This window comes from Microcaecilia unicolor, chromosome 11 (genome assembly GCF_901765095.1).
Source record: "Microcaecilia unicolor chromosome 11, aMicUni1.1, whole genome shotgun sequence".
Lineage (NCBI taxonomy): Eukaryota > Metazoa > Chordata > Amphibia > Gymnophiona > Siphonopidae > Microcaecilia > Microcaecilia unicolor.
In genome coordinates, this window is record NC_044041.1 from 135,872,188 (window position 1) to 136,160,545 (window position 288,358).

Sequence of the window (288,358 nt, forward strand, 5' to 3'; positions counted from 1 at the left end):
CTATAATGTACTTCTTTCTGTTACAAAAGAGCTAGTTAGAGCCTGAACTATACATTTACACCTATGTTATATGGAAACGCAATATATTTATTTCCCATATGAGATAACAGGAAAACGAGCAGTCACCCAAATTCCAAGCTTTGTAAGAACTATGCGCTGCTCCCTTAACCCAACTAATGGGTTAAGAACGAAAGTATTTCTCCTTCTTAAGACTGTTTAACCCTTTCTTTCACTCTCTTCTGTAACAATTAATGAAGCCAGCTTAATCTGATTTTTTACTACGTTGTACATTCAATTTATTTCAGGTTCCCGAACCTAGGGTCTCAGAAGGCTCTGCCTTAGACCCCGAACAAGGCTTATAGCCCTTTTAGTTATGTTTTTAAAAAATGAGACATCTGCAAAAAAGCAAATATTATTTTTATTGTTTTGATTTATAAAAACATGTGTCCCTGAAACATGTTCAAAACAGAATAATCCATTTGTGTATGTATAATGTATACTTGTATAAAAGAGAAGATGTGAAGATATGACAAAATCTGTGGCCTAGTGGTTAGGGTGGTGGACTTTGGTCCTGGGGAACTGAGTTCAATTCCCACTTCAAGCACAGGCAGCTCCTTGTGACTTTGGGCAAGTCACTTAATTCTCCATTGCCCCATGTAAGCCACATTGAGCCTGCCATGAGTGGGAAAGCGCGGGGTACAAATGTAACAAAAAAGAAAAATAAATTCCATGTACCTTAATGAGAGAGTTTAATTTTACTTCCATTTAATTTCAATATATTCCATCTTTATAACACCAGGCTTCCAGAGGCAGATTACAACATTAAGATGAACCAACAAGAAACAGGATATTCAGACCATGTATTATTGTATTCTATAGAACAGTAGAAAAACAAGCACAAAATACATAGTTTATTACTGCTTTCTACCAGCTACAATAATTTTTTATGCTGTTTTAGTGTTTTTCAATTATAAGTTGCAAGATCCGAGACAACATGGTTTCACCAAAGGGAAATCGTGCCAAACGAATCTCATTGAATTCTTTGACTGGGTGACAGGAGAATTAAATCAAGGACGTGCTATGGACGTCATCTACTTAGATTTCAGCAAGGCTTTTGACACGGTTCCCCACAGGAGGCTCTTGAATAAACTAGAAGGGCTGAAGATAGGACCCGAAGTGGTGAACTGGATTAGGAACTGGTTGACGGGCAGACGCCAGAGGGTGGTGGTAAATGGAGTTTGCTCGGAGGAGGGAAAGGTGAGTAGTGGAGTGCCTCAGGGATCGGTGCTGGGGCCCATTCTGTTCAATATATTTGTGAGTGACATTGCCGAAGGGTTACAAGGTAAAGTTTGCCTTTTGCGGATGACACCAAGATTTGCAACAGAGTGGACACCCCGGAGGGAGTGGAAAACATGAAAAAAGATCTGAAGAAGCTGGAAGAATGGTCTAACATTTGGCAATTAAAATTCAATGCGAAGAAATGCAAAGTGATGCACTTAGGGAGTAGAAATCCAAGGGAGGCTTATGTGTTAGGTGGGGAGAGCCTGATAGACATGGATGGGGAGAGGGATCTTGGGGTGATAGTATCTGAGGACCTGAAGGCGATGAAACAGTGCGACAAGGCGGTGGCTGTAGCGAGAAGGTTGCTAGGCTGTATAGAAAGAGGTGTGACCAGCAGAAGAAAGGAGGTTTTAATGCCCCTGTATAAGACGTTGGTGAGGCCCCACCTGGAGTATTGTGTTCAGTTTTGGAGGCCGTACCTTGCGAAGGATGTTAAAAAAATGGAAGCGGTGCAAAGAAAAGCTACGAGGATGGTATGGGAGTTGCGTTCCAAGATGTATGAAGAGAGACTTGCTGACCTGAACATGTATACTCTGGAGGAAAGGAGGAACAGGGGTGATATGATACAGACGTTCAAATATTTGAAAGGTATTAATCCGCAAACGAATCTTTTCCGGAGATGGGAAGGCGGTAGAACGAGAGGACATGAAATGAGATTGAAGGAGGGCAGACTCAGGAAAGATGTCAGGAAGTATTTCTTCACGGAGAGGGTGGTGAACGCTTGGAATGCCCTCCCGCGGGAGGTGGTGGACATGAAAACGGTAACGGAATTCAAACATGCGTGGGATAGGCATAAAGGAATCCTGTGCAGAAGGAATGGATCCACAGAAGCTTAGCTGAAATTGGGTGGCGGAGGGAAGAGGGGTTGGTGGTTGAGAGGCTAGGATAGGGGAGGGCAGACCTATACGGGGTCTGTGCCAGAGCCGGTGATGGGAGGCGGGACTGGTGGTTGGGAGGCGGGAAATACTGCTGGACAGACTTATATGATCTGTGCCCTGAAAAAGACAGGTACAAATCAAGGTAAGGTATACACATATGAGTTTATCGTGGGCAGACTGGATGGACCGTGCAGGTCTTTTTCTGCCGTCATCTACTATGTTACTATGTAATTGAAGATATTTATGTACATATGGGAACCTTAAAAAAAAGCTGTCTAAAATAAGAAAACCGTTTATGATATATGGGAACTTTAAAAAAAACTGTCTAAAATAAGAAAACCACACATAGTCATAAGTGTTTGCTATTGATTTTTTAAAATCTTTATTGTCATAAAAATAAAGGTATATAGCGCAACACTAACACTGAAATCCATAATACAGGCATTGGAATGAAGAAAGCATGTATTTTCTTTCTACCCCTTGATCTCAAATGTCCTGCCGTCCTTTCACCTTCTCCCCCCAATTATCCACAGAATCTCTCTTCTCCTGCCCCTTCACGTCGTCCAGTATATCTCTTTTCCCCCTTCCTAGTTAATAATTATACTACTCACCTAATTCCCTCTCCCTTTCTTCTCTTAACCCTCCCCCACGCCGTGCAACAGATCCTCCTCCCTGCGTTTATACTTGCTTCTTCCCATGATCCTTCCAAGGACGGGTCCCTCCACCACCCGCACACGTCTGGCTGCAGTTATTCTACAGAGAGAGCCCGGCTGATGTATGCAGTCCTTTTCTACCGGGCCACGCCCTTTTTGACGTAACAACCATTCTGACTTGTGGGGAGGACAGGGACAAAACAGACTGAAAAATACAGTGACGTCAGCGCTGAGGACTGCCCACATACACCAGCAGCGCCGGCAGGCAGGAATGGAAAAAGGAACTCCTTTTTAATGTTGTTCCGTCCATCAAATCCAGATATATCCCGAAAATCTGTTTTGTTTTAACCCAGGCCATGAAACTGTCCTGAAAAGCAATATGCCAGTTTGCAATCATACCAGCAATCAGTCCCATCTGATTCAAGTGACTGAAGTTAGTAAAACCCATCAGTAAGAGCAAATACTATTATTATGATGGAGTAGTCTAGTGGTTAGTGCAGTGGATTTTGATCCTTGTAACTGGGCAAAAGTCACTTAACCCTACATTGCCCTACGTACAAATAAGTACTTGTATATACTATGCAAACCGCTTTGAATGTAGTTGCAAAAAACACAGAAAGGCGGTATAGCAGTTCCCTTATTTTTGCTGTAGTTCCTTTATTCCTGACCTTACAAAGATGGCTGCTGAGGGAAACCGGGCTTTGTATATTCAATATCTGGGTAAAAGGTCACAAGAGTGTGGGAGCCTCGGGAGGTAGGCGGTGGAGAAGCGAGCAACAAGAAAGGAGTTAAACTTCTTTTGGAGCGAACAACAATAAAGGAAGGAGAAAGTATGGCAGTCTCAGGAGAAGGAGATGGAGGCAGCAGTAGGAGCAAGGTGAAAAGGCTTGTGTGCCATCTAGTACGGGGAGATCAAGGACAGCGTTATGCTAGCTACGAGGAGTTTTCCATACGTTTATGTATGGAATAGGCTTGAGAGAATAGGCAACGTAAAGATTTGACCGTGTTTCTTTATAAAGCCCCAGTTGCCTCCTTGCAGGTTCCTGCTATGGCCACGTTCAAATCTTTCCTAAAAAAGGTCTCTCTTTGAGGCCGTTTTTACCAACCTTATTGTAAAAACCGACAAACCTGTTGCAAGAGCAAACATATGTAAGGTCCTTATATATGTTTGCTCTTGCAACAGGTTTGTCGGTTAAAAGTGGATTGCGTTTGTCATCTTGGTAGGACAATACTGCTGCTCAGTTACAATTTACATAATCCAAATTAAACTTTAAATATTCCGATGATCTTCGGTTTAGTCCTCACCTGTAGCAACCTACTTCATTCTCCTCAGTCGTACCCTTTTTTTTTTTTGATCTCTGTGTTTCTTCTCAGTTCTGACTAGATTATAAGCACCAAAAGGTAGGGACTGTTCAATATGTATGTTTGTACAATGCTGTATCTGGTATGCACATCTGTATGCAGATGATAAGAATGAGAGTGCATGATCCTCCTGTGCACATTTTGAGATAATCACACATTGCTGGGGAAGCAGATCATTTTGTTCTCTGATTTGTGTGCTCTCCAGCTCGTTTTCCTTTCTGTATCATTTCCTACCGGGAGGGGAGAGATTATAGCAAACACAGTTCAGGAGGACAGATCACAAATCATCAGAGAACTGTGAATGATTTATGGGAGGATGGGAATCAGGGAGAAAGAATACAGTTTGGTCCTTATTTTATAGATCCTATCTCGGTGGGGGGGGGGGGGGGGGGGGGTCTTTACCAAGCAGCGGTAAACCCAACGCAGGCTTACAGCTCACTAATCCGGAACGGCTGCCGGCGGTAGTTCCAACTGAAGTGCATTCCATTTACGGCACTCTGGAATTGTTTTTTTTCTGTAGTGCGGTGCTAGCCTAGTGGTAATCGGGCGTCGCCCTGTGCTGCGTGGTTACTGCAGTGAAGGACGGCAAGTGCTCCCTGCCGCATGGCCATGCGGTTAGGGTTATCTTACTGATTGGCCATTTTTTTTTGGGGGGGGGGGGCATTTTACCTGCTGCGGTAAAAAGTGCTCAGGCCCACAGGAAAAAGAGCCTCCGCTGCTACTGCAGGGCCCTTTTTCCCGTGGTTTAGTAAAAGGACCTCGCAGTGCAATCTGCAGAAAAATAAGAACTGTACTGTATCTGTATGTCAAATAGAAAATCAGGGGGCCAATGCTCAAAACCTAACGCTAGTGTTAGAAGTAGTTAGCACTGGACCAATGTGCACGTTAATGTGTGTAGAGTGTTCAGAGGGGCTCTAGCACGGAAACAAAGTGCGTGCTGAAGATGGTCGCAAATTGTATTTAATTGTACTCAAACAGATGTTTATGAGGTCATTTGGTATTCCCTTCCAATGCTTAGAGAACAGGTCACAAACAAAAGCTGGCCTTAACTCTGGAAACTTGCTGCAAATTGGGGGTGGCGAGGTTTTGAAGAGAAGATTTCTTCAGAATTTCTCAGTTTAAACTGCTGGTTCTATAAGAAGTGGGAGGAAGCCCATGCAGTTGATAAAGTCTGATGGTGAGAAACAAATGTGTGTGTGTCCAAGCAAGAACAAAAGTTCAAGCGCCCATTGGCGCTGTTCTTCTGTGCTTAAATATGAGCTCAAGTGAAAACAAATTTTGAAATGCTTATATTTAAAACCACAGAAGATTGGCGCCAATGTGTGCTTGCACTTCCGGTCTTGCCTAGCACATGCGCACAAGAGTTTCACAGTAAGTGCAGGTCTTGTGTGTATTTGCCAAGCACTTTCCTCTCCCTTGCTTTCGCTTTCATTGTACGCATATAACTTGAATACCATTTTCTTTGAGCACTGGAGAGCTAGGTTCTGTGCTATTCTTGCACTGTGGGTCTGCGCTGTTAGTATAGCGCCAGACCTTTGAGCATCAGGGCCCAGAACTGGAGTCATACCTCAGCCAAGTTCCATGTCTTAAAGGTTTGATTTATATTTGCCATCTGAACATTAGTTAATGTTCCTTTTAAGTGTGCATTTGTAACATGTTAGGTCAATGATTGTCATGGCAATGGCCATGCCCCCCTGTCCAGGACTCACCTCTTCTCTCCGGTGGTCTAGTTCTGCAGCTTTTACGGACTGCCTTCTCCCTGTTTCTCAAGCTGCATTCCAGAGATTTTTCTAATCCTGCTCTGATGTTCCAGCTTCCAAGCCTCACTCTGTTGTTTGTGTGCTTCAAGCCTCATTCCTGAGGGCATGACATCATCAGTGAGGCTCTCTTAAGGATCTATGGGACATTCAAACTTTGCCTTTGCAACAAGGTCTCTAGAGTGTTCTACTGTTTGTGTGTTTGTTGCACTTCTGATTGTTCTGCCTTGTCCCGAGTTTTGCCTTGAGTTCTGCCTTGCCCTGAGTTCTGCCTTGTTTTGTGTTGTGTTCTGCCTTGTCTGTCTAGCCAAGTTTGTACCCTGTTTCCATATCATCATGCTGATCAATCCATAGACTGGTGGGTTGTGTCCATCTACCAGCAGGTGGAGATAGAGAGCAAACTTTTGCCTCCCTATATGTCAGTGATGGGCAACCTTTGAGCTTGGTGTGTCAAAATTCGCCAAAAAACCGAGCATAACTCGGGTGGTGTGTCACTTCGAGAAAAAAACCATAATTTCGCGATATTTATAGTTTAAATAACAAAAATGTATAATTGTAATATAAAACTGTATTTAATAAACCAAAAACTAATTATTTAACTTACCTACTTAGTGACTTCTTTGTTCATCTGTCAGTCGGTTTCTTTTGTTGGTCTTGATATTATTTAACTTGTGTGGGGTGCCATGAACTAAGATAAGTGAGGGGGAGGAGGAATTCTTTAACTAATCTGCCTATTAGTGACTTTTTTGTTGCTGAATTTCATTGGCTAAATCTTCAATTGAAGGTTGGTATTTTGTACACTTCAAGCCCAAGCAAGCGCTACTAACTTCATCTGTCAATCTGTTTCTTTTGTTGGTTTGATATTATTTAACGCTGAGAATAAGGTTTCACAAAAGTACGTAGAGGGAAAAATTGTGAGTAAAGCCATTGCTATATTTTTCAGGGTGCTAAAAGTGTCTGGTAATCGGATCCAGGCACTCCAAATTTCCTGGTAACTCAGATATTCTCTTAATAATTGCATCTTTATTCTGCATATCGTGAAATAGAACTGGTGCACATCTTAGGAGAGTTTCTTTAATAAATTCTCCCTCACTGAGTGCTTTTCCATGCTGAGCTATGGAGTGAGCAATGCTCAAACTTGCAGATGTTAAATTTGTAGAACCTTTTACAAATTTAAGGATGGACTTAGATTGGCTCTTATAAAGTGTAGCTGCCTGGAAATGTATTCCTTCCGTTCATCCTCACTTTTTTTCAAGAGCTGGGAATGATTAGTTTCAAAATGTCTATTTATATTCCACGTTCTGCTTACTACCGTTTCAGTACATAGAACGCAAAATGATTTGCCATTTTTTTTCTATAATGCCATACATCTCGGTCCATGTCTCTTGAAAGGGTCGGCTACTGCTACTACCACTTCCTTTACTTAACCTTGGTTTTTTATTTTTTGAGTTCTCCATCAGGGGGGCAGAGACAGAAGATAGAATTATAGATAGCCTGTTAGCCCTAACTAGCCTAACTGACCACCTTATGTAAATAAGATGGCTGCCGCTATTTCTAATGGCGGGAAACGGCACCCATAGCACATGCCCTCGCCTCTCCCAGCCTCCCCCTCACCTATCTCAGTAATGGTGGTCAATTACAAATCCACGACACCCCAGAACAGTAGATTGGATGATGGTTGCTGGTAATGGTGATCACAGGGCCCTCAGAGATGCGTCCCCCACGGCATTCCGCTGCTCTCTGCTCCGCCGGCCGGAAGTGAGGAGCCGGGGCAGAGGGAGCAGCAGGGAGGGAGCCAATAGGAGCGCACACGGCACACCCCCAGCGGGTAAACATGCACCGGGTGATTTCGCCGGGGGGGGGGGGGGGGGGTCGCGCGGCGCGGGGGGGGGGGGGGGGGGCGCATCGGCGATCCGCCCCGGGTGTCAGCAAGGAACTCCGCTGCTTCTCTGTATGCGGCCACATGCGGCCGCGTGTCACTGAAAATGGCTACGCGTGTCAGTACTGACACGCGTGTCATAGGTTCGCCATCAGGGCTATATGTGGTCATGTGCTGCCGGAAACTCCTCAGTATGTTCTCTATCTCAGCAGGTGGTGGTCACACACAGCAGCAGCTCTGGCTAGGCCTCCAAGCCTAATTTTTAGGTTTTGTTGAGTGCCTGGGGTTGAGGGCTCTTCTTGAGCAAGTGCAAACCTGGTGGCGCCAGGTCCCTCCTTTTCTCCCCCCTCCCGCTGGCTCCGTTAAAAAAAAAAAAAAATTTTTGAACGTCCTTAAAGGCGTTTATTTCGACGTTTATTTAAATGTTTATTGCAGCTACTCACTGGGACACCAGGTCGTTACAGCTCGGAGCGGAAAGCAGGTAATTTTTACCTTTTTATAGCGGGCAGGGGGTTCCCCGATTGATCTCCACGTGGCCTATGGCGTCGGAGGGCGAGGGCGCAAAGAGTCGCTCCCCGGATCGCTTGGGCGCTTCTAGAGGGGATGCGGGGGTCTTAAAGTCTGATTCGCCCTTGTTGGGTGACAGTTTCGTGACCGATGAGTGTCCCGGTCCTTCCTCCGGTGTGGCGGTTTTTCCCGCCATAAACGCCCATCCCCCGCTGCTCGCCTCCGCCATCTTGGCCGGCCACGCGGCTCGGACGGCTTCTTCTTGGGCCGCCCTTGAGGTGGGAGACATTAATGCCATGAACGCCCTTAATTTGGGCGACGGCATAAAAGCGGCTAAAGTTAAGCGCCGTTCTTCCCACGCGGCTCCTTCGCGGAGTGTCGCGCCGGACGCCATCTTGGATGCGCAGCATGTCTCTCCCCCGCTCTTGCGAGCGCCGGTTGAGGGTGCGTCTAGGGCTGTAGCCCAGGCTGCGGAAGTGCACAGTCTGGGGGGTTTCTCCCCCGAGTTTGTTTTGCTGCTGCATCAGGCCTTCCTTATGCAAACGCTGCCCCTGCTCCCTCGTCTGGTAAAGAGGTTGAGGCTCCCGGAGGTAAACGCCCTCGGGTTGATTCCCAGGCCTTGGAGGACTTTGTCTCCTCCGATGTAGATGAGGGCAGCGTATCTGAGTTCTCCCAACGGTCCTTTGCGGATTCCTTGGAGGAGACGGATCCCCGCTCGGATGGAGCGGATGACCCCTCTGCAGCGCAGCTCTTTAGCTCAGAGGATTTGCCCAACCTGTTAGTGCAGGCCATGGGCATTTTGAAGATTTCCTCTCCGGAGGACGTCTCTCCCTCAGCCCCTGTTGGCTCTGCCATTATGCTGGGGACGAAGCGCCCGCCTAGAACCTTCCACGTGCATGATGCCATGCACACCTTAATTTCGGCTCAATGGGATGTCCCGGAAGCGAGCCTTAAAGTGGCTAGGGCTATGTCCCGCCTCTATCCTTTGCCTGAAAGTGAACGTGAGGCCTATCTGTGGCCTACCGTGGATTCTTTAATCACTGCGGTGACTAAGAAAACGGCGTTGCCGGTGGAAGGTGGCACGGCCCTAAAGGACGCCCAAGACAGAAGATTGGAGGCGGCCTTAAGGTCGTCCTTTGAGGCGGCTGCTTTAAGTTTGCAGGCTTCAGTTTGCGGCTCCTATGTGGCCAGGGCGTGCCTGACTATGGTGCAGCGGGCTTCCCCCTCGGATCATTCCTTGAGGGCTGATTGGCCGGCCCTGGAATCGGGCTTAGCCTATTTGGCAGACTTGCTGTATGATGTCTTGAGGGCCTCAGCTAAAGGCATGGCTCAGACAATCTCTGCGCGGCGGTGGCTTTGGCTGAAGCATTGGTCTGCTGACCACGCCTCTAAATCCCGCCTGGCTAGATTGCCTTTTAAAGGCAAGCTGCTCTTTGGGGTCGAGCTGGACAAAATCGTGACCGATCTCGGCACGTCTAAGGGCAAGAAGTTACCAGAGGTCAGGGCTCGGGCTAGTACTCGCCCCGGTACCTCCAGAGGACGGTTTCAGGAAGCCCGTCGGTACCGCCCGGGCAGGTCGGGCTCCTCTGCCCCCTCTTCCTTCAAGAGGAACTTCTCCCCCAAGCAGCATTCCTTTCGCAGAGACCGCCGTCCCGGAGGTGCTCCCTCCGGTCCTCCCCCAGGGTCTCGTACCCAATGACGGGGCCTTGGTCCACGCCCCAGTGCAGATTGGAGGACGGCTGTCCTCGTTTCTGGGCGAGTGGACCACAATAACTTCAGACGCTTGGGTGCTGGAAGTCATCAGAGACGGCTACAAGCTAGAGTTCTGCCGACCCTTAAGAGACGGGTTTGTACTCTCTCCCTGCAAGTCTCCGGTCAAAGCTGTGGCAGTGCAGCAGACCTTGGACAACCTGATCCGCCTGGGTGCGGTCGTTCCGGTGCCAGAAAATCAGCTTGGCAAGGGGCGTTACTCCATTTACTTTGTGGTACCAAAGAAAGGAGGTTCTGTCCGGCCTATCCTCGACCTCAAAGGGGTCAATCGGGCCTTGAAAGTTCGGCACTTTCGCATGGAGACTCTCCGCTCTGTTATAGCGGCAGTGAAGGCAGGGGAGTACCTGGTATCCTTGGACATCAAGGAAGCGTACTTGCATATTCCCATCTGGCCTCCTCATCAACGCTTTCTGCGTTTTGCAGTCCTGGGCTGACACTTCCAGTTCAGAGCCCTCCCGTTCGGGTTGGCTACTGCTCCGCGGACCTTCTCCAAAGTAATGGTGGTCATCGCGGCCTTCCTGAGGAAGGAAGGAGTACAAGTCCATCCTTATCTGGACGACTGGTTGATCCGAGCCCCCTCTTATGCAGAGTGCGGCAAAGCTGTGAACCGGGTGGTTGCTGAGCTGGTGGACGCAGACGGACAAGTTGTCTGCAGGAATGCCTCTGGTGACCCCGGAGTGGATTGTCGTCACGACGGACGCCTCTTTGTCGGGCTGGGGAGCCCACTGCTTGGGAAGGACAGCGCAGGGGCTCTGGTCTCCTGCAGAGGCAAAGTGGTCTATCAACCTCCTGGAACTCAGAGCCATTCAGTTGGCGTTTTTGGAGTTCCTCCCGGTACTGGCGTTGAAGCCAGTACGGGTCCTGTCGGACAATGCCACGGCTGTGGCCTATGTCAACCGCCAGGGAGGTACCAAGAGCGCCCCTCTAGCCAAGGAGGCCATGAATTTATGCCAGTGGGCGGAAGCGAACCTGGAACAGCTGTCAGCGGCCCACATTGCCGGAGTCATGAATGTCAAGGCGGACTTTCTCAGTCGCCATACCTTGGAGCCCGGAGAGTGGCAGCTATCTGCTCAGGCGTTCTTGGACATCACGAAGCGCTGGGGCCAGCCGAGCCTAGATCTGATGGCGTCATCGGCCAATTGCCAAGTGCCGCGCTTTTTCAGCAGAGGACGGGACCCTCGATCCCTGGGAGTAGATGCTCTTCTCCAACAGTGGCCGACACAAGAGCTTCTCTATGTGTTCCCGCCCTGGCCCATGTTGGGCAGGGTGCTAGACCGGGTGGCAAAGCATCCAGGCCGGATAATCCTGGTGGGTCCGGATTGGCCCAGACGTCCCTGGTATGCGGACTTGATCAGGCTCTCAGTCGACGATCCTCTGCGACTGCCAGTGGAGCAGGGCCTGTTACATCAGGGTCCCGTGGTGATGGAGGATCCCTCCCCCTTTGGTCTTACGGCCTGGCTATTGAGCGGCAGCGTCTGAGAAAGAAGGGCTTCTCAGACAAGGTCATCACCACTATGCTGAGAGCGAGGAAGCGCTCTACTTCTACGGCTTACGCCAGGGTTTGGCGTACCTTTGCAGCATGGTGTGAAGCGGGCTCACTTTCTCCCTTCACTGCTCCAATTTCTTCAGTGTTGGCGTTCCTGCAAGAAGGTCTGGAGAAAGGCCTGTCGCTCAGTTCCCTTAAAGTCCAGGTAGCGGCTCTGGCTTGCTTCAGGGGCCGCCTGAAGGGTGCTTCCCTGGCTTCGCAGCCAGATGTGGTGCGCTTTCTCAAGGGAGTTAATCACCTGCGCCCTCCTCTGCACTCAGTGGTGCCTGCGTGGAATCTCAACCTGGTGCTAAGAGCCTTGCAGAAGCCGCCTTTTGAACCCTTGTCGAGGGCATCTCTGAAAGACCTGACGTTGAAAGCAGTCTTTTTGGTGGCTATCACTTCAGCCAGAAGAGTTTCCGAGCTCCAGGCGCTCTCATGTCGAGAGCCTTTTCTGCAGTTCACTGAGGCAGGAGTGACTATTCGCACAGTGCCTTCCTTCCTGCCCAAGATTGTTTCTCGCTTCCATGTGAATCAGCAGCTCTGTCTCCCTTCCTTTCGTAGGGAGGACTACCCAGAGGAATTCTCTGCTCTCAAATATCTGGATGTGAGACGAGTGATCATCAGATACTTGGAAGTGACCAATGATTTCCGGAAATCGGATCATCTGTTTGTCCTGTTTGCAGGTCCTCGTAAGGGTCTGCAGGCTGCTAAGCCTACAGTGGCAAGATGGGTCAAGGAAGCCATTGCAGCGGCTTATGTGGCCGCGGGGAAGGTGCCGCCTATCCAGCTGAAGGCTCACTCCACTAGTGCTCAGGCGGCCTCGATGGCAGAGGCCGGGTCCGTCTCCTTGGCAGAGATATGCAAGGCGGCAACTTGGGCATCGGCCCATACATTCTCCAAGCATTACCGCTTGACTGTGGCTGCTCGGGCGGAGGCCTGGTTTGGAGCTTCAGTGTTGAGGTCAGGGATTTCAATGTCCCGCCCTGGGTGAGTACTGCTTCGGTACATCCCACCAGTCTATGGATTGATCAGCATGATGATATGGAAGGTAAAATTATGTATCATACCTGATAATTTTCTTTCCATTAATCATAGCTGATCAATCCATAGCCCCTCCCAGATATCTGTACTGTTTTTATTCTGGTTGAATTTTAGGTTCAAGTTTAGTCTTCAGTTACTTCAGGAGGACTTCGTGTTCAAGTTTTTTCACTTGGATTCTTCAAGAGTTGAGACGAGTTTGTGTTACAGTGAGCTGCTGCATTCCTCTCCCCTCCGTTTTACGGGGCTGGATTGAGACTTAAATTCTGCCGGCACTCCCTCCCGCTTCGTGCGGCTGTAGGGCAGCTTTGTACCCCTCCCGCTTCGGCGGTGTTAGGGTCAGTCAGCTCCTCCCGCGGTTGCAGGATAAGCCAGATCCCCCCGCATCGGCGGGGTGGTGTCCCTCCCTCGCTCCGCGGGGATGAGCTGGACGGATTCCCCTCCCCCACTTGTGTGGGGATGAGCTGGGTTAATTCCCCTCCCCCGTTTCGGCGGTGGTGAGCTGGGCAGAGTGTCCCTTTGTGGGTGTAATTCTCTAAGTGCTGAGTCCTGCGGATGGAGCTTTGATATCGACATACTGAGGAGTTTCCGGCAGCACATGACCACATATAGGGAGGCAAAAGTTTGCTCTCTATCTCCACCTGCTGGTAGATGGACACAACCCACCAGTCTATGGATTGATCAGCTATGATTAATGGAAAGAAAATTATCAGGTATGATACATAATTTTACCTTCTTCACCCTGTTCCAGCCAAGTCAGTTCCACTGCAGGTTCCTGTCCCAGCCAAGCCAGCTCCGCTCCAAGTTCCTATTCCAGCTTTAGTTCTAGGCCGGGTGATTCACCTGCTGCTAACCAGTCTCCAGCAGCAGCCCAAGGGCTCACATTCTTTGAGATCGTTACTGATTACAAAGGCCATGAGCTCGGCAGAGTCACTGTCCTGCAGCTGCAAGTGATCTTCCAGCTTCAGTCCCTAACTGGTGCAGTCCAAGACCTGGCTTCACACTTGCACCAATTACAGCAATTTATGGGAGCATTTCAGACTCTGGCTAATCGCCTGGACCACTACCTGAGATCGGTAGCACCCCAAGCTCCAGCTCCTTCACATCTGGACCCCCTCCCGGCAATAGCTCCTATGACTAAAATGATAGCGGGGATGGGACGACTTCCCTATGAAGAAAGACTAAGGAGGCTAGGGCTTTTCAGCTTGGAGAAGAGACGACTGAGGGGAGACATGATAGAGGTATATAAAATAATGAGTGGAGTGGAACAGGTGGATGCGAAGTGTCTGTTCACGCTTTCCAAAAATACTAGGACTAGGGGGCATGCGATGAAACTACAGTGTAGTAAATTTAAAACAAATCTGAGAAAATTTTTCTTCACCCAACGCATAATTAAACTCTGGAATTCGTTGCCGGAGAACGTGGTGAAGGCGGTTAGCTTGGCAGAGTTTAAAAAGGGGTTAGACGGTTTCCTAAAGGACAAGTCCATAAACCATTACTAAATGGACTTGGGAAAAATCCACAATTCCGGGAATAACGTATAGAATGTTTGTACATTTGGGAAGCTTGCCAGGTACCCTTGGCCTGGATTGGCCGCTGTCGTGGACAGGATGCTGGGCTTGATGGACCCTTGGTCTTTTCCCAGTGTGGCATTACTTATGCACTTATGACTTCAGGCATTTCATCTCATGGCACCACCAAGGTATGACGGTAATCCCAAAGACTGTAGAGAATTTCTCAACCAGTGTTGAATAATTTTTGAACTTCAAGCCAGAGATTTCCCCTCTGACAGAGCCTGGGTGGCCTATAATATTTCCTTGTCTGGCCAAGCCTTAGCATGGGTGTCCCCTCGACAACCCAGTGCTTAATGATCTCCACAGTTTTTTGGGATACTTCAAAAGGGTCTTTGAAGAACCAGGGAAAGTTACATCAGTCACTTCTGAACTTTTTAGGTTAAAACAAGGGACACGGACCCTGGGAGATTATGCTATTCAGTTTCGCACCTTGGCTTCTGAATTGACTTGGAATAATGAGAGCCTGGCAGTGGTTAGGACCCTAAGTCAAGGATGAACTGGCTGGGTGAAACCTTCCCACCAGATTGGATAACCTTATTGGTCTCTGCAATATGATAGATATGCGATTTCAGAAGCGAGCCTGAGAACGGTTCTCTTCAGAAAAGACAACCATGAAGACACTGTTCTGACCTGGTTTTACATCCTGCCTCACTGACACAACACTAATACAGACTACTCAACAATTACTGTGGATTCTTTTTGATTCGTATTAGGTAAATTAGACTTTTATTAGTGGTTTAAATGGAGAGTGTATAAGTCATTATTGTCTAAGATACACAATGATTAAGATATATACACAATGATTAAGATATATAACTGAAAAGAAACAATACTTATAAACAATCATTACATCACTGATCACTACAAGCAAAGCTAGGAGTTTATAGACCAGGAAAAGAAGCAGTAATAAACTATACATACACCACTGATCATTAATCTCTACATCCAGGCTCTTATCATCAGCCGGGGGGGGGGGGGGGGGGGGGGGGCTGTTCACAGCAAAAGCCAGGAGTCTTGACCAGGAAATACAGTTCTCTGCGGAGTACGTACGTTACTCACTGACGAGTTCCTAATTTCACTAGCAAAAATTCCCCTTTTTATTAGGCTTAGAACTCATGTTCAGAGCTAAGGAAAATGACAGAATGCTTGAGAATTTCTCTGTTTAGGTAAACAAGCCATAATGTGGGAATTTGGTCACATGTTTCTCTGTTCAGGTGGCCAGCCTGGACTCGAAACATGCTCCATCTCCCCCCTGCGCATAGCTGTGTCTTATCTTCCTACACATTCCAAATCATTTTCACACAAACAGAATTATACACTTTAATGAGAAAGTACTATCGGTCACTCAGATAGAGTTGGAAAGCAATCTTTAAAATCCTTCCATTACAGACACCAAGCTATCAGTACCCTCCACGTGCTCCCAGTCAGAGGGAGGGCCCTGCTCTCGATCCTGTAGAACCCATGCAACTAGGTCGCTCTTCTCTCTCAGTACAAGAAAAACAGAGGCGTCGGAGCCTTAATCTATGTCTGTATTGTGGCTAAAATGGACCTGTGCGTTCAAGTGCCCTAATAAGTCTGGACCTTTGAACCAAGCTTTGGTTGTGGGCACTGCGCTGAGCCTATCTCCGGGTCCTCTTTGCACTCAGTTCCTAAGTCCAGCAGTGCTCGACTTAGATCAAGGAGAGGAGCATACCGAGGTTTTCCTGGATTCTGAGGCAGGCGGAAACTTCATAGATGAAGCCCTGGCCCGGCAGTTCAGCATCTCTTACACAAGAGCTACCCAAGACCATTCCGGTCTCTTCAGTCTGTGGTAACATTCAAGGACACCTAAGAACCCGGATGGTCCCAGTGTGCTTGTGTATCGGTGATCACAGGGAGAACATTACTTTCTGTGTTTTTCAGTCATCAGTGCACCCCATCGTCTTACTACTACTACTTATCATTTCTTTAGCGCTATTAGACGTATGCAGCGCTGTACACTGGACATAAAGAGACAGTCCCTGCTCTACAGAGCATACAATCTAATTAGGCCAGACAAACAGGACAAATAAGAGACAAAGAATTACTAAGGTGGGAATGATAAAGCATGGGTACTGAACAAGTGAGTGAGGGTTAGGAGTTAAGAGCAGTATCAAAAAGATGGGCTTCTAGCCTAGATTTGAAGATGGCCAGAGATGGAGCTTGATGTACCAGCTCAGGAAGTCTATTCCAGGCATATGGTGCAGCAAGATAAAAGGAATGGAGTCTGGAGTTGGCAGTGGAGGAGAAGGGTGCAGATAAGAGAGATTTGCCCAGTGAACGGAGTTCCCGGGGAGGAGTGTAGGGACAGATAAGAGTGGAGAGGTACTGAGGAGCTGCAGAGTGAATGCGCTTGTAAGTCAATAAGAGGAGTTTGAACTGTATGTGGAAACGGATAGGGAGCCAATGAAGTGACTTGAGGAGAGGGCTAATAGAATAGTGACACTGACAGAATATAAGTCATGCAGCAGAATTCTGAACAGATTGAAGAGGAGAGAGATGGCTAAGTGGGACACCTTTGAGAAGCAAGTTGCAATAGTAAGTGAGAGGTGATAAGAGTGTGGAAAATATTCTGGTAGTGTGCTCAGAAAGGGAAGGACGAACTTTGATGATATTGTAGAGAAAGAAATGACAAGTTTTTGTAGTCTGTTGACTATGTGCAGAGAAGGAGAGATAGGAGTCAAAGATGACCCCAAGGTTACGAGCTGATGAGACAGGGAGGATAAGAGTGTTATCCACAGAGATGGAGAATGGGGGAAGAGGAGAGGTTGGTTTAGGGGGAAAGATAAGACGCTCAGTCTTGGTCATATTTAGTTTCAGATGGCAGTGAGACATCCAGGCAGCAATGTCGGACAGGCAGGCTGATACTTTGGCCTGGATTCCTGCTGAGATTGCTGATGTGGAGAGGTAGATCTGGGAGTCATCAGCATAGAGCTGAAACTGAAAACCATGGGATGAGATCAGAGTACCAAGGGAAGATGGAGAAAAGAAGAAGTCCCAGGATGGGTCTTGGGTTTATCTTGGTTACAGAAACAATTCAACCTTAGACTGGGAGAGTGGTGACATTACAGCTTAGATCAGTGCCTGTGAACAACATTGCCTAATTCTTCTGGCGCTTCTGCTGTCACTCTAGCCACTTCCTATGTTCCTGATGTTCCACTCTAGACCGGTGGATTCCTGGCTGAGGCTTGTCCGGAGCAGCAAGCGACAACCTGGTCCCCATGTCTAGAGAGCAGGGATACTGCCAACCTGTTCCTGGGAGGGATCTCCTTTCAGAGTAAGATCTATTTCATTCAGACTCTGTCCAGCAGTTGTCCTAAGAAAACTCCTTAAACTCCAATGTCTTGTACCATGCCCGGAGAACTGGACCCTAGATATGGTGTTCAGGACATCCCTGTTGCCAGATGGGCCTATGATATTGAGGACAGCCCATGGAAGTCTGTGGGCTGTAGTATTAGCCCAGCTTTGTTCTCTAGCTCCAGTCCTGTTTGCAAGATTCAGTCCTGTCTTCAAGCTCCAGACTTGCTCTCAACTTCCAGTCCTGCAGTTCATGTTCATGCTCCAAAGCTCATTAGCCCCTGGAAGACCACAGGTGCCTTGAGGGGGAGGTACTGTCACAGCTGTGGCTATGCTCCCCTGTCCAGACTCATCTCTTCCTCCAGTGCTCAGGTTCTGCGGCTTTTACGGACTGCCTTCTCCCTGTTTCTTAAGCTGTATTCCAGAGAGTATTCTATCCCTGCTCTGATGTTCCAGCTTCCAATCCTCACGCACGAGTCGTCCAAGCCTTACTCTGACATCCCAGTATCCAAACCTCACTTTGGTGTTTCTGTGTACTTCAAGCCTCATTCCTGAGGGCATGACATCAGTGAGGGCTCTGTTAAGGAACATGAAACATTCAAACTTTGCCTTTGCAATGAGGTCTCTAGAGTGTTCTAGCATTTATGTGTTTGTTGCACTTCTGATTGTTCTGCCTAGCCTTGTACTCTGCTTTGTTTGCCTTGCACAAAGTTCTGCCTTGTATGTTTAGCCAAGTTTGTACCCTGTTCCTTCACCCTTTCCCAGCCAACCCAGCTCTGCTCCAGGTTCCTGTTCCAGCTCCAGTTCTAGGCCTCCAGTCTCCGGCAGCAGCACAAGGGCTCACATTCTTTGAGATTGTGACAGATTAAACACTGAGTATTTGTTTACATACCGGTTGGGGTGTTTAAAAATACCGCATTGATTTGTCACTCTTTCAAACAGTACAAAGACTAGGGGACACTCAATGAAGTTACACGGTAATACTTTTAAAACGAATAGGAGGAAATATTTTTTCACTTGGTGAATAGTTAAGCTCTGGAACTCATTTTGCTGGAGGATGTGGTTACAGTGGTTAGCCTATCTGGGTTTAAAAAAAACTTGGACAAATTTCTGGAGGAAAAGTCCATAATCTGTTATTGAGATAGAGAGACATGGGGGTAGCCACTGCTTGTCTTCTGATAGGTAGCATTGAATCTTGCTACTGTTTGGGATTCTGTCAGGTACTTGTGACCTGGATTGGCCACTGTTGGAAGCAGCATACTGGGCTAGATGGAACTTTGGTCTGACCCAATCTGGGTATTCTCTATTTTTTAAGTTCAATTTCTTGTAAATTTTAGAAAAATGAACAATTGACAATAAGCCTTTCAATGAAAAGTAGCATTCAGAACAACAAGAGAGAATACAACAAAATGAGGAAGCTTGTGTGACAACAGTTAATAAGAAAGTCATTACGATAGTAAAAATTAATCAATTGGCATCCACAATTGTTTTACAGCAGCGCCATTCAGCTGTTTTCCTAAGAAATGTAATTCAAATCAAAGAGGCAAACTGTATTCGAACAGAAGATATAATTCAGAAACTTTTCTGACTTCCAATTTTTTTAAAAATTTGTTGAATACCAACAGTAAATAAAATATCTATTAGCTTAGGTGCACAAGAGGATGAAATGAAACATGGCTGTTGCAAGCATAATGCAACGATGTCAGATGGGAAGAACATGCGGTAATAGATTATAGTTTGCTATATCTTGGACCAGAAAGCATGTACAGGAGTGTAGTTGAAAATCATTTGTCCTAAAGAACTAGAAGAGGAAGAGCAGTGCCAATTAAGATCATTGTGTCTCAGTTTGGCTTTCCACATTTTGCGAGGAGGCCATAAAGCTCATTGAAGCATTCCAGCAGAAAGTAAAGGTCTATTAACTGACAGATCAATCTGGAGATAATTATCATCAAGATCAATGCACCAACAATTCAACAAATCGGAAGATGGGGAATAATGTTTCTCTCTAAATATTTTATAGAATGTGGATACAGCTTTGCCTTCAATTAGAGCAGAATCACACCAGATACTACATTTCTGCCATGTTTTCCAACAAATGTATTTTTTCTTATTCATAAACGCATTATTCCATATATACGTTAGGTTCAGACCATAAAGAAATATCAGCGAGCTTGTCTAACTGATGCAGGGCGGTATGAGTTGAGGATAAAACCTTAAGAGCACTAGGAAGTTTCATTGTTCCAAGCATAGAAATCGGAATAGGAGAACAGATTCCTCTGCTAGGATCCAGGTGGGAACATCAGTTTGAATAAGAATTGATTGAATTCAAAAGAGGCCAGATGAGAGTAATACAGGTCAGGGATATTTAAGCCTCTTACTTGAGAGGCTTTAAGTTTACTAAGAACAATTCAGGGTTTTTTGTTCCGCCAAATAAATTCTGAAAATTTCTGATCGGTCCATTTATAGAAAGATTAACACAAGAAAAGGGAGCATAGAAAGTATATAAGTAATTTTAGGGGCAAGAGCCATTTTGATAGTAGAAATTCATCCCCACTAAGTAAGTTTAAGAGGCGACCATTTATCAAGATCTTTTTGTGACTATATTTTTGATTCTAGTAATATTCAGTGCATAAGTAATGCCACACTGGGAAAAGACCAAGGGTCCATCGAGCCCAGCATCCTGTCCACGACAGCGGCCAATCCAGGCCAAGGGTACCTGGCAAGCTTCCCAAACGTACAAACATTCTATTCATGTTATTCCTGGAATTGTGGATTTTTCCCAACTCCATTTAGTAGTGGTTTATGGACTTGTCCTTTAGGAAACCGTCTAACCCCTTTTTAAACTCTGCTAAGCTAACCACCTTCACCATGTTTTCCGGCAACGAATTCCAGAGTTTAATTATGCGTTGGGTGAAGAAAACTTTTCTCCGATTTGTTTTAAATTTACTACACTAGTTTCATCGCATGCCCCCTAGTCCTGGTATTTTTGGAAAGCGTGAACAGACGCTTCACATCCACCTGTTCCACTCCACTCATTATTTTATATACCTCTATCATGTCTCCCCTCAGTCGTCTCTTCTCCAAGCTGAAAAGCCCTAGCCTCCATAGTCTTTCTTCATAGGGAAGTCGTCCCATCCCCGCTAGTCGCCCTTCGCTGCACCTTTTCCAATTCTACTATATCTTTCTTGAGATGCGGCGACCAGAATTGAACACAATACTCAAGTTGCGGTCGCACCATGGAGCAATACAATGGCATTATAACATCCTCACACCTGTTTTCCATACCTTTCCTAATAATACCCAACATTCTATTAGCTTTCCTAGCCTCAGCAGCACACTAGGCAGAAGGTTTCAGTGTATTATCGACGACAACACCCAGATCCCTTTCTTGGTCCATAACTCCTAACGTGGAACCTTGCATGACGTAGCTATAATTTGGGTTCTTTTTTCCCACATGCATCACCTTGCACTTGCTCACATTAAATGTCATCTGCCATTTAGCCTCCCAGTCTCGTAAGGTCCTTCTGTAATTTTTCACAATCCTGTCGCGAGTTAACGACTTTGAATAACTTTGTGTCATCAGCAAATTTAATTACCTCGGTAGTTACTCCCATCTCTAAATCATTTATAAATATATTAAAAAGCAGCGGTCCTAGCACAGACCCCTGAGGAACCCACGGGGTCAGGTTGAGGATCTGCTCAGGACCCTTATGGGTAAGAATGCCCAGATATTTAAATGCTGTGTGAGCCCAAATAAATGTCTTGTTTTGAAAATTTGACATGGAAGATAAATCATTCAAAGGGAGATTATCTCCGATTTCTCCCAATTAACCTTACAACCAGAGAATTGAGAGTAAGCAGAAACTAGATAAATAAATGCAAGAAAGGATGAGTGTGGCTTAGTGATAAATAGGATGACATCTTCTGCATAGGCTGCCAGTTTGATTTGATGAGATTTAGTTTGAATATCATTGATCAGTGGAGATTGTCTTATCGCCGAAAGGAGAGGCTCTATGGGCCAAGTTAAAAAGGTATGGGGAGAGAGGGCATCCTTGACATGTGCCACAATGTAAGGGGGTGTCATGAGATAAAGTATCATTGACAAGAACCTTGGAGGTTGGAGTCCAATAAAGAGCTGTAATCCAGTCGAATGTTTGACCAAAGCCATACCATCTGAGAACCTGCAGCAGGAGAGGCCATTCAACGTGGTCGAAAGCTTTTTCAGCATCTAATTCAAGACCCACTACAGGCTCCGGTATGGTAGCTATGTGGTTAATAGCATGAAAAAAAATCGTAGGTTATCTCCAATGTATCTATGTTTAATGAAACCTACTTGATCAGATTGATCACAGTTAATCAATCAACTTATGGTTTTGTTCAGTCTCGCAGTGAGAATTTTGGCAAGAATTTTATAATCCAGGTTTAAGAGGGAAATGGGCCTATGTTTCAATTATCTTTATTAAAGCAGGTAAATAAACATCTTAACACTATTAACCAGGATGAACTACAAACATATCCCACTACCCCCTCCCTCTTCCAAACCCCCCTTCCCCCCCCCCTTCCCCCCCCTCCGCCCTTCCCTCTACCCTCCCCGTTCCTAAGAACCTATGAACCTTATAATACCACAGGTATTAAGTCCTCTCATCATCCTACACAGTTCCTCAATTTAAAATTCTACTTCGTGCTGCTGGTTGTAATGTGTCCCAAAAATTCGCCCAGGTTTTTACTAGCTTTTTCCCCTCGGCAGAGGAGAAATCTGTAATTCCACACCGCTCCAGTTTCAATAGTTCGATCATGTTTGTCCTCCAGGCCCCAAAAGAGGGGCCCACGCTCTCTCTCCAGGTCAGCAAAATGATCTTCTTTCCAATCAAAACCGCTCTATGAAGAAAGGAATTAAGTCCTGGCGGGGCGAGCCCTGTACACTCATATTTGCCAAAAAGTAACAGTGGTTGTCTCTGTATTGTGCTGCAGCCCCAGTACCGTTTGACTTCGTCTAGCATTTGAGACCAAAATCTCACCACTCGGGGACAAGACCAGAACATGTGCCCCAGCCCTGCATGTATCTGGTCGCAGCGGGGGCAGGCTCCAGCGCCACCAAACCTCGCTTTTGATGCTCTGGCTGGTGATATATATAGCCGCAGTGCAAACTTATATTGTAATTCCCAATGTCGAGTGTATACAGAGGTCCTTAAGGCAAGGGCCAAAAAGGTCTGGAATACCTCTTCCGAAACCTCTGCTGCCAAGTCTGACGCCCATTTCTGCGCCCTTCCTCGATAATCAATGTCCTCAGTGGAGTCTTGAAGGTATCTATGGTGAAACCGCAGGGGTACTGTATTCTGTGCCCCCAGTGTCAATGCTGTGTTCAACGTGTCCTGCACATCTTCACTCAAGTTAATCCATCCCAGTTCTGTCATATAATGCTGGATCTGCAGGTGCGCCAATTGGTCTGTCCCTGGCAGTTTAAATTCTCTTTGCAGATCCTGGAAAGGTCGCACTTTACCTTCATCTGTCAGCAGTTGGTACAAGTAGTGTATTCCTTTTCTCCGCCATCGAGCAAATATCACTGAAGATGTTCCTTCTGGGAAATCTGGATTGTGGAACAGAGGCAGGAAGGGCGTTGCAGTCCATCTAAACCAATGTCTTTTACACAGCCACTTCCAAGCTGCTCTTGTTGACAGTAAAAATGGGTTATTTCCAAGTTTATGTGTGATTCCCGTGCCTGATGCGTGTAACCACCACCCCAGATGCTCTGTGGGAGAGAGTGTCTGCTCTATTTGTGTGTTTGAGAATTCCTGCTGTCCCGTGAGCCAGTCTGTAATGTGCCTCATCGAACATTCGACTGTCAGGTATCTTATGTTGAGTAGACCCATCCCCCCGTGCCCTCTTGGTTTTTGTATTTTGTGCAGAGGAAGCCGAGGCCGTTGTCCTCTCCACAGGAATACCTGAATCGCTTTGTTGAGTGCCAGTTCCTCTTTCTTTCTTAGGTATAAGGGAAGCATCTGGAATGTGTAGAGCCATTTGGGGACTATCAACATATTAACCAGCCCTATGCGTCCTGACAGGGAAAGTGGACAGTTACCCCAAAGATGCAGTAAGCGCCTGGTCTCTCTCAGAACCGGGATCACATTTTTATCATACAGTCGCCCTATGTCTGTTGGAATGACTACCCCCAAGTACTGAATCTGATCCTCTGCCCACTGCAGCGGGAATGCACCCCTCCAACCCCGCCGCAGCTCCGGATCCAGAGGCAGCGCCAGTGACTTGTCCAGATTTAATTTAAAGCCCGAGAGTCTGCCATATTTATGCACTGTATGCAGGAGATGCTTTAGAGATGTCTGAGGGTTATTCAGCAGTAACAACAGGTCATCAGCGTACGCCAACACCTTAATCTCGTGTTGTTGGAGCCTAATACCCTGTATTTGTTCGTGTGCCCGGATCTCATTCAGCAACGGCTCTAAGGACAACAAGAATAACAGTGGAGAAAGCGGGCAACCCTGTCGCGTCCCTTTCTTAATGTCAAACCCCTCTGTTCTTATCCCATTGACTAATATGGCTCGGGGGTCAGTGTATAGTGTGATGATAGCCTTCAAGAGCCATCCGGTAAGACCTATCCACTGCAGTGTTTCAAACAGAAAGTGCCATTGTACCCGGTCGAATGCCCGTTCAGCGTCAAGGCTCACCGCCAGCCTTTGTGATTTTGTGTCAGGGTCTGCTAATGTGGCTTGAATGAATTTGCGCACGTTAAGGACAGATTGATGCCCTCGAACAAATCCGGCCTGATCTTCCTTCACTAGCTGTGGCAGCAGTGGTGCTAGTCTATCCGCTAAGATCCGAGACAGCAGTTTTGCCTCCACGTTAATCAGTGAAATTGGTCTGTAGGAACTGGGTTGCAGTAAATCTTTTCCTTTTTTTGGAATTAAACTGATAAGAGCCGTGTTGGCATGTAGTGGGAATCGGCCTTTCTCTATTACTTCATTAAGGTATTCTAATAGGGGTCCCAAGATCTGCAGTTTCAACATCTTGTAAAACTCACCGGAGAGACCATCAGGTCCCGGTGCAGAGTGCATCTTCAATGCGCCTAGAGCTTTCTGAAGCTCTTTTGCCTCTATCGGTTTATTGAGGGGGTCTAGTTGCTCTGGATGTATCTTCCCCATGTTAACTATGGCTAGGTACTCTGCTGTAGCCTTCCTGACGTCTCTCTCACCCTCCTCTCCTTTGTAGAGATTAGCAAAATGCTGTTGAAATACCTGCGCTATCTCGTCTGGATTGTTGGTAATCCCCCCCGAATGTCTGCCTATCGCAGCAATATAATGGGACTTCCTTGTGCCTTTCACCAGCCTCGCTAGCATCCCTCCCGCCTTATCTCCATATTTATGCAACCTGTACTTCCTGAATAGCAGGGATTGTGTCGTGCGTTCCTGAAGTAGGCTGTTCAGCGCCGCTCTAGTGGATGTAAGGAGTTCATAATTTTGCTGTGTGGGGTGTCTGCCATACTGCCGTCTTATAACCCGGATCTTCCGTTCCAGCTCCACTATACCCTGCGTTATTTGCCTGTTCCGTCTGCTTACGTATGCTATAGTCTCTCCTCTGAGTACTGCTTTAGCAGCAGACCAGAACAGAATAGGGTCATCCACGTGTGCCTGATTATGTGTTTGGTACTCCTCCCATTTCCTGTGCATGTGCTCTGTGAATGCTTTTGAGGGGTACAGATATGCAGGGAACCTCCACCCGGGGGATTGCTGAAAATATGTTGCAATCTCCAAATCCACCCATATAATGGAGTGGTCCGATATCTCTTCAGGGCCTATGACCGCTCCCGTTATTTTCTGAAATATATCAGGGGAGGTCAATATATAGTCTAAGCGAGACTGCGAATGATGTGCCCTGGAGATGTGCGTGTAATCTCTTTCATCTCCATGTAATATCCTCCAGGGGTCAAGCAGGCCCACCTTCTGACAAAAGGAATCCAGGAGGGACACCTCCGATAGAGTGTCAGGGCGCGCCTGCCTTGACCTGTCTAACACTGGGTCTATCACTTGATTCATATCTCCAGCAATTACTATTGGGAGGGATGCATGTGTGTGGCAAAGGGTCAACAGCTGAGCGTAAAAGTGTGTAGCTGAGGTGTTAGGGCCATACGCTGATACCAGTAGCATCTCTTTTCCTTATAGATTGAGCTGAATTCCAACATATCTCCCTTCTCCATCTTTGAACAGCATTTTTGCTGCGCCCATCAATGATTTGTGCAGCAGAATTGCTGTCCCACCTCTCCTGCCTGTTGCTGGGGAATAGAATACCTCCCCGACCCATCCTCTTTTTAGCTTATCGCTTTCCTCTTTGGATAGCCTCGTTTCCTGCAGGCAGGCAATGCCTACCCCATGACGTTTTAGAGCTGATAGGATTTTGGTTCTCTTAATTGGGGATGTGATGCCGCCTACATTCCAAGAGATCAAACGTGTTTTAACCACCTTCCCCTTGGTGTCTTGGAACTTGCACTGTTAAATACCTCTGAGGCCTTTGTCTCCCAGGCTCCCAGCCTAGCCCCGAAGACATCTCTCTCCCCTGTTGCATCAACGTGTATGTCTCCCTCCAGCTTGCTTTCTTCCACTTCCGCCACCCTGGACTTCTTTGTGTAGGTTCCCTCTCCATTTTACCATACCTGAGGATACTTCTTTTGCCTTTTGCTAATCCCCCCCTCCCTTCTCCACCCTTCCCTAACTCCCCTCCCCCCCTATTAATCTCTACACTCCCAAACATGCCCTAGACAACAACTAATGTGGGAGCCCCTGCCATGCCCGAGGCCCCCCCACCCGATCCACCACTTTGTGTTGTGAACCAGCTCTTTACTGTGTGCAATACAGAACAACCATTTTATAGTTCTCACCCACTTTGGGTCTTAGAATCGTCCTTATTTCCAATCTGCTCCGCCGTCTGTTGTTGTTCCCTCTGTTCCAGGGCTGTTATGTACTCTTTGGCAGCTGCCTCTGAATCATAGGACCTCCATTTGCCATCTTGTTGGATTTTTAAAATTGCTGGGTAAATCAGCATGAACTTGATCTGCAAATCCTGTAATCGTCTACACAGGGGGGTGAATTTCTTTCGACGGTCCTGTAAAGATACTGAAAAGTCCTGAAAGATTCTTATTGTCTTCCCCTCAAACTTTGTATCGTCCCGTTTTAATCGGTAGCCTCGCAAAATCTCCATCTTGTGCAGGTAGTTATGTACTTTCAGTATGACTGCACGCGGGCTCTGGCGGCCATCTTGGATGTGGCCCACTCGGTGTATTCGTTCTAAGCACAGTGCTCCTGCATGGTCAGACAGCGCAAATTCGGCGTTCAGCCACTTTTCTATCACCGTGGCCAGCACCGAGTCACTCACCGATTCTGGTATGCCGATCAGGCGTAAGTTGCTCCTTCTGGCCCTGTTTTCTAAATCATCCACTTTCTGTTGCAGCGCTTCGACCGTAGACTGCGTGTTCTGAAGCCGACCATGCACTGGGGAAAGCGCATCCTCAATCTCTGACACCCGCCTCTCTAGCTCCCCAGCCCGTTGTGTTACATCTGTCAGGCGCGATTCATATTGTTCTAGCTGTGCCTAGATTTTTTCCAATCGCGGCTCCAATGCTTGCGTTACCGCGGCGGTCAGTTGCGCCAGCTGCGCGGGAGTGAAGTTCTGCTCGCTTCGCTGCAAGGCCTTCTCCTCGGTGGTATCCGCCGTCTTTGCCTTATCCTTCTCCTTTTTAGCGTTGCGTTGCGGCATTGATTTAGTTGCTGTTTCTACGAACTTATCCATTGGTTGTACTGCTTCTGCTAATATATTAGTTCGCTGGTCAGCCGTTTTCTGCGGTTTATATGGTTAAATCAGGCGCGGGGGCCCCGGAGAGCAAAGACACACGTCCTACTCTCTCAACGCATCACGTGACTCCCGGGAAATGGGCCTATAATTTTGCACTCTACAGGGATCCTGTCCCAGTTTAGGGACGAGTATGATTGAGGTTTCAGTGAACCTCCGTTGTTTCTCAGGGTGAGCTCATATAAAATTAAAGTATGTTAGAGGATGAGGAGCTAACAGAAATCTAAATTTCTTATAAAATTCTGGAGTAATGCCATTGGGATCAGGAGTTTTGTTTGTAGCAAGTGAATTAATGGCTGCAAGTAGTTCTTGTTCAGAAATAGGAAAATCTAAATCTTTGCAGTAGTGTAAGATGTGTGATAGTAGGTAAAAGTTTAGAAACATTCTGAGCAGATCCTGTAGCTTCAGATGCAAACGATATAGCTTTATCTTTTGCAGAGTTAACAATTTGTCCCTGATCATTTTGTAAAACAGATATATCATTCTCCTCTTCCCTTTCAAAAATTTAGCTAATAATTTGCCAACTTTGTTGTTACCAGAATAATGACCAGAAGCTTGAATGAAAAGGTAATTTTTTTGCTTTTCTGGAAACTATTGAATTATACTTATACTTAGCTTCAAGAATTTGGGTCAATCATGTGTATAGCTTCTAATCACTTAATATCTTGCTCAAGGGCATGTTTTTAGCAAAATTTTGTTTAGTAATCCAAGCCTAGATGCTTATAAGTTCCCCTCATAGTGATGCCTTATCAGCTTTCCAAATAGTGAACAGGGAATTCAGGAGATTCATTCCTAAAGAAAAATTCCTTAATGAAGTCTAATATCCTATTAATGGAAACTTCATCATTTAAAATGGCATTGTTAAGCCTCTAGGATGGAGAGGAGTGTGAAAGTGATGGAGAGTGTAGGTGGAGAGAAACTGCAGCATGATCAGATAAATGTATAGGATGTATACTGGATGAAGACAATACAGAGGAAAGAGAAATGAGAAAGTAATCCAGTCTAGCATAGGTGTTGTGTGGAGGAGAGAAGTGTGTAAAATCTTTAGATGAGGGATGTAAGATCCGGCATGCATCAACTAGGTCAGCACTAATAAGTAAGTTTTGCAGTTCCAGAAGCATTTTTGATTTAGAGGGTCTACAGGAAGAAGACCCCTATCTGAGTAATTTTCAAGAGGTTGGTTAAAATCACCAGCTGCTTTTAAGAGACCAGATTGATGTTGCAACGTACTCAAATATAAATTTCTGATTAATTTAGGCGAATCGGTGACAGGAGCATAAAAATGTACAAAAGTATAATCAAACAGCATATATAGTAGTGCATACTAAAGACCATCTGCCATCAGATTCAGAGAAATATTTAGGGCCCCTTTTACCAGGTTGTGCTGGTGGCGAGTGTATTTGACGCACACTGAGGCCCCCTTTTATCGCTGCGGGGAAAGGTAGGTCTTTCTTTTTTTTAAATAGCTGTGTGGCAAGTGAAGCACTTGCCGCATGGCCATTTCGTGGGGGGGCCCATACCGCCACCCAATGAGGTGGCAATAGGGGCTCCTGCACTAACCTGGCGTTAACCAGGCAATGTGCAGCACTACCTGATTACTACCAGGTACACATATATTTTTGTAGCGCTGGGGATGGGAACTACTGCCGAGCTGCTGTGGTAGCCCGGCGGTACTTCCTTTTTAGCGAGCAGGAAGCCTGCATTGGGCTTACTGCCGCTTTGTAAAAGGGCTCCTTAGTGATTTTAGCATTTAAAGAGTTATTAAATAAAATTGAAACTCTTTTTTTCTTAACTGCAGGAGAGTGAAAAGTATTGTCAAATCCTGGAATATGAAATTTAGGACAATCAAATAATAAGCAGATGAGTTTCCTGTAAAAAAAATATATCAGGATGTAAAGATTTCAAATAGAAATTTTATTCCTCTTAATGGGGTGATTCAACCCATTGACATTAAATGTAATGACTTGAAGATCAGACATGCTAATACAGAAAAAAAACAGGGGATTGAATGCCAAGAATCTTAGCATATGGGTACCAAAATGTGAAGGAAAACAAAAAGTTAAGATGCTATGATATTAAAAAGCATATGGTTAACAAGTGCCTCAGTAGAACCACAATAGTAATCCATAGCAACAAGCGGGATTACTTGGAACAAAAATAAGATAGAGAATACATCCATGGGTGAGACTGGACTGGAGTCCTTGAGAATGTTTTGGGGGTGTTCCAAAATCAGAAGTCATAAGAAAAATCCAATAAGTATGTTGTGTAGGAGAAGAAGAAAAGTTCAGTGACAGCTAATGCATCAGAGTCAATAAAGAGGACTTGATAATACAATCTCCGAATTTGAAAGTATGTCATTGTATTCAAGATAGGAGGAGAGAAGCTCAGTGTCCTTGCATCTTAATTAATTAAAGGAAAAATGTGAGTTTTGAAGGTTCCAGGTAAGTATTAGTACGATTATTGTAGGTAATTTTCATCTTGGCAGGGTAGATAAGGCCAAATTTGGCTCCAATGTCTTTCAGAAGTTGGTGAAGTTGGAGAAATTCTTTTCTCTTTAATGCAGTCATTTTAGCCAAATGTCCTACTCTAAGAATGCGTTTACCTTGGTATAAGAGGTGATTCGCAGCTCGTGCTTCATTCAGAATGGGTAAGTACATAAGTAATGCCACACTGGGAAAAGACCAAGGGTCCATCGAGCCCAGCATCCTGTCCACGACAGCGGCCAATCCAGGCCAAGGGCACCTGGCAAGCTTCCCAAACGTACAAACATTCTATACATGTTATTCCTGGAATTGTGGATTTTTCCCAAGTCTATTTAGTAGTGGTTTATGGACTTGTCCTTTAGGAAACCGTCTAACCCCTTTTAAAACTTTGCCAAGCTAACTGCCTTCACCACGTTCTCCGGCAAAGAATTCCAGAGTTTAATTATGCGTTGGGTGAAGAAACATTTTCTCCGATTTGTTTTAAATTTATTACACTGTAGTTTCATCGCATGCCCCCTAGTCCTAGTATTTTTGGAAAGCGTGAACAGACGCTTCACATCCACCTGTTCCACTCCACTCATTATTTTATATGCCTCTATCATGTCTCCCCTCAGCTGTCTCTTCTCCAAACTGAAAAGCCCTACCCTCCTTAGTCTTTCTTCATAGGGATGTCGTCCCATCCCTGCACCTTTTCCAATTCTACTATATATTTCTTGAGGTGCGGCGACCAGAAATGAACATAATACTCAAGGTGCGGTCGCACCATGGAGCGATACAACGCCATTATAACATCCTCACACCTGTTTTCCATACCTTTCCTAATAATACCCAACATTCTATTTGCTTTCCTAGCCGCAGCAGCACACTGAGCAGAAGGATTCAGTGTATTATCGATGACGACACCCAGTTCCCTTTCTTGGTCCGTAACTCCTAACGTGGAACCTTGCATGACGTAGCTATAATTTGGGTTCTTTTTTCCCACATGCATCACCTTGCACTTGCTCACATTAAACGCCATCTGCCATTTAGCCGCCCAGTCTCGTAAGGTCCTTCTGTAATTTTTCACAATCCTGTCGCGAGTTAACGACTTTGAATAACTTTGTGTCACCAGCAAATTTAATTACCTCGCTAGTTACTCCCATTTCTAAATCATTTATAAATATATTAAAAAGCAGTGGTCCAAGCACAGACCCCTGAGGAACCCCACTAACTACCGTTCTCCATTGTGAGTACTGCACATTTAACCTCACTCTCTGTTTCCTATCCTTCAACCAGTTTTTAATCCACAATAGGACATTTCCTCCTAACCCATGACCCTCCAATTTCCTCTGTAGCCTTTCATGAGGTACCTTGTCAAACACCTTTTGAAAATCCAGATACACAATATCGACCGGCTCCCCTTTGTCCACATGTTTGTTTACTCCTTCAAAGAATTGAAGTAAATTGGTCAGGCAAGATTTCCCCACACTAAAGCCGTGCTGACTCAGTAGTCCATGTCCTTGGATGTGCTCTGTAATTTTGTTTTTAATAATAGCCTCTACCATTTTCCCCGGCACCGACGTCAGACTCACCGGTCTATAAATTCCCGGATCTCCCCTGGAACCTTTTTTAAAAACCAGTGTTACATTGGCCACCCTCCAATCTTCCGGTACCACGCCTGCGCACCTTAGCAAACAGGGCTCCCTTCTCTCTACTGTCCTGCTCAGTGTCCAGCATGTCACCTCTCTCTCTCCATACCCCTCTTCCCAATTCCAGCACCAGAATATATCTCGTGACCACCCTTCCCTTGCTGCCCAGGGGAGTTATATTGGTCTTTCTCCCCTCCCTTTGTGCCCAATTGCATTACCCCATTTGGCATTCCTGCCTCCTCCTCCCAATAGTCTGATTCTTCATCACTGACAAAAAGGTCTCCCACTTCTTCCTAATGGCAGCTCAGCATAACATTCCAGAGTCTTCTGTCTTCGCAACAGCTCTAGCACAACATAGACTAGTGCTCCTCCTATTTTGGTATCAGCAGATGGTGGTGCACGCAGGAGATGAAGCTGCACCAGCACCTATGTTCTGAAGCAGGCACCATGGACAGCTGCTTCTTATCACATGAAGGAACATCAGGCTTGGCCTGACTTCAGCTTGCAAACATGGTGTGCAAGAAATGGAGGGTGGGAGAAAGGGAAGCAGTAAGTCTTTAAGCATGGCACCTGCTGTGGTTAGGTATTTTTGTTTGGCAAAAAAAAAAAAGCTATTGATGACCCATCTGTACTCGTTTTTACATTATTTTTTAATTGATATATTTTATTGTGAACCGCTTAGTCTATATAAAAGTGGTATATCAAATGCAATAAAACAAACTAACATCAGATAATCTGAAAGTGTGAGAGAAGTTTAGAATCTCTCTATATTCTCAAACATGTTTTGACTTAGTTTCTGCTTGGCTTCTCCCCACAGACCGTCCTCCCTATAAAGGCTCAAGAAGCCCATTCCCACACAAGGAGGTGAGGAGACGAAATACGTGTTAAGACTCGAGAGGCAATAATTGGCCTTGGGAACTTTGCTGAGGGTTGTGATAGTCACATCCAGGATAGTTGGGTTAAGGCAGTTTCAGCCTGAAATACAAGTCCCAGAAGGCATTGCAGGCAAGGAGCCAGGGGGTGAGATGAAGAACCCAGACTGGACTCTTAGCTGCAATAGGGGAAGACATGGGTGTAAGCTGGCAGGATGTGTAGATTGGCTGCCACTAGGGGGAAAGAGAGATAGGAAACCCTGTATGCAGGAGCTCATCATTGCTCATCTAATGCTTAACTCAGCTGGTATGAGTGTGGGGGAAGCTAATGAGAGGAGAATGATTGGTTGTGAGAGCAGAAGCCAGGGATTGATTAGGCAGGTGGGAAGGAGTCCCAGAGAGGAGAAGCAGTTGCAGGCTGAAAACCCTTGGGTAAGGGAGGTCCTTAAAATACTGAAGCAGGCTGAAATCCCTTGGGTGTGATGAAGTTCCAAAGTATTTGCAGGCTGAAAATCCTTGGGTAAGGGAGGTCCCTAAAGTATTGAATTTACCAGTGAAGCTGATGCAGGGTGAAATCCCATGGGTATGAGGAGTCCCTAAAGTATTGAACTCTCCTGAAGGTAAAGAGAGTAGAAGGTAGAAACTGCTGCTTTGTGATTTAACTGTGATGATGAATTGAATGAACTGCTTCTATTTGGAACTGAACCACTGTTTATTGTGCACTGGATAAAGAGCCCAGCCTGGAGCTGACTGTGAGCCTGTATTGAATCCTGGTATGTGCTGATAGCCTACTGCTTAAAGGGGACTATTTGAAACACACACTTTCAGGTGGCTTATAGGTGCTTAAGATTGAAGGTGAATGCTGCTGTTGGAACTGTGTATCAGGTCTACTAGAAACCTGCATGGAATAAAGTCCTTAAGATTGAAGTTGCTGGTGGACATTTATTTCTTGACTGTACCAGGAGCCCATGGCTGGAGGAGATTGTTCTATCCTTGGCTGCACTTAGAGGTACCTGCTTACAGGGTAAAGGCCTTGAAGGCACATGAAGTGTCCTTTCGATTTCCAACGTAGGAGAAAACAAGGTTGAGCAGGCTAGGGAGCCATTCCGTTAGAAATAGGATAGGATCCCATCCTTCTGTGGACTCGGGAAGCCTAAGAATATGAATGTTGCATCTTCTGTTCCGATTAGACAAGTCCTCCAAGTCTCTTTGTAATGTTTGGATGTCCCGATCATTCTTTGCTAGCAAGTCAGCTTTTCACTGAAGGATTTCAATTGCGTTAATGTGTCATGGCGATGACACACTTCTGAAAACTGAGCAGTTAAAGTCTCCATCTCAGAATGGACAGCCTTAGTAGCAGCAACTTGCTCTGTCACAATAGATTTATGTTCAAATCATTTTTATTTGTGATGATACACTTACTTACACATTATTAAACATCATCTGGTTTACATTTATCATCAAACAGCATTTCAAAGATACATTTCTTTCTCCTCTACATCAACTCTATTCCTTACCCTTCCCTCTACACCTATCCCTCCCCTCCACCCTCCCTCCCTCTGCTCTTACTTCTGCCTATCTCCCCCTCCCCCTCTCTTCCTCCTCCCAACACTATGATCCCCCTGTCCCCCCCACCCCACCCCTTTGCCTCGTTAGGGTCCATTTATTTGTTCCAGTCCCACATTCTCATGCCGACTAGAACCTTATACACTGCTTCGTGCTGTTGGGGTTAAAGTTCTCCAAAAAGGAGCCCATCTGCATTCAGAGGCTTTCTGCACTGCAGTCTTGTCAGAGTTCACTGCTATCCGCTCCATCCGCATTAACTGTATCATTTGATTTCTCCACTGTTGCATAGTTGGAGCTTTTTTTTGACAACCAGTTCAACAAAATCACTTTCTTGGCCATTATTATCGCTCTCATTACAAATTCACGATATCCCGCAGGACACGGGTTACTCAAAGTCAGCTGTCCAAACAATAAGCACGCTTCATAATGCCAACCCGTTTTCCACATGTGAGACACCGTGTGTAGTAGTGTCTTCCAAAATTGCACTATCTTCGGGCATCGCCAAAACATATGTCCCAGTAGGGCTCCCTGCTCACCACATTTGCCACATTCTCCATCTGGCGACACACCCATATAAAAAGCTCTCCTTGGTGGTACGTATACCCGCAATGCAAACTTGTACTGCAATTCCCAGTATGCAGTAAACATGGTGGTTTTCCTCATTGTTAACACATGGGATTTTAAGGTATCGCTCGTTATGTGGATCCCCAGTTCCTCTGTCCATGTCTGTGCATACGTGCTAAAGTTCGGCTTGGATACTGAGTCTCTAATATGCTTGTGGTGAGAGGAGAGCGACACCTTTTGTTGTGCCTCCAGGGAGTATGCCGATGATAATTCTTCCTGTACATCTTCCGTTAAATCCTCCCATGGTAGGCTGGTTACATAATGTTGCAATTGATGATAATGGAAGCGATCCCCTTCCTGTAGTCTAAACTCTTGTTGTAGCTGTTCAAATGGTTTTAACTTCCCTTCCTCCGTCAGTACGTGTACCAAATACACAATTCCCTGGTTTTTCCATCTCCGAAAGGTATCGTATAGAGTTCTCGGCGGAAATGCAGGATTATTGCAGATTGCCAAGAACGGGGTCGTCCTTGCTGAAAATTGATGATGCTTACATAGCCAGTGCCATGCTGCTTTGGCGGTTGGTAGTATGGATGTAGCTCTCAGCACTTGTGGGATACTCCCCCTCCTGTATGCAGCAGACAACTAAAATGTATCTTTTCTATCAGACTCATTTCCAAATTAGTGGCTGAGAAATGTTCCCTCTCTCGATACCAGTCTGTGATATGACGCATTCTGCTTGCCACCGTTAAATGGCGAACACTGAGGATACCCAATCCTCCATATTCAGCTGGCACCTGCAGTACTTGTAGTGGGAGCGTGGGCCTTTTCCCTTGCCATAGGAATTTTTGTAGGCATCTGTTCAATTTTATCTCATCCTTTTTCTTTAAGTATAATGGCAACGCCTGAAATGTATATGGCCATTTTGGTATGAGTATCATATTGCATAATGTTATACGTCCAATCAGCGATAGGGGTTATTCCCTCCAAGTTTTTAGTTTATTGCAAGTGTCCTCCAACAATTTAGTTACATTTCGGGTATAGAGCTTAGTCAGTTCTTTGGGTAGGGTAACTCCCAGATATTGAACACTCTCCTCCGCCCAAGTTAGAGGGAACTGTCCCTTCCATGTTTCTTCCTCTCCTTTCTGTACCTCCTTTGCTTGTGACTTTTGCATGTTTAACGTGAACCCCGAGAACCCACCAAATTCTGCCAATAATTTTAACACCCCTACTAATGAGTCCTCAGGATCCTGGGTGATTACCATGAGATTGTTTGCAAATGCTAAGGCCTTAACTGTCTCCCTCCCTATTGTTACTCCAGTGACACCGTCATCTTGTTTGATGACTCGTAAAAGGGGTTCAACCGCTATCGCAAATAGAAGCAGAGACAGGGGGCAACCCTGCCTCGTGCCTCGCCCTATCTTAATTGGTTCCATTCTTACCCCATTAATCAATATTGAGGCTGCTGGGTTGTTGTATATACTTAAAATGGCATCATAGTACCACCCTTGGAATCCCATAAATTTCAGCGTGTTGAAAAGATAATCCCAGCTCACTGTGTCAAACGCTTTTTCTGCGTCCAAACTATACAGTACTGCTGGGACCTTAGCGATCTGACAATGAGCTATCGCTAATAGAAGGCGATGTATGTTCCCCACTGACTGTCACCCCTGTATGAACCCCATTTGCTCCATTCCTATTAGTCTTGGTAATATGGGGGATAGTCGGTTAGCCAAGATCTTTGCCAGCACCTTAGCATCTACATTTATGAGAAAATAGGACGGTACGAGTTTGCCTGTTCTGGTGGCTTCCCAGGTTTTGGTATCAAAGAAACCAAAGCTAAGTTAGAGTGTAACGGAAATCCTCCCTCCCGTACTACTTAATCATAGAATCCTATCAAAGATTCCAGGATGGTATGCGGGAGCATCTTATAAAATTCCCCTGTGAAGCCGTCTGGGGGCATCCCTATTTTTGTAAGGTATGCTTGTAGTTCCTGGGGCTCTATCGGTTTCCGAGGATCATACAAGCTAGCAAAAAACTTAGCAAATATCTGTGCAATCTCATCACTTTTATTTTTTATTGCTCCCCTGTCATCCCTTACGGCCATTATCACCCTACGTAGCTCCCAAGCTCTAACCAAGCGCATCAATAATGGTCCTGAGCGATTACCAAAGCGCTGCAACTTATATTTATTGTAGTGAAGTGAACGCGTCGCACGCTCATGTAGTAAAGAGTTAAGAGTAGTTTGTATTGTTTCTAGATTCTCTCTGTTCTTTGCCGTGGGGGTATGGATGTACTGATTCTTTGCTTTCCTTAACTGGGATTCCAAATTCAGTATAGCTGTCGAATTTTTTAATGACGTTGGCTCATGTATGCAATGATCTCTCCCCTCATCACCGCTTTCGCTGCCGACCAATACAGGATTGGTTGCTCTCTATGTGTGCCGTTATGTTGATGGTATTCCTCCCATTTGTCCCCCAAATAAGTCCTAAAATCTACATTATGACACATGTAGGCCGGGAACCTCCACCCCGCACGACTTTGAAAGAACTCCAGTGCCTCCAGATCAATCCACACCATGGAGAGATCCGAGACCTCTTCCGGACCCACGCATGCCTCAGTCACCCAGGGGAAGGCTCTGGCATCAAGCAAAATATAATCCAGATGAGACGATGTTCCGTGTGCTCGCGATGTATGAGTAAAATCGCGTTCCCCTGGATGTAGTGCCCGCCATGCATCCACCAAATTCAATGACCTGATAAGAGATGGTAACGCTCGGACCCTAGCTCCCCCCTCTATGTGCAACTCTTGGTGCCGTACAATCTAGTACGGGGTCTGATACTAAGTTGAAATCTCCCATTAGTATTAACTTTAGTGATCGATAAGGCTGGCACTTTTGTATAATCGTCTGGTAAAATGTAGCATCATAATTATTCGGCCCATATATATTAACCAATAGGTATTCTCTATTTTTCAGCCACAAGCGTACTATAACATACCTCCCCTGCGTGTCTCCCGATACCCACGCTGCCTTTGCTGCTAACCCCTTTTTAATTAATATTGCTACCTCCCCCCCCCCCCCCCCCCCCCCCCCGCTCTGATGAGGAGGCTGAGAACACTTCTCCCACCCACATCCTCTTAAACTTCCGATGTTCCGCCTCTGTTAGTCGGGTCTCCTGTAAGCAGGCAATATCGATTTTATGTTTTTTGAGCCCTGTCAGTATCTTAGCTCGTTTCACTGGAGTAACAATTCCCTCCACATTCCATGTACCCAACCATATGGTTTTAACTGTTATTTACGTACTTTACATTGTTCTTCCCTAAACAACATTCCTTCTCTAACCCTCCAGGTGCCCAGCAAAACCCTGAGGGCCAACAGTTAGTTCTCTCCCATTTCCAAGCCTGCATTCCTGTTTTCTTTTCCACTCTTCCCCCATTCTTATCAATTAATCCCTGTTTTCTATTTTCCCATCGAGGCACCCTCCCACCCCATTCCCTCCCGTTACAGTCCCCATCCCCTCCCCTCATCTACCCTTGTTCCTCGAGAACGAGAAGAAGAATTAGGATCCCAGATATGTAGGGTCCCCGCCCCCCCCCCCCCCCCCCCCATGACTACTAGCACTGATCCACCCCACACTTGTTGAATCTATAATTCACACACTCTCGCATGTCAATTAACAAATGAACAGATTATTAGCTCCCCAAAACTCGGTAACATAGGAACTCCTTGCATGACCCTCATGCTGCTACTTATCTGCGCCTCTCAGGTCAGAATTTTCCGATCTCTTATGAAAGCTTGCGCTGCTGATGTTGTTCCAAAAGTATGCCAGGTGCTTTCATGCAGAATCTTTAAAGTGGCTGGGTAGACTAAAGTGAATCTCTTCTGCGCTTCCACTAAGCTTTGGCAGATTGGATTAAATACCCGCCTCATCTCTTGTAATGCCTTAGAATAGTCCTGGAATATTTTCACCGGAGTCCCCTCATACACCAGTTGTTCTCTCTTCATTCTGGCGCCTCAAAGTATCTCCACTTTGTGGATAAAGTTGTGGACTTTAAGTATGACTAGCCTTGGGCGGTTTGGATGTTCGCCTTTACGGCCCACCCGGTGAGCTCTTTCCAAACATAGCGGCTCAATACTGCCTGACAAAGCGAATTCCGCCTTCAGCCATTTTTGTAACAAACATTGCTGTGACGCGTCCGGGACAGTCTCCGGTAGACCGACTATCCGCAAGTTATCTCTTCGAGAGCGGTTTTCCAGCTCATCGATTTGCTGCGCTTGCGTTTTTATTGTTGTTTGCAGCTCTTGTAGTTGGGCCGCCATGCTACCCTCCTCGTCTTCAATCGCCGACACTCTCGCCTCTAGCTCTCCAGTGCGTTTCTTAGTGTCTTCAAGATAGCCTTCTAGCGTGGTCATCTGCTCTGATATCTGATTAAATTGCAGTTCGATCGCCGCTTTCACCGCCATTGTAAGCTGTTCCAGTTGCGCTTTTGAGAAGCTAGTCAGGGGCGGGGAAGATACCGGGCTCGTCGCCATCTTGGGTTCGCCAGCTCCGCGCACTTTTTCCAGTTCTTTTTTTTTTCCCTGCTTTTCCGGGCATAGTCGCTCCTGACCTTGTAACAAAGGGTTCCATACAGCTTTATACCAAGCGATGAGGTTTTTTGCCGCTTCTTATTTTATTTGCTGTCTTTTTCGGTTGAGAGGAGGGGCAGGGGCCCGAGAGAAACAGCAGCAACCGTCTGTTCCTCTCAGCACATCACGTGATCCTCCGTCATAATAGATTTAAATGCTCTCATTTCTTGCAGAAGTAGATCTAATTGAGACTCCGAGTTTTTCAATGCCATTATTTCAGGTGTACTCGGTTAAGGCTTGGGCCTCTTACTGGATGGCGAAGGCAAAGCAGGGATATCCTGCTTTTCACCTCTATTAGTAGCCATAGAACAAGCAGGGGGTAAGTAGAAGAGAAAAGTGGTGTCCAAAAGTGGAGAATAAATTAATTTTCTGGCGTTAAAAAGGCTCTGGATGGAGGAGCACTCACTGCTGCATCTGTATGGAATGATGGCCAAACTCTGCCCTCCTAGTCTAGGTATTCTTATGTTCTTAAATGTCCTCTTTGTGCTAGGGCATCCTGGACATGGATAGTGCCAGGGCAGTCACAGGACATTTTCAGTGGCATTGTTCATATGGTGCTGCTGAAAATTAATGAATAGAGGACTTATCCATATAGCAACAGTTGATGCAATGTGTTTAGGTGATCTTTTTTTGATCAAGGTGTGGAATATTCATAAGTATCTCTCTTAGAGCGCTTGGAGCAGGCAGCTGTGTCTCTAGGACATCAGAGCGGAGACTGCCTCTTTTGTGTATGTGACAGCGCTCACATCTTGTAAAAGTATAGACTTGAGTAGTGGCAGTTGCTGTGGTTTCCAAATTCTGAGTTAAAGGGAGATAAAAAGAAGAAATATGATAACAAATCTCTACAGCAAACAAAACTTGGTTTTTAGATGGCGATTTCAGTAGTAGGGGAGTTAGGCCAGTACTGGGCAGACTTTCATAGTCTGTGGGCTTTGACAGCAAACTCCAGTGATCAAGAAGGTAGGACCAGCGCTAGGTAGTCTTCTATGGTCTATGACCTGAGTATAGCAGGGACACATCAAGATAAAGTGTATGTTTTTTGTGTTGCATTCATATTGCATGCTTTGAGTGTATCTCAGAGGAGAGACACCTTAAGGTTGATAGTGAGTAAAATGGAGTTGGATTGCTGGTGTGGAGGGGCATTTTCGATATGATGTCTAAATCCAACTTTGGACATTTATCATTTATTTGTTTACTATACAGTCATTTATTGCATTGCAAATCAGAACGGTTTACACATCTAAAAATATACAATAACAAATTATATCATTTAAACTAAGAAATCCATTTTCTTATAGGTTAGCACAAACGAAACATCCATACAAGAGATAATGACGGTCATTTTCATCAGTCATACATAATTAAATTATAGCCTTCCTTATTGCGTAAAGCAATTTATGTCACATCTGTGTGGTTTTCTTTATCAACAAAAGAGATCATATTTCAAAAGCAGTTTAAAAAAATAAGTTTTTAGAGATTTATGGATATGAGGGTAGCGGCGCTTCTGTGAGGAGCAAAGAGAGCAGGACAACGGGGTCCTGAGCAGCAGCCGCCCGCGGGCCGGAGGAGGATGAGGAGGCACTCTCCTGCTCCGAGCACCGGGGCTGTGGCCCAGAGCGTAGATTATATATTGGGAAGAGATTACCGAACGAGGCTGCTGGCACCGGACGAGAAACGCCACGGCCTAATCTTATACCACCTCCCAAGCAGCTCCTGGCACCGGACGAGAAACGCCGCTTGGCCCAGACTACCGGCCTCTCTCTAACGCAGGTCAGCAATTGGTTCAAAAACCACCGCCAGCGCGACTGAGGAGGTGCAGGAACGCCCGCCAAAAGGCTTGAGACGGTGGCGGTGAGTCGCCTCCTCACGCTCTGCTGCTCTAAGAGCACGAGCCCGTCTACATGGTGGGGCTGTGGCGCGGGCCCTACTCGCAAACCAAGGAGGCCTGGCTGCGACGGCTGAGCGCCGACTTCCACCGCACCAACCGTAGCGACGTGGTCACCTTCCATGGACCCGGCCAACTTGTCTGGCTGATCTGGAGGTCACCGCCATCGGCTGCGCCACCACTTTGGAGTGCAGGCCCGACGCTTTCCGCACACGGGCGTCTGGGTACAGGACGACAAGATCTGCGCCATCGGCATCCATTGTAAAAGATACATAACTTCTCATGGACTAGCCCTAAATTGCAATATAGACTTAACATGGTTTGAGGATATTGTTTCATGTGGAATAGAAGGGAAAGGTGTCACCTCACTGAGCCGGGAGCTGGACCGAGAAGTCACGGTGGTAGAAGCCACCCTGCCTTTCCTTAAGCTTTTGAAGAACAGTTCCAGCGCACTTTAACCTTTTCAGAAGAAAATATTAGCTAATTCAGAATGCCACAGGATAGTTAGTGTACACCTAAAAGCCTTTCTACTAAAGATAAGTACACAAGTACATAAGTACATAATTACACTGACACGGCTCTCAGAGTTGCGTATCATTGAAACTGGATCCAATACTGACCTCACAACTGAAAGGCAAGTTGAAATTCCACACAAGACCAGAACACCAAATAACAAAGTCCTATCACGCACCCAGTCATCAGAAGACGTTCTCATTAGTAGCCCACAGTGAACCGAAACCAAAATGAATACCTTCAAACTACTCCTAATAATCTACTCCTTAACACTGATCCACCTAACACTAACCACCCCACTTGCAGAAAGTAACATTATACCTAAACTACACAATCATCACAGACTGATCAGATACACCACACCTCATCAAACTGACAACATCTTAAACAAAGGAAGAACACCAACATGCGGACAACCACAACAAAAGGGAAAGAAGGGTCCTAACAAATTCACCTTAACAAAGAAACGACAACTAATAAAAGTCCACACAACACCAAACACAGAAGACCCATACCAAACATTCCAAGTGGGCTACATCAACACCAGATCCGCTGTAAACAAAACAGCAATACTAACAGACTGGATTACGTCGGAAAACCTTGACCTACTTTTCATCAATGAAACCTGGATCCATGACCAAAAGGACCCTATAATCCTAGACCTGTGCCCTCCAGGATACAAAATCATACACTGGACCAGAAAGGAAAAGAGAGACAGAGGCATAGCACTAATCTATCGATCCCACTTTACCATCGAAACCACCGCCGAGTCCATAAAGCCTCAACTTGAAATTGCGTCAATCAGAATCCAAAGCAAAACTACGCGATCATCTGAATTGTGTCTTGTTTTATTTATTTATTTGTTGCATTTGTATCCCACATTTTCCCACCTATTTGCAGGTTCAATGTGGCTTACAATGTTCCGTCATAGCATTCGCCATTCCAGAGTAAAAGATACAACTGGTGTTACATAGAGAGCATGGATAACATAATTGAATTAAGCAAGCAGATATAGTAAGAGAACATACAGAATATAAGGAGGAGTGGTGATGTGTTACAGTTTCAGTTATTGATCATTGTGGTATGCCTTGTTGAAGAGAGAGGTCTTCAGGGATTTACAAAAGTTAATTCGTTCGTAAATTGTTTTTAAGTTAAGTGGCAATGCATTCCACAACTGCGCGCTCATGTAGGAAAAGCTGTTAGTTTGTATTTTAGTGCTTTACAGTTGGGGAAGGGAAGATTAAGGAATGTGCGTGCTGATCTTTTAGCATTCCTGGGTGGCAGGTCGATAAGGTCTGACATATAGGCCGGGGCGTCTCCGTGAATGATTTTATGAACTAGAGTGCATACCTTGAACGTGATGCGTTCTTTGAGAGGCAGCCAGTGTAATTTTTGTCTTAGGGGTTTTGCACTTTCGTATTTTGTTTTTCCGAATATGAGTCTGGCTGCAGTGTTCTGGGCTGTTTGAAGTTTCTTGATGATTTGCTCTTTACAGCCAGTATAGAGTGCATTGCAGTAGTCTAGATGACTCAGCACCATTGACTGTACCAGGTTGCGAAAAATGCTCCTTGGGAAGAAAGGTTTTATTCTTTTGAGTTTCCACATTGATTGGAACATCTTCTTAGTTGTATTCTTCACATGACTTTCATGTGTGAGATTTCGATCGATGGTAAGTTTCAATTGAAATGCATCTGCCCATGAATGCATGATTTGGAAGCTTTGGTTGATATCGTTGGTGATTTCCTTTAGTTCATGTTTGAACGGGATGTAAATCGTGACGTCATCTGCATATATGTATGGATTGAGGTCTTGATTGGATAGTAACCTGGCTAAGGGTGTCATCATTAGGTTGAAGAGGGTTGGCGAGAGGGGGGGATCCTTGAGGGACTCCACATTCAGGTGTCCATGGAGCTGACGTATTCGAGTTAGATATCACTTGGTAAGATCTTGTGGTCAGGAAGCCTCTGAACCAATTAAGAACGTTACCTCCGACTCCGAAGTATTCTAGGATATGTAGTAATATTCCATGGTTAACCATGTCGAAAGCACTGGACATGTCAAATTGTAAGAGAAGTATGTTGTTGCCATTTGCAATTGCTTGTTTAAATTTATTCAGGAGAATGACTAGTACTGTTTCGGTTCTGTGGTTAGATCTAAATCCTGATTGAGAGCCATGGAGAATTGAGAATTTATTTACGTAGTCGGTGAGCTGTTTGGTCACCATGCCTTCCATTAGTTTGGTTATCAGAGGGATAGATGCTACTGGGCGATAGTTGGTTAAGTCGCTTGTACTTTTCTTTGCGTCTTTAGGTATAGGGGTAAGTAGAATATTTCTTTTATCCTTTGGGAAGAGTCCATTTAGTAGCATATAATTCAAATGCATCATGAGGTCTGATATGAGTTGTTGAGGGGCGAATTTTATCAGGTTGTTAGGGCATAAGTTAAGTTTTCAGTGGGACTTGGCGAATCTTTTGAGCGCTTGGGAGATGGTATCCTCTGAGAGTGTGTCGAATTTAGTCCAGGTTTGGTCAGCTGGATATTTGCCCGGGATTGGATCTAGACAATCGAGGAGTTTTACATATTCGATGGTATTGACAGGTAACGTAAGTCGTAACTTTTCAATTTTCTCTTTGAAGTATTTCGCAAGATTGTCTGCTGATGGGGTGTCTGCGTTGTTAGAAGTAACCGGTGTAGTATTTAGTAATGTGTTCACGAGTTGGAAAAGTTTATGTGTATCCTTGTAGTCTAGACCAATTTTAGTTTTGTAATATAATCTTTTAGTTTGTCTAGTGGTGTACTTGTATTTTCTTTGTAGTTGTTTCCAAGCGTTGAGTGTGGAGTTGTCTTTCTTTTTATTCCATGCTTGTTCTATCCTTCTAACTTGTGTTTTTAGTTTTTTCAGTTCTTCATTAAACCATGGTATAGAGTTCTTTCTACTTGAGGTTCTTGATTGAAGTGGCGCTATGTTGTCTAATATGCTTTTGCATCTGTTGTCCCATTTTTGAAGAAATTGGTTTGATTCTGTTAATGTAGTCCATTCATTATTATAGAATTGTTGCCAGAATATTATCGGATCTATTTTGCCTCTCGTGCTATAGGTTGCTCGTTCTTTCTTGTGGTGTAAATCTTTTATTTGCCATTAAAGGGAAAGGTTTGCTTTGTTGTGGTCGGACCATGGTGTAGCTGCCCAATTTGTATCTGTTAATACAAGATTTAGGTCTGAGGAGAATTTGTATGAAATGATGTCTAATGTGTGTCCTTTAATATGGGTTGGCTGCATATTTGGCCAATGAAGACCCCATTGTTGGAAGAAATCCTTGCATTCACGCACGTTTAATGAGTTAGTATCTTCAAGGTGAAGGTTGATATCCCCTACTATAAGAAGGTTGAAGATGGAAATACATGTGTTTGATATAAAGTCCATAAAGTGTGTTTGGCAGTCTTGCCAGTTTCCTGCTGGTCTATAAAGTAGGACTACATTTAGTTGGTCATGTAGGTTTGGATGATTAATTCTAACTGAGGCAATTTCAAGTTGGGGAAGTATGGATTCGGCTATTGTTGTAACGATGAAGTGGGATCTATAGATTATAGCTATGCCTCCTCCTCTTTTTCCCTTCCTTGTCCAGTGGGTAATTTTGTAACCTAGGGGGCACAGATCTAAAACTATGGGGTCCTTATGGTCATGAATTCAGGTTTCACTAATAAATAGAAGATCAAGATTGTCTGTTGTGATCCAGTCAGTGATTGTCGTTGCTTTGTTAACTACTGATCTGGCATTTATATAACCCAGTTGGATTGATTGGTAGGGGTCGGTTGGGGACGGAGATGAATTAATTTTTATTACTTGTCTATCCTCTTGGTATCTGGGTTTATTGTGACCTTTCTTTCCTTTCTGTTGGTTGTGCCCGTGTGTAGTAGGTTTTCTTTTTAATTGGTTGTTATTCTTTTGGACAGGTCTATTGTATTTAGGTTGTCTGCAGGGTTTGTGTATTGTAGGTAATTTATTGTCTGTGACAGGGGTTGTCAGTGCATGGTAAATTAGGGGAAGAAAATAGATTATTAGGAACAATTTGTTAATATTCATATTTGTGATGATTTCTATAATACTGTAGGAGCTGATGAAATCGAATTAGTGTTCAGCAATGCAGAGCAGTAGTAACTGATGGGAATTTACAGTTAATAGTGCAGTTTAGTGTAATGCAGTGTGGTGCAGTACAGGTATTTATAGGTCAGAGTCCGCAATATAAATCAGTAATACAATTCCGATCAATAGTGCAATTTGGTGTGATGCAGTATGGTGCAGTAGACGTAGTTAGTGGTCAAAGTCTGCAATATAAATCAGTAGTACAAGTGATACAATTCAGTGTAGTGCTATAAGATGTAGGAAGCAGTTTAGCGGTCTAGAGGCAGCAAGCAGGTCGTTAGTGCAATTCAATATACTGCTATATGATGTAGTCCGCAATATAAATCAGTAATACAAGTTATACAATTCAATGTAATGCTATAAGATGGAGGAAGCAGTTTAGAGGTCTATAGACAGCAAGCAAGTCATTTGTCCAATTCAATATACTGCTATCTGTTGCAGAGATGCAATTAGAGGTTGGTAAACAGTAATACAAGCTAATAGTTACTTGGGTACAGGTCCGTCTAGGCAGCAGATCTTTTATTTGAGTTATCCCTGATGTAGATTCCACAGCGTTGCCACGTTGGTTCTCTTCCTGCACTCTGCTGGTGTTGTTTTGTGGGAAGTCTTTAGGCTTTTTCCTGTTGTCATAGGGCTACCGTTTGTGGGGAGACTGGAATAGCAGTAGTCCTCTTCGGTGTCACGGGCCATCTTGAGCACTCTCTGTTGTCCGTTGTCCTTCACTTACTTGCGGAGCTATGCCGTCTGGTCACGAGGTCCTCCGGATCCAGTCACGAGTCACTCCGGGTTGCGCTCACGTGTCGTCCGCGGCGCGTTGCTCCGGTGCTCGGACCTCGTTTTTCCTTGTCCGCCCCTCTCTGCTCCGTTGCACAGCCCGTGCGGTACCTCACTCACTCCCCTGCCGTCTGGTCTACCCTGTATGGATCGGCGCTGGATGCCTGGTCGGCAGTGTCTGGGCAGGCTCGATGGGAGACAGCTGCTTGGGTTGGGCGTCTGTGGCGAACGGTCGTCTGCACCGGTGGTGTCCGGTGGCCAGTGGATGATAGCGTCGGAGTGATTGCGTGCGTGCGGTGAATGACTTGCGATGACGCTGGGGGTGGTTGTGGGCAGACGGCCCGCCAGTGGCACTGGAGGTGAGTTCCGTCGGGCTATAGTTGAGGCCGGGGTCTGGCTCCACGTGGCCTCGGGTGTACGTGTACGGGTGATCTCGTCCGGTTCCTGGCGGTCTGGTCCGGTCCAGGAGATCAGGAGGTAATCCCAGTTCTGCGGCACCTCTCTCTCCACGCTCTGGTATTATCGGCGCTTTTTTGGCCTTTACAGACCTCCAGGCAATTAGAACGAAGGCCAGACCAACTTTATGGACTTCATTTCAAACACATGTGTAACCAACTCCAATGTACTAGTACTAGGAGACATCAACCTTCACTTAGAAGACCCGAACTCTATCAACGCACGAGATTGTAAGGAATTCCTCCACCTATGGGATCTCAAATGGCCACAAATGCAAGCAACCCATGTCAAAGGGCACACACTCGATCTCATCTCACACAAACTTTCACCAGACCAAAACTTAATAATAACAGATATTAAATGGACAGAAATACCCTGGACCGATCACTACAAACTAAACATCCCTACACTGGCGGAAGAAGGGCTTAAACCGAATACAAGAACACACATCCTACAGTACAAGAGGTCAAGTAGACACGAAAACATTCTGGCAACTGATATACAATAACGACTGGACAGCACAAATGGACTCCGCATACTACCTCTTGGAATAGGATAAAAGATGCAAAAGCATTCTAGATGAAATAGCACCCTTACGAACAAGAACCTCATGTAAGCACTACTTGATACCATGGTTCAACGACGAACTGAAAAAGCTAAAAACTCAATCCAGAAAACTAGAATGAGCATGGAAAAAACCAAAAGATGAACATATGCTCAATGCATGGAAACAAATACAAAGAAAATACAAATACGCAATAAGACAGACCTAAAAATCATATTATAAAGCTAAAATAGGGACAGATTACAAAGACATGAAGAAATTATACCAACTCGTGAACAAACTTCTAGACACCAACATGGTCACTACAACGAATACAGACATCCCATCTGCAGATAAATTTGCTAAGTATTTCAATGAAAAAATTGTAAACCTATGCAACACGCTACCTCAGGACAACACTGACATCGAAAACTTCCTTAATGAGCTGGACCCAACCATTGGAGAATACCCGGCGGACTGTACCTGGTCAAACTTCGCCCTCCTCACTGTCGAAACAGTTACCCAAGCGCTTAGCAGGTTCTCCAACACTCCCTGCAAACTTGATACCTGTCCCAACTACCTAATGAAATCCGCCCCTGACCACTTCATTGCAGACCTCACATCCCACCTAAATTACATGCTTCAGCAAGGTCTCTTCCCCAAGGAAAATGGCAATATCCTACTCACCCCGATACCAAAAGATACCAAGAAAAATACAAACGAAATCACTAACTACCGACCAGTGGCATCAATCCCACTGGTGGTCAAACTGATGGAAAGCATGGTAACCAAACAACTTACAGATTATATAAACAAATTCTCAATACTACATGAATCACAGTCAGGATTTTGCCCCCCTCCTCAGCACTGAAACAGTACTACTCACTCTCCTCGCCAAATTCAAACAGGAAATAGCAATAGGCAAAAACATCCTCCAATTCAACATGTCCAGTGCATTCAACATATAAGTACATAAGTAATGCCACACTGGGAAAAGACCAAGGGTCCATCGAGCCCAGCATCCTGTCCACAACAGCGGCCAATCCAGGCCAAAGGCACCTGGTGAGCTTCTCAAACGTACAAACATTCTATACATGTTATTCCTGGAATTGTGGATTTTTCCCAAGTCCATTTGGTAGTGGTTTATGGACTTGTTCTTTAGGAAACCGTCTAACCCCTTTTTAAACTCTGCTAAGCTAACCGCCTTCACCACGTTCTCCGGCAACGAATTCCAGAGTTTAATTATGCGTTGAGTGAAGAAACATTTTCTCCAATTTGTTATAAATTTACTACACGGGGGAGTCATTGTTTGTATGAGATGCGCTGAGGGAGTAGGACGTGTGTCCCTGCTCTCCGAGGCCCAACGCCCGACATTGCCAAATAACTTGCGATTTCGCCTCGCCTCGGATTAAATAGAAGACATAAAACATCGGCTAACTAAGTGATGGACAAGTTTATGGAAAAAACAGCCAAAACTATGCCGGCGCGCGGGGCAAGGAAAGACAAAGAGCCGCTGAAGGCAGCTGGCCCGGACGTGGATTCACCACAGAAACAAAGCGGGCCGCCTTTTTCGGAGGCACAATTAGCGCAACTATCACAATTGAACGCTGCAGTAGTCCAAGCGCTGGAACCCAGGCTAGAAAGAATATCGACGCAGATCGCAAACTTTGAAACACGACTTGCAGAGGAATCGCGTCGGATTGGAGACCTAGAGCATAGGGTGTCCGAGATGGAAGACGCGAACCCTCCGATGCAGCAGCAGATCCGCCAGCTACAGACCACAGTGACAACGCTCACAGACAAAGTGGATGAGCTAGAGAACCGAGGCAGGCGCAGTAATCTGAGGTTGATTGGCCTACCTGAATCGATTGGGGATTCTGTACTGGCAACAGCTGTGGAACAGTGGCTGAAGGCAGAGTTCGCTTTGTCTGATCACGCGGGCGCCCTGTGTCTGGAAAGGGTGCATCGCGTAGGCCGAATTCAAGATGGCCGCCAGACCCCACGTGCGGTGATACTGAAGGTGCACAACTATTTGCATAAACAAGAGATTTTGAGCGGATACCGCATCAAGCGAGATGACACAAAATATGAGGGGCACCAGATTAGAATCTTCCAGGACTACTCTGCCTCCCTTCAGGAATGTCGGAAGAAATTCACGCCGCTGTGCCGCCGACTTCATGCGCTGCAGACAAGATTTATGCTGATATATCCAGCAGTGCTTAAGATTCGCCACGAGAGCCGCTGGAAAACGTTCGATTCCGCAGAAGCGGCGCAAACATACATCACTGAACTAGAGCAGCGCCCAGCAGATCCGAACAGGCAGATGGGGGGAGAGTGAACTTTCTACAGTGCCTTCATCCCATAAGAGGCGAGGTTCGAAAGTTTTGCACCTTTTAGGGCGGGGAGGCCTCGGGCATGGAAGGGGCTCCTCTTTGAGTAATAGAACTGGATGTATAGGGTAAAGTAATTAGGCTGGTTTCAGGGGAGAGGGGGGGTAAGAGGAAGTTGTGGGAGGGGGTTTTGTTGGGAGAGGGATACACACAGGAGACACATGTACACTTTAGAGTTCTTGACAGAGGTAGGCTGCCCGTACTTTGGGGTGTGGGAGGCTCAGTGGGCAAAGCAGTAGCGAACAGGGAAGGTCCCTTGGGTAAGGCTGGGTGCCCGGGAGACTTAGGTTGGCAGTTCATCGTAGGTACCCAGGCACAGATCCTGCCCTGCGCAGAATAATGTGCGTCTAATGTCCTGGAATGTGGGTGGTATCTCTTCCCCAATCAAGAGAACCAAGATTCTAACAGGTTTACACAGACATGGGGTGGGGATAGCCTGCCTCCAGGAGACGAGATTGTCCCAGGAGGAGCATGGAAAATTGAACCGACACTGGGTGGGGGAAGTGTTTTGCTCACCAGCTACGGGAAGGAGAGGAGGAGTAGCTATACTAATTCATAAAACACTCATGTGTTCTGCAAAACTTGAGTTTAGAGATGCTGAAGGGAGAATGGTAAGGATAAAGATCAACTTACAGGGGAGGGAGATGCTAGTGGTGTCAGCTTATGGTCCCAACACGACATCCACAGACTTCTTCGCGCAGTTACTGGCGCGATGCAGGGGGCATAGTACACTTCCATTGATCTTGGCTGGGGACATGAACCAGGTGATGGACGCGGCTTCAGACCATTCCAAATACCAGCATTCGCGATCCTCCGTTCCACCTTCTGTATTGGAAACATTCTGTCAGGAAATGGGACTGGTGGATCCCTGGAGAATATTACACGGAGAAGAGAGAGATTACACCCATACATCCAGAGTCCATCGGACACAGTCCAGAATAGATTATGTTCTCATGTCACAGACCGAATTCCCCAGGGTAACAGAAGCCTCTATAGGCCCCGAGGAAATCTCGGACCACTCCTTAATCTGGGTGGATCTGGAATCCGCCCCCTTTTTTCAACAATCCCCGGGGTGGAGGTTTCCTGCATATTTGTTTACATCTAGTGACTTCAAAAAGTATTTACAACAGAAGTGGGAGGAATTTGTCACGCATAATCAGGAACATCGGGAGGACGCGGTCTTGTTCTGGTCCACGGCCAAGGCTGTGCTCAGGGGTGAGACCATAGCTTACGTCAGTAAGCGGAACCGGCAAATCGCCCGGGGAATAATTATCTTGGAGAAACAGCTCAGAGCGGCGAGGCGGACATATGCCGGGGCACCGACACAGACAAATTATGACACACTTATGTCCACTAGAGTGGCACTTAATAGCCTCCTCCATGAATGGGTAATGAGGTCCCTCCTGTACAAAAAATACAAGCTACACAAATTTGGAGATAAGGCGGGAGGGGATGGTAGCTAGACTTGTGAGGGGCGCGCAGAAACCACACTTCATAACAGCGCTCCGCACTACGGCTGGAGGAATAACACACGATCTCCAGGAGATCGCACAAACTTTTTACCAGCATTTCGCAAATTTGTATAAAGGGGAGCAAGAGCGCATAGGAACCCGGGAGACCATACAGGGGTATTTGAAAGAGGCAGGACTAGAGAAAATTTCCACAGATCAAGCAAGTCTCCTCAGTGCCCCGGTGTCAGCCAAAGAACTACAAAAGGCGATAGGCTCGCTGAAATTATATTCAGCGCCGGGACCAGATGGCCTCTCGGGAGAGTTTTATAAGCTGCTGAATACACAGGTCGTAGGGCCTTTGACCAAATATCTTAACACGGTGGTAGAAATGGGACATTTTCCCCCACATGCAAATACGGCACTCATAAGTTTGATCCCCAAAAAAGACAGAGATTTAATGAATCCAAACTCCTACAGACCCATCTCCCTGATTAACGTGGAGATTAAACTCTTATCGCGCATTTTGGCAGAAAGATTAGCGCCTCTGATGCCCCGTCTTGTTCATGAAGATCAGGTAGGCTTCGTCCGGGGACGTCAATCGGTCCTAAACACACATAAATTGATCCTTGCATTGTTGGCTAACTCCCCTCCAGGTACGCAGAAAATGGTGGTAAGCCTAGATGCGGAACGCGCATTTGACCAAGTGGAGTGGCCATTCCTGTTTGAAACACTAAGAGACATAGGGTTACACGGGTGGTATCTTAACGCGATAGAAACACTTTATTCGCGCCCGCAGGCCATGCTTCGAGTCAATGGGGTTAGAACATCAGGATTTGACATCAGGAGAGGCACTCGTCAAGGCTGCCCTTTGTCTCCGCTGCTTTTTCTTTTAACGTTGGAGCCCCTCTTAGTGAAGATCAGAGCTCAGCGCAGGATAGCGGGGATCCGGGTTGGCAGAAGAGAGCTAAAGGTACTTGCTTACGCAGATGATGTAATGGTGCTTCTGAGCGACCCACAGACTTCATTGGAATGTCTCCTGCACACTATTACTGAATATGGAGACCTTTCGGGCTATTCCCTTAATAAATCCAAGTCCATGGCCATGGCTTTAGATGATACATTGCAATCAGACTGGAGAGGTAGTTTCCCATTACAATGGGCGGCAGGTCAACTGCGGTATCTGGGGGTGATCATCCCTAGGGCCCTGGAGACACTGTATGAGGCAAATATAAGACCCTTATTGACCAAAACTAGACGCCTGTTGAGGCTGTGGGGAGCCTGCCCTTTATCACTCTCGGGCCGAATAGGCCTGTTTAACATGATGATAGCCCCTAAATGGTTGTACTTGTTCCAGATGCTGCCCTTATATTTGAAGAGAGGGGAGGAGCGGACTTTACATCGTGTCACGCAGCCCTTTCTGTGGAACTGGAAGAGACCCAGGCTCCCAATTCATATCCTTCAGAAGCCGAGGCCACAGGTGGGGGATGGGGTTGCTCAACATAAGATATCTCACCATAGCAAGCGCAGTGAGACACATCAGGGCCTGGCTAGTGGGAACAGGCGATTTTTCAGTGATAGCTCTAGAGAAGGCCCTGGTTCCTACTGTGCATTTGGGATGGAGGTTGCACGCCCCGGGAGGGGGGTTAATACAGGGGAGGATCAGAACCCATTAGTTACATCAGCGAGAGCGGCCTGGAAATGGCTCTGCAAACGACACAGATTTGATTGGCGGGCCACCCCTTTCTTGCCACTGCATCATAATCCAGATTTCCCAGAAGGCTCTTCATCGGTGGCATTTCGTCGCTGGAGGACGCTGGGGATCCAGTATGTTTATCAGCTGGTGTCGGATGAAGGGAAAGCGAGACCTTTTGCAGAACTACAACAGGAGTTTGGACTCACAGAGCGCGATCGATTTGCCTATCTTCAGATGAGTCATTATGTCGCAGCTCTGGGCTGGATTAATCTGAGCGAGGACTTTCAGGATACCTTGAATACGGCATTGACTTTGGGAGCCCAGAACTCAGTACCGCTCAAATTTCACCACAGATTTTTGCAGGATTTGACTGAAGACATAGACTTCAGAGTTGGGCCAAAGATCTGAAGCTAGAAGTGAATGCAGAGCTCCTGTGTAATTACTTGACCACCATACGGACACGCTCTATCTTCAACCGCTATTGTGAGATGGAATACAAATTTACTCTTAGACTGTATGTTTCACCAGCACGAGCCTTCAAGGCTGGCTTTGGGGACTCAGCTGCATGCCCATGGTGTGACCACGCTCCAGCAACATTAGGACACATGTTCTGGTCTTGCCATCAAGTGGGATTGTTTTGGACTCGGGTTTTTGGCGAGACACAGAGGTATTGGGGCCGCCAGATCAAAAGCCAGCCACTGATGTTGTTTGGGGACTATAGGTGGGTTCGTCCTGCCCCTCCAGGCTTTGGGGCTTTCATGCGAAGAACCATACTGATGGGAAAGAGAACCATTTTGTTGCACTGGAGAGAAGAAAAAGGTCCAACTGTGGGTGCATGGAGATCTCAAATGATCGAGCTATTGAATTTAGAGAGACGTGGGATTTCCGACATGTCCTCCAAGGAGGGAGAACACCTTCAGAAGACATGGGCGAACTTTTGGGACACTTTGCAACCCACAGCTCGAAGCAGAATACTAAATTAGGGATGGCTGGCCTCTGTCATTGTTTGTATGAGATGGCACTTACTCCTGTGTGGGGGGGGGGGGGGGGGAAGGGGGGGGGAAGGGATGAGGGGTAGGCAAAGGAAGATAAACTTCATTACGCTGTGTAGTACTTGAGGGTGAATTCCTTTTTGAGCCAAAGATTGAAACACAATACATGTACTAACAGAAAGCTATTGGAGGTGGTGGCATCTGGCGAAGGGCTATAAGAACCAAGGCCCTTTGTGGTAGAACATACGGAATGGAATTGTGCTGCCTCTGATATGACTTTGGCTGTGCCGCTTGACCTAAGCAGCGGAAAGTCTGTGGAGTGCTATAAAGATATTCATTAATGTTCACTGTACAGAATGGGGCGGAAGTTGGGCAAGGGAGGGGGAGGGAGGTTGGGGGACAATGAAAAATGTATAATGTAAGCAACGCACAGTTGATGTTGTAAGTTTACAGGTTACCTGTTCATATGTATGTGTATAAGACATGCTCTTATAATAAACAGATTTAAACATAAATTTACTACACTATAGTTTCATCGCATGCTCCCTAGTCCTAGTATTTTTGGAAAGCGTGAACAAGACGCTTCACATCCACCTGTTCCACTCCACTCATTATTTTATATACCTCTATCATGTCTCCCCTCAGCCATCTCTTCTCCAAGCTGAAAAGCCCTAGCCTCCTTAGTCTTTCTTCATAGGGAATTCGTCCCATCCCCGCTATCATTTTAGTCGCCCTTCGCTGCACCTTTTCCATTACTAGATAACTTCGGGATTGGCGGAAATATACTTAGTTGGATCAAAGGTTTCCTAACCACAAGAACATATCAAGTAAAATCAAACTGAAACATCTCATCACCATGGAAAGCAGACTGTGGAGTACCACAAGGATCATCGCTATCTCCAATCCTATTCAACCTAATGATGACCCCACTAGCCAAGTCATTATCCAACCAAGGCCTCAACCCTTTCATCTATGCAGACAATGTCACAATATACATTCCTTACAAAACCAAACTGACAGAAATCACCAACGAAATCAAGCTCGGCCTGAACATCATGGATTCATGGGCAAATGCATTTCAACTAAAACTCAATAAAGAAAAAGCTCATTGTCTCATCCTCTCATCCCAACACAGCACGGACAACCCCACAAGTATGAACACCCCAGATCACACCCTCCCTATCTCAGAAAACCTGAAAATCCTCGGCATTACAATGGACCGCAACTTAACTAGAGAGCCAAGTGACATCCACAACAAAGAAAATGTTCCACTCAATGTGGAAACTCAAACGCGTGAAACAATTCTTCCCAAGGGATACATTTCACAACCTGATACAGTCAATGGTACTAAGCCACATTGACTACTGCAGTGGCATTTATGCGGGATGCAAAGAACAAACCTTAAAAGAAACTTCATACTGATCAAAACACGGCAGCCAGACTTATATTTGGAAAGACACGATTCGAAAGCGCAGCCCCCTTCCGCGAAAAACTACACTGGCTCCCAATGAAAGAATGCATTGCTTTCAAAATCTACACCCTGGTTTACAAAATTATCAGTGGTGAAGCCCTGGGATACATGACAGACTTGATCGACCTACTAGCTAGAAACACTTCCGAATCAACACGATCATATCTAAATCTGCACTACCCAAGCTGCAAAGGACTAAAATACAAATCAACTTATACATCCAGTTTTTCCTACATAAGCACACAACTGTGGAACGCATTACCGAGAGCCTTGAAAACGACTTACGACCACCTCAACTTCCGGAAAACACTAAAAACTAACCTGTTTAACCAGACATACCCAAATGATCCAACTTAAATGCCTGATCTCTGCAACACAACAAAACTAAAGTACGTAATGGCATAACACAACTCTCCCGCTGTACGATTCCCTATTGTGGCAGTGCGACATGAACTTTACCTACCACAACATCACTTGTATTTGTTCACACCAGTGTCGGCAAACGCATCGCCGGTACTATGTAAGCCACATTGAGCCTGCAAAAGGTGGAAAAATGTGGGATACAAATGTTACAAACAAATAAATTCTTCTTCCCTTTTTGTTTTTGTGTTATTCAGGACGTGAGCCCTTGAGCCCAGGCTAAGGCCTAGTATAGGATTTTGGCCAAGGCCTAGGGTAGATTGAACAGGCCCTACGCACCACCCCAACCACCAAGCCCCGCACACACAACAGCCAACAGGCACCACCAGAAAATGGGAGATACAGCATTCAGGCGGGCCTCACAGCCGATCGGGAACCCACTCATGCAGAGTCCAAGCAAGCAGGCCTCACGGCTGACCGGGATCCCAGTCACACTCTGGGAAGGGTGAAAGAACAACAAAGGGTTCCCCAAGGAACTGGAGCACAAGCAGCGCACACAGTGCAGGGAAGAGACACAAGGGAAGGGGTGAGAGACAGAAGCCTCTAAAGGTAACGAGGCTGTGCCACAGGGCGATCAAGAATACAGGAAGCCCCAGAAGGGAGCACTCTAGGCTTTACCATACAGCACTCAAGGGAAAGAGGGAATCAACTATAGGAATACACTCTAGTCTGAATCATTCAGTACACAGGGAAAGGGGAAGCCATTCAAGGAATACTTTAAGGTGTGCCACTAGGCACTCAAGGGAAAAGGGATCCACTCACAGGAATACAGTAGGCTGTGCCACACAGCACTCAAGGGAGCTAGGCTGCACCTACAGCATACAAAGATACAGGAAGCCCCACAAGGGAACACACTAGGCTGTACCATACAGCACACAAAGGTAAAGGGAGAACTACCTATAAGAATACACAAAGCTGGCCCCACAACACACAAGGGAAAGGGGAACTGCTATAGGAATATACAGGGCAGTGCCACACAGCACACAAGAAAAGAGAAGTGTAAGCAAACAGAGGAAGCCGCCTTGACACAGACCAGAAAAGGAACACTGCTGACTGGAAACAGGAGACAGATTCAGCAAACAAAGAGAACTAAAACAAACAGGAGCAAAATACAGGGACAAGGGGAACTGCCAAACGGCGCGAAAGCTCAACACAACAAAGGGAACAGAGAGAGAGAGAAAACTAAACAAACAAAGGAATGATTCAAGGCACAAGCTTACCACAGACAGCACAACGTTGAAGCAGAAAGCAGATCAGGTGTAGTGAAGTGAGACAATCAAGCTCCTGCTGGGAAAGCCCAACACACACACACACACACACACCTACACACACACACACACCTACACCTATACCTAAACTCCAACGGGAACACAAGCGCCCAAGCACAGGCTGGCTTCAGCTGAGCAAACAAAGCAATCAGCGCTAAAGCAAGGACTGCAGGGAAAGGCAGGCTTAAATGAATCAGGCTTCTGACATATGCTGGCTCAGCCCCTGACAAGCCAATCAGGAGCGAGTCCCAAACATTCCCCTGCCTATCCAGCAAAATCATAACAACTTGGAAGGGAGTTCCACAATGCGGGGGATAAAAAGAAAAAAGCTGAGGTACATGTGGACTCCCATCTAGCCCTTGAGGGTGGAGGGATCACTAGTCTATTGTCAGTGAGTGAACAGAGCGTTCGGGTTGGTGTGTATGGAATAGTAAGATTGGCAAGGTAAGATGGGGTTGCTAAATAGAGCGCTTTATATGTCAAAATGAGAACCTTGAATTTTACTGTGTAAATTATCGGAAGCCAATGAAGACGATATAGAAGTGGTGTGGCCCTGTCATATCTTGAGGCTTGACACGATACGAGCAGCCGTATTCTGAATTGTTTGTAACTGTTTTAAGTTGATTTTGGTAATGCTTGCATAAATAATGTTACAGTAATGAAAACATGTTGTACTATACGCGTAAGCTAGGATAAAGAGTCTTTATCAATAGCATTTCTGATAGAACGCATTTTCCTTAGATGGTAAAAAGACTTTTTTACTACGTTAGATATTTGGTCATTGAAGGAAAGAGCAGAGTATAATCACACCTAGATATTTAAATGATTGTTTAACAGATAAATAGTTCCGGTACAATGTGGGTATTAAGGATGGCACAGGGCTATGGCCCGTTACCCAAGATGCTATGGTCTTATCAAGGTTTAATATCAAACAGTGTTTGGAGAGTCACTTAGCGACCTTGTTGAGACAGTCCTGAACTGGCTTTAAATCTATGTTCAATGGGTTTACATATTGAATCAAAAGGAAGTCATCTGCATAAAAGAGTACAAGCTAATTCCCAAAGATTGAATGAGTAACGTCAGTGGACTGACAAACAAAGTGAACAATAGTGGTGATAAGACTGATCCTTTTGGTACCACACAAGAAATGGAATGGAATTTTGAAGTGAATGAGTTCTGTACTGCTTTGAAAGAACAGTTGCTAAGGAAGGAGGAGAACCAATTGTAGACTGTGCCAGCGACGCCCAGTTCCTGCAGATGTTTGAGTAGTAGGCTATGGTCAATCAGGTCGAATGCTGCTGATAGGTCCAAAGAGATAATCAAACCAATATGACCTTGTTCAAGTCTAGAATGTAATTCACTTAGGAGGGCTGCTAGTACTGTCTCTGTTCCATAGCCTTGCCTGAAGCTTGACTGTCTAGGACAGTGATGGCGAACCTTTCAGAGACCGAGTGCCCAAACAGCAACCCAAAATCGAATTATTTATCGCAAAGTGCCGGTACTCATTATGGGCGGGGTTACCACATATGACTCCACCCCTATGATAGCCACACACCCTACACCAGCCATGGCGCATATAAACAGACATCACTGATAATATTATACTAGTATAGGAGGAAAAAATAACATGATTTTTTTTCATTATAAATCATTTCTGTAAGCTGTTACAGCTCCAGTATACCCAGTGCAAAATAAGCCAGCAGATGTAAATTCTCAAATTGGACATATTCTAAACACTAAAATGAAAATAAAATGATTTTTTCCTACCTTTGTTGTCTGGTGATTTTGTTTTTCTGTCCATATTGGTCCAGTCTCTGATTCTGCTGCTATCTGTTCTCTTAACTCCGTTTCCAGGTCTTCCTTTCCATTTATTTCTTTACTTTCCTCCTTTCTTCTTCATTTCTTGCCCTCCATCCATGTCCAGCAACCCTCCTCTCCCCTCCAGCCACCCATGTCCAGCCACCCTCCTCTCCCCCCTGCCCTCCCTCCCAGCACCAGGCTGCCCTCCCTCCCGGCACCAGGTCGCCATCCCTCCCAGCACCCAGCAGCACCCAGCCTCCCTCCCACCCACCCAGCACCCAACATCAGGCCACCCAGCACCCAACATCAGGCCTCCCACCCACCCAGCAGAAGCACCCAGTAGCAGGCCTCCCTCCCACCCAGCACCAGGCCTGCCGCCCTCCCTCCCAGCACCAGGCCACCCTCCCTCCCAGCACCCAGCAGGCAGGCAGCCTCCCTCCCTCCCTCCCAGCACCAGGCAGGCACCCTCCATCCCTCCCTCCCAGCACCAGGCAGGCAGCCTCCCTCCTTCCCTCCCTCCCAGCACCAGGCAGGCAGGCAGGCACCCTCCCTCCCACCCAGCACCCAACATCAGGCCTCCCACCCACCCAGCAGAAGCACCCAGTAGCAGGCCTCCCTCCTACCCAGCACCACCCAGCACCAGGCCTGCCGCCCTCCCTCCCAGCACCCAGCACCAGGCAGGTAGCCTCCCTTCCACCACCAGCCCTCCCTCCCACCCAGCACCCAACATCAGGCCACCCAGCACCAGGCCTGCCGGCCTCCCTCCCAGCACCCAGCACCAGGCCTGTCGCCCTCCCACCCAGCACCCAACATCAGGCCTCCCTCCCACCCAGCACCACCCAGCACCAGGTCTGCCGCCCTCCCTCCCAGCACCAGGCCTGCCGCCCTCCCTCCCAGCACCCAACACCAGGCAGGCAGCCTCCCTCCCACCCAGCACCCAACATCAGGCCACCCAGCACCAGGCCTGCCGGCCTCCCTCCCAGCACCCATCACCAGGCCTGCCGCCCTCCCACCCAGCAGCACCAAGCCTCCCTCCCAGCACCCAGCACCAGGCCTGCCTCCCGCCCTTCCTCCAACCCAACAAGTATCAGGCCGCCCGCCCGTCCTCCCTCCCTCCCAGCACCAGGAACCCCTCTCCTCCTGTGAAATTTTAAAAGCCTGCCGTTCCTCTGGGTTAAAGCAGCGTGCAGCGCCGGCAGCGAAGAAGCGCGTGTTCTTCGTTCGGCGCGCCTTCGGCCTTCCCTTCGGTTTCTCAAGCTCTGGTCCCGCCTATGAGGGGGTGGGACCAGAGCTTGAGAAACCTAAGGGAAGGCCGAAGGCGTGCTGAGCGAAGAACACGCGCTTCTTCGCTGCCGGCACGGCATGCTGCTTTAACCCCGAGGAACGGCAGGCTTTTAAAATTTCACAGGAGGAGGGGGGTTCCTGGTGCTGGGAGGGAGGGAGGACGGGCAGGCGGCCTGATACTTGTTGGGTTGGAGGGAGGGCGGGAGGCGGCGAACTATTCGGAGGGAGGGAGCGTGGGCGGACCAGCCACAGGCGCGCGTGCCAAGGGAGAGGGCTCTGCGTGCCCTCTCTGGCACGCGTGCCATAGGTTCGCCACCACTGGTCTAGGATGTAATGCGTTAATAGATTCTGAGAACGATTGTATTTGTGAAAACACGATAGTTTCCAATATCTTAGCCAGAAACGGAAACTTGGAAACTGAAAGGTAGTTACTTGGAGAGAGGGGGGTCGAGTGAGGGTTTCTTCAAGTTTGGTTTAACCAGAGCTGCTGTAAAAGACTTCGGAACAATTCCTTCTGTAAGACTTTTTATTGTCATTGAGTATAAGTGGGCGGATAGACCCAGAGAGGGAATTTTATGTTTAAATCTGTTTATTGACACAGTGTGCAAAATGTAATACAAACACAGTTCTACCAGTTACGGCGCTAACACAGCAAGCAACTGTCAGCACTTCTTCCAACGTCAGCTGATTTTCTGTTTTATCCCCCCCTTCCCCCCCACCAACCCTTCCCTCTGGTTAGCTGAACAGTGTGCATAACTCTTTTAAACACATGAACCATCCTAAACAACCCAAACATTGCGGGAATGTAATGGAAGCACTGGATGTCATTAACAAGCTGAGTGCGGAAGAATCCAGGTTGTTCTTTATTGCTCCCTTGTCCCTCCGCTGTTACCACTCTTCCGCCCCCCATCACTTCCTAGATCCCCACCCCCCAACCTAATCCCCCCCCCCCCCCCCCCGATCCCTTCCCAAAACAAGCTTTCCAGTCATCAAGTCCAGCCGGTAACTCAAAACCAAACACCTCTAATTTAGAATTCTGCTCCTTGCAAGGGGTTGCAGAGTGTCCCAAAATTTCTCCCATATTCTTTGAAACCTCTGGCCCTCCCCAGAGGACAAATCCAAAAGGCCACGTCTCTAGTTTGAGGAGTTCGATCATTTGTATTCTCCAAGCACCAACTGTTGGGGCTCTATCATCTCGCTAATGTTGTAAAAGGACTTTTTTCCCCATCAAAATCGCTCTCTGTAGGAAAGACAAGAAGCCTGGAAGGGTCGGTTTGACATACTTATAGACCCGAAGGAGCATCAGAGGATGTCTCTGGACTGTACGTCCCCAATATTTCTTGATCTCTCGTAAAATTTGCGTCCACAGCTGTAGGACGTGCGGACAGTACCAAAACATATGTCCAAGTGTAGCTTGTCTCTGATCACACCATGGGCAGACGCCCTCTCCTCCAAAGCCTGCCTTCATCGCTCCATCCGGTGAGATGTACAGTCTGAGAGCGAATTTGTACTGCATTTCCCAGTGCCGGATAAAGATGGAAGTTTTCTGGATGGATGAAAGGAAATTGCACAGAATCTCTTCCGTTACTTCTGACAGTAGATCTCTAGCCCATCTTTGAGCACTGGTGCGAAAGTCTATATTATCTGTCGAGTCTTGTAAGGATCTGTGGTGATATTTTAAAGGCACTGCTGTTTGGGCCCCCAAAGTCAAATCTGAACTCAATATATCCTGTACGTCCTCGCTCAAATTCAGCCAGCCTAGGGCTCTGATATAGTGTTGAGCCTGAAGATAGGCAAAGCGATCCGACTCTCGGAGCTTAAATTCTTTTTGTAGTTCTAAGAATGGTCTTGTCTTACCCTCCTCCGTGACCAACTGATAAATGTACTTGATCCCCAGTTGTCTCCATCGACCAAATGTCTTTGAGGAGGTGCCCTCCGGGAAGTCAGGGTTATGAAACAAAGGCAAAAAGGGTGTCACTCTCCAGTCGAAGCGATATCTCTTGCAGAGCCATCTCCAAGCCGCCCTCGCCGAGGTTACCAGAGGGCTCCTCCCCATCCTCCCAGGAAGCGCCCTGCTAGGTGCATGTAGTGCCCATCCCAGGTGCACAGTTGGGAACATTGCCATCTCTAAGCTAGTAGCTGAAAAGATATGGCTGTCTGTCAGCCAATCCCTAATGTGTCTCATGGCACAGGCTATTGTTAGGTGTCGTACATTTAGCAACCCCATCCCCCCCTGTGGTTTCGGCTTCTGAATTACATGTATCGGGAGTCTAGGCTTTTTCTTATTCCATAAGAAATTTTGGATTAAACGATGCAGTTCGCGCTCCTCCCTCCGTTTCAGATATATTGGCAACATTTGGAACTTATATAACCATTTGGGGATTATTAACATATTTACCAGCCCCACCCGGCCCGTTAGCGAGAGTGGACAGGAACTCCAAAGCTGTAATAACCGCTTCGTGGTATTTAATAATGGTCTCACGTTCCTGTCATACAATGTCTCCATCTCTATTGGAATCTGTACTCCTAAATAACACAGTTGTTGATTCGCCCATTGCAACGGAGATGGCCCCTCCAAGTATCTCTGACTGCATCGTTCAGCGGCAAGGCTAGGGACTTTGTCTGGTTCAAAGTGTACCCAGACAGCTTGCCGTACGTATCAATGGCGTGCAAGAGGTTCTCTAGGGAGGTCTGGGGGTCACGCAACAGCAACAGGACATCGTCCGCATACGCTAGGACCTTAAGTTCTACCCCCTGTACCAGTATACCCCTAATGTCGCTGCGTGCACGAATTTCGGCTAACAAGGGTTCTAGGGTTAACAGGAAGAGTAGTGGGGAAAGGGGGCACCCCTGCCGTGTACCTCTTCCTATCTCGAAAGCTGCTGTTTGAATCCCATTCACCCGCACCGTGGCCCGTGGCTGGGAGTATAATGTTTCTATTGCCTGTAGAGCCCACCCCGTCAGACCCACCTGTCTCAACGTTTCGAACATAAATGCCCAATCCACTTGGTCAAAGGCGCGCTCAGCATCCAGGCTCACCACCATCCTACCAACGCCAGGGACCTCCTCCGAAAGCATAGCCATTATTAGCTTCCTAACGTTAAGGACCGACTGACGTCCCCGCACAAACCCCACCTGATCCTCTTTAATGAGGATTGGCATCAGGGGCGCCAGTCTATCTGCGAGTATACGGGACAACAGCTTGACCTCCACGTTGATGAGGGAAATGGGCCTGTAGGAACCGGGCTGTAATGGGTCCCTATCTTTTTTAGGTATCAAACTGATTGTCGCCAGATTAGCATGCCTCGGGAAGCAACCTTCCTCCACCACAGCGTTAAGATATTCAGTTAGGGGGCTCACTGTCTGTATTTTCAGCAGTTTATAAAACTCTCCCGACAGACCATCCGGCCCCGGCGCCGAGTGTAACTTCAGCGCGCTGACAGCTTTCTGCAATTCTTTAGCCGTTATTGGGCTATCTAGCGGCGCCAGACGGTCTGCCGGGATTGTCTCCAGCCTCCGTTCCTGTAGGTACTGCCGAATTCCTCCCCCAGTCTTCTCCGCCTCCTTGCTCCCCCCATATAATGTGGCAAAGTGGCCTTGGAAGGCTTGTGCTATCTCTTCCATATTATTTGATATATCTCCTGTGGGTTTTCGTATAGCAGTAATAAAATGAGATTTCCGTGACCCCTTTACCAGTCTGGCCAGCATCCCGCCCGCCTTATCTCCAAATTTATGCAGTTTATATTTCCTGTATATAAGGGATCGGGTTAAACGCTCGTGTAGTAGACTGTTCAAGGCCGTCCTGGTGGACACCAACAGCTCATATGTCGCCTGAGTTGGGGTTCTGGCGTAGTTCTTCCTCGCTGCCCTTAATTTCTTTTCTAGATTTACTATCCCTTGTGATATTTGTTTATTGCGGGCGCTAACATAGGCTATAATGTCGCCTCTGAGGACGGCCTTGGCAGCCGACCAGAACAAGATTGGGTCTTCCCGATGAATCTGGTTATTCACTAAATAGTCCTCCCACTTTTTCTGCAGGAAGCCCTCAAATTCTTTAGAGGAATACAAGTAAGCTGGGAACCGCCACCCTGACTGTTGCTTAAAGTATGTCGTCGGTTCTACGTCTAACCACACCAGCGCGTGGTCCGAGATCTCTTCTGGGCCAATCTGAGCTTCAATAACCCTAGGGAAGAGGTCCTGTGTGGTGAGAATGTAGTCAATTCTAGATTGCGTACGATGTGCCCTGGAGGTGTGTGTATAATCCCTCTCCTCCCCATGTAAGATCCTCCACGGATCTACCAAGCCCAGCTCCCTACAAAAGACCTGCAATAGCGAGGTGGTGATGGGATTCTGCCTTGGGTGCTGCTGGCAGGATCTATCCAGTTCTATGTCCATCGTTTGGTTCAGGTCCCCTGCCAATATCAGTGGGAGTGTTGCTTGCCCCTTGTATTTTGCTAAAAGTTGTGCGTAGAAGGCATGTGCTGGAGTGTTAGGGCCGTAAACCGAAGCTAAGTGTAATTCTGTCCCCTGTAAGTTGAGCTTAACCCCTACTAACCTCCCCTCCTCGTCTTTGAACATCATTTGTGCCTGACACATTAATGTCTTATGAACCAAAATGGCGACCCCCCCCCCCCTTCTACTGGTTGCTGGGGAACAGAAAACTGCCCCCACCCAATGGCGTCTCAGTGTCTCGTGTTTCTCCTGGGAAAGCCTGGTCTCTTGGAGGCATGCTATCCCCGCCCCATGTCTCTTTAAAGCCGCCAACATTTTTGCTCGCTTAATGGGGGAGGTTATGCCGCCTACGTTCCATGAGACAATGCGCACTCTACCCGAAGCAGCGCTTGTTCACAAAGTATCTGCTACGCTGAAAAGTGCTGCCATTACGCTCCCCAGGGCACCCAGCCTTACCTTGAGGGTCTAAGTCCCCAACTGTGCACCACCGCTGGAACTGCTCCCCCCATTTATCTAAAATGTTGGTGTACCATGTGATCTGATCATTCTGGTAATTTGTTACCGTGCTAAATTCAGCTTGTATGCTTACATTCCCCACTCTCCACTCCCCCCCCTCCCAACTCCCCCCTCCCTCCCAAACTCCCCCCTACCTCCCAATCCCTTGATCCCTCACAAAAACTGCCCATAAACAACGGGTCTTGGGGGGCTTCTGCGCCTCCCGGTCCCCGACCCTCATAAACACAGCACAAACAACATAAGCCCCTCTGCATTAGGTTCTACATGCATGGATACTTTCCTGCTCAAGCAACCTCCACATCTTGGAGCGTTCAGTTCAGTCATTACTATTTAAGTCCTTCTCCTGAGACTCCAAGCGCTGCATGTACTGTTGTGCTTCTTCTGGGGTGCCCAATGCTCTCCATTGTCCGTTGTCTTTCACTTTCAGCACTGCCGGATAGGCCAACATGAATAGAACTTTCTGCTCGTGTAGTTGTCTACAGAATGGGGTGAACTTTTTCCTCTTTTCCTGGAGCCCTGCTGAATAATCTTGAAATATTAGTATTGGGTGACCATCAAACTTAGTGTCATTTCTTTTCTGCCGAAATCCCCGTAAGATCTCATCTTTATGGATGTAGTTATGTACTTTCAAGATCACTGTCCTCGGATTGCGTCGGTCATCTTGTTGTCTTCCCACGCGGTGAGCCCTCTCCAGACATAAGGGCCCCGCGTGGTCCGACAGCGCAAACTCTTTTGATAGCCATTTCTCCAGCACTGATGACAAGACTGAAGTTCCCACTGACTCCGGTAAGCCCACAATTCTGAGGTTCGCTCGGCGGGAGCGGTTCTCGAGCTCGTCAAGTTTCTCTTGGTATGCTGCAGTTTTGGCCTCCATCTTTGCCAGCCGTTGTAGCGCGGGGGCCAATGTGTCTTCTACTGCCGCCACCCGCTTTTCCAGCTCTCCGGTCCTTCTTTTAGTCTCTGCAGTGAGCAGTTCTAGTGCGTTTAGCTGTGCGGCGACTTTCTCCCATTTCGGATCTATCGCGGCACTTACAACTTCTGCCAGCTGTTTTAACTGCTCGGCCGTGAACGTCCCGGAGTCGGGTGGCGGTACACTGGTTTCCGGCCCACCCGCCTTCGATGGCTCCTTGTCTTTTTTTGCGTTTTTCGGCGGCATTTGCTTGGAGACGACGCTCATATATTTGTCCATGCAGTTCTTTTCTATGGCCCGTTGAATTCTGAGCTCACGTCGTGTGTACAGGGTTGCAAATTATCAAAATTCAGATCGGGGCCCGGGAGAGCGCAAAACCACGTCTGCCTCGCTCTAAAGCATCACGTGACCCCGCCCAGAGAGGGAATTTTAAACCAATCTGAGGGTATAGGGTGTAACGAACAGTAAGTGACAGAGAGGCTTGATAATTTTTGAAATGATACAAGAGATAGGAGATCAAATAAGTGCCAAGATCTAGTAAGATCTGAAACGATTACATTATCTACCATATTTATCATACTAGGTAGCTTGGCCCATAATTTGTCAACTTTCGTTATAAAGAAATTGGCTAAGGTGTCAGAGTCTATGTATGGTGCAACTGCTCTTGTCTCTGGTTTCGCTTCAGTTGTTTCATAATGGAAAAGAGTTGTTTTGGTGAATTTGTGGCTTGTTGAATTTGTTTGGAGAAGTAGGAGATCTTAGTTATCCTAACCTGTATGCCGTTCTGCTTTACACACCTGTTGTTTACTTAATTTTAAGCCGGGGTGATACCAGGGCTGAAACTGTTTCACCCGTGCTTTGATGGTTTTCATAGGAACAATGTTGTCTAATGCTTTTGAAAGGACTTGATTCCAGATTGTGATGTCACGGTCTCAGGCTCTAAACAAACAGTCACGGACTCTGGAACAACGTGAGCCCTTGGGCTACTTTCGACAAGTGGCAGCAGCAGGCAAAACCCTCCAACCAGGACTGGACTAAACAAGCAAGACGAACAATAGGACTAGAGCTGAAGCTGTAGGCAGGCAGTGCTGGAACAGACTGTTGGCTACTGTATTGATCTAGCTCATTTAAAAGCTTCCAGCTTTGGTGCTAGTTCCAGTATTTAGGACTTGTGAGGTCCTGTACCACGCCCAAAGAACCAGACCATTGGGCTGTGGTCTGGGACCCCTGTTGTTTTAGTCCATATGGGCCTGTGGTTACAGGGACAGCCCATGGAAGTTTGTTGTTTACTGTTTTGACTTCCTCTGATCTATCGGCTTCTATTTTGGGCCCAGTTCTAGTGCGGTATTCCAGCTTCATTTTTGCATTCATTTTCCAATCCTGCTGTTATTCTTCCTGTGAGCCAAGTCTCGTTTTGGCCTCTCTGCTTCATTTTCTTCTTGTGACATCCTCAGCCTATTCCTTTATAAGGTCCTGCATTGCCTTTGCAACTGGTCTATTTTTCTCTTTTCTTGTCTGATTCTGAGGGAACGGGTCTTCTTGCTAGCTGTGGCTTTGGGCACAGCCTTGAGCCCTGTGTGTGTGGTTCTGGTTTGAACCTGTATGGATTACCTTCCTGTTAGCTTTGCTCTCATGCAAGCCCTATGCTGAGTCCTGTGTGTATGGTTCTGGTTTGAACCTGAATCAATTACTTTCCTGTTAATTATGCTCTCCAGCTAAGCCTATTCTGTTTCCCTGTGTGTGTGGTTCTTGTTTGTACCTGGACTACTTTTCAGTTAGCTTTGTTTTCAAGCTCTGTATTGTTTCTGAGTGTGTGTAGTTCTTGAGAGTCTGTAGGAACTAGCCTCATTCCTGATGATTTCACTGCTGTGCAGCTGTGTCAGCTTCTCTCTGTCTCTGCCTACCTTTCCTTTCCCTACCCAGCTGTGTGCTGGTTGAGTTCTGGTAAGAACATTCTTTGTTTGCTTTTCCTTTTGTTTGCTGTTACCCTTTGTCTGCAGTGTTTATTTGGCTCTTTCTGACTTGTGTATTAGAAACTGCCCTTCCCTTTAGCCTGCTTTAACTCATTGTCTGCTGTGTTTGTTTCTTGGTTCTTGTGAGCATTGCTCCTTATTTGTCTTATGTATGTAAAGGCAGCCTTCCCTTTTTGCTTGCTGTTATTTGACTCTGTGGCACAGCCTTGTGTATTCATTTGGGTGGCTTCCCTTTACCCTTGAGTGCCGTGTGGCACAGCCATGAGTGTTCCTTTTGTGTGGCCTTGTCTTGAGTTTTCCCTGTGTGCTTTCTGTTTGAGTCCTTTCTGTGAGGTTTCTGTTTGAATTTGAATGGGTTGCTCTTCTGTTTAGCTGTGACTATTAGCGCAGCCTTCAGCGGTCTATATGTGTGGCACGGGAGGGCTGTTCTTTCATTTAGCTGTGTCTACTAGCACAGCCCTGAGAGTCCTCTCTGTTTGGTTTCTGTTTGTGTTTGAGTGGATGGTTCTTCTGTTTAGCTGTGACTACTAGCTCAGCCTTGAGCTGCCTCTCTGTGTGGCACAAGTGGATAGCTCTTCTGTTTAGCTGGGACTACTTGTTCAGCCCTGATTTACCTCTCTGTGTGATTTCTGTTTGTCTTGAGTGGGCGAAAAAGAAAACTGGAGAGAAATATAAAAGAAGAAATACGATAACAATAACAATCTTAATGTTACTCTTCCCTTTTAACTACCAGTCTCTGAGGGAGGTATAGGGTCTGCCTGCAAAATTGGTGCTTTCTTTTTAAATCAAGAAAAGACCTTAACTGCTCTGGAACAAAAAAAGATAAATTAAACGCTTGCAAGGCTATCGAAAATATTTAGTTCCAAGGGACAAAACTTGTTGTCTCATAGAAAGGAATTGCTTTCCATCATTGTACAGCAAACATCAGGGTGATTCTAAATCCTCTATCCCAGACACAGACTTGCAGATTTCTTAAAATACATGTGCATAATCAGGTTAAGGTCCTGTTCAAATACATAGCTCACTAATAATGTCGCTCTGTCTTGGACCTCTTCACTAGATTTCCAGTATAAGCAGACACATCTAGTTACTCATTCTCTTGAGATTCTTGATGCCGTCTTAATGGAAGATAATATACCTTATTAAAAGGAGGCAAATTAGCATCAGGCAAATTCAGAATCTCAACTAGATAATTTTTCTAAGTTTCCAAAGGGGTCTGACCCAAGACTGATACCGCTATTTGATCATGATGGAGTGTAACCTGCATGGAGTGGCAGGTGCTCTGGCCATCTTATTGGGCAGATTAGATGGACCATATGGGTCTTTATCTGCCATTATCGATCTCTCTTTCTATGTATATGTATGTCTGTATCTATATTTCCTTAGCACCTGCAGCAGATACATCCAGAGACTTGAGGGTTGTGACCATCTACCAGCAGGTGGAGATAGAGAGCACTGAACTTTGTCTTATTGCACAGTATGCTCCTTGGTTAGTCAGTATATATCTATCTCCAGCAGGTGGTGGACAGTTTTCAGCTGTGTTGTGGCACCTGTTCTGGGTTTCCCGGTTCAGCAGAGCCTGGGGGCGCTTAGGCTAAGCAGTGCCAGTTTTAGGGGTTATATACCTGGTGGTGTCTGATCCCACCCTACTCCTATCCAGCCACTTTCTCCTTTCTCCATCCTCACAGAGTAAAAATAATTAAAAAAAATCACAGCAGCTTTGCCTGCTTATGTGGCTACTTGGATGTTGGATGGGGTTGCCTCTGCTGCTACCAGTATACCCTGGCCCAGAGTGGTGAGTCAGAATTTGTTCCTGGAGATTTGGTGAGTGTTCATTTACATTTTTCTCCCTCTTTGGGCTTACTCACGGTTTCACTTTTTCCTTTTGATGGCTGCAGAGCCTTGTCAGCGCTGCTCTTGCTATGCTAAGCAGAGAGCAGCATCGGGGAATTGTCGGCAGGGTGTTTTGAGGGCATTTCAGTGGAGCAGCCTTTTTGGCAGGTGAACCGTTGTCTTCCCTTCTGTGCAATCTCTCTCTCTCCTCAGATGACATTCTCTGATGCGGTTTTTCAGGTTCCCACGGCCATTTTAAATCAGCATGAATGGCTCCTGAGGGATCCATGCTGCCATTTCAAACTGGGCATATGTCTGGATTTTATATATGTGTTGGGCCTCTGTTGCCTTTTTTCCCAGCATTTGTGTTTTGCAGCATATAGGCTTGATGCACTGAAAGGTCTCCTCGGTATATGCAGACTTCTGCCTATTTCACTCAGTGGCAGTTGAAAGTTTCTGGGTCCTTAGAAGCTTTTTAGATTATGTACATGAAGGAAGGTGTTCTGTCTGAGGCAGGTTCTTGCACTCCTTCATCTTCCCCTCAGTGTGTATCAGGCTTGGCAGCAACTTCACTACCTTCTGTTTTTCTGTGCCAGTAGAGAAGGGTGAGATTCAGGCTAATAGAGGGAGGCTGTTCCTACAGCTGTTTCCCCCCCCCCCCCCCCCCCCAAAGAGGACTTAACTTCCTTTATGGCTAAGGCCCTGGAGGCTCTGAATGTTTATAGCTCAGTCACTAAACCACTCAGTGTCTACTCCTGGGATGGCTAGCGCACTGGAAGCCGCCTAAAGTGTTCCCTGTACATGAGGCTATGCTCATGCTCATTTCGACTTGGTGGATCACCCCAGATTCCAGTCTTGGGGTGGCCTGGGCTACAACTTGTCTTTCTCCTATTGCTCAGGATGAGCTTGGGAGGCTTATATTACCTTGTTGATTCTTTGGTTGCTGCAGGCACACACACAAAAAAAGCACACCCTGCTGGGGGAGAGTGGAATGGCCTTGAGGGACGTGCAGGACGATACATTGGAGTCTTCTTGATCAGCTGTTGTCCGTGGCCTAGCTCCATGCTTTGCTGGCCACGGCCGCACATCACGGTTGAGCCTGATGGCTGCTCTCAGGCCACAGTCTCAGGGCCACACCTGGTTGAGCTCGGAGCTTGGCTCCGCAGCCCCTGGAAACACTTGGTGCCACTGTGTGCAGCTTTGGCTCAGTCCTGCAGGTCCTTTCCTGTGGGATGCAGGCCCCTATCCCCCCCTTGCCTATTCACCCTGTTTGGGTGTATTCCTCATAGGCTACTCCTGCAGCTCCCAAGCTTTCCAAAAGTGCTCCCTTCAGAAGCACATATCCCAAATAATAATGAAAATACTACTAATAATTAATTCAATTGGCCTGGCAAGCTTATGCCTTTGTCAAGGACTAATGCAATTGTAATGTATTCAGCAGAGAATTTCCCTCTAGGCACACCCAGAGGGCCGGAGACAGTACAAATGCTGAAGTCCCGGACCAAGGTAGGCTGGGGCACTGAGGCAGGCCAGTGTGCTTCTGCCATGGGCTAGGGCATGCTGATAGCACACACTGGCCTTCAGAGCCAGCAGCTGAGCAAGGGTACTGGATTAGTTTTCTAGTGTGTCCATGTGGCTCATTCAATCTGTATGCCTTTCTGTCAGTGAGCATTTTACAGGTGCTGTTCCCTTCCCCCCTTCAGCACAAAAATGGAGAAATTAGGACTTACTTGATAATTTTCTTTCCATTAGTTCTTCACACTATTCCAGGACAAGTGGGTAGTTATGTCCATCGACCAGCAGGTGGAGATAGAAAATACAGGACTGAGCACCACTACATAGCTCTCTGCTAGCAGCTCAGCTCAGTATTGGTCCTCAAGCAAGGAAGAAAGAATGCCCAATCAGGCGCATGGTCAGCAACCAACACATCCATCCCCAAGAACCATCCGAAGACAAGGTCCCTGGAAAACAGGATACAAGGACCGTGCATAGAGCCACCAATCAGGGCGTCGAACCACGGGAGGGCTCCTGGAATAGTGTGAAGAACTAATGGAAAGAAAATTGTCAGGTAAGTCCTAATTTCTTCCTCCATTACGTTCATTCCCACTATTCCAGGACGAGTGGGATGCTCAAAAGCTAATCCTACGAGGGTGGGAAGCCGAACCTGCCACAAGCAGAATTGACACCCCAAATGGCTCCGCTGTCTGCGTGGCCCCCGCTATACCAGCATTCTACTGAAGGAATGCAGAGAAGCCCATGCCTCTGCCCAACAAATATCCATCAGAGAAGACAATGAAGCCTTTGCCTGAGACGTAGTCACACGCCCAGGAGAGTGTGCCTTCCAACACGAGGAGGAGAAGAGCCTCCCAGAATACAAGCAGAGACCATGGCCACCTTCACCCACCGGGGAAAGGAAGCATTGGAAGCCATGAGATCCAACTGCTGTTTACCAAACTGCACAAAAGGTCTATATGAAAGGTGGAAGACATCAGGAACCTCGAAAAAACACGAGAGCCCTGTGAAAGTTTAGAAGCCTGCAAGAGGCATATAGACGACTAAATAAAAAGAAACCAAGCACTCGGGCAAAAAGGACGGTACTGCCCAAAATGGGATCCTGCCTCCAAAACAAAGACGGAGAAAGAGTCCTAAGAAGGAGCCTGAAGTTGCAAGAAGCAACAGACCAACAGAAGTGTCCTAATAACACCGAGTTCTACGTGAGAACTATCAGGATCACCTAGCGACCGGGCACAAATGGAGAGTGCTGCAGTACCCGAAGGACCAGCATAAAATCCCATTCGGAAAAGGCACGTGAAGGGCAGCGTAAGCGACCCACACCTCTCTGAAAACGAATCACAACCGGAAGAGCCGCTAAAGAAGAGGTCTGCCAACGACCCTGACAGCAAGCAAGGGCTGCCACTGGAACCCACAAGGAACCCAGCGCTAGCCCTCAAGACTCCCTTCCGCAAAAATGCCAGGAAATGGCCCAGAGAGGAAGCAAAGTACTGGCAGGCACCAAGGAAGAAGAGCGCTTCCTAGCCTGCAGCAAGGAAGCCAGGCCTGAAACCAATAATCCTTCTTCCTCAGCCGAGTCCTCTCAAGGGCCAGGCTGTAAGACCAAAGGGAGAAGAATCCTCCATGACCACCAGGCCCTAATAGAAGAACCTCAAAGAAGGAATTGCATTAGCTCCCCAACTAGGAGCATCACAAGATCTGCATAGCACTGGATCCATGTCCAGGCTGGAGAACAGGAGCACTGTATCCCGAAGGTCTCCTACTCTCCCTCACTCCCAGCCTAACTTCGGCACGGGGGAAGGCGTATAGGAGTCACTCGTTCAAACACAAATGCAGCTGGGTGTCCAGACCCAGAGAGTCCTCTTCCCTGTGACGGCTGAAGAACCGAGGAACAGTGACATAGGAATAGGCCAAGAGAACCAAGCCCCATCGACACATCAGCAGCTGTAACGACTCGACCGACAGCTCCCAATAGCTGGAAGTCCAAGCGTGCCTGCTAAGAAGGTCGGTCCCCATGAGAGGGACCCCTCAAAACCACCGAAAGGCACAACAGTGTCTCTCTGCCCCGGCCATTAAGCAGTTGGGCTCCAGAGCCAGCAGACTGTTAGGAGTTCCCCCCCCCTAGCTAGTAGAAGAGGCTAGTGCCATAGCAATGTCCAAAAAGGCCCAAACCAAAGCATTCCCAACAGCGGGGCAAAAGCCTCCAGAGCTTAGCCCACCGCTCACACCTCCAGAGGGCCAATGTGCCTCTACTGGAAACCAAGAGCCATGCAAACGGCCCCCCCCAGCCCAAGAAACTGTTAACCGTAGCCCCACTTTTCAAGGCAGGAGCGGGGAGGGCCTCCCTAGGGTCAATGACTGGTGAAGCCACAACCACCTCAGGTCTGTCTGACCGCCAAGGGCGAAGAAGCCAGAGGATGGAAGCCTCTGAAATCTGAGACCAGGAGCTGAACAGGGCCCTATAAATTGGCCGCAACCGAGTGTAAGGTACCACTTCCAGGGCCGCTGTCACAGAACCAAGGAGCTGCACAAAATCCCAGGCTGGAAGCTGGGAACGAAGCAGAACAAGAATCCAGTGCGCTAACTTAAAGCGCTGTCCCTCTGTGAGAAACACTCAAGCTCACAGGGAATCGACACGGTTCCCCACAGGAGGCTCTTAAATAAACTGGACGGCCTGAAGATAGGACCCGAAGTGGTGAACTGGATTAGGAACTGGTTGACGGACAGACGCCAGAGGGTGGTGGTGAATGGAGTTCGCTCGGAGGAGGGAAAGGTGAGTAGTGGAGTGCCTCAGGGATCGGTGCTGGGGCCGATTCTGTTCAATATATTTGTGAGTGACATTGCCGAAGGGTTACAAGGTAAAGTTTGCCTTTTTGCGGATGACACCAAGATTTCCAACAGAGTGGACACCCCGGAGGGTGTGGAAAACATGAAAAAAGATCTGAAGAAGCTAGAAGAATGGTCTAACGTTTGGCAATTAAAATTCAATGCGAAGAAATGCAAAGTGATGCACTTGGGGAGTAGAAATCCAAGGGAGACATATGTGTTAGGCGGGGAGAGTCTGATAGGCGACGAAACAGTGCGACAAGGCGGTGGCAGTAGCTAGAAGATTGCTAGGCTGTATAGAGAGAGGAGTGACCAGCAGAAGAAAGGAGGTTTTAATGCCCCTGTATAAGACATTGGTGAGGCCCCACCTGGAGTATTGTGTTCAGTTTTGGAGGCCGTATCTTGCGAAGGATGTTAAAAAAATGGAAGCGGTGCAAGAAAAGCTACGAGGATGGTATGGGATTTACATTCCAAGACGTATGAAGAGAGGCTTGCTGACCTGAACATGTACACCCTGGAGGAAAGGAGGAACAGGGGTGATATGATACAGACGTTCAAATATTTGAAAGGTATTAATCCGCAAACGAATCTTTTCCGGAGATGGGAAGGCGGTAGAACGAGAGGACATGAAATGAGATTGAAGGAGGGCAGACTCAGGAAAGATGTCAGGAAGTATTTTTTCATGGAGAGGGTGGTGGACGCTTGGAATGCCTTCCCGCGGGAGGTGGTGGAGATGAAAACGGTAACGGAGTTCAAACATGCGTGGGATATGCATAGAGGAATCCTGTGCAGAAGGAATGGATCCTCAGAAGCTTAGCTGAAATTGGGTGGCGGAGCAGTTGGGGGGAAGAGGGGGGTGGTGGTTGGGAGGCGAGGATAGGGGAGGGCAGACTTATACGGTCTGTACCAGAGCCGGTGATGGGAGGCGGGACTGGTGGTTGGGAGGCGGGAAATACTGCTGGGCAGACTTATATGGTCTGTGCCCTGAAAAGGACAGGTACAAATTCAAGGTAAGGTATACACATATGAGTTTGTCTTGGGCAGACTGGATGGACCATGCAGGTCTTTTTCTGCCGTCATCTACTATGTTACTATGTAAGATGCTCCAAGCTGGTGTGCTGGCACCAGCCGCCCCCACTGAAATTGAACACCCAAACCAGAAAAGAAAAACAAAACAGGAGGTGAACCATTGTTGAAGGAGCCTCTACACAGGCTTGGGAAGAGGAGGCTCGGATTAGCCAGCTGTCCAAGTGCAGGAGGAAACAAAACCTCCGTCTCCGCAGAAAGACTGCTACACGTACAACCTAGGAAAAGGTTCCTGGGCCTGTGAGGAGACCAAATGGTCTGGACCGGAATTGGAAAAGAACTGCAGAAGCAGCCCCAAGAGGGGAAGGTAATTACGCCTCCATGGTCTGAAGAGCAGACACAACTGTCTCTCTGAACGGAGGGGAGCACAGACCTCAGGGTCACCATCCGAAAAGGGACACACCGGTGGACCCCTAGAGATCCCAGTTGGGTTGCACTGCTCCCATCTTCCTGGGAACCTCAAAATAGGAGGAGAACTGGCCAGACCGCGCTCGGCAGGAGGGACGGGAACAATGGCCCGAAGGGCCAGCAGCACCTCAACTGAGCTTCTGCTCTGAGCTGCCAGAGGCCCCCCGACAAGGAGACTGTAAGAAGAGAGGAGCTACCGGAGGGGAGAACTCCAACTGGAAGCCATCACCCAGAATAACCAGTGCCAGAGCTGAGGAAAAGGTAGACCACACGTCCCGAAAGGCCTGAAGCGACCTCCTGTAGGCCCAGAGGGACCATCCGGCCCGGTTATATTGGGATTGCTGGGAGACAGCAGCCACTCATTCTGAGTGTCCTGCTGGCTCTCCGTCCCCCGGAAGGAAGATTGCTGGGCCTGAAACTGAGCCCTCTGGCTAAAGGTCTGACGACCAGACCTACACAAGGAGCTGTCATGAAACAGGGCACCTGCTAAACCCACAAGGCAAGCAGAGCAACAAGGAACGTCTTATGGAGTACGCTGGGTCCTGCTCAACCAGCTCCTGAACCAAATTGCTGAGGTCATTCCCAAAAAGAAATGTGTCTCAAAAGGGTAACCTGACCACGCAGGCCTTTGAAGTGGCAACGGCCACCCATGCCTGCAGCCAGAACTGACGCCTCGCGGAGAGGGTCAAAGACACGCCTGTGGCTGAAAAACTGACATACACAGTGGCCATCAGACTGACTAAGCTTGCCTCCATCCAGGCAGCCCTGGACTGCCCCGGGAAAAAGGACTGCTGATGTCACTTCAAACAGGCCTGTGCCACCAAAGCACTACAAATAGAAGCCTGCAGCTCCAAAGCAGTCATCTCAAGGTGTGCTGGAAAGCCCGTTTCGGCTTCCTATCTAGCAGGTCCCTCAAGGTAAGGCAGCCAACCACCGAGAGGGTAGTACTCTAGGTGTCTGCAGACACTGAGTCCAACTTAGGTAAGGGAACATCTCTTCCTTCTGGCACCACAGAAAAAGGACAGGCCACGGTCCTCCCAACCTATAAGCCTGTGTCGGACGCACTCCACCTTGAGGCAAGCAGGACCCGAATGTCCAGGTGAATGGAGAAATACCCTGGATGGTCCCCTAAGGCTCTTCATAAGGCTAGCCGCCTGACTATCTTCCGGAAACTCCCCAAGGGAGCGCTGCAAGTGCCTCTGAAATCAGGGGGCCGCCTCCTAGCAGTCCAACTGCAGCGGAATCTGAGATTAAGTCTGCACGGGGCAACAGTCGCGATCCTCTGGGAACAAGCAGGGAGATCCCCATCTCCTCTCTCTCTCTGGAGCTGCCAGGCCTGCTGGAGAAAAGGCTCCTAGCACCAGCCCAAGGCCCGGTGGAGCAGACGAAGGGTTGGCCCTGATCCAGGGCCCCCCCCTGAAGGGCCCCCCACCTACACAGCTGCCTGCGCAGGGGCTTTGCTTCTGCCGAAAAAACAAAATGGCTGCCATTCCCGCCTCCTGAGGCAAAGTACCAAGGCCCTGCACTGTGAACCAGAGCCGAAAGAAACGTGCTGCTGTGACCGAGCGCGCCCTGAATCAGCTCCTCCACATGGGAACCGGACTGCACACCGTGCAGCGGCCCAAGGAGGAACACCACTCACTGCAAGACAGGCAGCAGGTCACACACTAAATGGGGGTTGCCATGGCCAGAGACTGCTGCTGCGCGGGAAAACGTGGCGCACCGCGCTACACACTCACTTTTTTTTTTAAACCAGAGCACAGCACAAACAAGCAAAAATAAGTCCTTTTTTTTTTTTTTTAACATTCAGGTAGATTAGGCAGTTTTCTGTCTTCAGAGGAATCACAGTCTGTTTGCATCTGCCAAAGGCCTCAAAGAGCAGTTGTGAGATTTCAACCAGGATCCCCTGGTTCTCACTCCACTGATCTAATCATTAAACTGCTTCTCCACTTTCTCCATGGTTTTTATTTATTTATTTTTTTGTGGCACCGACACACAGTGCTCCCATCGATGTCCCAAGGCCTGAAGCACAGCAGAAAGGACCCACCACCCTGGGTCCACGCTACCCAGGGACACAGTCACCCCCCCCCCCCTTTCTCTTTCAGAGCAAGGCACGGCAGCAGCAGCAGCAGCAGCACCGGCCTGCCAGACTCACTGTGTTGCCTGCGACTCCTCATCTTCTGAGCAGACTGGTTGCTGAGCAGGCTCTCACAGAGGGAAAACAGAGAAAAGGCGCAGAACACCCCAGGGGGAAGGCACGACAGGGACCCAGCACCACCAGGTATGTCTGCTCAACTGCTCACTCTGCTCAGCTGGACCAGGAGCAAGGCCTCAGAACCAGAGACAGGAAGTCTGTCCATCCACCTGCTGGAGATAGAAAATACTGAGGAGCTGAGCTGCTAGCAGGGAGCTATGTAGTGGTGCTCAGTTCTGTATTTTCTATCTCCATCTGCTGGTCGATGGAAATAACTACCCACTCGTCCTGGAATAGTGGGAATGAACGTAATGGAAGGATACATTACTCTCTCTACTCAGAGAAATAAATAATAAAACAAAAAATTCCCTGCTGGTAGGATGGCATAACAGCCAACCCTCTCTGGAGCAGGCCCTGTCTCCTGGGTAGCGGAACCTGATCCTCCCCCTACCCCCAGCAGACCTGTCCCTGGAGCGGTGCCGTTGGAGGTGTATCTGGAGGTTCTAGACCTTGAGGAGTCTTGCTTGTTCCTCTTTAGCTCCCCCCCCTTCTCGTACTGGCATATTCTTCATCTTACAAGTCTAGGGCATCTTTCAGTTTCAAGCGATGCGGTTTGGGTTAGCTATTGTACCAAGAACCTTTTCTATGCTTGTGGTGGTAGCCACCTTCCTGAGAAAAGAGGGAATAAGAGTGCATCCCTGTCTAGATGACTGGCTACTCAGGGCCTTATCGGAAAGGGCGAGTTGTCACGTGACTACCCGGGTCATGGCAGTTTTGCAGTCTGAAGGTTGGTTCGTTGGTCTGCACAAGTCATGTGGTCTCAGCACAGACTGGAATATCTGGGAGTATGATTTGACATGACCAGTGGTGTGCTGGTAAATTTTTAACAACAGGCTCTCTCCCCAGTCCACCTCGGCGCCCCCCCGCCCCCGGCCACCACTGCACCCCCCATCCACCTCTGCGCTCCCCCGTCCACCTCTGCGGCCCCCCCCCAAATTGCAGAGCTGGCTATACCCGGGGGGGGGGGGGGGCAATGCATTACTCCAGGAAAAAAAAATTAAATGATCCCAGGTTCCAATCTAATTCATGTTTAATATGGGATAAAATGCCATAAATAAGTAAATAAATATAAACTTTTAACGTTCAGCACCTGATTGTCAAAGAGGACATATTCCAAACACTATAATGAAAATAAAATTATTTTTTTCTACCTTTGTTGTCTGGTGACTTTGTTTCTCTGATCATGCTGGCCCAGTATCTGATTCTGCTGCTCTCTATCTGTTCCCTTGACTCCGTTTCCAGGGCTTCCTTTCCATTTATTTCTTTTCTTTCCTCCTTTCTTCTTCATTTCTGGTCCTTCGCATACTTGACTGTACAGTGGATCCAGCTTCTGCCTATTTTCTCCATCCATGTGCAGTTTCTCTCCTCACTTTCTTTTCCCTCATCTAATCTCCTTCCACTATCTTCCCTCCATGTCCAGCATTTCTTCTCTCTCCCTTCCCTCCCCTCCATCCATGTCCTGAAACTCTCCTCTGTCCCCTGCCCCCCTCTATCCATCCATGCCCAGCAATTCTCTTCTCTCCCCTGCCCCCCTCTATCCATTCATGCCCAGCAATTCTCTTCTCTCCCCTGCCCCCCTCTATCCATTCATGCCCAGCAACTGTCTTCTCTCCCTTCATGCCCAGCAATTGTCGTCTCTCCCCTGCCCCCTCTACCCATCCCTGCCCAGCAATTGTCTTCTCTCCCCTGCCCCCGTCTACCCATCCATGCAATTCTCCTCCCTCCCCTGCCCTCCTGCTCCCAAACATGTCCAGCGATTGTCCTTCGCCCCCACCGTCCCCTCCCGCTCCCATCCATCTTTTTTATTACCTCTCCATTGAAGCGCGCGTTATTTCAAGCCCTGCTGCCCGTCTCAAGCCTTCCCTGTTTGTTTCGATGAGTTTGTTCGTGCCCTTAGTCCCGCCTTCTGACGTGGTCAGGCTTTGGGGAGTCTGAGGGATCTGGCAGGCCCTCATGGATGGATGATCAAGATGAAGGTGCCTGTTTGCCACTGGATTTGGATGATCCCAGTGTGGTTCGAATTTTCTACCGCGACGAGCTGCCAGCTCTCATTACTGACGCCTTGCAGGCCCTCTCGATTGATGATCCTGCTGAGGGCGATTCCTCCTCTGTTAATTTTAGGATGACAAGTACTAAGAAGCCTACTCGGGCCTTTCCTGTGCATGACTCCATCCACGAGCTTATTTCAGCTCAATGGTCTGACCCCGTTGGGCCTTTGAAAGTGGCCAGGGCTATGGGTCAGCTTTACCCTCTGAGTGAGGAGCACTTGGCCCCTTTTGGGATGCCTAAAGTGGATGCGTTGGTTACGGCGGTGACTAAAAAGACCACTCTCCCAGTAGAGGGAGGGGTCGCTTTGAAAGACATGCAGGACCGGCGGCTGGAATCCGCGCTGAAGTGGTCCTTTGAAATTGCGGGCCTTGCCTTAAGGGCATCTATTTGCAGTTCCTATGCAGCCCGGGCATGTCTTTCCTGGTTACAACAGGTGGTGGAACAGTCCGCGGATGGTGCGGGGTCCCTCTCTGAGGTTGCCCCGCGGATGGAGTCGGCCCTGTCATTTTGGGTTGACGCCCTTTATGATCTAGTCAGAGCTTCAGCTAAACAGATGTCTGTGGCGGTTTCTGCCCGCCGCATTCTTTGGCTACGGCATTGGGCGGCTGACATAGCCTCTAAGCCTCTACCCCTGATATCTCACCTTGCATTCAAACCAAAGTTTCAGCGTGCTTGTCTGACATTGTTGTCTGGATGTCTCAGTGCCACCTGAAATTAAACATGACCAAAACCGAGCTTCTCATTTTTCCCCCCAAACCCACCTCCCCACTCCCCCCGCTTTCTATTTCTGTTGATGGCTCTCTCATTCTCCCTGTCTCCTCAGCTCGAAACCTTGGGGTCATCTTTGACTCTTCTCTCTCCTTCTCTGCTCATATCCAGCAGATCACCAAGACCTGTCGTTTCTTTCTTTACAACATCCGTAAAATCCGCCCCTTTCTTTCCGAGCACTCTACCAAAACCCTCATCCACACCCTTGTCACCTCTCGTTTAGACTACTGTAATCTGCTTCTTGCTGGCCTCCCACTTAGTCACCTCTCCAATTGGTTCAAAGCTCTGCTGCCCATCTCGTCTTCTGCCAGGGTCGCTTTACTCATACTACCCCTCTCCTCAAGTCGCTTCACTGGCTCCCTATCCGTTTTTGCATCCTGTTCAAACTTCTTCTACTAACCTATAAATGTACTCACTCTGTTGCTCCCCAGTATCTCTCCACACTCGTCTTTCCTTACACCCCTTCCCGTGCACTCCGCTCCATGGATAAATCCTTCTTATCTGTTCCCTTCTCCACTACTGCCAACTCCAGACTTTGCGCCTTCTGTCTCGCACCCTACGCCTGGAATAAACTTCCTGAGCCCCTACGTCTTGCCCCATCCTTGGCCACCTTTAAATCTAGACTGAAAGCCCACCTCTTTAACATTGCTTTTGACTCGTAACCATGTGTAACCACTCGCCTCCACCTACCCTCGTCGTCTCCTTCCTGTACACATTAATTGATTTGATTTGCTTACTTTATTTTTTGTCTATTAGATTGTAAGCTCTTTGAGCAGGGATTGTCTTTCTTCTATGTTTGTGCAGCTCTGCGTACGCCTTGTAGTGCTATAGAAATGCTAAATAGTAGTAGTAGTAGTAGTTACCCTTTCGGGGCCTCCTGTTATTTGGAGAGGATTTGGAGAAGATTGCTAAAGACCTAGGGGACATTAAGCCCCAGCGGTTACCTGAGGATATGCCGAGGCCTTCTTCCAAGGGTTCTGTGTTTCCCTCCTCCTCTAGACCTCGCTTCCGTGAAGCTCATAGATATCACCCGGGGCGCTCTGCTGGGTTTTCTGAACGTGCCCATTTTCAGCAGAGGAACTCCTTTCGCTTGGACAAACGCTCCACAGCGGCCAGGTTTCGGCCTGGTGTTCAGGGGTGTCCTCCACAATGATGGGACGCCGGTCCATTCCTCGATTCCTGCAGTAGGAGGATGGCTTTCCCTCTTTCTAGAGGAGTGGACCAAGATTACCTCGGATCAGTGGGTCCTGGACCTGATCAGAGAAGGTTACCAATTGGCATTCGGTGCCCCGGTGAGAGACGTCTTTGTGGAGTCCCGATGTGGCACTGCCGTAAAACGGGCGGCGGTAGAGGAGACCTTGCAAGTCTTGCTGCACCTCGGAGCGGTGATCCCTGTGCCTCCCGCTGAACGCGACTGCGGCTGCTATTCCATTAATTTTGTCGCACCTCGAAAAGGCGGGTCTTTCAGACCGATCCTTGACTTACGAAGAGTCAACGAGGCCCTAAGAGTATGACACTTTCGCATGGAAACCCTGCGCTCCGTCATTGCGGCGGTACAGCCAGGAGAGTTTGTTACGTCTGGACCTAAAAGAAGCGTATTTGCACATTCCTATTTGGCCCCCGCATCAGCGGTTTCTCCGGTTTGCGGTGTTGGGACAACATTTCCAGTTCGGGCCTTGCCTTTCAGCCTAGCCACAGCTCCCCGTACCTTTTCCAAGGTAATGGTGGTCGTAGTCTCAGGCGAGAGGGTATTAGAGTTCACCCTTATCTCGACAACTGGCTCATCAGAGCGGATTCGGCAGCCGAAAGTCGTCTTGCCACAGCCAGAATGGTTACAGTCCTGCAAACGCTAGGCTGGGTGGTCAGTATACCCAAAAGTCACCTGACCCCCTCTCAATCTCTCAAGTATTTGGGGGTCCGGTTCGACACGGCCTCGGGGTTTGTCTTTCTCCCCGACCAAAGGCGGTGCAAGCTTCAAAATCAGGTCCGTCTGCTCTGCAGATACCTTGCCCGCGAGCTTAGGACGTGGTCTAGCTGCTGGGGTCGATAGCGGCCACCTTGGAGGTGGTTCCATGGGCGAGAGCGCATATGAGGCCTCTGTAGATTGCTCTGCTTCAACAATGGTCTCCGATTTCCCAGGAATATCAGCGCAGTCTAATGTGGCTCCCTGCGGCCCGGCTCAGTATGGAGTGGTGGCTCTCTGACAGGATGCTGCGCCAAGGAATGCCGCTTGCGCTTCCTTCTTGGTGCCTGGTGATAACAGATGCCTACCTTTTGGGCTGGGGAGTGCATTGCCAGGGAAGCTATGCTCAGGGTCAGTGGACAACCATGGAAGTGGGATGGTCCATAAATCGCTTGGAACTGAGAGCAATATTTCAGGCTCTTATGGCCTTCCAAAAGACTCTGAAGGGGCTTGCGGTCCGGGTTCTGTCAGACAATACGACAGCAGTGGCCTACATAAATTGTCAGAGTGGCACTCAGTGCAGGGCCCTGGCCGCGGAGGCTGCTCAGATTTGCCACTGTGCTGAGCTCCACCTGCAGCTTCTGTCAGCAGCTCACATTGCAGGTCAGAGCAACGTGCAAGCCGATTTTTCTCAGCAGGCACCAAATCGACCCGGCGGAATGGGAACTGGCAGAAGTTTTTCTTCAGATTTGTGCCAAATGGGGGACACCCAGAATGGATCTAATGGCGTCAAGTGCAAATGCCAAATTCTCTCACTTTTTCAGCAGAAGGAGAGATCCTCACTCGGCGGGGTTGGATGCACTGGCTCAACCCTCCTGTATGTGTTCCCTCCTTGGCCCTTGATAGGGCGAGTTGACTACACCGGGGATTGGTGATTCTTATCGCTCTGGACTGGCCAAGGTGTCTGTGGTATGCGGATCTCCATTGGATGATGGTAGAGGCTCCATTTCATTTGCCTCTGGTGCCGAACCTGTTGGTTCAGGGTTTGGTGTCTGTGGAGGATCCCTGCCAATTTGGTCTTACGGCCTGGCTCTTGAGAGGTCGCAATTGAGAGATAAGGGCTACTCTAACAAGGTGATTTCCACTCTCTTGCAGGCCCGCAAGTGGTCCACCTCCGCAGCTTATGCTCGGATCTTGCACAAGTTTGAGGCGTGATGTGTTTCAAAGGCTATCACTCTCACGCAGGCTACAGTCTCGCTGATGCTGGACTTTTTGCAGGATGGCTTATAATTCCCTGCGGGTTCAAGTGGCAGCATTGGCATGCTACTGAGGGAAAGTCTCTGGCTTGTCCCTTGCTGCTCACCCGGACATTGCCCGATTTCTCAGAGGGGTGCTGCGGCTCCGCCCTCCAGTGCAGTCGCCTTGTCTGGCCTGGAACCTGGGGCTGGTGTTGAAGGCTCTCCAGTGTTCGCCTTTCAAGCCGCTTATGTGAGCTTCGGAGAAGGATGTGACTCAAGACAGTCTTTTTGGTGGCCATTACATCAGCTAGATGCGTGTCTGAGCTGCAGGCGCTGTCCTGTCGGGACCCTTTTCTACAATTCTCGGAGTCCGGAGTAACGGTAAGTACGGTGTCTTCCTTTCTGCCTAAAGTGGTTTCAGCGTTTCACCTGAACCAGCCCATTTTTCTTCCTTCCTTTTCTAGGGAAGATTTCCTGGACTCCTTTGGGCAATTACATCTTTTGGATGTCCTCAGGGCTCTGTTGCAGTATCTACAGATGTCAAATGACTTCAGGACTTCTGATCACCTTTTTGTATTGTTGACAGGTCCTCGATGCGGGTGCCCAGCGTCTAAGGCCACTATAGCCTGTTGGCTCAAGGAAGTCATCTTTTCTGCATATCTGCTTTCAGGCTGGACTCCGCCTGAAGTGTTTAAGGTGCATTCCACGAGTGCGATTTCCTCCTCGTGGGCTGAAACGGGTGCACTCTCTCTTCAAGAGATCTGTAGTGCGGCTACTTGGGCTTCTCAGCTCTCATTTGTCCGGCATTACAGGCTGGATGTTGCAGCGAAGCAGGACGCAATTTTTGGAGCACAAGTGCTTGCTCGTGGAGTGGCCAGTTCCCACCCTAAGTAGGGAGTGCTTTTGTACATCCCATCAGTTAATGGATTCATCTGCTGCTGATGACAAGGAAGGGAAAATTAGGTTCTTACCTTGGCCATTTTCTTTCCTTTAGTCACAGCAGATGAATCCATGATCCCTCCCTGTCTGACTTTGTTTTTTGTTCAGATCTTTCATGCAGATATATATCTCATTGGGAGAAGTTGGAAACCAGTTCTCAGAATTTCTACATGATGTTCCATTACAGGAGGTTGAGATCGTCCCTCCTTTGTATGGTTATTGCTCTGGTTCTGGGGCATTTGTTCGCTGTGAGGAAAGTTTATATAATGTTACCTTTCTTATTCACTCTGCTTTGGAAATTTCAAATACTGAAGGCAGTTGGGGCTTGCCGTCCAAGGTTCACTGTGGTTTTTCAGTGTTCTCTATCTCCACCTGCTGGTAGGTGGATACAACCCATCAGTTAATGGATTCATCTGCTGTGACTAAAGGAAAGAAAATTACCAAGGTAAGAACCTAATTTTCCCATATACCGGTAGTATTTTAGGGGTTTAGTCCGATATATATACAATAATGTCTCTTCCAGTTCTGCCATGAAGAGGTTAGCATATTGGAGTGCCATTCTGGTGCCCATTTCTTGTTGCAAATTCCCAATCTTGGGATTTTGTTCAGGTGCTGAGGGCTATGGTGATGGTGGTCTCTTGGGCTGGAGCTCGCATGCATCCGCTCCAGCAGTCTTTCTTGTCCTAGTGGTCACCGGTTTCTCAGGGCTTCCATTAGCATTTCATGTGGGGATCTCTGGTGAAGCACAATTTGTCAGGGTCGCTTCAACCAAATAAGCTCCTTCTCTTTGGATAGCTGTAGTCACAGATACCAGCCTGACAGGTAGGGGAGCCAACTGTCTTCAACACACTGTTCAAGGACTGTGGAGTCACATGGCAGCACTGTGGCAGTTCAATTGGCACAGGCTCAAAGTGGTGCACAACGCTATTCAAGCTTTCAATTTGTTCTGGAGGGCAAATCGGCTCGGGTTCTCTCAATCAACATAATGGCAGAGGATTTTGTGAACAGAAAAATAAGGCTAGTGCTTAATTAGTGATATGGAGAAAAAGCCTTCAGAAACCCAAGGCAAATTGCCTAAGGTTTTGTGCGTGGTTATGAGCTGTACACTTGAATCTATAACACATGCTACGGTTCTATCATTGGGCAAAAAACTCCACACAACTCGGGCATAACACTTCTGCCTCAAAAAGTAAATAATCAAAGTGAATTGCTCCTCAAACAGTCGTATCAATCTATGAGGTCACTTTCATAGATTGATACGACTGTTTGAGGAGCAATTCACTTTGATTATTTACTTTTTGAGACAGAAGTGTTATGCCAGAGTTTTTTGCCCAATGATAGAACCGTAGCGTGTGTTATAGATTCAAGTGTACAGCTCATAACCATGCACAAAACCTTAGGCAATTTGCCTTGGGTTTCTGAGGGCTTTTTCTCCATATCACTAATTAAGCACTAGCCTTATTTTTCTGCTAGAGGCTTGTTTTTTCAGTATTAGGTTACAATATTTTTACTCTAGCAGAAACTGTGTTTGTTCTGGCTGATTTTGTGAACATGCAGGGAGGCATTCGCTGTCTTCCTGTGATAAAGGAAGTGCACCTTCTGTTTCACTAGGTGGAAAGGCATTTGCATCAGATTTCAGCCGCCCACCTTATGGAAACTGTCTCAGTGGGCAAGTGGGTTTCTGCAACAGGACCTCCCTTGATCCAACAGAATGGGAGCTGGTGCTGGTTACCTTCCAGCTGGGAAGTTGGGCACTCCTTTAATAGATCTCATGGTGACACGTTACACTGTCAGAGTTTTCAGGTTCTTCAGCAGAAGAGAGGAGATTGGTTCAGAAGACATAGATGCTCTTCAGCCTTGGCCGCAGTTGGCCCTGCTTTGTTGTTAATGCCATGGACTCTAATAGGACGAGTTCTTCACAGACTCCTTCATCGTCGGAGGTTGGTCATTCGGTTTGCTCTGGATTGGCCCAGGAGTCCAGGGTATGCGGGCTTGATTCGTTGTCTGGTAGGCAACCATTTGCCTTCCTCTGAGACTTGGACTCCTCCATCGGGGTCCTATTCGGATGGAGGATCCCTTCTGCTTTGGTCTTACGGCCTAGCTCTTGAGAGGCCGAAATGGAGAAGGAAAGGATATGCTAACGATATCATTGCAACTTCTAGCCAGAAAATGCTCAACTTTAGCCTGGTGAGTTTTGAAGTATGGTGCTCTGAGCGAGCGTGGTCTCCATTTGAGGCCTCTTTGCCATACATATTAGCCTTCTTGCAGGATGGCTTTAGCAAGGGCTCACTTACAACTCTTTAAGGTTTCATGCTTGTTTCTGAGGTTAGATTCCGGATTCCTCGTTCACTTTTCATCCAGATGTGGTTCATTTTTTAAAGGGGCGCGTCATCTTAGGCCTCCTCTTTGTTGTCTTTGTCCCGAGTAGAACCTTAGCATGGTTCTGCAAACTCTTTTTAAAACAATAATAAATAAAATTAATTAATTAATTAAAAAGCTCCCTTTTGAACCTCTGAAGCAGTCTGCTTTGAATGATCTTCCTCTCAAATATCTCCTTCTAGTGGCTGTTGCCTTGGCTCATGGAGTTTGTTACAGGCATGGTGGGGCAGAGATCTGTTCCTTCCTTTCTTGAATTCAGGAGTGACTGTTCGTACCTTGTCTTCCCAGGGTGGTTTTGGCTTTTCATCTTAGCCAGCCTCTTTTTCTCTTTTAAAGAAGGGGATTGCAAGACAGATTTTCACTTTCTTCGTTGCCTTGATGTTCATCAAGTTCTTCTCTGGTATTTGCAGGTGCAGGCTACCAATGTTCTCAGGCGGTCCGATGTTCTTTTTTTGGGCCTGAATTAGGGTCTTGCAGCATCTAAGGTGACTTTCTTGCTGGATTAGGGAGGCTATTGCTTCTGTGTTCCTTCTTTCCAGTAAGCAGCTGCCGGCTTCTCTGTGAGCACATTCTGCTGGGGCCCTAACAACTTCTTCAGTGGAATCATGAGGGGTTTTTTTCTCTGGAAGGCGTATGTAAAGAAGCTGCTTGGTCCTCATTGCATCCTTTTCTAAGCATTATCATCTGGATGATGTGACTTGAGCAGACTCTTCTTTTGGCTGTTTGGTGCTCTCCCAAGCTACACGAGGACTGCTTTGCTACATCCCACAAGTCTCTGGATTCATCTGCTGCAGGTGCTAAGGAAGGAGAAATTATGTGTTATCTGATAACTAGTAAAAAAGGCCCGTTTCTGACAAATGAAACGGGCGCTAGCAAGGTTTTCCTCGGAGTGTGTATGTTTGAGAGAGTGTGTGTGAGATTGACTGTGTGAGAGAGAGAGGGAATGAGAATCAGAGTGTGTGCCAGGGGCCCATCACTCCCTCCTCCCTGCCAGTTCCAGGGTCATCCCCTCCCAGTTCCAGGATAGTCCCCCCTCCCAGTCCCAGGGTGCGTCCGAGTTTCAGGGCCCCCCCCCCACCCTCCGTCCCTCAAGAGTTTCAGAGTCCCCACCGTCCCAGTTCCAGGGCCACCTTCCCTCCCAGTTGAAACAGCTGTAGACTTGTTTCTGATGGAGCAACAATTTAAAAACGACAATGTGGAACAGCAGCTGCTAGGTTTGTTTGGTTTAGAGTGTTTGGCAATGACGGCAGCGTGGGTGAGTAAAGGGAAGCTCCTAAGACCCTGGGAGGAGTTAATTGTTTTAGTTGCAAGGAGCTGTGCCCCCCAGCTGACCTTGTTAATCACCCAGGGCAACCACTCCAGGTGCCTGAGAAAACAATGAGCTCCCTCAGCTATTTATCTCTGCTTGTTTTACGACTTTCTTTTCCTTTGTGTACTTGCTAAACCGGATATCTATGCCACCTCAAGTTTCAGACTGGAGGCCTCAATTAGAACGTTGGAGGTGCCTTTTATATAGAGAGATTTTCTTTCCTTTAACCACAGTAGATGAATCCAGAATCCCACCCTTCTTCAGTGCTCTGTTCTCATGGTTTGTTCATTTCTGGCTCATTTTGAGTTTTTGCTGTTTTCTACTGTTCATGCTGCTTCTCTGTGGGGAAGAGGATCTTTTATGACTCTTCATTCTGCTTTGTTATGGGAAATACTGGCTAACCAAGGAGCATACCATCCTATAAGTCAGAGTTCAGTGCTCTTTATTTCCACCTGCTGGTAGATGGTCACAACCCACAAGTCTCTGGATTCATCTGCTGCAAGTAAAGGAAAGAGAATTATCAGGTAAGATATAATTTCTCTATATGTTGTTCTGAACTGACCCGGTTTGGCAAGCAGTTATGGATTCTGGCCTGTGCTTAGTCCAGCAGATCACTGTTGCTTAAGGCCTGAAATAACAGAGAAAAAATGGCCCAAAGTGTCCTATCCAGTTAGCCCATACCAAATAATAAGCTCTAGAATCTCTTCTTCCTTCAGAGATCCTCTTTGCCCCACTCTTTAAAAACCTGGCTGTTTGAGCAGGCATTTAATTTAATGGAATAAAAGGGGGTTGAGAGTTTGTTGTGCCATCTCCACGATTTGTCCCTGTTCGCTTGGCTATCCCCTCCCTCCCTTAACCCCTCATTTGTATTTGTCTATTGCTGTTTACCTGTGAGCTTGTTTATTGATGATCGTTCCTATCTACACATTTAGTTCCTTTCAATTTTTCTTTCTTGTTGCTATTTTAGATAGTAATCAGCCCAGATCTGTGAGTTAGCTTGAGCGGTATAGTAAGTTTTTAATAAACTATAAGCTGTATATCATCTCCACTGGGAGACTGTGCCACACATTCACCACCCTTTTTGTAAAAAAAAAAAAAAAAAACCTATTTCCACAGATTATTCTGAATTTCTTACTTTTCCACAGCTAGAGTTTGCTGTACAGATGTCCTGCCAGAGCTGTGTGGATGCAATCCAGAGATCTCTGCAGGGAATACCAGGTGAGAAGAGCTACCCCTCCCCCCCCCATTTATAAAGGGGGCTTTCTACTCTATATAAGCTCCATGCTTTACCCCCATTCTGGGTCCATCCTTGTTCTCCATGTATCTCCTTCATCACTTCCTCATCACAATGATCAGCCTTTCATGACACACTACACTCTGGTGGGGTTGGGGGGCGGCAGTGTCTCCCAAATGAGTTAGTTTTGCGTATACCATGACAGTATGAACCTCACTCCTAAGCCCTAGGGTATGTGGAGTATCTCAGTTTGTCAAATTTACTATTAATGCTTGCTATAACATATAGTAACATAGTAGATGACGGCAGAAAAAGACCTGCACGGTCCATCCAGTCTGCCCAACAAGATAACTCATATTTGCTGCTTTTTGTGTATACCCCACTTTGATTTGTACCTGTGCTCTTCAGGGCACAGACCGTATAAGTCTGCCCAGCACTATCCCCGCCTCCCAACCACCTGCCCCTCCTCCCAACCACCGGCTTCTATAGTACTTGCCTCGTGCCAAAGAGAGCTTCCTTCTGGATTTCATAAGATGTTCTGCGGTCTTAGTGACCCGCTACGGACAAGCTTACCACGAAAGGTCTTTTTCAAGACCACTTTTGTAATATAGCCAATCACTCTACGTTTGGTTCGTCACACAGACCAAATCGTGTTTCAGGCATTTCAGATTCATATACGCTACGTCATAGCGGTAGACTCCTGATGCAGGCCTGAAGGCAAAAAAAACAACAGTTGTGTCGAGTCTTTTCTTCAATAAAGAAGTATTTATGATATTGTCTCCAGGATTTGTATTTCCGTGGTCAAACATCCCACTTTTTACTTATATCTTTCATAAGATGTAACAGGTGTGCTTGAAAATTCCATTTAATCAAGTCTGTAGCGTCCAGTATGATTGGGAATATTTTAAGTATCTTTCTGCCGCATTTTCTCTCTCTCTCCACATGACTTGTAGAATAATCACTTGGCATTAATACCTTTATTATTAATGCAGACTTGTGTTTTCTGGTTTACCGTTTTCTGGTTTTCTTCATTCAGCTTTTTCTCCAAGGACAAGCAGGCCATTATAGTCTCACAGCTGGGTGAAGTTTCTTATTTTGAATGAAAATTTGCAACTTATTGGGTCATAAAATACATATGATGCCTCACGCAGTTGAATCTTACATTTGCATGGAAACCTCTTAAATATTTTTTTCATTTTTTCTTTATTTTATTTTGTTTCTTTTTTGTTTTTTTTCAGCTGTTAAGGTTTCCTTTCTTCGTGAGTTCCTGGACCCATTTAGCCTGGAGCACTGACCTCAGTTTGAATGCTGCAGCTTTTTACTGTTCACAATTGAAAAGTTTAATTTGGCCTCGATTCTTTTTTTCAATGTCCCGGAAGACCCCTAGTGGTTTCAAAAGGTGCACCCAACGTAATCAGGTGATTTTCGTGATGGACCCGTACTCTTGGTGCATCGGATGCCTCTAGCCTCTCTTGTTCTCTCTTTGAAATGCAGGCGGGGACTCAAAGAGCACAGCATGTCCAACAGGAGAGACTTTTTGGTTTCACGAAGACCGAGGCATCGATCTCGGTGTTTGCCAAGACTTCACCATTCACTGGGAGTGCATCAGCATCAATAAGGTCTCCACATCTCGACATCAGGTGCTGAGAGTAGGCCTCGGGACCAGTCAGCATCAGACCCGACACCGAGTGCACATACGGGTTCGACATTGTCCTTGTCAGCAGTGAAGGACTGTGATGATGAGCATTGGGGAAGCCCAAGAAGCACAAGCATCAGTCCTCATTGACACATGGTGCTGGGAGCACTGGGGCGGGTCCTGAGAAGTGCCGTTACCAGAAGGAGCATGCCCCTTCTTTGATAGAGATGCTGGTGCGCAATTCTCCAGGCAGCCATGTCGCTGCTGCTGGTTCGGCACCAACGCCTTCTCAGGCTGCCTCTCTCCTGACTCCCTCGCCTTTGCCAATGCCTATCTTCGATGAGCAGTTCTCAGCCATGCTCGGGAGGAGCTGGTGCTCATGCATTGAGGGTGCTTGCGCCAGCTGGGGATCAGCCCCAAATTCTTCCTGAGGCTCCATCCATGCCTGGGCGGAGATACTCGATGCCAGCACCTTGAAGGGTGTTGACATCGATACATATACTACCGCTCTAGATGTTGGGGTGGAAGCTTCCCTGGAGTCTGAGGGCAAGGCTTGTACCTTTGTGCTTTTCAGGGACTGGACATGGTTCCTCTGAGCTGAAGCAGGCACAGACTCACTCAGCCAGGTCTGAGTATGGTGAGGAGTCTGAATTGGACCATTCATGGGACTCAAAATTATTCTCATTACTTCTCGGAGGAGAGGAGTCTTATGGGGTACCTTCTTATTCCTCCTCTCCTCAAGAGAGACGCAATTCTCCTTCTGAGGATCTCTTTCACCAATTTTGTTTGGGAGATGGCTTCGACCATCCCATTTAAGTTAGCGGCAGAGGAGGAGCCCAGGGCAGAAATGTTAACTGTCCTGGACTTCGAGTCTCCTCCTTTGGAAGGGACTCACATTACCATTGCAGCCTATCCTTAAAAATGCACTGACGAAGAACTGGGAATCTACCCTCTCAGTACAGGTCACACTTAAGAAGGTGGATACACAGTATCGTATCCTGAAGGCTCCCGAATTCGAGAAAGCTCAATTGCTACACTACTCTCTGGTGGTTGAATCCACCATCAAATGATCTAGGAGCTGCAGGACTAATGCCTCAGTGCCCCCAGATAGAGAGGCTCGGACACTAGACTCATTTGGAAGGAAAGCTTTTCATTGCCTGCATCCAGTCCTACCTGCTCTACATGAGCCTTTCCTTGCAGTCTTTGGTCTGCAGTACACTTAAGTCTTTCGGATTGTCTCTCACAGGAGCAGGCTGCAGAGCTTCACCAGTTTGCCAGTAAGCAACTGGGGTATAGAAATAATCTGGCCAGGGGTGCATACGACTCTCTGGCATGGGTGTGGGGATGTGCAGATTCTCTCATGGCTGCGTATCTCTGACTTAGAACCAGTGGCTCAGGAGAGATTGGTGGATGCTCCTTGTTGAGGTAATGAGGTCACTGACCTCATAAAGAAACATACTGATACCATCCTAACCCTGTCTCAATACCCTCCAGCTGCAACCTCTTCCTCATAGAGATTTTCAAGTGGGCATAGACAGCAACCCTACTATTTTCAGAGGCATAGGTTTCCGCTGCTTTCCTGCTCTGCCCAGAACCTCCAGGCCCAGTCCCACCCTCAGAAGCCCCAGCTGACTCTCCAGTGGAAGCAAGGGATAAGCTTTTTACTGGTTTTAGGAGAGCATAGCCACACTAAAAGTAACTGTCCTGGTTGAATTTTTACCAACATAGGTGGGCCCCATTGTAACCTCCGACTGGGGCGTTACATAGTAAGTGACGGCAGATAAAGATCTGTATGGTCCATCCAGTCTGCCCAACAAGATAAACTAATTTTACATGATATGCGATACTTTATATGTATACCTGAGTTTGATTTGTCCTTGCCATTCTCAGGGCACTGACCGTATAAGTCTGCCCAGCACTCTTCTTGTACTAAACGTTCTGAAGCTAACATCGAAGCCCCTGAAAATTTACACTCCAGCCCATCCCTATCCAGTCACGATCAGGGCGTAGACCATAGAAAGCTGCCCAGCACTGGTTTTGCTTCCCAAGTACCAGCATCGCCACCTAATCTCCGCTGAGATTCCGTGGATCTGTTCCTTCTAAACAGGATTCCTTTGTGTTTATCCCACACGTTTGAATTCCATTACTGTTTTCACCTCCTTCATCTCCCGCTGGTGGGCATTCCATGTATCCACAACCCTCTCTGTGAAAAAATACTTCCTGACATTACTCCTGAGTCTGCCCCCCTTCAACCTCAATTCATGTCCTCTAGTTCTACCACCTTCCCATCTCTAGAAAAGGTTTGTTTGCCATAAAGATGGCAGACAGACAGGAGCTCTAGTGTGGAGCTCCTGACCCAAAGGGGGATCTCGGGCTGATCCGGTTGATTCGAACCCGTGCAGTAGCTCAGAAATCGAGCCGTGCATCTAGGGGTGCGGATACAGTGGGGGTGAGCTTCGGAAGGTCTCCCCACCGAAATTTCTGAGACCTGGATGGGACACCAGCACGACCAGCCTGAACCACGAGACCCAGGGAGAGCCTGACCGCGCGATGGGCCACACGTCCAGCTGAATCCTAGAGGGCGGTCCGGAACGGACTAGAGACGGACTCGTGGACACCCATGCTAGGCCATGGAGATCCACAGGGACCCGCGAGGCTGACGACACGACCCGGGACACTCATCTGGAGAAACCACCCGAAAACCCGCCATTCGAGAGCCCCCCAATGCTGATCCTGAGAAGCAACATGGTGTTGGCGGGGGTGGAATCACCCGCTGAAAGACCCTCCAAACGCGTGTTGCCCCAGAGGAACTCAGAATCTCCGACCCGCGATCCGCCCATGGGCGCAGGCTGCCTGGAAGGCACGCAACGACAGACGCACCGCTGAGATAGCCTCTGATGGTGAGCCCAGCAGCGGAGCCATGAGGAGAGCAGAGAAGCTGCTGCGACCAACTGCAGACCGGTAAGCAACTGCTCCCCCCACACTGTCGCTCCAACCCGGAGATATTGACCAACACCACTCATCCAAGCCGCTCCAAATCCACCAACCGACCCCCTGACCACGTGGACGCGACATACCCATGTGGCGGCGCCCAAAGCATCCGATGAAAGGCCCCATCGCCGAGCAGAGAGGCCTCCTGAAAAAGAAAAAAAAACTCTCAGAGCAGGATTCCACTCTATACAACCTATGTATAGCTCCTGCTGCTGTCTGTAGGACTAAATGAGGCAAGCTGCAGGTATTTACCAGCAGGTATATACTCTCTCTAAGAAACTCTCTCACACAGTAATACAGTGTCTCACACACATCTGAAACTGCTTAATACCACATCTGTTTAGTGCTTAGATTGTGCACACTGCTTAAAATCATCTGATACTGCTTAATACTACTTACCAGTGCTTAGCTGCCCATGCTGTTGATGCTGACACTAATTAACACTCATACGGCTTGACACTCACACAAAAGAGCGTAATACAGGCGTAATGCTTACTGCTGAAACTCACACAAAATTGCTTAATATAGGCTTATATATACTTAGATATGCTTAAAATTGATATTTCTTGATGTTCATACAAGACTGATTGAGATATGCTTATTTATGTTCAATACGCTTATACATGCTTAATATTGACACTGCTTGGTGTTCACGCAAAACTGCTCAGACATGCTTAAAATTGATACTGCTTGATGTTCATACAAGGCTGATTAATATATACTTATATATGCTTATACATGCTTAATATTGATACTGCTTGATGTTCACGCAAACTGCTAATATATGCCTATATGTACCTATATATGCTTAGTGTTGAAACTGCTTGAGGCTCACACAAAAATTCATTCACTAACGCCAACTACCAACCACTACCAAATACAGCCAACATGAATATCAACAAACTGCTCATGATGATCTACTTCATCCCTCTAATCCCCCTAATCATCTCCCCTTACGCTCCTACCCGTAACCTCCGCTCTCAAGACAAATCCCTCCTTTCAGAACCCTTCTCCACCACTGCCAACTCCAGGCTCCGCCCTTTCTGCCTCGCCTCACCCCATGCGTGGAAGAAACTCCCTGAACCCATACGCCAGGCCCCCTCCCTGCCCATCTTCAAATCATAGCTCAAAGCCCACCTGTTCAATGTCGCCTTCGGCACCTAACCACTACACCTCTACTCAGGAAATCTAGACTGCCCCAACTTGACATTTCGTCCTTTAGATTGTAAGCTCCTTTGAGCAGGGACCGTCCTTCTTTGTCAATTTGTACAGCGCTGCGTAACCCTAGTAGCGCTCTAGAAATGTTAATTAGTAGTAGTAATCCACTACTCATGGACCACTCCCAACATAAATAACAACCTACCAACAGCATATAAACCTCACAGACAACCCAATTACAACTCACTAGTCCAAAAGAACAACAACCAACTAAAAGGAAAAACAAACACATCTGGCAATAACCAACAGAAAGGGAAGAAAGGACACACCAGAACCAGAAACCAAGAAAACAGACAAATAATAAAAATTAACACAACCATGTCCCAAAATGAACCTTACCGACAAATCCAAATGGGATATGTAAACGCCAGATCAGTAGTAAATAAAACAGAGATCATAACAGATTGGATTACCACAGATAATCTTGACCTCCTATTCATCACTGAAACCTGGATTCATGACCTTAAAGACCCAATAATCATAGACTTATGTCCACCAGGATACAAAATTACCCACTGGACAAGAAACGGAAAAAGAGGAGGAGGAATAGCCATAATATATAAATCAGAATTCACCATCACAACCACAGCTGAATCCATTCTGCCACAACTCGAAATTGCCTCGATAAGAATCAATCACCCATATCTGCAGGACCACCTCAACGCAGTTATACTTTACAGATCACCAGGCAACTGGCAAGATTCCCAAACACACTTCATGGACTTTATTTCGAACACTTGTGTCTCTACCTCAAACCTCTTCGTAATAGGAGATATTAACCTACACCTTGAAGATCTCACCACAACAAGCACCCAAGAATGCAAAGAGTTCCTGCAACTATGGGATCTTCACGGACCAAACACGCAACCAACCCACATAAAAGGACACACGTTAGACATTATCACATACAAATTCGATCACGACTCAAACCTTATACTAACAGATACAAAATGGACACCTACACCGTGGTCAGACCACTACAAAGCATACATCTCCCTCCAATGGAGAACGAAAGACTCACTTAACAAACAAAGACGGAAAACCTACACCACAAGAGGAAAAATAGACCTGGTAACATTCTGGCAACAGATCTACCACAACGGATGGACAATAAAAGCAGACACAATCCAATTCCTCTTAGAATGGGACAATAGATGCAAATCAATATTAGACAATATTGCCCCAATTCAAACCAGAACCTCACACAGAAAGAACTCAATACCATGGTTCAACGAAGAACTGAAAAAAACTCAAAACACAAGTTAGAAGATTAGAACGCGCGTGGAATAAAAAGAAAGACAAACCCACACTTAACGCTTGGAAACAACTTAGAAGAAAATATAAATATACTATAAGACAAACCAAAAGACTATATTACAAAACTGAAATTGGACCAAACTACAAGGACACACACAAACTCTTCCAACTCGTGAATAAACTACTAGACACCACACCAGTCACAAACAACAGTAAAGACACACCAGGAGCCGACAACCTCGCGAAATACTTCAAAGAGAAAATCGAACAACTGCGACTTAAAATACCTGTCAGCCCCATTGAATACGATGTACTCCTAGACTGCCTAGACCCAGATCCTGGAGTTTACCCTGCAGATAGAACTTTGGACCGAATTCGAGATACTATTGGAAGATCTCATCTCCCAAACGCTTAAAAGATTCGCCAAATCTCACTGCAAACTAGACATATGCCCAAACAAACTTATGACATCAGTCCCTCAACAATTTATAACAGACCTAACGAAACACGTGAACTTTATGTTACAAAATGGACTCTTCCCGAAGGAGAAAGGAAACATCCTACGCACCCCCATACCCAAAGATGCAAAGAAAAATGCTAGTGAACTAACCAACTGTAGACCAGTGGTATCCATTCCCTTAATAACCAAAATAACAGAAGGGATGGTGACCAAACAACTCACTAATTATCTAAACAAGTTCTCAATACTACACGACTCCCAGTCAGGATTTCGTTCTAACCACAGTACTGAAACAGTACTAGTTACGCTCATGACTAATTTCAAACAAATGATTGCAACCGGCAAGAACATACTACTTCTACAATTCGACATGTCTAGCGCCTTTGACATGGTTGATCATGGAATTCTACTGCACATCCTCGAATACTTCGGAATCAGAGGTAACGTTCTCAATTGGTTCAAGGGGTTCCTAATCACATGCTCATAGCAAGTGACATCAAATTCAATTACATCAGCCACATGGACACCTGAATACGGAGTTCCACAGGGATCCCCCCTTTCATCAACCTTATTCAACCTAATGATGATACCCTTGGCCAAACTACTATCAAACAAAAACCTTAACCCATACATATACGCTGATGACGTAACGATTACATCCCATTTAAACAAGACTTAAAGGAAATTTCAAACGACATCAACCAAAGTCTACATATCATGCATTCATGGGCAGATGCATTCCAGCTGAAACTTAATGCAGAAAAAACCCAATGTCTGATACTCACCTCTCAACAAAACTCGAACAAATTTACCACCATCAATACACCAAAACTGAACCTACCAATCTTGGACACCCTAAAAATTCTTGGAGTTACCATTGATCGGCACCTAACACTAGAAAATCACGCGAAAAACACAACCAAAAAGATGTTCCACTCAATGTGGAAATTAAAAAGAGTAAGACCATTCTTCCCAAGGACCGTCTTCCGTAATTTGGTTCAATCATTGGTACTCAGTCATCTAGATTATTGTAATGCACTTTACACTGGCTGCAAAGAGCAAATACTCAAAAAACTCCAGACAGCCCAGAACACTGTAGCTAGACTCATATTCGGGAAATCAAAATATGAAAGTGCTAAACCCCTACGAGAGAAACTACACTGGCTCCCAGTCAAAGAACGCATCGCGTTCAAGGTGTGCACCCTAGTTCACAAAATCATCCATGGTGATGCCCCAGCCTACATGTCAGACCTGATAGACCTACCAACCAGGAATTATAAAAAAATCATCTCGCACATTCCTTAATCTTCATTTCCCCAACTGTAGAGGTCTAAAATATAAACTAATGCATGCATCAACCTTTTCCTATTTGAGCACACAATTCTAGAACGCGCTACCGCGCAACCTAAAAACGATCTACGAACTAACCAGCTTCCGCAAACTACTGAAGACTCATTTCTTCAACAAGACATATCACTAAGATCATCACATATGAAATCCCCCACATGTACCCAGAATTATCTTAAAATGTTTTCTTATTTCACTATTATGCTTTATCATTATCATGTAACCCAAAATCTTTCTGTAATACCAATTGCCTATTCTCTTCTCATTTCCACTATTCATGATGTATTGTAAGCCACATTGAGCCTGCAAAGAGGTGGGAAAATGTGGGATACAAATGCAACACATAAATAATAAATAAATAAATAATAAATTAATACCGTTCAAATATTTGAACGTCTGTATCATGGCACCCCTGTTTCTCCTTTTCTCCAAAGTATACTTCCATAGCGTCCCACAGATCAATCCAGAGACGAGTGGGTTATATCCCTCAACCAGCAGGTGGAGATAGAGAGAACCTCAGAGGTTTAGTATATGTGGACCTGTGCATCCATCTTACCCTCAGTATTCTCTCTATCTCAGCAGGTGGTTAGACATATTCTGTGCAGCTCTTTGGATGGGCCTTGCTCCTAGCCTGTTCCCTCAGGTTTAGTTGAGCATGGGATCTTGGCTCAGCCATGTTGGGGGTACACCTGGTGGTGCCAGGTCCCTTCCCCTCTCCCCCCTCCAGCCCTGCATACTTCCCTTGCAGCAGACCTTTGTTCTCTATCTCTCCTGCCTCTTAAAAAAGAAAAAAAGAGGTCTGCAGGATGGAAACACAGTTCTCTGGGATGTTCTACCAGGGGATACTTGCTCAGTCGTAAGGAAACCGTAAGTGTGGAGCTCTCTATTTGTTCTCATCCCTTTAGGGTTTTTTTCAGCTGTAGCTTGGTGCCCTATCAGGTTTTCTTTTCCTTCCCAGGTTCTGTCAGCATGGGAGTGCTTTCTGAAAGGGAGCAAATCTCTGCCATCCGGTACTCCTCCAAGCTCAGGTGTCAAAAGACAGTGCTGGTTTATGTTTGATTTTGAGCAGGTATATATAATATGGAGCATGTATGCTTGGAGGGAGTGAGGCATTTTTAAAATGATGAGTGCGGAGGGTCACATGACGCTATGGTGGAGAGAGGTCGTGGGTGTTCTTCTCTCTGTAGCCTACCTGCTCGTCATCGCATCTGCAAGTGAATCGATCTCCCCATAATTGTGATAGCCGACAGAGAAAGCCTAAGAGAGGGCACCTGGCAGATTAGAAAGGTCGGTAAACCGGTCATGGCAGCGAAATCAGTCCAGAAAGAAAAGCAGAGGGGAAAGACGACAGAATACAAAATGGCGACGTCTTCTCCCGATACGGGCCCCTCGATATCATCCGCATGGGTGGCTGAGATCACGTCAGAACTGACAGTGGTGATGGAAGAATTGTTAGATCGGCGTCTTGCTCTGCTGGACCAGAAACTTGATAAGTTGGTGCAATTAAACGCTAAGCTGGAGGACTTGACCAAAGAATGTGTGGCGTTCCAAACCAAAGCTAGCGAAGTGGAAGTACGAATGGCGGGAGTAGAGGGCACTCAGCAGGACTTACAGAAAAAACTGTCTGACCTGGAGTCCAAAATTGAAGATCTGGAGAACCGCTCTAGGCGGAACAATATCCGCCTGGTGGGTCTACCTGAAGCCCTGGGTGGAAGACAGTTGGAGAGATTTCTTGAGCAATGGCTGACAACATTGAATTTCCAGCAGCTCTTGGTCCTCTAAGAATAGAACGAGCCCATTGGTTGGGAGTGCGTCAGATGGAAAGCACTAAACCGCGAGTGGTAATATGCAGAGTGTTAAACTTTATGCATAAGCAGTATATACTACAAGCAGCGCGGTCAACTAACTCTCTGACTTATGAGAACAAAAAGGTTCTCTGCTTTCAAGATTATTATTATTATTATTTATTGCATTTGTATCCCACATTTTCCCACCTATTTGCAGGCTCAATGTGGCTTACAGAAACCTGTTATGGCATCGCCATTCCAGGTGACAGATACAATTGGTGTTACAACAAGATCTTGGGTGAGGGAAAAAGAGATGAACAGAGTTATAGAAAGATGACTATCAGAATAGGGTGAAGTGGTGAAGTGTTATAATAAGCTATGGATTCCCATTGTAGGCCTTGTTGAAGAGAGAGGTTTTCAGTGATTTACGAAAGTTAGTTAATTCATTAATCAGTTTCAAGTCAGTTGGTAGTGCATTCCATAGCTGTGTGCTGATGTAGGAGAAGCTAGTCGCATGTGATAGCTTGTATTTTAATCCTTTGCAGTTGGGAAAGTGCAGATTAAGTGGTTTGCGGTCTGATTGTTTAGCATTTCTGGGGGGAAAGTCCACAAGGTCTAGCATGTAGCTTGGGGCATCTCCGTGGATGATTTTGTGAACAATCATGCAAATCTTGAACGCGATTGAATGGGAGCCAGTGAAGTCTTTCTCTTAGGGGTTTCGCACTTTCATATTTTTTTTTGCCAAATATGAGTCTGGCTGCGGTATTCTGGGCTGTTTGAAGTTTCTTAACAGTCTGTTCTTTGCAGCCCGCGTATAGTGCGTTGCAGTAGTCCAGGTGACTTAGCACCATTGACTGTACCAGGTTATGGAAAATGGCTCTTGGAAAGAAAGAAATTTGTCGGGAATAGCAGCGAAGAGGAGAGCTTTTTCACCAGTGTGTTCAAGGCTCTTTGATTTGAAAGTCCGTTTTACCTTGCAGTATCTTGCTACTTTGAAAATAACACATAATGGTAAAATGAGATCCTTTATGTCAGAAAAAGAAGAGAAAGATTTTGTGGAAAAACTGGAGCAACTGGAGCCAACTACATCAGCAGACACCAGTACCTGCATGAACCAGCAAAGATTTACAAAAGAACTGATGGAATTAATCTAAATACTTAATATTATAATCTTCTAGCAACACGGACTGTGAGCTGTGAAAACCAAGTTTAGGATCTGCAAGAGAGCTTAATAAGATGATTGAAGAAATGTTAGACGTTAATGATGATCTCTAGTTAAGATATGGACAATGTTAAGATCTTTGTTTTTGGAGCAACGTGGGTGTTGATGGGGATTTCACGGTGTATTTTAAATGTTATGATATGGTGGAGAAAGTAATAGAAGGACTTGAAGAATGAAAAGGGATAAGGAAAATGTTACTTGACAAAATGGGGTGATAAGGGGATAACGGGGAGTGAGTGGGAACTTAGGGCTGTAAGACAGAAGAACCAGGTGGGCAAGCGTCAAAAAGTGATGGTTTCCTATAGGGAAGCACATGTTGGGAGGGAACAGAGGGAAAGGAGGGGAGGAAGGGGGGATATGAAGGGGGAGGGTTTCAGGAGGGGGGCTAAGAAGGGGGAGGGACAACAAAAGAGGGATGCTGTAGGAAGCGGAATGTGTGCTGATGATGGGGTTGAAAGTGATTGGTGTACCATATTGTTGTATTCTGTATTTTGGCAAACACAGAGGATGATGTGTAAAAAGGGGAGGAGCCAAAGGCTGGGATGGCTGCTCTCAGTTAACAAGAATTATCAATGGCTGATATTGACTGCTTCTAAAATGAGGGATGATTAAAATAGTTACGGGGAACGTGGGCGGCATACATTCACCTATTAAAAGATCAAAAATCTTGCAATATCTTCAGAGAATGGGAGCAGATGTGGCTCTTTTAGAAGAGACACATCTCAATGATCTGGAACACACAGAGTTGGTTAGATGGGTGGGAGAATGTATAGCTTCATCTGCAGTGGGCAACAAAGGGGGAGTGGCCATTCTTATTAGGAAAGGAGTGGCGTCACAAATTCATAATCTGAACAAAGACCCGGGAGGTCGATTTGTTTTCTGTAATGTTACAATTGCTAGGCGACAGATAATATTAGGTAGTATATATGCCCCAAACACATTAGACCTTAAATTTTACAAACGAGTACTCCTGACTCTCACCAAAATGGAGGCACTCCCTGTGATGTTGGGAGGTGATTTTAATATGACATGGGACCCGCAGGTTGATAGATCCCATCCCCCTCTGTAAAAGGGGGAACACAGTACCAGAGGACTACCAGACATGTGTGCTACATTAGACCTTATATATAGATGTTTGGCGTACATTACATCCGACAGAAAGGGAATATACTCACCAGTCAAGAGCCCACCAAACTCATTCAAGGATTGATTACTTGCTGATCTCACGTACGATCTTTACATACATTAATGAAGCTGTTATTGACCCTTGTGTGACCTCAGACCACGCAGCAGTTTGGATGACCTGGCAGGTGGGAGATAATAATAAACAAGAAGGTGGGGGTTGGACATTTCCCAGTTATCTTTACAAAGATTATAGATTTCGGGAATTCCTCATAGCTAAATGGGAAGAATACAGACATTTCAATGAAGGGTCAGTAGAAGATTCGTCGATATTCTGGGAAGCAGCAAAGGCCGTCATAAGAGGGGAGATTGTTAGTTATGTAAGTCATTATAAAAAAAAAGTGATCGAGAACTATTGCGTTTGGAAAGGCAACTAACCAGTTTGAAAAAACAATATGGCAAGACCCTGAACCCTGGAGTGCGAAAGGAGCTGATGTCCATTCAAACAGCGGTGAACTCCCTGTTATATGAGAGGGCAGTAAAATCACAGGTGTACTATCGATTCCAACTGTATAAAGATGGCAGTAAAGGGGGTAAACTTCTAGCTAAATTGATAGCCCCGCAATATGTTTCCAGGCACATAGTGGCTATTAAAAATAAGGATGGGAGGTTATTACACACGGATCGGGAAATAAGGGATGCCTTTCATGATTATTTTCAACAACTATATAGTGCAAGGGAAAGCCAGGGCCTGCAGAGTGATATGTATCTGCAGAATATAGTGACCCTCTTGTTAACACAAGCAGAAATTCAATATTTGAACGACTTTATAAGTTGTGATGAAGTTACCTGGGCAATTAGCAAATCGGGGAAGACACTGGGGCCAGATGGGTTTAAAACTGAATTTTATAAATTGATGGGAGATCATATCGTTCCCACGTTGACTAAGGTGTTTAGTGAATGGGTGGCGAAGGGTGGGTTACCGGAATGCCTTAATTTAGCCCAGATAGTAGTGTTACCAAAACCGAAGAGAGACGGAATGCTGTTATCTTCTTACCAACCTATTTCCCTACTAAATTTTGAGGTAAAATTGATCGCAAAAATATTGGCTAATAGATTAAGCAGGGTATTGCTACACCTTGTTCATGAAGCACAAGTGGGCTTCGTTCATGGACGTTCTGTTACTAAAAACTTGTGTAGCGTATTGATGTCATTGGGGAAACTAAGGGGATCTTTGGAACAGGCATTATTGATCAGCTTTGACGCCGAAAAGGCGTTTGATCATGTAGAATGGCCTTTCTTATTCACTGTTTTAGATAAATATGGATTCAGTGGCTGGTTCGTGCAAGCAATTCAAGCCGTGTATTCCTCACCTCAAGCACGGGTCCTGGTAAATGGAACGTGGTCTGAGAGTTTTGAGATTAATCGGGGGACCAGACAGGGGTGCCCACTATCCCCGCTACTCTTTCCACTTTATTTAGATCCTTTAATCCGAGATATAATTTCTAGTCGGACTATTAGAGGAATATCGATTGGAAAGATGGAATTTTAAATTGCGGCATTTGCCGATGATCTGTTAATGACTCTTACTAATCCTTGAACGTCACTTGAGGATCTTTTGGAAGTATTTGAGGAGTTTGGAGACTACTCAGGATTTAAACTCAATCTAGATAAATCGGAGGCTCTGGCAATCCATGACATGAGATCAGTGAGCCTAGGGAGGAGGTGTAGATTGAGAAGAGAAGCGGTCCAATTCTTCTGGCACATAGATGTGTTCCCCTTTGTGGGCACTCCTTTGCTCATTGGTTGCTTCTGGTAATCTGGAATCCGGCCTGCTGTCTTCACAACTAGCTTTCTACTGCTTAGCGCAGCTTCTTCATTTTCTAGATTGTGTCCGCACCTGTGGATCTGTGAGGGCCAACTTCTGGTGGACTCTGGTCTGGCGGGTCTGGATACTCCTTGAGTCTCTCTTCTTCAGAGATGCACTCCTGCATTCCTGTACCGGCAATTGCAGTTCGTTGGGGTCTTAGAGGCTCACATCACCGTCGTTTTGGTGAGGGCTGGATTCCAATGTGCCTTAGTCTCAGGGTGCAGTTTCTATATGGAGTGTTTTGTGGCTTGCGTGGCAGAAGTCTCCCTAGCTCCGAAACATCACTATCTGTGGTGCTCGATGGCGCTCGCACCATTGTCTCTGCTCCATATAGCTCTCGTGCTTAGCAAGCTCGGTAGCTTCTGTGTGCAGCCGGTTCCATAAGAGCTTAAGGAAAAAGGGAGTAGCTGTACTGGGTCTACCAATATTCGGGTCTTTCTTGATCCATGTTGAAGGTCGAGTCGAGTTTTGTTCCGGAACTCAGCTCTGGTTCCTTCTCTGGGGTTGGGCCACTCCCATTTCCTGTCTCCGATGCTAGGGGCCTAGATTTCAGCCGACTCAGTGGCTCCAGCCTCTCTCAGCTTTCCTATTTGGCTGGTCCTGGTGGCCTTGATTTGTGGAGCAGGATTGTGGGAATTTGCCTTCTTCCATTTTGGCTCATTTCTGAGATTGATGGCTGTCCTTGAGACTGAACTCTTCCCTGTTAGGGAACTTGGACTACCACTCGGTCCTTTGGTTTGACTGTCGGATCTGGTCCGGTTTCTAGAGGGTGAACATTCTCACATGGCAACAAGGCGGCTTCTTACCACTAGCCGTTTGAGAAGGGGCCTTCGTCTCCTTGTGGGCTCTGCTGTTAGCCCTCCTCTCTGGTGTGGTTTTTCTCGCTTTGTTGGCTCGGGGGATTAATTAGGAATCTTCGGCTTGGAACCTATGGTTTCTCTGGCTGGTCCACATAACAGCTCTAGCCTCTGGGGGTTTGCCAGGACTATAGGCCTTCTCAGTTAATGTGCGTGGAGCCTGGCTCTATCGCATCTTGGGAGTCCTTGGGAGCTGGCTCTGAGTTGCCGGGAATGGTTTCTTTGCAAGTTAGTCTGACGTTTTCCACCCCGTATATTGATTTTCCTTCCCCAGTTTGGGGACTCGGTTTGTATATTCTAGGGAGTCAGCCTGGTTTTCATCTGTTGATGTCAGCCTTTCTCATTGGGCCATCAAGTGGAGGCACTCCTTAAATGGTTGCAGAGTAGTCTTCTGGCGGTTGGTCCGGGCTCCATTGTTGCGACTCCGGGATTCTTGTTTCTGCTGGTCCGGAGAGCATTTCTTCTCCCTCTTGGGATGGAGAGTTCTCTCAGGCTTCATCCTCTTCTATTGCAGTTTATTTTCTTTTTGGGTTCTTTCAACGGCACTACCTGTTTGAGTGTGTTCGATCGTGGTGGTCCTACCCTACTTTGGGACTGCTTTGGTACATCCCACTCGTCTCTGGATTGATCTGTGGGATGCTATGGAAGGTAAAATTAGTCATTACCTAATAATTTTCTTTCCATTAGTCCCAACAGATCAATCCAGAGGCCCGCCCTTGGTTGTAAGGACTGTCTATTTGATTGCTCAAGTTTCTTTAGGTTTCTTGGAAAAAAAAAAAGAATGTGAACGCAGCATCATGCTGCCATATACCGTTTTGGGTATTTGCCTCCTGCAAGAGCAGTGGAGGAGAGGGTCTACTTCGTTTTCAATAGACCTGATAGGGGCAGGAGACTGGCTTTATTCTTCTTCTGCTTTGGTATCGATAATACTGAGGGTAAGATGGATGCACAGGTCCACATATACTAAACCTCTGAGGTTCTCTCTATCTCCACCTGCTGGTTGAGGGACATAACCCACTCGTCTCTGGATTGATCTGTTGGGACTAATGGTAAGAAAATTATCAGGTAAGGACTAATTTTACCATGTTCAGGTCGGCAAGTCTCTCCACGTACTGTCTGCAACGTAAATCCCATACCATTTTCGTAGCTTTTCTTTGCACCGCTTCCAGTCTTTTTACAGCGTTAGCTAGATATGGCCTCCAAAACTGAACACAATACTCCAAGTTCTTCAAATAGTCCTGTCAGAAAGAGTATTAGGAGTTAAATGTTAGAATGGGAAAATAAGATATAAAGTGAACAAATGCTTTTGTGTTTGTTTATTCCACACTTGATATACCGCCTTTCTGTAGATAGTCTTCTTGCTGAACTGACAAGTCTAATCTTGCTTATTAATGATTCCAGATGCTGGAAGTTGTCTAGCATGTAAATTAGGAAAAGGACAGGGAACTGAGAATACACAGAAATAATGTGGGCCAGCTTCAATCAGAGTGCCTCATTAGTATAACTGGTATAATATATAGAGACTTTACTGGAACGAGTAAAAGTGAATTGATTTTTTTTTTATTTTTACTCTTTCAAAAAGTACAAAGACTAGGGGACACTCCATGAAGTTACATGGAAATACTTTTAAAACAAATAGGAAATATTTTTTTCACTCAATGAATAGTTAAGCTCTGGAATTCTTTGCTGGAGGATGTAGTGATAGCAGCTAGCGTATCTGGGTTTTAAAAAGGTTTGGACAAATTCCCGAAGGAAAAGGCCATAGGCTGCTATCGAGACAGACATGGGGAAGCTACTGCTTGCTCTGGGATTGGTAGCATGGAATGTTACTACTATTTGGGTTTCTGACAGGTACTTGTGACCTGGCTTGGACGCTGTTGGAAAGAGGACCATTCGTCTGACCCAGTATGGCTATTCTTATGTTCTTAAGTTTGGTGTGAGGGCAAGGCCTTAGATCCCCTAACCTGCGCTACACAAAAACTGCTTGAATACCTCCTGCACCTTTCTGAGTCTGGTTTGAAAATTAACTCTGTATGGGTTCAGCTAAATGCAATTATTGGTTATCATCACTGTGTAGGAGGTAAGACCATCACTGTATAGCTTCTAGTTATTCGCTTCATATGAGGTCTGTTAAAGTTCCCTGTCATACCTCCAACTGTGTCATGGGGTCTCAATGTTGTTCTCACCCAGCTGTTGAAAGCTCCTCTTGAGCCTCTTGATTCCCATTATCTGAAGTATTTGACTTGGAAAGTTGTGTTTTTGGTGGTGGTCACTTCAGCTCGCAGAGTTGGTGAGCTTCAGGCCCTAATATCTGACCTACCTTCCACTAAGTTTCACCACAATAGAGTAGCTGGATGGACTTTGGTTTCTGCTTGTCAGGACTGGATTTCAACCTTTTCCTCTCCTTTTCTGTGATGGGTTCATTTTGTTCTGGATTTGTCTCTGGACCTGCATAGATCTCGCTCAGGGGGAGTTCTTCCAGGGTCAGAGTAGTGGGTGTATTTTGACAACTTGCCTGGCTCTGTAATGGGATCCTTTATGTATTTATGGATATGAGTATGCTGTCTTTGAGCCATGTTGCACTGTTTTATTGCTTGTTACTTGGCTTTGGAAAGTTCATAAATTATTAAGTTAAAAATAAAAAGAGTTGTTCTCTGCACACACCCTAAGTTCTTCCTAAGGTAGTGTCAGAGTTCCTGCATACCTTAGACTGTAAGCGAGCTTTAGCCTTCTATCTGGAGCAGACTAGAGGCCATAGATAGTCCACCCAGCCTTTTGGTTTTTTTTTACCTAACAGGATGGGGTGTAGCCATTGGCCAACACACAATTTCTAATTGACTAGCAGATTGCATCTTATGCCCAGGCAGGGCTGACTGGAGGGTCATATCAAGGCTTATTATGTCAGAGCCATGGCTATTTTGGTAGCCCACTTGAGGTCAGCTGCCATAGAGGAGATTTGCTAAGCTCCGACTTGGAATCTGTCCACATGTTCACATCTCATTACTGCCTTGAGCAGGATACCCAACGTGACAGCTGGTTCTGTCGGAAAGGCAGTCCTGAAGAATTTGTTCGGTGTCTAGAATCCAACTCCACCCTCCCTAGGCCTAGTTTTCTTTGGTTCCAGGCTGCACCTTCACAACTAGTATGTAAATAGTTTCAGGTAGGTTCAGGTAAATTGACTTTTCAGGTCTTGACGTTTTGAGTCCCTATTATCCTAGCATTGTTGTTTTCAGTGAGCCTGGTAGCTAGGGATTCCCAGCTGTGAGAATACAATGGCCTGCTTGTCCTCAGAGAAAGTATAGTTACTCACTTCTAGCAGGTGTTCTCCAAGGACAGCAGGCCAAGTATTCTCACATACCCTTTCACCTCTTCTTGGAGTTGTATTCTTTAGCTTTTAAAAATGACTGAGGACTCTATGCTCACATGTCGGGCGGGAAAACACCAGCGCATGCACGGTGGGATGCTGCTGGAAAGTTCTAAGTTAATTTCACTAGTCAGCATCTGCACTGGGCTCCTCGCGAAGCCTCTCAATACCTTGAAATTCAGTTCTCACCAAGCACCCTCCCTCACTACAAGGTTTCTCTCGTCTTCCCACCCATCCATCTCTTAGGTAGGATCCTCCCCCTACAGCTAGAACCTAAGCACTCCTAATTTGTCCCTATTAACAGAAAAGTTATTTTCCTCTCTGTACCCAAGATTTTAGCAATCTACGCAGTAACATCTACAAACAAATGACAGATACTACCGTTATGTGCAGTTTACAAGATGCAGACAGTTAGTAGATTACAAAAGGAGCCCTAAATGCCCACACATATGGACAACTGATTAAGCAAAGTTACTCATCTGTAGAAGGTGTTCTCCGAGGACAGCAGACTAAGAATTCTCACAGCTGGCTTACGTCATCCAAGGAGCCTAGGGCAGATGCTGACTAGTGAAATTAACTTAGAAATTTCTAGCAGCGTCCCACTGCGAATGCACTGGTGCTTCCCCGTCTGACATGTGAACATGAGTTCCTCAGTGATTTTGAAAAAGCTTACGCATACAACTCCAAGGGGAGGTGGGAGGGTATGTGAGAATACTTTGCCTGCTTGTCCTCGGAGAACACCTGCTACAGGTGAGTAACTTTAAAGTTGTCCATATGTGTGGGCATTTAGGTCTCCTATCTTTGTGATCTTCAGACCCTGTCTGCATCTTGTAAACTGCATATAACAGTACTATATATTTATTTGTTGATATCATTTCATGGATTGCTAAAGTCTTGGGTACAGAGAGGCAATAACTTTTCTGTTAATAGGAACAAATTAGGAGTGCTTAGGTTCTAGCTGCAGGGGGAGGAGCCTACCTAAGAGATGGATGGTCGAGAAGAAGAGAGAAACCTTGCAGTGAGGGAGGTTCTTGGTGAAAACTGAATTTCAAGGTGTTAAACCCAGTGCAGATGCTGACTAGCGAAATTAACTTAGAACTTTCTAGCAGCATCCCACCATGCTTGCACTGGTGCTTGGTGAGAACTGAATTTCAAGGTGTTGAGAGACTTCGCAGAGGGGAGTGGCCAGTGAGTTTTAGCTTGTGCACTTTTGCCTTTTCATGGCTACTTGTTAGGGCAGCGTGTAGTGTGTTTCTTTCAGTTGTCTACATCAGTAACCGCCGAAACTCTTTCTCTTCTATCACTTATAGGGATCCAGGTCAGTGATGTGAACCTGGCCTCGGAGACTGTGGTGCTGGAAACCACGTTGACAGTACTGGAGGTGCAGACCCTTCTGGAGAGTACAGGCAGAAGAGCTGTGCTGAAGGGGATGGGGAACACAGCAGTGGGTGAGTATGTATGGCTACAGTGGTATTCATGTGAGTACCAACTCTACACAGCATGCACATGTAGGCAAGATATATGTGTATTTCCATCTCTTAGCCCCCCCAAGGAGGGAAAACACAGATAAGAAAGAGAACTTAGACTCCATTAGGCGCAGCCATTACATTACCTTTATTAGCTTGTCACAGAGCCAAAAAATACAAATAATAGTTCTCTCTCTTGGAGCAGGTTGTCAGTCAGCAGCGCACATCCTGAAAAACAAACTGCCCCCCTAACACCTCCCGGACATCACATATATACTGTTGCAAATTCCTTTTTTCATAAATCATGTGATTTCCCATACACTAGCACCATTAGGTTGCCTTCTACTATATATGGATTGTTCCTTTATTCTATCAGTCTCTCCATCAGGAGACACAATACCCTTGTGTCCTCTCTCTGTCTCTCTCCACAAATGCAACATACTGGTAGGCTTCACTGTATCCTCAGTCCCTTAGCAACTATCAAGGTTACATCCACCTTATATGAAAAACATACTCAGCTGCAAACAAATGTTATGAAGTGTCAGTTCTCAGCTCCTGAGAAGGCAATGATTGTTACACAAGATGCTGAGTTAGTAGGCTAACTTGTGAGAACCAACTGACAGTAGAGGCCTTAGGCCTAGCCCTTAGTGATAGACCAAGCTTAGGAAGGCATATACAATATCAAAACACCAGGCTTTGAACCTTGACCTAAGATCTGTTGAAGAACAAACATGTGATAGACTTTCTACTCCATTCTGTTTCTACAGTAAACATGTTATATTTTGATTTAGCTGACACCTTTTCATTTATCCAGAATGAAGAGCTTAACTGGAAAATCTGCAGACCTTTGAGTTACTATAGTGTCAAACACGAAAGCTCAGATTTTTCAGTAAATCAAGTTTTTACTAAGCCAGTTTACTTTTATTAAATTTTTAGTCAAGAATTGATTTGCTAAACTCCACAAAACCGTAACACCAAAGGGCACTTTTTGTTACTGTTTTCAAATTTGTCTGAAACTTTGATCCTTGAGCTTTCCTGAGGCTCCTTACTTGTGAACATCTGTTCCTCCAGGATGGCATCAAGGATCAGCAAGATGGAGACAGATTTACAGAGGAATGTCTCCCAGTTCATAGAGTTTGAACTGCCCATGACTGTGCAGAAGAATGGGCCTTCTGTTTAAGTGTGAGCTGCAAATCCAGTATGGGTAGAGAAGAAGGTGACTTCTGTCTGAGTGCCTTTTGATGGCAAATGGGTGGCTCTGTATGGCATAGTCTCAGATGCAGCTTCTGCTCGTCCACTGACCTCCCAGAGAAGGGTAAAGGGATGAGAAAAAGATGATTTATTTATTTATTACATTTGTATCCCACATTTTCCCACCTATTTGCAGGCTCAATGTGGCTTACATAGTACTGTAAAGGCGTTCGCCAATTCCGGTATGAACAAATACAGTAATGTTGTGGTAGAATAAGGTTCGTGTGTACAGACACATTAGGGAATCGTAGAGTGGAAGAGAATCGTAGAGAGGAAGAGTTATTATATGTCCATTACAAGCTTTGGTTTCATTGTGTTGCAGGGTACAGGCATTTAAGTTGGGTCGCTAGGGTATGCCTTTTTGAACAGGTTAGTTTTTAATGATTTCTGGAAGTTTAGTTGATCATAAGTTGTTTTCACGGCTTTTGGCAATGTGTTCCATAGTTGTGTGCTTATGTAGGAAAAGCTGGATGCATAGGTTGATTTGTATTTGAGTCCTTTGCAGCTTGGGTAGTGGAGATTTAGGTATGTTTGTGTTGATCCTGTTGTGTTTCTGGTTGGTAGGTCTATGAGGTCTGTCATGTATCCTGGGGTTTCGCCGTATATAATTTTATGAACCAGGGCGCAGATTTTGAAAACAATACGTTCTTTGATTGGGAGCCAGTGCAGTTTTTCTCGGAGGGGTTTGGCGCTTTCGAATCACGTTTTTCCAAATATAAGCCTGGCTGCCGTGTTTTGAGTGGTCTGAAGTTTCTTTATAATTTGATCTTTGGATCCCGCATAAATTCCATTGCAGTAGTCTACATGGCTTAGTACCATTGATGGCATCAAGTTGCGAAATGTTTCCCTCGGGAAGAATGGTTTCATGCGTTTGAGTTTCCACATTGAGTGGAACATTTTCTTTGTTGTAGATTTCACTTGGTTCTCTAGTGTGAGGTTACAGTCGATTGTAACACTGAGAATTTTCAGGTTGTCTGAGATAGGGAGGGTATAATCTGGGGTGTTTATGTTTGTGGGTTTGTTCGTATTGTATTGGGATGAGAGGATGAGACAGTGTGTTTTTTCTGTGTTGAGTTTTAGTTGAAATGCGTTTGCCCATGAGTCCATGATATTCAAGCTGAGCTTGATTTCGTTGGTGATTTCTGTCAGATCACGTTGTAAGGAATGTATATTGTGACATCATCTGCATAGATGAAAGGGTTAAGGCCTTGGTTGGATAAGGATTTTGCTAGTGGGGTCATCATTAGGTTGAAAAGGATCAGTGATAGTGGTGATCCTTGAGGTACTCCGCATTCTGCTTTCCACGGTGGTGATATGTTTGAGCTTGATTTCACTTGATATGTGGTTAGGAAACCCTTGATCCAGCTAAGTATGTGTCCGCCAATCCCGACGTAATCTAGGAGTCTAAATAGTATTTTATGGTTTTACCATGTCGAAATCACTGTACATGTCGAATTGGAGGAGAAGTATGCTTTTGCCTGTTGCTATTTCCTGCTTGAATTTGGCTAGGAGGGTAATTAGTACTGTTTCAGTGCTATGGAGGGGGCGAAATCCTGATTGTGATTCATGTAATATTGTGAATTTGTTTATATAATCAGTAAGTTGTTTGGTTACCATGCTTTCCATCAGTTTGACCACCAGTGGGATTGATGCTACTGGGCAGTAGTTAGTGATTTCGTTTGATTTTTTTCTTGGGATCTTTTGGTATTGGGGTGAGTAGGATGTTGCCATTTTCCTTAGGGAAGAGACCTTGTTTGAAGCATGTAGTTTAAGTGGGATGTAAGGTCTGCTATGAAGCGATGGGGGCCGGATTTTATTAGGTAGCTGGGGCAGGTATCCAATTTACAGTGGGAGTTGGAGAACCTATTAATCGCCTGGGTGACTGTTTCCGCGGTGAGGAGAGCGAAGTTTGACCAGGTTTGGTCCGCTTGGTATTCACCAGGGTTGGGTCCAAGCCAGTGATGAAATTTTCGATATTGGTGTTGTCCTGAGGTAGCGTGTTACGTAGGTTTGCAATTTTTTGATTGAAGTATTTAGCAAGGTTGTCTGCAGATGGGATGTCTATATTGGTTGTGGTGACCAAGGTGATGTCTAGTAGTTTGTTCACGAGTTGGTATAATTTCTTCGTGTCTTTATAATCTGGCCCTTTTTTAGTTTTATAGTATGACCTTTTGGTCTGTCTTATTGCGTATATGTATTTTCTTTGTATTTGTTTCCATGCGTTGAGTGTGTGTTTGTCTTTTATTTCTTTCCAAGCTCGTTCGAGTTTCCTGGATTGTCTTTTATTTCTTTCCAAGCTCGTTCGAGTTTCCTGGATTGTGTTTTTAGTTTTTTTCAGTTCTTCGTTGAACCATGGTATCAAGTTATGCCTACGTGAGGTTTTTGTTCGTAAGGGTGCTATTTCGTCCAGTATGCTTCTGCATCTTTTATTCCATTCTGAGAGGTAGTATATAGAGTCCGTTTGTGCTGTCCATTCATTTTTGTATATCTGTTGCCAGAATGTTTCCAAGTTTATTTGGCCTCTTGTGCTGTAGGTTGTGTGTCCTTGTATACGGTGTGAACCCTTTTTCTGCCATTTTAGGGATAGGTTTAGTTTGTAGTAGTCGGTCCATGGTGTTTCTGTCCATTTAATTTCTGTTATTATTAGGTTCTGGTCTGTGGGCAGATTGTGTGTGCCCTTTGACATGGTTTTCTTGCATGTGTCCTTTGACATGGTTTTCTTGCATGTGTGGCCATTTAAGATCCCATGAGTGGAGGAATTCCTTGCATTCTCGTGCGTTGGTAGAATTTGGGTCTTCTTGGTGGAGCTTAATGTCTCCTATTACTAGTATATTGGAGTTGGTTACACAAGTGTTTGAAATGAAGTCCATGAAGTTGGTCTGGCCTTCGCTCCAATTACCTGGAGGTCTGTAAAACAAGACACAATTCACATGATCTTGTAGGGTTTTGTTGTGGATTCTGATTGAGGCAATTTCATGTTGAGGTGTTATGGACTCGGCAGTGGTTTCAGTGGTAAAGTGGGACCGATAGATTAGTGCTATGCCTCCGCCTCTCTTTTCTTTTCTGGTCCAGTGTGTGATTTTGTGTCCTGGAGGGCACAGGTCTAGGATTATAGGATCCTTTTGGTCATGGATCCAAGTTTCAGTGAGAAAGAGTAGGTCGAGGTTTTCTGACATGATCCAGTCTGTTAGTATTGCTGTTTTATTTACAGCGGATCTGGCGTTGACGTAGCCCACTTGGATTGTTTGGAATGGGTCATCTGTATTTGGTGTTAAGTGGACTTTTGCTAGTTGTTGTTTCTTTGTTGAGGTGAGTTTGTTTGGGCCCTTCTTTCCCTTCTGTTGTGGTTGTTCGCATGTAAGTGTTCTTCCTTTGTTTAGGTTGTTAACAGTTTGGTGAGGTGTGGTGTATTTATTTTATTTATTTATTTAACACATTTATACCCCACATTTTCCCACTACTTGCAGGCTCAATGTGGCTTACACAATAACATGGGTAGGCTACAGTTCAGTATAATATCATTAAACAATGTCATAGTAAAAAATTAATCATAAATGTATCGTCTAGGACAACAAAGATATTAAAAGATGATGGGAAAACATTAGGGTCCATAAATTTTGCTGAACAGATAAGAAAGAAACTAAGTAACGTCTGGATGGTACGCCTTCTTGAACAGGGTGGTCTTCAATAATTTCCTAAAGTTTAGACGATTCTGAGTTGATTTTAAGAGTTTAGGCAATGCATTCCATAGCTGAGTTCCTATGAAGGAGAAGCTTGATGCGTAGGTAGGTTTGTATTTGAGGCCATTGCAATCTGGATAATGTAAAATTAAATAGGATCGGGAAAGACTGGAACTATTTCTGGGTGGTAGATCTATAAGATTTAACATGTATCCAGGGACTTCACCATAAATGATCCTATGAATCAAGGTGCAAATTTTAAAGGCAATACGTTCCTTGATGGGAAGCCAATGTAATTTTTCTCGAAGGGGCTTGGCAGATTCGAATTTAGATTTTTCAAAGATCATTCTCGCTGCTGTATTCTGTGCAGTCTGAAGTTTCTTGATTAGTTGTTCTTTGCAGCCTGCATAGATGCCGTTGCAGTAATCTAAATGGCTTAGTACCATTGATTGTATTAGGCTGCGGAAAACATCTCGAGGAAAGAAAGGTTTTATATGCTTAAGTTTCCACATTGAGTAAAACATTTTCTTTGTGGTGCAATTTACTTGGGTTTCCAGGGTCAGGTGCCGATCAGTTGTGACTCCAAGTAGTTTTAGACTATCAGAAATAGGGAGGGTGTAGTTGGGGATATTTAAAGTTGTAGGTTTAAATTTATTATGCTGAGAGGATAAGATGAGGCAATGCGTCTTCTCAGTGTTCAGTTTTAGTTGAAATGAGTTAGCCCACTCGTCCATAGTACTCAAGCCTATCCTAATTAAATTGGTAATTTCAGTCATGTCCTGACTAAAAGGTATATAGATTGTCATATCATCAGCATAAATAAATGGATTTAAACCTAGGTTGGATAGAGAATTAGCCAATGGAATCATCATAATATTAAAGAGTGTTGGTGATAGAGGTGAACCTTGAGGGACACAACAGGCTGCTTTCCATGAGGATGATATAATTGAATTCAATTTCACCCTATATGATCTACATGATAGAAAGCCCTTAATCCATCTAATCCATCTAGGAGTGGAGGAGTGGCCTAGTGGTTAGGGTGGTGGACTCTCGTCCTGGGGAACTGAGGAACTGAGTTTTGTAAGTAAGTTTTGTAAGTAAGCTCAATGTGGATTTTAAACATGCTTGTTACCCTTCCCCAAACTGAACCCTAATGAATTTAAACACGCAAACAATATATGGTAAAAACTACCCACAGCTGATTGCAAAACCAGCACAGACTTGAACTATTCTAAGATAACTTCAAAACCTTACAAGAAGTCCACAGTGCCCTATGTGCCACACAAAGGACTCTGTTAATGATGTAAAAAAGGAAGGTCTACAAACAGCCCCAAAGTTTTCCCAAACCATTTCTGGGAAACACTTAAATCATGCTCTCATATTCTCTAATGCTACATATATATTTTTCTATAAACTGTACAAGCACTTTAGATACTCTTACAAGCTCTACACAAAAATTCTTCAAACCTTAATCTATATACTTTGCTTGCACTACCAGACTTTAACCCTGCAGACAATGCTTCAGCTGCAACCATTGAAAATAATGCTTTGGCCCTAACTTACACTCGCTCCCAATTGGAACCCAAGTCATCCCAATACCTTATAACTCCACTCTGTCCTATCAAGTGCCTTTTCTGTATCCCATGACAAAGCAACCAAAGAATCGGGCAACTTAGGTGCAATTGTCAAAGTATCCTAAAAAGTAAATGAATTATCTGAATAAGTACATAAATAGTGCCACACTGGGAAAAGACCAAGGGTCCATCAAGCCCAGCATCCTGTCCACTCAAGGCAAAAATACTGAAAAGTCTCATGGAGAGTTTATTGGCATAAATTTTGTAATCCATATCAATTAAAGAAATAGTCCTGTAATTACCAACTTCGGAGTGACCATGACCTGGCTTGGGGATTACTATTTTTGGTTTCCTAAAGGACTCATACTCCCTTCTAACAAAGCATGATAATACCCTACTAAATAGGGAAATCCTTTTTAAATTGTACTAACAAGTGCCCATACCTATTTTCTGAATGGGAAAGAGATCTGGGCAAAAAATTGACTGCCCTGCCTCTTTACTTAGTACTGAATTAGGTTGCATGCTGCAACCTTTCAAAGATGTGTGATTGAAATGTAGACAAACATCTTTATTCCAGCTCTGTTTCTTCCAACCTAATTTCCTCCTCCTGTCCTTGGCTTTGCCCACTATGTAGTTTATAGACTGCCCAAACTTGTCATTTCATCCTTTAGATTGTAAGCTCCTTTGAGCAGGGACTGTCCTTCTTTGCGAAACTGTACAGCACTGCGTAACCCTAGTAGCGCTTTAGAAATGTTAAGTAGTAGTAGTAGATTCCCACTTCAGGCACAGCTCCTTGTGACTCTGGGCAAGTCACTTAACCCTCCATTGCCCCAGGTACAAATAAGTACCTGTATATGTAAGCCGCATTGAGCCTGCCATGAGTGGGAAAGCGCGGGGTACAAATGTAACTAAAATAAAAATAAGTACGTTTCCACCAATCCCAAAATAGTCAAGAAGATGTAGTAAGATGTCATGGTTGACCGTGTCAATTGCGCTGGACATATCGAATTGGAGGAGAAGTATACTTTTGCCACCAGCAATTAATTGCTTGAATTTGGTCATAAGGGTAACCAATACAGTTTCCATACTATAGCAGGAGCGAAAGCCAGATTGTGAGTCATGTAAGATGGAGAATTTGTCCAAGTATTCCGTGAGTTGTTTGGTCACCATGCTTTCCATTAATTTAATTAACAATGGGATAGTAGCAACTGGACGGTAGTTTGTATTGTCATTGGTCTTTTTTTTGGTATCCTTAGGTATGGGAGTGAGAAGGATGTTCCCATAATCCTTATGGAAACAGCCTTGTTGAAGCATAAAGTTTAGGTGTGATGTGAGGTCTGAAATGTACAATCATTGATCAATTGATTAATCTGTGATGATTGTGTAAAGCAAAGAGCGTCAAGGATCAAAGGCTTCCAACAATAGAAAACAAATGGCTGTACATAGCACTTCTATGTGAATTTCGTTGGAAACTTAATGCAGGGGCTGAAGGTTGACTTTAGTCTTAAGAAATCTAACAGATTTAGGGGCAGATGCATCAACAAAGACATTAAAGCCCTTCCCTTACCGATTCCTTAGTGAATTGGTAAGAAACGGGCATGCATCAAGGAAATCGCCTGCAAATGAGCTGGTCGCTGCTAGCTCATTTGCATGGGATTTCCTTCCAAGCCAGTCGGCCAGCTGAGCTTGCACAGAGCAGCCAAGCATTATGCTGGCTGCTCTGCGCATGCCAAGGACGTCCTTTATGGACGTCCACTCAAAAAAAAAAAGTCGTCCCCATAATCGTTGCAGACTTTCACATGCCAAGGACGTCCTTCACTCAAAAAACAAACAAAAAAAAGGACGTCCCTGACGAGCAGGAAACTTGTCAGCAGCCTGAAACCTCAGAAGAGAAAGAGTGCTGAAAAGAGCCCCAGTTAATTTAAGTGCTGCTGCTCTTTGCTTGGTAACATTTCCATTGTTTACTGCTTTGCATGTTAAAGGCAGGCTTACATCTGGCAATTAGGAAGGACTCTCTGAAGAAAAAAAAAAGGATGTCCCTGTTTTTCTTACCTGCCTGAACTGACCACAACCACAGTTCTCTCAACAGTCCCCTCCAAGATTGTTTTCAGCTTGCGCCCCCCCCCCCCCCACAGGATCGGGACGTGCGAGGACGTCCAAATCAAAACTTTTTGGACATCCCTTCCTCCAGGTCTCTCTCAGCCAATCACAGCAAGTTTAGCTAGGGTTACCATTTTGTGTCCTCTGAAAAAGAGGACACATGTCATGGCCCCCTGCCACGCCCCTTTCGGGTCCTCGTTCCGCCCCCTATTCCCCTCCCCCGTCACACAGTCCCCTCCCCTCGTCACATACCCCCCCCCCGCGCCCCCCTGTCCCCTATCCCCCCCCCCCCCCCACTTACTACCTAGCCCTGGTGGTCTAGTGACGTCTTCGGGGCAGGAAAGAGCCCCCTCTTACCTGCCTGGAGCACTGCCTGCCCTTGCCTGCATCCTCCTCGGTCTCGGCTGGGGATTCAAAATGGCCGCTGAGAGTTGAAGCGGCCTGGCGAGACTTCAACTCTCGGCGGCCATTTTGAATCCCCAGCCGAGACCGAGAAGGATGATGGACAAGGGAGGCAGCGCTCCGGTCAGGAAAGAGGGGGCTCTTTCCTGCTCCGAAGAGACGTCACTAGACCACCAGGGAACATGGTAGGGAAGGGGAGGGGAGACGAGACCAGACCCACGGCGCCGATCGCCCGCCCGCATGCATGCACGCCCGCCCATGCCCGTCCAGAAATCCGGACAAACGTGCGTGCGGGCAAAATCCGCTGGACGCCCTGGACATGCCCTCAAAAAGAGGACATGTCCGGGGAAATCCGGACGAATGGTAACCCTATGTTTAGCTGTATCAGCTAAACGCGCTGTGGTTGGCTGAGAGAGACCTGGAGAGAGGGACGTCCAAAAAGTTTTGATTTGGCCGTCCTCGCACGTCCCGATCCTGTGGGGAGGGGGGGGGGGGCGCAAGCTGAAAACAACCTTGATGGTGCTGTTGAGAGAACAGTGGTTGTGGTCAGTTCAGGCAGGTAAGAAAAACACATCCAAGAAGGACGCCCGTCACAAAAGCTGCAGGAAGACGTCCAAATTGTTTTAGGCACTTGGACGTCCCTGACGAGCACTTGGATGTTTTTTGCAGCAGCCCCAATGAGAGGTGCAGAGTGTCAGCAAAGCTTCCCGGAGAAGCCACGCTCCCTCCCTCCCTCCACACCCGGCTGCTCCCTACCTTCCTTGTGGCAGCTGGAAGCAGTGAGCCACATATGATTAATCTGACTTCTCTAAACTGACTGCAACTTCGAGGAGATGCACCCCGTTTAAAGCATGTAGCCCTTCCCTTGAAGAAAGCTGCAAACATCCAAGTGCTCGTCAGGGACGCCCTTTTTTGTTTTAGTGAAGGACGTCCATGTTAGGCACTTTAGAAGGACGTCCCTGAAGAGCACTGGACATTTTTTTTCCAGATTGTCGTCCATTTTTGAAGCTTGTTGTTCACTCTGCAAGAATTTTTTTTTTCCTTCTGATTCCCTCACATCAGCCCCAACGAGAGGTGCAGACCTCCCGTTAGGTTTTCCACGGTAAGGGGATCGAATAACGGTAGTGCATCTCATTACAATACGAATTTTACTCATAATACAAATTTGCTCATCCTGCATTCCGTTTTCGTTAGCTGCTACCGTGACAGGACAATGCCCTTTTGTGCATGTCCTGGTTTATACTTGCACGTTAAACTGGCTAGATCCAGTTTAAAACCCACGTTGCTGGCTCGTTAACTTTAGTGCATCTAAACTTTATAGTTTCTGGTTCTGATATCCTTGGATGGTCCAATTGAAGCAGGTTGCTGTAGGCTTTTTGTTTGTTGTCCAGGAGGAGGGTTAAATGTAAATATAGATCCAATACCGGTCACAGGGCATGAGGAGAGTTATTTGCAATATGAAGGGAAGATAAAAGTTATTTTCTCCAGCCAAAATAAAAGAAAGAAGTTCAAAGTAAAATTGAGGACTGGTGCCTCAATACAGACTGCGCAGAAGTCACTAAAAATTTGGGTTGTAAATACACAAAAAGTGTATTATTTGCAGAGCCTCATTTGAACCCAGCTACCCAGTCAAAAACAAAACAAAAAGTTTAAAGAATAAATGCTTGTCATTTTTTTCCTTTTATCTCTTCAGAGAACTATGTTGCAGCTGTGGCCATGATGTCGGGAGCTGGGATGATTCAGGGCGTGGTGCACTTCCTGCAGTTATCTGACCAGAAATGCCTCATTGATGGTGTCATTGATGGGCTGAGCCCTGGCAAGCATGGGCTGCATGTGCATGAGTTTGGAGACCTGACTGAGGATTGTGTCAGGTAACAATGATATCCCTTAACATCCATTATTATTCACCTCAAACATATCTAACAATTCAGGAGGTGGGAGGATCAGTAAGGAGAGGGCAAGCCTCGCACAGTGAGTTCCTTGATGGTTTTCTAAATTATGCTTCCATATCATCAAGCTGATCAATCCATAGACTGGTGGGTTGTGTCCATCTACCAGCAGGTGGAGATAGAGAGCAAACTTTTGCCTCCCTATATGTGGTCATGTGCTGCCGGAAACTCCTCAGTATGTTCTCTATCTCAGCAGGTGGTGGTCACACATCAGCAGCAGCTCTGGCTAGGCCTCCAAGCCTAATTTTTAGGTTTTGTTGAGTGCCTGGGGTTGAGGGCTCTTTTGAGCAAGTGCAAACCTGGTGGTGCCAGGTCCCTCCTTTTCTCCCCCCTCCCGCTGGCTCCGTTAAAAAAAAAAAAAAAAAAAAATTTTGAACGGCCTTAAAGGCGTTTATTTCGACGTTTATTTAAGCGTCTATTGCAGCTACTCACTGAGACACCAGGTCGTTACGACTCGGAGCGGACAGCAGGTAATTTTACCTTTTTATAGCGGGCGGGGGTTCCCCGATTCTTCTCCTCGTGGCACATGGCGTCGGAGGGCGAGGGCGCAAAGGTTCGCTCCCCGGGTCGCTCGAGCGCTTCTAGAGGGGATGCGGGGGTCTTCAAGCCGGATTCGCCCTTGGGGGGTGACAGTTTCGCGACCGATGCATGTCCCGGTCCTTCCTCCGGCGTGGCGGTTTTTCCCGCCATAAACGCCCATCCCCCGCTCCTCGCCTCCGCCATCTTGGCCGGCCACGCGGCTCGGACGGCTTCTTCTTGGGCCGCCCTTGAGGTTGGAGACATTAATGCCATGAACGCCCTTAATTTGGGCGACGGCACAGAAGCGGCTAAAGTTAAGAGCCGTTCTTCCCGCGCGGCTCCTTCGCGGAGTTTCGCGCCGGACGCCATTTTGGATGCGCAGCATGTCTCTCCCCCGCTGTTGCGAGCGCCGGTTGAGAGAGCGCCTAGGGCTGTTGCCCAGGCTGCGGAAGTGCACAGTCTGGGGGGTTTCTCCCCCGAATTTGTTTTGCTGCTGCATCGGGCCTTCCTCATGCACAACGCTGGCCCCGCTCCCTCCTCTGGTAAAGAGGTTGAGGTTCCCAGAGGTAAACGCCCTCGGGTTGATTCCCAGGCCTTGGAGGAATTTGTCTCCTCCGATGTAGATGAGGGCAGCGTGTCTGGGGTCTCCCAACGGTCCTTTGCGGATTCCTTGGAGGAGACGGATCCCCGCTCGGATGGAGCGGATGACCCCTCTGCAGCGCGGCTTTTTCACCCGGAGGATTTGCCCAACCTGTTGTTACAGGCCATGGACACTTTGAAGATATCCTCTCCGGAGGACGTCTTTCCCTCAGCCCCTGTTGGCTCTGCCATTATGCTGGGGACGAAGCGCCCGCCTAGAACCTTCCACGTGCATGATGCCATGCACACCTTAATTTCGGCTCAATGGGATGTCCCAGAAGCGAGCCTTAAAGTGGCTAGGGCTATGTCCCGCCTCTATCCTTTGGCTGTGAGTGAACGTGAGGCCTATCTGTGGCCTACCGTGGATTCTTTAATCACTGCGGTGACTAAGAAAACGGCATTGCCGGTGGAAGGTGGCACGGCCCTAAAGGACGCCCAAGACAGGAGATTGGAGGCGGCCTTAAGGTCGTCCTTTGAGGCGGCTGCTTTAAGTTTGCAGGCCTCAGTTTGCGGCTCCTATGTGGCCAGGGCGTGCCTGACTATGGTGCAGCGGGCTTTCCCCTCGGATCATTCCTGGAGGGATGATTGGCCAGCCCTGGAATCGGGCCTGGCCTATTTGGCAGACTTGCTGTATGATGTCTTGAGAGCCTCAGCTAAAGGCATGGCTCAGACTGTCTCTGCGCGGCGGTGGCTTTGGCTGAAACATTGGTCTGCTGACCACGCCTCAAAATCCCGCCTGGCTAGATTGCCTTTTAAAGGCAAGCTGCTCTTTGGGGTCGAGCTGGACAAAATCGTGACTGATCTCGGCACGTCTAAGGGCAAGAAGTTACCGGAGGTCAGGGCTCGGGCTAGTGCTCGTCCCGGTACCTCCAGAGGACGGTTTCAGGAAGCCCGTCGGTACCGCCCGGGCAGGTCGGGTGCTTCTGCCCCTTCTTCCTTTAAGAGGAAGTTCTCCCCCAAGCAGCATTCCTTTCGCAGAGACCGCCGTCCCGGAGGTGCTCCCTCCGGTCCTCCCCCAGGGTCTCGTACCCAATGACGGGGTATTGGTCCACGCCCCAGTGCAGATTGGAGGACGGCTGTCCTCGTTTCTGGGCGAGTGGACCACAATAACTTCAGACGCTTGGGTGCTGGAAGTCATCAGAGACGGCTACAAGCTAGAGTTCTGCCGACCCTTAAGAGACGGGTTTGTACTCTCTCCCTGCAAGTCTCCGGTCAAAGCTGTGGCAGTGCAGCAGACTTTGGACAATCTGATCCGCCTGGGTGCGGTCGTTCCGGTGCCAGAAAGTCAGCTTGGCAAGGGGCGTTACTCCATTTACTTTGTGGTACCAAAGAAAGGAGGTTCTGTCCGGCCTATCCTCGACCTCAAAGGGGTCAATCGGGCCTTGAAAGTGCGGCACTTTCGCATGGAGACTCTCCGCTCTGTTATAGCGGCAGTGAAGGCAGGGGAGTACCTGGCATCCTTGGACATCAAGGAAGCGTACCTGCACATTCCCATCTGGGCTCCTCATCAACGCTTTCTGCGTTTTGCAGTCCTGGGCCGACACTTCCAGTTCAGAGCCCTCCCGTTCGGGTTGGCTACTGCTCCGCGGACCTTTTCCAAGGTAATGGTGGTCATAGCGGCCTTCCTGCGAAAGGAAGGAGTACAAGTCCATCCTTATCTGGACGACTGGTTGATCCGAGCCCCCTCTTATGCAGAGTGCGGCAGAGCTGTGGACCGGGTAGTTGCTCTTTTGAGCTCCCTGGGATGGATCATCAACTGGGAGAAGAGCCAGCTGTGCCCGACTCAGTCCCTGGAGTATCTGGGAGTTCGATTCGACACCCAAGTGGGCAGAGTGTTCCTGCCAGACAATCGGATTGTCAAGCTTCAGGCTCAGGTGGACCAGTTCCTAGTAGCCTCTCCTCTTCGGGCTTGGGACTATGTGCAGCTGTTGGGCTCTATGACGGCCACGATGGAAGTAGTGCCCTGGGCCAGGGCTCATATGAGACCACTACAACACTCTCTGCTGCAGCGCTGGACTCCGATGTCGGAGGATTATGCGGTGCGTCTTCCCTTGGATCCAGCAGTGCGCAAGGCGCTGAGCTGGTGGATGCAGACAGACAAGTTGTCTGCGGGAATGCCTCTGGTGTCCCCAGAGTGGATTGTCGTCACGACGGACGCCTCGTTATCGGGCTGGGGAGCCCACTGCTTGGGAAGGACAGCGCAGGGGCTCTGGTCTCCTGCAGAGGCAAAGTGGTCTATCAACCTCCTGGAACTCAGAGCCATTCGGTTGGCGCTTTTGGAGTTCATCCCGGTACTGGTGTTGAAGCCTGTACGGGTCCTGTCGGACAATGCCACGGCTGTGGCCTATGTCAACCGCCAGGGAGGTACCAAGAGCGCCCCTCTAGCCAAGGAAGCTATGAGTCTATGCCAGTGGGCGGAAGCGAACCTGGAACAGCTGTCAGCGGCCCACATTGCCGGAGTCATGAATGTCAAGGCGGACTTTCTCAGTCGCCATACCTTGGAGCCCGGAGAGTGGCAGCTATCTGCTCAGGCGTTCTTGGACATCACGAAGCGCTGGGGCCAGCCGAGCCTAGATCTGATGGCGTCATCGGCCAATTGCCAAGTGCCGCGCTTCTTCAGCAGAGGACGGGACCCTCGATCCCTGGGAGTAGATGCTCTTCTCCAACAATGGCCGACACAAGAGCTTCTCTATGTGTTCCCGCCCTGGCCCATGTTGGGCAGGGTACTAGACCGGGTGGCAAAGCATCCCGGCAGGATAATCCTGGTGGGTCCGGATTGGCCCAGGCGTCCCTGGTATGCGGACTTGATCAGGCTCTCAGTCGACGATCCTCTGCGGCTGCCAGTGGAGCAGGGCCTGTTACATCAGGGTCCCGTGGTGATGGAGGATCCCTCCCCCTTTGGTCTTACGGCCTGGCTATTGAGCGGCAGCGTCTGAGGAAGAAGGGCTTCTCAGACAAGGTCATCGCCACTATGCTGAGAGCGAGGAAACGCTCTACTTCTACTGCTTACGCCAGGGTTTGGCGTATCTTTGCAGCGTGGTGTGAAGCAGGCTCTCTTTCTCCCTTCACTGCTTCAATTTCTTCAGTGTTGGCGTTCCTGCAAGAAGGTCTGGAGAAAGGCCTGTCGCTCAGTTCCCTTAAAGTCCAGGTAGCGGCTCTGGCTTGCTTCAGGGGCCGCCTGAAGGGTGCTTCCCTGGCTTCGCAGCCAGATGTGGTGCGCTTTCTCAAGGGAGTTAATCACCTGCGCCCTCCTCTGCACTCAGTGGTGCCTGCGTGGAATCTCAACCTGGTACTAAGAGCATTGCAGAAGCCGCCTTTTGAACCCTTGTCGAGGGCATCTCTGAAAGACCTGACGTTGAAAGCAGTCTTTTTGGTGGCTATCACTTCAGCCAGAAGAGTTTCCGAGCTCCAGGCGCTCTCATGTCGAGAGCCTTTTCTACAGTTCACTGAGGCAGGAGTGACTATTCGCACAGTGCCTTCCTTCCTGCCCAAGATTGTTTCTCGCTTCCATGTGACTCAGCAGCTATGTCTCCCTTCCTTTCGTAGGGAGGACTACCCAGAGGAGTACTCTGCTCTTAAATATCTGGATGTGAGACGAGTCATCATCAGATACTTGGAAGTGACCAATGATTTCCGGAAATCGGATCATCTGTTTGTCCTGTATTCAGGTCCTCGTAGGGGTCTGCAGGCTGCTAAGCCTACAGTGGCAAGATGGGTCAAGGAAGCCATTGCAGCGGCTTATGTGGCCGCGGGGAAGGTGCCGCCTATCCAGCTGAAGGCTCACTCTACAAGAGCTCAGGCGGCCTCGATGGCAGAGGCCGGTTCCGTCTCCTTGGAAGAGATATGCAAGGCGGCAACTTGGGCTTCGGCCCATACATTCTCCAAGCATTACCGCTTGACTGTGGCTGCTCGGGCGGAGGCCCGGTTTGGAGCTTCAGTGTTGCGGTCAGGGATTTCTATGTCCCGCCCTGGGTGAGTACTGCTTCGGTACATCCCACCAGTCTATGGATTGATCAGCTTGATGATATGGAAGGTAAAATTATGTATAATCATACCTGATAATTTTCTTTCCATTAATCATAGCTGATCAATCCATAGCCCCTCCCAGATATCTGTATTGTTTTTATTCTGGTTGCATTTCAGGTTCAAGTTTAGTCTTCAGTTACTTCAGAAAGACTTCGTGTTCAAGTTTTTTCACTTGGATTCTTCAAGAGTTAAGACGAGTTTGTGTTACAGTGAGCTGCTGCATTCCTCTCCCCTCCGTTTTACGGGGCTTGATTGAGACTTAAAATTCTGCCGGCACTCCCTCCCGCTTCGTGCGGCTGTAGGGCAGTTTTGTACCCCTCCCGCTTCGGCGGTGTTAGGGTCAGTCAGCTCCTCCCGCGGTTGCGGTTGCAGGATAAGCCAGATCCCCCCGCATCGGCGGGTGTGGTGTCCCTCCCCCGCTCCGCGGGGATGAGCTGGACGGATTCCCCTCCCCCACTTGTGTGGGGATGAGCTGGGTTAATTCCCCTCCCCCGTTTCGGCGGTGGTGAGCTGGGCAGAGTGTCCCTTCGTGGGTGTAATTCTCGAAGTGCTGAGTCCTGCGGATGGAGCTTTGATATCGACATACTGAGGAGTTTCCGGCAGCACATGACCACATATAGGGAGGCAAAAGTTTGCTCTCTATCTCCACCTGCTGGTAGATGGACACAACCCACCAGTCTATGGATTGATCAGCTATGATTAATGGAAAGAAAATTATCAGGTATGATTATACATAATTTTACCATTGTGGTCTCATTTATTTGAAAAAGCTGTTTTTCCTGAAAAGTGCTACCCTTATCATGCATCCTTGTAATGGCAGTTTGTTTCTGCTGCTATCTCTTTGATGAAGCTATAGTGCATCTGTACCCTGCTGTAAGGAGATGCAGCAGGTTCACAAAATATAATAATGATACTGTAACAAGGATTTGTTGGTGCAGGTGTGGCATGCACTTTGATACTGAGGGCAGCCTGCATGGAGGACCGGAGGATGCAGTGCGGGTAAGTAATACCACAGCATGAGACCTTTGCACAGCACCCAAAATGTTTGTTTGTTTTTTTTTGAAGTTCTGGTGCAACTGGAGAAGCAGAGCTGGTGGGGTCACAATATTGCTTTTTCTCCCTCCCAGAAGTTGCTTATGGCAGTGAAAGGGGGAATAAGTGCCCCCTAATGAAGGACACAGTGCTTTAATAATTAACCAAAACTACATTAGGAATGTCTGTTCCCTCTTTCAAGGCTTGTGTCTCTTTCTCACACATCCTATCTCCTAGGTGTCCTTGGATAGTACAGGTTGGAACACAGCAATGCATCTGGGTCACATTCTGTACATATGGCACACTTTTGTTTTAGTACTTTATATCCATGGATTGCTGTGTGGTGGCAGGAGCTCCCACTCACTATCTATGTTGGGAGGACTCATAGTGGCTGTCAGTCTGTGTGCTAGGAGAAATAGTAACATTGAAGGTTTCTTTGCAGCATGCTGGAGACCTGGGAAATGTGGAGGCTGGAGCTGATGGAAGAGCTGTCTTTAGGGTGGAGAACACTCGCTTAAAGGTGAATGTAACACTGTTTTTCATTTCGATCTCATCTCACTTCTGCTCTCTTTACATCTTCCTACTATTCATCTTCCTTCCTCTCAGATATCTTATTCTATATTTCCCTTTCCTTAGTCAACATCTGTTCTCTGGAGACATACATAAAGAGTGTATGGAACTGAAATTCAGGGGGAGGGGTAGAGGGCAGATGTTGCCAAAATTACATTACATCGCATTTTATTATATATCGCATATACCTTTAACAAGTCATGCAGGCTACAACCAAGAAACTAAGCATACCAAGGAATTACAAACTTAAAACGCAATTAATTGAAGAAGAACTAGATATTATGTTATACACGAAAAGGTATGTTATGGTGTAGCCAGCAGCTTTGGAATAGGGTGATGGGGTCTACTATGGAGAGTATTCATATTTCTGATTATGCCCCTGTCTGGGTGGTGTTGCGGGGCCTAAGGGGAGAGAAAGATTTCAAACCTTTTGGAGATTAAATGAACGCATACTAGGGGAAGTGCAGGTTTGTGAGGAGATACGAGAGGTTATTTGTAATTATCTAGACAATGATTACAGGAGAAATATCTGATGCGACTTTGTGGGATGCTTTTAAGGTGGTGGTTTGTGAACATTTAATTAAATGGGATGCTTGGAAGAAAAGCGAGAGTCGAGAATTAGAGCTCTGTTTGAGGTTAGTTCATTTGGAAAATCCTCATTAGGCCAGTGGATCTTCGGATGTATTTCAGCAATTGCGGCACTCTAGAATTGAGTTGCGGAGGTTGCACGTGGACCATGTGGAGTTGTTGTGGCATTTGACTCAGCAAAAATTTTTTGAATTTGGAAATAAGTCTGGTAGATTGTTGGTTCGCCATCTTTGGTATCAACAGTGTTTGCAATCAATTACTAAAATTAAGGGGTCAGGGGATGCCCTTTTACTATAGGGATGAAGAGATTTGAGAGCAGTTAAGTTTTATCAGACCATTTACAGCAGGGGGATGGGATTACTGACTTGGAGGTTCAGGCGTATTTAGCTCAGGTAAGCTTGCCTAGTTTTACTAGACTGGAATTGCGCAGTTGGAGGCCCCCTTTGTTTTCAATGACACCTTATCGTTTATTGTTTATTTACTATACCGTCACTTATTGCATATCAAATCAGAATGGTTTACATTTCAAAAAGTATATAATTAACATGCACTAAAATCAACAACTATAAAACTAGGAAATCCGTTTTATGATAGGAAAGCACAAACAAAACTTCCATACCAAAAAGGATTAAAAACATTAAATTACATCAGTCTTATAAATCACATTAGTCATACTATTGTCAATAATAATTTATATCTCCTATATAGTAGAGACATTTTTCTTACCTGAGTGGTTACCTAGTCAAATAATGTTATATTTCAAAAGCTTTTTCAAAAAAATGGGTTTTCAGGGCCTTATGAAAGAGCATATATGATTCTTCAACCCTAATAAATTTTGGGAGGGAATTCCACAGTGATGGAGACAAAAAGAAAAAGGCCGAAGTGTTGGATTTCAAGGCCCTTAAAGGGGTTAAGGCTCTGGGAGTCAATGTTTTTTTTTGTCAAAATTCTTTAAGATTTTTGCTGGTGAGTTGAGCCCACTCCTGCTATGCTTAGGTGATGCTTGTTTTCAAGTCATTCTTTGTCTGCTAGTATGTGTGAAGCAGGGATTTATGTGATTCTGAAACCAGAGCACGACCCGACGGTGTGTAGGTCCTTCTTCCCCATATCCTTGCTCAATTTAGATGTACAATGTTTGGCGAAGATTATGGCAGAGCGATTAGGATGGGTTCTTCCAAAACTTATTGATACAGATAAATCTGGTTTTGTGGCTAGGAGACAGGTTGCTGATAATATTTGGTGTACGTTAAATATGTTGTGGGAGGCAAAATGCCAGCATGAATCAATGGCCTTTTTGGCCATTGATGCTGAAAAAGCTTTCGATAGGGTGGAGTTGTCTGTGGCAAATGGGGTTTGGCCCCAGTTTCCTGGGTTGGTTAGTGCATTTGTATGAAGCTCTGGTTGCCTGTATTAAGCCTAATGGGGGAGGGGGGGGGAATCAGCATTATTTTTGATAGCGCGTGGGACTAGACAGGGATGCCCCCTTGTCCCCTTGTTGTTTGCTTTGTCCATTGAGCCTCTGACACAGAGGGTTCGTTTTTTGGTTGATATTTAAAGAGTTCAGTTAGGGGACGTGGAACATAAAATGGCCTTGTTGCAGAATAGTTTGTTTTATGTTCGAGTGCCTCAACTTACTTTGCCTGTGGTCAATAAAGAATTGAATGTATTTGGGCGACTTTCTGGCTTCAAGGTGAAATGGCCAACCTAAGGACATGGATCTACTATTCTATAACAATGTGGATAATGGGGATACTAGCAGCAACTCCAACTGAATGGAACAAATACCAATACGCATCACAGGAAGAAGATGACCAGTCCAACAACTGGAAGAGCCCAATCACCACCTAAACAACGCAGAGATCAAACAACCAGCAACATAAAGACACTGTTGACAAAATACGCGCATGCATACTGCCTACTTGACAAATGCCCCAACTACATGATGAAACATCCACCAGACTGGTTCATCGAGTACCTCACCAAACACATCACATACATGTATGAATGACGTCACTGGTTCATCGAGTACCTCACCAAACACATCACATATATGTATGAAAGAAGTCAATTTCCAACAGACAAAGGCGATATAGTACTCGCACCAATCCCCCAAAACTACTACCAGCAAGATCAGTGATATCACAAATTATAGATCAGTAGCCTCAATACCACTACTGACCAAAACGATGGAAGGTCTAGTAACATAGCAACTAACGGAATACATGAGAAAATTCTCAATTCTTCATAAATCCCAATCAGGTTTCAGACCACAACATAGCACTGAGACGGTCATAACCACCCTGATAACGAAATTCAGAAAGGACAAAACATATTACTACTATAATTCGACATGTCAAGTGCATTCAACCTAGTAGACCACACCACACTAATGACTGCTCGACAACAGGAATCAGCAGTGCAGTCACCACATGATTCAATGGCTTCATAAAGACCATATTCTACATTGTAAAGATGTCCAACCAAACATCAGCCTCATGAATCTGAGTGTGGGGTACCTCAGGGATCGCCAATATCATCAATACTGTTCAATGTAATGATGGCACCACTCGGAAAAAAATGGAATTAATGGGTGTCAACCCATTTATATATGCAGACAACATCACCATCTTCATACCTTTCCAAAACAATATCACGAACATACAGGACAAAATTAAAAAAAAAAAAAAAAAAGGATTGGACCTCATGGAAGAATGGGCAACGACTTTCAAGCTCAAACTGAATAGAGACAACACCTAGTACTATCTAGACCACACAGCCCCACATCTTACCAAAAATTCACAGTCACCCAACAAACATACCACATCGAAACACAACTTAAAATACTAGGAATCATTCTCAACAAACATCTAACACTGGACAATCAAATATCAGCAGCAGTGGCGTACCAAGGGGGGGTCCGCCCCGGGTGCACGCCGCTGGGGGGGGGGGGTGCCGCGGCGCGCGCCTGCTCTGAGTTTGCTAAACTTCGTCACTCGTTCGCTGCAGCTCCCTCTGCCCCGGAACAGGTTACTTCCTGTTCCGGGGCAGAGGGAGCTGCAGCGAAGCGAAGTTTAGCGAACTCGGAGCAGGCGCGTGCCGCGGCACCCCCCCCAGCGGTGTGCACCCGGGGGGGGGTGTCATTTCGCCAGGGGGGGGGGGGCATCGGCCCCGGGTGCCATACAGGCCAGGAACGCCACTGATCAGCAGTAACATCAAAATGCTTCAGAACACTATGGAAACTGAGAATAAGAGACTATTTCCCTAGATAATCTTACCGGATACTGGTCTAATCAACAATATTATTGCAATGCAGCATACGTAGGGTGCAAGGAAAACACACTAAAATCGCTGCAAACAGTCCAAAACATGGCAGTAAGACTGATTTTCAAGAAATCAAAATACGAAAGAGCAACCCCACTGCACTGGCTACTGGTCAAGGCAAGAATATTTTTCAAAGCAAGCACCCTAATCTTCAAGATACTATTTGGAATGGCACCCAAATATATGCTTAACATGATTGAACTATCTTCAAGAAATGCCAGCCCAGTAAACGGAAACTACCTACTCCTACATCTACCCAATTGCAAAAACACCATCCACAAAACTATCTACACAGTAGGATTTAGCTACCAGGGTTCTAAATGGTGGAATTCGATACCAAAAACCATAAGAAGCATCACAAATCTCCTCCAATTCAGAAAAGAAAAGAAAACCTACTTCTTCAAAAAATTATACAGCTAATCACAATGATATCGTTGCCTTCCTTTCAAATCTACCTACCTCTTCAAAAACCATATAAATGAACATCACCAGAACTCTACAACTGAACACAAAAGTTTCCACTACCTTTTCCTCTTGAAATCTCTCTTCAAAAACTCTTATGAATAACCACACAAACTATAGATGCCCTCTCCACATTGCATGACACTATTATAACTCCACCAAAATGTAAATTCTAAGTCACTTTGAACCGAAATGTGTTTTTGGATAATAGTAGGATACAAGAATGCATAAATAAACAAACTATGATAAATTGGAGTTGTTGGGCATTATCTCAAAGGAGGAGATGGAACATTTAGAGCAGGCTTTTCCCTTTTGTAGAGCATGGTACAGTTTTAGGTACTTGAGCATTCAGATCCCATGGGACCTGTCCCGGTTGTTCGCTTTAAATTACTTTCCTTTATTTCAGCAGTTGCGTCAGGATTTATGGAGTGACTGGGCATTGGTTATCATGGTGGGGTCGAACTGCCTCTGTCAAGATGAGCCTGCTCCCTCGCTTGTTGTTTTTATTTCAGTCTCTTCCTTTGTCGGTGCCTAGGGTGGAATTATCGAGGCTTCAGGTGGAGATTTCTGGTTTTGTATTGGGTGGTCTTCCCTCTCAGTTGAATAAAACAGTGATGTAGAATGCTGTTGAGTGGGGGGTAGGGGTGCCCAATTTTTTGTGATACTATTGGGCTTCTCAGTTGAAGCTTATTTTGGTTTGGAGCCAGGGTTCACAGATAGTTACTGGCATGTAGCAGTATACTGTGCAGGGTTATAACTTAGGGGTGAGCTTCCAGCGGTCCGTAATGGGATCAATAGGGGGAGCCTGGGGAAGGGCTGGGACCCAGGGCCTCCAACACAACTAAGGTATATGAGAAGTAGCAATTTCCCACTGCGCAACACTGTAGAATAACCACATGGAACGTGGGAGGTATAACCTCCCTGGTCAAGAGGAAAAAGATCTTAACCCATTTAAAACACATGCAAGTAGACATCGCGTGTCTTCAAGAAACTAGGTTAACAGACCAAGAGCACGAGAAACTCGCCCGGGGATGGGTAGGGCAGGTCCTCTATGCATCACCTGACGGCCGTAGGGGCGGGGTGGCCATTTGCATCCACAAAAAATTTGGCTTGTTCTGCTGAAAAGGTCTTACAAGATACAAAAGGGCGATATCTTTTGGTTAAGTTCAACAACATGGCAAAGACTGAGCTCCTTGCCTTTCCACCCAAACCCTCTTCTCCTCTTTCCCCACTTTCCGTCTCTGTTGACAACGCCCTCATCCTCCCCGTCGCTTCAGCCCGCAATCTCGGAGTCATCTTCGACTCCTCCCTCTCCTTCTCTGCCCATATCCAGCAGACAGCTAAGACCTGTCGCTTCTTCCTCTATAATATTAGCAAAATTCGCCCATTCCTCTCTGTACAGACCACCCGAACTCTCGTCCACTCACTCGTCACCTCTCGTCTTGACTATTGCAACCTTCTTCTCACTGGCCTCCCGCTTAACCATCTATCCCCCCTTCAATCTGTCCAAAATTCTGCCGCACGTCTTATCTACCGAGTGAACCGATACTCTCATATCACCCCTCTCCTCAAGTCACTTCACTGGCCCTCGATCCGCTACCATATACAGTTCAAGCTTCTCCTTTTAACCTTCAAATGCACTCAATCTGCAGCCCCCCATTACCTCTCTACCCTCCTCTCCCCGTATGTTCCCACCCGTAACCTCCGCTCTCAGGACAAGTCACTCCTGTCTGTACCCTTCTCCACCACCGCTAACTCCAGACTCCGCCCCTTCTGCCTCGCATCACCATATGCCTGGAACAGCCTTCCCGAGCCCATACGTCATGCGCCCTCCCTGCCCATCTTCAAGTCCTTACTCAAAGCCCATCTCTTCTCCCTTGCTTTTGGCGCATAACCACCTTCCCCACTCATGATACCTACACTGACTACATAGTTTGTAACCTTTAGATTGTAAGCTCTTTTGAGCAGGGACGGTCCTTCCCCATGTTAAACTTGTACAGCGCTGCGTAACCCTGGCAGCGCTATAGAAATGCTAAGTAGTAGTAGTAGTTGCCTGACCAATTTACTTCAATTCTTTGAAGGAGTGAACAAACATGTGGACAAAGGGGAGTCAGTTGATATTGTGTATCTGGATTTTCAAAAGGCGTTTGACAAGGTACCTCATGAAAGGCTACAGAGGAAATTGGAGGGTCATGGGATAGGAGGAAATGTCCTATTGTGGATTAAAAACTGGTTGAAGGATAGGAAACAGAGAATGGGGTTAAATGGGCAGTATTCACGATGGAGAAGGGTAGTTAGTGGGGTTCCTCAGGGGTCCGTGCTAGGACCGCTGCTTTTTAATATATTTATAAATGATTTAGAGATGGGAGTAACTAGTGAGGTAATTAAATTTGCTGATGACACAAAGTTATTCAAAGTCGTTAAATCGCGACAGGATTGTGAAAAATTACAAGAGGACCTTACGAGACTGGGAGACTGGGCGGCTAAATGGCAGATGATGTTTAATGTGAGCAAGTGCAAGGTGATGCATGTGGGAAAAAAGAACCCAAATTATAGCTACGTCATGCAAGGTTCCACGTTAGGAGTTACGGACCAAGAAAGGGATCTGGGTGTCGTCGTCGATAACACACTGAAACCTTCTGCTCAGTGTGCTGCTGCGGCTAAGAAAGCGAATAGAATGTTGGGTATTATCAGGAAAGGTATGGAAAACATGTGTGAGGATGTTATAATGCCGTTGTATCGCTCCATGGTGCGACCGCACCTTGAGTATTGTGTTCAATTCTGGTCGCCGCATCTCAAGAAAGATATAGTAGAATTGGAAAAGGTGCAGCGAAGGGCGACTAAAATGATAGCGGGGATGGGACGACTTCCCTATGAAGAAAGACTAAGGAGGCTAGGGCTATACAGCTTGGAGAAGAGACGGCTGAGGGGAGACATGATAGAGGTATATAAAATAATGAGTGGAGTGGAACAGGTGGATGTGAAGCGTCTGTTCACGCTTTCCAAAAATACTAGGACTAGGGGGCATGCGATGAAACTACAGTGTAGTAAATTTAAAACAAATCGGAGAAAATGTTTCTTCACCCAACGTGTAATTAAACTCTGGAATTCGTTGCCGGAGAAAGTGGTGAAGGCGGTTAGCTTAGCAGAGTTTAAAAAGGGGTTGGACGGTTTCCTAAAGGACAAGTCCATAAACCGCTATTAAACGGACTTGGGAAAACTCCAAAATTCCAGGAGTAACATGTATAGAATGTTTGTACGTTTGGGAAGCTTGCCAGGTGCCCTTGGCCTGGATTGGCCGCTGTCGTGGACAGGATGCTGGGCTCGATGGACCCTTGGTCTTTTCCCAGTATGGCATTACTTATGTACTTATGTAGTAAGTTATGGTTGCAAGGCAGGGAAGTCTATATTACAAAACAATGATCGGACCAAACTACAAGGACACACACAAACTCTTCAACCTCGTGAATAAATTGCTAGACACCACACCAGTTACAAACAACAGCAAAGACATACCAAGTGTTGACAACCTTGCGAAATACTTCAAAGAGAAAATAACACAACTACGACTCAAAATACTCGCCAGCCCTATTGAATACACCACACTCCTAGACTGTCTAGACCCAGAAGACGGAATATACCCAGCAGACAGAACCTGGACCGAATTCGATTTACTATCAGAAGACCTCATCTCTGATACACTCAAAAGATTCGCCAAAGCCTACTGCAAACTAGAAATATGCCCAAACAACCTTATGAAATCAGCTCCTCAACAATTCATAATAGACCTAACGAACCATGTAAACTTCATGCTACAAAACGGACTCTTCCCAAAAGAAAAAGGAAAAATTTTACTCACCCCAATACCCAAAGACACAAAGAAAAGTGCAAGCGAAATAACTAATTATAGACCAGTAGCATCCATACCACTAATAACCAAAATAACCGAAGGGATGGTAACAAAACAACTTACAAGTTATCTAAACAAGTTCTCAATCCTGCAGGATGCCCAATCAGGATTCCGATCGAATCACAGCACAGAAACAGTACTAATTACCCTGATGACTAAATTTAAATAAATGATTGCAAACGGCAATAATATACTTCTGCAATTTGACATGTCGAGTGCCTTTGATATGGTTGACCACGAAATCCTACTACACATACTTGAATATTTTGGCATCAGAGGCAATGTGCTAAACTGGTTCAAGGGGTTCCTAACCTTGCACTCATACCAGGTCATATCAAATTCAACAACGTCTGCAGCATGGACACCTGAGTGTGGAGTACTGCAGGGATCACCCCTCTCACCAACTATCTTCAACATGATGACGACACCATTGGCAAAACTTCTATCAAACCATAACCTTAACCCATATATATACGCTGATGAGGTAACAATATACATCTCTTTCAAACAAGACATCAAAGAAATCTCCAATGAAATCAACCAAAGCTTACACATCATGAACACCTGGGCAGATGCATTTCGATTGAAACTGAATGCAGAAAAAACTCAATGCCTGATACTTACCTCCCAATACAACACGAATAAATTCACCACTATAAACACACCAAAACTAAATCTTCCAATCTCAGAAACTTTAAAAATCCTTGGAGTTACTATTGACCGCCACCTAACACTTGAAACCCACGCAAACAACACAACCAAAAAGATGTTCTACTGCATGTGGAAACTGAAAAGAATAAGACCATTCTTCCCAAGATCCGTCTTCCGAAGCCTAGTGCAATCACTCGTACCAAGCCACCTGGATTACTGCAACTCACTGTACTCAGGTTGTAAAGAGCAATTACTGAGGAAACTTCAAACAGCCCAGAACACAGCAGCCAGACTCATCTTCGGGAAACCAAAATACGAAAATGCGAAACCCTTACAAGAGAAGATACACTGGCTCCCACTCAAGGAACGCATCGCTTTTAAAGTATGCACACTAGTCCACAAAATCATTCACGGTGAAGCTCCAGCCTACATGTCTGACTTAATAGACCTACCACCCAGAAACGCTAAAAGATCATCCCGAACTTTCCTCAACCTCCACTTCCCTAACTGCAAAGGCATAAATTACAAAGTGCTGCACGCGTCAACCTTTTCTTATATGAGCACACAATTCTGGAACAAACTGCCACGAAACGGTCTACGAACTAACCGACTTCCGCAAACTACTAAAGACCCATCTTTTTGAAAAAATATATCGAAAAGATCAAAAAACATGAAGTCCACACACACTGTTAGCAATGCATCAATACATTCTTTTCTGTACGCTTATCCCCCGAAAATTCAACACATTTAAACCCAACTTACAGGTAACAACAGAAAATAGTACACCCGAACGATCTCTTGCTATTGCTCTGTTGCCCAGTATCCGTTGCTCTTCTATTGTTTAGTTGTTCTTTTCCATTGTCTTATTATCCTCAACGATACTTGGACCTTGTTTTAAATGAACTCCTCACAATGTAACCATAATTATGTTGTAACAGATTGTACTTCCATTACTACAATGAATTGTAAGCCACAATGAGCCCGCAAATAGGTGGGAAAATGTGGGATACAAATGCAATAAAATAAATAAATAAATATTGAATGTTTATGCCCCCACCCCGCCAGAACATACCTTCTTTCCTGAGTTGGCGGCACAAGTTCTCCCCTTACAGGGGAAGCCCCTGATCATTGTAGGAGATATGAGCAGATAGATTGCACAGGGGCGCGGGGGGAGCGGGTGGGGGACCACCGGGAATGTAGACTGTTGAGGGAATTTCGACGCTCTCTCTCTGCGGTAGACGTTTGGAGGGTCCTACACCCCGAGGCGAGAGACTATACACAGAGCTCTAGAGCGCATGGCACTTGGAGCAGATTAGACTATGTTTTCATGACATCAGATCTCTTCGCTCATGTCAAAGAGACACAAATAGCAGAAATAATGATTTCAGACCATGCCCCGGTGTGGGCAGACTTGGGGGCCCCCAAAGACTATACACGGGCTAGAAGATGGAGATTCCCAAGTCATTTGGTAAAGGACAAGTCTTTTCAAAAGTTTCTTATTGCAAAATTGGAGGAATTCGTGTCGTTTAACAAAGGCCATATGTCTAACCCACAGCTATTTTGGTGCACGGGAAAGGCAATATTAAGGGGGGATCTAATAGCCTACGTGTCAGCTAGGCGGAAGAGAAACGCCCTGAGCCTTGTAATGTTAGAAAATCAGATGCGGAGGGCCAAACGCCGTTATGTGGCACAGGCAACAGAAGCTAACAGAGAGGCATACGTATCGATACAAGCAGCAATTAATTCACTCCTCCATGAACAAATGCAAAGAAACCAGATCTATCAAAAATATCGGTTTTATAGATTTGGGAACAGAGTGAGGGGCTTGCTCTCCAGATTAATACAGAACAAAAAGGGGAATAGGACAATTTCGACCCTGAAGGATAAACAAGGGGAAATCACAAATGCCCCAGATAGGATAATACAGGTATTGCAGGAACACTTTAAAGAACTATATGCCTCAGACCCACCTAGAGACGGGATTGAGATAAGAGATTTCCTCCAGCGGGCGGATATGCCAAGGTTGGGAATAGCTGATATCACCCTTTTAGAAGCCCCCATCCAACCCCGAGAGCTACAGGAAGCGATAAAAAGTCTAAAACCATTCTCAGCGCCGGGAATCAATGGGTACACAGGGGAATTCTACCGGTTAATGCAGACAGCCTTGATAGGCCCACTTTTTGCTTACCATCAAGCTATTATCCAAGACGGGCAAATTCCTCAATACGAAAATACGGCAAGTATCTCATTACTACTGAAGCCCGGGAAGGTAGCGGATGAACCAGAGTCGTATAGACCTATATCTCTAATCAATGTTGACATCAAACTATTGGCAAAAATATTGGCAAAACGTTTAGCGAAGTGTTTGCCAACTATTATTGACCCTGCGCAGGTGGGCTTTATCCCAGGGAGACACTCGGTACTACACGTACGGAGATCTTTATTGGCAATGGCTCACAGTCGCTATCAGAAAATTCCGGGGATGATGGTGAGCTTGGATGCTGCCAAAGCCTTCGATAAAGTAAGATGGGATTTCCTTTTTGCAATAATGGAATGGGTGGGATTCCCAAACGAGACACGACAGGCCATCCAAGCTCTATATACAAATATGTCCGCATACGTAACAGCCAATGGCGGAATATCACAGAGATTTCAGGTGAAGCGAGGAATGAGACAAGGCTGCCCCCTTTCTCCTCTGCTGTTTGATCTAGCGTTAGAGCCCTTATTGAGGCTCCTGAATTCAGCACCAGAGATTAGAGGGGTAAAGATAGATGATCATGAGATACGAGCCTTGGCGTACGCGGACGACATTCTTCTGAGTCTTACAGAGCCCCAGGGGTCCCTCCCGGCGGCCTTGAAGATTATTCAAGAGTATGGCCGATTTTCGGGATTCACCCTTAATTATGATAAATCAGGGGTGCTGCCCCTGGATGATGATATTCGTTCACAGTGGGTGGGGGAATTCCCCATTAAGTGGGTGGACTCTAAAATGAAGTACTTGGGGGTATTTCTTTCTAGAACCGGGGGGGTCCCTGTACCGAGATAATGTTGACCCGTTGTTGGAAATGACCAGATGTAAATTGACCATGTGGAGGGAGTTACCCCTCACAGTGTGGGGCAAAATAGCGTTATTCAATATGGTGATTGCACCATGATGGCTTTATGTATTCCAACAACTTCCTTTATTTTTGAAACGCAAAGATGAGGGTAGACTGCGGCAACTGATACAAACATACAGTGGTGGAAATAAGTATTTGATCCCTTGCTGATTTTGTAAGTTTGCCCACTGACAAAGACATGAGCAGCCCATAATTGAAGGGTAGGTTATTGGTAACAGTGAGAGATAGCACATCACAAATTAAATCCGGAAAATCACATTGTGGAAAGTATATGAATTTATTTGCATTCTGCAGAGGGAAATAAGTATTTAATCCCTCTGGCAAACAAGACCTAATACTTGGTGGCAAAACCCTTGTTGGCAAGCACAGCGGTCGGACGTCTTCTGTAGTTGATGATGAGGTTTGCACACATGTCAGGAGGAATTTTGGTCCACTCCTCTTTGCAGATCATCTCTAAATCATTAAGAGTTCTGGGCTGTCGCTTGGCAACTCGCAGCTTCAGCTCCCTCCATAAGTTTTCAATGGGATTAAGGTCTGGTGACTGGCTAGGCCACTCCATGACCCTAATGTGCTTCTTCCTGAGCCACTCCTTTGTTGCCTTGGCTGTATGTTTTGGGTCATTGTCGTGCTGGAAGACCCAGCCACGACCCATTTTTAAGGCCCTGGCGGAGGGAAGGAGGTTGTCACTCAGAATTGTACGGTACATGGCCCCATCCATTCTCCCATTGATGCGGTGAAGTAGTCCTGTGCCCTTAGCAGAGAAACACCCCCAAAACATAACATTTCCACCTCCATGCTTGACAGTGGGGACGGTGTTCTTTGGGTCATAGGCAGCATTTCTCTTCCTCCAAACACGGCGAGTTGAGTTCATGCCAAAGAGCTCAATTTTTGTCTCATCTGACCACAGCACCTTCTCCCAATCACTCTCGGCATCATCCAGGTGTTCACTGGCAAACTTCAGACGGGCCGTCACATGTGCCTTCCGGAGCAGGGGGACCTTGCGGGCACTGCAGGATTGCAATCCGTTATGTCGTAATGTGTTACCAATGGTTTTCGTGGTGACAGTGGTCCCAGCTGCCTTGAGATCATTGACAAGTTCCCCCCTTGTAGTTGTAGGCTGATTTCTAACCTTCCTCATGATCAAGGATACCCCACGAGGTGAGATTTTGCGTGGAGCCCCAGATCTTTGTCGATTGACAGTCATTTTGTACTTCTTCCATTTTCTTACTATGGCACCAACAGTTGTCTCCTTCTCGCCCAGCGTCTTACTGATGGTTTTGTAGCCCATTCCAGCCTTGTGCAGGTGTATGATCTTGTCCCTGACATCCTTAGACAGCTCCTTGCTCTTGGCCATTTTGTAGAGGTTAGAGTCTGACTGATTCACTGAGTCTGTGGACAGGTGTCTTTCATACAGGTGACCATTGCCGACAGCTGTCTGTCATGCAGGTAACGAGTTGATTTGGAGCATCTACCTGGTCTGTAGGGGCCAGATCTCTTACTGGTTGGTGGGGGATCAAATACTTATTTCCCTCTGCAGAATGCAAATAAATTCATATACTTTCCACAATGTGATTTTCCGGATTTAATTTGTGATGTGCTATCTCTCACTGTTACCAATAACCTACCCTTCAATTATGGGCTGCTCATGTCTTTGTCAGTGGGCAAACTTACAAAATCAGCAAGGGATCAAATACTTATTTCCACCACTGTATCTATGGTGGGGGAAGAAGCCCAGAATCTCATACAAGCTGATCGCCTCTCCCCGGGAGGGAGGAGGCATGGGTTTGTTAAATGTTAAGTTTTTGTCAGTTGCCTGTTCTATGAGACATATTAATGACTGGTACAGGGGGTCCTATGAGTTCTCCTTGACAGAGATAGAGACCTCTAGATTTCCGGGAACACACTTTAGCCACCTCTTACATACTGGCGGGATCATACCCAAAGATGCTTTCAAAATACTTCCCGTATTACGGGCTTTAGAGGAAACTTGGCGCTGGGTGTGTAGGCGACATTCCTTTTCGGCTAGGGTAACCCCATGGCTATCCATTTGTAATAACCCGGCTTTCCCACCAGGGCAGGGAAAAAGCATATTTGATCAATGGCCGAGAAGGGAATAATATATCTAACACATGTAACGACTGAAGAGGGTAGGATATACCCATACCCGGAGTTACAATTGAAATATAAAATCCCACCCCACCACTATTTCGCGTACTACCAATTAAAACATTACATAGCCTCATTAGAATGGACAGATTTAACAGAAGACATAGTGGAGGTTATTTCGGAGGATTACACCCTAGGGGCTCAATTATCGGTGCCACTGAGGTTTCATCACCAACAGTTAAAAGATATGACGATGGAGTTAGACATGGTCAAGCTGGCCTCGGAGTGGTCTGAGGATCTCAGTTGTGGAATTTCAGTGGATATCTGTGAAACGTTTCTAAAATCACTATACAAGTGGAGACTGTCCATACCGCAGAGAGAGAGATTATATAGGTGGATTCTGCGGACACACATTTCCCCACGTAGAGCATATCGGGCAGGACTCGCAGAGAGAGGTGACTACCCAAAGTGTCATGGCAGCCTAGCTACCTTAGGACACATGTTTTGGCATTGTAAGTATGTGGAACGCTTTTGGCGTAAGGTATTAGGGAGGATAGAGGGGATGTGGAGTTGCATTGTTGTTTGGGACCCACTGATATTATTTAATATATTTACATATTCGAGGGACCCCCCCCCCCAGAGGGATTCAAAGCCTTTATTAGGATAGCAATTTATTTTGGGTTCACAACTATTTTGCAATATTGGAGAAAAGAGGAGGAACCACCTCAGCAGATATGGAGATCACAGCTTATAAAGCAAATGCGAGTGGACAGGTGTGGAATCAGTGACCTAGAAAGCCTACCGGATTGAAGGTTCCAGGCCCAATGGGAACCGTTATGGGATACTCTGACTCCCAGGGGGAGAAGCCTTCTGTTGAATTTTTAATTTAAAAAAAATGTAGGGCCTGGACATTGTTTCGGACATAGGGCAGAGGCAACCAGGGTAAATAAAACTTAGGAAGCACTAGTTAAATAGTGAAATCAAAGTGCGGGACATATAAGGGGAAAATCCTGCCATCAGACGAGCTAGCTGAGGCTAGGCTTTCACAGACTCCTGAGGACATTGAAAAGAGAAGGAAGGAGGGGAGGGGAAGGGAAGAGGGCGGGAGAGGGATGGGGGGTAGGTTAGAATTGCAGAAGACACTAAATACATGAACCAGAGGAAGGATATCGGAAGATTCCATGACTTTGAGAATGACATATCTCTGATGGGAGATTAATTGGTCCTGTTGAGTATACAGCATAAACTAGCTGATTTGAACATAGAGTAAATTGCTTTGGTAGTAAATGTACACTTTGCCACCTGTTGGCCGTTACTCAATTGCCAAATGATAAAGTGCGGCATAACAGGATGTGGTGTACAGACAACAGGTCCTGACTTTAAAGTAACATATTGATATTTGTTAAGTACACTAGACCTCTAGATATCTATAAGCTGTGTTCGAAAACAATAGTGTTCTGAAAAGAAACCTTTAATACTTGTTGGAATCCCGAGGGACGGGGGGTCGGGTGAAAGAGAAACTAACGATGATATGGTGGGAGAGACTCACTAATGTGTGTAAATGCAACTAAATGTCAATGGTTATATGGGAATATCGGTTTGTTTACTCTGCTGACCATCAATAAAAATTCTTGAACCATAAAGATATAGAAACCCGGATCTTGGAGGGCTATCAGAGTACAGGCCCTCGGAGACCAATCTGTCATGGTCAAGGTAGAGGTTTATGATGATGAAGATCTTAAGGGGAAAATATGTCATTGATATTGTGGTACGGAAGACATCCGCAGAAAACAAAAGAGGTCCAAAAAATTCCACAAAAGTCCAACACAGAAAAGAAACAAGTGGAAAAACAACTTCAAGGGATCAATCCAAGACAAGAGATAAAATGCTCCAAAAAAACTTTATTGAGGACCCTTCATCAGGGGTCTATAACATAACAACAAAAAAATAACAAAACACATATATGATTAAATGAAAGAAAGATAGAAACAAATTAAATCAAATGTATTACAATCAATTTTAAAAAACACATAATAATATTAGAAATTTAAAAATTAAAAATATTGATCATTCCTAATATAAATCAAATATTCTCACATAGAATCTGATATATTAACAGAATATTATTATTATACCATCAGACAAGCAGCCAAGTGGGTAAAAAGTAAATAGACTCTATATATTTTAAGAACTTATCTACAGTAAAACCCAGTAAATCAATACATAATTGTGTATGATATATAGCATAACATATAATTTCAAATAGAAAGGCAGATAGTGTTTTAAATGGGTAACAGAAAATTTCTTAATCCATACATATAAATAAGGATATGATTAGATATCGAATAAAATAAAATTAAAATTAAACATACCAATCAGTAGTTGCACAGAAGATATACTGACAGACAATGGAGCTCATAAAATGTGGTCTCTATTAAAATTTTGTAAATGAGAAAAATAGTTAAATATTGAAAAAATGTTAGATAAATTATATCAAAACGTTTAACGACCAATATCATTATGGTCGTTAAACGTTTTGATATAATTTATCTAACATTTTTTCAATATTTATTTTTCTCATTTACAAAATTTTAATAGAGACCACATTTTATGAGCTCCATTGTCTGTCAGTATATCTTCTGTGCAACTACTGATTGGTATGTTTAATTTTAATTTTATTTTATTCGATATCTAATCATATCCTTATTTATATGTATGGATTAAGAAATTTTCTGTAAGATCAGTGTCAATGTGCAATGGCTGATTTATAGTGATAAAAGGGTATTATTTTGGGTCTGTGGGTATAGGTTGTAAGGGGGGGTGAAAATGATAAAAATGTTGATGATGGATGTTAAAGTTGCAGATTTATACCTGTATTGTGTTTTTCAAGTTACAGAATTCCAGAATTAACTGTGATATTTATACTGTTGCATCATCGATAAAAATTGTTGAAACATAACTTAGGGGTGTACCTTTGGGCCTCTCTCTCTCCTTGGGACTACAAGTGGCTTTCTCATAATCCATTTGTTTCTCACTCTCTTTATGGAGCTTTCTTAAACCTGAGTTGAGCTCTAGGAGTTTTTCTTCCTTTGCCCATATTAGCTGTGATCCTGGGTTTTGGGCAGGGCTGCCGAGAGACTGGACTGGGCCCGGGACAAGGCCGCCCCTGCCCCCCCCCCCCCCCCCCCGGAGGTCACTGCCGCTCCCCCTCCACCTGCTCCCCTCCGTCTGCCACCGGTCCGGGCCCCTGCACTATATGTAGATCCTTCAAGAGGTATTGTGTCATGATTTAGGCTCTACACCTTTTCTGATGTTTTGGTGCCACCTCAGTAAGGCCAAAACACAATGTTTCCACTGCAAAACACTATACACAAACTTGTGCAAAAACCCAGTCATAAACTTACCAAAACATAACAGCACTAATTCCAAGGACAGGACGAGCTACAACCTTATGCGTGGAAAGGCAGCACTATAATTACACCGGGCTCTGAAACACCAGTACACAACCTAATGAAAAACAAAACAAAAAGGGCTGCAAATACTACACACTAGCAGAATACTGTACCTTGATCACACATGAAAAACACACGGCAACAGATATGACTCAAGGAACTAGAAATAAAAAAAATATGAAGGCAAAATACTGAACTAGAAAGTTACCTCAAGAAGTCAGACTCAGCATGCAGCAATACTAGAAAAATTGAAACATACATGAAAAATATCACAGATACACATTTCCAAAAGCTGACATATTCCAATTAATAAATTCTGACTAAAATACATTTTTCTACCTTTGTTGTCTGATCATAGTTTTTCTATTCGCTTTGGTCCCATCTTCTGTTTTATGCAGTGTCTTCTTTCCATTTGATATTTTTTCTCTCACCATGTCCACCATCCTCCTGTGTCCTTATGCGTCCTGTCTACCATCTGTAGACCTGTCCCTATCCTTCCTCAAGTTTCAGCATCTGCCCTGAAAGTGTTCCGATCCAGCCCTTAAATTCAACAATTTCCCCTCTATCCATATCCAGCATTTCTCCTCTCTTCCCTCCCCTCCATCCATGTGCATCTCCTTCCTGACTTCCCTCCTCTCCATCCATCCATCCATGTCCAGCAACTCTCCATTCTCCCCTGGCCTCTCCTCCATCCACCCATATCCAGTACATTTCCTCTCTCCCCTGGCCCCTCCAATCATCCATCCATGTTCAGCAATTCTCCTCTCCCCACTGCCCTGCCCTCCTGTCCAGCGATTATCTTCTCTCTCCCCTCCGCCGAGAAGGGGGGACAGGGGGGACAAAATTCCCTGGGCCCAGTGCCGCATGCATAGGCGCCGAGTCCGTAGGTACTCGCCCCTCCCTCTGAGTTCCAGGGCCCACCCTCCGTCCCTCCATCCGTCCGAATTTCAAAAGCGATCTTCTTACTTTGTCGGGGTTACAGCGACAGCAACACGCAGTGAAAAGCGTGCAGGCTCAGGCTTCAGCCTTCCCTTGTCTGTCTCTCAGCTCTGGTCCCGCCCTCATTTCCTGTTTCCGCAAGGGCGGGACCAGAGCTGAGAGACAGACAAGGGAAGGCTGAAGCGCGAGCCTGCACGCTTTTCACTGCGTGCTGCTCTCGCCAATCCCAACGAGGTAAGAAGATTGCTTTGAAATTCGGACGGAGGGTGGGCCCTGGAACTCAGAGGGAGGGGCGAGCACCTACGGACTCGGCGCCTATGCATGCGGCGCCGGGCCCAGGGAATTTTGTCCCCCCTTCTCGGCGGCCCTGGTTTTGGGCAGGTTTCGGGAAGGATACTTTTTTACAATGGGCAGGTTGTCGCCTTGTCCGCTTTTGCAACTTTCTGGATGTTGGAGACTTGCATTCTTTGCTGAGCTTTAGGATGCTTATGGTTTATCTAATTCGGATGTCTTTTCCTATTTATAAGTTAAAACATATTTCCCAACAAGAGTGGTTGAGGGCTGACCCTGATGACGCTGAACATTTTGAAAATTTATGGGCTTCCTTGGGGAAACTTTGGGGTTCTATCTCGGTTCTTTATCGTTTTATAAGTATCCGTATATGTTACTTTGGGAATGGGATCTGGGAGGTGAGTGAATGGAAGATGGTGTGTTTGTAAGCGAAGAAGGCTTCAATTTGTATACTATTAAGAGAATGCTTATATATAGAGGTCACGTGACACCATGCCTGAGGGAAGATGCTAATCCGAACTCCTCTGGGCCCCCAGCCAGATCACCTGAGTTTTATAGAGCACTGGACTTCGCAAAAACCCAGCTTCGGCTCCCCACGGTGAGCAGAACGCATCTTTGAAATATCTGTCCGATTGAAGATTAGATTCTCCGAGGACAAGCAGGCTGCTTGTTCTAACTGATGGGTGACGTCCACGGCAGCCCCTCCAATCGGAAAACTTTACTAGCAAAGGCCTTTGCTAGTTCTCGCGCGCCGATGCGCACCGCGCATGCGCGGCTGTCTTCCTGCCCGAACCGGCTCGTGTTCGTCAGTCTTCTTTTGTCCGCGCTCGGGACGGTCGTGTTTTGCGCCGTTTCGCGCCCCTCAAGTTGACCCTCGCGCGTCTTCGCGTTTTTTTTTTTTTTTGCTAAAAAAAAAAAAGAATTAGAAGAAGACCTTTACGGTCTTTTTCCCTTTTCCCGTGTTTCCAGTTTTTGCCCCACTAAGTTTCCTTTAGTTTTCGGGGTAGGCCTTTTTGAGGCCTCGGTTCGGGTTTTTTCTCTCCCTATTTTTGGTGCCTTTACCGCCATTACGAGTTTTGATTTCGCCGGCGTGATTTTTCCGCCCATGTCATCGAAGTCTCCCAGCGGCTTCAAGAAGTGCACCCAGTGCGCCCGGGTAATCTCGCTCACTGATAGGCACGCGTCGTGTCTTCAGTGTCTGGGGGCTGGGCACCGCCCGCAGGCCTGCAGTCTTTGCGCCCTTTTACAAAAACGGACTCAGGTAGCGAGATTGGCCCAGTGGAACGTGTTGTTCTCGGGCTTTTCGTCGGCAACAGCACCGGGGGCATCGAGTGAATCGACGTCGACAGCTTCAAGACCTTCGACCTTGGCATCGACTACATCGACTGCATCGAGGCATCGACCCTCTGCATCGTCGGTACCGAGACATCGGAAGGCTGCGTCGGCGTCGGTGTCGGTGGTACCGGGACCTCCACTAGTGCTGATGTCGTTGGACGGTGGTGCTTCGACTGGAGTGCAGGTAAGGGCTGTCCATTCCCCTGCTGGTGGCGGTGAGCCTTTCGGGTGGGTCTCCTCCTACCCTGAGGGCTCCTGTGGTACAGCCCCCCCTGAGACCGACCTTCTTCGGCCTCGGCCCCGAGGAAGCGACGGCTGGATTCTACGTCCTCCTCGTCGGTACCGGGAAGTTCCGGTGACATGCTTCGTTTGAAAAAGTCAAAGCATTGACACCGGTCTCCTTCCCGCATCGGTACCGAGAGCTCTGGGTCGCCGAGGGAGTCGGCACCCAGTAGGCATCGGCACCGGGAGGACTGCTCACCCTCTGTTCAGGAGGTGTCGATGCGCTCCACCTTGGACAGCCCGGAACAGCCTCCACGCCCGGAACAGACTCTGACCTCGACGCCTGCATCGGCTTCCATGTCTTTCTCCACAGCCGCTCTGCACGAGAGTCTCCGGGCCGTTCTCCCAGAGATCCTGGGAGAGCTGTTGCGCCCTTCCCCTCCGGTACCGGGGGTGCTTGCCCGGGGTGAGGTCTCCGACATCTGCGGTCGCCTCCCAGGAAGACTCCCCGACGACGTCGGCGGAGGGAGCTTCGCCAGTGCGGGCGAGGGAGTCTACCTCTCGACGCTCCCACCGTGGCCGTGTTTCCATGGAGTAGAGTCGGGCACGGCTTCAGACATAGGTTCATGAACTTGTGTCTGATACCGATGGTGAGGCCTCGTGGGAGGAGGAGGAGGACATCAGATATTTCTCTGACGAGGAGTCTGATGGCCTTCCTTCCGATCCCACTCCCTCCCCTGAAAGGCAGCTTTCTCCTCCTGTCTTTTGCGGCCTTTGTCCGGGAGATGTCTACGGCCATCCCCTTCCCGGTGGCTGTGGAGGACGAGCCTAGGGCTGAAATGTTTGAGCTCCTGGACTATCCTTCTCCACCTAAGGAGGCGTCCACAGTACCCATGCATCATGTCCTAAAAAAGACATTGCTGGCGAACTGGACCAAGCCTCTAAGTAATCCCCACATTCCCAAGAAGATCGAGTCCCAGTACCGGATCCAAGGGGACCCAGAGCTGATGCGCACTCAGTTGCCTCACGACTCTGGTGTGGTGGATCTGGCCCTAAAGAAGGCTAAGAGTTCTAGGGAGCATGCTTCGGCGCCCCCGGGCAAGGACTCTAGAACCTTAGACTCCTTTGGGAGGAAGGCCTACCATTCTTCTATGCTCGTGGCCAAAATCCAGTCTTACCAGCTCTACACGAGCATACATATGCGGAACAATGTGCGGCAGTTGGCGGGCTTGGTGGACAAGCTCCCTCCTGAGCAAGCCAAGCCATTTCAGGAGGTGGTCAGGCAGCTGAAGGCGTGCAGAAAATTCCTGGCCAGAGGGGTATATGATACCTTTGATGTCACGTCCAGGGCCGCTGCTCAAGGTGTGGTGATGCGCAGACTCTCATGGCTGCATGCCTCCGACCTGGAGAATAGGATCCAGCAGTGGATTGCGGAGTCCCCTTGCCGAGCGGACAATATTTTTGGAGAGAAGGTCGAACAGGTGGTAGAGCAGCTCCACCAGCGGGATACCGCTTTCGACAAGTTCTCCCGCCGGCAGCCTTCAGCATCTACCTCCTCAGGTAGACGTTTTTATGGGGGAAGGAAGACTGTTCCCTACTCTTCTGGTAAGCGTAGGTACAATCTTCCTTCTCGACAGCCTGCGGCCCAGGCTAAGCCCCAGCGCGCTTACTCTCGTCAGCAGCGTGCGCCTCAGCAAGGCCCCACGGCTCCCCAGCAAAAGCAGGGGGCGAGCTTTTGACTGGCTCTAGCAGAGCATAGCCGACATCAACGTGTCAGTGCCGGGCGATCTGCCGGTCGGGGGGAGGTTGAAAGTTTTTCACCAAAGGTGGCCTCTCATAACCTCCGACCGTTGGGTTCTTCAAATAGTCCGGCAAGGATACACCCTCAGTTTGGCTTCCAAACCTCCAAATTACCCACCGGGAGCTCAATCCTACAGCTTCCAGCACAAGCAGGTACTCGCAGAGGAACCCTCTGCCCTTCTCAGCGACATTGTGGTCGAGCCCGTGCCATCCGGGCAAGAAGGGCTGGGATTCTATTCCAGGTACTTCCTTGTGGAAAAGAAAACGGGGGATGCGTCCCATCCTAGACCTAAGGGCCCTGAACAAATATCTGGTCAAGGAAAAGTTCAGGATGCTTTCCCTGGGCACCCTTCTTCCCATGATTCAGGAAAACGATTGGCTATGCTCTCTGGACTTGAAGGACGCCTACATGCACATCCCGATATTGCCAGCTCACAGGCAGTATCTGCGATTTCAGCTGGGCACACGTCACTTCCAGTACTGTGTGCTACCCTTTGGGCTCGCCTCTGCGCCCAGAGTGTTCACAAAGTGCTTGGCTGTAGTAGCAGCGGCGCTTCGCAGGCTGGGAGTACACGTGTTCCCCTATCTCGACGATTGGCTGGTGAAGAGCACATCCGAGGCAGGAGCTCTACAGTCCATGCAGATGACTATTCGCCTCCTGGAGCTACTGGGGTTTGTGATAAATTATCCAAAGTCCCATCTTCTCCCAGTACAGAGACTCGAATTCATAGGAGCTCTGCTGGATTCTCGGACAGCTCGTGCCTATCTCCCAGAGACGAGAGCCAACAACTTGTTGTCCCTCGTCTCGCGGGTGCGAGCGTCCCAGCAGATCACAGCTCGGCAGATGTTGAGATTGCTGGGTCACATGGCCTCCACAGTTCATGTGACTCCCATGGCCCGCCTTCACATGCGATCTGCTCAATGGACCCTAGCTTCCCAGTGGTTTCAGGCTGCTGGGGATCTAGAAGACGTGAGCCACCTGTCCATGAGTTTTCTCAAATCCCTGCATTGGTGGATGATTTGGTCCAATTTGACTCTGGGACGTCCTTTCCAAATTCCTCAGCCACAAAAAGTGCTGACTACGAATGCTTCTCTCCTGGGGTGGGGAGCTCATGTCGATGGGCTTCACACCCAGGGAAGCTGGTCCCTCCAGGAACGCGATCTGCAGATCAATCTCCTGGAGTTACGAGCGGTCTGGAACGCTCTGAAGGCTTTCAGAGATCGGCTGTCCCACCAAGTTATCCAAATTCTGACAGACAACCAGGTTGCCATGTATTACATCAACAAGCAGGGGGGCACCGGATCTCGCCCCCTGTGTCAGGAAGCTGTCAGCATGTGACTCTGGGCTCGCCGTCACGGCATGGTGCTCCAAGCCACATATCTGGCAGGCGTAAACAACAGTCTGGCCGACAGGTTGAGCAGGATTATGCAACCTCACGAGTGGTCACTCAACTCCCGAGTAGTGCGCCAGATCTTCCAGGTGTGAGGCACCCCCTTGGTAGATCTCTTTGCATCTCGAGCCAACCACAAGGTCCCTCAGTTCTGTTCCAGACTTCAGGCCCCCGGCAGACTGGCATCGGATGCCTTCCTCCTGGACTGGGGGGAGGGTCTGCTGTATGCTTATCCTCCCATACCTCTGGTGGGGAAGACTTTGTTGAAACTCAAGCAAGACCGGGGCACCATGATTCTGATTGCTCCCTTTTGGCCGCGTCAGATCTGGTTCCCTCTTCTTCTGGAGTTGTCCTCCGAAGTGCCGTGGAGATTGGAGTGTTTTCCGATCCTCATCACACAGAACGAAGGGGCGCTTCTGCATCCCAGCCTCTGGTCTCTGGCTCTCACGGCCTGGATGTTGAGAGCGTAGACTTTGCCTCTTTGGGTCTGTCGGAGGGTGTCTCCCGCATCTTGCTTACTTCCAGGAAAGATTCCACCAAGAGGAGTTACTTCTTTCTATGGAGGAGGTTTGCCGTCTGGTGTGACAGCAAGGCCCTAGATCCTCGCTCTTGTCCTACACAGACCCTGCTTGAATACCTTCTGCACTTGTCTGAGTCTGGTCTCAAGACCAACTCTGTAAGGGTTCACCTTAGCGCAATCAGTGCATACCATTACCGTGTGAAAGGTAAGCCGATCTCAGGACAGCCTTTAGTTGTTCGCTTCATGAGAGGTTTGCTTTTGTCAAAGCCCCCCGTCAAACCTCCTATAGTGTCATGGGATCTCAATGTCGTTCTCACCCAGCTGATGAAACCTCCTTTTGAGCCACTGAACTCCTGCCATCTGAAGTACTTGACCTGGAAGGTCATTTTCTTGGTGGCAGTTACTTCAGCTCGTAGAGTCAGTGAGCTTGAGGCCCTGGTAGCCCAGGCCCCTTACGCCAAATTTTATCATAACAGAGTAGTCCTCCGCACTCACCCTAAGTTCTTGCCAAAGGTTGTGTCGGAGTTCCATCTGAACCAGTCAATTGTCTTGCTAACATTCTTTCCCCATCCTCATTCCTGCCCTGCTGAACGTCAGCTGCACACATTGGACTGCAAAAGAGCATTGGCCTTCTATCTGGAGCGGACACAGGCCAACAGACAGTCTGCCCAATTGTTTGTTTCTTTTGATCCCAACAGGAGGGGAGTGGCTGTGGGGAAACGCACCATATCCAATTGGCTAGCAGATTGCATTTCCTTCACTTACGCCCAGGCTGGGCTGGCTCTTGAGGGTCATGTCAAGGCTCATAATGTTAGAGCCATGGCAGCGTCATTGGCCCACTTGAAGTCAGCCACTATTGAAGAGATCTGCAAAGCTGCGACACGGTCATCTGTCCACACATTCACATCTCATTACTGCCTGCAGCAGGATACCCGACGCGACAGTCAGTTCGGGCAGTCAGTGCTTCAGAATCTGTTCGGGGTTTAGAATCCAACTCCACCCCCCTAGGCCCATGTTTATTCTGTTCCAGGTTACACTCTCAGTTAGTTGGATAAGTTGTTAGGTCAATCTCAGTTATGTCCTCGCCGTTGCGAGGCCCAATTGACCATATTTGTTGTTTTGAGTGAGCCTGGGGGCTAGGGATACCCCATCAGTGAGAACAAGCAGCCTGCTTGTCCTCGGAGAAAGCGAATGCTACATACCTGTAGAAGGTATTCTCCGAGGACAGCAAGCTGATTGTTCTCACAAACCCGCCCGCCTCCCCTTTGGAGTTGTGTCTTTGTCTTGCTACATACGGGACTGACGAACACGAGCCGGTTCGGGCGGGAAGACGGCCGCGCATGCGCGGTGTGCATCGGCGCGCGAGGACTAGCAAAGGCCTTTGCTAGTAAAGTTTTCCGATTGGAGGGGCTGCCGTGGACGTCACCCATCAGTGAGAACAATCAGCCTGCTGTCCTTGGAGAATACCTTCTACAGGTATGTAGCATTCGCTTTATGGCGGCGAGAGCAGCTCACAAAGAAAATCTCGAGGTCAAGCTGTGGAGAACAAAATGGCAGCTCCCTCGAGTCCGGCCAGTCCCACGATTTCTTCGGCGTGGGTCACAGAGATTACCACAGAGATGACAGTAGATCTGGAAGATTTACTGGAGCTGCATTTAACTCCTATCGACTCTAAACTGGAGTGTTTACAAGCTCAACTGGAGGAAATATCCAAAGACTGTGTGGCATTCCAGAACCAAACAAGTGCAGTTGAAGACCAGGTCCCTGTTGTGGAGGAGGCGTAGGGCTCATTCCATAAAAAGATAGCTGCGTTGGAAGCCAAGGTGGAAGACCTTGAAAATAGGCCACACAGAAATAATCTACGCTTGGTGGGACTCCCGGAATCCATACCGGAATATAAATGTAATAGGCTTCCTGGAACAGTGGTTTACTAAAGAACTACATCTACCAGATATCAATGACCCTTTGCGAACAGAGCATGCTCATAGGGTGGGGCTGAGGTAACCTGCGCAACATAAGCCCAGAGTGGTTATCCTCTGCGTACTGAACTTTGTCCATAAGCAGGCAATTTTACAGGCATTACCTGCGGGGAGATCTTTGCATCATGACAATCAAAAAAATCCTTATCTTCCAGGATTATTCATCTGGTGTGGCAGCGCAGCATAGAGCCTTTGCTCCCATCTGTTCTAAATTGTTTTCTCTCAAAATAAAGTTCACCTTGATCTATCCTACCATGCTTAAGATTACTCACAATGGCTCTACTCAGACTTACAAAACAAAAGAAACGGAAGAAACCCAAAAAGACCAGACTGAAACCACAGATGATAAGAGCACCAAAAAAGTTTATTGGGACCCTACATGGTCCGTGTTTCGGCAAAAAAGGCCTTCCTCAGGGGTCTAAAACAAAACATAACATATAAAAGTCTTCCATGCAAAATTCTGTATATAATATGTGTAACTAGCCGTTAAGCCCGTTAAAACGGGGCGAGTATTGGTATGTTTTATTTTGATGTGTAACTCCCTCCCTCCCTGCCAGCTCCAAGGCCCCATTCCCTCCCCTCCCAGCTGTAAGGCCCCCCTCCCCTCCCTCCTTCCCTGCCAGCTCCAAGGCCCTCCGTCCCTCACTCCCAGCTCCAAGGCCCCAGTCCCGCCCCCCTCCCCTCCCAGTTCCAAGGCCCTCTGCCCGCCCTCCCAGTTCCAAGGGCCCCCCTCGGGCCCTCCCTCCAAGCCAGCTCCAAGGCCCCCCTCTGTCCATCCCTCCCAGCTCCAAGGGCCCCCTCCTTCTGACCTCCCATGTCCAGCATCCTCCCTGCTTCCGTCCCAGCTCCAAGGCCCCCTCCCCTCCCCCTCTTCCTTCCCCCCCCCCCCCGAGGTCGCCGCTACTGCTGCCCCCCCCCGGGGGTCGCCGCCGCCCCCTCCCTCCACCCGGGCTGGGCCCTCTCTTCTTCATTGAACTTACAGTGCCAAAACCGAAGCAGGCAGATCGCCTCCCATCAGCCTTCCTTCCCTGCCTGTGTCCCGCCCTCGTGTGACGTAACATCGGCGAGGGCGGGACACAGGCAGGGAAGGAAGGCCGATGGGAGCTGATCTGCCTGCTTCGGTTTCGGCGCTGTAAGTTCATTGGAGAAGAGAGGGCCCGCCCCGGGTGGAGGGGGTGGGGTGGCAACCTCGGGGGTGTGGCGGCGACCCCGGGGGAAGGGGGAGCGGTAGCGGCGACGTCGGGGGGGGGGGAGCGGTAGCGACCTCGGCAGCTCCCTCCTCAGTGCAGTTTCCCTCTCTGTTTCATCATCACGTCTTGACGCGGGGGCGGGACAGAGAGGGAAGTCTCTACTGCGCATTTGCAAGTGAGTCGGTCACTTGCCATTTATATGTTTGATGGTGACATTCAAACGCTATTAAAACAATAAAAGTCTAAAAACATATAATATCACAAAACATTATAAAAGGTAAATGGGGATGCAACATTTGAAATAATCTGGAATAAGAATAGCAATAAAGGCCAAGGCAAATAAATATGGTAATATTATTTCAACCATCCAGAGCCACATACAGGGATATGTATATCAAAAAACATATAAATATGGAAATGTCAATTCAACCATTAAAACCATATACAGAAATATCAAAATTATATGTGATCTAAATTGATATATAATAAAATTGAAATAAGAAATAAAAAAGGAAATGAAAACTGAACAAGATAAGATGATTAAATGGCAATATTACACTTGAATAACTGATAAGTAAATAATAATATTACCACTGCATAAACATACACATATAAATATTGTTCAAATGTAACGACATACCTTCAAATTGACGTATACAGATGTACCTCCGAAATTCTCATGGAGTAGAAAGACATGAACTACATAGAGCACAAGAACAAAATGAATAAAAAATAAAAAGAATAATAATGAAGAATAATGAAAGTAAAAAATAGAAAAATGAAAAGACAAAGATAAAAATGGAATAATATCAACAAATGCCTGATGGTGCTGCCGTAAAATGAAAAAAGATGTAACTGTCATCGTGCGAGAGAATTACCAAAATAGTATACCAACTGTTAATCAAAAATGAATAAAAATAGAAATAAAAATAATAATAAAAAATAAAATGAAATAAAATAAATTGCCTAGCAACACTAGCATTAAATTAAATGAAAATAAAATAAAATCAAAACAAATATGACTAACATATTCGCAACAATTACCCAAAAGCATGCTGACTCAGAGATAACATTCAAAAATACTCTGATGTCTGTGGTTAATTACTAGGAAAGCAACAATACTAAGAAAAAACGGAGGAAAAAAGGTCCTCTAAAATACAACTTACACCCCAACTGAAAAACATGATCTATTAAACAAGGGGGTTAAATGAGACCCACATTATTGTAATTTGCGACCTAACTGCCGCAAAAATGCATTGAAATGTATATATCAAATAAGGTCCTCAAGCTAAATGGAAATAAAAATTAAAAACCAAAAAAACAGTATTGTGTATAAAATGATGTGTCAGCCATGGTTATCATGTAATCAAGAATGCTTAAACATAGTTCGCCACGGCTAATCTATATATAATTTAAATGCTAAAGTGAAAATGTAAGTCTAAGTATTTTGCATGCCGAAACGTGTGTGGTTTCAGTCTGGTCTTTTTTGGGTTTCTTCTGTTTCTTTTGTTTTGTGCGTTTGGCATTTTTTGCGGGAGATTTGGACTCTCTTTTTGTTGGTCTTCTACTCAGTGGAGGAGGCTCGAACATTCCTCGCACATTTGGATGGAATGGAAGCGGAGAAAATGGGAGAGCCATGACTGTGAGGTGCAAACTAACTTTTAGAAACTTGCCTCTCTTTGGGTACCCTAAATTATTATTATTTTTTTTTTTCTTTTCTTCTCATGGCTCTATATAATCTGCGGTTTCTCAGAACAGAACCTCAACAACTGCAGAAGTGGCCGGGGCAGTTCTTCAGGTAATGCTGAAGTCAGGAGCCTTTGAGCTGTGGTGGATGTGGAGCTTTGTTTATGTGGCCTGATAACCCGGACTGCATAATGCGGCAGAAACTTGTCTTTGAATCTTGACCTTTTTTTTTTTTTTAATGGATTTATACAATCTGCGTTTTCTTGGTACAGAGCCTTAACATATTGGATGAGTCCTGAACTCTTGAGCCGTAGTAGCTGCGAAGCGTCCTTTGTGTGGATCGTTGACTTGGATTGCATAAACTGGCTGGAACTTGGATTTGACCCTTGACTTAGAACATATATAGATGTTTCCTTTCCTTTCCTCTTTTTTTTTTAATCTTTATTTTTATTTTTAAGTTATTAAAAGGTGGGGGCTGATGCATTACTACAGGTTTCATGGTTTCGTATGAAGGTCAGAGGGGACAATGGGGAGGTGTTAGATGTGACACTTCCAATGGGAGGAACGATATTCTTGGGGTTTGGCGGGGAGTGGGGGAAGAGGGGATTTAGAGGGCGGGGGGGGGGTACAGGAGGTTGAGATTATGGGTTCAGCTGACTGGAAAAACTTGCTTGGTTTTATGGCTGCAGAAGCCGCAGGGTGCTGGGATATTGACCATGTGCGCTGTGGGCTGTGTGCGCTCCTAGAGTTTGCTCGGGGGGGGGGGGGGGGAGGGGGGAGACACTGGCTGGGATTGGTCGTTATTGGAAACAGGATGCTGGGCTTGATGGACCTTTTGTCTGTCCCAGTATGGCAATACTTATGTACTTATGCACTTGGTAATATAGATGTCAGAAGGACTTTCAGTCAATACTAATTAGTTTTGACGCTGAGAAGGCCTTTGATTGTGTTCACTGGGATTTCCTCTTCGCCTCCTTAAAGGCCTATGGTTTCTCGGGTTGCTTTGTCTCGGTCATTAAGGTGTTATACTCCACACCCCAGGCAAAGGTGTTAGTCAATGGGCGGGAATCTCAGTCTTCTCCTGTGCTTCGGGGGACTAGGCAGGGATGCTCCCTTTCCCCCCTTCTCTTTGTGTTGCTGTTAGATCCTCTCCTTAGGAATATTGTGGCTAATCCCAACATTTGAGGCATTCAGATTGGATCACATTACTTTAAAGTAGTGGCTTTCGCCAATGATTTGTTAGTTCATCTCATGAAACCAAGGAAATCCTTCATAATGTTTTTGGACACGTTTTGGGAGTATGGGGACTATGCAGGGTTCCGCCGGAATTTAGAGAAATCGGAAGCTTTACCGTCATCCCCACAGGTACAAAATTCTTGGGGATCGGATTTTCGCTTATGTTGGGTGACTACCTCATTTAAATATTTGGGGATTCGCTTGGCAATGGATGTAAGGGCATTATACCATCTCAACATTTCAGTCCTCATGGCGGCCACGACGACAACTGGAATGCTGGAAAGATGTTCCACTATTGTTGCTGGGTAGGGTGAGCCTTGTGCAAATGGTCCAATTTCCCCAATGGCTATATGTTCTTCAGATTTTGCCTTTGAGGCTCTTTCAGAAGGATCTAAACGATATCTATAGATTGTTGAGTCGCTTTTGTTGGGCAAGCAGAAAGCCAAAAATTAGAATGGCCATTATGTTAGGCGCAAGGAGGCATAGGCTGCCCAATTTAAAAACATACAATCAAGCATCCCTATTACGTCATTTAGGAGATTGGTTCGGACAGACACAACTTTACACACCGGTGGAGCTGGAAAGATCGTTTTACACTCCCTATAACTTTTACTCCCTGTTACATCACACAAAATCTCAGATACCTAGCCATTTGAGAGAGAGTGTGTTGCTTGGTCCTTTGCGAGAAGCATGGAAGGTGTTAGTAGGAAAACTGGGGGGCAACGCATTTACATCTGATCAGCTTTCCATTCGGGGTAATGGTGCTTTTAGACTGGGACTGGACAATCCTATTTTTCAAGTATGGAAACAGAGGGGTATATCTCTTCTGGAACATTTACTTATGGGGGAGGGTCATTTACTTACATTTGAGACTATACAAAATCGGGTGGGAACCACTTGGGGTAACTGTTTTGCGTATGCACAAATCAAGCATTATGTATCCATCCTGGATAGGTCTTTCCTGGGGAACCAGTTGGGATCCCGAATTCAGGACTTCTTTCAGGAGGTGTTGGACCTGGGATTATCTGTATCAAAGCTTCACAAGGCCCTCACTAAAGGGGACCCCCGGCAAGGACTTTTCCCTCTTGAGAAATAGATGGGCTGAGGAATCTGGGGTTCCCCTGGAGAGTTGGGATGTTGCTGCCTCGCTCTGGAGCATTCCCTTTCTGACTACAGTTGCGAGACTTAGAGAATGTGGATATAGGGTGATACTTCGGGCATACCTGACCAAAGTACAGCTGGCCCATGTGGGAGAACCCAGGGAGCCTAGCTGTTCCCCTTCACACCTTCTTTCATGCTTTCTGGGTGTGTCCTAAGATTAAATATTTTTGGGAACAAGTCAGAAGATTTTTGTCTCGTTTGCTGGACCGTGAACTATGTGGGACAGTGGAACAATTTTTACTTGATACACCTAGAGCCCACTATCCCTTGCCAAAATATGCTGTCCTCTTATGCTGTAAATTGAGCCTGGTATCCCTTGAAGTTATCCTCTAGGGTAGCATTTTCTGAAATACTACATGTTCCACACGCAGGGCCCAAGCAACAGGCAGAGATCTGGAGTCTCAATGCGTGGATGAGACGATGGTGCGGGGATGAGGGTTTTGAATTTGTCAGGAACTGGGCTGCATTCTGAGGAAGGGAGAGCCTATTCCAATCTGATGGGCTTCACCTTAACCAGGGTGGGACCAGGCTGCTGGCATCAACATTTGAAAAGGAACTAGAACAGCTTTTAAACTAGAAATGGGGGGGGGGGGAGGCCGACAGTCGCTCAAAAGCACATGGTTAAGGATAAGGTATCCTTTGAGGATATCACCCAAACAAGGAAGAAAAGGTTCCATGAAAGTAAGGATGTCAAAGAGACCGTAGTGGATCAGATGGCCTTAAGTAAAATTAATGATAACCAGACAGAAGATGACATATTAATAATGCCATGTATTAAACGTAATATAAAACTGAGCAACAAGCATGCATTGAAATGCCTATACAGAAATGCAAGGAGCCTGAGACATAAGATGGGAGAGCTGGAATACATTGCACACAATGAAAAATTGGATATTATAGGCATCTCTGAGACCTGGTGGAAGGAAAATATCCAGTGGGACACAGTCATACCGGGCTATAAATTATATCGTAGTGATAGGGTAGATAGGATTGGAGGAGGGGTAGCACTGTATATTAATGAGAACCTTGCTTCAGATAGGCTGCAAATATTGAAGGATACAAAACCCCTATTGGAATCTTTGTGGATTGAAATTCCACGTGAAAAGGAGAAAAAATGGTGATAGGAGTGTACTACCGTCCGCGTGGCCAGGATGAGCAGACGGACGCAGCAATGTCAAAGGAAATTAGGGAAGCAAATAAAATGGGCAATGTAATAATAATGGGTGATTTCAATTATCCGGATATAGAGTGGGTTAACGTAATATCGGTACACACTAGGGAGATAAAATTTCTTGATGAAATCAAGGACAGCTTCATGGAACATGGTTCAGGAGCCGACAAGAGAAGGAAAAATACTAGACTTAGTCCTTAGTGGAGCTCATGATCTGGTGCGAGGGCCACTTGATAACAGTGATCATAATATGATCAGTTTTGATATTGGCATTGAAGTAAGTGAACTCAGGAAATCAAATACACTAGCGTTTAACTTTAGAAAAGGAGATTACGATAAAATGAGAAAAACGGTGAAAGAAAGACTAAAAGGAGCAGCTCACAGGGTAAAAAAAACTTGCATCAGGCGTGGATGCTGTTCAAAAACACCATCTTGGAGGTACAGGACAAATATATTCCGCATATTAGAAAAAGAGGAAAAAAGACCAAACGTCAGCCGGCGTGGCTAAACAGTAAGGTAAAGGAAGCCATTAGAATAAAAAAACAATCCTTGAGAAAATGGAGAAGAGAACCAACTGAAAATAATAAGATAAAACATAAGGAATGCCAAGCCAAATGCAAAGCGGAGATAAGGAGGGCAAAAAAGGATTTTGAAAAAAAGTTAGCATTAGAAGCGAAAATACATAGTAAAAAATTTTTTAGATACATTAAAAGCAGGAAGCCAGCTAAAGAATCAGTTGGGCTGCTGGACAAAAGTGGTGTTAAAGGGGCGATCAGGGAAGACAAAGCCATAGCGGAGAAATTAAATGAATTCTTCGGTCTTCACCGAGGAGGATTTGGGAGGGACACCTGTGCCGGAAAGGGGATTTGAAGCAGGCGAGTCAGAGAAACTAAACGAATTCTCTGTAAACTTGGAGGATGTAAGAGTAGTAAATCACAAGGACCAGATGATATTCATCCCAGAGTATTAATAGAACTGAAAAATGAACTTGTAGAGCTACTGTTAGTAATATGCAATCTATCCCTAAAATCAGGTGTTGTACCGGAAGACTGGAGGGGGTAGCCAATGTTACGCCGATTTTTTAAAAAGGTTCCAGAGGAGATCCGGGAAATGATAGACCGGTGAGTCTGACGTCGCTACCGGGCAAAGTGGTAGAAGCTATTATTAAGAATAAAATTACAGAGCTCATACAAAAACATAGGCTGATGAGACAAAGTCAGCACGGATTTAGTGACGGGAAGTCTTGCCTCACCAATGTACTGCATTTTTTTGAGGGGGTGAACAAACATGTGGATATTGTGTATCTGGATTTTCAGAGGTGTTTGACAAAGTACCTCATGAAAGACTCCAGAGGAAACTGGAGAGTCATGGGATCGGAGGTAGGGTATTACTATGGATTAAGAGCTGGTTGAAGAATAGGAAGCAGAGAGTAGGATTGAATGGTCAGTATTCTCAATGGAGAAGGGTAGTTAGTGGGGTCCTTCAGGGGTCTGTTCTGGGACCGCTGCTTTTTAACATATTTATAAATGACTTAAAAATGGGAGTAACTAGTGATGTAATTAAATTTGCAGATGACACAAAGTTATTCAGAGTCGTCAAGTCGCAGGAGGAGTGTGAAAGACTACAGGAGGACCTTGCGAGACTGGGGAATTGGGCGTCCAAGTGGCAGATGAAGTTCAATGTTGACAAGTGCAGAGTGATGCATTTGGGTAAGAGGAACTCGAATTACAGCTATGTCATGCAAGGTTCTGTGTTAGGAGTCACAGACCTAGAAAGGGATCTGGGAGTCATTGTTGATAAGACGTTGAAAACTTCTGCTCAGTGTGCTGCGGCGGCTAAGAGAGCGCACAGAATGTTGAGTATTATTAGGAAAGGGTTGGAAAACAAACACGAGGATGTTATAATGCCGTTGTATCGCTCCATGGTGCGACCGCACCTCGAATATTGTGTCCAATTCTAGTCGCCGCATCTCAAAAAGAGATAGAAAAGAATTGGAGAAGGTGCAGAGAAGGGCGACGAAAATGATAAAAGGGATGAAACGACTTCCCTATGAGGAAAGGCTAAGACGGTTAGGGCTCTTCAGCTTGGAGAAAAGACGACTACAAGATAGAAGAATAGAAGTCTACAAGATAATGAGCGGAGTAGAGCGGACAGATGTGAAGCGTTTGTTTACACTTTCAAAAAATAATAGAACCAGGGGACAGAAGATGAAGCTAGAATATGGTAGATTTAAAACAAATAGGAGAAAGGTTTTCTTTACTCAGCGTGTAGTTGGACTCTGGAACTCGTTACCGGAGAATGTAGTGACAGCAGCTGGCCTTACGGAGTTTAAGGGGGGTTTGGACAGATTCCTGAAGGAAAGTCCATTGAACATTATTAAATATATATATACTAGTAAAAAAGGCCCGTTTCTGACACAAATGAAACGGGCGCTAGCAAGGTTTTCCTCGGAGTGTGTGTGTTTGGGAGAGTGTATGTGAGAGTGAGTGTTTGAGAGTCAGAGTGAAAGTGTGAGTCCAATCCATGCTCCTCTGTCACCTGGCCCCTCCATTCATCCCTATCCAGCAATTCCGCTGTCTCCCTGAGGCCTGCCCTGCAATCCATATGCATCCATGGCCATCTGTCCCCTCCATTCATCCCTATCCAGCAATTCCCCTCTCCCTGAGTCCTGCCCTTCCAATCCATGCTCCTCTTTCACCTGGCCCCTCCATTCATCCCTATCCAGCAATTCCCCTCTCTGCCTGAGGCCTGCCCTGCAATCCATATGCATCCATGCCCATCTGTGCCCTCCATTCATCCCTATCCAGCAATTCCCCTCTCCCTGAGTCCTGCCCTTCCAATCCATGCCCATCCATGCTCATCTGTCACCTGGCCCCTCCATTTTTCCCTATCCAGCATTTCCCCTCTCTGCCTGAGGCCTGCCCTGCAATCCATATCCATCCATGGCCATCTGTCCCCTCCATTCATCCCTATTCAGCAATTCCCGTCTCCCTGAGTCCTGCCCTTCCAATCCATGGCCATCCATGCTCATCTGTCACCTGGCCCCTCCATTTTTCCCTATCCAGCAATTGCCCTGTCTCCCTGAGGCCTGCCCTGCAATCCATATCCATCCATGCCCATCTGTCCTCTCTATTCATCCCTATCCAGCAATTTCCCTCTCTCCCTGAGTCCTGCCCTCCCAATCCATGCCCATCCATGCTCCTCTGTCCCCTGCCGCCTCCATTCATCCTTTTCCAGCAAGTCCCCTGTCTCCCTTCCATGACCCCCCCCTTGCATCCGTGCTCCTCTCTCTCCCATGTCCCAGCCTGGGCCGCCCTCTTCTTCCCCACCCCCCCCCCCCCTTCGCATCCATGGTGTCGTTTCTCCCCTGCCCTCCCGCTCCCATTGTTTTTCTTTTGTGGCCACCCTCTTCACTCCCCCCAACATGGTTTTTATTTTTTTTTTTTGTTTTTAAATGTACCTCCGTGGTTCCGGCAGCGAAGCGTCAGGGAAGGAGGCGGTGCTCCCGACGTCTAGGTTTCCCTTCGCTGTGTTCCGCCTTCTTTTGACGTCATCCTTGACGTCAGAAGAAGGCGGAACACAGCGAAGGGAAGGCTAGACGTTGAGAGCGCCGCCTCCTTCCCTGACGCTTCGCTGCCGAGCGTTGCGATTGGATGAGTGTCATTGCTCCGCCCTCGACGTCATCACGTTTGACGTGTGGGCGGGGCAGACACAATGCGATCTCACCCCCTTCACTTTTGGCTAACAGAGGCTTCATTCGAACGTTGGAGGTGCGTTTTATATAGATATATATATATATATATATATTATTATTTTTTTTTTTTGGGGGGGGGGGTTACCTGGTTCTTGAAGCCTGGATTGGCCGCTGTTGGAGACAGGATGCTGGGCTTGATGGATCCTTGGTCTTTTCCCAGTATGGCGGTGCTTATGTGCTACAATATTGGACATCACAGACCCTCTGGCATTCTGGCACTGGAGGAATCAGGTGCATCTTTTGGTCATTTGGAAGGCTAGGGAACCAGAGGGTCCCCCAAATGTAGGAAGACCTTTTTGCTGATTTGGAACCCGTATCTGCAAATCTTAAGCCCTCGGGGGCGCAGCCTCATTGTTAATACCCTTTAATTGACATATTTGGCATCTCAACTCAACCTCGGAGTCATCTTCGACTCCTCCCTCTCCTTCTCTGCGCATATCCAGCAGACAGCCAAGACCTGTCGCTTCTTCCTCTTTAACATCAGCAAAATTCGCCCTTTCCTATCTGAGCACACCACCCAAACTCTCATCCACGCTGTCATTACCTCTTGCCTTGACTACTGCAACCTACTCCTCACTGGCCTCCCACTTAACCATCTATCCCCCATTCAATCCGTTCAGAACTCTGCTGCACGTCTTATATTCCGCCTGAACCGAAATACTCGTATCACCCCTCTCCTCAGGTTACTTCACTGGCTTCCGATCAGATACCGCATACAGTTCAAGCTTCTCCTTCTTACCTACAAATGCACTCAGTCTGCAGCCCCTCATTACCTCTCTACCCTCATCTCCCCTTATGTTCCCGCCCGAAACCTCCGCTCACAGGACAAATCCCTCCTCTCAGTACCCTTCTCCACCACCGCCAATTCCAGGCTCTGCCCATTCTGCCTCGCCTCACCCTATGCTTGGAATAAACTTCCTGAGCCCTTACGCCAAGCCCCCTCCCTACCCATCTTCAAATCCTTACTCAAAGCCCACCTCTTCAATGTTGCTTTCGACACCTAACATTTATACCTTTCAGGAAATCTAGACTGCCCTAGTTTGACGACCCCTACTTGTCTGACTGTACATTTGTCCTTTAGATTGCAAGTTCTTTGAGCAGGGACTGTCCTTCTATGTTAAATTGTACAGCGCTGCGTAACCCTAGTAGCGCTTTAGAAATGTTAAATAGTAGTAGTAGTAGTAGTCAACTGCTTCTAATTTACATAGAGGCATATTTTCAAAGCACTTTGGGAGGCTAAGTTCCATAGGTTTCTATGGAACTTTGGGAGGCTAAGTGCTTTGAAAATGAGCCTCATAGTAACATAGTAGATGACGGCAGAAAAAGACCTACATGGTCCATCCAGTCTGCCCAACAAGATAAACTCATATGTGTATACCTTACCTTGACTTGTACCTGCCTTTTTCAGGGCACAGACCGTACAAGTCTGCCCAGCAGTATTTCCCGCCTCCCAACCACCAGTCCCGCCTCCCATCACCGGCTCTGGCACAGACCATATAAGTCTGCCCTCCACTATCCTCACCTCCCAACCACCAACCTCTCTTCCCCCACCTGCTCCGCCACCCAATTTCGGCTAAGCTTCTGAGGATCCATTCCTACTGCATAGGATTCCTTTATGCATATCCCATGCATGTTTGAATTCCGTTACCGTTTTCATCTCCACCACCTCCCGCGGGAGGCCATTCCAAGCATCCACCACCCTCTCCGTGAAAAAATACTTCCTGACATCTTTTTTGAGTCTGCCCCCCTTCAATCTCATTTCATGTCCTCTCGTTCTAACGCCTTCCCATCTCCGGAAAAGATTTTTTTTGCGGATTAATACCTTTCAAGTATTTGAACGTCTGTATCATATCACCCCTGTTCCTCATTTCTTCCAGGGTATACATGTTCAGGTCAGCAAGTCTCTGCTCATACGTCTTGGAACGCAAATCCCATACCATTCTCGTAGCTTTTCTTTGCACCGCTTCCATTTTTTTAACATCCTTCGCAAGGTACGGCCTCCAAAACTGAACACAATACTCCAGGTGGGGCCTCACCATCGACTTGTACAGAGGCATCAACACTTCCTTTCTTCTGCTGATCACACCTCTCTCTATACAGCCTAGCAACCTTCTCGCTATGGCCACCGCCTTGTCACACTGTTTCGTCGCCTTCAGATCCTCGGATACTATCACCCCAAGATCCCTCTCCCCCTCAGTACCTATCAGACTCTCACCGCCTAACACATAAGTCTCTCATGGGTTTTTACTCCCTAAATGCAACACTTTGCATTTCTTCGCATTGAATTTTAATTGCCAAACCTTAGACCATTCTTCTAGCTTCCTCAGATCCCTTTTCATGCTTTCCACTCCCTCCCGGGTGTCCACTCTGTTGCAAATCTTAGTATCATCCGGAAATAGGCAAACCTTACCTTCTAACCCTTCGGCAAGGTCACTCACAAATATATTGAACAGAATCGGCCCCAGCACCGATCCCTGAGGCACTCCACTACTCACCTTTCCCTCCTCCGAGCGAACTCCATTTACCACCACCCTCTGTCATCTGTCCGTCAACCAGTTCCTAATCCAGTTCACCACTTCGGGACCTATCTTCAGCCCATCTAGTTTATTTAAGAGCCTCCTGTGGGGAACCGTGTCAAAAGCTTTGCTAAAATCTAACTAGATTACGTCTATAGCACGTCGATGATTCAATTCTCCAGTTACCCAATCAAAGAATTCAATGAGATTCGTTTGGCACGATTTCCCTCTGGTAAAACCATGTTGTCTCGGATCTTGCAACTTATTGGCTTCCAGGAAATTCACTATCCTTTCCTTCAGCATGGCTTCCATTACTTTTCCAATAACCGAAGTGAGGCTTACCGGCCTGTAGTTTCCAGCTTCTTCCCTATCACCACTTTTGTGAAGAGGTACCACCTCCGCCGTTCTCCAGTCCCTCGGAACCTCTCCCGTCTCCAAGGATTTATTAAACAAATCTTTAAGAGGACCCGCCAGAACCTCTCTGAGCTCCCTCAATATTCTGGGGTGGATCCCGTCCGGTCCCATGTCTTTGTCCACCTTTAGCTTTCCAAGTTGTTGATACACACTCTCTTCCGTGAGCAGTGCTGTATCCACTCCATTCTCAGGTGTACTTTTGCCAGTCCCTCGCGGTCCTTCTCCAGGATTTTCTTCAGTGAAAACTGAACAAAAGTATCTATTTAGCAAATTGGCTTTTTCTTCATCATTATCTACATAGCGGTTCTCTGTATCTTTTAGTCTCACAATTCCCTTTTTAGTCATTCTTCTTTCACTAATATACCTGAAGAAATTTTTGTCGCCCCTCCTTACATTTCTAGCCATTTGTTCTTCCGCTTGCGCCTTCGCCAGACGTACCTCTCTCTTGGCTTCTTTCAGTTTCATCCGGTATTCCTCCCCGTGTTCCTCTTCTTGAGATTTTCTATATTTCTGGAATGCCAACTCTTTAGCCTACTCGGTTCAGGCGGAATATAAGACGTGCAGCAGAGTTCTGAACGGATTGAATGGGGGATAGATGGTTAAGTGGGAGGCCAGTGAGGAGTAGGTTGCAGTAGTCAAGGCGAGAGGTAATGACAGCGTGGATGAGAGTTCGGGTGGTGTGCTCAGAGAGGAAAGGGCGAATTTTGCTGATGTTAAAGAGGAAGAAGTGACAGGTCTTGGCTGTCTGCTGGATATGCGCAGAGAAGGAGAGGGAAGAGTCGAAGATGACTCCGAGGTTGAGTTGAGATGCCAAATATGTCAATTAAAGGGTATTAACAATGAGGCTGCACCCCCGAGGGCTTAAGATTTGCAGATACGGGTTCAAAATCAGCAAAAAGTTCTTCCTACATTTGGGGGACCCTCTACCAGCAGGTGGAGATAGAGAAAACCTCTGAGGTTTGCTATATGTGGACCTGTGCAGCCAGCTGAACCTCAGTATTCTCTCTATCTAGCAGGTGGAGGGACATCTCTGTGCATCTCTGGTTTGATCTGGCTACTGGTGTCCTTTGGGCCTAATTTAGCACAGACAGGGGTTGAGTGGCTGTTCGCAGCTTGTGGTGTACACCTGGTGGTGCCAGGTCCCTCCCGGTCTCCCCCTACCTTTCCTGCGTTGCCCGGGGCTGTTGGCCTGATCGGGTTTTTCCTTTCTCACCTGAAAAAAAAAAAAGGTAAGAGACTTTGTTTTTGTTTAATCATACTGAGGAACTAGACGTTCTGCTGAGTCAGTTTTGGGGCAGGCGTTTGTACAGAGTGTCAGTGCCTTCTGAGGCGGCTAAGCACTGCTCCCGGTGTTCGGGAGTGTGAGTCCTGCCGCCGTCAGCCCGCAGCGGGTGTTCAGCGCAACGGGGGTTCCCCTCAGGCATCCGGTGAGTCGGAAGCGCAGGGGATAGTTTTGGCCATTTCCTCGGGGCAGTTAGTGCAGTGCGCGTTGGCGGGCGCCATTTTTTCCTCTCAGGTGTGACCCGCTCCACACATGGTGGTTGATAGACAAGTGGCGCAGCAAGCTTCTGTGGCACAGGCTCCAATGGAGGGAAGCGATGTACAGGGAGCAGGGGAGTTGCTTGCAGCTCCTTTTCCCCTGGATTTTGTTTTATTAATTCACAATGCCTTTCTTTTGTAGAAGTCAGGAGGTTATCTTCAGGCAACCCCGTCTCTTCCTCAGCAAATTTCGGTTGCTGCAGCCTCTCAGTCTTTCCTGCTAAAACGTCCCTGGTTGGAGATTTTGGATCCCGAGGAACTATCTGACACAGATGGCCCGGTTTTGTCTCCGGGCTCTCCCTCAGATTCTTTGGATTTGGCAGATGAGGTCACCCTGCCCTCTGAGGAGGGGGGATGATCCGACGGCTGCCCGCCTTTTTCGCAGGGAAGAACTTTCCTCCCTGATTGTTAGGGCTTTTGAGGTTTTGGCCATTCCCCCCTGAATCGTCAGGGGGAACAGGTCCAGTGTCCTCTATTATGTCTGGCACCAAATGCCCACCTCGTTCCTTTCATGTGCATGAGGCCATGAAGATCCTTATTTCAGCGCAGTGGGATACGCCGGACAGTGGGCTTAAGGTTGGTTAGAGCTATGCCGCGTCTTTACGCACTACCTACTCCTGACTTAGACTTGCTGAAGGTCCCTACGGTGGATTCCTTAATCACTAAGAAAACCCCTCTCTCTGTGGAGGGTGGCATGGCACGCAAGGACCCTCAGGATCATAAGTTGGAGACTTGCTTGAAGCTGTCCTTTGAAGTAGCAGCCCTTTCCCTGCAGGCCTCAGTTTGAGGCTCCTATGCGGCGCGGGCATGCTTATCGTGGGTAAGAAAGCCTCCTCTCCGGAAGATCTCGTGGCTGTTTTGCCGGCCTTGGAGTCCGGTTTAACCTTCCTTGCGGATCTTCTTTATGATCTTTTGAGGGCTTCGGCGAAGGAGGTTTCCCTAGCGGTCACCGCGCATCGCTGGATGTGGTTGCAGTATTGGGCTGCAGATGTGGCCTGTCACGTTTATCAAGGCTTCCTTTTAGGGAAAGCTTTTGTTTGGGACAGACTTAGAACAGATTGTGAAGAAGGACCTCGGTGACTCTAAGGGCCAGTGCCTCCCAGAGGCCAGGTCCAAGTTTGTACGACCGGCAGGACCTAGACCTAAGTTTAGGGATACACGGCGTTACAGTCCAGTTAGCAGGGCCTCTTTTCAGAGAGCAATGTCTTCTCAAAGGCCTCAGCCCTTTCGAGGTGGCAGACAGGCCTTCCTTTCCGGTAACAGAAACCAGCCCGCAGCCAGGTCCGCCCAATGATGGGGCCCTGGTCCATATCCAGCCGGTTATTGGGGGCAGACTGTCCCTATTCCTAGTGGAGTGGACCAGGGTAACATCCGACGAATGGGTCTTGGAGGTTATCAGAGACGGCTACAAGTTAGAATTGGCTTGTCTGATAGTAGACGCTTTTCTGGAATCTCCTTGCAAATGTCCCGCCAAGGTACAGGCCGTTCGACACACCCTCCTCAACTTACAATGACTGGGTGCCATCCAGCCCGTACCCCCATCAGAAAGAGGGTGAGGTGGATACTTCATTTATTTTGTGGTGCCAAAAAAGGGCGGTTCTTGGTGACCCATCTTAGATCTCAAGTGCGTCAACAGGTCCTTACGGGTTTGGCTTTTCTGCGTGTAAACCCTCCGACCGGTGATAGCAGTGGTACAGCCAGGGGAATTTTTGACCTCTCTCGATCTCAGAGGCCTATTTACACATTCCAATCTGGCCTCCCCACAGGTGCTTTCTTCGCTTTGCAGTGCTTGGTCATCATTTTCAAAGCGATGCCCTTCGGCCTAGCCACAGCGCCTCGGACCTTTTCCAAGGTCCTGGTAGTAGTGGTGGCCTATCTCAGGAAGGAAGGGATTCAGGTCCATTCCTATCTAGACAACTGGATTGTGCGGGCGACTTCTTTTGAGGAGAGTCGGCAGGCAACCGACAAAGTGGTCTAGTTGCTGGAATACTTGGGGGTGTGCTTCGATACCTGAATAGGGATAGTTTCTCTTCCTTCAGCTCGAGCACAGCGGTTACAGGCTCAGTTTCAAGCGCTGTTTCAAACTCCGAACCTGTGGGCTTGGGACTATGTACAAGTTCTGGGTTCCATGGCCTCCACCTTGGATGTGGTAAAGTGGGCCAGAGCTCACATGCACCCCCTCCAGTGGCACCTTCGGAGCCGTTGGTCTCCGCTCTCGGAGGATTACGAGGTTTGGGTGCCATGCTTGGCCCATCTTCACACAATCATGCACTGGTGGTTCATTCAAAAGAATCTGGTGTTGGGCATTCCTCTGGCAACCCCGGACTAGAAGATAGTGACCACGGAATGCATCACTGTCTGGCTGGGGGGCTCATTGCCTGCATCAGACGGCCAAGGGCGTTTGGACTTTGACGGAGGCGTCATGGTCCATCAACCGCTTGGAGTTACAGGCGATTCGTCTGGCCCTTTGGGAGTTTCTGTCTCTTCTCCGCGGTTGCCTAGTTCGAGTTCTTTCGGACAATGCGATGGCGGTCGCCTATGTAAACCGTCAGGGGGGCACCAGGAGTGCATCCCTAGTACGTGAGGCAGCTCTGATCTGCTGTTGGGCAGAGAGTCATCTCTCTTTCTTGACAGCGGCTCATATAGCGGGGTCACAGAATGTACAAGCGGACTTTCTCAGTCACCACCAGTTGGAGCCGGGAGAGTAGACACTCTCCCCTCTTGCCTTCGATCAGATAACTGTCCGTTGAGGATGTCAGAGATGGACTTAATGGCCATCGCATTCAAGGCGAAGATTCCCTGTTTCTTCAGCAGGGGATGAGAGCTGGGATCAGAAGGCATCAATGCCCTTCTTCAACTTTGGCCCAGGGGCCTGCTCTATGCCTTTCCCTCGTGGCCAATGGTGATCAGGTTACTGACTCACTTTGCCAGTCATCCCGGTCAAGTGATCCTAGTGGCCCCGAATTGGCCCAGTTGACCCTGGTACGCAGATGTGATCAGGCTTCTGTTCAATCGTCCTTTTCTGCTACCGGCACAGGACGGTCTCCTGCTGCAGGGGCCAGTCACGATGGAGGATCCCTCCCCCTTTGGTCTTACGGCCTGGCCCTTGAAAGGGCGAGATTGAGAAGAAAAGGGTATCTGGACGCGGTGATCGCTACGATGCTGTAGGCTTGGAAAAGATCCACCTCAATAGCTTATACTAGGGTGTGGCGTACCTTCGATTTGTGATATGCGAGTTCAGGATTGTCAGCAGCTCTATAAAAATCACTCTCGTTGACTTCGCCTAAGGTGCAGGTGGCAGCTCTGGCGTGTTTTAGAGGCAGGCTTCAGGGGGCGTCCATTGCCTCCCACCCGGATGTGGTTCATTTCTTGAGGGCGTAAATCGTTTGCATCTTCCTTATGTGCCAGTTCTGCCAATCCTGGAACTTTAATTTAGTTCTCAAAGCGCTTCAGCGTCCTCCTTTCGAACCCTTATCGGGATTATGATTAAGGATCTCACCTTGAAGGCGATTTTCCTAGTAGCATTTACTTTCGCTCGGAGAATTTCAGAGTTGCAGGCCCTTTCTTGCAGAGACCCCTTCCTGCGTTTTATGGAGGTGGAGGTATCAATTAGGACAGTTCCTTCGTTTTTGCCCAGGGTGGTTTCTCGTTTCCACTTGGGTCAGTCCCCGCATTTGCTGGCCTTCTGCGGGAAAGATTACCCTGAGCAATTCCGGGCTCTTCGCTGCCTCGACGCGAGATGGGCTGTTCTCAGGTATTTGGAGGTGACAAATGAATTTCGTCTTTCTGACCATCTCTTCGTCCTTTTTGGAGGCAGTAAGGAGGGTCATATGGCGTCCAAGGCCACCATAGCCCATTGGTTGCGGGAGGCCATCTCTTCGGCATATGTGGCATTGGGCAAGCAAGTCCCTTTGCAAGTTTGTGCTCATTCTACGCGAGCTCAAGCTTCATCCTATACAGAGTCCCGTTTGGTTTCTCTGGAAGATATCAGCAGGGCAGCTACATGGGCTTCGGTCCATACATTCACTCGTCATTATTGGGTGGATGTGGCAGCTCATCAAGATGCAGTGTTTGGCTCATCAGTGATTTCTGCTGGGTTGGGAGGTGTCCTGCCGTACTTGAGGACTGCTTGGGTACATCCCACAAGTCTCTGGATTGATCTGTGGGACGCCATGGAAGAAAAAATTAATTCTTTCCTGATAGTTTTCTTTCCATTAGTCCCAACAGATCAATCCAGAGCCCCCCCCCCCCCCCCGATTTACTGTCTGCGGTTTTATTGTGGTTAGTTAGTTTTTTCGGGTTCCGTTGTTCTGAGTGTTCCTTCATTTGATTAAAATATAAAATAAATAAATATAGAAGTGGTGGAAGTATGTTGGGCAATTGGTCTGACAATGTCAGGAGAGTTTTCTATTGTTTCCATTCTACTGCTTTGGTATCGTTCATACTGAGGTTCAGCTGGCTGCACAGGTCCACATATAGCAAACCTTGGAGGTTCTCTCTATCTCCACCTGCTGGTAGAGGGACATAACCCACAAGTCTCTGAATTGATCTGTTGGGACTAATGGAAAGAAAATTATCAGGTAAGAATTAATTTTTCCTTACTGCGATGCACTATACAATGGTCTGACTACAAAGGGCCTGCACCAGCTCCAGTTGATTCAGAATGCAGCAGCAAGACTCATAGAAGGTTGCAAACGACGTGACCATGTCACACCATTTTTGGAAAGACATCATTGGCTACCAGTACAGTACAGGACTAAATTTAAAACTCTGATCTTCAAGGCCCTGAAAGGAAATGGCCCTGAGTACCTGAAAAATAGGATGATTCTCCACACACTGCCAAGGACACTAAGGTCCTCCTAAGGACTTTCACTAACCACACCCTCTCCAAAAGACATTGCACGATGTGATACCTGCAAGCGAGCCTTCTCCGGAGTAGCCCCCACACTCTGGAATGCACTGCCTGAAAGGTTGCGCTTAACACAAGACTATCTCTATTTCAGGAAGCAGGTGAAAGCATGGCTCTTCAACCAGGCTTTTAATGGAAGAAATAACTAACTTATTAGTCTCACTCACACACAAGGAGTAACTTAATCTGCATATACTGCAGCAGGACATGTTTATCCACTCCTACCATCGCTGAGATAATATTTAACCATTTTTCTGACCTCATGTGCAACTTTCTTTAAATCAGTCACCTTACTTTCTAACTCTTCCTACTTTCTTACCTATCTATATGTTACATCTTTGCTTTACCCTTCGCTATCAATTTTAATGTTCTGTTACGTATTGTGTTGACATTGTAAATAGTATCCGCAAACAAATCTTTTCCGGAGATGGGAAGGGGGTAGAACGAGAGGACATGAAATGAGGTTGAAGGGGGGCAGCCTCAGGAAAGATGTCAGGAAGTATTTTTTCACAGGGTGGTGGATGCTTGGAATTCCTTCCCGCGGGAGGTGGTGGAGATGAAAACGGTAACAGAATTCAAACATGCGTGGGATATGCATAAAGGAATCCTGTGCAGAAGGAATGGATCCTCAGAAGCTTAGCCAAAATTGGGTGGCGGAGCAGGTGGGGGGAAGAGGGATGGGTGGTTGGGAGGTGAGGATAGTGGAGGGCAGACTTGTACGGTCTTTGCCAGAGCCGGTGATGGGAGGTGGGACTGGTGGTTGGGAGGCGGGAAGTACTGCTGGGCAGACTTGTACGGTCTGTGCCCTGAATAAGGCAGGTACAAATCAAGGTAAGGTATACACATATGTTTGTCTTGTTGGGCAGACTGAATGGACCGTGCAGGTCTTTTTCTGCCGTCATCTACTATGTTACTATGTATACAATTCCATGCTTTGTATTGTTTTTGAATATTTTTACTGCTGTAATTGTCTATTGCTCATGTTTGATCTATTCTTACTGTACATCACCTGTAAATAAATCCTAATAAATAATTTTAAAAATGCTGAAACATAAGAGAATGCTTATAAAGTGTTGACATGGTGGTAGTATATGCCTGTTAAGTTAAAAGCTATGTTTCCCACAGTTTCTGACCTATGTTGGAAATGTGAACGGGAACGAGGTTACTTTTTTTATATTTGGTGGAGGTTTGTGAAAATTCAAGATTTTTGGGCTAGGATTACAAAGAAATGTTTACCTCTCTTGGATGTGCTTTTCTTTGTGACCCTAGGTGGTGTGTTCTGGGATTGGGCAATAGACGGAGTCCTAAGTGGCAGCGCTTCCTTAAACGTATGTGTCTTGCCGCTTTAAAAAGTGTTATTACTGCTCATTTGAAACAGGCGGTGGGGTTCACGTTATTAGATTGATTTTCACAATTAGGTCTTCTTGTAGAATTGAACAAGCTCATGGACCATAGGCTTGGGCGTTATGCTCATTCAGATGATGAATTGGTTCACCTTGATCTTCTAGTTAACGCTTCTTAACAGTTGCTGGGGAAGACATAATTTCAGGTGTGGGGGGTGGGATTTGGAGTTCCTTGGTTAGCTGAGCACTCTGAAGAGTCCACTGAGTGCTTAGAGATTTATTGTGTCTACTGGTTCGGGGGGGGGGGGGGGGTTGGATTGTGGTGGGGGGTTTTAGTATAGGGGAATGTGAGGAAGATTGTGCTGCTTATTTGGGGATGTATTTTTGGTGTTGCTATGTTATTGTGGATTATACAGTCTTGTTCTGTATTTGTTTTTCAAAATGCTCTAATAAACATTTATTGTTACAAAAAAGAATTAGATATTATGAATTTATGGAATAAAAAAGTTTTGACAGCTTTCTGAAAAATCATATAGGGCCCCTTTTACCAAACTGCGTTAGCGATTCCCATGCAGCAATGCTGCAAAGCGCATTCAAAATGAATGGGCTTTGTTGGCAATGCCACTCCAGGAATCACTAGTGTGGTTGGTAAAAGGGGCCCATAAATCTAATTCAGTAGGTAATGAGTTCTAAATCTTTGCCGTCTGATATGGGAAAGATTACAAATAGCTTTTTGTACCTTATTCCTTTTGGATTAGGAAAGTACAGAATCATTTGATTCTGAAGGGACTGATTTCCATATCTATGTGCAAATATATTAAACTAGTAAATAAGGCCCGTTTCTGACACAAATGAAACGGGCGCTAGCAAGGTTTTCCTGGGAGTGTGTATGTTTGAGAGAGTGTGTGTGAGAGTGACTGTGTGAGAGAGAGTGAATGTGCAAGTGTGTGTGTGTGAGAGAGAGAGTGAATATGCAAATGTGTGTGTGTGACAGAGAGAGTGAGTGAGACAGAGAGTGTGTGTGTGAGACAGAGAGTGTGTACGAGTGCGTATGTGAGAGACAGTGACTGTGAGAGAGAGAGTGTGTTTTACACAGATACAGTGTGTGTGAGAGAGAGAGAGTGTGTGAGACAAGAGTGTGAAAGAGTATGTGTGCAATACACAGACTCTCTGTGAGTCCGAGTGTAGTAGAGCGAGTGTGTGAGACCGACTGTGTGACACATATAGAGTGTATGTGATACAGTGTGAGTCATAGTGTGAGAGACTGTGTAAGAGAGAAAGAGACACTGACCGTGAGAGAGTGTGTGTGTGATAGAGATACCTCCCCCCTCCCTGTGTGGTCTCAGGACCCCCTCCCCTCTCTCAGGTCTGAGGACCCCCTTCCCCCCTGCGGTCTCAGGACTCCCTGCCTCTCCCCCCCCGCATGGTTGGCAGCACCGTGCGAGTGTGTGTGTGTGACTGAGTGTGAGACTGTGTGCGAGTGTGTGTGTGTGATTGTCCTCTCTCCCCTGCCTCCCTCCAGTCACCCAGCGATTCTCTTGTCTCCCCTGGCCCCCCTCCAGCCAGCCAGTCATTCTCATCTCCCCTGCCACCCCTCCATCCACCCAGCTATTCCCTTGGCCCGCCCTCCAGTTACCCAGCGATTCCGCTCTCTCCCCTGCCCCCCCCCTTCAGTGACCTAGTGATTCAGCTGTCTCCCCTGCCCCCCCTGCATCCACCCAGCGATTCTGCTATGCTCCCCTGCCCCCTGCAGCCACCCAGCGATTCTGCTGTCTCCCTTGCCCCCGCCTGCAGCCACTGTCAGGTTCAGAGCCCGCGGGGCCGGGCTCTGGAGCAAACGTGAGCCCTTGGGCTGCTGACGAGGAGCGACAGCAGCAGGCAAAACCCACCAACCAACACTGGGTAAGCACACCGGCAGGGACTGCAGGCACTGCCCAGCGAACCGGAACACATGGACTGGAATCCCCCGGACTGGAGGACACAGGACTGGAACACACACCGGACCGGAACACACTGGACTGGAGCACACCAGACTGGAACACCCTGGACTGGTCCCCCGGACTGGAGGACACAGGACCGGAACACGGGACTGGAGCACACTGGACTGGTCCAACAGCTTCACCTGTACTTAGCTACTAAGCCCCCCAAGAGTTGAGCTCCTGGGTTCGAGTAGCCGACAGGACTTACTGGATACCGGATGACATAGGGACCAGGACTGGAAACAGAAGTGCTCCTAACCCTAAACTGATCTACGTGCTCCCAAGCCCTAAACCAGCAGGAGTGTTCCTAACCGTAAACTGACAAAAGGACTTCCTAAGCCCTATACTAAACAGGAGCTCCTAAGCCCTGCTCAAGAAAGGGACTTCCTAAGCCCTAAACTAACAGAGCAGGGTACTAAATACAAAGCTAACACAGGTGCTACTAAGCACCAAGCTACAAGCAGAGCTTTACACTAATAAGCTAAACACAAAAGTAAACCAGCTACCTAAGCACTGCTCTAGCAAGCTAGATACAACTAACAAGGTGCTTCCTAAGCACTACTCTGGCAAGCAACCAGAAGAGCTCCTAGCACTAAAAGGGAAGACAGGGGAGCCACAAGGAGGGAAGCTAACACATAAGCCAAAAGTGCTTCTAAAGCACCAAACACCAACAGCAAAGACTGCAATGCTCCTAATAGCACAAACACCAGAAGTACTTCTAACAGCAAACTCTGCAGTGTTCCTAACAACACCAAACCCTGAAGTACTTCTATCAACAACAGAGCTTCCAAAGCCCTACACACAGCAATGCTACCAAAACCAAGAGGGAACAGAAGGGAACCAAAAGGGAAAAGCAGGAAAGCTAAACACACAGTCACCAGTGCACACTGCACTAACACGGCCCTTAGCAAAAGCAAGCAGGGAAACTAGACACAACGTCAGAAGTGCACACTGCACCACCCTACCTACAGCAAACACCACTGTTGCAAAGGCCCTGAAGGAAACAACACCACTTCCTTATCAAGGCCCTCCTTGATGATGTCACACTCCCTAGACCTAGGCAAAAGCACACTGACCCAGAGAGGCCCAACCCACACCAATGCAAAACCGTGAAACACTTGAAGCCAGTACACCCAAAGAGAGTTAGAGCAACTCAGGCAACACACACACAGCTGTAGTGAAGTGAGACAATTAACCCCATGCTGCTGGAAGCTGCCAGCACAGAGAGACAGAGCCAGCTCAGAAAGGAAAGAGAAAAGAAACAGAAGCCAGCTAAGAAGCTGACCCCCAGGAAAGAGGTAAGTTTGAGAGGGGTTCAGACCCCAATCATAACAGCACCTCCCCCTCAAGGCTCCCGTGTCCCCACGGGAGCTCCAGGTCTCAAAAGACAATTTAGGTCTCCATGGGTAGCTGTGATGAAATCTCCCAATGGGTTTCACAACATAAATCTGGGCGGCTGGACAGGACGTGACAAGTACATCTGGAACTAGGAAACCAGAATGGCTTTGGCCGCCACGAGGCTCTTTAGAACGGCTGCTAGGCAGGATCAGAGTCTTGGATGCAACAAGTGGAGTCCTATTCAACAGGAACCATCTCTTGAAGGAGTCCACAACTTCCTTGACTTCCTGGCACTCCACTGTAGCAGCCAGAACTGGGCTAGAGCCCACACCCATCCTGGAATCTAAAGCCGGACAGGAACTCGAACAGGACTTCAGACTGGACCTTGCCTCTTGGCTGGAGCTGGAACTCAGGAGGGGTTCAACATCTTGGTTGAAGTGGGAACTCAGAGTAGACTCAGCATCTTGCCTGAGACTGCAATCTGATCCGGCCTCAGCCTCTGGGCCGGAACTGCCACTCAATTCGGACTCAGCCTCTTGGCTGGACTTGGTACTCAACGTAGACTCAGCATCTCGGCTGGCACTGGGACTTGCTCCGGACTCAGCATCTTGACCGGGACTGCAACTTGACCTGGACTCAGCATCTTGCCTGGAACTGGAACTCCAACTTGACCCGGCCTCAGCATCTTGGCCGGGACTGCAACTTGACTCGGACTCAGCATCTTGGCCAGGACTGCAACTTGAGCCAGACTCAGCATCTTGCCTGGGACTGGAACGCCAACTCTCACCGGACTCAGCATCTTGCCTGGGACTGGAACTCCAACTTGACCCGGACTCAGCATCTTGGCCGGGACGGCAACTCTCACCGGACTCAGCATCTTGGCCGGGACTGTAACTTGACCCGGACTCAGCCTCTTGCCTGGGACTGGAACTCCAACTTGACCTGGACTCAGCATCTTGACCGGGACGGTAACTCTCACCGGACTCAGCATCTTGGCCAGGACTGTAACTTGACCCGGACTCAGCATCTTGCCCGGGACTGTAACTCAATTCTGATTCGGCATCTCGGCTGAACTCTGCACTCGGTGCAGACTCAGCACTCATCGTGGACTCGTCATCTTGGCTGAACTCTGTACTCAGTGCAGACTCAGCACTCATCGTGGACTCGTCATCTTGTCTGGACTCTGTACTCAGTGCAGACCCAGCATCTTGACTGGAACTACAACTCAATCCAGCCTCAGCATCTTGACTGGAACTACAACTCGATCCAGACTCAGCATCTTGACTGGAACTACAACTCGATCCAGACTCAGCATCTTGACTGGAACTGCAACTCGATCCAGACTCAGCATCTTGACTGGAACTGCAACTCGATCCAGACTCAGCATCTTGACTGGAACTACAACTCACTCCAGACTCAGCATCTTGACTGGAACTACAACTCGATCCAGCCTCAGCATCTTGACTGGAACTACAACTAGATCCAGACTCAGCATCTTGACTGGAACTGCAACTCGATCCAGACTCAGCATCTTGACTGCCAATGCTGCAACTCACTCCAGACTCAGCATCTTGACTGGAACTACAACTAGATCCAGACTCAGCATCTTGACTGGAACTGCAACTCGATCCAGACTCAGCATCTTGACTGGAACTGCAACTCAATCCAGACTCAGCATCTTGACTGCCAATGCTGCAACTCACTCCAGACTCAGCATCTTGACTGGAACTACAACTCGATCCAGACTCAGCATCTTGACTGGAACTGCAACTCAATCCAGACTCAGCATCTTGACTGGAACTGCAACTCGATCCAGACTCAGCATCTTGACTGGAACTGCAACTCGATCCAGACTCAGCATCTTGGCTGCCACTGCTGCAACTCGGAGTGGACACAGCATCACGGCTGGCCTCAGCACTCGGTGTAGACTCAGCCCACAGTGTGGACTCAGCAGCTCGGCCAGGACTGTAACTTGACCCGGACTCAGCCTCTTGCCTGGGACTGGAACTCCAACTTGACCTGGACTCAGCATCTTGACCGGGACGGTAACTCTCACCGGACTCAGCATCTTGGCCAGGACTGTAACTTGACCCGGACTCAGCATCTTGCCCGGGACTGTAACTCAATTCTGATTCGGCATCTCGGCTGAACTCTGCACTCGGTGCAGACTCAGCACTCATCGTGGACTCGTCATCTTGGCTGAACTCTGTACTCAGTGCAGACTCAGCACTCATCGTGGACTCGTCATCTTGTCTGGACTCTGTACTCAGTGCAGACCCAGCATCTTGACTGGAACTACAACTCAATCCAGCCTCAGCATCTTGACTGGAACTACAACTCGATCCAGACTCAGCATCTTGACTGGAACTACAACTCGATCCAGACTCAGCATCTTGACTGGAACTGCAACTCGATCCAGACTCAGCATCTTGACTGGAACTACAACTCACTCCAGACTCAGCATCTTGACTGGAACTACAACTCGATCCAGCCTCAGCATCTTGACTGGAACTACAACTAGATCCAGACTCAGCATCTTGACTGGAACTGCAACTCGATCCAGACTCAGCATCTTGACTGCCAATGCTGCAACTCACTCCAGACTCAGCATCTTGACTGGAACTACAACTAGATCCAGACTCAGCATCTTGACTGGAACTGCAACTCGATCCAGACTCAGCATCTTGGCTGCCACTGCTGCAACTCGGAGTGGACACAGCATCACGGCTGGCCTCAGCACTCGGTGTAGACTCAGCCCACAGTGTGGACTCAGCAGCTCGGCCAGGACTGCAACTTGACCTGGACTCAGCATCTTGGCTGCCACTGCTGCAACTCGCTCCGGACTCAGCATCTTGGCTGCCACTGCTGCAACTCGCTCCGGACTCAGCATCTCGGCTGCCACTGCTGCCACTCGATCCGGACTCAGCATCTCGGCTGCCACTGCTGCCACTCGATCCGGACTCAGCATCTTGGCAGGCAAAGCCCTTCAGGCTGGACTCAGAAGTTTGGCGGGAAAAATCAGGAAGCCACCTTCTTTCAGCTTGGGCTTCAGGAGTATCCCGTAGGGTTGGCTCCGAGAGGAGTTGGAAGCGGTAAAAGAACAGCTTGGTAGAGGGATCAATAGCAGAAACTGGGTTTTCTTCGAACCCAAGCCAGGAGACACGCCTTCTTTCCGCTGCAGCTTCAGGAGTATTCTTCAGGGCTGGATCAGACAAAAGTGCAACCCGGTAATCCTGGAGTGTCAGAAACGGATCCAGATCAAAAATGGGGTTGGAACTGGGATCCAAACTGGTACTAGGAGGCTTGGTTTGAAGCGCCACTTGAACTGGACGCAGAGACTTGGCTTGAAGCGCTGCTTGGACTGGAATCGGAGACTCAGTCAGAAGCATCCCTCGGACTGGACTCAGAGGCTTGAGTGGAAGCGCCACCTGAACTGGGATCGGCGACTCGGTTAGGAGCATCCCTTGGACTGGCCTCTGAAGCTTGGCTGGACGTGCTGCTCGGACTGGATTCAGAGGCTTGTCTGGGCGCGCTGCTTGAACGGGACTGGACCCCTGCTGGGCCCAGAGCGTGGAATTCCCAAGACGTCTCCTCTCAGCGACAGCTTCAGGAGTATCCCACAAAGCTGGATTCAAGACCAGGCTGCGGCGATATTCAGCGAGCGTGATAAAAGGGTCCATATCTGAAACTGGGTTTTCAGCGATTCCAAGCCACCGGACACGTTTTCTCTCAGCTGCCGCTTCAGGGGTCTTCTTCAAAACAGGATGAGACAAAAGTTTCCCACGATACTGACGAAGAGTCATAGAAGGATCAAGAATAACGATGGAGCTGGACCCCAGCTGGGTCAGCTGGGCGGGGGTTCTTGCCGGGCTCATGGCCTTTGCAATCTGTCAGGTTCAGAGCCCGCGGGGCCGGGCTCTGGAGCAAACGTGAGCCCTTGGGCTGCTGACGAGGAGCGACAGCAGCAGGCAAAACCCACCAACCAACACTGGGTAAGCACACCGGCAGGGACTGCAGGCACTGCCCAGCGAACCGGAACACATGGACTGGAATCCCCCGGACTGGAGGACACAGGACTGGAACACACACCGGACCGGAACACACTGGACTGGAGCACACCAGACTGGAACACCCTGGACTGGTCCCCCGGACTGGAGGACACAGGACCGGAACACGGGACTGGAGCACACTGGACTGGTCCAACAGCTTCACCTGTACTTAGCTACTAAGCCCCCCAAGAGTTGAGCTCCTGGGTTCGAGTAGCCGACAGGACTTACTGGATACCGGATGACATAGGGACCAGGACTGGAAACAGAAGTGCTCCTAACCCTAAACTGATCTACGTGCTCCCAAGCCCTAAACCAGCAGGAGTGTTCCTAACCGTAAACTGACAAAAGGACTTCCTAAGCCCTATACTAAACAGGAGCTCCTAAGCCCTGCTCAAGAAAGGGACTTCCTAAGCCCTAAACTAACAGAGCAGGGTACTAAATACAAAGCTAACACAGGTGCTACTAAGCACCAAGCTACAAGCAGAGCTTTACACTAATAAGCTAAACACAAAGTAAACCAGCTACCTAAGCACTGCTCTAGCAAGCTAGATACAACTAACAAGGTGCTTCCTAAGCACTACTCTGGCAAGCAACCAGAAGAGCTCCTAGCACTAAAAGGGAAGACAGGGGAGCCACAAGGAGGGAAGCTAACACATAAGCCAAAAGTGCTTCTAAAGCACCAAACACCAACAGCAAAGACTGCAATGCTCCTAATAGCACAAACACCAGAAGTACTTCTAACAGCAAACTCTGCAGTGTTCCTAACAACACCAAACCCTGAAGTACTTCTATCAACAACAGAGCTTCCAAAGCCCTACACACAGCAATGCTACCAAAACCAAGAGGGAACAGAAGGGAACCAAAAGGGAAAAGCAGGAAAGCTAAACACACAGTCACCAGTGCACACTGCACTAACACGGCCCTTAGCAAAAGCAAGCAGGGAAACTAGACACAACGTCAGAAGTGCACACTGCACCACCCTACCTACAGCAAACACCACTGTTGCAAAGGCCCTGAAGGAAACAACACCACTTCCTTATCAAGGCCCTCCTTGATGATGTCACACTCCCTAGACCTAGGCAAAAGCACACTGACCCAGAGAGGCCCAACCCACACCAATGCAAAACCGTGAAACACTTGAAGCCAGTACACCCAAAGAGAGTTAGAGCAACTCAGGCAACACACACACAGCTGTAGTGAAGTGAGACAATTAACCCCATGCTGCTGGAAGCTGCCAGCACAGAGAGACAGAGCCAGCTCAGAAAGGAAGAGAAAAGAAAACAGAAGCCAGCTAAGAAGCTGACCCCCAGGAAAGAGGTAAGTTTGAGAGGGGTTCAGACCCCAATCATAACAGCCACCCAGCGATTCTGCTGTCTCCCCTGCAGCCACCCAGCGATTCTGCTCTGCTCCCCTGCAGCCACCCAGCGATTCTGCTGTGCTCCCCTGCCCCCCCCCCCCCCCCCCCCCATGCAGCCACCCAGCGATTCTGGTACTCTTCCATTCCTGCCACCGATGCCGCTCCTCGCGCTCCACATTGTCCTCCCGGAGCTCGTTCGGCAGCGGCGGGAGCCGCAACTGTTGTCTCCCGTCACTGATACTGTTGTCTTCGCGCATCGATTTTCTGATTGGAACTCAAATAGGGTGAACGATGCAATTTGTTGAGTTTCAGTGCTCCGCCCTCGACATCATCACGTTGTGACGCGAGGGCGGGGCAGACACTCATGGGCAAACAGCGATCTACACACTACTTGGAGACTTCTGGTTTCCGGCTTCATTAGAACGTTGGAGGTGCATTTTATATAGAGAGATCATATATATACTGAGGTGCCTTTCCATGTAATATATTAAAAACCATCAAAAACTTCTGTAGTGAGCCAATGGAGTTTGACTAGCAACAGAGTTAACTCTCTCAAATTTTAGTGTTCAAAACACAGAGAGGCTGCTCTACCTTGTTCTATAAAGTTTGCAGCTTTTTACATATGTGATCTGAGCACCCTACATACATTAATCCAATTGTGATAACACCAGTGTTTGTACCATTGACCTAAATTGATCACATTGAATAAATGTTTGAATCCCTTTCAATTTCCTCAAAACCAGAATTAATTTCTTGATTAATTTACCTATAAATCTAAAGATAAAGTAATATTTATTAAACCCTCCAAAATCCTTCAAATCAGTTTCTGGGTTGTGTTCATCCATTGTCTTTTTTTTCAGCTCTGGGACATTATCGGACGCTCTCTCGTTGTAGATGAAATGGAGGATGACCTGGGCCACGGAGGACATCCCCTCTCCAAAATCACTGGCAATTCAGGTGAAAGGTGAGATGAATAGAGAAGTGGGCAAATTCCCATTGCTGCTGTTTCAGTGCTGACAGGCTTGTGGAATACCCCTGCTTTATAGGGACCTGCCCAGGAAGAGTGGGGATCTAGTTACCTCCAAAATGTTTCAGCGGTAGCCAAATGCAAAAGGGGGGGGGGGGGAGACTTTACAAGGCAAAGTGCATATTAACAAATTTATCACAGAATATCTCTTTTCTGTATACATTGCACTGTAGTACAGTCTGTTAAATTCAAGCGCTTAATCAGTGCTGAATTGGCCTTTTCCATAGTTAATTCATAGAGAAAAAATAGCTTAATTTTTTTAACTAAGTAAAAACACCCCAACATTGTGTAGAATCCAAAGTCAGATTTTGGTTTTGTCCTTGCAAAACATACTATAGAATGGTATGTGGTGTTTTATACGTTTTTGACTTTGTTTGAACCTGTGTGATGACACCTTGTCACTCTTGGGGAGTGGGAATGGGGTCAAGTGATACAATGGTAAAATAAATTGGATGTATGGTCTAATAGGTGAAGACGTGGATTTATCATACATTATTTATGTTTAAATAGCTTTTTCTGAGGACAAGCAGGCCAGACAATTATGTGGGTGGCATCATCCATGTTGCCCGGTCTGAAATGCTTTTATAGCATATTATAGGCCCTGTTTACTAAGCCGCACTAGAGGCGCGCTTACATTTTTAGCATGCTGTAACCATGTAGATGTCCATAATATTCCTATGGGCATCTACACGGTTAGTGCATGCTCATTTTTAGCACTGGCTAGCGCACCTTAGTAAATAGGGCCCTATATCTTTAAGAACATGCGACAGAGCCCCCACCACGCATGTGCGAGTGCCTTTTTGCCTGCTGCAAGAGCGCGTGACCATCAGTTTATCTTCGTCCGTAGTGAGGGGAGAATGCGCTGCTCACAGCTCCTCACAGCATTTAGTGTGTAGCCATTCTTTTTGAGCTTCTCCAAGGACAAGCAGACTTACAGTTCTCACAGATGAGTAATGCAGGCACACTTTGCTGGTCAGAGCTTGTAACAAGTTTAAAAATAGGTCTTTGAGTGCAAGATGTGCTCCACTGTGCATGCATGAGTGCCTTCCCACGTGCTGCAAGAGGACGGGACCAGCAGTTCTCTTTTTTTTTTCCGTGGTGAGGAGAGGATGCATTCATTATCCACTCCTCACAGCTGGTTCGGCTTTGGTCTTTTTGTGCCTTCCTTTTTCTTCTTTTATACCTCTTTCGGGGTTCACCTTATTTTAGTCCTTCCCCGTATATTTTTTAGATTGTTTTTGCTTTCTTTCTAAGTTTTCTTTGTTTTACTATGCTCGCTAGGCCGTGTTTAGGCCAGAGCTCTGGTCAGGTTTTCCCCTTTTCTCTTTTTTGATGCTCTTCCCTTTGTTTAGCACCATTGGTTTGTTTTTGACCACTGCTGTCTTTCGTTTCATCGAAGATTCCCCGTGGCTTCAAGCTCTGCACTCAGTGCAACAGGGACCATCTCTGGTATGGACACCCATTTTGGTTTCTACAGTGTTTGGGGCCTGATCATACCCCTTCAAACTGTATTCTCTTTCTTCATATGAAGATGAGAACACAGTTGGCCAGAGAGGCTCAGAGAGAAAAGATTTTTGGAGTCTGATCTGAAGCCTTGGAGTCGGTGTCTTCAGTGTTGGGTATTGCATTGGGTGAGTCGATCGATATGACTGTGAGACCTTTGCACACTAGGAGTGACCATGCATCAAATGGGTCTCTACCTGCCTTGACGTTGGCTGTTATGCAGGCCTCCTTGGCGTTGGACCTGACAACGAGAGACTCAACATTGTTCTCTTCAGCACCGGGGAGCATCAATTGCAGGCATAGGAAGAAGTATCGGCATCGATCCCCCTCAACGCATGGTGCCGGGAGTTCTGGGGCACCGAGGATTTCACCAGTCCCTGAGAAGCTTTGGTGCCAGGAGGAACACTCCCCCTCCATACAGGAAGTGCCAATGCATGGGTCTTCACACAACCAGGTCCAGGCACTTACTTCAACCCTTGCAGATTCAGCAGTCTGCTTCTACACTGGCACTCCAGCCTTTCCCAATGTTGACCCTCGATGAGCGCCTTCGGGCCTTGCTCCCTGAGCTTTTGGTGGGGTTCTTGCAGAGTGCATTGGTGTCTGGGGTGTTTGCACCATGCCTCTTGCTACAGTCCCGCATGGCCATCAGCCTGCAGTGAGGTCTCCAACGCCGATGTTGCTTGTGGTCTTGGTGTCAACTGCCACCTGTGTTGGCACACCCTCGACGTCTGTGGAGGAAGTTTCACCGGAGTCGAGGCCAGAGTTTAGTTTATTAGTGCTGCCTTTGCCAACTCAGCAGATCAAAGCAGTTTACAAAAATTAAAAAGTAAGCCAGAAGGAACTACAATAGTTATAGGAAAGGTAAAAGCTATCCATACAAACTTCAATTCGGGGAAAAGCCTGGATCGGAGTCAAGAGAAAAGAGGGGAGTGAAGGGAAAGGGAGGGGAGGGGGGAAGAGGGGCAGGGCAAGGTACTCCTGGAAAAGAGTTGGCCCAAAAGAGGAGTAGAGAAAGAAAAACACCCAGTTAGGAAGAACCAAAAGCTAACATAAAAAGCCAAGTCTTTAAGGCTACTTTAAATTTATAATAAGATGATTCACATCTGATTTCCTTTTGTAGAGAATTCCAGTGAAAAGGGCAGCGGAAAAAAAAATACAGTGGCGTGTGGACTCCAGACTGGCCTTTTAAGGCTGAGGGAGAACCAACTTGTGATTGTTGAGCGTAAAGTACGAGCAGGAGAGTAGAGAATGGTAAGATTCTTAAGATAGCAAGGGAGACCCAACCTAAAAGTGAGTTTGAGAAGTTTAAACAAGACATTTTGCTCAACAGGGAGCCAGTGGTGCTTTTTTTAACAAGGGTGACGAGTGTTCAAAACAACGTGTGTGACAGAGGAGATGAATAGCAGTGTTTTGCAGAATTTGGAGTTTTGTTTTAATTCTTAGGAGGGACAATCAAGATAGATAATGTTACAATACTCAAGCCTTGTTATTAAAAGGAACAGTATGAGTGAGTGCCTGATGGTTGAAATACCAATGAATAGAGTGCAACTGACGTAAGATAAAGAAACCAGTTTTGCAAACAGTAGAAATATGGGATGCAAAAGAAAGTTTGGAGTCCAGAATAACCCCTAATTATCTAAAGGAGTTAACTGGCAGAATGTCCCCATAAGGTGAAGGGGGAAGGTAGGAATGGAAGGACCCCTGGTAAATCAGCAAGCTACCATTTTTTGTGAGTTTAAGATCATTTTATGATCAGCAAGCCATTTAGCGATCAGGGTGAGACAGTTCTGAAGAGGAGTAATGGATGGAGAATATGGTTCTGTGGGGAAGAGGAGTAAAATGTCAGCATAAAAATAAGAAGAAATACCTAAAGATTGGATAAGGGTAGCAAGAGGACTAAGGAAAAGATTAAAGAGAAGAGGGGAGCATATGGAGCCCTAAGGAATGCCATAGGGAAGTGGGCAAGGAGAGGATATAGAGGAGTTAGTTTATAACCTGATATGATCGGTTAGAAAGAAAAGACCGGAACCAATCGAGAACTGTACCCTGGATCCCAAGAGAAGAAGGGCAAGATAGTAAAAGAGTGTGATCAACTAAGTCAAAGACACCGCGATGCCCTTCTCCGGGTCATGGTACCTCTGTGTCAAAGCAGGCTCGGTCTCAGCCTTCTCACAAGGAAACCTTGGCTGACACCGATGAGGAGCATTCATGGGACTTGGAAAAGGATTGACAGTACTTATCGGAGGAGGAGTCCTATGGAATCCCATCTGATCCTTCTGCTCTACAGGAAAGTGGGAAGTCTTCATCTGAGAGAGAGCCTTTCCTTCCCCTCTTTTGCAAAGGAGTTGGTGGCTGCTATCCCAATTCTTTTGGAAATGGAGGATGAGCCCAGGGCTAAGATGTTCGAGGTCCTGGACTACGACTCTTCGCCTAGAAGAGGCTGTGACGATCCCGCTTTATGAGATCTTACAGGATATTCAGGTGAAGAACTGGGAGTCCCCTCTGTTGGTCCCTCTTCTCCCCAAGAAGATTGACACCATGTACTGGATTCAGTGTTCCCCTGGCTTTGATAGGCCCCAATTGTCTTAAAATTCCCTAGTAGTAGAATCTATGCTCAAAAGGGCCAGGAGTTCCAGGGACTATGCTTCAGTGCACCCTGGCAGAGAAGATAGAACCCTGGATTCTTTTGGGTGGAAGATGCATCAGGCCTCCATGTCATCTCCCGTATTCAGTCATACCATTGGTGCACAGTATATCTGATTTAGTAGACTCTCTCCCACCGCCAGCTCGTCAAGCAGCAGAAGGCATATGTCGTAAGTTCATTGCCAGAGGCGCCTACAACCTTTCTGATGTGGCCTCTATGATCTCTGCCCAGAGTATAGCGATGTGCAGACTCTCAAGCTGCGTATCTCTGACTTGGACCTGGTGATCCAGCAGAGATTGACAGATGCCACTTGCCAGGGGGATAATCTTTTTGGAGAGAAGGTGGAGGAGATCGCTAACCTCATCAAGAAGCACACTGATACCATCGATTCTCTCTCCTGCTGGGTGCCTTCTGCACCTGCCTCCTTCTTCTCCTCCTCTAGAAGGCTTTTTGGCAAGTTGAAGAGGAGTACTTATTACTCGCAGATGCGTAGGTACACCCATTTTCCTCGCCAGCCTTTTGTTTGTGGTGTTGTACTTTTACCGCCACCATCGACAGTTTTGACTTCGCCGATGCGATTTTTCCGTCGATGTTCTCGAAGGTCCCAAGCGGATTCAAAAAGTGTGGTCGGTGCGGCCGGCAGATCTCGCAGACCGATCCTCACGCTTGGTGTCTCCAGTGCCTCGGTCCGGAGCATAATTCCAAGGCGTGCACCTTGTGTCTCGGCTTGAAAAAGCGGACGCAGGTGGTGAGGCAAGTTCTTTGGGACCGTCTTTTCGGAACTTGCGCCAGCCCTTCGATGTCGACGGCATCGGTATTGACGGCTGGGACTTCGGTATCGGTACCGATGTCGAAAACTTCGACGCCGAGCATGGCATCGACCCCAGGAGTACAGGTTCCCTTGGCCCGACGACCTGCCAGCGATGGCAGCGGTGAACGGCCGAGTGGGCAATCCACCTCGGCTGGTCCCGCTGCCCAGGGCCATCGGGACCGAACCCTGTCGGATCCGACCCCCAGAGGGCGCGGGACTCCACCTCCTCGTCCATGCTGCGGAGCGCCGATGATGGGCATCGGAAGAAGCACCGTCATCGGTCGCCCACGGCACATAGCACAGGCAGCTCAGGGACATTGAGAGAAGATTCGATCCCTAAGAAGCGCCCACGCCGGGAGGAGCGCTCCCCCTCTATTGAAGAGGTGTCGATGCGCAGGTTGTCGGGTACCCCGGTACCGTCTCCTGGACCCGGGCAGCTTCGAGCACCGACGCCCGCACCAGCTCCCCAGCCTCTCCCGACAGCGGCCCTAGACGAGTGTCTCCGAGCCATCCTCCCAGGTATCCTGGAGGGGCTGATGCGCCAGGCCCTGCTGGCACTGGGGGTGCTTGCGCCCACGGTGCCGTTGATGGAAGCGCCGGCTTGATCTGGCGTGATGCGGTCTTCGACACGATCGCCACTCAGGTGGAATCCCCGTTGACGTCGATGGAGGGAGCTTCGTCCTCGCCGGCACGGGAGTCCACCTCTCTGCACCATCATCGATGACGCGGTTCCTCGGGGTCAAGACGGGCCCGGTTGCGGACTGAGATCAGAGAGCTCATGTCTGACACCGAGGAGGAGGCCTCGTGGAGGGAGGAGGAGGATCCCAGATATTTCTCCTCTGAGGAGTCTGCGGGTCTTCCCTCCGACCCCACGCCTTCACCGGAGAGGAAGCTCTCGCCTCCAGAGAGCCTCTTCTTTGTCTCCTTTGTCCGGGACATGTCTATTAGCATTCCCTTCCCAGTGGTCACCATGGATGAGCCGAGGGCTGAGATGCTCGAAGTCCTCGACTATCCATCACCACCTAGAGAGTCTTCCACAGTACCGTTGCACAATGTCCTGAAGGAGACACTGCTTCGGAACTGGTTGAAGCCCCTATCTAATCCCACCATCCCCAAGAAAGCAGAGTCCCAATATAGAGTCCACACAGACCCGGAGTTGATGTGGCCTCAGCTACCACATGACTCAGCGGTTGTGGACTCTGCTCTCGAGAGGGCCAGGAGTTCGAGGGATACCGCCTCGGCGCCCCCGGGGCGGGAGTCTCGCACTCTGGACTCGTTTGGGAGGAAGGTCTATCATTCTTCAATGCTCGTGACCAGAATCCAGTCATACCAGCTCTATACGAGCATCCACATGCGGAACAATGTGCGGCAACTGGCGGACCTGGTTGACAAGCTCCCCCTGGAGCAGTCCAGGCCATTTCAGGAGGTGGTCAGGCAGCTGAAGGCGTGCAGAAAGTTCCTGTCCAGGGGTATTTATGACACCTGTGATGTGGTATCCAGAGCCGCGGCCCAGGGTATAGTGATTGCAGGCTCTCATGGCTGCGTGCCTCTGACCTGGATAACCGGACTCAACAACGGCTGGCGGATGTCCCTTGCCGGGGGGATAATATTTTTGGCGAGAAAGTCGAGCAGTTGGTGGACCAACTGCACCAGCAGGAAACCGCTCTCTACAAGCTCTCCCACCGGGCGCCTTCAGCATCCACCTCCGCAGGTGGACGTTTTTCCTGGGCCCGGCGGGCTGCACCCTACGCTTACAGCAAACTTAGGTACAACCAGCCGGCCCGAAGGCCTCCTCAGGCACAGGGACAGTCCCAGCGCGCTCGTTCCCATCAACAGCATGCGACTAAGCAGGCCCCTGCAGCTCCACTGCAAAAGCAGGGGACGGGCTTTTGACTGGATCCATGGGAACATAGCCGCCATAAAAGTAGCCGTGCCGGACGGCCTGCCGGTCGGGGGGAGGTTGACAGTTTTTCACCAAAGGTGGCCTCTCATAACCTCCGACCAGTGGGTTCTCCGAATAGTGCGGTGCGGATAACCCTGAATTTGATCTCCACCCCACCAAATTACCCACCAGGAGTTCAATCCTTCAGCTCCCACCACAGGCAGGTACTTGCTGAGGAACTCTCCGCCCTTCTCAGCGCCAATGCAGTCGAGCCCATGCCACCCGGGCAGGAAGGGCAGGGATTGTATTCCAGGTACTTCCTTGTGGAAAAGAAAACAGGGGGGATGCGCCCCATCCTAGACCTGAGAGGCCTGAACAAATATCTGGTGCGAGAAAAGTTCAGGATGCTTTCCTTGGGCACCCTTCTACCAATGATTCAGAAAGATGATTGGCTATGTTCCCTGGATTTAAAGGATGCATATACCCACATCCCGATACTGCCAGCTCACAGACAGTATCTGCGATTCCGTCTGGGGATACGTCACTTCCAGTATTGTGTGCTGCCCTTTGGGCTCGCCTTTGCGCCACGGGTATTCACGAAGTGCCTCGTAGTGGTTGCGGCGTACCTTCCCAAGCTGGGGGTGCATGTGTTCCCGTATCTCGATGATTGGATGGTGAAGAGCACCTCGGAGGCGGGAGCTCTTCGGTCCATGCAGTGCACTATTCAACTCCTGGAGCTGCTGGGGTTTGTAATAAATTACCCGAAGTCCCATCTCCAGCCAGTCCAATCTGTCGAATTCATAGGAGCTCTGCTGAATTCACAGACGGCTCATGCCTACCTTCCCGAGGCGAGGGCTCAGAACCTTCTGTCCCTCGTCTCCCAGGCCAGAACGTCCCAGCAGATCACAGCTCAGCAGATGTTGAGACTCCTGGGCCATATGGCCTCTACAGTCCATGTGACTCGCATGGCTCGTCTTCACATGAGATCTGTTCAATGGACCCTAGCTTCCCAGTGGTGCCAGGCCACCGGGAATCTAGAAGATGCTAACCGCCTGCCCATCAGTTGTCGCAATTCGCTGCGCTGGTGGACGATTCGGACCAATTTGACCTTGGGACGCCCGTTCCAAATTCCTCAGCCGCAAAAAGTGCTGACGACGGATGCATCTCTCCTGGGGTGGGGAGCTCATGTCGATGGGCTCCACACCCAAGGGATGTGGTCCCTCCAGGAAGCAGGTCTTCAGATCAATCCCCTGGAGCTCCGAGCGGTCTGGAACGCGCTGAAGGCTTTCAGAGATCGGCTGTCCTTCCAAATTATCCAAATTCGGACGACAATCAGGTTGCAATGTACTACATCAACAAGCAGGGGGGCACCGGATCTCGCCCCCTGTGTCAGGAGGCCGTCGGGATGTGGTACTGGGCATGCAAGCATGGCATGCTTCTCCAAGCCACGTACCTGGCAGGCGTAAACAGTCTGGCCGACAGATTGAGCAGACTCATGCAACCGCACGAGTGGTTGCTCCATTCCAGAGTGGTACGCAAGCTCTTCCGAGAGTGGAGCACTCCCTCGGTGGACCTTTTCACCTCCCAAACCAATCACAAGCTGCCTCAGTTCTGTTCCAGACTTCAGGCACACGGCAGACTAGCGTCGGATGCCTTTCTCCTCCGTTGGGGGAAGGGCCTCCTGCATGCATATTCTCCCATACCTTTGGTGGGGAAGACCTTACTGAAGCTCAAGCAAGACCACGGCACCATGATTCTGATCGCGCCCTTTTGGCCCCGTCAGATCTGGTTCCCTCTTCTTCTGGAGTTGTCCTCCGAAGAACCGTGGAGATTGGAGTGTTTTCCAACCCTCATTTCGCAGAACGACGGAGCGCTTCTACACCCCATCCTTCAGTCTCTGGCTCTCACGGCCTGGATGTTGAGGACGTAGATTTTGCTACCTTGGGTCTGTCTGAAGGTGTCTCCCGTGTCTTGCTTGCTTCTAGGAAGGATTCCACTAAGAAGAGTTATTTTTTTAAGTGGAGGAGGTTTGTCGTTTGGTGTGAGAGCAAGGCCCTAGAACCTCGCTCTTGTCCTGCACAGACCCTGCTTGAATACCTTCTACACTTATCAGAGTCGGGTCTCAAGACCAACTCAGTAAGGAATCACCTTAGTGCAATTAGTGCTTACCATCATCGTGTAGAGGGTAAAGCCATCTCCGGATAGCCTTTAGTCGTTCGATTCATGAGAGGTTTGCTTTTATCAAAGCCCCCTGTCAAGCCTCCTGCAGTGTCATGGGATCTCAACGTCATCCTCACCCAGCTGATGAAACCTCCTTTTGAGCCTCTGAACTCCTGCCATCTGAAGTACTTGACCTGGAAGGTCATTTTCTTGGTGGCAGTCACTTCAGCTTGTAGAGTCAATGAGCTTCAAGCCCTGGTAGCTCATGCTTCTTATACAAAATTCCATCATAACAGAGTAGTCCTCCGCACTCACCCTAAGTTCCTGCCAAAGGTGGTGTCGGAGTTCCATCTTAACCAGACCTCATACCCGCACTGCTGAACGTCAGTTGCACACATTGGACTGCAAGCGAGCATTGGCCTTCTATCTGGAGCGGACACAGCCCCACAGACAGTCCGCCTAATTGTTTGTTTCTTTCGACCCCAATAGGAAGGGGGTCGCTGTCGGGAAATACACCATTTCCAATTGGCTAGCAGATTGCATTTCCTTCACTTACGCCCAGACTGGGCTGACTCTTGAGGGTTATGTTACAGCTCATAGTGTTAGAGCCATGGCAGCGTCGGTGGCCCACTTAAAGTCAGCCACTATTGAAGAGATTTGCAAGGCTGCGACGAGGTCCACATATTCACTTCACATTACTGCCTCCAGCAGGATACCCGACGCGACAGTCGGTTCGGGCAGTCAGTGCTGCAGAATCTGCTTGGGGTTTGAATCCAACTCCACCCTCCTGGGCCCGGTTTTATTCTGTTCAGGCTGCACTCCCAGTTAGTTGTTCTTCGTAGGTCAATTTCTGTTATGTCCTCGCCGTTGCAAGGCCCAATTGACACTGTTTGTTGTTTTGAGTGAGCCTGGGAGCTAGGGATACCCCAGTTGTGAGAACAAGCAGCCTGCTTGTCCTCGGAGAATGCGAAATGATACATACCTGTAGCAGATGTTCTCCGAGGACAGCAGGCTGATTGTTCTCACCTTCCCTCCCTCCTCCCCTTTGGAGTTGCGTTTTTTCCTCATTTCTTTGCTTGTCATTTAACTGAGCAGGCGCGCACAGGCGGGAAGACGGCCGCGCCTGCGGGGTGGGCGTACCCCGCGTGCGGGACCTCCCGCGAGAATTTTCTTCCGGTTCGAGGGGCTGCCGTGGACGTCAACCCCAGTCGTGACAACAATCAGCCTGCTGTCCTCGGAGAACACCTGCTACAGGTATGTATCATTCGCTATGGTGCAACCGCACCTCAAATAGTGTGTGCAGTCTTGTCACCGCATCTCAAAAAAGATATATTGGAATTAGAAAAGGTACAGAGAAGGTTGCCGAAAATGGTAAAGGAGATGGGATGACTTCCCTTTGAGGAAAGGCTAAAGTGGCTAGTGCTCTTCAGCTTGGAGAAAAGGTGGCTTGTTGCCTTCATCTAGTCCTACCAGTTGTACATGAGCCTTTACGTGCAGTCTTTGGTCCGCAGTACACTAAGTCTTGTGGATACTCTCGAACAACAGCAGGCCACAGAGTTTCGCCAGTTGGTCAGCAAGCAGCTGGAGTGTAGAAAATATCTGGTCAGGGGCGGATATGACTCTTCTGATATAGCTTCCAAAATCTCCACTATGAGTATGGGGAGTGCGCAGACTCTCATGGCTTCGTATCTCTGACCTAGAACTGGCAGTTCAAGAGAGGTTGGCTGATGTTCCTTGCTGGGATGGCAGCTTGTTTTGGAGATAACATGTTGGAGCTGGCCGACCTCATAAAGAAGCATATGGACACCATCCAAACTCTGTCTCAGCACCCTCCAGCTGTATCCTCTTCCTCATGGAAGTTTTTCAGTGGAGCTGTTCCTGGCTGGTTAAATAGCACTGAATATTGGGTTGTAAGGTCCTAATCACACCTTATTAGCCGAGGCATATCTCTTTCCTCTTCTTCTTTGGAGTTATCCTTGGAAGCTCAAGGAGATTGCAATATTTCTGACCATGCAGAAATGAGGGTCTCTTATACATCCCAACCTACAATCTGTGGCCTTCATGGCCTTCATGTTGTGAGCGTAGAATTTGAAACCTTTGGCTTGCCAGAGGGTGTCCCCCGCATTTCTGGCTTCCAGAAAAGATTCCAGTAAGAGATGTTACTCTTTTAAAAGGAGGAGGTTGCTGTCCGGTGTGAGGGCAAGGCCTTAGATCCCCTCACTTTTCCTACACAAAATCTGCTTGAATATCTCGTGCAACTTTCTGAGTCTGGTTTGAAAACCAACTCTGTAAGGGTTCATCTCGGTGCAATTAGTGCTTATCACTGTGTAGGAGGTAAGCACATCACTGTGCAGCCTCTAGTTGCTCGCTCCATGCAAGGTTTGTTACTGAAAAAAACCCCTATCAAACCTCCAACTGTGTCGTAGGATCTCAGTATTGTCCTCACCCAGCTGATGAAAGCTCCTTTTGATTCATGTCATCTGAAGTATTTCACCTGGAAAGTCCTGGAAAGTTTTGTACTTCTGGTGGAAGTCACTTCAGCTCGCAGAGTCAGTGAGCTTCAGGCCCTAGTAGCTGACTAAGTTTTACCACAATAGAGTAGTTCTCCACACACACCCAAAGTTCCTTCTTAAGGTAGTGTCTGAGTTCCATCTTAGTCAGTCGTTAAGAACATAAGCATTGCCAGTATCCTGTTTTCAACAGTGGCCAAACCAGGTCACAAGTACCTAGCAACATTTTCCCCCAAAACCACATGCCCATCCTGGCGAGATTGTACTATGCACCTTGGATTGTATGCGAGCCTTAACCTTCTGTCTGGAATGGACTAAAGCCCATAGACAGTCCAGCTGGCTGTTTGTTCCTTTTGACTCAAACAGGATGGGGGTAGCCATTGACAAATGCACAATTTCCAATTGGCTAGCAGATTGCATCTCCTTATGCCCAGGTTGAGCTGAATCTAGAGGTACATAAGTGTAGCCATACTGGGTCAGACCAATGGTTCATCTAGCCCAGTATCCTGTTTTCAATAGTGCATAAGTACATAAGTAATGCCACACTGGGAAAAGACCAAGGGTCCATCGAGCCCAGCATCCTGTCTACGACACAGGCCAATCCAGGCTGGCGGGCACCTGGCAAGCTTCCCAAACATACAAACATTCTATACATGTTATTCCCGGAATTGTGGATTTTTCCCAAGTCCATTTACTACTACTACTACTATTTAACATTTCTAAAGCGCTACTAGGGTTACGCAGTTAGTAGCGGTTTATGGACTTGTCCTTTAGGAAACCGTCTAACCCCTTTTTAAACTCTGCCAAGCTAACCGCCTTCACCACGTTCTCCGGCAACGAATTCCAGAGTTTTAATTACGCATTGGGTGAAGAAACATTTTCTACGATTTGTTTTAATTTACTACACTGTAGTTTCATCGCATGCCCCCTAGTCCTAGTATTTTTGGAAAGCATGAACAGACGCTTCACATCCACCTGTTCCACTCCACTCATTATTTTATATACCTCTATCATGTCTCCCCTCAGCCGTCTCTTCTCCAAGCTGAAAAGCCCTAGCCTCCTTAGTCTTTCTTCATAGGGAAGTCGTCCCATCCCCGCTATCATTTTAGTTCCCTTCGCTGCACCTTTTCCAATTCCACTATATCTTTCTTGAGATGCGGCGACCAGAATTGAACACAATACTCAAGGTGCGGTCGCACCATGGAGCGATATAATGGCATTATAACATCCTCACACCTGTTTTCCATACCTTTCCTAATAATACCCAACATTCTATTCGCTTTCCGAGCCGCAGCAGTACACTGAGCAGAAGGTTTCAGTGTATTATCGACGATGACACCCAGATCCCTTTCTTGGTCTGTAACTCCTAACGTGGAACCTTTCATGACGTAGCTATAATTCGGGTTCTTTTTTCCCACATGCATCACCTTGCAGTTGCTCACATTAAACGTCATCTGCCATTTAGCCGCCCAGTCTCGTAAGGTCCTTCTGTAATTTTTCACAATCCTGTCACGAGTTAACGACTTTGAATAACTTTGTGTCATCAGCAAATTTAATTACCTCGCTAGTTACTCCCATCTCTAAATCATTTATAAATATATTAAAAAGCAGCGGTCCTAGCACAGACCCCTGAGGAACCCCACTAACTACCCTTCTCCATTGTGAATACTGCCCATTTAACCCCACTCTCTGTTTCCTATCCTTCAGCCAGTTTTTAATCCACAATAGGACATTTCCTCCTATCCCATGACCCTCCAATTTCCTCTGTAGCCTTTCATGAGTTACCTTGTCAAACGCCTTTTGAAACTCCAGATACACAATATCAACCGGCTCCCCTTTGTCCACATGTTTGTTTACTCTTTCAAAGAATTGAAGTAAATTGGTCAGGCAAGATTTCCCCACACAAAAGCCATGCTGACTCGGTCTCAGTAATCCATGTCCTCGGATGTGCCCATTTTCCTCGGCACCGACGTCAGACTCACCGGTCTATAATTTCCCGGATCTCCCTTTAACCTTTTTAAAAAATGGGCGTAACATTGGTCACCCTCCAATCTTCCGGTACCACGCTCGATTTTAAGGATAAATTACATATCACTAGCAGTAGTTCCGGAAGCTCATTTTTCAGTTCTATCAGTACTCTAGGATGAATACCATCCGGTGCAGGAGATTTGCTACTCTTCAGTTTGCTGAACTGCCCCATTACGTCCTCCAGGTTTACCCTGAAGTCAGTAAGTTTCTCCGACTCGTCCGTTTGAAATATCATTTCCGACACCGGTATCCCACCCAAATCTTCCTCGGTGAAGACCGAAGCAAAGAATTCATTCAATCTCTCTGCTACGTCTTTGTCTTCCTTGATCGCCCCTTTTACCCCTCGGTCATCCAGCGGCCCAACCAATTCTTTTGCCAGCTTCCTGCTTTTAATATACCGAAAAAATTTTTAATATGTTTTTTTGCCTGTAATGCTATCTTTTTTTCGTAATCCCTCTTGGCCTTCTTTATCTGCACCTTGCATTTGCTTTGACACTCCTTATGCTGCTTCTTGTTATTTTCAGATGGTTCCTTCTTCCATTTTCTGAAGGCATTTATTTTAGCCCTAATAGCTTCCTTCACCTCACTTTTCAACCAGGCCAGCTGTCTTTTGGAGTTCCGTCTTTCTTTTCCTCCAGGAACTTGTCCAAACCTTTTTTTAAACCCAGATACGCCAACCGCTGCTACTACATTCTCCGGCAAAGAGTTCCAGACCTTAACTACTCGTTGAGTGAAAAAATGTTTACTCCTATTTGTTGTAAAAGTTTTTCCATGTAACTTGAGTGTCCCCTAGTCTGTATTTTTGGAACAAGTAAAAAATCGATTTACTTATACACCACTCACGTTTTTGTAGACCTCAATCATATCTCCCCATATCCATCTGTTTTCCAAGCTGAAGAGCCCAAACCTCTTTAGCCTTTCCTTATATGAGAGACGTTCCATCCCCTTTATCATTTTGGTTGCTCTTCTTTGAACCTTTTCTAATTCCACTATATCTTTTTTTGAGATACGGCAACCAGAACTGAATGCAGTACTCAAGGTGAGGTTGCACCATGGAGCGATAGAGGCCAGTGGCGTAGCCAGACAGCCAATTTTGGGTGGACCTGAACCCAAAGTGGGTGGGCACAAAATTTTCTCTCTAACCCCCTCACCCAGCATTTCCCAACTCAAAAGATAAATACTTTAGCTGATGAAGATCCCCAAGCTCTGTCACCTGAAAACTTCCACCAAAGATGGCCAGAATTTACTTTTACCAAGCTTGGTCGGAAGCTGCAACTCCTTGAGCCACCGATAGCGGCACCCCATGCGTGCTTAGTTGTCAGTGGCTCAAGGATGCTGCCCCCATCTGCCAAGCTCAGCAGAAGGGATTTGTGGCCACCTTCAGTGGAGGTCCTCAGCTAGCAGGGCTTGGGGATCCCCACCAGCTACAGCAAGGGTCAGGGCTGCTGTTAGCCATGCTGTGGCCCAGGGCAGAAAATAAAGAAGCCCTCTCCTCTTTAATCTCCCCATCTGCCATTACAGTCTCACACTGGCAGACCATCACCAAATACTGAACAAGGGATTACAAATTAGAAATAAAAATATGTAGACAAAAATTGAACTGAGAACCTCAACATTTAGTGCAACACTGTAGAAATAAAAACAAAAATGCATTTCCTTTTCTACTGAACACATTAAAAAGACATCTGCTATGAACATTTCCCAAAGCTAACATTCCATTTAAAACATTCAAAATAAAAGTATTTTTCTACCTTTTGTTGTCTGGACATTTTATTTTTCTATCATGTTGGTTTCAGTTTCTCCTTCCCACTTTCCTGTCGTCTTCTGCTAATTCTTCAAGCAACTGTTGTCCATTTGTCTTTTCTCCCCTCTCGTTCCATTTCCTCACTACAATTGCTTCTGAAATATTGATCTTTCCATTTTAGCTCTTTCCTTTCTGTTTTTTGTTCTTTTCTGCCTCTGTTCACTCAAATTTAACCCTCTTTCTAAATTTTTTCCTCCTTTTTATTTTTCAGATATCTATCAAATTTCCATCTCCTTTCACCCACTAGCTCACCCATATCCAAACTCACTTCTTCCCAGCCTTCCATCTTCCAAAGGTTGCTTAAGTACTTGTGTGTGGGTGGATCGCGCTCTCTCTCTTTCTCTCTCTCTCTCTCTCTCTGTTCCTCTACCTGCCTATCATGGCTATTCCCTCAGCCAGCATGGTGGGTGGCAGGGAAAGATTAACAAAATCTGTGCTGTCCTAACACCTTTATCACTTCAGTAAAGATGAGGAGAAGGTGAGGGGTCACTTGCTCTAAAAACAATCTACCACGAAAAAGCTCAGATCAATTAGCCCCCATCCTTCCAGAAACAAGGTGTCTCCGGAACTGTCAAAAGAGGCAAAGGAAAGGGAACTGGATTTCTGCAAGAGCTCTTTTTCCCAACCTGAGATCCAAGTGACTGTCAGAAAGCAGCATTAACTCTTTATGGACTACGTCTGCTCACTCCTAGAATCCTTATCAACACTGTGCTGCTTGGGAAGGTCACCACTTCTTGCCTGTCTTATGGAAAATTATCAGGTTGAGCTTTACAAGACATCTGTACATTATGTTAGGGATAAAAGTAGAACAGCACCGCTTTAAAAGGCTCGGTATAGCCAATGGCCATTCCTGTACAGTGTGTGGAGAAAGATAAAACCCTCAACTACCAACAAATGCAACCAGAAACCAAGAAAATGTGGCAGAAAGATACAAAAAATTTCCCACTTGCGTTGGGCACCACCAGCTGGATTACAAAGAGTTTCCAAGTACATCTTGAAATGTTGCCTGTGCATGTCATACCTTATGAACTCAAGAAGGAGACAGACACTCCTTGGATCAGTGCAAGTGTTCAGCTGAGCATTAGCAGTGAATCTGAGAGAGCAAGACAATTTCCAACATATCCTTGAGTGGGGGAGAGGGTCATACCTGTCATATTATGAGCAATAGTAACTTATTTGGAGATATTACCCTGAGGAAAGATCTTATGTTGTTTAAACTTACTGACCCGAGTAGGATCTCTTAGCTAACGTCATGCAAGGGAAATAGGAAACCTGCATGCTACCCTGCCTCGGTCCCTGCATTCTTTTCTTCGATCGTCGCATCCCCGGCAGCGCTGCCATTCACACAGGCAGCTCCGCTTCCCTCTGCCGCGTCCATCCGACCCTTTCTGATGCATTTCCTATTTACGTAGGGCCATATGGACGCGGCAGAGGGGAGCGGAGCTGCCTGTGTGAATGGCAGCGTTGCCGGCGACGCGACGATCGAAGAAAAGAATGCAGGGACCGAGGCAGGGTACCATGCAGGGACCGAGGCAGCGCTGGCAGGGAGGACAAGCATTTCCGTTGCAGGCAAAGCTCTTGACGGCTGGAGAAGCGAGCGACATGCGAGGGATGTTGGGTGGGCCTGAGGGAAAGTGGGTGGGCCTGGGTCCATCCAGGCCCACCCGTGGCTACGCCCCTGAGAGGCATTATAGTATTTTTGGTCTTACTCACCATCCCTTTCCTAATAATTCCTAACATCCTGTTTGCTTTTTTTGGCCGCCGCCACACATTGAGCAGAAGATTTCAGCGTATTATCTACACCTAGATTTTTTTTCTTGGTTGCTGACCTAGCATCAGGTAACTGATTTGGATTTTTCTTTCCAATGTGCATCACCTTGCATTTGTCCACATCAAATTTCTTCTGGCATTTGGATGCCCAGTCTTCCATTTCTTAAGGTCTTCCTGTAGTATTTCAGTCCGCGTGTGTTTTAACAACCTTGAATAGTTATGTGTCATCTGCAAATTTAATCACCTCACTTGTTCCGATTTCCATATCATTGCTAAATATGTTAAATAGCACCGGTCCCAGTACAGATCCATACGGCACTCCACTGTTCACCCTAGTCCATTGAGAGAAATGACCATTTAACCCTGTTTTCTGTCCAATAACCAATTCCTAATCCACACCAGAACCTTGCCTCTTATACAATGACTCCTTAAATTTCTCAGGAGTCTCTCAAAGGAACTGTATCAAAAGCTTTCTGAAAATCAAGATACACTACATCAACCAGCTCACCTTTATCCACATGTTTACTCACGCCTTCAAAGAAATGAAACAAATTGGCGAGGCAAGACTTTTGGCTGAACCCGTGCTGGCTCTGTCCCATTAAACCATGTTTGTCTATGTGTTCTGTAATTTTATTCTAGAAACATAGAAACATGACAGCAGATAAGGGCCAAATGGCCCATCCAGTCTGCCTATCCTCAGCAACCACTAACTCTTCCTTTCCTAAGGGATTCCACATGCCTGGCCCGCGCTTTCTAAAATTCTGACACAGTCCTCGTCTCCACAACCTCCATTGGGAGGCCATTCCACGCATCCACAACCCTTTTGGTGAAAGAATATTTTCTTAGATTCCTCCTAAGTCTATTTCCTCTTAACTTCATCGTATGCCCCCTCATTCCAGAGTTTTCCTTCATTTGAAAAAGGCTTGCTTCCTGTATATTGACGGCACTGAGATATTTAAACGTCTCTATCATATCCCCTCTTTCTTGCTTCTCTTCCAGCGTATACATGTTGAGGTTCCTAAGCCTGTCTCTATACATTTTATGACAGATACTGCTTACTAATTTTGTAGCCGCCCTCTGGACCGAATCCATCCTGTTTATATTTTTTCATAGGTGCGGTCTCCAGAATTGCACGCAGTACTCTAAATGGGGCCTCACCAGCAACTTATATACAAGGGCTATCACCTCTTTTTTCCTGCTGGTCATCCCTCTCCTTATGCACCCAAGCATCTTTCTTGCTTTGGCTGTCACCTTTTCTACCACTTTGGCCACCTTATTACCCCCAAGTTCCATTCTTCTTTCATACACAGAAGCACTTTACCCCCTATACTGTACTGTTCCCTTGGATTCTTGTACCCTAAGCGCATGACCCTGCATTTCTTAGCATTAAATCTTAATTGCCAATTATCAGACCATTCAAGCTTCGCTAGATACTTCTTCATACCATCCACACCCTCCGGGGTGTCCACCCTATTACAGAGTTTGGTATTATCCGCAAAGAGACAAACCTTACCAGACAGTCCTTCTGCAATATCACTCAAGAAGGTGTTAAAAAGAGCCTTCCTTAGGACCAAACCTTGCAGTACACCACTGATAACAGCCCTTTTTCTCAGAGCAAGCTCCATTTACCACTATCCTCTGTCTCCTTCCACTTAACCAGTTTTTAACTTTCGGTCCCATACCAAGGGTACTCAGTATATTTATCAGCCTCCTGTGTGAGATCGTGTCAAAGGCTTTGCTAAAATCCAAGTATACCACATCTAGCACCCCTCCCACGTCCGTTTGGTCACCCAGTCAAAGAAATCCATCAGATTTGTCTGACACGACCTGCCTCTAGTGAAGCCATGCTCGGGTCCTGCAGTCCATTTGATTTGAGAAACCTCACGATCCTCCGCTTTAGAAGCGTTTTCATTAATTTACTCACCATCGAGGTCAGATTGATAGGTCTGTAATTCCCAACCTCCTCCTTACTTCTGCTTTTGTGCAGAGGGACCACATCCGCCCTTCTCCAGTCTTCCGGGACCACTCCAGACTCTAAGGAAACATTGAAGAGGTCAGACAGTGGTGCCGCCAGAACAACTTCAAGTTCCCTGAGTACTCTCGGATGTATCCCATCAGGCCCTATCGCTTTGTCTAATTTTAGTTTAGCTAGCTCCTCCCGAACAGTGTCTTCTGAAAATCGGTCCCGGTCTGCCATACATCTATTCCCATTAGCATTTGTTTTCTGCATTCCTACCCCCAGCCTTTCGTCCGTGAATACAGAACAGAAATAATTGTTAAGCAGTTCAGCTTTATCCTTATCAGCTTCTACATATTTCACTTCCTCCTGTCATTTATATTTAATTTACCGTATCGGCTATCCTTTCTTCCATTTGCCTCTTTGCATTCCTGACAGCTTTTCCAGCTTCTCTTAGCTTTTCTAGGTATTTGTGCCTGTCCTCTTTCTGAAGCTTCTTGTAATGTATGAAGGCTAGCCTTCTTTCCCTTACCTTTTCAGCTACTATGTTCGAAAACCAGAGTGACCTTCTTTTATGTAGTTTTCTAACATAAAAGTTTTTCGGCTTTAAAATAGCGCCTTTCAGTTGTGCTCACTACTGTTCTACTTCCTTCAGTTGTTCCCATTCAGCTAAGTCTTTCCTGAGAAATTCCCCCATCTCGACAAAGTTAGTTGTTTTGAAATCTAGGACCTTCAGTCTTGAATAAACCCTCTCCTCCTCTGTCTTAATATTGAACCACACCATTCGGTGGTCACTAGATGCCAAATCTCCCACCGTAACATTAGAAACATTTTCCCTGTTTGAGTACCAGGTCTAGGATAGCTCCTTCCCTCTTTATAATAGTTTCCACTGTTTTGCCTGGCAGTGACGTCAGGCTTACCGGTCTGTAATTTCTAGGATCACCCCAAGAACCCTTTTTAAAAATCGGTGTCACATTGGACACCCTCCAATCTTCAGGTTCTATGGACAATTTTAACGACAGGTTACATGTTACTAACAGCAGATCAGGAATTTCATGCTTGAGTTCTTTGAGTATCCTTGGATGTATGCCTTCCGGTCCATGTGATTGACTATGCTTTAATTTTTCGATTTGGCTCAGTACATCTTCCAGGTTCACTGAGATTTCTTTCAGTTATTCCCCATCATCACCCTTGAAAACCATTTCCGGAACAGGTAGACCTCTTACATACTCCGTAAAGACTGAAGCAAATAATTCATTCAGTTTCTCTGCTATGGCCTTGTCCTCCCTAAGTGCCCCTTTTGCTCCTTTGTGATCTAATGGTCCCACGTCCCACAGATTCCCTCGCAGGCTTTCTGCTTCTTATGTACCTGAAGAAGTTGTTACTGTGAGTTTTAGCCTGTGGCATGTTTCTCTTCATATTCTCTTTTAGCCTTCTTTATTAATGCTTTGCATCTGACCTGCCAGTGCTTATGTTGCTTCTTATTTTCTTCATTTGGGACCTTTTTCCATTTTTTTGAAGGACATTCTTTTGACTGTAATAGCCTCTTTCACTTCACTTTTTAATCATGCTGGCTGTCGTTTTTCTCTTATTTTCATCTTTGCAAATACATGGAATGCATCTGGTCTGGGCATCCAAGATGGTATTTTTGAATAAGGTCTACACCTGATTTAGTGTTCTAACCTTTGCAGCGAATCCTTTTAGCTTCTTTTTAACCATTTTTCTCATTTTATTATAGTCGCTCTTTCATGTCAAGGCTCATAATTTCAGAGCCAAGGCTACGTTGGTAGCTCACTTGAGGTCAGCCTCCATAGAGGAGATTTGCCAAGTTACGATGTGGTTATCTGTCCACACATTCACCTCTCATTATTGCCTTAAGCTTAGATACTTGACGAGACAGGTGATTTGGACAAGCAGTCCTGCAGAATTTGTTCGGTGTCTAGAATCCAACTCTTTCTGCCCCTCCCCCCCAGTTCCATGCTGCACCTCCACAACTAGTAAAATTCTTTCAGTTGATTGAATAACAGACCTTGATGTTTCAAGTCCCTGTTGTCCTAGATTTGTTGTTTTCAGTGAGTGTGGTAGCCAGGGATTCCCATTTGTGAGAATACGACAGCCTGTTTGTCCTCGGAGAAAGCAAAGATACTCACCTGTAGCAAGGGTTCTCTGAGGACAGCAGGCCAAGTATTCTCTCATACCCTCCCACCTCCTTTTGGAGTTGAATTCTTTAGCTTTTTTCAGAATGACTGAGGGACCTGCACTCGTGCGTCGGGCGGAAGGCACCAGCACATGCACGGCAGGACGCACTACTAGAAAGTTCTTGATCTTGCTAGTCAGCGTGTACATCGGGCTCCATCGAATGATATCACTCCAGCTGTGAGAGTACTTGGCCTACTGTCCTCAGAGAACATCTGCTACAGGTGAGTAACTTTGCTTTATGCTACCAACATAAAATCCTCTTAGTAATTAGTTCATCTGAGCAATTCCTACAACATAATAACAAATTCATATTTCATTTCATTTACTTGAAAATCATCAGACTGCTAATGTGTCACTTTCAGTAGAGCAGCTCTCTCTCTCGCTCTCAGATAAGGACCATAGTCCAGCATAAAAGTTAATAATTCTGCACTGGAGGGGGACCTGGACTAAGGTTTGAGCACCTCAGCCTGGGTCTGGGACATGCCCATTATCTCCCTTGACTCCCCTTACACTTAGGCCTCTCCTGTCAGCTGCTCTCCCTTCTGCCCCACCCCCCCCCAGCCCCTCCGTATATATGATTCTTCATACATTAATTTCAATGCAAGTTTGCAGGTCATGCCAGGACAGTTAGATATGAATGCCCACATAAACAGTAGAGAGTCATCATCTCCCCATATAAGGTTATCATGCCCCAGGTCAGTGGGGTGGGGTAATACTCATTGCTCCTGAGACTGGACGGTTGTTCCAGTCATCCTATCACAGCCTGCCTTCAAGTCTTGTTTGTCTCTTGCACTTTCCCAGAGGGCTCCATATTACAGAGTTGCATGGGACAGAAATCTCACCTGTCTCCACTGGAATCTAACCCATCCCCTCTGGAATCTCCTCCATCCCTGCCCGTCCCAGCAAGTAATCTCCTCCATTCCCACCTGCCCCGCAAGTAATCTCCTCCATCCCCTGTACAAAAATAACCTGACTTGTGGTAAAATAACCCAACTTAACAGTAGCCCATGTTGATAACTTCCCCTCTCATTGCTATGGAGATGTCAATGCTATCAACCATATCCATAATTTTTTTTAATGCTATTATTTTTATTTATATTTGACATTTATATCCACATTTAGAACTTGGGTTCAATGTGGCTTGCATAACAATTAGAAAAGCATGAACATGTTCAAAATATATTAACAGAAAGTGAAATACATCATATAATGACAGAGTGAGGAACTGAGAAGTGTAAGAGTCAGCTGGGTCGTCAGCGTGTATGTTGAAGTCTCCAAGAATGAGGGACAGAGATGAGGGTTCAAGGAAAATGGAGAGCCAGGCATCAAAGTCGCTTCTCAGTTCCTCACTCTGACATCCTCCTACAACCTCCAGCTGAGCTCCACCACCCCTACTCACCAAACTGGCCATTGTCTTGACCTCGTCCTCTCCTCTACCTGCCCACCCTCCAATTTCTGCGCATCAGCTCTTCCTCTCTCTGATCATCACCTGATCACCTTCATACTTCATCACCCTCCCCTCAGTCCCGCCCAACTCTAACCACTACTTTCAGGAATCTCCAGGCTGTTGACCCTCCCACATTATCCTCTAGTATCTCTAATTTAATCCCTTCCATCATGTCCTCCGACTCTGTCGACAAGGCTATCTCTGCTTACAATGCCACTCTTTCCTCTGCTCTGGACTCCCTTGCACCATCCACCTCCCATCCTACAAAGCGTACTAATCCCCAGCCCTGGATGACCCCTTGCATCCGATACCTTCGCTCCTGCACCCGATCTGCTGAACGCCTCTGGAGGAAATCTCGCACCCATACCGACTTCATTCATTTCAAATTCATGTTATCCTCCTTCCAGTCTTCCCTATTCCTTGCCAAACAGGACTGTTACACCCAATTGACTAATTCTCTCGGCTCCAACCCTCGTCGTCTCTTCGCCACCCTTAACTCCCTCCTCAAAGCGCCTTCCGCTCCCACCCCCACTCTCTCCTCAATCACTGGCTGACTATTTCCGCGACAAGGTGCAGAAGATCAACCTTGAATTTACTACCAAGCCACCTCCTCCTCTTCACCCCCTAACCCACTCCCTCAACCACCCAACTCAGCCTCCTTCTCTTCTTTTCCTGATATTACCGAGGAGGAGACCACCCACCTTCTCTCCTCCTTGAAATGCACCACCTGTCCCTCTGATCCCATCCCCACCAACTTACTAAACACCATCTCTCCTACTGTCACCCCCCCATCTGTCATATCCTCAATCTCTCTCTCTCTCCACTGCAACCGTTCCCGACACCTTCAAACATGCTGTAGTCACACCACTCCTCAAAAAAAACATCACTAGACCCTACCTGTCCTTCCAACTACCGCCCCATCTCCCTCCTTCCCTTCCTCTCCAAGATACTTGAACGCGCCGTCCACAGCCGTTGCCTTGATTTTCTCTCCTCTCATGCCATCCTCGATCCGCTTCAATCCGGTTTTCGCCCTCTACACTCGACAGAAACGGCACTCACTGAAGTCTGTAATGACCTGTTCCTTGCCAAATCCTCATCCTCCTTGACCTGTCCGCCGCTTTTGACACTGTCAATCACAATTTACTCGTTACCACACTAACCTCATTTGGATTCCAGGGCTCTGTCCTCTCCTGGTTCTCCTCTTATCTCTCCCACCGTACCTTCCAAGTTCACTCTCATGGATCTTCCTCTACCCCATCCCGCTCTCTGTTGGAGTTCCTCAAGGGTCTGTCCTTGGACCCCTTCTCTTCTCAATCTACACCTCTTCCCTGGGCTCACTGATCTCATCTCATGGTTTCCAATATCTTCTCTATGCTGACGACACCCAGCTCTATCTCTCCACACCTGACATCACTGCGGAAACCCAGGCCAAAATATCGGCCTGCTTATCTGACATTGCTGCCTGGATGTCCAACTGCCACCTGAAACTGAACATGGCCGAGCTCATTGTCTTTCCACCCAAACCCACTTCTCCTCTCCCTCCACTCTCTATCTCAGTCGATAACACCCTAATCCCCCCCGTCTCATCTGCCCGCAACCTCGGTGTCATCTTCGACTCCTCCCTCTCCTTCTCTGCGCATATCCAACAGACAGCCAAGACCTGCCTCTTCTTTCTTTATAACATCAGCAAAATTCGGCCCTTCCTCTCTGAGCACACCACCCGAACTCTCATCCACTACCTCATTACCTCTCGCCTTGACTACTGTAACCTACTCCTCACTGGCCTCCCACTTAGCCATCTATCCCCCCTTCAATCCGTTCAGAACTCTGCTGCGCATCTTATCTTCCTTATGGACCGTTATACTCATATCATCCCTCTCCTCAAATCACTTCACTGGCTTCTGATCAGGTACCGCATACAGTTCAAGCTTCTCCTACTAACCTACAAATGCACTCGATCTGCAGCCCCTCATTACCTCTCTACCCTCATCTCCCCTTACATTCCTACCCGAAACCTCCGCTCACAGGACAAATCCCTCCTCTTGGTACCCTTCTCCACCACCGCCAACTCCAGGCTCTGCCCTTTCTGCCTCGCCTCTCCCTATGCTTGGAATAAACTCCCTGAGCCCATACGCCAAACCCCCTCCCTACCCATCTTCAAATCCCTACTCAAAACCCACCTCTTCAATGTCGCATTCGGCACCTAACCATTATACCTCTATTCAAGAAATCTAGACTGCCCCAACTTGACATTTCGTCCTTTAGATTGTAAGCTCCTTTGAGCAGGGACTATCCTTATTTGTAAAACTGTACAGTGCTGCGTAACCCTAGTAGCGCTTTAGAAATGTTAATTAGTAAGTAGTATATAATGTAAGACCAGTAACACTTGAGTTAGGAACAGATGTAATTAAATACTTAGGGGCCCTTTTACTAAGCCGTGTAGCGTATACACACGCCAAAATGGAGTTACTGCCCGACTACCGAATGGCTCTTGTGGTAATTTCATTTTTGGCGCATGTCTAATACGCCCGTCTGAAAAATATATATATATTTTTGGGTGCAGCAAGTAGCATTTAATGCACGTAAGTCATTACCGCCTGGACTCTTTAGCACTAGGTCAATGGCTGGCGGTAAGGTGTCAGATCCAAAATGGACGCGCAACCATTATGATTTTGCCGCATGTCCATTTTCAGCAAAAAAAAAAAAAAAAGACTTGCTTTTCATAGGTGCGCTGAAAAATGGATCGGCGTGTGCCTAAAACCCCGATCCTACACTACCACAGTGGCGTAGGAAGGGGGGGGGGCAGTGGGGCGGTCCACCCCGGGTGCACGCCGCTGGGGGGTGTCGACGCCTCGCTGGTTCCTTGCTGTCTCTGCCCCGGAACAGGTTACTTCCTGTTCCGGGGCAGAGAGAGCAGGGAACCAGCGAGGCGCCCGACACCCCCCAGCGGCGTGCACTCACGGATTGGCTCTCCCGCCCGCCCCTCACCGCCTTTCAGGTATGTTCTCCGGGGGGGGGGGGGGGGGTTGCGCTCCGGAGGGGGGAGGGTGCGCTGCGGCGACCCGCCCCAGGTGTCAGCTGCCCTCGCGACGACTTCACTACCACAAGCCATTTTTCACTGCATCTTAGTAAAAGGACCCCTCAGTGATTTAAGCTAGATAATTGAAATATGGAGAAAAAAGGTAAAGGGCTAAGATTAACTGGGATAGACAGGAGTAGTGAGAGGTGGGATGAAGTAAAAATTAGTGCCATGAGTTTATTTGAGAACGGTCCTTATTTCCTTAAAGGCTAGACTGAAGATGTCTAGCCTTCAATAGACTTCAGAATAACAAATAATCATTGGTGCATTTGATGGTTTTAGGTGAGGAGTTCCAAATTTTAGTGCCTTGATTTGAAAAGTTAGCAGTATGGATTGTTTTGTAGATTACTTTCTTACAATTTGGGAAATGAAGGATAAGATATTCTCTAGATGATTTAGAGGCATTACATGAGGGTAATTCAATGAGATTGTTCATCCTTTCTTCAAAGCACAATAAGTATAAACCTTCAACTTTAAACATCCCAAACTACTCTCTTCCAATCTTGGATAGCCTAAGAGATCTATCCATAACCATCTTAACTTCAGGAAACTACTGAAAAACAACTTGTTTAAGAAGGCCTACCCCCCTGATCCTACTTCATGCGACACAACAAAATATGAACCGTACTAGATTTCTATGACTAACCTCTCTTTATTTCCTTGTTGTTTTATACTGTTGTTTGTTACATGCTTTCTACTGTACTATCTATTTGTATTATTGAACCGGAGTCTACCTCTACTGTATTGTGTAAGCCACATTGAGCATGCAACTAAGTGGGATAATGTGGGATATAAATCTGTTAAATAAATATATATTGGGGCTGAACCATACAAAATTCTGTGAATGAAGGTGACAGCTTGAATGATATTCTATCTTTTATTGGTAGCCAATGCCAATAGTACAAAAGGGGGGTTGCTTTGGTGAAGTGTGGTAGTCTGTATATGAGACGAATGGCAGTGTTTTGAGCATTTTTTTTTTTTTAGGAGATCCATTTAAGTCCTGCATAAATATAGTTGCAGTAGTCAAATTTTGTTAGGACTAGGGATTGAACTAGGGTATGGAAGACTAATTTTGCAAAGAATGGTTTTAGTCTCCTCAATTTCCATAATGAATTGAAGACACTTGAGACCACTTTGGAAATGTGGTTATCTGAGGAATTTCAATTGTGACTCCTAAGATTATAGTTGAATCAAGGGGACATGTGATGTTCTCAGTGGTAAATGATTTAAGATTTATAGCGTGATGAGGATTAGTAACTATTAAGAATTTAGTTTTATCTATGTTTTAATTTGAAATTGGATTCCCAAGATTCCGTTAGAGAGATACCTAATCTGATGATATGAGTAATTTAAGTATAATTTATTATAATTGCTAAGCTAGCTTAGAAAAACAAGGAAATGATAGTTAGGCTGGCCTGGCACTACCCTTCCACAGGAACCCCACAGAACCTGTGTGCATCCCCACAGGAACCCCCCCAGGTCCCATATCCATCTCTGTAGGAGTCCTGTGGACCTGGAGGGGATCCCTGCAGGATTCTGCTAACCCTGTTCCCGTGCAGCTCTCTACTCCATATTACTGTCTCACATCAACATGCCATGTTCTCTGTAATTCTTAGAATAAAAAACATAGCTTGAGTAAACATGCAGGCTGGTAAATACCATCTGAGAGAGAGAATAAATCCTAGTCATTAGTAACTTCCTTTCTCTATATACTGTTGTTTAGTATTAAAGTCCACCCCAGCATCTATTCATACGCCCCCCCCCCCCCCCTTTTCATACCTTAATAAAAACCTAAACAGAATGCAACGTTTTTTATGGATGTGACACCTCAAAAGAAAAGCAGTCAGCTACGGTGCAGCTAAGACATGCATATGGGAGAGGGCCACCAAGGTTGTGTGTGGGGGGTTGTTGTTTTTGTTTTGTTTTTTTAAATAGTGGAAATAAATATTTAACCCCATCAAAATAAATTAAACACTTTAAAGGATATCAAAGAAAATATTTAGCTTCAAAAGACTAAACTTCTTATCTCATAGAAAAAAATAGCTTGCGTCTCTCATGCATTGAACAGCAAACATTAGGGTATGTCCAGATCCTCTGTCCCAGATACAAACATGGTGATTTCTTAAAAATACAGGCATATAATCAGGTTAAGGTTCTGTTCAAATACATAACTCACTAAGAGCTTATTTTACAAAGCTGCGCTAGTGATTCCCATGCGGCAAATGAGAGGAAGTCCATAGGAATTAAATGAGCTTTCTCTCATTTGCTGCACCGAGAATCGGTACCGTGGCTTTGTAAAAGAAGCCTTAATAATAAGTACATAAGTATTGCCATACTGGGAAAGACCAAAGGTCCATCGAGCCCAGCATCCTGTTGCCAACAGTGGCCAATCCAGGTCACAAATACCCGGCAAGATCCCAAAAATGTGCAAAACATTTTATACTGCTTATCCCAGAAATAGTGGATTTTCTCCAAGTCCATTTAATAACGGTCTGTGGACTTTTCCTTTAGGAAGCCGTCCAAACCTTTTTTAAACTCCGCCAAGCTAACTGCCTTTACCACATTCTCTGGCAATGAATTCCAGAGCTTAATTACACGTTGAGTGAAGAAAAATTTTCTTCGATTCGTTTTAAATTTACTACATTGTAGCTTCATCGCATGCCCCCTAGTCCTAGTATTTTTGGAAAGCGTGAACAGACGCTTCACATCTACCCGTTCAACTCCACTCATTATTTTATAGACCTCTATCATATCTCCCCTCAGCCGCCTTTTCTCCAAGCTGAAGAGCCCTAGCCGCTTTAGCCTTTCCTCATAGGGAAATCGTCCCATCCCCTTTATCATTTTTGTCGCCCTTCTCTGCACCTTTTCTAATTCCATTTTTGAGATGCGGCGACCAGAACTGAACACAATATTTGAGGTGCGGTCGCACCATGGAGCGATACAAAGGCATTATAACATCCTCATTTTTGTTTTCCATTCCTTTCCTAATAATACCTAACATTCTATTTGCTTTCTTAGCCGCAGCAGCACATTGAGCAGAAGGTCTCAACGTATCATCAACGACGACATCTAGATCCCTTTCTTGGTCCATGACTCCTAACATGGAACCTTGCATGACATAGTTATAATTCGGGTTCCTCTTTCCCACATGTATCACTTTGCACTTGCTCACATTAAACGTCATCTGCCATTTAGACGCCCAGTCTCCCAGTCTTGTTAGGTCCTCTTGTAATTTTTCACAATCTTCCTGCGATTTAACGACTTTGAATAACTTTGTGTCATCAGCCAATTTTATTACCTCACTAGTTACTCCCATCTCTAGGTCATTTATAAATATGTTAAAAAGCAGCGGTCCCAGCACAGAGCCCTAGGGAACCCCACTAGCTACCCTTCTCCATTGAGAATACTGACCATTTAACCTTACTCTCTGTTTTCTATCTTTTAACCAGTTTTTAATCCACTCTGTTTTTAATGTCACTCTGTCCTGGACCTCTTCACTAGATGATTTCAGTATAGCAGGCAAATCTAGTAACTCATTCCCTCGAGATTCTTGATTCCTTCTTAATGGAAGATAATATACCTTATTAAAAAGAGACAAATTAGCATCAGGCAAATTCAGAATCTCAACTAGATCATTTTTCCAAGTCTCCAAAGGGGTCTGGACCAAGTCTGTGATTACCACTATTTGATCATGATAGACGTAACCTGCATGGAGTAGCAGGTGCTCTGGACATCTTATTGGGCAAACTAGATGGACCACGTGAATCTTTGTCTGCTGTTATATACTATCCCCCTAATATTCAAAAGCATTTAACCGGCTATATTTGGCCATACGAATACAGGGGATATCTTAGGCTGGTTTGAACATAACTGGCTACGTCTGAATATCGACAACCAGTTATGTTCAAACTGGCCAAAAATAAACTGGATATTCAGTGCCAGTCACCGGAAACAGCCCAGTATTGAATATCTGGGTTTAGCAATAACCGCGGGAGTTAGCCGGGCTAACTATTAGATTGTAAGCTCTTTGAGCAGGGACTGTCTTTCTTCTATGTTTGTGCAGCGCTGCGTATGCCTTGTAGCGCTATAGAAATGCTAAATAGTAGTAGTAGTAACTCCCACGGTCTGAATATTGGTTACTAAGGGGCTCATTTTCAAAGCACTTGGACTTGCAAAGTTCTGTAGGTTACTATCAGGCTCATTTTCAAAAGAGAAAAACATCCAAAAAGTGGCATAAGTCTGTATTTGGACGTTTTTCTCACAAAAACGTCCAAATCAGCATTTTTGAAACCTATTTTTAGATGTTTTTCTCTGAAGTCCTTCAGAAGTGCGTCCAAATCTCAAGGGGGAGTACCAGGGGCGTCTTCAGGGTGGAACTTGGGCGTTCCTAAGACACAGACGTTTTTCAGGCATAATGGAACAAAACAAAATCGTCCAGGATTAAAACAGACATTTTGAGCTAGACAAGGCACAAAAAAGTGCCCTAAATAACCAGATGACCACTAGAGGGAATAAGGAATGACCTCCCCTTATTCCCCCAGTGGTCACTAACCCCCTCCCACCCCCCAAAAATGTGATGAAAAACATTACTTGCCAGCCTCTGTGCTACCCTTAGATGTTATACTCAGGTCCATCAGAATAGCATGCAGGTCCCTGGAGTAGTCTAGTGGTGGGTGCAGTGCACTGCAGACAGGTGGACCCAGGCTTCCACCTCCCCCAACCTATTACACTCTCCCTCCCTTAGTCCATTCTCTCAACCCCCCAACCCCCGCCTCCTTTTCTTCCTTTCCTGAAATCACTGAAGACGAAACTACACTCCTTCTCTCCTCCTCAAACCTAACCACCTGCTCCTCTGACCCTATTCCCACTCATCTACTCAACACTGTCTCACCCACTGGTCATCCCTTTCATCTGTCATATCCTCAATCTTTCACTTTCCACTGCGACTGTTCCTGATGTTTTCAAACATGCCGTAGTAACACCACTCCTAAAGAAACCCTCTTTGGACCCTACCTGTCCCTCCAACTATCGCCCCATCTCCCTCCTCCCTTTCCTATCCAAGATGTTTGAACGTGCTGTTCACCATTGTTGCCTCGACTTCCTATCATCTAAAGCAATTCTTGATCCACTTCAATCTGGCTGTCGCCCCCGTCATTCAACCGAAACAGCGCTTACTAAAGTCTCCAACGACCTGCTCCAGGCCAGATCCAAAGGGCTTTATTCTATCCTCATCCTTCTTGATCTATCTGCTGCTTTTGACACAGTCGATCACAGCTTACTCCTCGATACGCTATCCTCGCTTGGTTTTCAAGGCTCCTTTCTTTCTTGGTTTTCTTCTTTCTTTTTTTTTTTTTTTTAATTTCACAGACTACATTAAAACATCAGATATCGATAGCATATTGCCACACATCTAGTGAACAAAACCATCCACAGTGAAAACCCCAATCTTCCCCCCCACCCCCCCCACCCCCCCACTATGAAAGTCCAAGAGTGGGATCCGGTCAAGCAGACCAGGATACATACATGTCCCATATTTTCTGATATGGTATAAGATGACCAGTTCGCTTTGCTGTCAACTTAGACATTAGATGAATACGATCCAATCTGCGGACCACTACCTCCAAACCTGGTAATGTACTCTTCCTCCACGCCGCTGCCAAGACCAACTTGCTAGCCACAAAAACAAATGCGGCAAGATGATGAACTTCCGGCTTGACACCTCGTGGCTTAACATGGAGGAGGCAGTGTTCCATCCTCAATGGGTAGGAAATCTTGGTGATACTATATACAAGGCGTAATACATCAGTCCAATACTTCTGAGCCTTGGGACACGTCCACCAAATATGGTACATATCCCCCACCCCAGCACATTGGCTCCAGCACAAGGCTGACACTGATGGGAACATCTTATGTAGTCTACTGGGGGTATAATACCAACTATACAAAACTTTATACCCATTCTCCATCAAGGCACTAGATACAGAAACTTTAAGCAGAGATTTGAATATCCTTTCCCACAATGGGAAGTCATAAGACGCACTCAGTGCCTGCTCCCATTTGGCCAAGTAATAAAAGACTGGTCTACTAAATGATAAAAGAGCCCTATATAAGCGAGATACTCCCCCTCTACCTCCCCCACTTCTCATTGCTCGTTCCAAAAGAGTTTCATCTAAGTTCAAATCCTCCCTAGCCTTTCTACTAATAAAATCTCGTACCTGACGATACTGGAAGGAATGAGAAGAGGGGATCCCATATTCCTCTTGAAGATTCTTGGTTTTCTTCTTATCTCTCCAAACGTACTTTTAGCTTATACTCTGCTGGATCCTTCTCCTCTTCTATCCCGCTGTCAGTTGGTGTATCTCAGGGATCTGTCCTGGGACCTCTACTCTTCTCCATCTATACTTCTTCGCTTGGTACTCTGATCTCATCCCATGGTTTTCAGTATCATCTTTAAGCTGACGACTCCCAGATCTACCTCTCTACACCAGAAATCTCAGCAGGCATCCAGGCCAAAGTTTCAGCATGCCTTTCTGACATTGCTGCCTGGATGTTTCACCACCATCTGAAGCTAAACATGACCAAGACTGAGCTTCTTATCTTTCCACCTAAACCGACTTCTCCTCTCCCCCCCCCCCCTTTCCCTATTTCTGTGGATAATACACTCATCCGTCCCGTCTAATCAGCACGTAACCTTGGGGTCATCTTCGACTCCTCCCTCTCCTTCGCTTCACATATTCAACAGACTGCTAAAACCTGTCGTTTCTTCCCCTATAACATCACCAAAATTTGCCCTTTCCTCTCTGAGTATGCAACCAGAACCCTCATCCACACTCTTATCACCTCCCGCTTAGACTACTGCAACTTGCTTCTCACAGGTCTCCCACTGAGCCATCTCTCTCCTCTTCAATCTGTTCAAAATTCTGCTGCATGACTAATATTCCGCCAGTGTCGTTATACTCATATTAGCCCTCTCCTCAAGTCACTTCATTGGCTCCCTATCCGTTTCCGCATTCAGTTCAAACTCCTCTTACTGACTTACAAATGCATTCACTCTGCTGCTCCTCAGTACCTCTCCACTCTGATCTCTCCCTACACTCCTCCCCGGGAACTCCGCTCACTGGGCAAATCTCTCTTACCTGCACCCTTCTCCTCCACCGCTAACTCCAGACTCTGTTCCTTCTATCTTGCTGCGCCGTATGCCTGGAATAAACTTCCTGAGCTGGTACGCCAAGCCTCATCTCTGGCCATCTTCAAATCTAAGCTAAAAACCCACCTCTTCAATCCTGCTTTTAATTCCTAAACCTAAACCTAACCCTTCAACTGTCCCCTATCCCTGATATGTCCTGTCTGTCCTAACCCTTATCCCTTACTTGTCCTGTCTAACTGTCATAATTAGATTGTAAGTTCTATCGAGCAGGGACTGTCTCTCCATGTTCAAGTGTGAAGCGCTACGTACGTCAGGTAGCGCTATAGAAATGATAAGTAGTAGTAGTGGAGGAAACTGTGGGCCCTCCAAAACTCACCAGAAACCCACTGTACCCACATATAGGTGCCCCCCTTCACCCATAAGGGCTATGGAAGTGGTGTACAGTTGGGGTAGTGGGTTTTGGGGGGCTTAGCAGACAAGGTAAGGGAGCAATGGTCAGATATGTACCTGGGAGCATTTTACGAAGTCCACTGCAGTGCCCCCTTAGGGTGCCCTATTGCTTTCCTGGAATGTCACTTTTCCATTATTCTACCTGATGCCAAGCTTTCTATTTTTTGTAACATTGCAACTGAAGCTTTTACCTCCTCAGTGCATGTAAATGGTTTCATCCCTGTGTGGATTCTCTGATGGCGTGTGAGGCTTTCTTTCCACACTCAGGGCATGTATATTGTTTCACTGCAACATGGATTCTCCGAGGACAAGCAGGCTCAATATTCTTACGTGTGGGTCGTCGTCTGTGACGGCCCAGGAGACCAGAAAAACTTCAAAAGCTCAGGAATCTTCCCGAACATTCCATCGCGTGGGCCGACTCACTGGTCATTTGCAAGCGGCTTCCCGCCTGCGACACGAACGTGCAGTTCTCAGTTTTTTTCTGTCTGGCGACTGGGAAAGTTGTTCTTTGTTTCGTTCTCGTTTTTTGCCTCAGGAGACTGGTTCGTGGCGTTTCATCGTCCAACTTTGTATTTTGTCCTTTTCTTCTTTTGTTTCAACTCAAATATTTAAAAAAAATCTCTTTTCCCTTTATTTTTTAAGTTTTTCTGCCCTCTTTTAAGTTTTCTTAATTTTTCGTCGCGGCAGCCTTTAGGCTGCTCGGTCGGGCGGTTTCTCCTTTTTTTGTGCCCTTTTTTCTTGGCACAATCAAGCCTTTTGATTTCGCGACCGCTGTTTTTCCCTCCATGTCATCGATGACACCCAGCGTCTTCAAGCGTTGTACTCGGTGCAACCGGACCATCTCCAGTACCGACCCCCATGCGTGGTGTCTCCAGTGTCTTGGGCCCGACCATCTTCCAGCTCCCTGTAAGCTGTGTAAGCTTATGAAAAAAACGGACCTAAGTGGCTCGAAAGGCTTAGCGTGAGAAGCTTTTTTCAGATCGGTCCGGTCCTTCGACGTCGGCTTCGACATCGGTACTGAGGTCGGCGGCATCGACATCGGGAGGTCAGGTAATGGCTGCCGAAAGACTGCATCGAGCTGGGAGCAGCGAGGCATCGAGTGGGTCTCCACCTGTCTCGAGGCCTACTGCTATGCAGGCCCCCTGGGACTGACCTTTGTCGGACCCGGCCCTGAGGAGGCGTGAGGATTCCACGTCCTCCTCATCGGTACTGAGGAGTCTCGATGAAGGGCTTCGAGCGAAGGTGAAGAAGCACCGTCATCTATCTCCTTCCAGACACGGTACCGAGAGCTCTGGGGAGCTGAGGCAGTCGGCACCCAAGAAGCGTCGGCGCCAGGAGAACTGCTCACCCTCCATTCAGGAGGTGCCGATGCGTCGATCATCTGGCAGCCTGGTACCAGCTCCTGAACCCCCTCAGGTTCTGCAACCGACTCCTGCACCGGGCCTCCAGCCTTTTCCAATGGAAGCTCTTGACGAGCGCATCAGGGCCCTTCCAGAGCTTCTGGAAGGGTTGCTTTGGCAGTCTGCCACGGTGTCGGGGGTGCTTGCGCCTTGTGTACCTACTGTAGAGGCGGCATCTGGGCCATCACCTTTGAGGAGGTCTCCGTCTTCGGTACTGCTTGCGGTGCCGGCGTCGGCTGCCACCCGGGTCGATTCCCCCTCGACGTTGGTGGAGGAAGCTTCACCGGAATCTAGGCAGGGGTTGACTTCTCGACACCCCCACGAGGTCGTCGATGTCAAGGCAGGCTCAGGTTCTGTCTGATACCGAAGATGAGCGCTCGTGGGAAGCAGAGCAAGACCCCAGGTACTTTTCGGAAGAAGAGTCCTGTGGGCTTCCTTCTGATCCTACTCCACTGATTGAAGCAAGGATGTCTTCACCTGAGAGTCTTTCATTCTCATCTTTTGTGCGGGAAATGTCTAAGGACATTCCATTTCCTATGGAGGTTGTGGATGAGCCCAGGGCTGAGATGCTCGAGGTCCTGGATTATCCTTCTCCACCTGCAGAGGTTGCAACGGCCCCCCTGCACAATACACTCATGGAAGTGCTGATGCGGAATTGGTCTTGCCCTCTCTCTAATCCAGTTGTCCCCAAGAAGTCCAAGTCCCAGTACAGAGTCCATAGAGAGCCTGTAATGGTGAAGGCCCAAATTCCTCACGATTCCATGGTGGTGGACTCTGCTCTCAGAAGAGCCAAGAGTACTAGGGACTATGCCTCAGCGCCCCCAGGCAGAGAGTCTAGAACCTTGGATTCTTTTGGGAGGAGAACGTATCAGGCCGCAATGCTCGCTGCCAAGACATACCAGCTTGTAGAGCCAAACATACCAGCTCTACACGAGCATTCACTTACGGAATTCAGTGAGGCAATTGTCCAGTTTAGTTGAAGCACTTCCTCCAGAGCTTGCTGAACTTTTTCAGCAGGTGGTCAGGCAGCAGAAGTTGTGTCGCAAATTCCTGGCCAGGGGGTCTTACGACACTTTTGATGTGGCATCCCAAGTAGCTGCTGAAGGTATAGTGATGCGCAGACTCTCATGGCTGCGTGTCTCTGTCCTGGATCAGAAGACCCAGCAGCGAATGGTGGATGTACCTTGCCGGGGGGATAATCTATTTGGAGAAAAAGTAGAGGACATGGTTGATCAGATGAAAAAGCATCATGATGCCATGGATAGGGAGTGCTCCCTATTCCTATAATAGGCTTAGGTACATTCCTGCTTCTCGGCAACTGGTTCAGGCTCAGTCCCAGTCAACGCCGTGCACCTAAGGCCCCTAGGGCTCCCCAGGAAAAGCAAGGGATGGGCTTTTGACTGACTCCAGTGCAGCATAGCCGCAGTAAAAGTGTCCGTACCGGGCGGCTTGCGTGTCGGGGGGAGGTTGATATTTGTTCACCAAAGGTGGCCTCTTATAACCTCCTACAAGTGGGTTCTTCAAATAGTCCGGTTAGGATACACACTCAGTCTGGCATCCAAGCTTCCAAATTGCCCACCGGGAGCTCAGTCCTTCAGCTCCCAGCACAAGCAGGCACTTGCAGAAGAACTTTCCGTCCTTCTAAAGGCCAATGCGGTCGAACCCGTTCCACCAGGGGAAGAAGGGCTGGGATTCTATTCCAGGTACTTCCTTGTGCAAAAGAAAACAGGGGGGATGCGTCCCATCCTAGACCTAAGGGCCCTGAACAAATTTCTAGTCCGAGAAAAGTTCAGGATGGTTTCCCTGGGTACCCTTCTTCCCATGATTCAGGAAAACAATTGGCTATGCTCTCTGGACTTAAAGGATGCCTTTACTCACATCTCGGTACTCCCAGCTCATAAGTACATAAACACTGCCACGCTGAGAAAAGACCAAAGGTCCATCAAGCCCAGCACTCCGTCTCCGACAGCAGCCAATCCAGGCCCCAAGAATCTGGCAAAACCCCAAAATTTAATAATGATCATTGGACTTTTCCTTCAGGAATCTATCCAGACCCCCTTTAAACTCAGCAAGGCCGGGAGTCACGTGATGTGCTAGAGGGAGCAGGACGTGTGCTTTGCTCTCTCTGAGGGAACTGGGCCCCATATTGGACACTGACCCGTTAATTTGAAAAACAACGCGGTTTTTTTTTTGTCTTACTTGGGGAAGAGGAGACCACATGGACAAATTTGTAGAATCCTCCCTGAAACCGATGGCGAGCAGAAGCGCCAAGCGAGAGAAGGAAAAACCTCGCCTGGGCGAAGAACCAGCAGAACGTAAAGGGCCGCTGAGCGGGAGCGCGGGGTTCACAAAAGAGCAGCTGGCTCAAATTACCACCACTGTGGAAGCAGCTATGGAACCGCGCTTGGAAAAAATCTTAACCCAGCTCGCAATGTATGAAGAGGCCAAAGAAGATCTTACTCGCCGGACCGGGGAGTTGGAGCAAAGGGTCTCCGACTTGGAGGACTCAGCGGGGGCAGCTTCCTCGGAGCTGAAACAACTTCAGTCAACTTTTGCCTCCCTCTCCGCAAAAATAGATGACCTGGAAAATAGGTCAAGACGATCGAACCTACGACTCAAAGGGATTCCAGAGTCAGTAGGGGACAAAATACTTTTAACGGAGATGGAAAAATGGCTGAAGAACAAATTTGCATTATCTGACCACACGGGGACTCTAAGCCTGGAGCGGGCTCACAGAATTGGAAGGCCGCAAGAGGGCCGCGCAGGACTGCGCATGGTAATTATTAAAATCCACAATTACCTCCACAAAGTGGAAATTATGAATGGCTACCGCATAAAAAGAGAAGCTACTAAGTTTAAAGGCAGCTCGGTCCGCATATATCAAGATTACTCCGCCGCGCTGCAAGAGAAGCGCAAAGCTTTCACCCCCACGTGCAGCCGGCTACATGATCTGAACATCCAGTTCATGCTGATATACCCCGCTGTTTTAAAAATTAAGCAAAATGGACGCTGGAACTCCTTCACCTCTGCCTCCGCTGCTAAAGAGTTTGTGGGGGGTCTTGAAAGAAAAGGGAATAATATCACTGAAGAACCCCAAGAGAGATGAATAGTTTGGACTTAACTCTCAAGCGTTGTAAGTCTGATACCATTGTGTGGTGGATTGCACCCAGTCATGCTGGAATACTGTGTAAAGGGTCTCATGTTATTTGATTATGGGGGTCCAGTTCTCTCAACATTTTGGTGACTCTATAAATGAGTGTTCACAGGGGGGTGGGGAGGGAAGCTTCGGGGGGGGGGGGGGGAGAAGGGGTAAGCTAGGTAGGAAGGGTGGGGGAGGGGAGTGCATGGGGGTGGGGGGAGGAATGGGAGGCGGGTTTCTTGGATATATGAGAGTGCGGTGGAGGTGTATTTGTGTTTCGGTACTAAAAGGGTGACACGGTTTGGGGATTGTTGGAACGTAGGGCAGTCCCCTGCTCTGACTTGTGGTTGGATCCCCCGGGGGGAGCGGCTGGCCTCTGGGGGTGATCAAGGCAATGGATCTATTATGTTAACTCCTAGAGCCAAACCACCTGGCTGATCACTCCCGGGTAAAAATTGTATCTTGGAATCTCTCTGGCATTACGTCCCCGGTGAAACGATATAAAATCCTGACCCAGCTGAGGCGTAAGGGCACCACCATAGCATGTCTCCAAGAGACTAAACTTACAGACATAGAACATCAAAAACTTAAACAACAATGGGTGGGAGAGTGTTTCTTCTCCTCCTCAGGGAGCAGGAATAGTGGGGTGGTTATCTTGATCAAAAAGGGTCTCCCTTGCCAGACTGAATTAGTTTACAGAGACTCTGAGGGTGGTATTGTCTTGCTCCGAGTTAACTACCAAGGGCGGAGGTTCTATTTATGTGGGGTATACGCTCCCAATGATTATAGTCCCAGCTTCTTTCATACACTTACCTCCTTAGGGCTACAATACACCGACGCCCCCTGGATCTGGGCGAGGGAATTCAATCAAGTGTTTAACCCTGCATTGGATAGGTCCTCCCCTAGAGCGATTCCGGGGCTGGGGAGCGGGAGGGGACTGCCGGCCCTATTTAGACGACAACACTTGGTGGACCCTTGGCGAGTGTATAACCCCACAGTTAGAGACTTTACCCATCAATCCAAAGTGCACCAGACTTGGTCGAGAATTGACTACACACTGATCTCACAAGAATGGTTTTTTAGGGTCAGAGAGGCTGAGCTGGGCCCAATGGCAGTATCAGATCATGCTATGATCTGGCTAGTCCTGGATTTGACTGAGGGCATAGCCGGGGTCCGGCCGTGGCGATTTCCCTCATATCTCTACCAAGATAAAAACCTATTGGAACACCTGCAGGCAAAATGGCAATTGTATGTAGACACAAATGCCGATACATGTGACTCCCCCATTATATTCTGGGAGGCCTCCAAGGCTGTCATGAGGGGGGAGGTGATTGCTTATCAAATAGCTAGGACCAAGAGGTTGGCCGCTGGGGTACTGGGATTAGAAAGGGAGTATAAGTTAGCAAAGAAGAGACATATCTCATCCCCTTCGAGAGTGAACAAAGATAAGATGGATGCCGCTTTGGTGGCTCTTAACTCACTTTTGCACAAGCAAGCCCAGAGACAACTATTAGTGGGCCGCCTAAAGTTTCAACGTTTCGGCAACAAGACGGGGAGATTGCTCGCAGGGGTCGCGAGATCCTGTACCTCACGCCAGTTCTCATAGCCACGTTAGTTGATCAGAGGGGGAGGAGGGCTTCCACTCCACAAGGGATTCTAGAGGGATTCCGCGCTTTTTTCGAGGATATGTACGTGAATCGGGGCCCTCGACCTGGGACTACTTGAAAGAATCAGGAATGCCGAAACTGAGGATGGAGGCGCAACAAGCGCTTTCAGCCCCAATTCAGGGAACAGAGGTGCAGAAGGTTATTAAAACTCTAACACTGGGCTCTTCCCCGGGAGTGGATGGGTTCGCAAATGAGTACTTGAAACTTCTGGCACCTCAGTTATGGCCTATTACGATAAGGTAATAGAAAGGGATTTCTTTTCCAAGGGAGAGAACGAGGCTCTAATCACACTGATTCCCAAACCCGGCAAACCAAAAGATCAGATAGAATCTTATAGGCCCATCTCCTTACTCAATGTGGACAAAAAAATTTTGGCCAGGGTATTGGCAAACCGCCTGGCGGCCCATATCCCATCCTTAGTGGGAGAACATCAGGTGGGGTTTGTGCGGGGCCGCCATGCGGTTACCCATGTGCGGAAGGTGCTACTTGCGACGGCCTATGGTCAGGCTACTGGTGACCCCCTGCTGTTGGTGAGTCTAGACGCGGCCAGGGCCTTCGACAAGGTTAACTGGGACTACCTCTTTCAAGTGTTAGACTATATAGGGGTAGGAGGAGGGTTTCTGGCCGCCCTGGAGGCACTTTACAGGGGTACCATGGCACGAGTGTTGGTGAATGGGCTTCGTTCTGATCCCTTTGTGGTGGCAAGGGGTACTAGACAGGGGTGTCCCCTATCCCCATCTCTGTTCTTACTATATCTGGAGCCGCTCTTACGCTCTATACTACGAGATCCGGACATTAAAGGAGTGGTGCTTCATGGGATTGAGACCAGGGTGTTAGCTTTTGCAGACGATCTCTTCCTGACCCTCACACAGCCAGCCCTCTCGGTCCCCCACCTGTTAGAAGTTATAGAGGAGTTTGGGGTTTTTTCCGGGCTGACCTTAAATCTACAAAAGTCGCTAGCGCTACTGGTTCAGCCGGCGGTTAGAGAAGACTGGGTGGGAGAATTCCCATTCCAAAGGGCCGAGGGGGCGGTTAGATACTTGGGTGTGCTCATTCCGTCAGATCTGGTTCGTTGTACCCGATAAATATGGGGCCCATGAAAGAAAATCTATCAACCACCTTACAGGGGTGGCAGGAACTACCACTTTCACTACATGGCAGAGTAGCTGTATTTAACATGATGATATTCCCCAGGTGGACATACATTTTACAAATGCTCCCGCTAACACTGGGTTATAAGGAGAACAAATGGCTTCAGAGACAGCTTAATCGGTTCTTATGGCAAGGGAAGAGAGCACGCATTGGGATTCATAAACTTATGAGATCGAGGGAGAAGGGGGGACTAGGGCTCTTGGATTTGAAACTCCTCTCCATGGCGAGTAGCTTACGACATCTATCAGACTGGTTTCGCTCTAAGGAATTCTTTTCATGTACAAGGATTGAAACCACACTGATGGAACCCCTTCACTTTGCATATTGGCTGCATGCACCTTCAGATCAGTTAACCTCCCTGGGACCCTATAAGTACATCTTGCAGCCCCTGCGCAGAGTGTGGCAATGGCTCAGTAGAACCTACAAGTGGGATAAGTCAGTGTCGCCCTTGCTGCCAATTCGGGGTAACCCGGCATTCCCGGAGGGAGGGTCGTCCCGTTTGCTGAGAAGATGGACTGCCCGGGGGGATTCAATATTTGTTTCAGGTGGTAACAGAGCAGGGGACTATTAAATCCTTTCAGGCCCTATGTGAAGAGTTTGGTCTAGAGCAGGGTGATACCTTTGCTTACTTTCAAATGAAACACTATGTCCAGGCGTTGCCGGCTGACTCCCTAAGACAGGGAGTATGGGAGAGGCAGGATGAACTTTGGACTTAGAGGCGCAGCAAAGAACCCCACTGAGATATTTCCATTCCTGCCTACGGGACTCTCTAGAATCGTTGGATACTACTTCAGTTTGCGCCCTATGGAGCCAGGAATTGAAATGGCGAGTGGAACCACAACAAGTCATGAACTGTTTAAAGTCCATCCACAAAGTGACTGAGAATTCAGCCTGGTGGGAGATGAACTATAAATTCATCTTCCGACTACACATTTCGCCTCACAGGGCCTTTAGAGCATCCCTGAGAGAGACAGATGATTGTCCGAAGTGTGCCGGTGAGGGGGCCTCCCTGGGCCATATGTTTTGGCATTGCCAAGAAGTGTCGGCATTTTGGTTGGCACTGGGCCGGCAAGTATCGGTTATGTGGAAGGTGCGTTGGAAACCAACCCCCAGGCAATTATTTGATGTTTTCTTGGTGCAGGGGCACAAACCGGTGGGCCTACAAGCCTTTTTGAAGAGAGCAGTGCTAATGGGGAAAAGAACCATCCTGCATAGATGGCTCAACCGGGAGGCCCCCTGTGCCCTACACTGGCGTTGGGCGATGATGCAATGTTGTTCATTAGAAAAGAGGGGGATCAATGACTTGGCTTCCTCCAAGGGAGACCAGTTTTGTAAAATTTGGTTGCCATTCTGTGATACACTCACTCCCACCGCAAAAAGTAGAATCTTGAATTGTTGAGGGAGGGGGGAGGGGCGGTTTGGGAGTAAAGGGGATACGGGGGGGGGGGGGGGAGTTTAAAATGTAAGATTGGCAGTTCTTTCATAACAGAAATGTGTCTGCTCAAGTTCTGTAATAAGTTTGTGGTCTTTGTACTATTGCATATCTAATGTCATGCCAATAAACAGTTTAATTATAAAAAAACTCAGCAAGGCCAGCTGCCGTCACTATCTTCTCCGGCAATGAGTTCCAGAGTCTAACCACGTGCTGAGTAAAGAAAAACTTTCTCCAATTTGTTTTAAACCTACCACATTCTAATTTCATCTTGTGTCCCCTGGTTCTATTATTGTTAGAAAGCGTAAACAAACTACTACTACTACTACTATTTAACATTTCTAGAGCGCTACAAAGTGTACGCAGCGCTGTACAAACACAGAAGAAAGACAGTCCCTGCTCAAAGAGCTTACAATCTAATAGACAAAAAGTAAAGCATTTAAATTTAAAATATTTAAGCAGTCAAGCACAAGAGAACAGTCACAGAAGGACAGAAGATGTTGAAGGGTGGTCAGTGTGATTAGGTGTAACTCTGGTTGGAGTAGTGGGAGAAGGTGATAGAAGAATAGAAATGGGTGAGGTAAAGTAATGAGTGGGTTGATAGGGAGGTTATATAAGACATGTCACTCTAGGGGTGGGTGGGTAGAGGGGTAGGGTGGGTGGAAGCAGGAGAAGGTATTCTCTGCAGCCTATCTGTGAGATGGAAAATGCTCTCTGAAGCTGCTGCTATAAGTTGTTAGTTTTCTCTCCCTGAAAGAGATCCAAGCCACACCCACGAAGTTCAAACTGTCAGTGGGGAGGGTGAGGGGAGGAAATGGCAGTGCTTGATGAAAAAGAGAGCTCAGTTTGATAGGAGATATACTATAGGATGTCATTCTGAGGCCAGGCTAAGTCTAAAGCAGGAGAAGGTATTCTCTGCAGCCTATCTGTGAGATGGAAAATGCTCTCTGAAACAAACGCTTCACATCTGTCTGCTCTAGCCCACTCATTATTTTCTACACCTCTATCATATCACCCCTCAGCCGCCTTTTCTCCAGGCTAAAGAGTCCTAGCCTTCTTAACCTCTCCTCTTAAGGTAGTCGTCCCATCCCTTTTATCATTTTCGTCGCCCTTCTCTGCACCTTCTCCAATTCCTTTATACCTTTTTTGAGATGAGGCGACCAGAACTGAACACAATACTCCAGGTGCGGTCGCACCATGGAGCAATATAACGGCATTATAACATCCTCATGCTTGTTTTCCATCCCTTTTCTAATAATACTCAACATTCTGTTCGCCTTCTTAGCCGCCGCAGCACATTGAGCGGAAGATTTCAACGTCCTATCCACGATGACTCCCAGATCCCTTTCTCGGTCCGTAACTCCTAAAGCGGAACCTTGCATGACATAGCCATAATTCGGGTTCCTCCTTCCCACGTGCATCACTTTGCACTTGTCAACGTTGAACTTCATCTGCCATTTGGACGCCCAATCCTCCAGTCTCACGAGGTCCTCTTGTAATCTTTCACACTCCTCCCGCGACGAGTATGTTTGGTTTTGGTTGGGAACTCAGCACTTTCAGTACTGTGTACTGCCCTTTGGCCTAGCATCTGCGCCCAGGGGCTTCACAAAGTGCTTGGCAGTTGTCGCAGCATCACTACGCAGACTGGGAGTGTATGTGTTCCCTTATCTCGACGATTGGCTGGTGAAGAACACTTCAGAGGCAGGGGCTCTACGGTCCATGCAGATGACTATTCAACTGCTGGAGCTACTAGGGTTTGTAATCAATTATCCCAAGTCCCACCTTGTTCCGGTTCAGAAATTAGAGTTCATTGGAGCTCTGTTGGACACCTGGACGTCTCGAGCTTATCTTCCCCAGGCAAGGGCAGACAATCTCCTGGACCTAGTGTCCTTGGCTCGAGCGTCCCAGCAGATCACAGCTCGGCAGATGTTGAGACTCTTAGGACACATGGCTTCCACAGTTCATGTAACTCCCATGGCACGCCTACATATGAGATCAGCTCAATGGGCTCTAGCTTCCCAGTGGTGCCGGGCCACAGGGGATCTAGAGGATGTCATCCATCTCTCCACCGACTTTTGCAGTTCCCTTCAGTGGTGGACTATTCGATCCAATATGACCTTGGGACGTCCATTCCAAATTCCTCAGCCACAAAAAGTGATGACGACGGATGCATCCCTCCTGGAGTGGGGAGCTCATGTAGATGGAGTTGGTCCTTTCAGGAGAAGGATCTTCAGATCAACTTCCTGGAATTATGAGTGATCTGGAACGCTCTCAAGGCTTTCAGAGATTGGCTGTCCAATCAAATCATTCTAATTCAGACAGACAATCAGGTTGCTATGTATTACACCACTCAAACTTAGTATGGCACTTGCTAGTAAACTCAAGTTCTATATCTAAATGAGCAAGTTTCTCTCTCAGTTACGAAGGAAAAAAGACTTCAGATGCTCTCAACGGTCTTTGCTCCTTTGAACAATGAACCATTGAATGCTTATATCCACTATTTACAAGGAAATACTCCCTTGTGGATAGCGCTTGAGCTCCTCAAAAGTCTTTAAAAAACCTCCAAGTATATAATGATAGTGTTTACTATACTTTTTCCGATGGACTGTATAAGTGTTCAACTATAGTATCAACGGTACTTATCTGGGCTTTTGAAGACCACTATGGCTGGGCTCGCTCTACAGAAAATTTACGTTTCGCTACAAGCTTCTTAAGGAGCGATTTCCATACCCACTCACCCTAAATTTTTGCCGAAGGTGGTGTCAGAGTTCCATCTGAACCAGTCAGTTGTCTTGCCAACATTTTTTCCCCGTCCACATACCCGCCCTGGTGAGGATAAGTTGCACACCTTGGACTGTAAGAGAGCATTGGCCTTTTACGTGGAGCGGACAAAGCCCTACAGACAGTTTGCCCAGTTGTTTGTTTCTTTTGATCCCAACAGGAGGGGAGTCGCCATTATTTGTTTAGTAAAGCCTACCCCGACGTCCACAATGCCCTTTAAACCCCTTTTTTTCCGTTTTGTTTGTTTTCCCGCTTTTTCCCTTCTGTCTGCTTCCCTTTTGTTGTTCCTGTATTCCCATCTGTATTCTCTTTTTCCGCTGCTTCTGAACTTGTATTTGTCACTTTTTTTTTCTGGAACAATTTTATCCTGTTGTATTATGTAATTTTCTAGTAACTGTTAGCCACATTGAGCCCGCTAAGCTGGGAAAAAATGGGATACAAGTGAACCAAATAAATAAATAAAACGCACCAGCTCCAATTGACTAGCAGATTTCATTTCCTTCACTTATGCCCAAGCTGGGCTGGCTCTAGAGGGCCATGTCACGTCTCATAATGTCAGAGCCATGGCTGCGTCAGTGGCTCACTTGAAGTCAGCTTCTATTGAAGAGATTTGCAAGGCTGCAACGTAGTCATCAGTCCACACATTCACATCTCACTACTGCCTTCAGTAGGATACCTGACGTGACAGTCGGTTTGGGCAGTTGATGCTGCAGAATCTGTTTGGGGTTTAGAATCCAACTCCACCCTCCTAGGCCCATTTCTGTTTTGTTCCAGGCTGCACTCTCACCTAGTTGAATTTATTTTCAGGTCAATCTCTGTTACGTCCTCGCCGTTGCGAGGCCCAATTGACCAATGTTCTTTGTTTTGAGTGAGCCTGGTGGCTAGGGATACCTCACACGTAAGAATATTGAGCCTGCTTGTCCTCTGAGAAAATGAAGATACATACCTGTAGCAGGTGTTCTCCGAAGACAGCAGGCTCAATATTCTTACAACCCTCCCTCCTCCCCATTGGAGTTGTTTTCACTTATATTAAACTTTTTATTAAACTGAGGACTGCACATTCGCGTCGAGGGCGGGAAGCCGCTTGCGCATACACAGTGAGTTGGCCCACACGACGGAACGTTCGGGAAGATTCCTGAGCTTTTGAAGTTTTTCCGGTCTCCTGGGCCATCACAGACGACGACCCATACGTAAGAATATTGAGCCTGCTGTCCTCGGAGAACACCTGCTACAGCTATGTATCTTCATTTTCTCTGGTGGACTGGTCTAACAATGAACCATAGAATCTGTTCAGAAATTAAAACAGCCTCACAGTCCACCAGAGAATCCATGTTGCAGTGAAACAATATACATGCCCTGAGTGTGGAAAAGGCTTTAGGCAGAAGGCAGACCTCACAATACACAAGAAAATCCACAATAGAGTGAAACCATTTACATGTTCTGAGTGTGGTAAAAGCTTTGGTTGGAAAGAAAGCCTTACACGCCATCAGAGTTACCAGGATACTGATCAACCATCAGAAGTAATGCAAAATACAGCAGTTAGATTAATTTTTTTGGTTCATCAAAATTTACATCTGTTTGAAGCTATTATTTGCAGTTACACTGATTACCTATCTTATCCCATGTACAATTTAAATTGAATAATATGGTCTTCAAAATTCTTTATGAAAATTCACCCAGTTATGTTAATCTAGTGCTGTTATTGTGAGATGCTGCTTCTTGATATGCACGCATAACCAATTCATACTATGTTTTCCAGACATTCTTAAGCTGAAATTATTATTATTACTAGTAAAAAAAGGCCCGTTTCTGTTAGAAAGGAAAGGGGCGCTAGCAAGGTTATATTCAAAGGTTGTTTTTTTTGTAACCAAACAGTTGTTAGAAAAGTGCTATAATGAGAAGGAATAATTGTGAAGTTTGTATAATGTTGAAGATGGTCCATGAGTGTGACATGTTTTTGTTTTTTCTTTTTTTATTTGTAAATCATGTGTTGCTATGTCGTACCACCATGTGCAACAACCCTCTCCCCATGTGCAGTAACTGTCCTGTTTGTTTGGGTTTTTTTTGGTTAATTTGTAATTCACCCAATGGGTTTGTCTGTGTGTTTGTGCATTAACCCATGTTCACCTAGTATCATGTTTCCCATAATTTTTTTTTTGCATGTTCACATTGTGCGATATGCGTTCCTCTGTGTGTTCTTTCACAAATTAAATTGGCACCAGGAAGATTTTGCTCGTAATGTGTATGTTTGAGAGAGAGAGAGTGTGTGTGAGAGTGACTGTGTGAGAGAGAGAGTGAATGTGCGAGTGTGTGTGTGTGTGACAGAGAGAGATTGTGAAAGGGCCATTTCTGTAAAACATGAAACTTGCGCTAGTAAGGTTAGATTAAAAAGTGGTTTGTTGTTAACCAAACAGGTTTAATGTTTATTTACATTTTCAAAATGTCTTTATATACAATGTTTTTTGTGTAAACTTTGTTACAAGTTTTGAAAAGCTGTCCTTGTTAAGGTCCATTAATGACTTTCACAATTGCACCTGCAGATGCTTTAACTCTTCAGAATGCTACATATAGTTGCCCATGTGTAAACCCAGGCTCTGGTAGATAAATTCCGACTTTGTCAAAAGTTTGTCCTTGTGCTTTGTTTATAGTCATGGCAAAAGCCAATTTTACTGGAAACTGTTTTCTTAGTAATGTGAAAGGCAGGTCACTGTTAGATGGTGCTAGTTGTATGCGTGGGATAAAGACAATTGTTCTTGACTGTGTGTGAGAGAGAGAGCGTGTGTGTGACACAGAGATAGAGTGTAACAGAGTATGTGTGTGTGTCTCCATATCCTCCTCCTTCCAGCAAGCCCTTGTAGGACCACAGGCGTGGGCAGTAAGACAGAGTGTATGTGGGTGTGAGAGAGAGACTGTGTGTGTGTGTGTGTGTGACAGTGAGACACAGAGAGTGAAAGACTGTGTGTGTGAGAGAGAGAGAGTGTGTCTGTGTGTGACACAGAGCTACAGTGTGCTAGAGTATGTGTGTATGTGTGTTTGCATGACCTCCTCCTTCCGTCCGAGGTGCAGGGCCCCCCCCTTTCCGTTCGAAGTCCCCCCCTCCTGTGTGAGTGCCAATGTAAGGGTGCTCTGCATCTCTGCTTTATTCCAGTTACATCCACAGTCCAAGCCGTTGCAGGACCACAGGGGCGGGCAGTGAGACAGAGTGTATGTGTGTGAGAGTGTGATTGTGGCAGAGAGACACAGTGTGTGTGTGTGTGTGACACAGAGATAGAGTGTGACTGAGTTGTGAGAGTGCCAATGTAAGGGTGCTCTGCATCCCTGCTTTCTTCCAGTTACATCCACAGTCCAAGCTGTTGCAGGACCACAGGGGCGGGCAGTGAGACAGATTGTATGTGTGTGTGAGAGTGTGACAGAGAGAGAGAGTGTGTGTGACAGTGAGACACAGAGAGTAAAAGACTGTGTGTGTGTGAGAGAGAGAGAGAGTGTGTGTGTGTGTGACACAGAGATAGAGTGTGAGAGAGTGTGTATGACACAGAGATAGAGTGTGACAGAGTATGTGTGTGTGTCTTTCCATGACCCCCTCCCTCCGTCCGATGTGCAGGGCCCCCCCCCTTTCCGTGAGAAGTGTGTCCCCCCTCCTTCCGTTCGTCGCATTTAATCTTAGCGATCGTCCCATCAGGAGATAATAGCCAGCAGGACACTTACCCAGAAGAGTTAGAGGCTTTGGAGTAGGATTCAAATCATCTTCCTTTTCAGTTCGGAGCTGCCTGTCAAGCGCCTGTGTCATGGCAGCAGGAGTTAACAGTTGCTCAGGTGTGAGCCGACGTAGACAGTGCTCTGTGACCTGTATTTGACACCCAAATGCAGTCTGCCGTTTTGTTGCTTTCTTTCATGTGTTTTTTGTTTTTCCCTTACCTTGTCTGTTGTGTCACGGGTGATTCGTGAGTGCGTTCGGTGAGCGCGTCAGGTTCGGGAGGGTGGCAGTCTGGAGCCTTTTGGTTTTTTATCTCTGTGAAATATTTGCGTCGCAGTTCGTGTGGTTGGTTCAGCTGCGAGGTTGTTTGAGGGCGGTTGTTGAGCGCGGCAGGTTCGGGAGGGCGGCAGCCAGTCTCGAGCCTTTTCACTTTTTTTGTTTGTGAAATATGTGCGTGCCAGTTCGTGGGGTTGGTTCAGCTGCGAGGTTTTTTGAGGGTGGTTGGTGAGTGCAGCAGGTTCAGGAGGGCGGCAGGCAGTCTCGAGCCTTTTGCTGTTTTTTTTGTCTGTCAGATATGCTTGTGCCAGTTCATGGGGTTGGATCAGCTCTGTGGTTTTATTTTCTTACCCGGGATCACGTCATAATGCGGCCAGTGACGTCAGTCTGATCTACGGAGCCTAGCAGACCAACTCCGAGGGAGCCGCGGTCCCAGGCAGCAAGACAGAACGTTGGAGGTGAGAATTATTATATAGGATTTGTTGCATTTGTATCCCACATTTTCCCACCTATTTGCAGGCTCAATGTGGCTTACATTGTACCGTGATGGTGATTGCCATTTCCGGTAAAGAATTACAGAGTGGTGATTGCGTTAAAGTTCATAAGTAATAGAATGAATTAGGTAGTCTAGGATCTTATATTATCATTGCAGTGTCAATTTGCTGAATGTTGAAATGCCCTTTCTTTATTATTAAGGTATTTCCAACACTATGCATGTTTTAGGAAAATCTTGAAAACTTTTTTTTATTTCAGAAATCTGGTCTCATAACCTCTAATTTAATATATTTATGTTATTGTGACTAGTACTACTACTACTACTAACTAACATTTCTAAAGCGCTACTAGGGTTACGCAGCGCTGTACAATTTAAACATAGAAAGACAGTCCCTGCTCAAAGAGCTTACAATCTAAAAGACAAGAGAACAATCTAGAGGGCGAGTGAACAGTTAATCTGATAGGGTGGATAGATTGGGCATTCTATATTTCTCAAGCGGTTAGGCGCCGAAGGCAGCATTGAAGAGGTGGGTTTTAAGCAGAGATTTGAAGATGGGTAGGGAGGGGGCATGGCATATGGGTAAAGGAAGATTGTTCCAGGCAAAGGGTGAGGCAAGGCAGAATGAGCGGAGCCTGGAGTTGGCAGTGGTGGAGAAGGGTAATGAGAGAAGGGCTTTGTCCTGTGAGCGGAGGTTACGGGCGGGAACATAGGGGGAGATGAGGGTGGAGAGGTAGTGAGGAGCCGCAGACTGAGTGCATTTGTAGGTAAGGAGGAGGAGCTTGAATTGTATGCGATATCTGATCGGAAGCCAATGAAGTGATTTGAGGAGAGGGGTGATATGAGTATATCGGTTCTGGCGGAATATAAGACGTGCGGCAGGGATTGAAGGGGGGATAGATGGCTGAGTGGGAGGCCGGTGAGGAGTAAGTTGCAGTAATCAAGGCAAGAGGTAATGAGAGCGTGGACGAGAGTTCTGGTGGTGTGCTCAGAGAGGAAAGGGCGAATTTTGCTGATGTTGAAGAGGAAGAAGCGACAGGTCTTGGCAGTCTGTTGGATATGCGCAGAGAAGGAGAGGGAGGAGTCGAAGATGACTCCGAGGTTGCGGGCAGATGGGACGGGGAGGATGAGGGTGTTATCAACTGAGATAGAGAGTGGAGGAAGAGGAGAAGTGGGTTTCCATATTTTGTAGTATTGTCGCTACCAGATTTTCTGATCTGGTTATTTTTATTGTAATCCACCCTGAACTGCTCAGGTAGAGGTGTACTAGAAAACCCAACATAACATAACAAAACAACATGATATATGGTTCTGTATTGAAGTTGGCTGTTTGGCGTTTCTTTCTCCTGTTTAGATAAGTGCTACGCTATTCATAGTGTTCTTTGATACTCATGATTGCCACAGCTATCTAGCGGTTTTAGAACGTTTTTGTAAGTATATAACCTTCTTGTTATTTTATATTGTGATCTGCAGTTTTTTTTTATTTATGAGACCTCCACATTTTTTTAGTTAGTAGTTGCTGTTCTTTTTGTTTGCACATTTTGTCTTTACATATTTCTTTTATACTCACCCTCGTTTATGTTATTCTGTTGTACGACTGCAAATATGTAACTTATATAAACTCTTATAGTCACCTTTCTGGGGTTATCTTGTTGTACTTTACTCAAAATATTCGCTCAGTTCAGTATATTTTAGCGCTTTAGTTCCTTATGCCTTCCTGTATATTAGCGTTCTTTTTTTTTACATATACATGATAAGGGATTCTATGTCGCTCTCCGTGGTCTGCACTGTAACTTTTTTCTGATTGTTTGTCTTCCTTTCTCATCACTCTCTTTTCACTGATTGTCTTGGTATATACTGTCAGATGAGCGCCATCAGTAACATTGTGCGCTTATTTGCAAACTTGGTGAGCTTCCCTTAGTCACATGTGATTTACCATATTCATTATTTTTATAGTCACTTATTGATTTGATAGATGTAACCCAGCAAATAGCGTTTCCTTTTTTATTGGGTCTACCATATTGACAATTGCTTTTTAATATATAAATGATTTAGAGATGGGAGTAACTAGCGAGGTAATTAAATTTGCTGATGACACAAAGTTATTCAAAGTTGTTAAATCGCGACAGGATTGTGAAAAATTACAAGAGGACCTTACGAGACTGGGAGACTGGGCGGCTAAATGGCAGATGACATTTAATGTGAGCAAGTGCAAGGTGATGCATGTGGGAAAAAAGAACCCGAATTATAGCTACGTCATGCAAGGTTCCACGTTAGGAGTTACGGACCAAGAAAGGGATCTGGGTGTCGTCGTATATAATACGCTGAAACCTTCTGCTTAGTGTGCTGCTGCGACTAGGAAAGCGAATAGAACGTTGGGTATTATTAGGAAAGGTATGGAAAACAGGTGTGAGGATGTTATAATGCCGTTGTATCGCTCCATGGTGCGACCGCACCTTGAGTATTGTGTTCAATTCTGGTCGCCGCATCTCAAGAAAAATATAGTAGAATTGGAAAAGGTGCAGCGAAGGGCGACTAAAATGATAGCGGGGATGGGACGACTTCCCTATGAAGAAAGATTAAGGAGGCTAGGGCTATTCAGCTTGGAGAAGAGACGGCTGAGGGGAGACATGATAGAGGTATGTAAAATAATGAGTGGAGTGGAACAGGTGGATCTGAAGCGTCTGTTCACGCTTTCCAAAAATACTAGGACTAGAGGGCATGCGATGAAACTACAGTGTAGTAAATTTAAAACAAATCGGAGAAAATTCTTCTTCACCCAACGTATAATTAAACTCTGGAATTCATTGCCGGAGAAAGTGGTGAAGGCGGTTAGCTTAGCAGAGTTTAAAAAGGGGTTGGACGGTTTCCTAAAGGACAAGTCCATAAACCGCTACGAAATGGATTTGGGAAAAATCCACAATTCCAGGAATAACATGTATAGAATGTGTGTACATTTGGGAAGCTTGCCAGGTGCCCTTGGCCTGGATTGGCCACTGTCGTGGACAGGATGCTGGGCTCCATGGACCCTTGGTCTTTTCCCAGTATGGCATTACTTATGTACTTATCAGGCTCATTTTCAAAGCACTTAGCCTCCCAAAGTGCTTTGAAAATATGCCTCTATGTCATCTATCCACAGCTTCAATAAAGGACTTGCTGTTGTCATCCTGGTTGATTAGCTTGGTCATTCCCACTGTCTTCTGCCTTCGTTTGGTCTCCTTATAGGATTGATTTGGTACTACTACTACTACTTAACATTTCTAGAGCGCTACTAGGGTTACGCAGCGCTGTACAAATTAACGAATAAGGACGGTCCCTGCTCAGAAGAGCTTTCAATCTAAAGGATGAAATGTCAAGTTGGGGTAGATGAGATTTCCTGAGAAGAGATGTAGTGATTAGGTGCCGAAGGCGACATTGAAGAGGTGGGCTTTGAGCAATGATTTGAAGATGGGTAGGGAGGGGGCCCGGCGTATGGGCTCAGGGAGTTTGTTCCAAGCATGGGGTGAGGCGAGATAGAAAGGGCGAAGCCTAGAGTTGGCGGTGGTGGAGAAGGGTACTGAAAGGAGGGATTTGTCTTGAGAGCGGAGGTTACAGGTAGGGACGTAAGGGGAGATGAGGGTAGAGAGGTAAGGAGGGGCTGCAGATCGAGTGCATTTGTAGGTGAGTAGGAGAAGCTTGAACTGTATGCGGTATCTGATCGGAAGCCAGTGAAGTGACTTGAGCAGAGGGGTGATATGAGTATATCGGTTAAGGCGGAAGATAAGACGTGCGGCAGAGTTCTGAATGGACTGAAGGGGGGATAGATGGCTAAGTGGGAGGCTGGTGAGGAGTAGGTTGCAGTAGTCAAGGCGAGAGGTAATGAGAGAGTGGATGAGAGTTCGGGTGGTGTGCTCGGAGAGGAAGGGGCGAATTTTGCTAATGTTATAGAGGAAGAAGCGACAGGTCTTGGCTATCTGCTGGATATGCGCAGAGAAGGAGAGGGAGGGGTCGAAGATGACTCCGAGGGCAGCCCAGGGGCATTTCCTAAAGATGCACCTAATGTACGTGCGAGGATTTACACCGGATTTCAGTTGGTGTAAATCCTTGCACCCAAATTTGGGCGCAGTTTGCGGTGCTAGCTGTATTCTATAAACGGTGCCCAGTTCCGAGTGCCGTTTATAGAGTAGCGCTCAGCATGCATTTTTATCGGCAACCCAAATTGGGCGCAATTTACTGAATCTAGTCCTTAGTGATTCACAGGCGCCATGCTAACTGCCACTAATGGGCATAGCTCACAGTGGAGGTTGAGAGAGAGGGGAAGCAGCTCTGTTTCTATGACCACATCTATTGATGATGTGACTCCACTTGGGCTGTTACCTCACAGTTTGAGAACCATTGTCCAAGAGCTATCTTTCCTCTGAAAAAAGTTTCCTGATTTCTACTTTAGAGAAACTCATAACTCAAATCTATCTCCCTATCTCTCCTTTAATTTTTGTATATTTAAGTCCTAAACTTCATTTTATACCCTTTGTTCAGATCCTGTGCTATATTGCTATCGTTTCTTTGGACTGCCTCCAGCTGCTCTTCATCTCTTTGTTGTCATGATTTATGTGAATTGATGCAATTCTTATCTGAGTTTCCCAGCTTATTGAAAGTGACAGCAGCTCTGCGTAGGGTTAAGATGGACAACAAAAAACAGCAGAGCCTATAATTTAGGATATGATTAACATAGTTTGGTTAGCTAAGGCTAGAGAGGGAAAACCAACCAGGCATCAGAAAACCTGCTATACCAGCTGCTCTTTTGTTTATGGATCCAGGCTGACTTTCCTCTGATTGGTCAGCCTCTGTTTCTAGCCAAGAGGAGGCCTTATCTATAGGTCCTGAAGGGCTGTCTCCCTCACTGTTTCCTCTACACCCTCTTCTCAAGAGGCGTTACTAGTGCCCTCTTGACTCATGCTATGGATCTTTCTTTCAGATTGGCTTGTGGGATCATTGCCCGTTCTGCTGGCCTCTTCCAGAACCCTAAACAGATCTGCGCCTGTGATGGTGTAACATTGTGGGAAGAGCGAGACCTACCTCTAGCTGGCCCAGGACGCAAAACTTCCACTCAACCTTCTGCCAACTTGTAGCAGAAGAAGAATGATTTCTACCTCTACTGTGTTATGCAAACTTTTTTCTGCAGAGAATGATTCTCAATGGCTCTGTTTTGTTAAATACCTATTTGATACCAGCAGAAATGTGATAATTCCAAATTTCTGTTATATGCATTGCAATGGAGCAATGGAGCAAAATGCGAGAAATCTTGTAATAATTAGTTGATGAGTCTAAGAACTTGTCATGTTCTACTTTAGACCAATATATGAAATTACCTTTGCAGTTTTTTAGCTAGCACTCAGAAATGAAGTTGTTTTATTTGATCTACTAAACACAATTGAAACCTCGGGTGCAGATATGCTATATTATCTATCAATCAACACATGTGCCAAGCCAACGATGGCCAGCGTTTCGTAAGGCTGCTTCAGGGTCTCGGTATCACATAGGAGAAAGAACAGCTCAGCTTCTCAACGTGCTTCTGGTCCAGAAGCTGTTCTTTCTCCTATGTGATACCGAGACCCTGAAGCAGCCTTGCGAAACGCTGGCCATCGTCGGCTCGGCACATGAGCCCAGAGAGAGTAATTGGCTTGGGCAACGTGGTCCAGGAGCACCATTGTAAAAGATAAGTGATAGTGCTCACAAACTATCAGATTTTCTTAAAGAACCAGTCACTCGATTTAGTAGTAGAGTTGAGACTAGCTACAGGAACAGGAAATTTATATATTTAAAGATTTTTTTTGGCCGATGATGAAGGCAGGATCTTGTGATCCGTTCTAGCTCGTACAGTTCCATTAAGATCTGTGAGCTCTTTGAGGCTTTTTTTTCTGTTCATCATAATACTACAAGTTATATGAATGTCATTTGAAGCAGCGGACATTGTGTTGTTTTATTTGAGCCAAAATAGCTGATGGCTGTACTCCTGCACTTGCATTCACAGACTTGTATTTCTGACATCCCTTAGAAAAGCAGCAGGACCACATAACACTTCATGCAGGAGTGAGAAAGAGCAGAACTAAGACTGGATGATTAGATCAGCCTGTCAGAAACAAAAATATAGCCAGCTGAAAATCTTGGTGAGTAGGTATAAAAATAATGAGTTCGGAGGGAGCAGAGCAGTTCATGTGGCTCTGCAATCTGCAGCCTCTCAATAGAAGAAGCAGATCTGTCACCTGAAAGTTTTGCGGAACAGGTGGAGGGCTGATAGCAAAGGCCTCCATAGTTGCTTCTTTGTGGATGCAGAGAACTACTGCATTGTGATCAAAACAAGGTTTGCTTAGATAACTCATCAGGAATGAGTAATCCAACCTTTCCTCCATTGTACATCTATGGGACATGCAGATCCAGTTAGATTGGGGATAAATTGAGGGCTGTCCCTCATAGAACATAGAGCTTGCTTGTGAACACATAGCATCTGACTAAAAGCTGATGGTGATAGCAAATGAATATTCCAAAAGACTCCCAAACAAAACAAACTTATTTTCAAAAAGAAAAATGGAAAGGGGGGCAATTTGGTGTTTGTGTATGCTGTGGTGTCTTATTGTTTGTATATTTTCATTATCAACTTTAATAAAAATAGAAAGTAAAAAAAACAAAAAGAAAAATGGAAAGAGGAATTTCTTTTAGAGGCTGACTGAAACCAAAATTGCAGCTGTAACTTATTGCCTAGTTTCAGCCCAAACCGAAAACTAAAGATTGGTTGTGTGAATGGTTCACCAAGGAGGCCCACTGAGGATTGTCAGATTTTGCAATTGGCAGCCCTCTGTTAAACCCACATGAGATTATTACCCTCCAGTCCCAGAAAATGCAAGCACAGGCTGACAACTGAGAGAACCATTTTAATAAGGACTTCTCAACAAGTCTGGCACATTTAGGTTCCCAATTCAATGCAGAATCGCAGATGTAATTATATATCCTCTGAGACAGGAACTTTGTGAGAATGTGTAAAAAAAAAAAATCATGATTACCAGCTTTTCATACTTACCCAAACTACACAAATAAGACAAAGTAGCATTGAGATGTTCCTGTTTTTATTTACTTATAAAACTGATTAAGGATAAGCATGGTGTAGATTCTCTCTAAAATAGGGTAGAGTACACACTGTGGACTCTACCCTATTTTATACTGTGGACATTATACCAGCCTGATGCACAATACAGAATTAAAAAGCACATTAATGTCGCTGAAAGTGAAGACTGTATGCTCTGAAAAAAAATTACAATCAAGAGCAATGTATTTCTCAAATTATTTTCTAATATAGCAACAATTTCATTATAATATCATTTCCCTACTAATACTATACGATGACCAGTACTTGTGCTTGAAAACAATTACTGCAAGTTCCTTTGTCCTTGAATCTAGCTTCTGCACGCCACAAGCCTGTTTAAAATGCTGCATCTTCATCATTCTTAACGGAGCCTGGAAATTCTTTAGAATCACCCAAATAATATCCAAACCAAAATCTATAAATAATAATTTAAATAATGAAATAATATATTATACCTCCAAGCAAAATAACCTCCGCAAGCATAGACCTCAGCAAATGAAAACTAAAAGCCACAGTGCTTTTACAGTGGCTAACTTTGCACCACATTTGGAGTGACAGCTGATGTCACATCTCCATAGAGAGTCTAATTCCTAAGGAGCTTATCATCCCAAATTTACAGACTTAAATTTCTGCTAAACTTTTATATCAAAAGCATTTATTTGGAGCACTGTATTTACCATATAAACTACTATGCATAATCATAACATTACTTGCAATCACAAAACAAGAATGGAAAGAGTAGCCCCCCCCCCCCCCCCCAAGAGTACCTTACACTGGTGTTCTAGTGATACATTCAGGTCAGGAGTGATCCCCATGTCAGCTCTACTCTTAAAATAGCTGCCATGACCTCTTCTATCAGTCTTACGAGGTTGCCACTAGAGGTCCTGATCGCAGTTTCATCTTTGAATGTTGAACACAGCTTCATCGCTGGAGGTTCACCTCAGTTTCCTCTCTAGATATGAAGCTCAGCTGGTTGTTGAGCAAGACTCTGTCACTGAATGTTGAGTCCAGCTCTGATTCTAGAGGTTAAGTGTTGGCCATTCTGGTTGCTGCCATCTAGCCTAGCAGAGGTTGTTTCTGCTGTTCCCTTAGGTACCTCCTGATGCAATGACATATCTGTGTATGAACTGACTTCATGACATGCTTCCTGTAGCTGCTCAACTCATAGCTCCTGCCTCAGTGAAATATCTGTACAGCAGTTGAGTTTCAGCTACAGTTCCTGTTTCAGCTAGGAGCACAACTCCAGGCTCTGTACGATATCTTTTAGTCCATTGAGCATACTGCACACTCTCTGGTTCCACGTAGGACCCATCTGTTCCTTCTAGGATCTCTGTCTCTAGTGTGAGTATGGTTAACACAATGTGCTGTAGCTGGGGTTTGACTGGCCTGCTAGGCTGTTAAAGTTTCATGTTTACATATCAGAAGCACCATTGCTTGGCTGTGCAAAATAACTGAACCTGCCAGGCTGCACAGTAACCCTTAAGGTGTGAATTACTTGGAACTATTTTTCTCTGTCTCCTTCTGGTGGTAGTTGGACAAGTCTGGACTGGTATGGTAGGACTAAAGGAAAGAAAATGATCAGTTAAGTCATGATTTTTTCCTTATCAAAGTTTACTTCACTTAAATGCTGGCCTACAGTCTGAGGATGTAAGTACTTCATAAAGCCTTGTTCTAAAAATAGTGCAAGCTATTTACAAAGAAATAAATAGAGATTTATCCAGTTTGCCACATTCATCACTTCTGCTATAGGTAGCTGATAGTTGAGACAGTCTGTTGTAAAATACGCATAGTGGATTATATATCCAGAATTATATATACAAATTTGTTTTTTGTTTTTTTTTAGCAAAAGGTAAAATTGTTTTCTTTCTTTTGTCACAACAGATCAGTCCAGAACTTTGTGGGTTGAAGACAGAGAAAAAAAAGTAGTTCTTTGCAATCTGTTCATCAAGGGTATCATACAGCCATGGAACTCTCAGTAGGTTTGACTGAGAAAGCAATGGAGCTCATGTAGAAAGAACATATATCAGGATCACATGAACAATATCAACATCTGCCCAAGACTGTGGTGGCACAGTTGAACTATTGAGCCAACCATGTAAGAGTGGAAATAACCAATCCCGTGATGTAGCACTCAGGGGGTCTTTTACTAAGCCATGGCAGCTCGCAGTAAGAAATCAGCTGCCGGTAAACACCAAGACGCCTATTATATTCCTATGTGCGTCTCAGCAGTTACTGCCAGCTGATTTCTACTGTGAGCTAAAAATGCTACTGCAGCTTAGTAAAAGGCCCCCTCAGTCAGTGACGTAGAGTGATAATAAGCAAATAATAGCCAGGTAAATAGTTGAAACAGCGGATAGTAAATGCCATTGAACAAGTCCCTACAGAAGGGGAAGTGAAGGCTAAATTAGTGTGGTAATGATCCCAAAGATGGATTTGATTGAAGAACAAAGGAATCTGTAATGAAATGAGCATCAAAGAGCCAGATGAGGGTAGGCTTCTGGACTGATCTGTTGTGACTAAAGGAGAGAAAATTTGCAGGTAAGACCTAATTTTACCTTCCTTTGCATCAATAGCAGATACGTCCAGAACTTGTAGGATGTAGAAAAGCAGTTCACAACTAGGATGGGAAGCCATACCTACCACTTTAGACAGATAGGAAATCTGCTGAAAAGGCAACAGAATATCAATATGAAACATAACTGAGAGGACTAGAAAGCTGAAGCAGTAAAAGACTTGGACACAACAGACATTGAAAGACTGGAAACTGAATAAGACCTTAGTAAGGTAAGGCTCCCAATTTAATAAGGAAATAGTGGAGGAGTGGCCTAGTGGTTAGGGTGGTGGACTTTGGTCCTGAGCAACTGAGTTCGAGTCCCACTTCAGGCACAGGCAGCTCCTTGTGATTCTGGGCAAGTCACTTAACCCTCCATTGCCCCATGTAAACCGCATTGAGCCTGCCATAAGTGGGAAAGCGTGGGGTACAAATGTAACAAAAAATAAATAAATAAAACATATAAGAAACTAAGGCCACCTTTTACAAAGCTGTGGTAGCAATTTCTGCACAGCAATTGAGAGGAAGACCATAGTAACAGAATTGGCTTCCTTTTGTTTGCAGTGCAGGAATCACTTGTGTGACTTTTTAAATAATCTCTAAAAGACTGCAGGGAGATCTAATGACATTGCACAGAGATGTATAGTGCAGGGCCTAGAATGAAGAATAGTTGCAAGGAGGAGCCACGTAGTTTAGCAGCAGGAAGAGAAAGGGAATTATCTAGCAGCATGAGGCTAAAGCTCCGAATATAGAGATGAACAGCACAAAAGAAGCTGAATGGCAATAAGAGGCAGAGATTCCTTTGAGAAAGTGTCACCTAGAAACAAATTAGCAACAAAAAGAAGCATGTAAATGCTGAAGGTCAGACAATACCAAAAGGTGCAGCCTTGATGCTAGTAAAATTATAATAATCCCTTGGGATTGAAAGTGTAATGACCAATTAATCTGAGAGAAGTGATGAGATCATGGCTTTAAAGCTATTTGTATAGGTAGGCCAACATTGCAAATTAGTGAGGGTAAACACAGATGACTGTGGAAACCAACACCATTGGTTGCGTTAGCAAGGAGTGTGGCCAAATTGGCAAAAGTAAACAAAGCAGATTTATGAGACTAATAAAAACTGCCTTCCTAGGATTTTTTTTTTTAACCTGATCTAAGAGGAAGGAACTCCACTGCTACTAAGAAGGTAAGCTTCCTAGAGTATCTAAGATCGAAGCTATCCCATTGATGAGGAAGAAACCAGTTGATTGCTTTAGCTTAAGTGCGGCTGGTTCAGAAGGAGGAACTAATGCGAGACTACAGGGCAAATCACAGACCAGTATGACTACTGTAGGTAATGGCGGTACTGAAGAATTAGCTCATCTGCATCTGGAAGGGCTACTCTAGGTGATTCAGGAAATGCACACCGAAATGAAGCTCAAAAGCATAAACCAAACTACCTCTGATAGTTATCTTGGCTGATTTTATGCAGGTAAGGAAAGCCTGAAGTTGATATACCATGGTGAGAAAACAAAACATTATGCAGTTGCTGCTCTGAAGAAAGGGCCAGGGAGGTTAGCTAAGACCACACTGGAAACAGAACAAACTGCGTGTGACAACGAACCACTGCAGTGGTTTACTGAAAAAAATAATGTAGCTGAATCCACGTATAAAGCGCCACTGAGCCCATGAAAAGAAGCACAGCATATTCTAGCAATTGAAGTGCAGCTGATTTCCTAAGAAAGAGTATCAGAGCCTGAAGCAATAAGTACTACCTATCCTAAGATAACAGTACCAAATTTGATCCGATAGCACTGCTGAGTCCATGACAGCAGTAGCACACAGTTTGTGAAGGCAGTTGTGCTCAAAGTCTGTTAAGGCAGTAGCACACAGTCTCCTGAAGCAGCACTCAGAGGTTGTGACAATAGTATTGCAGAACCTCTGACGGTAAACTTGTAGAGCCTGTGAGAATAAGACTGCAGTTTCTGTGGCAAAAGCACTGCAAAACCTGAGAGAATAGCTTCACAGTATGTGACAACAGCTCCGATGCGTTTGTGACCACAGACCTGCAGAGCTTGAACTTACAGCAGAATGAGACCTGTGAATATGGCAGTGAAGAATTCTGTGCTTATAGCAGATCAGAGACTGATCATAGAAATGGAGAGGCAATGAATATAGTGGTGCAGAGTGTATGACTAAGGGGGGGATGCACAAAAGTCCTCGTTAGAGCCGTTCCGTACCGAATTGCATAGCGAATCGGTAGGGAACAGCTATGCATGAAGGAAAGGGAATGCAAATGAGCTGCTTGTTGCAGCTCACTTGCATTCTCTAACCCTTCGTAAAACCGTCGGATAATCGGCTGGTAGAGCATGCGCAGAGCAGTCAAGCGTTATGCTGGCTGCGCTGCGCATTCCAAGGACATCAGAAAAAAAAACAAACACGTCCTTTATGGACGTCCTTTATTGTTGGCCTTGCCCCCCCCAGCCCGAGGTCGCCGCTGCTCCCCGCTCCCCCCTGCATTGAAATCATAACTTTAGGCAGCCCCGGCCCCCCTCCCTTCCTTCCTTGAAATGACAGCTCCCGCCATCCTCCGCCCCGTGGCCCCGGCCCCCCTGAGGTTGTTGCTGTCGCTCCCCCCCTCCGATTCCGGGCCCTCTCACTGCTGTGTGGGACCGTCAATAAAGGACGCTCCTGACGAGTGTTTTTGCCCCCTCCTGATTTTTTTTTTGACATTTCAGTTTTCGAGGCCTGCACAGCTCCAACGAGAGGTACAGACCTCTTGTTAGTTTTCCCAGAGTTTTCCAGCGTTAGGGCAAGCGGAAAGCCTTAGTGCATCTCATTTCAATAGGGTTTCAACACAATTTGCTCATCTGCATTCCGTTTTCGTTCGCTGCTACCGTTGTCGGAAATTGGGCTTTAGTGCATGCCAGAGTAATCTACTTGTTCGTTAAAGGCTCATTTAGTGCATCTTGCCCTAAGTGCAGAATCTGTAATTGTGGCAGATCAGAGACTGTGATCATAGAAGTGGAGAGTTTAGTGCAGAGTCTATGGATGTAGCAGTGTACAACCTGCGAGTATAGTAGTGTAGATTCTTTGACTACAGTAGTACAGTCTTTGAGATGCTTATCTTTACAGCCTATGCAGTATTTTCTTCAAAGACACCACAGTCCAGTTTCCCCAGGGTTTTCTTCAAAGCTTCTGAATTTAAACATGGCACCACTTGGGAAGCTAATCAGTGCAAAGTCTGAGAGGTTTGAGCACTGTGCAGCCTGAAACAGTGCAATAATATAAACCAGGGCTGCATAGAAATATCTAAGAGTTCATAGTTAGAAAGCTTCACCTACAATCAATAAAAAAAAACAAAAAACATTTTTGTATGAAAAGGAGAAATTCTAAGAATGAAGACTCACCCAAGCGGCATGCTACCCTGAGGTCAAAGTCTATTCCTAGAGGGTGGATAAGTTTCGCTAGCATTGAAAATCTCCCATGTGTAAGTGTAAACAACTGTGAGCAATCTTCAGTTCTCCCAATCCAAATTAAAGGACAAACTTAACAAATAATATACAATAACTTTTACCATTAACCAACTGAAGCTGTCTATCTATGTCCTCTATTATAACAAATACTCATCCATACACTTTCATATATATGCCACATTCTTATTTGTATGTCACATTCATCCTTTCATTCTCTCCTACATTTACTTATGTCCAAGAGATCTAGATAACTCGGTACTTGCAATTCTGTCCCTGGATGTTTTATGGTCCAGCTTCTTGATTATTGTTATCTGCATAGAACTGGATAGGTTTGCGGAAAAGAAGCTATGTATAACATAACATAACTTGCTGTTCGTAGCCCCGGTCTGCAGCCTTCTAGGTGGAGGTGGTGGTGGGAGAGGAGGGAAGGGACTCAACACCACTGAATGTTTCCCTGTAACTTTATTAACTATGGAGAGTTACTGGTACACAGCAATTACTGGACCAGGAGTTAAGCTTCTTGGGGACTTGACTTGGCTTGACTTTTTACTTTACTTTATTTCTTATTAATTACAAACATACTCAAAAAGAGCTCAGTGTGATTTACAAAGGAAATGGAATATATCAAAAGATTACATTATAACACAGGTAAGAAGGTGCGATACAGAGGTATTATGGTATTTTCGGTCTTATTCACCATCACTTTCCTAATAATTCCTAGCATCCTATTTGCTTTTTTGGCTGCCGCCACACACTGAGCAAAATATTTCAGCTTATTATTAACAATGACACCTAGATATTTTTCTTGAGTTCTGACCCCCAAGGTGGACCCTAGTATCAGGTAACTATGATTCAGATTATTCTTTCCAATGTGTATCACCTTGCATTTGTCCACATTAAATTTCATCTGCCATTTGGATTCCCAGTCTCATAGATGCGAGATGCCAACTTCAGCAGCGCCAGTCTAAATTGCTTTGAGCTATTTTTACCACTACAAGTTCCTTGAAGAGGCAAGAGGAGGTCTACATATTAATTTTACGGTCAATAAAGATTTTTAGTTTTCATATTTGAAGTGTCGTCTTATTTTTTTTCATTTTTATTAGTCATCTTCACTGTTTTGGCCAAAGATACTAATCAAGGTCATGTATACACAAAAAGTAGCGCATATGAGTTATCTTGTTGGGCAGACTGGATGGACCGTGCAGGCCTTTCTCTGCCGTCATCTACTGTGTTACTATATGGTGAAGCAAGACTTCCCTTGGCTGAATCTATGCTGACTGTCCAATTAAACCACGTTTGTCTATGTGTTCTGTAATTTTATTCTTTATAATAGCTTCCACTATTTTGCCCAGCACCAACGTCAGGCATACCAGTCTAAAATTTCCCAGATCACCCCTGGACTCCTATTTTAAAAATTGGCGTCACATTGTTCAGTCTTCAGGTAGTATGGATGATTTTAACGACAGGTTAGATATTACTAACAGCAGATCAGCAAGTTTCTCTTCATATTCTCTTTTAGCCTTCTTCATTAATGCTTTGCATCTGACTTGCCAGTACTTATTTTGCTTCTTATTTTCTTCATTTGGGTCTGTATGAGCTGCGTGGAGTATATAGTATTCTCAGGAAAGGAAAAGAATCCGGCAAAGAATAGAAGAAATATTTTTTATTAGGTAGCTAAGCAGGAAATACCATTCTCAGTTCTGTATAAGAAATAATCATACAAACTATGGAGAGATCACTAAGCAAAAGTCCCTAAGCAATACAAGAACAGAAAGAAAGAAAGAGTTACAGCTGCAAAGGAATAGTTCTCAGTACTTACAAACTCAGAAGGGGGGAAGTATAATTATATATTTTCTGGGAGATGTGCTCCTGACAAGGACACAGGGTCTAACTCATCAGTACAGTACAGTACAGGGGCAACATATCTTTATAGGGTATATTGCTATCCCACCTCCAGCACCACACACCAGTCGTAGAGTGTGTCACGTGTGGAGGGGCATAATTGAACGAAAACGTCTATCTCCATGGGCGTTTATCTCCGAGAACGGGTCCGTGAAGGGGCGGACCGAATCGTATTTTCGAAAAAAATAGACGTCCATGTTTTATTCGACAATTTGTGAGCTGGGCGTTTTTGTTTTTCAGTGATAATGGAAAATGAAAGCGCCCAGCTCAAAAATGAATAAATCCAAGGCATTTGTTCGTGGGAGGGGCCAGGATTCGTAGTGCACTGGTCCCCCTCACATGCCAGGACACCAACCGGGCACCCTAGGGGGCACTTTTACAAAAACAAAAAAAAAGGTAAAAGAGCTCCCAGGTGCATAGCACCCTTCCCTTGTGTGTTGAGCCCCCCAAATCCCCCTCAAAACCCACTGCCCACAAGTCTACACCATTACTATAGCCCTAAGGGGTGAAGGGGGGCACCTACATGTGGGTACAGTGGGTTTGGGGGGGTTGGACGACTAAGCATTAAGCAGCACAATTGTAACAGGTAGGGGGGGATGGGCCTGGGTCCACCTGCCTGAAGTCCACTGCACCCCCTAACAACTGCTCCAGGGACCTGCATACTGCTGCCAGGGAGGTGGGTATGACATTTGAGGGTGAAAATAAAAAGTTGTGAAACATCATGTTTTGTGGTGGGAGGGGGTTAGTGACCACTGGGGGAGTCAGGGGAGGTCATCCCCGATTCCCTCTGGTGGTAATCTGGTCATTTAGGGCACTTTTTGGGGCCTTATTCGTGAAAAAACAGGGTCCAGGAAAAGTGCCCTAAATTCTAGCTACAAACGTATACTTTTTTCCATTATCGGCGAAAGGCGCCCATCTCTCCTCGGCCGATAACCACGCCCCAGTTCCACCTTCGCCACGCCTCCGACACGCCCCCGTCAACTTTATACGCTTCCACGATGAAGTGCAGTTGAAAATGTCCAAAATCGGCTTTCCATTATACCGATTTATTCGTTTTTGTGAGATAAACGTCTGTCTCCCAATTTGGGTCAAAATCTAGGCGTTTTTCTCTTTCAATTATAAGGTGGATAGTCTCCTTACAGGCCCTTTTTCCATTCTTTGAAGTTAGCACCAGCAGCCTGGTTCCATCCCGATTTTGGTGGAGCCCATCATTTTGGAACAGTCTCCCCCTTTCCCAGAATGTTGCCTGGTTCCTAACAAATCTAAATCCCTTACCCCTGCACCATTTTCTCAACCACGCATTGAGACTTTGGAGCTCTGCCTGCTTTTTGGGTCTTGCACTTGGAATGGGGAGCATTTCTGAAAATGCTACCGTGGACTTCAGTTTTCTACCTTAAAGCCTATATTTGACTTCCAGAACCTCCCTCCCACATTCTCCTATGTCATTGGTACCCACATGTACCATGACAGCTGGCTCTTCCCCACCACTATCTAAGATCTTCTCTAGGTGATGTGTGAGGTCTGCCATCTTCGCACTAGGCAGGTCAAGTGACCAGATGATCCTCATGTCCACCAGACAGCCAGCTAGCTACATGCCTAATGATCGAATCACCAACTACAGCAGCTGTCCAAACCCTTCCTACCTGGGTAGAGGTTCTTGGAGCCATATCCTCAGTGCAAGAGGATAGTGCATCCCCTGATGTGCAGGCAGCTGTCCTAACCCTTCCCACCTGCGTAGAAGTTCTTGGAGCCATATCCTCGGAGCAAGAGGAGAGTGCATCCCTTGATGTGCAGGTCCTGGCTACAGGAGTACTTCCTACTTCACCAGCATGATGCTTCCTTCTAGGAGACCTCCCTCCTCCAAGCAGCACAGGGGCTGCCAGACTGGAGATGGTACTTCTCTACAACGTCTCTGTAGGTCTCCTCTATGTACCCCTCCATTTCCCTCAGCTCCTCCAAGTACTCTAGAGACTGGACCCATTCTCAGAGAGCTAGGAGATCTTTGTGTCAGGTACACACATAAAACCGCTCACCAACTGGGAGCTAATCATACATGTGACACTCAATGCTGGGCTACCCAATTCTGTGTAGAGGGGAAAGAATGATATGAATATCAGTGGTGATAGGAGAATTAAATGAGTTGAGGGAATGATACTGAAAAAGGTGCTAAGGTCCATAGAAATACTGGTGATAGAATCTGAGTACATTAACATGCTGATATGGAGAAAATCATACCAGAATCTCAGGCATACCTCCTTGTCCTAATTCCCTCAAAGATGAGAAAAGGGAACCTGACAAGTTAGTGTACAGGTGATTCATCATTGGCTATGATAAAGTGTCCCAAAAGAGGGGAGGGGTTATGAACCGTGATGTCAAGGTAAGTTAACCCTTGGATACAACTAACTTGCTGAGCAGCAAAAGGAATTTTGTGAAGAAAGTTCCTTTGAATCTCTATAGATTACAATGAATAGTTATGATCTACATAGTAGTGACAATGGGAAGGCTTCATATAGCATTCTTCTCAATGTATTGAGAAACAGTGGAGAAGGTAGTCAAAATACAACTTGGGTTGGTATTAGGCCAGAAATAGCAAATACTTTCAAAGTTGAAGACATAAGATGGCATCTATTCGCACTCCTTCCTAAGCTGCCTCTGCGCTGGTGCTGGATCTGATGGCAGCAGATGACAGCACATACATTCATAACTATTACTGTCTGATGAATTATGTACCAAACAATATCAACACTGCACATATTATTATAATTTACATGCCTTTCAGTTGAAAACCCATATTGTACTCCTTTGGCTAGCAGAGGAGATAAGATATTAATAGAAAGTAGAGGTAATGGGAGCTCTGCTGTTACACTAATTAGAATCAGTGCGCTTCGCCTCTTAATTATTATTATCTATAAAATTTAAAGATGTGAACCATAGTAAGCCAGTGGGTGCATGCAACTCTGGGTATTGTCAGTACGACTAGTTTAATTACATTGGTTTCACCTTGTATAGGTACACTTTTTTTGGTGGGGGGGGGGGCAAAGGAAGGGGTACTGAAAATCATGGAAACATATGTGTGCATACTGGAAAGTGGTAGATCACTGGAATTTCCCCTTTTTAATGTTTACTGCATAGGGATAGTGACAAATGGCTCAATTTACTTGTGGTTCATACTCATAATGTAGCAGAAAAACAGACTCTAGCTTGCCAATGCTAGAGTCTACCAACTGTACGGTAGATGTTATTTATTCTTGACTGAATCAGAACATGACAATCGTAATGGTAGGAATCATAACATCAGAATCTTATCACAGTTATATTATCATATGTTGTAAAATGAAAATTTTACATTATACAACACACTTCTTTTCAATAAATATTAAAAATACATTTTAAGAGTAAGGGGGAACATAACTATAATTGCTTCTAAAAGAATAGTGAACTCTGAAGAAAGAATTGTTGCAGTTCTAATGCCACTTGACTCATGTTCTCTGCAATTCTGGTTGAAAGAAGATAAAGAGGCATATTTTCAAAGCACTTTGGGAGGCTAAGTTCCATAGGTTTCTATGGAACTTTGGGAGGCTAAGTGCTTTGAAAATGAGCCTCATTATCACCTGCAAGGAATAAACTGAGGGTGATGTGAAATAAAAACAAAAGCAACAGGTGCTTTCAAGTTATCTTATATGAGCAGTATTTTTTTAATTATATTGTACAGTAGCAGTATGTGAGAAAGAGCCCTGTGCAGCTTTAACTGGAGAGGCAAAAGAAATTTATTTCCCGAGAGGAAAGAATACAGTATCCATTGATTTCCTGAATTGGGAAATACCCACTGAGGGGTGGCTCACCAACCACTAATAGTCAATCACTGAGGGTAGTCAGAGAAAGACAAACAAATCCTGATCAGTGACCAGGTTCAAACCAAACAGGAAAAAGCTGAACCTTTATTTAACCTAAAGGCTCTACCTGCCATCTGGACTAAGCTGTTCTTTCTACAGAATTATAAACATTGAAGATAGAGGTGCGAGTCACTAAAATAGGGTCAGTGTTTTCAGAGAAATTCAGCTTAATACACCTGTCATATGTTACAGTGGCACTATACGTTGAGACACATAATGGGCGTCTCAGCGTTTAGCGCCAGCTGAATTTTAGTGCAAGCTAAAAACACTAGCACACCTTACTAAAAGTCCCTCTAAATCAAATCCTCACAGGAGAAGCCAGGACTAATATGTGCGACTTCTTCCAGTTTTCACAATGAAATTAAAAGAGTTATGCACGGCTCCAGTGTTTAACATAGTAACATAGTAGATGACGGCAGAAAAAGACCTACACGGTCCATTCAGTCTGCCCAACAAGATAAACTCATATGTGCTACTTTTTGTGTATACCCTACTTTGATTTGTAGCTGTCCTCTTCAGGGCACAGACTGTATAAGTCTGCCCAGCACTATCCCCGCCTCCCAACCACCAGTCCCGCCTCCCACCACCGGCTCTGGCACAGACCGTATAAGTCTGCCCAGCACTATCCCCGCCTCCCAACCATCAGTCCCGCCTCCCACCACTGGCTCTGGCACAGATCGTATAAGTCTGCCCAGCACTATCCCCGCCTCCCAACCACCTGCCCCGCCTCCCACCACCGGCTCTGGCACAGACCGTATAAGTCTGCCCAGCACTATCCCTGCCTCCCAACCACCTGCCCCGCCTCCCACCACCGGCTCTGGCACAGACCATATAAGTCTGCCCAGCACTATCCCCGCCTCCCAGCCACCAGCCCCGCCTCCCACCACCGGCTCTGCCACCCGATCTCGACTAAGCTCCTGAGTTACTGTACTAAAGATTTGTTACTTTTACTTGTAAAGTAGTACAGGATAACATTTGTTACTTTTACTTCTACCGAAGTAATAATTTTACCAATTTTTGCTACTTAGTTACATCTGATGCTTGCAGTTAAAAATAAAAAGTAAAAGTTGAAAAGCAGACCTAAATGATAATTCTTCAGTAAACCAAATGAAAACCTGGGACAGGATTTATGTTTAAACATTTTTTTTAGTGAAAGTGCAACTGTACAATTCTACATCAACAAGGCATTCATAATATTCCATAACATCTCGTATTGTACACCAAATAATAACAGAACTCAATTTCCAATAATCTGTTTCCAACATTTTCTCCCCAATTCCCTGGCATCCCCCATCCCGTTATCCTCTGTCCTACTCCCACTCATTCTTGCTTGACCCTTCATTACCGTTCATCTCTCGTCTTCACCTAAAACCATCCCCCCCTCCGCTGTATCCCCTGGAGCCTGGGCTCTTATGGCCCCAAGGGCCCCATAGGGGAGGGTCCTATAGTATGTCTGTAACAGTAGTATGGATAAGTAGATGGACAGGAACGTTCCAAGCCTTTTATAAAACTATTGGATCTCTTTGCAAATATAGTCCTGTCCATTTTGAATGCGGAATATTCCTCAACCCTTCCACCCCCTCTTCCGCCCTCTCTAATCCTTCCAGCCCCCCTGGAACAGGATTTTATCATTTCAAATCTCATCATGCAAACAGTGAATCATCCCATGTAAAATTTTGCTGTTCAGCTAACACAGTCTGTGAGAATGGTGCCGTTGCTTGTGCTCACTAAACTGGTTACTGCTCTCCAGTCAAACGGAACAGTGGTGAGTTAGGTCACTTTGAAGCGGAATGAAGCTGAAGCTGGTTGCAATTCTTGGAGAAGCCATGTCATTACCACAACAGATTGCTGATCATCCCGTGAAACATTTTACATTGGGGTGACTGTCCACTGGATTGATAAAGTCTTTAAAGAGGAAGTCTTAAGAACATAAGAGTAGCCATACTGGGTCAGAACAATGGTCTATGTAGCCCAGTATCCTGTTTTCCAAACAGTAGCCAAGCCAGGTCCCAAGTACCTAGCATAAATCCAAATCGTGGCAACACTCTATACTACAAATCCCATGGCAACCATTAGACTGACGTCACAGCTATTAAATATGTATAGAGGAATCATGATGATGTAGCAGATAGTGAAGCATATAATGAAGATGAAGTTAAATAAAGCTCAAATAAAATGTGTGCGCATGTAATAAGGTGTTCATTACAATATGGAATGAATGTCCACCATAATATTTGTGTAAGACTGATGAATAGTACCCCCATTTGAAACATGCAAAGAAAGAAAAGAAAAAGAAATATGTAAAATATACATAGAAATTTAAATACATCAATATACAAAACCATGTATTTAAAAAAAAGATTATTACTTAAACGTGAATGCATTAAAATATGCCTAGGGGCAACCTTCACTCAAATACATATATACTTATATTTGAAACCCACTACAGTGGTGGAAATAAGTATTTGATCCCTTGCTGATTTTGTAAGTTTGCCCACTGACAAAGACATGAGCAGCCCATAATTGAAGGGTAGGTTATTGGTAACAGTGAGAGATAGCACATCACAAATTAAATCCGGAAAATCACATTGTGGAAAGTATATGAATTTATTTGCATTCTGCAGAGGGAAATAAGTATTTGATCCCCCACCAACCAGTAAGAGATCTGGCCCCTACAGACCAGGTAGATGCTCCAAATCAACTCGTTACCTGCATGACAGACAGCTGTCGGCAATGGTCACCTGTATGAAAGACACCTGTCCACAGACTCAGTGAATCAGTCAGACTCTAACCTCTACAAAATGGCCAAGAGCAAGGAGCTGTCTAAGGATGTCAGGGACAAGATCATACACCTGCACAAGGCTGGAATGGGCTACAAAACCATCAGTAAGACGCTGGGCGAGAAGGAGACAACTGTTGGTGCCATAGTAAGAAAATGGAAGAAGTACAAAATGACTGTCAATCGACAAAGATCTGGGGCTCCACGCAAAATCTCACCTCGTGGGGTATCCTTGATCATGAGGAAGGTTAGAAATCAGCCTACAACTACAAGGGGGGAACTTGTCAATGATCTCAAGGCAGCTGGGACCACTGTCACCACGAAAACCATTGGTAACACATTACGACATAACGGATTGCAATCCTGCAGTGCCCACAAGGTCCCCCTGCTCCGGAAGGCACATATGACGGCCCGTCTGAAGTTTGCCAGTGAACACCTGGATGATGCCGAGAGTGATTGGGAGAAGGTGCTGTGGTCAGATGAGACAAAAATTGAGCTCTTTGGCATGAACTCAACTCGCCGTGTTTGGAGGAAGAGAAATGCTGCCTATGACCCAAAGAACACCGTCCCCACTGTCAAGCATGGAGGTGGAAATGTTATGTTTTGGGGGTGTTTCTCTGCTAAGGGCACAGGACTACTTCACCGCATCAATGGGAGAATGGATGGGGCCATGTACCGTACAATTCTGAGTGACAACCTCCTTCCCTCCGCCAGGGCCTTAAAAATGGGTCGTGGCTGGGTCTTCCAGCACGACAATGACCCAAAACATACAGCCAAGGCAACAAAGGAGTGGCTCAGGAAGAAGCACATTAGGGTCATGGAGTGGCCTAGCCAGTCACCAGACCTTAATCCCATTGAAAACTTATGGAGGGAGCTGAAGCTGCGAGTTGCCAAGCGACAGCCCAGAACTCTTAATGATTTAGAGATGATCTGCAAAGAGGAGTGGACCAAAATTCCTCCTGACATGTGTGCAAACCTCATCATCAACTACAGAAGACGTCTGACCGCTGTGCTTGCCAACAAGGGTTTTGCCACCAAGTATTAGGTCTTGTTTGCCAGAGGGATTAAATACTTATTTCCCTCTGCAGAATGCAAATAAATTCATATACTTTCCACAATGTGATTTTCCGGATTTAATTTGTGATGTGCTATCTCTCACTGTTACCAATAACCTACCCTTCAATTATGGGCTGCTCATGTCTTTGTCAGTGGGCAAACTTACAAAATCAGCAAGGGATCAAATACTTATTTCCACCACTGTATATAATGTGATACACATAAAAACGATATAAATAGATAATACAAAAATGTCAATGTATAAACATGGTAATGAAGCACAGAAACAACATTAAAATATTTAAAAAAAATTCTACAAAAAGATGTTTTATAAAAAGTGTATCATCTCGATTTCACAGTTTAAACACAGTGGCTATACAGTACAGAGCTCATAAATCAATTTCTGTTCTAATCTCAGAAGGGTGATATCAGTATTTCCACCCCTCCAGCTTTTCCTCACAGTCCTGAACACAAGGAATTAAAGATCATCAATCCATATGCTGGGCCTGAACCCAATATTCAATCAAAGTTGCTGAAAGAATTTGTTAATGCAACTGTGGTGTTGCACTATTCTGATCATTCTTTTGGTTTTGCCTACATATGTTAAATTACATGGACATAAAATGACATAGATAACACAGGATATATAAGTACATAAGTATTGCCATACTGGGAAAGACCAAAGGTCCATCGAGCCCAGCATCCTGTTTCCAACAGTGGCCAATCCAGGTCACATATACCCAGCAAGATCCCAAAAATGTACAAAACATTTTATACTGCTTATCCTAGAAATAGTGGATTTTCCCCAAGTCCATTTAATAATGGTCTATGGACTTTTCCTTTAGGAAGCCATCCAAACCTTTTTAAAACTCCACTAAGCTAACCGCCTTTTCTCCGATTCGTTTTAAATTTACTACATTGTAGCTTCATCGAATGCCCCCTAGTCCTAGTATTTTTGGAAAGCGTGAACAGACGCTTCACTTCCAACTCCACTCATTATTTTATAGACCTCTATCATATCTCCCCTCAGCCACCTTTTCTCCAAGCTGAAGAGCCCTAGCCGCTTTAGCCTTTCCTCATAGGGAAGTTGTCCCATCCCCTTTATCATTTTTGTTGCCCTTCTCTGCACCTTTACTAATTCCACTATATCTTTTTTGAGATGTGGCAACCAGAACTGAACACAATATTCGAGGTGTGGTCGCACCATGGAGCGATACAAAGACATTATAACATCCTCATTTTTGTTTTCCATTCCTTTCCTAATAATACCTAACATTCTATTTGCTTTCTTTGCCGCAGCAGCACACTGAGCAGAAGGTTTCAACGTATCATCAACGACGGCACCTAGATCCCTTTCTTGGTCCGTGACTCCTAACGTGGAACCTTGCATGACATAGCTATAATTCGGGTTTCTCTTTCCCACATGCATCACTTTGCACTTGCTCACATTAAACGTCATCTGCCATTTAGATGCCCAGTCTCCCAGTCTCGTAAGGTTCGCTTGTAATTTTTCACAATCCTCCCACGATTTAACGACTTTGAATAACTTTGTGTCATCAGCAAATTTAATTACCTCACTAGTAACTCCCATCTCTAGGTCATTTATAAATATATTAAAAAGCAGTGGTCCCAGCACAGAGCCCTGGGGAACCCCACTAACTACCCTTCTCCATTGAGAATACTGACCATTTAACCCTACTCTCTGTTTTCTATCTTTTAACCAGTTTTTAATCCACAATAGAACACTACCTCTTATCCCATGACTCCATTTTCCTCTGGAGTCTTTCATGAGGTACTTTGTCAAACGCCTTTTGAAAATCAAGATATACAATATCATCCGGCTCCCCTTTGTCCACATGTTTGTTCACCCCTTCAAAGAAATGTAGTAGATTGGTGAGGCAAGGTTTCCCTTCACTAAATCCATGTTGACTTTGTCTCATTAATCCATGCTTTTGAATATGCTCTGTAATTTTGTTCTTAATAATAGTCTCTACCATTTTGCCTGGCACTGACGTCAGACTCACCGGTCTATAATTTCCCGGATCTCCTCTAGAACCTTTTTAAAAAATAGGCGTTACATTGGCCACCCTCCAATCTTCCGGTACCACGCTCGATTTTAAGGATAAATTACATATTTCTAACAATAGCTCTGCAAGCTCATTTTTCAGTTCTATCAGTACTCTGGGATGAATACCATCCGAACCAGGAGATTTGCTACTCTTCAGTTTGTAGAACTGCATGTACTAGAAAAATTCAATTTATACACCTTGCCTGAAGTTGGTTGTATGAACTCAGAAACACAAAGTGAGTGAGTGTTAACACACTGAGCACGACCCACAGGGGGTATGTCCAGTTTTCTGTCTGACTGATGGAGCATCCTCTGGTAAAACTGAAGGTACCAAATAATTCTTCAAGTTTTGATTCCATGAATAGGTGACAGTAGGCCTAATATTTTAAAAGCAGCGTGGCCCTGCAGTAGGTACCAATGCTTCAATATAATGTTATGAATGTCATGTGCTAACTGTGAAAACTTCAACGTATACACTAACCCCCCTGTTTACAAAGTCGCGCTAGCGGCTGCCACTGAGGCAATGCTGCCACAGCATTGCTTCGCAGCTTTGTAAACAGGGGTTTGTTATTTTGACCGGTCTCTCTGGGTTGAATCATAGCTTTTGAAAAAAACTTCCTTAATACACTGAACAGGGTAGCCCCTGTGTTCAAAATGTCTCACTAAACTTTTCGATTGTGTTTGAAAATCTGCAGGTTCTGAACACAAACTGTCAATAGGGCAAGTTATTCTTAAGGCATCTATTGTGGTGACTTGAAAAATGCAAGTAATTATTTTTTAACAAGGATATCGATAAATGGAATTTCATGTGAATCAAATTTATTTATTTATTAGGATTTATTTACCGCATTTTTGATGGAATTAAGTCAAGGCAGTGTACAGTAAGAATAGATCAAACATGAGCAATAGGCAATTACAGCAGTAAAATAAGTACATGTAAGTATATAAGTTCATAAGTAATGCCACACTGGAAAAGACCAAGGGTCCATTGAGCCCAGCATCCTGTCCATGACAGCGGCCAATCCAGGCCAAGGGCACCTGGCAAGCTTCCCAAACGTACAAACATTCTATACATGTTATTCCTAGAATTATGGAATTTTCCCAAGTCCATTTAGTAGCGGTTTATGGACTTGTCCTTTAGGAAACCGTCTAACCCCTTTTTAAACTCTGCCAAGCTAACCGCCTCCACCATGTTCTCCGGCAACGAATTCCAGAGTTTAATTACGTGTTGGGTGAAGAAATATTTTCTCCGATTTGTTTTAAATTTACTACACTGTAGTTTCATCGCATGCCCCCTAGTCCTAGTATTTTTGGAAAGCGTGAACAGACGCTTCACATCCACCTGTTCCACTCCACTCATTATTTTATATACCTCTATCATGTCTCCTCTCAGCCATCTCTTCTCCAAGCTGAAAAGCCCTAGCCTCCTTAGTCTTTCTTTATAGGGAAGATGTCCCATCCCCGCTATCATTTTAGTCGCCCTTCGCTGCACCTTTTCCAATTCCACTATATCTTTCTTGAGATGCGGTGACCAGAATTGAACACAATACTCAAGGTGCGGTCACACCATGGAGCGATATAACGGCATTATAACATCCTCACACCTGTTTTCCATACCTTTCCTAATAATACCCAACATTCTATTTGCTTTCCGAGCCGCAGCAGCACACTGAGCAGAAGACACCCAGATCCCTTTCTTGGTCCGTAACTCCTAACGTGGAACCTTGCATGACGTAGCTATAATTCGGGTTCTTTTTTCCCACATGCATCACCTTGCACTTGCTCACATTAAACGTCATCTGCCATCTAGCCTCCCAGTCTTGTAAGGTCCTTCTGTAATTTTTCACAATCCTGTTGCCAGTTAATGACTTTGAATAACTTTGTGTCATCAGCAAATTTAATTACCTCGCTAGTTACTCCCATCTCTAAATAATTTATAAATATATTAAAAAGCAGCGGTCCTAGCACAGACCCCTGAGGAACCCCCCACTAACTACCCTTCTCCATTGTGAATACTGCCCATTTAACCCCATTCTCTGTTTCCTATCCTTCAACCAGTTTTTAATCCACAATAGGACGTTTCCTCCTATCCCATGACCCTCCAATTTCCTCTGTAGTCTTTCATGAGGTACCTTGTCAAACGCCTTTTGAAAATCCAGATACACAATATCAACTGGCTCCCCTTTGTCCACATGTTTGTTTACTCCTTCAAAGAATTGAAGTAAATTGGTCAGGCAAGATTTCCCCACACAAAAGCCGTGCTGACTCGGTCTCAGTAATCCATGTCCTCGGATGTTCTCTGTAATTTTGTTTTTAATAATAGCCTCTATCATTTTCCCCGGCACCGACGTCAGACTCACCGGTCTATAATTTCCCGGATCTCTCCTGGAACCTTTTTTAAAAATGGGCGTTACATTGGCCACCCTCCAATCTTCCAGTACCATGCTCGATTTTAAGGATAAATTGCATATCACTAGCAGTAGCTATTCAAATAACAATACAAGGTATGGCATGGTATACTACTTACAATGTCAACACAATACATAATAGAACATTTTAATTGATAGTGAAGGGTAGAGCAAAAATGTAACATATAGATAGGTAAGAGAGTAAAAAGAGTTAGAAAGTAAAGTGACATTTAAAGAAAGTTGCACATGAGGTCAGAAAGATGGTTAAATATCTCAGCTAGGGTAGGAGTGGATAAGCATGTCCTGCTGCAGTATGTGCAGCCCGTGTCACTCCTTTTGTGTATGAGTGAGACTAACAAGTTAGTTACTTCTTCCATTAAAGGCCTGGTTGAAGAGCCAAGGTTTCACCTGTTTCCTGAAGTAGAGATAGTCTTGTGCTAAACGGAGCCTTTCAGGCAGTGCATTCCAGAGTGTGGGGGCTACTCCAGAGAAGGTTCGCTTGCGGGTATCACATCGTGTAATGTCTTTTGGAGAGGGTGTGGCTAGTGATAGTCCTTGGGAGGACCTTAGTGTCCTTGGTGGTGTGTGGAGGATCATCCTATTCTTCAGATACTCAGGGCCTTGAAGATCAGACATAGAGTTTTAAATTTAGCCCTGTATTGTACTGGTAGCCAATGAAGTTTTTGCAACAATGGTGTGATGTGGTCACGTTGCTTGCAACCTTCAATGAGCCTTGCTGCTGCACTCTGAATCAATTGAAGCTGGTGCAGGCCCTTTGTAATCAGACCATTGTGTACTGCAATGCAGTAATCCAGTCTTGATGTTATCATGGTAATCACAATTGGGATAAGATTTATCTTCTCGATGTAAGGAGAGAGGCAGCGTAGCTGTCGCAAATAGTAGAAGCAGCTCTTGAAGGTTGCTTGGATTTGGGGAATCAGAGTAAGTGTTGAATCTAACTGTATTCCAAGTTTCCTGACTTGTGTTTTGAGGGGGAGTTCATAGTTCCCAAAAAGGATTTTGATGTCATGTATGTATTCACTTGTGTTAGGGAACCAGAGAAGCTCAGTTTTACTTGGGTTCAGGCAAAGTTTGTTGTGTTTAGCCCATTCTTGAATTGATGTTAGACAGGTAATCAGTTTATTCAAGGCTAACCCCACTAACTAAGTCAAGTTCAATGGGTATGAGTAGCTGCACATCATCCACATAGATGTAGAACTGTGTCCATTGACCGAATTAGCTCAGCTAATGGCTTGAGGTAGATACTGAACAGAATAGGTGACAGTATTGATCCTTGTGGTACCCTGCAGGTCAGTGTCCATGGTGGTGATGAGTTGTTGTCAAAGATTATGGATTGTTGCCTATCTGATAGATAGGATCTGATCCAGGCAAGTACTGTTCCATTGATACCTGTTTCTGTCAGTCGTGCTAGCATGATATCATGATCCACAGTGTCAAAAGCTGCTGAGAAATCTGGCAGTACTAACATCGAGGCAAATTCCTTGTCTCAGTTTCTGTGAAGATTATCTAGTAGGGATATAAGGGCCGTTTCTGTTCCATAACCGGGTCTGAATCCAGATTAACATGGATCTAGCCAGTTTCTCTCTTGTAGCCAATCATTAAGTTGAATACAGACTGTTTGTTCTATCAGTTTCCCTAGAAACGGGATGTTGGATACTGGCCTGTAACTTTCAAGTTTGTCCTGGTCAAGGTTGTTTTTCTTTAGCAGAGGGCAAACCACTGCCTTTTTTAATGCTGTTGGTAGTTAGAAAGAGAGGTGTTCACAATTTTTGTGGCGCCTTCTATGAGGCCCATACTTGCCTGCTGCACTATCTTTGATGGGCAGGGGTCGAGGGAGCAGGTAGTTGGTCAAAAGTTTCTTAGGATTTTGTGAAGGCTCTCCTCTGTCATTGGGTTAAAAGTGTCCCATCTGTCTCTGTCAGGAGGGGGCAAATTTGTGCACCCCTGGTTGACTGGTTGGAGACTGGGTGGGATTGCCTATAAAACCTGGCGGAGACTTTTAATTTTGTTGGCAAAGTGTGCAGCAAAATTATTGCAGTTCAGTTTAGACCGGGCAGGCTGGTTCTGTTGTGGGGGTTGCAGCAGGGTGTTGACTATACCGAACAATTGCTTGGTTGAATTGGCAGCCTGTTTTTGGTTGCTGTTAAGGCTTGGCGGTACTTTGCCGTGTGCTTCCTACAGTTCAGTCTGTCTTCATCCAGGCGAGATTTACATCATCGCCTTTCCAGTTTTTGTCCTTCGTGATTAAGAATCCGAAGTTCTGGAGAAAACCAAGTGTGAGCGTTTGTGAGTGGGGCATAAGACCTTTTTTAGTGGTGCTGTTTTCTCTTAAGGTCTTGGCTAAGTGTATATTCCAGATATCAACTTGTTCTGACACTGTTGTTGTCTTTTCATCCACATGTGGATAGCCCAAAGCCTTTAGGAAATTCTCAGCGGTCAGGTTTTTTTTTTTTGTCTCTGATCTCCTTCCAGACTCTGGGAGGTGCCGTTTCAGGTGGTCACTTAGGGAGAATTTAATTAGAAAATGGTCTGACCATGATAAGGGTGTTATTTCAATACTGTTATCCCAGAATTCTGGGATATCCACCCCTTTGTAGAATACCAGGTTGTAATGGAATAGAATTTTAAAGATTGTTTTTCAACCCTGTCTTGTATGACCAGTGCACTTGGGGTCTGTATTGTTGATTAGAAGTAATTCTGTTTCATTCATTGTTTAAGTGTCATCTTAAAGGATTGCTTTTCAACCCTGTTTTTGTCCGATAATACACTCTGAAATCTTGTCTTTTGACCGAAAGTAAATTTCCTTGTGAATACAAAAACAAGTTGGAATGTGGAAGATAAGGCATGTCTCTAACCAATTCAGTTTGTGTAGGAGGGAAACAGGATATGCTCGAAGCTCAGGAGATGAGCCACCTGGCTAGTGGTTTGTTTTCTTGGGCCGGAAGCATGTGACTGCATCCTCATGTACATTCTGTAACTTTCCAAAGCTGGACATGAGAATAAAAGGGAGGGCTTGTCACAGCACAGTGGGGTTCATCTGTGAGCAACGTACGGGCTGCGCAGAAATCTGTTCCTGGTCCAAAAAGCTCCTAGCTCTTTCGCTGTGTGTTTAACGGGCCCCCCAGCTGATGATAAAAAGAGCCTGGATGATGAGAGATCAGTGATGATTGTATGTATATAATCATTGTGTTTGCTTTGTTGGTCTAAAGAACTCTTTGCATTCCTTAGATGTAGAGACCAGTGATGTAATGATTGTTTATATAGCTAATCATTGTATGTTCTAACCATTATATATATATATATATATATATATATATATTAACCATTGTAGAATTTAACTTCCCTAATAAAGGTTTAATTTACTTGTCACGAATCTAAAAGAATCCACGGTAATCATTGAGCAGTCTGTGTTAGTGAGACAGGCTGTAAATCCAAAGCAGAACACAGGTCTAGTATGTGACTCTTTTCGTGGGTTGGAGAATTGATCACCTGTGTAAATCTTAGTGCTGTCATCGTGTTCAGAAAGGCAGCTGTGGTGGTATCTGGGGTTTCATGTGTAGATTGAAGTTTCCCATGATCACCGGCCTAGGGTAATTCAGGGTCACTTGAGTAATCAGGTCTAGGAGTTCTGCATAGATAATGTGTTGTTACAAGGTGCTCGGTATATCATGAGCAGCCAGATTGGTTTCTCCTCTTCAAGTTGGATTAAAAGAGTTTCTGGTTCATGTAGCTGGGGGATGGATATTCTGTGCAGTTTGATTGTATCCCGAATCAAGACTGCTACCCCTCCACCCCATCTTCCTGGTCTTGGTTTATGTTGAAATCTGTTGGGCATAGTTCAGCCAATGGTAAACCTCCACTTTCATCTAGCCAGGTTTCACTTATTCCTAGGATGTCAAGATGCTGTTCATTTGTAGCATCATGGATCACCAATGATTTCTTTGCAGCTGATCTGGCATTCCCAAGTGTGGTCTGGGGTTGCTGGGGGTAGCTTTGGTTTGGCAATGAGGTGATCTTTTAAGTACTGTTATATAGGTGTTTGACCTCTTGCACTTTTGCCTTCTCTTTGGTTGGTGGGTATTATGGTTTCCTCTCCCACACACCACTGGCATGCTTGCATGGTCTTTGGGACCAATTCACATTTTTTGTGTCATAAGCACACAAGCACCGCCATACTTGGAAAAGACCAAGGGTCCATCAAGCCCAGCATCCTGTCTCCGACAGCCGCCAATCCAGGCTTCAAGAACCCGGCAACCCCCCCCCCCCCCCAAAAAAAAAAAAAAAAAAAAAATTAAAAAAAATTAATAATGTTCAATGGACTTTTCCCTCAGGAATCTGTCTAAACCCCCTTTTTTTTTTTTTCCATTCATTTTTATTGAAACAGAATTAACACAAAGTTACAAGATTGTATGTACAGTGTACACTAAACCTTGGTATTCATAAACCAAACAACAACTCTCCCAAGGTTTAAACTTTTTTCCCCCCCCCCCTTCCTACTCCTCCCCCTTCCCCAAAGAAACATACCCACCCCCCTATCCTCCCCCCACCCACTCTATTACCCCCTACCCTCCCCCCCTCATAGGTTCAGAATACGGCTACGAGCAGTTGGGGTAAGTGTGTCCCAAAAGGGTGCCCAAGTGGCACAAAAAATGTCTCCTTTGTCCGACGCCAAGTCCTTTATTTTCCTTTTCTCTAAAGAGCACATTTGAATCATTGCTGTACGCCACTGTGCCAGAGAGGGCCCCTCCGCATTTCTCCATAATTGTAATATCGTTCTCTTGCCCATCAGCACAGCGCGTTTTAAAAAAGCTTTCATTTTCGCTGGCATGCACCCCGCACTGGCAAAGGACTCAAATAGTTGCCCTGGGGCTATCTTCCACCTTGTGCCCCAACAGCCAGACACCTGTAAACCCACGCTTTTCCAGAATTGTTGCACCCCGGGACACGTCCAGAACATGTGTCCCAGGTGTGCCCCGGAAACTCCACATTTTGGGCAAGAATCCACCTCTGCTATGGTTGCTCTCCAGGCCCTATACGGCGAGACGTACAGCCTCAGCAAAAATTTAAGCTGTAATTCCTGCCAGGCTACGTTCTCTGTAATTTTAGTCACCGATAGCAACTGGCTGTGTAAGTGCTCTTCTTGTAGATTAAGTCCCAGTTCTGCATTCCACTGCTCAGTTATCTTGGTAAAGTCAAATTTTGGTAAAGATTCTCTTATACAAGAGTGAAAGTATTTTAACGGTACTCTCTGTTGGGCCTCCAGACCCAACAGTTCAGTAAGTTTATCACCTGTCTCCACAGTCAAAGCTTGTGTAGGGAGAGAGGCCACATAATGTCTCAGTTGATAATATGCAAAAACATCTCCTTGATCAATATGGAATTCTGTACATATGTCCTGCAAAGGTTTCATCTCCCCTTTTTCCGTTACAACGTGAAACAAATAGAGTATCCCATGTTTTTCCCAATCTCTAAATACAATAGATGTATCACCTACTGGAAAGTCCGGGTTCCCCCTAACCGACAGGAGTGGGGAATTTTTACTATCCAGGGAAAGGAACCTAGTCACCCACCTCCAAGTTTGTTTTAGTGGCTGAAATATAAATTTGGCCTGGCCTAGGGCATTTCCATGATATCTCCTCCCATGCACCCAGTTTGCAAAATGGGTTTTCCCTATCATTTGTGTTTCTGTCTTTGTGCAAGAGAAGTAAGATGTGGAACGAAACCAATCTGACAAGTGCCGTAAGTTACTGGAAATGGAAAAAAACCGCAAGCTCAGTAGGCCTAGGCCTCCCTTGGCTCTAGGTAAATAGGCCCTTTTTATGTTTAGTCGAGCCCTCTTCCCGTTCCATAAGTACCCATTTATCCTTTTGTGTAGCCATTGTTCATCCCTCCGTAACAGATATATAGGGAGCATTTGAAACTTGTATATCCACATGGGAAAAAGGACCATATTATATAAAGCTACCCTCCCTAAGAGAGACAGCGGTAAACCCTGCCAACTTTTAATGTCTCCGCTGTCTTCCTCTTCAGAGGTTCAATATTTAAAGTGTAAATCCCCGCCAAGTTCGTGGGAATCTTCACTCCCAAGTAGGTAATATAACCCGACGCCCACTTTAATGGGAAGCAACCCACCCACCGGTCTTTTATTTCAGGGAATAGGGGTAGTGCCTCCGACTTCTGCAAATTTAACCTGAAGCCGGAGTAGAAACCGAACTCCTCCACAGCAGAGAGCAGTTTATAAAGCGATTCCTGGGGGGAAGTAAGTGTTATCAACAGGTCGTCTGCATAGGCCAGTGTCTTGACATTTTGGAATGGCAAATCTACGCCCTCTATATCTGGATCTTTCTCAATAGTACGTATCAAGGGCTCTAAATATAGCAGGAATAGTAATGGTGATAGGGGGCAGCCTTGTCGGACCCCTGCTTGGAGTTCAAAGGAAGGGGAAACAAATGAGTTAATTAATAGCTTCGCCGTAGGTCTCTCACAAAGAGCCTGAAGTGCTTCCATGAACCATCCTTCCACCCCCACATATTCCAAAACTTCAAACATATAATCCCAATGCACCTTATCAAATGCTTTTTCAGCATCGAGGCCCACTATTAACAAAGGCTTTTCTATTGTATGACAGTGAGCCATGGCCAGCAATAGCTTACGTACATTTAGGGTAGAATGTCTGCCTTTTACAAAACCCACTTGGGGCGAACCAATCAACTCTGGCATATAACATGCGAGTCGTGCAGCCATTGCCCTTGTAAGGATTTTTAGATCAGAGTTCATCAACGAGATTGGTCTGTAAGATGTTACCTGATTGCTGGGTTTTCCCGGTTTTAAAATCAATGTAATGAGAGCTGTGTTTACTTCTTGTGGGAAAAAACCTCTCTGAACCACCGCCTCAAAAAATTGGGAAAGATACCCCCCGGCCTGTGGCGGCAGTAGCTTATAGTATTCGTTGGGCAGGCCATCAGGGCCCGGAGTGGACCCCAAGGGGAGTGATTTTATTACCTGCTGTATCTCTTGTGCTGTAATTGGTTTCCCCAGCCGGGCCCTAGCTATTTGAGGTAACTTCGGTATACCCGAGTCCTCCAGATAATCTAACAATTCTGGGCCTTTCCCCTGTGGTTCGTTTGAAAAAGTTTTAGTAAAGTAGTCGTAAAATATTTTAGAGATTCCCTCTTGTGATGATATCTTGTCTCCTCTGTTATCTAGCACTTCTGTGATTAATGGTCTGGTCCCTCTGTGTCTCACAATATTTGCTAAGAGCCGGCCAGCTTTATTTCCATATCTCTGGAAGTTTAGTTTCCCATACATTAACTGTTTTTTTGTTTGTTCATGTATTGCCGTATTCAAGGCCGCTAATGTGGCCGCTAGGTTACTTTGATTTTGCAGATTTGGCTGCTGGATACTAATTTGTTTCAATTTTTTATATTCTGTTTCTAGCCTTAATATTGTTCCCGCTTTCTTTTTCGCCTGCATGCACACATACGCTATGACACCCCCTCTGAGGACCGCCTTAGAGGCCTCCCACAGCAAAATGGGTGAAGTACATGAACTTTCATTGTCACTCAGGTATTGCTCCCATAGATTTATCAAATGAGTCCTAAATTGGGCATCACCATATAAGTGCACAGGGAATCTCCATCTAACTCCTATGGTTCCCGTCACAGTGAACTCCAAGTCGACCCAAACCATACAATGGTCCGATACTACTAAGGGTCCAATATCTGCACCTCTAACCCTAAAGAACCAAGATTGGGTTATCAATATGTAGTCAATTCTAGACCAGGTTTTATGTGCTTTAGATAGGTGGGTAAAATCTCTAACTGTAGGGTTCAGGGTCCTCCAGACATCTATGAGGTTAAGAGCCCTGCTCATTTGTGACAAGACCCCTGTTCCCGCAGCCCCTATTTCGCTATTCCTGATATTTGACCTGTCTTTCCCTGGGTCCATCACCTCATTAAAATCCCCACCCCACACCCAGGGGGCATCTGCATAACGGTATCCTAATGCGATCAAGTCTTGGAAAAACCTTGTGTTTGAGTCATTTGGGCCATATACTGAGCATATATAAAAAGGGAGTCCATACAAAACAACATGCAACAGTAGTATCCGTCCCTCTTTATCTTTATGGATCAACTTAGTCTTACAATGGAGACCCTTTCTAATTAGGATTGCTACGCCTCTACGACCATTTCCAGCTGAGGAATAATAACATTCCCCAACCCATTGTCTGGTTAGTTTCTCATGTTCTGCGTCTGATAATTTGGTTTCCTGCAGACACGCTATGTCTACTTTATGTCTTTTTAGTTGTGTTAATATTTTCGTACGCTTTACCGGAGACGAGATACCTGAGACATTCCATGAGATTATACGTTTTGTGATACTACTCATCATGTAAGGTCTCTCTGATATCTAGCGTTGGTACTCTGTGGTGTACCACCCGGGAGCCCAGCCCCTCCCTGTGGCTTCTTTTGTTCTTGTTTCCCTTTTGCTCCCGTCTATTAATGATATGTATCCCTTGACCCCCCTTCCCCCGTGACCATCTCCTAACTAACCCCCTCCCCCCTCCCCCCCTTCCTCCCTTAATGGCCCTGCCTAACTCTCCCCTGTTATCCCCTCCTAGTTTATTATTCCCCATATTGGGACAGAATCACTATTGATGCACGAGGCCCCCCAGCCCCCACTTACAGTACTATACAGTCCACACAACATACACCCCAACATCTTATAAACCTCTTAGAGTTCCCCAGTTTTATAGTCATAACATTCACCATTTGAAATCCAATCTCTTCCTCAGTGTAACTTCAGTCTCCACTTCTATCAGGGCTTGCAGATATCTGTCCATTATTTGTTTCCAGGGTTTTCACCATTTCCATCGCGGCGGCCGCCGTTTCAAAAGCTTGCCACCTTCCTTCGTGCTTAATTTTCAAAATAGCAGGGTATATTAGCATAAAGTTTTCTTTTGCCTCATGCAGGCGACGGCAAATTGGGGTGAATTGTTTCCTTCTCTCTTGCAGCGATGCGGAATAATCCTGAAAAATACGGATCAAATGCCCCTCAAATTTGGTGTCGTTTCTTTTCAGGCGATATCCCCGTAGTATCTCCGTTTTATGAATATAATTATGCAGTTTCAAAATCACTACTCGGGGAGATGAGCGGCCATCTTGTTTCCTGCCCACGCGGTGTATTCTCTCTATGCACAAGGGCCCTGCATGGTCCGAAGTTGCGAATTCCTCTTTCAACCATCGTGCCACCACCGTTTCGAGCACCGAGTCCCCCACCGACTCCGGGAACCCAACTAACCTCAGGTTTGCCCGTCTCGATCTGTTTTCGAGGTCGTCTAATTTGGCAGCGACCTCTTGCAACTTTTCTGTGTGTTTTTTCAGTTGCTGCGGTATCGGCAAAACAGAGTCCTCTAGCTCCGATACCCTGTGTTCCAGTTCACCGGTGCGCTGCGTAGTTTCGGTTAGTAAGGATTCAAAGCTAGCAAATTGCGTGGTAAGCGTTGCCAATTTTTTCTCTAACGTTTTCTCCATAACCTCTGTGAGTTGTATTAACTGTTCTGGCGAGAATTTCTGTTCCAGCGGTTCTGGGCGCTGCTCTATGGCTTGTTCGGCGCTCTTCGGTTTTTCTTTCTCTTTTTTGGCGGTTTTCCCCGCCATCTTTTTCGCAGGGGTTTCTACAAATTTGTCCATTTGTGTTTCGAATCCCTGGGTCTGTATGCTAGAATCCCGTTTGAGTATAAATTTTAAGTTTTCAGATGCTGGGTGGCTGCGGGGCCTCGGAGAGCAGAGCAGGCACGTCCTACTCTCTCTACAGCATCACGTGACTTTTTCTTCTAAACCCCCTTTAAATTCTGTAAGGCCAGCTGCTGTCACTACATTCACCAGCAATGAGTTCCAGAGTCTAACTACATGCTGAGTAAAGAAAAACTTTCTCCTATTTGTTTTAAATCTACCATATTCTAGCTTTATCTTGTGTCCCCTGGTTTTGTTGTTCTTTGAAAGTGTAAACAAATGCATCACATCTGTCCGCTCTACTCTGCTCATTATCTTGTAGACTTCTATCATATCACCCCTCAGCCACCTTTTCTCCAAGCTGAAGAGCCCTAACCTTCTCAGCCTTTCCTCATAGGGAAGTCGTTCCATTCCCTTTATCATTTTCATCGCCCTTCTCTGCACCTTTTCTAATTCCTTTATATCTTTTTTGAGATGCGGCGACCAGAATTGGACACAATACTCGAGGTGCAGTCGCACCATGAAGCGATTACAACGGCATTATAACATCCTCGTGTTTGTTTTCCATCCTTTTCCTAATAATACTCAACATTCTGTGCGCTTTCTTAGCCGCGGCAGCACACTGGGCAGACGTTTTTAACGTCTTATCAACGATGACTCCCAGATCCCTTTCTAGGTCTGTGACTCCTAACGCCGAACCTTGCATGACATAGCTGTAATTCAGGTTCCTCTTACCCACATGCATCACTTTGCACTTGTCAACATTGAACTTCATCTGCCACTTGGACGCCCAATCCCCCAGTCTCGCGAGGTCCTCCTGTAATCTTTCACACTCCTCCTGCGACTTGACGACCCTGAATAATTTTGTGTCATCTGCGAATTTAATTACCTCACTAGTTACTCCCATCTCTAGGTCATTTATAAATATGTTAAAAAGCAGTGGTCCCAACACAGACCCCTGCGGGACCCCACTAACTACCCTTCTCCACTGAGAATAATTACCATTCAACCCTACTCTTTGCTTCCTATCTTCCAACCAGCTCTTAATCCATAGTAATACCCTACCTCCGATCCCATGACTCTCCAGTTTCCTCTGGAGTCTTTCATGAGGCACTTTGTCAAACGCCTTTTGAAAATCCAGATACACAATATCCACCGGCTCCCCATTGTCCACGTTTGTTCACCCCCTCAAAAAATTCAGTAGATTGGTGAGGCAAGACTTCCCTTCACTAAATCCGTGCTGACTTTGTCTCATCAGCCCATGTTTTTGTACGTGCTCTGTAATTTTATTCTTGATAATAGCCTCTACCATTTTGCCCGGTACCGACGTCAGACTCTCCGGTCTATAATTTCCCGGATCTCCTCTGGAACCCTTTTTAAAAATCGGCATAACATTGGCTACCCTCCAGTCTTCCGGTACCACACTCGAGTTTTAGGGATAGATTGCATATTACTAACAGTAGCTCTACAAGTTCATTTTTCAGTTCTGTTAATGCTCTGGGATGAATACCATCGGGTCCCGGCGATTTACTACTCTTCAGTTTACAGAGAATTCGCTTAGTTTCTCTGACTCGCCCGCTTCGTTTTCCGGCACCGGTGTCCCTCCCAAATCCTCCTCGGTGAAGACCGAAGCAAAGAATTCATTTAATTTCTCCGCTACGGCTTGGTCTTCCCTGATCGCCCCTTTAACACCATTTTCGTCCAGCAGCCCAACTGGTTCTTTAGCCGGCTTCCTGCTTTTAATGTATCTAAAAAAATTTTTACTATATATTTTCGCTTCTAACACTAACTTTTTTTCAAAGTCCTTTTTTGTCAGAAGCAAAATTTCACTGGGTGGCACTGCAGTCCCCCTATGGAGTTCAACCTGTATATCAGCAATCTTACTACTTGGCAATGCAGGATTAAGGCTTTAAATAATCTAAAAGAATAGACCTTTTTAAAGTTGTAAATTCAGACCAGGCCTGTGAAATCAAATGCTTCCAGCAATAGAGAAACCAGTGGTTGTACTTAGCACTTCAATGTGAATTTCTTTGCAGAGGTTTTGATAGTTGCCTTTAGTTTTAAGGAATCTAACAGATTCAGAATTTTAGAAATAGATTATACAGTTAAAATAAAATTTTTAGCTCACAGATTGCAGGTATGTACATAAGTACATAAGTAATGCCATACTGGGAAAAGACCAAAGGCCCATCAAGCCCAGCATCCTGTCCCCGACAGCGGCCAATCCAGGTCAAGGGCACCTGGCAAGCTTCCCAAACGTACAAACATTCTATACATGTTATTCCCAAAATTGTGGATTTTTCCCAAGTCCATTTAGTAGCGATCTATGGACTTGTCCTTTAGGAAACCGTCCAAACCCTTTTTAAACTCTGCCAAGCTAACCACCTTCACCACATTCTCCAACAACGAATTCCAGAGTTTAATTACGCGTTGGGTGAAGAAACATTTTCTCCTATTTGTTTTAAATGTACTATACTGTAGTTTCATCGCATGCCCCCTAGTCCTAGTAATTTGGAAAGCGTGAACAGACGCTTCACATCCACCTGTTCCACTCAACTCATTATTTTATATACCTCTATCATGTCTCCCCTCAGCCGTCTCTTCTCCAAGCTGAAAAGCCCTAGCCTCCTTAGTCTTTCTTCATAGGGAAGTCATCCCATCCCCGCTATCATTTTCGTCCCCTTTGCTGCACCTTTTCCAATTCCATTATATCTTTCTTGAGATGCGGCGACCAGAATTAAACACAATACTCAAGGTGCGGTCGCACCATGGAACGATACAACGGCATTATAACATCCTCACACCTGTTTTCTATACCTTTCCTAATAATACCCAACATTCTATTCACTTTCCTAGCGAACTTTAGTGTTTCTGGTTCTGATATCCTTGGATTATTATTATTATTATTATTTGTAGCATTTGTATCCCATATTTTCCCACCGATTTGCAGGTTCAATGTGGCTTACATTTGCTGTCATGGCGATTGCCATTTCCGGGTAGCATGGTTACAAAAGGTGTTGCATTAAAGTACATACATACATGGTAGAGAAGAATACGTACATGTAAGAGAAGAATACGTAATGGTAATGCATATTGATTCTTAAGTGAAAGATTGCATTGTGACATTCCTTCGACTATAGATAACTTATCTTAGACATAATGATTAAAGTATTAGAGCTTGATCATTGATAGTAAAGAGGTTGATCAGTCAATTGATAGAAGTTCGTTTTTTCTAATTTATTTGCAGTCATTATTATTTAGTATTGAGGATGGATCTTATTGGTATGCCTTCTTGAACAAATCAGTTTTCAGTAGTCTTCGGAAGATAGTTAGGTCTTGCGTTGCTTTTATTGCCTTCGGTAGTGCGTTCCATAGTTGCGTGCAGATGTTGGAGAAATTGGTTGCGTATATGGATTTATATTTCAGCCTTTGCAGTCCAATTGATGCCGGTTGCTGTAGGCTTTTTCTTTGTTGTCCAGGAGGAGGGTTAGATGTTAATAAAGATCCAGCATTGATCACGGGGCATGAGGAGAGTTATATTTGTAATGTGAAGGGAAGATAAAATTTCCTTTCTTTCTCCAGCCAAAATAATTGTATTTGGAACTTTCAATTTGGGTCTTGAGCTAATTCAAGAAAACAGGTAATTGATTAGAATCTCCATTTCAGATAATAAATACATCATCAATATATTTCTTGTACATGTCTGACTGAAAGGGATGTTGATACAAATGTAATTTCTCAAACTCCACTATGTAGAAATTTGCTATACCAGGGGCCATGGAGGCCCCCATAGTAGTTCCTTTAATTTGCTGAAAAAACTTGCCATCGAAATAAAAATAATTCTTGCTAAGAGCAAAGGTTGCTGAAGTCAATATTAACCTTCATTAGACTCCCTGTAAGATTTAATACTGGGTGATCTCTGTATCTTTTATCTAGAGAATGATCTGGGTCATCTATTCAAATGGGGGTGGATGTATGGTAGACCAAGACCGGTTCTCAGAGGACTGTTTTCATGAGGAGCTAGCTAAACTAGAAGTAGACTAAACGATAGGGCCTGATACATCTGAGGGTGCTCAAGGAACTCAGAGAAGTTCTGTCAGCTCTGCTAACATCTTCAATGCTTCCTTAGAGTCCGGACTGGTCCTGAAGGACTGGTGAAGGGCGGATTTGGTCTCTTTGCACAAGAATGGAAGGAGGAGGTTGGGAATTACAGACCTGTCAGACTGACCTTGGTGGTGACTAAACTAATGGAAACACTTCTAAAGCGGAGGATTGTGAGGTTTCTCGAACTGAATGAAATGCAGGATCAAGGCAGCATGGCTTCACTAGAGGGAGGTTGTGTCAGACAAATCTGATCTCTTTGACTAGGTGATGAAACAGATGTGGGAGGGGCGCTAGATATGGTGTACTTAGATTTCAGCAAGCCTTTCATACGGTTCCGCACAGGCGACTGATAAATAAATTGAGTACCCTCGATATGTGACCTGGGGGTGGGTATGTGCCTTGGAACTGGGAATGAGTGAGAAAAGCCCCAAAGTCATTAACAATCCTCAGGAAGGTAAGACATCAAATGCCCCTATAGAAAGGGGAAAAAAGGGTAACATCTGGAGAGCCTTACATACCAATGCCCATAGTATGATAAACAAATGCCCAGATCTAGAGGCTGCAATGATAGAAGTTGACTTGGATACAGTGGTGGTCACGTAGACGTGGTTCATGGAGAACCATGACTGGGATATAGTTATACCTGGATATAATCTATTCAGGAAGGACAGGGTAAGAAAAAAGGGTGGAGTGGCATTATATATTAAGAATAATATCCAAAGTGACAGAACTGCAGGATGAAGCACTGTTAGTTAAACTGGTAAGAGGGAAAGGTCACTTTCACAGTCAGAAGAAATGGACAGAGACTTAATTGAAAATATCCACAAGATAGCTAGGAAAGGGGAAGTACTACTGATAGGTGATTTTAATATGCTGGACGTTGATTGGGGACATCCCTGCTGTGGGGTTGAATAGAAGCAAAAGGATCTTGGATTCTCTACAGGAAGAATTGTTTCATCAGTGGGTGATGGAACTGATGCAGGATGGAGCTATTCTAGACCTCGTGCTTGCAAATGAGGACATTGTTTCTGATGTTACGGTAGGAGATCATTTGGCCTCTAGTGATCACCGAATGGTATGGGCAAAACTGAAAGGAGCTATTTTAAAGGCGAGTAACCTTTACATTAGAAAATTACATAAGAGTTACATCTTTTGATGTAGGCTCTGGTCAAGGTACAGGAAAAGAAGATGTTAAATCCTCCTAGGTCTCAACCTAATTAACAATTAGTAACATAGAGAGGTCACGTGATGCTGTGAGGGGAAGTGGACGTGCCTAGCTTCGCCCGCTCAGGGAACCTCATCCTTCGACTCTTTTGGTTAGCAGAACGAAGTTAATTGGAACTGAAACTACCTCAAATACCGGAGAAGAACGCATGGACAAATTTCTAAGCAGACATTCAACGCAAATGTCCTCAAAATCTTCAAAAAGAATACAAGATCGTGCGCGCATGGGGGAAGACAAGATGGCGTCGACGCCACCATCTCCCTCGCAAATACAACAGCCATCCACCTTGATCCCTGAGATAACAGAAGCGGTAGTAAAAGCACTGGATTCCCGGTTTTTACAACTATCGGAACAGATAGCAGGGATTGCTCAGTCTACCGCGGAACTTACTCGGCGAGCCGGGGAGTTGGAGTGTAGAGTATCAGACGTCGAAGACATTCTGGAATCACACTCCTCAGCGATAAAGCAGCTGGAATCCTTAACTAAATCTCAACAAGAGAAGATTGAAGATCTAGAAAATAGATCTCGAAGAGAAAATTTGCGATTTCTTGGCTTTCCTGAATCGCTGCCAGAAAAATCTTTACTAACCACTCTGCAAACTTGGCTAACAGCACAATTTCCGTCAGCGGGGGAAATTTATCCTATCACCCTAGAACGTGCTCACCGAGTGGGGCCAGTCCGAGCGACGGACAATAGGCCCAGGATCATAATCGCAAAGTTTCATCGATACTCACAAAAAGCACAGATTCTAAGTCATTATAAAAGCCATCCGGAGGATGTAAAATTTGATGGGCAGAGAATACGACTCTTCCAGGATTACTCCGGGGCTCTTTCCACGAAGCGACGGACATTTTCTCCAGTTTGTGCGCTACTAGTAGCAAAACACCTACGCTTTTCCTTACAATATCCAGCCATACTGAAAGTTTCACAAGGGAATCGCTGGCACTCATTCCACTCGCCAGAGGAGGCAAAAAGCTGGCTGGAGACATTAGAAATAGAATCCTGACGGGTTTGATTGACTTTTATTGAAACTTATAATTGTAAAAGAAATGCTAATGGTAACTTGTATAGAAGTAAGTTCCAGAGATATAGTGTAATAGAAAACGAAATGTTATACATTATAAATGAAGGATGGGGGATCCCTTAGGGCATCATTCTGACTATTGTCCCGCGCTTGACGTATAAGGTCCGGGACAAAATGGTGGGAGTTTGGGGGTTTAAAAGAAGGGGGGGAGGGAGGGGGCTGGGAGTGTGGGTAAGAAAAAACTATATACTGCTAAGTGCATGCAAAAAATGATAAATGTGAAGGAGGTAATAGCAAATAATTATAAATCCTTGCGGTCTAATTTCTCAGTGGGTTGCCGTCCAAAAGTCCATGACGGTTTTCCCCAATCTGAGAGATTGGTCAGCAGGTTAGTGTCTCAGAGAGAGTGGTTCCCGGAGGAGGCTGGGCATCCGGGGGCTCAAAACAAAATGGTTAAAATCTTGAGATGTGGTGACAGGCAAAACCAAAAGGTGCGGTCAAACTTAGAATAGTTTCATGGAATGTTGCCGGCATCTCATCCCCAATAAAACGTTCCAAAATATTGACCCAATTAAAAAGACAGAATGCAGACATAGCGTGTCTGCAAGAAACAAAACTAACGGACACGGAACACCAAAAATTGCAGCAGCAATGGGTAGAGCATTGTTACTACTCGTCTGCGGACAAAAAACGTAGTGGGGTAGCCATTTTGATTAAAAAAAGATTGCAATGTCAGACACAGCTATTGTATAAAGACAGTGAAGGTAGAATAGTACTCTTGAAGGTAAATTATCAGGGTCAAAACTTTTACTTATGTGCACTCTATGGGCCTAATGGGTATTCACAATCCTTTTTTCAATCTCTTATAACTCTGGGTCATAAATACCTAGATGCCCCTTGGGTTTGGGCAGGTGATTTCAATACAGTCTTAGACCCACAATTGGACCGATCATCACCAAGCCCTGGCCCGGGGTCTGGGAGGACTTGCTCATTTTTGCTCCACCTTACAAGTGGTAGACCCGTGGTGTCTACTAAATCCTACTGTCAGAGATTACACACATCAATCGAAGGCCCACCAAACTTGGTCACGCATAGATTATATACTGATATCTACCACTTGGTTTCATAAAATCCACCAAGCTATCATTGGCCCTTTAGCTGTTTCAGATCATACTCCAATATGGATAGATTTGACAATGGAGGAGAGAGCTAGGGAGTCTCATATGTGGAGATTCCCCTCTTATTTAAAACAAGATAAAAAATTTCTAGAACATCTACTATTGAGTTGGAAAAATTATGAGGAAACAAATCTAAGCTCCTGTTCATCTGCAACACTCTTTTGGGAAGCTTCCAAGGCAGTGATGCGAGGAGAGGTGATAGCATTTATGAGTGCTAGAAATAAACGTTTAGCGACTGCTATTATTAATCTAGAAAAGGATTACCGAAAAACAAAACAGATATTTATAGCAAATCCAACACCCTTAAATAGAGAGCAGATGAATGCTTCCTTAGCGGCCTTAAATGCATATATTCACGAAAAAACTAAATCCAGACTAATCTTTAGGAAACATAACTACCAACGTTTTGGAAACAAATCCGGGAAATTACTAGCACACCTGGCACGTTCTGAAACTCATTCGAAATTCATCCCTATGATAAGTACAGAAGGTGGACGCCCTACTTCTACTCCAACAGAAATGGCACATGTTTTCCATTCATATTTCAAAAAGATGTACACAAGGCCACAAAATGAGCAAGGCCCGGTTTTAACTGATTATCTTGAAGACGCAGGTCTACCAAAGCTATCTTCAGCAGCTCAGCTCCACTTATCACAGCCTATCCAAGCCGTAGAAATTCAAAAAGTAATTAAATCCCTGCCAGGAGGTTCATCTCCGGGCTTAGACGGCTTTTCCCATGAGTATTACAAAATGTTGGAGTTACAATTGTGTGGCCCATTACTGGATTACTATGATGCAGTGGTGGATAGGGGTTTTTTCTCTTCTCTGGAAAATGAAGCGTTGATCACGCTAATACCAAAGCCCGGTAAACCGCGTGATAGGGTTGAATCCTATAGGCCTATATCCTTACTAAATGTTGACCTACAAATTTTGGCCAGGATTCTAGCTGACCGACTAGCTATTCATATACCTCAGGTAGTGGGAGAACATCAAGTAGGATTTGTACGAGGACGTCATTCTGTCCTAAATGTGAGGAAAGTACTTTTATCTATAGCTCATTGTAAATCAAACAAACAACAATTAGCACTGGTCAGTCTAGATGCGGAGAAAGCATTTGATAAGGTTCAATGGGATTATTTATTTCAGGTTCTTACACATATAGGTATAGGAGGTTGGTTCCTACAGGCTATTAAATCTCTATATTACAATCCGACTGCTAGTATTTTGGTAAATGGATATAAATCACATTCATTTGAGGTGTCCCAGGGAACGAGGCAGGGATGCCCATTGTCCCCATTATTATTCTTGCTTTATTTAGAACCCTTATTGCGAACCATACAGCAAGATACGGATATTTTTGGGGTTGAGTTGCCGGAACAGCCAGTGAAGATATTGGCGTTTGCGGATGATATTTTCCTCACGCTCACTCGACCAGATAGTTCTATACCAAGATTACTGTCAACACTAGATGAATTCACCTTTTACTCAGGATTCTCCCTAAACTATCAAAAATCATTGGTCTTACCAATTCAGTCTGAAATAAAAGATAATTGGGTTGGCCCATTCCCGTTAAAGTGGGAATCTACAGTAGTAAAATATCTAGGGATATATATTCCGGCGGATCTATCACAACTATACCATAAAAATATAGAGGCCCACAAAACCAAAATGGAAGAGGTAATGCGGGGCTGGCAGGGATTACCCATTTCATTGCTGGGACGAGTGGCGCTGTACAATATGATCTTATTTCCAAAATGGATTTATATGTTTCAAACTCTGCCACTCATGTTGAGTTATAAAGACGAAAAATGGTTGGGCAGGCAGTTAACCAAATTTCTTTGGCAAGGGAAAAGAGCACGTATATCACTTGTGAGAGCCATGTTACCACGTGTCAAGGGGGGATTGGGGTTGTTGAATTTACGCCTTTTCACAGTAGCTAGTAGTGCTCGTCACCTCTCTGACTGGTTCAGATCGACTCAATTTTTCACCTGTACCAGGTCAGAAATATCCCTCCTGAAACCACAGCATTTTGCCCATTGGCTCCATTCCACGGCAAAGGGAACAAACCTCTCGAGACACTTAAATATAATTTTTCGGCCTCTGCGTAGGGCATGGAGGTTGATGTGTAGAATATATGCTATAAACCCTAAGATGACCCCGTTACTGCCAATTCAAGGGAATTGTGATTTCCCTGTGGGAGATACATCGCGAGTATTTCAAGTGTGGGCCTCGAAAGGGATATGTTATCTCTTTCATGTGATAACGGAGCAGGGGACTATTAAGCCATTTCAAAGTTTATGTGAGGAATTTGGTCTAGCCGAAGGTGACATATTTGCATACTATCAAATTCGCCACTATGTGCAATCCTTGGACAGTAAGATGCTCACTTCAGAAGTATGGGAGAGACTGAAGGATATATTGGATTTAGAGGCCCAACTCCGCACCCCGCTAAAATACTTTCATGGCATGTTGAGAGATAGAATTGGAAAATATGATTATTCGAAAGAAGCACAGAAATGGAGTCAAGAGTTAGTCTTAAATATGAGACCAGACCAGGTAGAGTCTTGTCTAATGTCAGTTTATCATCTAACAGATAATGCCAGTTGGTGGGAGTTGCATTATAAGTTTGTACTAAGATTACATATCTCACCACACAGAGCATATCGGGCTACTCTACGAGAAAATAACAACTGCCCAAGATGTACAGAGGAACAAGCCCATTTGGGCCATATGTTTTGGACCTGCAGGAGAATCAAGCCATTTTGGGTAGCTCTCACAAGACATGTTTCTATCTTTTGGAAAGCTGTTTGGCGCCCATCACCGGAGCAATTGTTTGACATCTTCCACATACAGAGTCCTATACCACGAGGCATGAAAATCTTCCTGAAAAAAGCTATGTTGATGGCAAGGAAGGTGATATTGCAGCTGTGGTTAGATCCGGCTGGGCCCACGATCGCACACTGGCGCTCGTCAATGATTCAATTTTGTACTTTGGAACGTTCAGGAATATCAGACTTAACCTCAAAGAAAGGAGATATATTTTGTGCCACTTGGGCACCCTTTTGGGACACATTGACTTCATCAGCACGAAGCAAGATTTTGAATTTATAAGCTGGACTGAACGCAAAGAGATAGATATGCAATAGCAGGAATAGGCAACTGTTCGGAGGGAGGGGGGGAACGGGAGGGGGGAGGGTGGGAGAGGGAGAAAACATAGTAACATACTTATTTGTTTATTCTGAGACGAGACTAACTGTTAAACATGGTTTTCAAACTTGTAAAATTAATCTGACTTTCAATAAAGAGATTTATATAAAAAAAACAATTAGTAACATAGTAGATGACGGCAGAAAAAGACCTGCACGGTCCATCCAGTCTGCCCAACAAGACAAACATATGTGTATACCTTACCTTGATTTGTACCTGCCTTATTCAGGGCACAGACCGTACAAGTCTGCCCAGCAGTACTTCCCGCCTCCCAACCACCAGTCCCGCCTCCCATCACCGGCTCTGGCACAGACCGTATAAGGCTGCCCTCCACTATCCTCGCCTCCCAACCACCAACCCCTCTTCCCCCCACCTGCTCCGCCACCCAATTTTGGCTAAGCTTCTGAGGATCCATTCCTTCTGCACAGGATTCCTTTATGCATATCCCACGCATGTTTGAATTCCGTTACAGTTTTCATCTCCACCACCTCCCGCGGGAGGGCATTCCAAGTCAGTGTGTAGCTAGACACTGAAGGAGAAGGACATACTACAGGAGGCTCTGTGGTTGGAGGAAGGGAGGGGAGCAAGGCCTAGCTCCCTTCCCAGCCATGAGGCAGGGCTCTGGGGAGCACTCCTCAGGGCAGGGCCCGGCTCGGGAGACGGCCGGGCCCAGCTACCAGGAGAGACGGAGAAGCAGCTCTCAGCCAAGCCTGGCCCCTGGGAGAAGAGAGCGGAGTCCCCTGGACCGTGGAGCCTCGAGGTCCAGGGGGGACAGTAGACCCAGCACCCCTCCCATGACCCAGCGGTTACCGGGTAAGGAGCACGAAGAGCATGGGAGGGGGAGGCAGAGGGTGAGGGTCCCGCAGGCCCAGAAAGTGGCAGAACAGAGGATGGAAGAGGGTCAGGAGCTTCAGCCGGTGTTGGACCCGTTGTACAGTGAGGATGAGTGGTCTGAGGAGAGGAGGAGGAGGGGGTAGGGCAGCTGGGAAGCAGCAGCCCAGATTCTTCAGCCAGAGGTATCGTGGACAGGGTGAGGAGGATTGAAGCCCTGGGGAAGGAGGTGGAAGTGCTGGGGAAAAAAATAAACAGGGCTAGAACCCTGCAGAAGTTGGCCCCAGCAGCACAGAAGAGTCTGTGTGGAAAGAAAGAAGCTCATTTGAGAAAGCAGCTTTGCCTGAAAAGAAAGGTGTTGGACTCCCTGAAGAAGGGCTCTGATAACCCTTTAAGGGAACTCTATATTACCAGGGAAAGATTTCAACCCAGGACAGTGCCAAACCAGAATCAGCCAGAGGAAACAGGAGAGTTGGTATCTGAGGATACAGTAGATAATGTGGTGGGGACAAGCAGTCAAGACACTTTACAATTTATGAAGAATCTAGCAACTCAGAACCCTGCAAACCTTACCTTAGAGGCAGCTGCTAGGGAAGAGAGGGAAGGAGTTGAAGAGACCTCGGTGCTGCAGAGACTATGGCTGAAAACACAATGGAGTTGGAACTCAGTCAGCCTACACATTCTGCTGTCTTTGAAACTGAGGACAGTGACTTGGGGTTTTGTGTTATTTCACAAAAAGTGCCTGCACTACCCAACACTGATGCAGGCAACAGTTTGACAGGGAAGGTGAACACTGGAAAGCAAGCTGGAAAGCATACTGACATTGGGAGTGTGGAGACTAATGAACAGCAGGTCTTAGGGCTGCAGATACAGGTGAGCTTAGTTAGCTCCCTGATTGAGGCACCAGGTTTTCAGCCACAAGTGGTGGATTCAGCAGCACAGCCAGGCTCAGGGAATCCCCGGCACAGAAGGGAAGATGAGATAAACTCTGGCTCTGTAAAAACTGTAAGCAGCCTCACGCTGGACCTGCTGGTGCAGGGAGAACAGAGCTCTCCTCAGAGTGTATCAGCAGTCTCTCTGACAGAAGATATTGCTGGGGGATCGGCAGCCCAGGCAGAGGGAGCTCACTCCCAGGGAAGCATTGGGAAAGTTAAGGACTGTTCAGAACTGGTTATAGATTCCAGGGGGCTCAGTTCTCTGGGCACTGACTGTGGGCAGGGGAGGGGGAGGGGGAGGGGATGATGTTCAGGATATGTTGATTTGTGATGTGAGGGAGGGGGGTAAGGGGCAGAGGGTTTGGGGAACTGTTCTGTTGGTGAAAAGGTTGGTGAACGGGTTGCTGTTCCAGTTTGTGGAAGGGGGGAGGGGGTTGATGGGGAGATGGTAAGGGAAGGTAAAGGGGGTGGGCAGGATCAGCAGGGGGGGGAAGGGATCTTCAGGCAAGGAAGGGATAAGCTCAGGGAGGAGGGGAAGTCAGTGGAGGCAGGGTCAGCCCTCCTTTGCAGATGTGGTTAATAGGGAAGGAGGAAGAGGGAAGGGGCAGTTTTCCTTTAGTAATGACACAGATGCTGGGTTCGGGGGAGGTAGGGGTTTATGGGCAACCGCCCAAGAGAAGGAATGTGGTCCAAATCAAGTGGGTGGGGGAGGGGGGAATACCTTCACGTGATACAGTGTTGAAACTAGTTTTGGGGTTAGGGTTTGTCCCAGAAGACCTCTATGCCTGTATTCATCCAGTTAATCTCCCAGAATACGATGTCAGTTTTCTGACCCAGAGAGGCATGGAGGTCTTCTGGGAAAAGTATGAGGGGGTAAGAGGAAGGGGGGATTGGAAATGTTAAAGGGTAGTTCCCATCAGTCGGCCAGATCTGGTGCAGATGACTCTGCTAGTCCGTAACGAGTCCATCTCAGGGGCAGACTTGGCCTTTTGGCTGCACAGGTATGCCGAGTTGAGGACTCCATTGACCAAGCTCCCGGATCCAAGTAGAGTCTGGGCGGGGGGGTGGGGGGCTTTGGTTAAACTTCACCAGGTAGGGCAGGTAGTACAACACATTCCTTCAGCGGCTTTTATTGGAAGGGACAGAATCCTGTGTTTTTACAACGGACAGCCAAGACAATGTTTTCGGTGTGGGTCTTTCCGCCATTTTAGCATGTCCTGCCCAGTACAGCAATGTGCTAAGTGCGGATTGAAAGATCATCCCACCGAAGAGTGTTCTTCGATCAGGTGCAATCTTTGTGGTGGTCTGGGGCATGCCTTCCGGGACTGCCCTAGGGCGTCGCATAATGGGGGGACGGAAGAGGGGGGAGGGAAGAGGAGGTGCAGGAGGAGGGGGAGGGGGGGTTCAGGGTCGGGATCAGGGGGCAAGGGGGGCACAGAGGGAGGTCGTGGAGGTGGGGGTTCCAGAGGCAGCAGCACAGGTGGGGAAACAGGGGCAAGGGCTGGAAGGGGTAGATGAGTGGGCCCAGGTCCCCAAGAAGCAGAGGGGGGTGAAGGGGAAGGGTAGAGGGATTTCAGGGGGGTCAGGAGAGGGGGCTCGGCAAGAGAGGGAGACAGGAAACCGGTTTCAGGTTTTGGCAGAGGAAGAGGAGGTGGTGGAAGAAGAAGGGGAAGGGGTCGGTGGGGTTGTGGGGGGAGGGGAGGAAGGAAAGAGGAAATTAGAGGGGGTGGAGGGAGAGGGGGGTAAGCGTAAGAAGAAAGGGGGGAAGGTTAGGAGGATGGAGATTAGTGTGGAGGGTGGGGGCGGGTTGGACGGGGAGGGGGGAAGAGGGGGGGGCAGGAGAAGGGGAGAAGCTTATGAGGCGATCGGATAGAATTCGAGCTCTACAGGGGAAGGATCACGGGAGTGAGAGGGGGAAGGTTCAGGGGGTGGGAGGGGATCAGAGGGGGGGGGGCAAATAGAGGATGTCTTTGTCTGAAGAGGAGGGGGGGTTGGATGAGTCTAAGAAGAAGAAGGGAAGGAAGAAGGGAGGGGGAGGGGGTGGGGAAGGAGGGAGGTTTTGAAGCTGGGGTTAGGGATTGGGCGGAGGAAGAAGTGGTTGAAGAAGGGGTCTGGGCTCTAGGTAGGGGTGATGTGAAGGAAGCAGTTCGGCAGGAAGAGGTTGGGAGACAGTCATCTTTCCCTACATAATGGCAGGTATTATATTATTATTTGCCACTCTGAATGTGGCGAGTGTGGCCTCCCAGAGGGCGCAGTGTTTGGCCTTTGAGGGCCTCTCCACGATCCAGGCAGACTGTTTCCTAATCCAGGAGACACGCTTGCAAACTATGGAGGCGATCAGGCGTGCGAGGAGGGCCTGGAGATGGGGGCCTTCGGTTTGGGGCTTGGCAGGGGACAGGTATGGGGGGGGGGGGGTAGGGATATTATTTAAAACACATAAGGTACAGATTCAAAGGGTGATGGAATTAGGAGTAGGGAGGTGTTTGGTGGTGGATGTTTTGTGGCACGGGGTGGCTTCCCGGATTATTAATGTTTATGGGCCATAAAGTAAGAGGGAACGTTCACGGTTATTTGGTAAAATTAAACCCTATTTATACACGGCACGTCAGGTGGTTTGGGGGGGAGGGATTTTAACACCATTTTGAGGAAACAGGATAGTGGAGGAAGGGCAGCGCAGGTGAGGTATGATGGGATATGGCTAGCTGGGATAATGAAAGGGGCAGGGTTGGTAGATGTGCACCTTGAATTTTCACCAGAGGTGGAGGGTTTCACATTTGCATGGGGACAGTGTAGGAACAGGATAGACAGATTTTTGGTCTGGGAAGGGGCATGCGTTCGGGGGCCCAGGTTGGTGGATGTGGACTTCTCGGACCATAAACTGGTGTTGGTGGAGGTGGGGGGTTGGGCGGGACATAGGCCGGGGAGGGGGTTATGGCGGCTTAACCTTAAATGGGTTACCGATGAGAAGGTCAAGGAGGAATATCGGGCCTTTTTGGGTGACCAGCTTTCGATCCAGGGTATTTTTCCCTCCATTGGAAAGTGGTGGGAGTTAGTGAAGAGGCGGACGAGGTTTTTTTTCACCCGTCAAGCTCAGAGAGAAGGAAGGGAGAGAACTCGGCTGGGGACTGCCATTAAGAAACGAAGGGACTATCTACTCTCCAATGGAGGGAGAAAGGAGGATATTCTGGATTTGCAGGAGCAACTTGAAAAGGTCCAGTATGATCGATATGCCTCCTTGGTGTATGAACGGGACTTTGGGAAATTGGTCAGCCCAGACCCGTTTATGTGTTGCAAGGAGCGGAGGGAGCATAGGATTGTGGGGGGTTTAAGGGACATGGGAGGGGTAGTTCAGGTGTCGAAGGAGGGGATTCTAAAGGTGGTGGAAGAGCACTTTGCACGATTTTTTTCAGATAAGCAAGTGGATAAGGAAGTGATGGGTCACTATATTGCGGGGACACCGGGGGTGGGAAGGGGGGGGGCCGTCTCTTCAGGCCCTGTTGCACCCCTGGTCGCTGGGGGAGGTAGAAGAGGCCATTGGGGCCTTAAGGAGGAAGACAGCACCAGGGCCAGATGGACTCACAACAGAGTACTATCAGGCATTTAAGCACCTTCTGGCCCCAATCCTGCTGCAAGTCTGGGAGGCTGCACGTCAGCAGGGGGTTTTACCCCAATCCCTGACCGAGGCGGCGTTGATTCTTCTGAGTAAGGGAAAAGATCCAGAATCCTTGGCCAACTGACGTCCGATTGCCCTGCTCAATGGTGATCGGAAGATATTCGCGCATATGCTTCTGAATAGGATGAAGGAGGTGGTGGTGGTGGGGGGGGGGGGTGTTGGCAAGTTCACAGGCCTGTGGGATTAAGGGGAGGGGGGTTCTGGAGGCAGCGGCTTGGGTAAGGGAAGGTGTGGAACATAGTCAGGGGGAAGGAAGACTAATGGTGGCATTAGATCAGGATAAGGCTTTTGACAGGGTACAGTGGACGTTTCTTTGGCAGGTTTTAGAGCACTATGGGTTTCCTAGGGATTGGGTGGCTCAATTACGTTTATTGTACACGAGGGCACGGTGTTTTCCCCTGGTGAACGGTTGGAAAGGGAATAGGTTCGGGGTGACAGCAGGGGTGCGGCAGGGATGTCCTTTAAGCCCGGTACTTTATGCTTTTGCAATTGATCCCTTTGTTAGGCGGTTAGAGCATGGAGGGAAGGAGGGACTTCGGGGGGTGGAGGTGTGTACAGGGTCTCAATTAAGGGTGGTGGCTTACGCAGATGATGTCACGGTGTGGGTGGCGGACACAACAGAGGGGGAGAAATTGAAAGGGGTCATTTCTGGGTACTCACAGGCTACAGGGGCTTTGATAAACTTCCAGAAATGTCAGAGTCTGTGGGTGGGTCCTCCAGGGGGCTCTTTTGATTTGGGAGGGGAGTTTCCGGAGGCCATTAGCAGACTGCGGGTATTAGGGGTATATTTTGAACAGGGGGATTATGCAA

General features: G+C 46.4%; 1 protein-coding gene across 2 annotated transcripts; it reads left to right on the plus strand.

The window, feature by feature from the left end:
- The first annotated feature begins 3,598 nt into the window (after positions 1-3,598).
- Positions 3,599-241,035, plus strand: CCS (copper chaperone for superoxide dismutase). 2 transcript variants are annotated; one of them, XM_030219151.1, is made up of 8 exons: positions 3,599-3,749; positions 89,780-89,852; positions 110,310-110,447; positions 121,166-121,343; positions 127,544-127,604; positions 128,080-128,157; positions 184,796-184,899; positions 239,342-241,035. In XM_030219151.1, the coding sequence occupies exons 1-8, from the start codon at positions 3,705-3,707 to the stop codon at positions 239,493-239,495; spliced, it is 831 nt and encodes a 276-aa protein (XP_030075011.1). In that variant the 5' UTR covers positions 3,599-3,704; the 3' UTR covers positions 239,496-241,035. The 2 variants fall into 2 exon arrangements, with proteins under 2 accessions (XP_030075011.1, XP_030075012.1); XM_030219152.1 differs by lacking the exon at positions 3,599-3,749 and adding an exon at positions 4,202-4,273.
- The last annotated feature ends 47,323 nt before the right edge of the window (positions 241,036-288,358 follow it).

What these genes read in the sequence shown, in the direction of transcription:
- CCS (XM_030219151.1), top strand. Translation starts at nt 3,705, where the DNA reads ATGGCAGTCTCAGGAGAAGGAGATGGAGGCAGCAGTAGGAGCAAG. An exon ending in GAGGCAGCAGTAGGAGCAAG is followed by an intron (nt 3,750 to 89,779) that starts GTGAAAAGGCTT and finishes ACTTTTCCACAG; the next exon opens with CTAGAGTTTGCTGTACAGAT. An exon ending in GATGGGGAACACAGCAGTGG is followed by an intron (nt 110,448 to 121,165) that starts GTGAGTATGTAT and finishes TTATCTCTTCAG; the next exon opens with AGAACTATGTTGCAGCTGTG.